Source organism: Dromaius novaehollandiae, chromosome 1, assembly GCF_036370855.1.
Source record: "Dromaius novaehollandiae isolate bDroNov1 chromosome 1, bDroNov1.hap1, whole genome shotgun sequence".
Taxonomy (NCBI): domain Eukaryota; kingdom Metazoa; phylum Chordata; class Aves; order Casuariiformes; family Dromaiidae; genus Dromaius; species Dromaius novaehollandiae.
The window spans coordinates 13,540,684-13,750,892 of record NC_088098.1 but is presented as its reverse complement, the minus strand read 5'-3'; the positions used below and the strand labels follow the sequence as shown (position 1 = coordinate 13,750,892).

Here is a 210,209-nt window from a genome sequence, read left to right as displayed (position 1 = left end):
CCTCCTATGCAGATGTGGGAATGCATTGTTTTTACAAAGTACGTCCATATTTGCCAACATTGTGAAAAAAGTCCAGGCATAACTTTCTAAATAAAGCAAGAAACCCTTCGGATCTCACCTGCCCCATGGTCTAGGACAGGTTCTGGGAATCTCAGCCAGTGTCTGAAGAACAGACAGGAGAGCAATGAGTACTGTCAATATAAGTGCTCAGTCTCCTCTATTCACCTGAGACTGTCTGGAAAGACCAGCAAAAGAAAGGAACATAAGTTCATCATTCAATTTCACTAAAATGAGAGAAATCTGAGGCTTCATTTTTTTAGGCTTTCTGTTTTCTGGAGCCCTGCAGTATTCAAGGGTTCGCAGAAAGCCTGGTCTTATGGAAACAGACTATTGAACTGCTCCACTCAGTAAAGCCTGCCCCTTGCAGAAAGCTTGCTGAGGGTTGTTGTGCCTGGCTCAGTTCTAATGAAGTGGGAAGCCTGCTGCAGCAGGAGCTAATTTAGCGATTCGAGAGGTAGATGGTGCTCCTTTTGTTGAGAGGTTGCTTTGTTGGGATGAACATCTATTCTACAGCTGCTTCCACCTGCATTTCAGGTAATAAAAAGTCACACTGATGTGCTGACTTTGGAATTGCAAAGTCCCCTCACGCCTCTCCCAAACACCCTGCAGTGCCGCAGGCTGCAGTGCCCACTGCTCACGTCCACAGCTGCGTCAGCCTCGACTCACGTTAAGCCCGTGCTGCCCACATACTGACTTGCACTGTGGCCCCAATCCAGAGTGAACCGACTGCATCTTTAGGTAGGAAACTCAGAAGTGGGAGGAAAAAGGAAGAAAATTCAAATCCAGACCCCCCACACCCTTGACAGCTGGCATTATATGTGGAGAGGACACAGACAGCTCACGCCACAGCTGACTGGAGGATAACAAAAGCTGTAGCCCGGGAGGCCATCAGCAGCCCCTGGCCACTTAGCAGGGGAGAGCCAGAGCTGTTTTTTAGCCTGGATGATTCAGCACAAAGAAGCCTTTACAGCTCAGGAGCAGGCATCTCGCCCCTCTTCTCATCACGCCTCTTCTTAAGTTTTAAATATAAGGGACGAAAGTTCTCCCACCCCCCCGATTCTGTCAATACCTCACACATATGTCTATAATGCTGTTTTTGGCATTTAAGAATCTTTAAATGGAAAAGATAGATCTCTTAGGAATCACGGGACACCACATACGCTGTCTGTCTCTGGCTGTAAGAGCCAGCATGTTCCCTCACATTTTGCATTCAAAGTGCAGGATAACAAATAGGATTGAACAGTAGCCGAGATAAGTTCAGTGCAAGCAGCTGTATACCATGAAGACTGAGCACAAGGTCCTCCATGACAGAGGGTATCGCAGCAACCAGGAGCTCAGCAATGTTTTTAAGGGATTAGAAGTGCATAGAGGGCAAGAAGAATTTTAAAAACAAAACAGTAAATACACGTTTGCCAGGAACAGGAGCTTTCCTGCTTTATAGAAAGTTTCACGAGCTGTGAGATAACAGCAGGAAGAAGTACTATCCTACCCTACTAGTCTAGCTGCAGTGAGGCTTGCAGTATCCTCTGAAACAGCCTGTGCCTGCCAGCGCTGACAAGGGTCCTGCCCTAGGAAAAGGCAAAACAGAGTTTGTGCCTTAAATGGACGTGAACAGTAAATTCAGACTGTCCAGAAAATAATTTTCAAATTTTGGAACTTTTTTTTTTTTTGATAATTTACCATTTAGATCACAATTTCATGTTTACTTCAGCATCACAGGACCCAGTCTGCTGTAGGTAACTTTGACAGACTTACGCCCAGCTACACAGCTGCAAAACCCTGTGTGGGCAACATCTCTGGAGTCAACTTGGAAACATGTGAAGTCAACCTAAGTACCTGAAGTTTTTCTTCTGGGCACAAAGATGCCAAAGGATGTGTGTTTGCACAAGACTGAGCAACTTCAACTCTCTAGCAAGCTGTCTTAACAAAAGCGAGAAGGCTGAGTCACTGCTCTCTTACACCTATAGAGAAGACTCTGATTTCTCTCCTTCCTCTGTTTGGGGTACTAGGAAATGGGGACTTGAAACAATACTACCAGCTGTTAGGAAGAGCATGAGAGTTGCTGGTTAGCATCCATTCACAACCTCTAGCTCTGAAATCCTATCAGTTAATCTGGGGCATGCGTTTTTACCCCTCTTGCTACTATTTGGAAAATAAACCAGAGAAAAATAAACAAAGGAAGAGGCAAGCCTTTTGGGAGTAAGGAGTAACAGATGAGTACCTCAAAAACGCTTTTTGTCATCGATTGAGTGCTTAATGAAAAAGAAGTGACTTGGAGCAGGAGTTCATTCCCCAGTGACTGCCTTCACCTCCGGGCTCAGCATCAGGAGCACTTTCACTTCCTCTCTATTTATTTGAACAAGGGGCCATTCCTGGGGGTAAGGGTGAGAAGTCCTTGGAAATTAGGCACAACAGTACTACTTAATCTCCTATGCATCTCTTTAACACTGCTAAGTGCCTCTACACTGGGAGAAATCCAGCCTTCACTTCTCTTTCTAGATTGAAAACAGAAGCCGCCTTCTTAGCTGGATCCAAAGATCCAAACACTGATATTAGCAACATATATGATCACTATTATTATTATTGACCTTTATAAAACACTATTTATTCCTCTGAGATGATCGTTCTCTGAGCTAAGACCTCTGCCTGGCCCTGAAGGCAGCCTGACCGTGAACGCCTTGGGATTATTTTAGCCCTTAGAACAGTCTCCTCTCTATATCTTGGTTACGTAGTATTCCTACACTTGTTGGATGAAGACTGACCCAGAGGAGGTAGCTGGAATATCAGGCAGTATTTTCAGTCCTCTACAGTAAGCCAGGTATAAGGTTTGACAGGGGATTATAAATGATTTATCGGAAGACATGTGGTTGAGCTGACATCTCTGATCACTTGTGGGATTTCTTGTCGCAGCACATGTCAAATCGTGTTTCACTGTGAGGGACTGCTACTCTCCTTTGCTGGTATCTTCCTAGCTTTTTCAGACACTGATGTGGATGTGTATTATCCAAACCATACTATGCTGTGTATCCTATGTGTCTTACAACAGGCCTGGTAGCTGTGTCAGTAAGCTTCAGTATAAAATCTCACTTAGATTCTCAGGTTATATTTGAGTTAGATTTCACTAGTAATTGAACTTAATTTTAGTAAGGTGGAAAAACTCATTTTTCATCTTCTTGGAGCCAGTTCTCTCCTTCAAGTCAATCAGCTAACACACTTCCACATGGATGCTGAGTCACAAAACCTCATTTGGTAGTACTTTGTCCTTAGAGAAACACTTATCATATCATCTCATTTTTGAACCTTGAGCTGAAGACGGTGAACATGCCATACTGACAAGCTGAATCACTAAGGCAGCCACAGGAAAGTCTTTTGTGCCTTGGGCACACCAAGTATACAGTCCAAAGCCCTCACCCTGAAGGACAACACATGCACAGCTACTTCCTGCCCCTCCTATAGGAGCAGACTTAAACCTGCTGCTGACAGTGATTTTCATTCTTGTAGATAATGATAAGCTGTGGATATAGTAGAGCAGTATTCAGTATAAATCAGTTCATTGAAACTCAGCCAATTTGTGTCAGCACTGAAATAAAACTGTAAAGAATAAGTCATCCATCCCAATTATCTTATTTGTATTTCAGCAGTGCTAAAATAATTCAAATGTGAGAAGGTCTCTACAGCACAGAAAACAGTTTCTGTTCCAGAGACCTTGCTCGTACACATATGAAGACAGACTGGCAGAACGGCAAGGACATGGGGAGGAGAAGTACTGAAAGGGACACTCAGACACCAGGAGAGCAGAAGGAGAACTCCTGTCTCAGACTTCACTAATCTGCCTTGCATTTTATGGTCACTTTGCAATCTGCTCAGTGTTCAGCAGGTCCTGACGGTGCCGCATTAGTGCGGGTCAGCCTATGCCTGCACCAGGCTCATAGTGAAATGCTGCTGCAGCATCACCTTGTGCAGACGTTTGTAGGTGAGTTTAGATAGTGAAGATTTATGCCTGAGAACTTGATCTGCTAGACATCAGAAAAATGGCTGTTTTCTAGACAAAACTGAGCCTATCGATTGTTGTCCATGACCTTTGCTTCTATATTTGTTTTTCTATAAAAGCAGCAGACTGTAAGCAGAATGCAGCAGGCAGAGGGTTATGGTTGTTTGAGTTTACCACTAAAGCCAGAGGAAGTGTGGAGCTAACCCAAGTCACATCTGCGTTAGACTTGAGAGATGTTCCTCTGTAATTCAGCACTGTCACTGCCTGCATGTTCAGGAAGTTTTCAAAGAGGATCCCAGTGACTTTTTTGGATCCCAGTGACCCAACTGACCCAAAAGGATTCCAATGACTATTCTGCTTTCTGGAAATTTCCAGTGGTTTCTAGACATGTGCATGGCACCCCTTGTTACAGCCTGCTTGGAAAACATAGAAGCACAGTGCAAATATCTGCTTCCACCCTACCATGTCCCCACTGCTTGCCAGCTCCTCCAGCCAGCTGCTAGCCTTGTCAGGTCTCTCTCAGGCTCAAACTCCTTTCCACGACATTTCCTCAAGTTGCCTCCTCTTTCTGCTCATCACCACGCTTGGCTTCAGTCAGCGCTCCCCTAACAGGCAAGGACAAAGTCTGAGCCTTCACCTTCAGAAGCGCATTTAACTACAAAGAAAAGAGATTTTTCTCTGTCTTAAAGCCCCTAACCACAAAGCATGGGTGAAAAGGCCTCAAAGGGTGACTCATCTTGCCACTGAGATGGAGAAGTCTGAGCGCTTATGGTGCATTTGACAGGGGAATTGCAGTCCACACACACTAGCAGCTACCCAGCACTGATAGATTCATTTCACTTTGCTTTACAAGTGCCTGGGTGACTAGTACAGATGCCAACATCTATAGTTACTAGAGCAAAGAGGGATTTCAAGGGTGTGATCTAGCCGGCCTACGCTAGGATGAAGTGAACTACACCTTGAAAGTGCACTTTTGTCTCATGTTACAATAGAGAGAGTCTAAAAAAATGCCTTGGAGATCAATATCTAAGGTTAAACAAGGGAGCTTCACTCATTTCAGGTCCCTCTGCAGTCTGTTTCACTCTTCCCCAGTACAGGCTTTCCTTTCAGGACTGCTTCAGTATAGGAATTTGGTGTCACAGAGCTGTAATCTGTGCCTATTATCCATTTATTTTCTTGCCCCACTCCCCCTTTTGCTAAACACCATAATATAAGTGCTTTTAAGGGAAGGAAAAAGCAGTTTGCTCCAGCAGTAGCTCAAGCAGAGTCTTGGATCTTTCCTGGGAGCTCTTTGTGCAATAGCCGCTTCCCAGCAAAAGGGGAGGAGGTGGTGGGGGAGAATCACAAACCAACAACTGGCATGAGTGGCAGTGCCAGGCACTTTGCATCCCCCAGGGGTGTCAGGCACCTGACCACTCCACCACCAGTCATCCTTACCATCCTTGCCACAGCAGGCTGCTGTGCTTAGAGACACTGAACCAAACCCAGACTAGATTTGTCTGCTGAAGGCCTGCAGATGACCCTGCTCGCAGCACCAAGTGGCAGGTGTTTGAGTCCTGACTGCTAGAAACAGGGAGTTGGTTTGCCAAGCTCTTCTTCCACTGCAGTAATTCAGTTCCTTGCATGCAATCCCTCTTCCCCACATGCACCTCCGGTGTGAACAGGATCACGCTCGCTCTTTCACACTCAGCTTTGCTGTTCCTATTGTGTTTCCTAGGGAAGGGAAAAGGCAGATCTTTCCAAAGCCCTTGACTAAACCTTTACCTGCCTACTTTATAACAGCCTTGCTGCAGCTTGTGTGATCCCCTCCTTTTGGAAATGTATTTGGGTAGGTGAGGGCTGTGCCCTAAGCTATAGATAGCCAGGACTTTCCAGAGGTACAGCCTAAGCTGAGCAGTCATAACCACAGGACAGCACAAGACTCGTCCTCTCCACAGACCACACACTCAGGAGAGCCTGGGACATACCTCAGCCGAAATTGCTCATTCAATTCTTGTAAGCTTTTGCACTCAAAAAGCTGTATACAATGGTTATGTCAGTGCAATGCCTGGAGTTCCTAACACCTAATAAAGGAATTAGCCCAGGCTGTGTCTATACACACGGACATGGCGGGGAACCAACTTCCAGGCTGTTCTGGAGAGGACCAGCAGCAAGCACTGCCAGAAATGCCCTGAGTGGCCAAGAGGACTACCTTCCTCACGCACACTGCTTTTCCCTTGCCACCAAGACAGCAGGGACCTTGTGGGTATGAGCCTGGCAGAGCCTGAACACAAGCCCCAGCCACTCTGAGTTTCTTCTGCACAATGCCACCGGGTTTAGGCTGCTTACAGTCACCCCATGTACTTCTGATATCAAGAGTATGACATCGGACCTGCACGCACCATAAGGGACAGCCCCAGAAGAGGATAGTGTTTCCGTCTGTGCAGACAGCAACCAGGAATACAGACAGGAGGGGGAAGAGGATTGCAAGGAGTCAAGAAGGGTCTATTTGCCCATAAACCTTGGTCAAAAGCCACTGCAAGGCTACAACCATTCTGTGCTACCCTTTATTGCCATTGCAAGGCCGATTGTTACGTATTTTAAGGCATAAGCTCTGCCTGCATCATCTCTCAGCAGTTGGTTATCTGAAAGCAGCACACCAAGAGATGCAGCCTGTGCCCTCTCAGGTAGTGGCATGCCCCTTGAGAAGATTATGCCATGGTTCTGCTCTTTGTCACCTTCACAACTGCAGAGGCTGCCCTGCCTTCCCTGTGTGAAGCCTTTTCGCTTAAAGGGAAAACACAGCACTTTTATTAAATCCCACAGAGAGCAAGACAAATCTACTTGTGGGGAAAAAATGAAATAAAGTGTGAAAGTTTTCCAGGCAGCTTTCACAGATACCTGACGTCAGTCACATCTCTGCCCTACCAGCAGTCTCAGCCAGAACAGAGGTTTTGTGCTGTTTCCAAGTCCATTCTGGAAGAGGTCATCTCTCGGCTGTTCAGAGATGGTGAGGACAGATGGCAGTCTGAGAGCAGCCTTGGGCTTCAGGAGCATTAGCTTTAGCAGCCTATGGCATTGAGTTGAAACCAAAAGGAAATCCCTCAGCCACCAGGCTGTGCTTCTCTTGCACTGAGCAACGGCAGGAGCGGCACAAAGTCAGGGGGATTCAGCTGAGAGCTGCTCTGGCACCGAGCGCGTTCTCAACATCACTGCTCATGGACACCCTTGCATCTTCTGGTTAGAAATAAAACTGGAAAATCATGCTTTCTGTCACTCTCCTGCCAGTAAGAAAAGGGATAATGAAAGCACAGAGACCTGAAACTCATGGAGAGCAGTTAAAAATTGTCATCTGTTGAGCAATTGTATTCAGACATTCCCACTCTTCCTCCGGTATTTCTTCTACCTAACAACAGTGGTCAAAAACACAATACTAATCATGGTGTAGTTCCATGGGCATATTCTGCAAAATCTGTGCAATTGCAAGGTGGGTGTTAGTTTTACTCATCTTAATTATTTTAAAGGCTGGAGTTCAGATTCTCTCTTTTGCATGTGTCTTGGAAATGCCTTGAGGCAGACAAATCTGTGCACTTGCACAGAGGCAGCTGGAAGAGTAGGGACCATTATTTCAAGTCTGAAGCACTTCTCCTGATGTTACAGGGTTTACTCTCCTTGCACCAGTGTGACAGAGTGCAGAACATGACTCTGGGTTTGACTTCCCTTAGCGTAGGAGAGCATGGCGCTTTCCTCATGTGGCAAGCTGTATTCCTTCTTCTATCTTTCGACCTCTGAGACAGAGGTTTCTTCTTCGATTTTTATTCAAAGTCATATTTCATATTTTGCAACTTATTTCATAATGTACTTGTACAGAATATGACATGCTACAGCTCTCCCTAAACTAACATGATACAAGTATAGTGGAATCTTTAGGGATTAGTAGCCCTTAATTACGTTGTTCTTTGAGTAGTATGAATCTTCTTAGGCAGTTGGGAAGAGTCACAAGCTAATGACAAATATTTGTTCTCTTTAATTATGTGTAGCAAGAGGGACAGCGCAGATTCCTCCAGCTTTCCTCCTCCATCGCTCTGACAGCTCTGACACCACCTGCTCTTGGAACAAATGAAAGTAGGCACACGAATAAAATCCACACTGATTTTTGGACTGGGTATCACAGCCTTGTAATGTGAGAACATGTACTTTATTTATGAGTACCAGTAAGGAACATAGGTACAGCTAAGGCATCACTGACCTTCCTGTTTGCTTGTCTTTAAAGATTCACCCTTAGCTAATGCTCTGTGACTCAGGTGAAGCAGTGAAGCAATGCATTATTTCTGGTCACTGAAACATTTCTAGATGTTTTGGAGCTCAAATGAGTCACTGCTGTTCTTCAGGAGTCAGATAGGAATGAGGGGCTGGAGGCTGCCGTCAGTTCTGAAATACTCTGCTAAGCAAAGGGAAAACCATGCTTGATAGCCCCATCCGTCTATCCAGACTTAGCACAGATCAACACTGGTCGGGTTTGGGCATATGCAAGGTGGGGTTTGATGGAGCTACATGCAACAAAAGGGTGAAGAGCAGTGGGCAGCTGGATGTCAGCCGTGTTTCTGAAGCCATCTGCTATGGATTGACCCATGTGGCTGCTGCCTGGAGAAAGCTCAGCCTGGCAGAAGGGGTCTCTGCAAGGAGATGGCAGTCGTCTCTGGTATTTCTGTGCCGTTCTCCTTTTACAGCCCTTCCCTCAGACCCCCATGCTCAGAAGCCTCATTGCTGAAACTTCTCAGGGGTCCCAGGAGCTCCCCAGCTGGCTCCCACTGCTCACGTTGCTCCTCACCACGTTACACCACAAAGCTCTGGAGCACTCTCCCCACGTCCTGGGCTTCCCCCAAATGATCTCCTGTGCCACAGCAGCCCTTCTCTTCCTCCTCCTCCTCCTCCTCATCATCATATGTTCATCACTCGCCTTCGTCTGGGAAGACAGATTACGCCTCTCTCCACTTTGACTGAACCCTGAAAGTGCTGGATCATCCTGCTGCACAATCGACTTTTCAGACTTGCCAAATTTCAGCTATAAGTGATACATCATGTATCTCATCGCTGCCTATAAGCAAGATGGTCAAATTACTGTCAGGAGATGGAAAAACAGAGCTTTTCTCTCATGTGAGGAGAAGCAAGTGCTGATGGTCACTCTTCCATTTGAAGGAGGAAGGGGGCTCCTTCGAAATGTGATGAAGCTTTTGTTATGGAAATTAGGCTTGTCGGCCACCATAACAGGGCCCGACCCTAGGTTCCCTCAGAAAAGTTCAGAGCCAAATCAAAACAAATTAAATAATTAAATTTTAATGACGCACGTGCAGTAATTACAGCTCAGGCTGGGTGCCTCCGAAGAGGGACCCCAACAAAAAAAAAAATCCTGGGCAATTATAGTTTTTTCAACTTAAGTTTCCCACCCCTCACGCAGTAGTTAGACCAATAGTAATTTTTAGGTCTGGGGTCTCCTGCTCCTCATTGGATCTCATCGTTGTTCCTAGGTAAGCTGTTTTTCTCCTTATCTTTATTTTTTGCGGTCTCTGCTGATGGTTGTACCTTTATTTTTGTTGGGTCTTACTGTTTTCTCTCAAGGTCCTGAGGAGGAGGAGGAGGTGATTCTAAATCATAACAATTAACACTGCCCCAGCAGTGAGCTAAGGCTTTGCCCCTCAAGGTCCTAATGCCCTGCACTGGTCTTATTTCAAAGCCTTCACGTCCTCCCTTTCAGAGTGTGAGAAGCAGGAATGCAGACTGCTTGTAACTTCCTTATGTTCCCAGCTGGAACCAGCTCTGAGGCCCTTTTCTTACTGGACTAAGTAAAAGTTCATTATTTTACCTAAGTGCAGCCTAAGGCTTCAGCAAATTTAGCTCCTCATGCTAAGCAAGTTTTGTAGAAGTTGTGCTAAGCGGCTACCTCTAGACAGTTTCAGTTTGCTATTCCTTAACAGCTTTTATTGATGAAAGCTTATAAACTGATATAATCACATCACTCCAGGAGCTGGGGCCCTAGGTATTGATCTTTAGTACCTAAGTCTTAGTCTGCACCACCGCGTTGTGTCTGAAACAGTATCCTCATTGTGGGGATATTATTAGATGCAGGCTATTATTTTTGTGTAATTAAATATTCAATAAAAGCTAAAACTGAAAAAGCACGTTCTTTGGGTCAAGCCGGAAAGGCCGAGGTGCCGCTGGCCTCCCCTTACGTGCCGGCTGAAACCCAGTCCCCGCGCGCCTCCCGCCGCCTCGTGGCGTTTGCTGACTCACTGCCGTCTCACCGAGGTGTTTTCTGCTTTCTCCCTGTTAAGCGATGGGATGAGAAAGAGGTTCCCTCTCTCCTCGTGTAGCTGTCACGTGATGAAACAATCAGGACAGCATATTAAATTAAATTGGAAAAACGTAACACGAAGATGACTGGAATGGCTGACTTCACAGACGTGTTTCACCCTGAATTGACCTGCAAGATGAAGTCGGGTTTCCGGACGATCACCAGCAAATGGAATAAAATGCAATTAAAGGCCCAGTCATGGGGCTTCAGACCGAACCCCACATACACACTAGATTACAGAGAGGTGACAATACCTCAGTAATACATGTCAGACCCCAGTTAACGTTTCTCTGTCTGTGGCCGAATTGCTGTTGTTTCAGTGACCCCCTGTCTGCTCCGGCGGTGGGAATACTGCAAAAGTAACCTGCTCTTTCTTTACACACTTCCCAGTTTAGTTGGAAGTCAGCAGTGTTTCTATGGTTTTCTTCAGAAAGAAATGGACCTTCAGGTCAGGGGCGCACAGCAGCTGTTCAGCAGAGGCGGTTTGAAGGGATGTGTTACCTCCCCGCTGGAGGCAGCCGCACCTCAGCCGGTGCCGGCGGTGAGGGTCCCCGCTCGTGCTCTCCGAAAGCAGGGCCCTTCCTGGGGGAGGCCAGTGTGGTGACCTCCCTCTCCGCAGAAAAAGCAGAAGGGCAGGAGGTCAGGCTGCGCTGGTGCCTGGCAGAGCTGGCTCAAGGTGTGCCCCGGAGAGGCAGCCCCGTGCCACGTGGCTGCCAACGGGCGAGAGGTTTCCCTGGCCGGCTGCACGAATCGGGCAGCAAATGCCACCTGTTTACAGAGAATTTTCCTGACTGAACATCATTTTATTTTACTGCCTGCGACAAAGGCTCCTCTTTTCCCTCTCTGACAAAAAGGCAGGGAAACAAGTCAAAACAGGTCCATATTGAACCGTGGTGAACCAGAAATAGCGATGGTTGTTTCTGCCTTTTTCCCAGGCTTAGGCAGAGTTTCTCTGGCGGATGTCCATGTGGCTGGAGTGACCCATGCCCATGTCCCTCGCGCTTCCTACAGCACCTCCCAAACATGAGACCAGGCTCAGCATTTACCCAACCTGCTCTGTGGGGTTGCCCCTGCTGCTCAGAATGACATTTTCAGGCAAAAACTTGCCAAATGCCAACTATTCCCTCCGGATTCATCGTGGGAAAGGGAAGAAGTGGTCCAAAGAGCTGCCAGGCTTTGAATGTTGGTTTCCTAGGAGAGGTTTCCTAGCACCTATTGCCCAAACCCATCCTGATTTTGGCTGATGTCGTTTGAGTTTTCACCCTGTGAAACCAGCAAATTCTTCAGGCAGGATGAAATGTCTCTAGCAGAGCCCTGTGTCCTTCAGCCCTTTCACCAGGCAAGTTCTCGGCATGCTTAACTGAACAGCAGGCCACCTCCTTGCTCCCACGGGGGACGAGCAACTCCCCAAGCCTTCGTGGGGGCACCCACATCACAGCCCAGCGTCGTGGGCTCCTCTCCGACCGGTGTGCAGGCTGAAGCAAAAAGCTGCCGGCTGAGAGAAATCCCAAACCTCCCGCATCGTCGGCAACTGGCTGTGCGGTTTCCTCCGCTCCGGAGCCCCAGAGGTGCTGCAAGAGAGATGGGGAAATTCACCTCACCAGTGTCACTGGGCCACCACGTACCAGTGCTTTTCACTGCCCCAACCCCCTGTCCATGGCCATTGAGACTACCCATGATTTGTAATATTATACTGCTAGTTTGTGATAAGATCGTGTTCATTTGTGATCACTTACATTCACATAAAATTCCTGTTGGAGACTTTAGTTTGCATATAGCAAATTCTGCTCCTCCAACAGATTTTAGGAAACCAGCGAGCATAACACTTCACTCTTATTCAAGCAGTACTTTTAAGGTCAAAATCCTATGGTAAATTTAAAAAAAGCCCTTAAAGTGTCCGTCAATTACCCCAATTGAAATATTGATGTACTTTAACTGCAGTTTTAATAGAGACTTTCAAGGCTTTCAAACACTTTTACTCAAATGTACACCCAAAGGTATGTTTCACTGGGGAATGAGCAGTTCTGCATGCTCTAATTGCGGGGGAGAGTTATTAGCTGAACATCTACCACCCTGCTCTTTCCAAGACTGACAGGTAGGTTTGATTCATGTATTATGAGCAGTCTCATTCAAGTTTATGCATGTAGAGTCTGCAGTATAATAGGGTCCTGATCCACATCAAGAGCTCCACAGGTCTACAGCACTGCAAATAATAATAGGTGCAGCTGGTACATAAAATCGAGCATAGGCCTAAGTCTAAAGAATCAGGACTGATGTTGCTACTGTATGGAGAATAAACTATACAAATATATTTTGTTCCCAGTAAAAATGCATTTTTTTTATCTCCTCCGTAAAAGCCCCTGAAAACTCATGAAAAGCCTATGAACAGATTATAAGTACTTTTGCATACTTTTAGTTTTTAATACCTTTGATCTTTAGTGCTAAGATTTGGACATTTTTATGACTCTTTTTTTCATAAAGCCACATTTTGAAAGACTATGATTTAGAAAATTCTTAATAGGCAAATTGTTATGTTTTTCTATTAAAAGGGAAAAATTCCTTCTAAAATGCTGCACTGAGTGCTCTTTGAGATATCTAATACTTACTGCACTGTTTTGATCATTGTCTTAAAAGGTAGAACAGCTCTGCCGTGATTAATCTTTTATGTCTTGGGCAGGAAGAGATAATTAGAGTGTGCTTCGTGCGGATTGTCTGCAACTGCTTTCTAATTAACTAATTGACTACAGAGCTAATGAGATTCAAAATTAATTTTTATATTTGAACTTGGCCAGACCTATTTTAAGAATCATGAAGACAGATTGGCCAGAAACTTTCATTTGATGTCAATTAGATCGGTATTTTTGGAAATACTATTATATTGTCATCTGTGTATTAATTTTGTAATGGCTTTTGCCTCTACCTAGTGGCTGGAAGGTGAACTGCATAGCTGCAAATTTTTTGGGGGGGGAGTAGTCTTTTTAGATAAGAAAATGTACAGAAACTTAGGAACACTCTGAGTTATTAGTGTCTTAGGACTCTGTTTTTTCCCATTGCACATTCTGGCAAAGAAGCTATTGGAAAGAACAGATGTTGTGGATGTGTGAATAAATATGATATATTCATCACAGTTAGAGTCATCCACAGATTCTGTACAAGGCAGTCATGACTCACATATCTATGAGAGCACTTTGAAAGCATCAACAAGCATATGGACAAGAAAAACCCAACTGATACAGTCAACCTGATTTCTAAAGGCTTTGGGTAAGTCCTCCAACAACAACTCGTAAAGAAGCTGCCATGGATTAAGAGGGACTGCCCTGATATGAGCTAGCAACTGGCAAAAAAACAAGAACCAAAAATACAAATACCCAAGTGAAGAGGAGTCGCAGCTGGAGTCCTAAAGCGGTATGTGCTAGAGCCGCACATATCCAACTGAAACAGGTATGGAAAAAACACAACTATTAACCTGGAAAGCAAATTATTGAGGGAGGATATGAGAGATGACTATGAAGTCCTCACTGGCCTGAAGAAAGTGAGCAGAAAGTGTTTTGCCTTCCTGTCTGAAGGAAGAGCTAGTGGCATCGAACCAATGGAGCTGGCGGTGGGCGCTGGCGAGCAAAAGGAGCAGCTTCTTCCCACCCCGAGCTGCTGCTCAGAACCACTTGCAAGACTTGCCAACTTTTACAGGGCTCAGAAAGCAGCCAGACAAATTTGTGGGAGACAAGTCCATTCTACACTACTAAATAGCAAGATGTCATTTCTGGTCACAGACTTTGAACCACACATCTTTGCAGTCTGAGAGCACTTTGAGGAAGCACCACTGCCTATGTGTCCTGTTCTCACACTCTTTCTGCAGGACCTGTCACTGCCCGCTGTCAGAGGCAGGTGGCCCTTTGGTCTGCCCGCTCTCAATTTTTGTGTATTAATCAAATCCAGCACGTTCCACATTTGAGGAAGACCGCAAAGTCTACTAAGCATTTGTGGGAGCACATAACCCACTATATTATATTTATAACCTTGACAGGAGCTGTTAGTCTAAATGGTAGAAATAGGAAAGGAGAAAAGAAAGTCAGAAAAGCCTCAGCTAGATGCGACAGGAAGCTAAAATATTTTCCATTGAGCCACAGTGCACAACGAGTCGCTGACTGACAAATTTCAACATGTTCCCATGCCCTTCAGCAAAAGTGTAATATGGGCAATTGTGTAAGTGAACAACGGGAAGTAGAGAAACGCCAGGATTAAGGTTGCATCTTCATTTTGTTACAGAACATAAGGTTTGAAATAGCCCTTCGTTGTGCTTGTAATCCTTGGTTACGCTGGCTTTTATTTTTTGAACAAATTGCAGTTGCTCTGGGGGTGAAAACTTTTGTATCATAACATCTGTACTTAAGGAGGCCATATAGCATGCACACCTTAATTCTGACATTCCTTAACTCTTGAGTGCATGACTTTGCAATGGCAATAATGTTCATTTAATTTGGTTTGCATGTTTGTTTATATGTGAGTAATTAATAGGAAACATTTCTAAAATCAGCAGCACTTTACATTTGTTCTGAATTTGAGATGACTTTCCTTTAGCAAACCTTGTGTGGTGCAAGTTGCCTGAGCGGGGTCCAGGCTGTATGCTGGAGTTTGGCTCACTCAGCCTGAGGGATGCTGAGCACCTTGGCCCAAAGGCACATGGCCAGATGGGGAGCCCTTGTAGCCCTAATTACATGGCCAACCTCTGATGGCATCAACAGCAAGAAGATAGACTGATGGGTGCCAGATAAACTCTTGCAATGACAGCGATAATAACAGTAATACATTGGATATCCAGCCGAAGCAGGGAAAGTGGGATCAGACTCTCCAGCAGAGAACACATCAGTCATGATTATCGCAGCCCTACATATCTCACTTCACAAAACTGTCAACAGATAATTCAGCAATCTAAATAAGCAGTGCGGTGAGGACTAGGGGAGAGGCCTGCACAGCGCCCGAGCGTGCGTAGATGTGCCAGCTGCTCCAGGTCAGAGCTGCGGTGGTGCGTGGCTGTGAGATCCTGCCCCAAGGCCATGCCAGGCACAGGGATTTGGACTCAATGGAAGTGGAAAAATGACAGAAAAATGCTTCATTAGGAGTCACGTCTCTTGGATCACCATGCCATCCCCTCTGACATCCACAGGAAACCTCTATATTTGTACCCAGGATGGGCAGATCAGTGATGAAGAAAAGCAGGGACAGCAAAGTTACTGGACGGCTTTTTTGCACGTCCAGGTTTCGCTGGATTGGTATCACAGGAGGCAGGACTGGCTTGGCACAGACTGCCCACAAAATGCTGAGCGCCATCCCCAGAAGCTCTGTAGCAGGTAGGAAGCCTGACAAGCCATGAGATTATTACCATTTTCCAGTTTGCCGCCAGTTTGTACTGCAACATTATATCTCAATAAGTCCTAAGAGAGATTTGTTTCAGACAAGGCCAGAGGAGAGGGAATGCTAACCAGTGATTCCTTGTGGTATTCGCTTTCCTTCTCCTCTCCATATCAATAATTCATCTTGCACTATCTTTCTTGTCCTGTTTTTGTCCTGCCCCTTGTCTCTTGTTCACTGTCTTGTCTTTTCTACGTGCTTTGAGTCCTGGCCCTGACCCAGGCCCTGTGCACAATAGGCCAAATTCTGCTTTCAGTTATTTCCGTGATTTAAGAAGATTCGCTGGATCCTGCTGAATTTGGCTGCATTAGCCAGATCAGCGTAACGGGGCGGACAGAGAAGCAGAGATTCTCCTCTGAGCTCCTCACATCAGACAGTCTGTGCTGCGTTTTGAGTGAAAAGATTTGCATAACCTCATCAAAACCACAATGTTCCTCACCAGAAGGAGCAACGAACATGGGGCAAGGAAACACTGCACAAAGTAACAAGCAGAAAATGTGACAAACACCACGTCCCTCTGCAGCACAGCATTAGCAGAAAAATGCTGCAGAGCTCATGTGGGAATGGAGGTTACATTTAAGGTACTCTAATGGCCACCAAGTTCCCACCTAATGTATTAGCAAGGCTGACCCCTCCTGTATTTCAGAAAAAGCTGTCTTGGGGGTGAACCAGTGTTTGCAAAAGTTACAGTATATGAGAAAAGCAGGATCTTTTGAAGAGAGCCGTATGGCAGTACAACAGAGGTGATTGTGGCTTAGTACAGAGAACAATTTTGGTTGTGTTAGGACAGGGCATAGGTATAGTGCAGCACCTGCTACACCATGCCCAAATGCCCTGGCTTCAGCAAGAAACATGCAATGTGCGGTTGGGTGGTAAAGCAAAAGGAGGATAGGAGAATTCCCTCTTCCAAGTAAAGAGATTGGAAACTTCCCATCGTCCCCCCTTTCCCAGGAAGCAACCCAATACTGTCCAACAATTTCCACCCATGAGAGATACAGCATCCCAGCATTCCTCCCCATGAATAACCCAGGACCCTTCTCCTCCCTATATGAAACCCTTGCCTGGGCTGACAGCGCGGTTTGCTTGTTAGAAGTTTCAGAATAAGCTGGTTTTGGCAACCTGCTTCATCAGTGACAGTGGCAGCTGCAGGAATATTTTTAGTTCTGAGTCTCTCAGCCTCTTCATAGTTCAGAAAATATTTCATTTAGTGCACAGTGGGTGGAAATGGAGATCAGTGCTTCCTGATGTTACAGTGATGCTCCCTGGATGAGTAGCAGAGATGATGGTGGGAGTCCTGATACTTCATCCACGGCATGCAAAAGCAAAGGGCGCTTTGCATTTTCCTGAAGTGACAATGACAGAAGGTGCAGATATAATTGTAGAAACAGCAGCTAGCGGTGATGTTGCAGACCTCTGTAGGAATTTTTACAGATTTTTTTGCACCTGAAAATGTATTTTGTGCCCTTGAGGACAAACAAACCATCCAAGCCAAGCATTTATCTTGGTGGGTCAGATCTGGAGTAGCAGGCAGGATGGATATGGTGCTTTTTTGGTTCTGCAGAGCCCTGCTGTGCAGTGCATTAACTGTGTTGTTCATTGGGGAACTGCTGCTCTGACAAGAGTGACGGTGGGACTGGAAAAATAAAACCGCTCTGTGAGAAAATATCTTGTGTGATTCTCTTCTTCTTGAGGCCTGTGGGACCAGACCCTCACCTGTCTGGGTCTGTCAGGGTGTGGAAAAAATAGCTTGTCAGCAGTGACGGGGACGGAGCACAAGCCTGACTGTAATGACCTTCCCACTCCCCAGCCTGCGTAACCTATGGTTATTCTTGTCCTCTTTTCTCACTATAGCTTCCAGGCTAGAAAGTCTAGAAAGTAGATCAAGATCAGGATGTTTCAGGGAATAACAGGGAGTATAAGAAATGACCCATGGCCACACCTGAGCAAGGACTCTTATCGCCTCACTTCCACACTGCACATCCTCCTGCAGTTATTGCAGAGCTGCCAGTGCTGCTTGCAGAGGGGGTCTAGGCTCTGCAAACAGGGCTGACCAATTTTACTTAAAAGAAGAATTTGGAAAGCTTCCCAGATTATAATTACCTATATACAAATATAGTGATAATTATACTACCTAACTGAGACCTCAGAGCACAGAACTGACAAGCGATGACAGCTAAATTCATTAACGGTGCAAAGGTTCTTCCTCCTTTTTATGAAACAATATTGAGTGATCCCTCAAGAAATCCAGCAACGACAGATGGCACTTGCGAATATGTGCTGAGCCTGAGACAGGTGAAGATGACTGAAAAGGAGGACAAGTGACCCTCTGCAGAAAGAGCCTTGGTGATATATACCTAATACAGGAGCAGAAAGTGGACAGTTAAAATGCTGGGCTTTGAAAATGCAATACATTTCATCTATTAAAAGTGAAAAATAACTAACTGCTTCATCTGTACTAGTAAATAAGTCAGGGCAGGGGCTGCTCTTTGGCACGGGAGCCAACTGGCACAGTGTGGTTTGTACCTGGAGAGAAGCTCTTTTACCTTTCCCAACACACACACGTCCAAATGGTTGCCTGGGGCCGGTTCCCAGGAGATGCCGACCCCTCGTGCCTGGTGTCTCTGGCAGAGGCACAGGGCAAAGCTCAGCTTCGGAGCATGCAGTGCTGCTCAAACACCACCACTGTGTCCTGAATCCTGCGCCCGCATGGTGTAAGAGGCAACGGCAGGCGTCCAGTGCACCTGAGTAGCTCCAGCGGGCACCAGGGGCGCCTCCAGCACACGCCGACCACCACCAGGCCACGCAAAGTCCCACCCAGCAGTGATAGCCCTGGGGTGACCACAGCTTGTGCGTACCCATCCCGGAGAGATGTCTGAAGTAAGCACCATCACTGTTTTATCGGTGGTTTTCAAAAGAATTTTGTACACTGGCTTTTCAAGCACATTCTGTTTTTTCACGTTTGGAGGTGGCGAGCCTCAGTGACGATGCTGGATGCTCAGCAATGTGTGACCAAATGCATTTACGAGAAAAAGTGACTCTTTTTAGGTTTCTTGGAAAAGAACAAAAAGTGATCGTGGTGCACAGTGTGCTTCCAGATGCAGACTGGAAACCGAGGCAGAATCTTCCCATAAAACTCTCAGTAGGAAATAACACTAAGAAAGAGGAGGAAATAGCGATAGCTATAATGCATCATGTGCACAAAATACAGTGATTAAGAGAGGTGCTGAACACCTCCGTGTCACACATTCCCAGAGTTTTTGCCGAGATAGTCACGAAGTCTCAAAGAGCGTTGTTATCAACCTGCTATGCTGACGTCATATTCCTGTGCTAAGCATTTCAGTTTATTTTATCATTATTTTTCTAACAGTTTAACGAATCACTGCCTGAAAGTGTTTTATTACTGCCATGTGCTCCCTCCCAGAAGAGACTGAAATATGCATTCAAATCTTTGAATGTAATTGAACTTCTGGGGGGGGGGGGGGAACAGTTCAGACAAATTTAATGGTGTTCTTGCTTTCACTCTGTCTTGCATATCCATGTTATTTTGGTACTCTTTTACACACCATTGTCAGAAACTCCCTAGCTGGTTTTCATTTAAAACGCAGTCCTGCTGAGTGACCACTGAACTGACCAAGAAGTCCAAGAGCAAACTGTTATTCTTTAGATATCACACTGCAACTGCAAAATTGTGATCAAATTTTCGAACAGTACTGCCTTCAGCCCTGCTCCCGTTCACTTCAGACCTTCCTCTTCCTCACCACCATGCGAAGGCTGCTGTGCTGGAGGAGCTCGGCCTGGGCATGGGGAGCTCACGTAGCGGGGGCCCAACGGGCTCAGGTACAAAGCAGCTGCTCCTTGAACAGAAAGGTGACAAAGTGTGCGGATGTTACCAAAATAGTCAGGATAGTCGAATCTGACACTGTTTGGGAGACTCGAAGAAGAATCTTGTGCTGCTGAAGGAGTGGGCAATATAGCGTCAGGTGGTACTCCGGGCTGATGAGCACAGACTAATGTCAAGGGGGAAGTTGGGGGAGAACCCTAGTCCGACCACCATAAACATCTGTTAAATTTGCAGAAAAGATTAGTTTGAAGAGATTTTGGAATCATTATAATCCCTAGAAGACAATATTTCAGTACTAACTAGGTGCCAAAAGGATAAACAGAGCATTAGAAATTATTAGGGGTGAAATGGAGAGTGACAGAAAACAAAATGCATCCTCCCATAGAAGTGCAGAGCGTGCCTACACCTTGATTACAACATGCAGCTCCACTCTCCCCTCTGGCAGACTGCTTCCCAGGCAGGAGCATCTCCATGCCAGTGCTCGGACCCTAACGTTCAGTCTGCGCCTCCCCTCTTACATCTCATCCCGTTGCTGCCAGCGCTTCTGCTCGTACTGCCGTCAGGAACTACTCCTTGGTGCCTACGCCCGCTGATATTTGCAGGGCAGTGTTGGACCCTGCTCCAGTCCAGTCCCTAAACTGCCTCTTAGCCCAGCTACTCTGCCTCTTGCACTCTTTTCTTATTAATTAGCTCCTTAATCCCCTGATTAAATGGCAGAGGCCAGCAAAGCAAGCAAATCTGCTGTGCTACACCTTTATTGTGGTGGGCTGGCAGAAGGGACTGTTATTCTCAGAAAATTCACCTGAATCTCTTGGACAAAGCCAAGAAAGTTGATTTTTTTCTGTTTGTACAACATTTGTCTGTGTAGTGGAGGATTTCATGGTGAGAGACAGAGAGAGACAGAGAACAGGCGAATCCAACAAAGGTTGCTGTTGTTGCTTTGAAACAATGAAGGGTAATTTCCAAGGGATTTTTTTCAGTTATTCTTCAGTTAAATATCTGAGAGAAATCTCACAAGTGTATAGGTCTGGGCTTTCTAAGCTGCTTATTTGAACTGAAATACTAATCTCAGTCTTGATATAATATTTCATTACAAAGTTTTCATAGGACTACATTTCTGATGCAGGAGCATCTGCAGTGTTTCACTTTTCCCCTAAATAAAAGTGGAGCTGAATTCAGATTTTATTTGTTCTTAGCCACTGTGCAATTTCTGTGCACGAAGATTGCTCTTCTATTGGTTTATTTGTCTATTGCATGTTTTAACACGTTGAATTTTTAGCTAATGTAAGTGAGGAGAAAAAAAGCCAACCGTATTTAGGGTGAGGAAATTCACAGGCAGTGTTTGAGAAGGGTGGAGTGGAGCTCCTTAGGGTAAATCGTAAGTGGATGGTATTAAGTCTAAGGAAATAAACAAGTTACAACACCAAGTAGCTCCTATCTCCACAGAGGATTTTAAAAGAAGCAGCAGCGTGACTGGTTAAAACAAACTTACTGTTTAAGAGCTCTAAATTGTTTCTTCTCTTACTACCTATGAGCAGCTACATATAGCCAAGGAGCCTTGAACATGATGCTGGCAAGAAGGATTCCAGCAGTTTGGAATCTGTTCTTGGCTTTACAAATAGTTAATGTTAGCAATAAAAGTACTTTCTAAAACCTTTCCAAACCTGCGTGTTTCCTGTAATAGGTGACGGTCCGGATTGCATCTTATGGAGCTCAAGCTAGTTCTTCCATTCTTAAAATAAATTCCGATGAAACGTGTGAAAAAATACAGCGACTTTGGCTCATTCGAGCTTTCTTGGATTGCAAATGAAACAGATTCACATGTGAATTAGAAGTCCAGGTACCTGCTCACAGAGCAACTTTTTATCATGCTTCTTTCTAGTGATTAGGATGGTTGTCTAAAATATTGTTTTCGTCTGATTCAAACCTGCTAGAGTGATCCTGGATTAGCCGTTTTGCCTGGGAGCCCGCCGAGGCGGCTGGGCGAGCTGGCACGCGACACCATGCCAGGTCCCGTGCCGCGGTGCCTGGGGCAGGGCGAGACATGGGACGCCCGCCGTGGGGCTGGAGTTCGAGGCACAAGGAGCGTCGAAATCACGGAGGCTGGCCAGGCCGCATGGCATGACAGCTTTTCTCCCCCAGGCTGGCACATGCTGCCGTGGGTGGTGGGAGGTGCCGCAGGTCTCACGTCGCACCGCAGCCCATCCCAACGCCTACCCCAGCGTTTTGCTCACTTACCTAGACATGAGCTGTAGAGCATCAGCCGTGCAGCCCATGCCTCATCTAGCACATCCAGCAAACCCTCTTAGTTTGTCTCTCCCTGTTTGTATTGAACTTTGAGAGCACGGGAGACTGATCTCAGCGGGAGATGAGCAGACATGGCCCTGTGGGTTTGAAATGACAAGATCCAGTGCAGGAAGCCTGAAACACTAGCAGGTTATTTGTTACTCAGATTTTCTCAGCTCTAATGTGTTGTTAGTTTATTTGAAATCATGGATAACAAATAATGTTCCCCTCCAAAACCTAGTTTTGTTCAGTTCTAACGTATAGCACAATACTCCTGTTTTCTTTCCAGGTGCTGGAAAAATGGAAGGTTGAGAAATAAAATGTGGTTAAAGGCTGCTTTATTGTTGGCTGCTGTGGTTTCTAAGATTGTTTTCTTAAAGTGTTACTTTAGCAGGAATAGATGACTGGTACATTTGTGAAGTCAATAAATACATTTATGAATACATGACATATATAAATTCATATTTAACACTATATAGACATACATCCTGTACGATATTGCATATATGATGTGTGTGTGTGTCCATGCAACACAAATTTCATGCATATATTTGTATTTTGAAATGTTTTGCACAGTTGTCTAAATTTGAGCATGATTTTTCTTCTCATGTGCATAAAAAACCCCAAACAAGAGTTTAGAAGATAAAGCCACTGTTTTTGTGGAAGGAGGAAAACTTGCTCATCACCTTTTGATGATATAACTGAAAAAGCCCATGACAAAAGGATTTTTGTCACTTTTATTGTGAGAAGAAGTGAAGCATTCGCAATACTGTTTTACCAAAGATCCGCTTTCAAGCTTTGCATTGAAGGGCTGACGGGCTGAGAGGAGAGAAGCCCAGGTTTCTTCCAAACCTTCTTTTGCAAAGATGGACATTACGCTGAATCACTTCATTCCCAGACTGAAAAATACTATCAGATCTAGACACAGGCAAATCTAACTCTGTATTTCTTTTTCCCTGGGCTGGAGATGTTGCAGCAGAATTCAAACTGAGGAAATGAGTTCTGTATGATCCTTTGCGCTGCTCAGAGGGTCTCTCCCTGCCCTCGTAAACGTAGTAATACTATCCTGGGGTTTTTTGTTGTTTTTTTTTTACTTTCTTGCTTTTATTTTAAATACACTTTGGAAAGAAACTTGAAATACTTCACTCCCAGACAAGTTGAAACAGGATTTTCTGAACCGTGAAAGGAATATGTCATTGATTGGTACCAAGAAAACAAAGGATTGGGCAAAACCTCACCCACCTCTGTATTTTTATGGAAATCACCCACCTTCTTGACATCGATGTGATTTCTTGTATAAATAAGGGCAGTATATAGCAGAAAGTCAAAGGGAGTACCTAATTTTCTCTGAAAGATCATCCTTCATTGAAAACTTGCCAGTTAAAACATAAGACAATTGTAATTCTGGCTTTCATCCCCAACTTGAATTTCCTTCACCAACTGTTCAGTTTTGCCAAAATCTTTTTTTTTTTTTTTTTTTGGTCTCTTCCGAAAGACAGACCCACAGGAGCAGCAGCAAAAACTGATCAATCCAGATCCTATTTCTGACCAAGCCAGGACCTCAATTTCTACGGAGAGACCCATTTAATAGAAGCAACACTGAGATAGGTGCAAGATGTTCTACCAGGGGCTGCGTCTGAAAAGTGACGTGAGCACCCAGTGTGTTTTCTAAATAATCCACTCTTTTCACTTGGGCAGCAACTCATCCCTGTATTCGAATACAAGCAAGGTATTTACAATTATGCCTTTAAAACATATTTTTATGGTAAAATAATATGGTAGGCGATGTAACACGTGACAGGACTTGGGAATGACAGAGACTGTGTAATTAATGAGAATACAGTAAAACACGTCCGATAAACAAGACCAAATGAAGGGCTTGGCCAGCGGCTCTGCTAAATCGGCAGCCGAGCCCTGCAGATAGGAGCAGAACGTGGGAGTCTGTGCAACCACGCACGTACCCAGCTTCGCACAAATGCTTTTACAGGATCTTCCCCTTCCTCTTGCGGCAATAAAGTGGAAAGAAAAAAGTTTAAACTGTCTTTTCTTGTGGACCATGTTAATCTTTTTAAAACTTCTGAAACAAGTACTTGGATCTCAGTTTAAAAAACCCATGTAGGAGGATTGTTTTGTAAAAAGCTTCTTTTTAAAAACATGGACATTAAGCATTGTGACCAGAAAATGTAGGGATAAGTGAGAAAAATATGGGCTGAAACTAGGCAGTTTTGTACAGACCCCAAGTTAATATTATTGTGATTTACAGCAATTGCAATGAGGGTAAGTTGCCTGATTTTTGTGAGTGTAAAACAGATCACAACATTCATCCAGACTCGATAATGGGGAGGCTATGTCTAATTTTTTTTTGAATCTATTTCCTTCCTCTTCCTTTTGATGAACTATTCATCAAAGGATCTGAAAATGTAATTAAGCTTCCATATTCCATAAAAAACCACCTAACCAGGTAGGGCTGAGTCAGCTAAACAGCCTCCAAAACCTCAATTTGAAAAGCTTCCTCCCCCCCCCCCCCTCCCCGTCAGACATATTGGCAATAATCCTTTTTTTCCCCTCGGAATAATGCAGTTCGGGGGGTGAGAGGAGTTTTCAGAATGTGCTTTTCCACAGTCTTCTTGCACGTGCTGAAGACACTAAACTGACCGTAACAGCTTGCTCTGAAAGTTGCCTTCCAGCTGATATAAGGCACGGCGTATTACAAAATCCTGGTCTGGAACATTTTGTGGCTTTTGCTCATTACCTGCTGGTCTTCTCAGCATCTGTAGGAAAGGCCGTCACGCACGGGCCGCCGCGCTCTGCAGCGCGACGCACCGCGAGGCCGGGCAGCCCCCGGCTCCCCGCGCGGCGGCCCCGCTGCTCGGCTCCCCCGGCAGAGGCCACTGCAGGCGCACGGATGCACCGCTGCCGCGCACGAGTGAAAAAAGGCAAAATGATATAAAGCGTTCATCAGCTCACGGAGCTGACACCCCTCACCGCCGGCGAAATAGTTAAGTGAGGGGCTTGGCTTTGCTTCGTCCCACAAAACTACCTAAGTTTGCATTTTGTACGTAACTGTTTGCAAGCGCCCCAAAGAAATCGTTTATGCACCTGGTATTGCGCACAGAGCACAGCAGAGCGTGAGCGTGGCAGCAGAGAGTAAACGCTAGGACACAGTGCAAGGCAGAAAACTTGCAGAGCCTAACTGCGATCGGCGGGGGAAACCCGATTCTGGGGGAAAAATTGTAACCACTTTATTCTGAAAAGGAATTGCACGGTTTTTTTTTTTCTTTCTTTCTCGCAGGAAATAATGAAAAAAATTATTTTAGATTCACTTCAGTTTTGTTTTGGACGACAAACCCGAGAAGGCAGCTAAAATCAGGTGTCCGCTGCTCGGGCAAGCGGGTCAAAGCCTCCGCAGGCGCCTTCTGGCCGCGATCCCGCTGCGGAGCCCGCGGTGCCCCTGCGCGGCAAATGTCCCGCGCCCGCCCGCCCGCGCCGAGCCGAGCCGAGCCGAGCCGAGCCGAGCCGGGCCGAGCCGAGCCGGGCCGGGCGGGGCCGGGCCGATCCGCGGCGCCCGGGCGGGGCCGGGCGGGGCCGGCGCAGAGCCCGCCCCGGGCAGCGCCCCCGCGCCGGCACCGCCGAGCGCCGCCGCCGAGCGGGGCCGCAGCGACGGGGCGGCCGCGCTGTGTGGCTGCCGGCCGGGCAGGCGCCGTCGGCGGGGGCGAGCCACGCGGGACCGCGGCGCCGGGTGCCGGCCGCGCCGAGGGGGCGCTGCGCGCCGAGGGGGCCGCGCCGCGGCGGAGGGTGACTTTCCCGTTTCTTTATTTAATTTTCTCTCTTTTTTTTTTTCCTTTGGGAGAAAGAGAGGAGCAGCAGGTTTATGCTAATCACCCTCTCGGGAGCAGCGGTGGGAGGAGGAGGAGGAGGAGGAGGAGGAGGAGGAGGAGAGGAGCCATTTTGAACTCACTTCAAAGTTTAAGGTGGAAAAGTTGGAGCTCTCCAGCGCGGGGCCCGGGGACGGCGCCCGCAGCGGCGCTGCGGGGCGGCGGCGGCGCCCGCGGAGCGAGGCGGCGGCGGGGCGCGGGCAGCGCAGCGCGGCGGGGGCCCGGCGCCGCTGCCCATGGACGAGGGCGGTGAGCGGCGCGGCGGCGTGGATGGATTGTGCGGGAGCCGTCTGCCCGCGATCGCTGCCCCCTGAGCCCCGGAGATGCCGCGGCTGTCGGCGGCCGCCGCCTGCGTGTCCTGGGCCGCGCTGCTGTGCGCGCTGGGGCGGGCGGGCGGCGGGGACCCGCGGCCGCCCCGCGCCGCCCCGCTCCTCCACCTGCCCCCGGGCGCCGCCGGGCGCTGCGGCGCCGCCGCGCCGCCGCCGCTGCCGCCCGCGGGGCGCCTGAGGGTGGCGGCCGCCCCGCTCCGCCCGCCGCGGGGGGACGGCGGGGCGCTGCCGGCGGCGCGGGGCGCCCGGCCCTGTCCGCTGAGCGGCCGGCGGCGGGCGGCGACGGAGCCCCGCGGGCCCGGGCTGGCGGGGGCCGAGGGCGGCGGGCGGCGGGGAGCCCGGCGGCGCCGCAGCCTCAACAGCCCCCCGCAGTTCCAGCTGCCCAGCTACCAGGTCTCCATCCCCGAGAACGAGCCGGCGGGCACGGCGGTGATCGTGCTGCGGGCGCAGGACCCCGACGAGGGGGAGGCCGGCCGGCTGGCGTACTCCATGGAGGCGCTCTTCGACGAGCGCTCCAACGACTACTTCTCCGTTGACCCCCAGACGGGCAGCGTGGTCACCACCCGCAGCCTCGACCGGGAGACGAAGGACACCCACGTGCTCAAAGTGACCGCATCCGACCACGGCTCCCCGCGCCGCCGCTCGGCCACCACCTATCTGACGGTGACTGTGAGCGACACCAATGACCACGAGCCGGTGTTTGAGCAGCCCGAGTACCGGGAGAGTATCCGGGAGAACCTGGAGGTGGGTTATGAGGTGCTGACTATCCGTGCTACCGATGGTGATGCCCCAGCCAACGCCAACATGCTTTACCGCCTGCTGGAGCCAGGAGCTGGCGACGGCGTCTTTGAGATTGACCCGCGCTCTGGGGTCGTGAGGACCCGAGCCCCGGTGGACCGCGAGGAGGTTTCTGAGTACCACCTGGTGGTGGAAGCTAATGACCAGGGCAAGGACCCGGGACCTCGCAGTGCCACAGCTATGGTGCACATCACTGTGGAGGATGAGAATGACAACTACCCTCAGTTCAGCGAGAAGCGCTACCTGATCCAGGTGCCAGAGGATGCCCCAGTGAACAGTCAGATACTGCAGGTGCAGGCTACTGATCGGGACCGGGGCGGCAATGCCCAGGTGCACTACAGCATTGTGAGTGGCAACCTGAAAGGTCAGTTCTACATCCACTCTTTCTCTGGCGCCATCGACCTGATCAACCCTCTGGATTATGAGACTATTCGGGAGTACACGCTGCGGATCAAAGCCCAGGATGGGGGCAGGCCTCCCTTAATCAACTCCAGTGGCATGGTGTCAGTGCAAGTCGTGGATGTGAACGACAATGCCCCCATCTTTGTCAGCACTCCCTTCCAGGCCACGGTGCTGGAGAACGTTCCTTTGGGCTACTCGGTGCTGCATGTCCAGGCTGTGGATGCTGACTCTGGGGAGAACGCACGCTTGGAGTACAAACTTATAGAGATGACACCACCCGCTGGAAGTGCTCCCATAGCGGGCGACTCTGGGTTCCCTTTTCAGATCAACAACAGCACGGGGTGGATCACGGTGTCAGCAGAATTGGACCGAGAGACTGTAGAGAACTACCACTTTGGGGTGGAGGCCAGGGACCATGGTGTGCCGGTCATGACCTCCTCAGCCAGTGTGTCCATCACAGTCCTGGACGTGAACGACAACAATCCTGCGTTCACTGAGAAGGTGTATCACCTCAGACTGAACGAGGACGCGGCTGTGGGCAGCAGTGTCGTGACCCTGACAGCAGTGGACAGGGATGTCAACAGTGTTGTGACCTATCAGATCACCAGTGGCAACACCAGGAACCGTTTTGCTATCACCAGTCAGAGCGGAGGGGGACTGATCACGCTGGCCTTGCCCCTGGATTACAAGCAGGAAAGGCAGTATGTGCTCACAGTCACTGCCTCGGATGGCACTCGCTTTGACACCGTGCAGGTCTTCATCAATGTCACAGATGCCAACACGCACCGCCCAGTCTTCCAGAGCTCCCACTACACCGTGAGCGTCAGTGAGGACAAGCCCATTGGCACCTCTATTGTTACCATCAGTGCCACTGATGAAGACACGGGGGAGAATGCGAGGATCACTTACATTTTGGATGATAACATCCCCCAGTTCCGCATTGACCCTGACACAGGCACCATCACCACCCTGATGGAGCTGGACTATGAGGACCAGGCCTCCTACACGTTGGCCATTACAGCCCATGACAATGGCATTCCCCAGAAGTCCGACACCACCTATGTTGAGATCCTCATCCTGGATGCCAATGACAACGCGCCCCGCTTCCTGCGCGACCGCTACCAGGGCTCGGTTTTTGAGGATGTGCCGCTCTCCACCAGTGTCCTGCAGCTGTCTGCTACAGACCGTGACTCAGGCCTCAATGGCCGTCTCCTCTACACGTTCCAAGGTGGTGATGATGGAGATGGAGACTTCTACATCGAGCCCACTTCTGGGGTGATACGTACACTGCGCAAGCTTGACCGCGAGAACGTGGCCGTCTACAGCCTGCGGGCCTTTGCTGTAGACAGGGGCAGCCCACCCCTGAAAGCCTCTGTGGATATCCAGGTGACTGTGCTGGACATCAATGACAACCCTCCTGTCTTTGAGAAGGATGAATTTGACATCTTTGTGGAGGAGAACAGCCCTGTGGGCTCTATTGTGGCACGGATCAGTGCAGCCGACCCTGATGAGGGAACCAATGCACAGATCATGTACCAGATTGTGGAGGGCAACATCCCTGAGGTCTTCCAGCTAGACTTGCTCAACGGTGACCTCACGGCCCTGATGGACCTGGATTATGAGAGCCGGACGGAGTATGTGATCGTGGTGCAGGCCACTTCCGCCCCTCTTGTCAGCCGAGCAACGGTCCACATCCGCCTCCTGGATCAGAATGATAACCCACCTGTACTGCAAGACTTCCAGATCCTCTTCAACAACTACGTGACCAACAAGTCTAATAGCTTCCCCTCTGGTGTGATTGGCAAGATCCCAGCTCATGACCCCGATGTGTCTGACAGCCTAGCCTACACCTTTGTGCAAGGCAATGAATTAAATTTGCTCCTTTTGGACTCTGCCACTGGGGAACTCAAACTCAGTCGAGATCTGGACAACAACAGACCCCTGGAAGCCCTCATGAAAGTGTCAGTCTCAGGTAAGCAAGCATACAGATAGTAATAAAGTGTGCAAATCTGCTTGTTCGACCAATATGCTGGCATGGGCAGAAAGAGGCTACATGCAGTTTAGTGTGCAACCTTCAGTTTCCTGATGCAGCAAGTTGTGTGTGAAATTCTTGCAGAGGAACCACAAAAATGTGTGAAGCCCATGTGCTGTGGATTGAAGTGGTGGTGTGTTGAAGCTGTTTAGTGATGTAGATCACAAGTGTGTGTCGAAGGGAATGTGTTCCCTCAGTTTAGATGGTACTGAAGCATTTCTCACATGATGAATAAAGCTAATGAGTGGCCTAACTTGCAAAGATGTAGGGAATGCACACCTCTGGTTGACATATCTTTAATGCTTAAAGTTGCTATTGACATCATGGCTTTGGAGAGCTTTCCCCCACTTTTATTTTCTCTTTTGTTAAAAAAAGAAGTTGGTGTTTTGTATTGGTTTGCTTTTAAACAGCCAGATATAGCTCATCTGTTTATTCCATTCTGTGTACCGGGAGGTCTGGCTGATAAATCTTTACACTGCTCCATTGGTCTGGGCTTGGTAAACGCGAAGCTGGTGGAGCTGCACTTGTCTGACAGGCAGAACATTTGGCCTCTGGTTTGCATTGCTGGTGTGTGTTTCTGTGGGAAATGCCTACTCTTAAAGCAGTGAGTTATAGCTGTGTAATAGCTCTGGAACATAGCTAATTGTACTGGGATTGCTTTATTAGAACTAAAGGCAGATACTGGCCAAATGCAGCACCAAAATCAGCACTCAAAAATCTGCCGTTGGGGGTGGGTGAGAGGACTGGTGGGGAGGTAGCATAGGATTAAATTACTTCGAAAAATTGCGTGTGTGTGCAAGGACTATTTCTTCTGTTAAGGAGACTGTTCAATATTGCTCGATATGCACTCTTATATGTGCTCTTAGGAGATTATTCTTTTTCTACTCGGTTGTTTGTTTATCATGGAATTACTTTTTATGTCTCTTACTGTGGCATCAATCATGCAGTTAGTAATTTCCTTTGCAGGTGCCACCCTATAAAGTTTACTGTGGACCTGATCCCATACTTTTGTTGACTTTCAGAGGTTATAACCAGATACATTCCTCTCCCCATCCCCGTGCAAGCTAAAGCTAATATTTGTATTCTTTTTGCATAAAATAGCTGGAAGTACTAGGTATATATAATGACACTTTAGGAGATGCTTCTCTTTGGGTGACTGTATTTAAAAAAATACCTAATTATGGCACAATCCTGGCAGCGCTTGCTACTGTAAGTAGTCTTTCAGAGAGTGGTGGGGCCTCAGGGTAGTGAGCAATCCTCTCTGATGTGTTTGCAGGCTTGAGCTCCTTTTTGCTTCAGGAAAATGAAAGTGATATTGACTGAACTGATTGAAATTATTGTGGTGTATCATCTGAGAAGGGCCTCCAATTTCTTGCAAAATGCTAGGGGGCAGCTGCTGCGGTAAGTTAGCTCATAAATCCTGTTTCCGTGTCCTGTGAGGACTTGCAGAAAAACAGGTAGTTGGCTTGTGACATTAAAAAAAACATTTGGATTAACATACAGGTGACTGCGTGGTCATTGTCTGTCTGAACCAGTAGCGCTTTATCTAGCAGCAAGAGATAAGGACTCGGCATAGCGCAAGCTTGGGAAAGTTGCTTTGTCAGACTACATGAAGAGAGTGCTCAGGACAGAAAAACAGATTGTGTGAAGTATTCCTGTCTCGTAATGGTGTTGAAGCTCTTTGTACAGTTTAAATGGATGAAATCTAAGATAGGAAAATGAAGGAATTAAAACTTAAGTTTTGTTAAGTAATAGGAGCTTGATCATTAAGTGCATCATTTTTGTATTTGGTGAAGATGTGAACTTTGAAAGTCTTCTGTGATTTCGATCCAAACTGGCTGTCTGCTGCCTGCTCCGAGATATTTGAAAGAAGTGAGCTTTTTACTGATAGGATTTTAGAATAATTTTAACAAGCACTGAGCTCCTTTTGATGTTGGTTTTGAAAAGTTTGCTGTGTGGAGATTGGAAGGGCAGAGTTTTGCAGAGTTTGGGATTATGTCCAGGAAGCTCTCACCTGCCTGCTTTCTCCAGTTTATCTGATGTAGGCAGAGAAGTTGTTCAGACTGAAATACTCCATGTGGTTATCTCCAAGTGTTGCAAAACACTTGTAAATCATCTGCTAAAATGACCTGCCAGTTAACTGAAAAACGTGTCTATCGAGTAGCCATTAACCTCTCAACCCAGACAGAAAGTCCTGCCCTGCTCGCAGCTGCTGTTCAGGTCAGCGAAGAATTTGAGCTCTTTATGAACTTGGGGAATTTGATCTATATATGAGTCGGAAGTGACACTGCTGTTAAAAAATGTTATTTTCGCCTGGTGATGTGGTCTGCTCTGAAGGCATATAAGTGCATGTGAGGCTAGTGAGGAGACACACGGTTCAATTAAATTGCTAGGAGGCTTTGATGCTTAGCTAAACCCAGTATTCGTTTATTTGATGTGAAGATGATTTGAATGCATGTGGTGACTTTGGCCTGCTGCGTATGAACAAAATGTTAAGAATCATGAAAAACAAGAAAACTGTAATAATTGATTTAGTGAAACTCAAGAATGATACACTCCATTTTTAAAAAAGAACCTAATAACGTGAATGTCTTCAAAAGCCGCGTGGGTCCATCCAGGGGCGGCGGCGGCAGGGCCGGTCTGCGCGGGCTCTGCCTGGCCTGGCACGGCTGCGCCGGTCTAGCTGTGCCGCCAGCCCCCGCCACAGGCCAGCCGGGCCCAGAAAGAGGGGGAGGCCGGGAGGCAGGAATGCGGATGGTGGTGCTTCTGTGGGTGTGTGGATATTAGCATTTAATTTTGGATTGGGACGGAGCTTTTGAAGTCAGCCTCTTTTGAAGCGAATCTCTCCGTGTCTGCCTCTCGCCTCGCCTGCCGCGGAGCAGCCTGCGTGAACGAACCAGAGGCCGTTGGGGCGAAGCTAAACCACGTGTGCTCTCTTCCATCCGCTGTTTTTTTTTCCTTTGAGCAGAAGTGAACGTGGACAGTAGGTCACAAGCATTCATGAGCAGCCCTGCTCGCTCTGAGAGCTGGTAGTTGAGCACCCGCCTCCCAGGCTCGTAGCGCGGGTTTGGGGTCACCGTGGGGAACGTGTGCCTTTGCCTTCGTACCCTCAAGGCTTTCCTATGAGAAGGCAGAGCTTGGCCTTATATTCCCTTTCCTGCATGTAGCCTCATTAGGTTTGCTTTTTTTTAACAGCAGGGATGAAATCTAGCCCCTGCTGAAATCTTGCTCTTGCTTTGCAGGGGGTAAGGATCTTACTCAGGGCTTCTAAAATGGGCGGCTGATAGTAAATCAGTCTGTGATTTCTTTGTGTTGTTAATAAACATATGACTTAAATAGACAGGATCACTACAAACGATTTTCTTTTTGTCCGCAATGATATTTACAGTACTGAAAGGGAAATTGATTCTGGTTAGTTTGGAATTTATCTAGTCGAAAAATGCTTTAAATATTGCTCAAGTAACATTACACTTGCCTGCGTTAAACTTTATGCCTCCGTCTGCTCCTGTGCTGTGGGGAGAAGCTGGTGCTAGCCTCGACTTTGCGCAACTGTTGCCCAAGTTTGCTCGGGGATCACATTGCAAACTCTGTGTGCACCTGCTTCGCTTTAGTGCCACAAGTAGTCCCACTTATCATGAGTGACAGTTCCCCCGAATACAATAGATCTGTGTGTAAACTCCTCTGGGATTAGAGTTTAATTAGTGAACGTAGATAAAATAGCCAACCTGACTATATGCTGGAGCTTTCAAATGGCCCAAAAACGTATAAATTTCAGACACAGCATTTAAAAGCCACTATCCTTAGTGAGAGCTAGACACCCCAGTATTTTAGAGTGTGTGCAAGTTAAAGTATTTCCTTTTACATTTCTTTGACTTTTAATCTCCAGTGGCATTTAGTGACATTATTGACTATCAACAAATACAAGTCGAGATAGAGCTCATTTGTGCTGCAATACACTTCCGTTATTTTGACTCAAAGATTGTTAAAGCATCTTCATTATTATTGTAATTTCACAGTCATTATGTTAACGATCATGGATCTCCAAGTCAGTTTGTTCTCCGTGTGGATACAACAGAAGATTTATACTTTGTTTTAGCTCTCACAATAAATTTGAGGCCGCAATTGTGCCATAAACACAAGGCTTTTGGGGCTTTCTCTGTGCAAAGAAAATTCGAGATTAAAGGGGAAAAAAGCCTGAGGGCAAAGCAATGTGTGTAGGCCGGAGGACACGTCTGAGGGTGCGTGGCTGGGTGGCGAGGCACCGCGCCGGGCTGCAGGAAGCCTCGTGCCCCTGCGCTCGCGAAGCACCGTGTTAGCTGCATCTGCGTCATGGGCGCTGCTGAGGTCTTGCCTGGTTTGGGGCAGATATGCAGAGCAACCGGTTGGTTTACGACCAACGTCTCTGCTTTTTTGTGAGGTCGGGCTTCCCCTTCCCAGGTACCGGCTGGAGCAACAGGCTGGGTCTTAGGTATCAGCCGGGAAGGATTAAGGCATGAGCTGCTCTCTGCGGCCTCCCCGTAGCCACCAAGGAAATAAATTCCAGGAGTGTTGAACGTGGCTGCGACGCAATCCCTGTGGTTATACGATTACAAGATTATGGAAATGAAAGGATGCTCGCTCCTCGCTCGTTAGGTAGAGGTGTTGTATAAATGCGTATTCCTCAGAGCGCTCCTGGGGCAGCAGCGCCTGTTCTCTCACAGCAGTGGCCTAAAGCTGGAGTTTGGAGCTCTGACGTTGCTGGCGATCTTGTACAGCCCTGTCTGCACTTGCATTTCGCGGGCATCCAGTGCTGAACGGGGGAAAGAGCAGTAACTTGCAAACTACAAAAATGGGGAAGACAGTAATGAGTGACCTGCTTGGAAAACGGTGTGTCGGTGGGACACGGAGAGCTGCAGGACTGCAGCCTGCGGCCGTTGCTTTGCGTATTAAGCAGAGCTGAAGTGAAAGATCACCACCAATTTTCGTGCCCTTCACGCAGTGTTTTTGTTTTCCTAAAAGGGTGACTCAATGGTAGTGATTATCTTTTCCAAGTTAGGATAGCTCCCAGATCTTCTGTGGCTGTCTAAATTCTCTGTTAGGTCTATATAAATTAGATTTTAGGTATTTGCCCCTCCATCCTGGAGTCTACTTTTCATGATAGCCTTTTGCAAAAGGTTATAACTAGCAGGAGAGCTAGTTTCCCTCTTCATATGTATAATCTGCTCCAGCCAATAAAAAGCTTTTGCTAACTCATTGCTTTCATATGTGTTTCCTTCCACTTAATTCCTGGATTTCATAGGGGTGGTGTATTTGTATTTCAAAAGGCAGGAAAACGTCTGTGGCTATGAGAGCAAAATATTTAATGGAAAGCTGACAGACAAAATAACTTTTTAGTGAGATAAAAGATACCTACTGCAAGCAAATAAATAAATCAGTGCGTTATCCGCAGCTCAAGCCCCTGAAAATAAGCAGTTTCTCCACTGAAGTGGTGATCCCCAGTAATAAAAAAAAACATTTACCACAGCAGGCTTTACAAAGCGAATGCCGCGATTTATCCCAGTAAAAAGTTACTTTGTCAGTCTTTGTCTTCTGCAAAATGCTACTATGAAAAGTAGCTATCACTGAAAATGTTTGCTTCTCCCTCTTCGTGTGCAGGGCATGTTGGGCATACTGGTGTTTTTGTGACACACTTTTTAAAAAGGTATTTGTACCCTAGTATACCTCAGTGGCTGAAGTCTATACACATAGTTCTTCTCAGCCTCATCCTACAAACTGAAGCCTGTGAAGCAGGTAGATAAAATATATATTTTCTCTAGGTTGGATCTGAGTAGCTGAGCTGCCAGGGGGCCTGGGCCGTCCAGGCGAGCTGCTGGGGGTGCGCAGGGGGATTGCACCCTAACTGCTCGGTTGTTTGGTAAGATAATGTATATCAAAACCCTAAGTAAACCTGAACTCAGCAATGCTGTGCAAACCCCCAAATTAGGTGCATGTTTATATTTGCAGAGTCAAGTCACAGTCTTCCTGTTAAGATTTCTTTGCAAGTTATTGGGTTGCCACAGGGTTTCAGCTTTTTTATGGCTGGCTTTGTGTACACTTCGCTCAGCACAATGATAGTTTATTTTATTTTTTATTGCCTAGACGTTGATGCTTCTCCAAGTGCTCTGCAGAAAAGAGGGAGACTCTAGGGTAACAATAAGAAGGAATAAGAAAAATGAGACTTTAGATGTTAAAGACAGAAAGATCTACTAGACTTTTTTTGATAAATGTCCCAAGGGATAGAAGTTAGATTTAGAGAAATATGATGAAGGGTTTGCCTGAAGAATGGTTTTTCCCTGTTGCCAAATTATTTGCAAGTGGGGAGATAGTTATAATAATCAATTTTTAATTAGATTTGTAATTGTTTTATATTTCTGGACTCCTTCTTAAGCTTCAGGATATATTCATGTATTGGTTTGCTTAGTGTATTCCCTTTTTGTGATTTGCTTCCCTCTTAGAAGTCACTGAAGTTAAATGTTCTTATTTCTGACTTGCACTTGAAAAGTAGGAATAATCCTCTTTTTCTTTCATTTTGTTATTCTGGTCATGCAATTCTTTGCTATGCAAATTTGTTTTAGGATGAGCCTACTAAAAACTGCCAAATACAGCATAAACATTGAGTTGCTATCAAAGCTAACGACAAAAGACCCTTTTCTTTAGAAAAAATGAACAGCTTTCTAGGTTTGGATGTTAGGATGATAGTAAACCCATCCTAGAAGTAGTCACGTGGGAACTAGATGGTGTGAAGCAGTGGGATTTTATACTTTATTATGTCCAACATCCCAAGCACTACTTGAGGAAGTAACTGGCTATCAATAAAGTGTATAATTTTACATTTGCTCATTGAATGGCCCATTTTTCTTCAGCGCATAGAATCAGTCTCTTAAAACTCCCTTTTGTTGTTGACTCCCATCTTTGAAATAAATGGATTTTCTCAGACACTTCTATTCAAAATTACACATCAAAGTCAAAACTGAGGAATATAATGCTGGGTTTCAGGTATGACGTTGCATGGAGGTGCCACAGTTCAGCAGGGCTTTTCCGGCCCGACGCTTCGCAGACTGTTGCACGGGAGCCTGGGAGCTCTCATGTTTCTCAGAGGCTGGTCCGAGCGCGGCCTGGGTGCCTCCAGGCTTCCCCAGAGAGGGGCTGGCGAGACTCATCCGCGCCCTGCGCCCCTTCCTCGCATGTGCTGCAACTCTGCCAGACGGCCCTGCGGCCGATGGGTGCTCTCCAGCGTTTCGGCTGGGAGGATGCTCTGGGTTCGCGGCGGCAGAGGTGAGTGGTGGCACACAACACCCATGCCTCTGCAGTGCAGCCAGATGGGTAGCCGCTGTGTATGCTGGCATATCCGAGCTAGCTCTAACCTAGTTATTTAGGGCAGAGACAGCGCTGTACCGTAGCGTAGCTTCGGTGCAAGCACAGCGGTTTCCCCAGGACCCTCGGTTGCCACGCGGGTGGCCAGCCTGTGCGGGAGCGCAGGCCCCCTGACTGCCGGCACCTCACCGAGGCCGAGCGAGGCTGCCGTGCGGCCACTGCGGGCTGCAGTCCCGCTGCCAGGAGAGTGGCAGGGTTTCAGGGCGGGCAAGTTGGAGCGTATGCAGAGTCCTGGGTCAGGTGAGACTGGTGCAAAGACTGTGGGAACAGGACCCATCTCAGATTTGGGAGCACAATTATTTTCTGGGCAGAGAAGAAGCAAAAGTGAAGCAGAAACCTCTTCTAAAGCTAACTGCCTACAAATGCCTTTTCAATATTTAGAAGAGTAGGCAACTCTAGCTGTAATGCTCATGCATAGAAGATGAGTAAGGGGAGGATCAAATGGCAGAAGCAGCATGCTACCTCCCGCTCTCTCCATCCCCTCTCCTTCTTTTTTATAAGCCCTCAGGACTTCGAGGGCCAGTTGGTGGTTTCCGACTTCCCACATCTGAGTGCTTGAGATAACAATACAATTTATGTGCTTAACTCAGTATTGCCTAATTTACAGGATTTGGGCAACTCACTCTCCTAGCTTTCTTTGGCGTTCTGACTTGTATTTCCGAAAATTTCTATGGTAACTCACTAGGAAATGTAGTAGGGTTAAAAGGGTTGAAGATATTCAAATAAGATCTAATAAACCTTTTTGGCAGTTTTCCATGTTATAATCATTCTATCCTGGTTTGTGTGGGAATGATGATGTTTTTAGACAAAATAGTACTTAAACTACTCTGACATCTACTTTGACATTTCAGAAACAAATGCCAGTGCTGTCTTTTATGATTAGTTGGCTTTTTTGTTGTCTGTTCCCTTTTTTAGGACTATTTTGCCAAAAGATTGCATAAAGCAGAGTGCAGAACAAGTTGACAAGGGGCTCAGTTCTTAAAAGCCTTGTTCACAGTAGTAGTCCACTTGAAAGAAAGAACTTCTGATTAAATTCATTTTTGCCACTTTATGTTTCTGTGACAAGTGACAGAGTTTTACTGTGTTTTTCTTTTCTCCTCCAGTGCAGCTTTCTTTCCAGTGTTGAAAGCACTGAACTATTTATAGATGTAACAAAAGTTTCCAAAGGAAGCAGGATGGAATCCTCATGGAAAATTTTGCGACCTGTCATTCCGAGATTTCTTGTTTGGTAAAGATTTGTCTAATACATTTATAATAAGGCACAGGTGTGTAAACTGTCTTAGATTTCATATGAACTTGTTGATTTTGTTGGAATAGTGAAACCAAATATACAGTTTGGTTCCTATGGCCAGGTTCGTATCATCAAATAAGTTATCTGTTAAAATTAGTCGCGTAGGTCCCACCCACGATCAGCTGATGGGTGGGAGGGCTGTAGGGTGGAGATGCCCATCTCACTCCACTGATTAAAGAGGGAACAGAGATGACTGACTTGGGCTAATTGCTATGATGTTAGATAGCTAAAGTTCAGTGGGATGAACCTTCCCTAAATATATGCCAGGAAGGAAGGATTAGTTTTCCTATGTAGAGATGATTTTGCTTAGTTCTGTTACAGAAAACTGCATTAACAAGCTTGGCAGACTAGAAAGGGTTGGGGGGAATATAACTTGCAAATGGGAAAATGTTTCGCCATGAATAACGTTGCGGTATACTTTAAATGTTTTCAAGAGTTTGAGTATATGAAGAGGAAAGGTATGCTTTTATGGGAATTTGGCATTCGACAGAGAAATTAAATTCAAAACTACTTCATAAAGGTGATCTTTGCACTTGGGAAAAAAAGCTATTGGACAGAAAAGTAGGATTTGCTAACATTAGAGAAAGGACTATGTTTCAACACGCAGTTACAGCTGCTAATCTGCTTTCATATTTATTCCAGTATTTACACTTGCCAAGCACAAAAAAAGCCAGTAAACGTCACGGTAAAGCTGTAGTAAATCTTATACAGGCCACATAATAAGCACGGACACATTATGCTTATCAAATACAAAGAGAGGCGTACGTGGCCAACCTGTTTTCAACACCATTGCAGAAAGCGTGATAGATGCTGCATTCCACCAGGTCTGTAGCACTTTTGGAAATGACACATCTGGTCAAAATATTTCAACGCTTTCCGAAGAAGGGGGACCAGGGAGAGCCCATTGTTAACAACCATTGTCAACACCGGCTCTCTTTCCTGGTGTGGAGTCTGTAGTTTATAACTAGTTTCAGGGAGAAGCGCAGCTGTCTGGACCCTGCAAAAAGGTGCAGAGTGGGACTGTGTTATCAAATTTGAGTTTCACGGACATGATGGCCAGCATCTAGCAGTCTGTCTTTACAGTTATATCGCAAGGGACCTAATGGGTTTGGAAGTCTTCCTGAGAGTTCATAGCAATAACAAAGCAAACTTAATCAGGATGATTGTCTGTAGCTGCTCTGCCCCTGGAGCAGGTTTCATGAGTCTGAAGAATTGCTGGATCTGTTGGCTTTGCTCTTTCCTTTCATTAGCTCCAGATCAGATTCCTTGACCCTGTTTGAAACTGATGTTAGCAGCTCATATAGTTTATTTGATTGAATTCATGCCATAGCACTTGTGGATTTTCCAGGGAGCCAGTCCAGAGCAGCCCCTACTTTATTCCTGTGCTTTCAACATTCATTGTACTGGGTCTAACTCTGAAGGAGACCCTTTAACATCTTAGCTGTATTTTTTTTCTAGATAGTTATCTGAATGTAGTTTAAATCATGTAGAAGTTGTCACATGCTAGCTAATGCATTGTTTGTTTTAGCAACGTGTGGTTGCCAGCCTCCGGACACTACCGGGCAGAGCTCTTGTTACTTGCGGTTCCTCACGCTTGACATAGCTAGGAAGAGGCGTTTGGCACCTCTCAAGACTTGGATCCAGTAGAGGACTTGCATATCTAACTAAGCATTACAGGCCACAGTGCTTCACTTTTCTGGTGTCTGTTCTCTGGAGTAGTATCCTGATTTAGGCAACTAAGTGTCCCATAAAGTGGGAGCACTTGAAATACCACCTTGCTACTGCTTAGGCACTTCACTCAGCATAGCGATGGGGACACTTATCTTGGGCAGAGATGAGCTGGGCTCCAGTCCTTGATCTCAAAGCTCTGGCTGTGCTACACATTAAAGAGGAGCTGAATATGATACAGAAACAGTTTGAGACTTCTGATTCCCATCTCTTAGGTAAGTGCCATAAGCTCCAGAGTCATGCTCACACTTGCAGTGCGCCAAGCGTCAGCTTTCTGGCTCGCTCTCTTGTATCCAGGCAGCTCCGTTTCACTGGAGCACCCGTTTAGGTAGTCTGGCGCTGACCTGATGTTTCTGGATTTTGTTTAGCCTGTAATAAGAGCTGGATCGCAAACTGTTTACGTCAAGACTAGGTCAATTCTGGCTGTAGCCAGGGACTCAGATCTTCATACCCAGGAACTCAAAGGTAAAATAAACAACAAAGAACCCCAGGGCTTTACAAAGACTGCTTTCCTATTTATTGGATCTGATTTATTTGTCTTCTGGCTTTAACTATTTGTAACTGTATTTTTAAAAAAGCCTCCTCTGACATGCATTCATGTGGAGAAGCCCCCAGATGGACTAAAGGGTCAGTTATGGAAGGATTCATAGAATCAGCCTATTACACCGCTAAATATCTCGAGTTCGACACATCTTCACCTACTGTTTAATCCACTTACTGCAGTTTGTCACGATGATAGACGTGCTAGTAATTATCAACATGTTACTGCTTGTTGCTTGGATCCCGCAGCTTCTCCTGCGATGCGCTCGCTGACGCTGGAGCTGGTCGACACTGTCATGACACACGCAGTAAAGGTCTCTCATCGGTTTACCATTCTCCCACTTCACGTGGCGTGTATTTCTGATGTTGCCCTTTTCTTAGTGACACAGTATGATTTAGCAATGTGTGCTCTACCCCATGGGCTCTCCATCTGCCAGGTAACTGTCTGCTAGTTTAAATCCTCTCTTTACTTCAGTTTCTAGGGTTCACAAAACCTGCTGGTTCCTTCTGGTTGGTTTTGCAGCCTGTTGTTTGGAAAAGGATTCGGCCTAAGGTTCAGATGGATGTTTCAAGTACTTTTTTTTTGGCTTACTATTTAAAGGTGAAATAATTGGTTTAGGAAGAGTTTACTAATAATTCATTTCAGTAGTTTTCCCAGGGTTACAGGGAGGGAGCTAGAGGAACTTTATAAAGGTTTGAGTAACAGTTTCACATAATAATTGAAAAAATTAAGTGTGAAAATTTCAGAAAGTAATAGCTTATGCTGTGTTTGAGTCTTAAGCAAGACTAAGGTAAAAATAGAAATAACTGAACAATAAACAGAGAAGCAGAGAAAACCCCAGATGGGCAATTTGGAGCCACTTAGAACATTCCATACATGTAAAAAATTTAAGACGAGTTAATGTGATGTGAGAAAAAATCTGGGTTTTTCTGAAATGATAGATAAGATAGGTTCTGTTGACTTTTAGCTTTTACTAACTAAGTTAGCTAACATTATTCTACACTGAGTTTGGAAATCTCAATCTTGTATTTGAGGAATTGATGTTTAGACATAGATCCTTTCATCTATAATCTTCTGTCGTAGGGATCGCTATCACTGTTTGTCGGTCGGGCAGCGGCTCCTCTAAGCTGCTGACAGCACGCTTGGAGTTGTTTGCACTGATTATGCAAAGTTTAAACCCAGGATACACTTTAGGACTTGGTGGATGTCTAACTGGGCTGAAAGCTTATTATGCCAAAGCATGCTGGTCTTTGTTTTTCCTTCTTGTTATCCTCTTTTCCCCTGTCCCTTTGTGTTTATTCTGTGCATTCGCTTTGTACTGTGTTTAAGAGAGGCCCCGCGTCGGCAGGGTGCGCGGCTTGCAGGGACCCCGGCCCGCAGGTTGCTGCCAGGCCAGGGTCACCACTCCTGGGTGAGCAGAGTCTGTCTCCTGCAGGCTTGTACAGGGCCTTGCATGGTGGAGACCTCTGGGGGCTCTTTTTGTAATATGTGCAGTAAGTAATTGTAATAACCACCAGATATCTACTGACTGAAAGCCCTCGGAGATAGCTAGATATGATAGCGGTGCTCTGCGCTGCCCCAGGCCTTGCTGACTGTGCTTCTGATACTGGAGCAGACACTTTGGACCAGGCAGCAGTTGCCTGCTAAACGTGGTGCTTGCCAACATTTTGGTAGTCAAGGGCAAACATCCTTCCTCATTCCTCTTTCCTGCTGGGTGGCAAGACAGGTTTCTCTTTTATTCCTTACCTTGTTTTGACCACGATGCTGTTTCCATACTCTCTGTTTCACAGGTGCATTTGCTCCATGGTGACAGGCAGGATCCATTTCTTCTAGGGATGCCCTGAGACAGGGTTCTCATATATGCAGGGCTGTGAGGGGGCTGCTATCATATGCAGGGAGCAAGACTGTGCTGCGCAGGAGGTGGAACCAGGGGCGACCCTTACGCTTCGAGGATTTGTGCCGCTGCAATCCTTTCTCCTCGTTGTTTTCCTGTGGATGTTAAAGTTGGAGGTGTGTGGAAGTAGCTATGCCAGTGCTCGTTGTGGAGTGTCCAGCCTGTCACTGCTGATGTCCATGTGGTTTGGTCTCCATCACTCCTGCTGGGATTGTCTCCTGCATCCTTGACACCGCAGTCCAGGAGTGTGGGGGATCTGGATGCCCAGCTTGGAAGAAACAAGGAGACAGGGGCTGCTCAGGGCAGCACTGGTGGCTCCTGGGACTGGCTGCTTGGCCACCTCAGTGCTGTAGTGTACAAACGTAGATGGCCAGAGTTGCTGGCTGTATTCAAGGATGTGCTTGCTCTCAGGCTCTCCTCCATCCCAAAGACCTGCAAGTCCAGAGCAGGGGACCTCCTGAAGCATGCTGGGGCTTCTCTTTGGACCATGTTTCCCTCACAAGAGCACAGGAATGTGGGAAGGAGGCATGGTACGTACCTAGGCCATGTGAGACCGGGATATGGCCAGCACGTTCCCCTGGGAAATGTGTTTGGGTCCTTCTTGTAAATGCGGAAAGTCATCCCTAACTGTGGGCTCTGCCCAAGACTCCCTGCTCTGCAAAGACCTCGGAGATGCACAGTGTGAATTAGTGCCTCGCGGAGGCTTTGCTGCATGGCATGTACAGCTGAGCGCCCATTGCGGCCGGCCCATGTCCTGGGACATGTCTGCATGCTGGCTGTCGGCGCTCGGCGTCTTTGCAGTCCATGGGAGCAACGCTCGTGCCCATGAGTGGGGAATTTGGCCCGGTTTGCATCTAGATACTCACTCTCGCTCTTCATTATCTTTTGTGACTAACTGCGGCTGTCATTACTGTCTAGCTCAAACACATGTGTTGTTGCTTCTCTGTGCATCTGCTCCCTTACGGTTTAGATAATAGCAGTGTCTGTAACTTTAGTCAGGTTTAAGAGGCTTTAAATAAAAAAATTCCTAGTTACTACTAACAGCATTGATGGATGTGAATGATTAATAGCAATAAACTCAGGTGAGAACTGAGAAGCGAGGACATTTTTTATATGGTATGCAGTGAACCTGTTTGTTTTGTATGAATGAGTTTTATAAACTTTTGTACAATTGCTTTTAAAATATATCCCTTGCCAAATTGTTGGAAATTTCTTAAGCTGAGATGACTAATTCGCTCCTTGGCGCAGCACATGTGTATCAGCTAGGGTGTTCTGAAGCTGAGGTGCTAAGATGATCAGATAAAATTACCCAAATTCCTTAGAAGTTTCCAGAGCAGTTTCACATTGATTCCCTGTTTTCTGCGGGAAGTCCTCCAGGAGAGGTGGCTTCACCTGCTCTGCGGTGGTGTCAGTGACACCCTGGTTTTGCTGTTCGTCTCCTTAATCTGACTTGAACTGTCAAAAGATCCCATTGCGCTTTTCAAGGCCTAAAGGGAAAGTGAAGTGACGACTTCCGTGGCTGAGTTCAAAGCTTTCCATCAGGCCTGATTACTGGGGTCTGCTTCGACTGAATAGTGTCCCGTGGGGTAAACTTTACTTGCTTTACTCATATTCAGTGCATCCCATACAAATCCTATAGGATGACATTTTATTGTGTTAGTGTTGTGTAAAGTTGATATATTGAACATTTTAAGGTACTTAAACTTATATAAATGAATAATGACAAGAAAAGACTAATGAAATTCTATTAGGTTGATGAAACTGAATTTTAGAGAAATGAATCTCTGAGATTTCTGCAGTTGTGAAATTCACGGTTTTTGCTTTTTGGATTCTTTATACTTACTGCTTTAACCATGTTACATAGTATTGCATAATACCCCAAAAGATATATACTTTGCTCAGCCAATAGGTCACTGAATCCCTCCATTTAATCAGCAGAGAGTTCAGCCTGATGATTTTAGTGCCTCATGTCTGTGTTCACATGTACAGTGCATTTTCTGTCTTGCAGTATTTTTGCATTTTACAATATAGTAGTTACTAGAAGCATGGCTCGGACTAGTTCTGTGACAAGTGTGGTCCCTCCCTGCTTTCCACTCCTGGTGGTCAGCAGCTGACTTGCTGGAAGTCCATCCTGCGGCAGGTTTTTGCATCCTCCCAACTCCCGGCTCAGCCGCACCGGCTGGCCAGGGGTGCAGGCACATTGCGTAGAGGCGCTGGTCCTGGGGTGGCAGCGGCCAGGCCACGAGCTAGCCTCTGCGAGCTATTGCTGCGCTAACAAATGAGATGCTGATCCATTCGAGCTTCAGGGTAATTTAATCGCTTTTGGAAAGCACAGTAGTTAATAATCCCACACTAACAAACTGCCACTGCTTCTGTTCCTTATTAGACTTCTAAATTAATTTTTTTTCCATTTTTGTTCGTAGACATTTTGTAGCATTTAATTTTCTCTTTGATAATTTATGAGTCACGAAAATCCTTTGGAACATATTAGCCTACTTGTGATGGCATTTCAGCACATTTCTCACATTTCCTTCTGTTGGGCTGTGTACTGCTACTTGTTTAGAGGCAATGCTGTCCCTTCCCTTACAAAAGTAATATACTGTTAATATATGGTGTCAGGACTATGATGTGATGTGTCAGGACTATGATGTGGCATGTCAGGACTATGCTGTCCTCTCTCTGGAGACTGTCCTACCTCTTAGGTAGTATTTACAAAGTTTCTTCCTTAGGGTTCATCTCCACCAGATGCATAATCCTCCTTGGAAGTCCTACTCCCTTATAATATCGATAGTAATACAGAGACAATGTCCCAAACAGAACTGTGACTCCTTCAGCGAAGGTTCGCACTGTGGACACATTCACTCTTTTGTTTTAAAAGGACAAGGAGAATTTGGAAAAGAATGTTTCTGAGATTTCTGCTGGGCAGAGGTAACTCCCTAAAAATGACCTGTGAAAAGGACTGTTAGTATTCCCTCAGGGTTAGAAATGTATGTGAAATGCCTGTGGTGTGGCAGAAATATGTTGTAAAACTGTGTACCAGGGTAGGGGCTGATGATCTGCAGCATGAGTCTGCTCATCCCAAGAGGAAATGAGAGACCAAGTTTAAAATAAATGATGGACCGATGATCCTCTTAGCTGTGCTTCTGGGCACAGTCAGACATACTGATGGAGCTGATAAAAATACGATCTTTCCTTCCATGGTATGACTGAAAAGGAGGAAAAGGGAAGCAATCAGGGATTATCAAATACTAAGATGGAAAAATTATTCTGTTTTCTGAAATTACAGTAACTTAGTATTTTTGTCCAACCACCATCTATGTGTTTAAATTGGTACAGAAAGAAAGAAGCAATATCATGTCTGAAAAATGCATTGGAATATGGGTCTTCCACTTCAGGGGTGGGTTAAGTGGAATGGCTTTATTAAAGAAAGTGAACTATTATATGTTGTTGTACAAGGCACTGCTAATATCTCTTGTGTGTAGTATTCTGATAGCTCTCATTGGAGAAAAGTTACTTTTTCCTAGAAAAGGTGTTCGGAGGACAAGCTGGGAACAGAGAATTTGCTTCCCTGGAGGTATCATGTATGGTAGAAGATTGCATCTTTAATTGGGCAAAAGCAAGGACTATGAATGTCACTGACCTCCCTGAAGTATTTAAGGAAAACAAAGGTAACCGCAGGTCAGTTAAAAGAAAAGGAAAATGTCTAAATGAACTGACTCTGAATAAACATAGGTGGGATGTTAGAAGGCAGTCTGAAACCATTAGAGAAGCAAAGTTCTGGAAAAGTCTCTCTGTAAAGGCATCAAAAGAAGCACAGCTGGGTTTGAGATGCACCTTGATAAATTAATGAATGCTTGATAGTTTATGAGTAGTGTTATATATATGCAATGTACTTCCTTGAGAAGCTCCCTTGAATAGAAAATCAAACCTGTTGGTGGGAAAATTCTTTCCCCTTCTCTTTTTCCTGCAGGAATTAGATACACACATTAACAAATTGCAAATGCATTAGCTCTTTGACCTGCCTAAGCTTCTGTAAGTTGTTGTATGTTGATAACAGCATTGCTTTGTTCTCTTAAACATGGTGTCAAAAGAAGATAAAGAATCCACATGGCAGATAAATTATTCGGGCTGAAAGATGCACAGAAATGTCTCAGGCTGTGAGTCACTGCAAATATAAGCCAGTCTAGCTTCTGGCTGCTACAGTGCAAGGGAGGATGAAAACTGATTAAAAGCCAAACTACCAGTAAAAAAGACAAACCAACCAAACAAAAAGATTCTGATGGGGCAAAGAAACAGCTCAGTATAGTGTCAGATGAGTACCAGTGCAAAGGAGGAGATGGGACCGTGGCAGCCAGCAGTTAGATTGGCTTAGGTCAGCTGTGCATTCGCAACCCAACTCTGAAGAAAATTATTCATTTTTGTTGTTTTTTTGAGTTGGATTTTTATTACTTTGTGCTGAAACAATTCAGCACGTGGTTGGACAGGTACCAGAAATAGCATAAGGGAGGAGGCAGTAATTAGGTTGGTTTAGGCTCTGCCCTTGCCTTGGTGGATGCCCTTGCCTTGCCTTGCCTCTGCTACTTGATATTAGAGGAGATTATGTGTGTTTGCCCATACTTGTGTTTTGTCCCCTCTGGAAGGCAGAAAGTCTCTAGGAAGTCCTTTCAACATACAAATCTCCAAAGGTTACGCTGTCCCTCCCTTAGACTTGTGCAACCACATTGACTCAAACTCAGGGGAGAATTTGTGCCAGTGCCGTTTGCACAATAGTGAGCACCTAACCCGTGTAAGTAAGTGTGTCAGCGCTCAGGACTCTCTTTTGTGGGTATAAAACTCCTTGCCTGTATACATATGAAATTCAGCCACCCGTACAGCTTGAAACTACCACAAATTCTGTGCTGCCAGATGCATCTGTATTGCCAACAGCAAAACCGTGTAAGATTCTTAAATGGTGAACATGTTTAAAAGCCCGTATCTTGGAAGCACACAGAGTAGAAGGAGATACTGTAATAAATGAATGCAAAAATAAACAACTGAATATTTTTAGTCCTTCATTCCCTGTAGATTGCTGCCTTTCTAGATATCTTTAAAAAAGTTTTAAAAAAAGTTTTAGCAAATCTTGGCTTAAAAATGTAAGAAATTGTATGGTAATAAGGATTCCTGTATGGTAAAAGTATTGAGAAAGAGGATGTGTTTATGTGCTCTGGCGAAGTCCCTTTGAATTATCTAGGCACTACTGTAACTGATAAGCGAATGCTGATAACCCTGTTAATATTTCAAGGACTCTATGCAGCTATTGGGGAGCAGTAGGGAGCTATCACATTCCTTCACACTGCAGGACAGGTTTCTTATTTGCTATCTTACTGGTTTTATATACATACAGTTTTTCAAGCTCTATTCATCTCATCTCACGGCAGCTCCTTGGCAAGCAGCCTCATGAACTCTTTCAGATGCTTCTTACTCACAGTGGCTGGGCTCATTGCCTACCCTGGTGTGGCTGGGATTTGGATTGCAAATTCCTGATCTGAACAAAGAGGGGGAATATAAAAGGCTGGGTTCTGGCCTCTCTCACACTTTAGGAAACCTTTCTGGCTTCAGAGGATTGTACTCATAACTCTGGCTACACTTCAAAAAAAAGTTTCTATCTCTGCAAAGACTGGTGCAGCTCCACCGGTAGGCACGTTGCTAGAAAAAAGAGAGGTGGCTTCAGGGAGGTTACTCGTATTTTAGGCGTCATCTTATCTATGGCTCTCTCGAGCCTTGTCCACGCTTGTTCCCTTTTTCCTCTCCTCCGACCCCTACGTTGTTTCCTCAGAACCCAGGGGCTACAATTTAGCGTTTTCAGAAAAGCGAGAGGGTGGAAAAGCTGAATGTAGGACACATGTAGTATGCAGAATGTGTCCACATGTGTTCCCTCGTTGTGTCTGTAAGCTGCACCCAAATACTGTGTGAGCAGGCAGGCTATCTGAGAACCGACTTGCTATAATTGCTTTCATGAGACAGTATCAACTGGGTAGGATTCGGCCTGTACGAGCTTGCATTTGGTGAGCAGCAGAGGAGATGAAGCAAACTAAGCAGGGTGAGTCATCAGAATCAGGCTCCTACTAATTGGCTTATGTGTGTAAAAACGCTCGGAGTTGGGAAATAGTCTGTCACTGTCATGAAATCAATATCTCCCTTTGGTTTGCTGCTCTCAAAGCTGTGGGAGAAGACTTGTGGAGTCTACTACAGTCAGAGGGAAAAATGTGACTGTCTTAATATCTCATTCCCAAGGGGTTGCAGGCTGGGGAATTCATGTTACTGCGAGGCGACCACTGAAACTAATGTCCTTGCACCTAGAATTAATTCTCATTGTGCTTTATCCATCGTCAGAGATGACAAAAAGGCTTAAACCACTATTTTGTTTTTTAAACTTATACAGAAGACTTTGCACAATGGTAGCACTCAGTTAAGTGGTCCATAATAATTAACCAGTTTTGTTTAGAAAGCGTGGTAATCTTTTACTGTAAGACAGGTTTGTGTAGCACAAAGAAGAAAGCTGCTTTCATGTCTCTTGAATTATGTTTTGATTTTAAATCATCCTCCCTTTTACTCTTCTGTCTGGCATCTGTATATTAAAGATACTCATCGCACACAGAGATCTCCACCTCTCTTGTTGCATAAAGTCACAGGTCTTCATTTTAATGAACTAAGAGGAGCCCGGCGGAAGTAGGGATGGCCAATGGATACTGGCATTATCCTTCCCAAGACCCCGTGGCATTTAGCAGATAAAAGAAATCCAGTCAGAAGTGCTCTTTCTTTTGCATGGGACACCCTCCTTAAGGCATAAACAGGAAGGTAGACCCAGCTGAGAAGCCTTCTTAGGGAAACCTCATTTGATTTTCAGAAAAGCTGTCTTGAGAGCCAGTTGGGAGGCTTCTGTGAGGAAAACCTTGGTCTCGCGTGGCTGCTGGGCTGGGACCCACAGAGCTCCAGGTCTGCACTCGGCGGGGCGCGCACCCCGAGGGCTTCCTCTCACTGGTTACTGCCCAAGGGTTTCTCCTAGGCAGGAATGGTCCGGCCATCCGTATGAATTGATTTCTTGAATATAAGGTACACAGAATCGGCTTGGAAAAGCTGGTTCTCCCCAAAGATGCTTTTGGGTTTATTCTGCTTTGTAAATCTGTGCATTACAACACACCCCTTTTGGATGCATTTGTTAGTCAAAAAATAAACTCCCTTCCTTCACTTTCAGGAGAAATGAGTCTGAAGGAGAGGCAGGTAAACAGTGAAAGAGGATCTCCTGGTACAGCTAATTTTAGGGACACAAGGCAGCCCAGGGACAAGGGTTTAGCTGGGCTGCCTTTCTGAGTCAGCGCCATGCATAGGTAATTAAGGTATACCCTCCAATTAGCGTAAGTGGCCGTTTTACAGATGTGTGAGATCAATGAGCCCAATTGGAATACAGATAGCAGAAAATCGTTTGGATGATTTTAACCACTGTTTTGCATGTTAAAGTGGTTTAAAGTTATAAAGGACCTGCCTTGTTAATGTTTACAGAAGCTCATTAAGGAGGCAGGGGTGGTGGCCTGCCTGGGAGGCTAAGTGGCACTGCCTGGCCAGGCCAGCCCTGCTCCCTCTCCTCTGTCCCTGTCACCATCCCCCATGCGTAGCTCAGCTGTACCATCCCCGTCCCCCACGCATAGCCCAGCCATGCTGTCCCTGTCCCCCACGCGTGGTCCAGCCGCTATCCCTGTCCCAGTGCACATGGTCCAGCTGCGGCACCTCCAAGGACCGTCCCTGGCACAAGAGCCACCTGCAAGGGTGCTGCTGGCCCTGGACAAAACGGCTCCAGGTCCAGTGCTGACGTATAGGCGATCTGGCGCCGTGCCTGAGCCCGTGCGTCTTAAGTACTGCCTGTGAGCCCTGCTGAATTGGAGGGCAAAGGGATGTCTAACGTAATATCCCTACTCTAGTCCTGCCTTTTAGCAAATATTAAGGAAAGAACATGAGAAGCAGGACAAGTATAGACTGGTCCTTCCCGTGTTGCGTCGTCCCAGCTCCTGGCAGTTGGATGTTTAAGGCTTCATGGAGCTACAGGTCTCATCTGGACTGTGGTGTTGAGTAGCTCTCTATGGCCCTATCGTCTCAGAATTTGTTTTATCCTTTTCTGAGACTTGTATGTTCCCCAGGGTCCTGTCACAATGTCCACAGTTCAGATGCATGCGCTTCTAGGAAGTGTCTCCTTTGCCTCTGTTAAAACCTGTCACCTGATAATTTCGCTGGGTGATCCTTAGCTTTGGTATTGTGAGAAACAGGGATTAATTGTTCTCTGTTCCCCTTCTTGTTGCCATGATTTTAAATGTCCTTATCACGCTGTCCGTTTTTCCATTCTGCAATGGGTGCTCTCCGTTTTGTAACATACTGTAAAGACTGGTTCTCTAGATGTGCCTGACTTGCCCAGGAGGGGCAAATGAAATGCATCCTGCTGTGAATTAGTGTATTTAGGCCTAAACCATTTCCAGGAAAGGAGCAAATTACAGAGGTGTTAACTGTTTGCATTGTTCTCAAATGCTTTGAGCTTCATTCTTAATGTAAAATTTTTACAGCGTTTACATCATTCTTTAAAAATCCCTTGCAAACACTGCAAAACTTCCACCAAAGAAGCACCCATCCCTGGAGGTCTGCTGCTGGTGGCTTCTGGCTTCTGTCTCAGAGGTGACAGGTGACATACAAGATATGTTGCTATTCTTTGCTCATCCCTCTTGCTGGGGTGTTTTGGATACAGTTAATACCCATTTCAATACACGAATACTAACTATCCCCTCCCCTCTCATGTTAGAGCAGAGCTTAGTCATGTATCTCAGAGAAGAATAAAGAACCAGGTGAAGTGAATGTATTTTTACATTTTTTGTTTGTATCTGTTGGCAGCCTTTTAGCTCATGGATTGCCAAAACAAACCAGTGCGCAGGAGAACTGTGCCCGGCAGGCTTTACGCTGTGTGGCTGCCGGCTCTTCCTCTTACTGTCGGTGATACAAGGTAGCCAAGACTTCAGTTGGGTTTCTTGTCAAAATAATGGCATTTGCTTCTTCTGCTTTTGTCCCCATGTCCGTTTTGATTCCATTTGGGTCCATCTCCTGGTTATTCTTGGATAAAAATAATTAAAAAAAGAAAAAAAGACCAAGAGAAGGGGAAGGTAGGAAATCCCTTTGACTTTGGGGTCTCTTGTCATCTTATCACGGGGTGCACAGCACACACCTCCTGAGCCGACCCACTGCCCTGGCCGCTGGGCTACACGCAAGGAGGGTCACGCGTTACTTCATCCGTAGGAGAAGAGTTTGACTCAAGCTATACATTTCAGCCGTCTTTGTCAGTTTATTTATTTGTTTGTGTATCTGGAAACTTTTGCTGTTATAACCACATTAATTGTAAGCACATCCAAGCCCAAAACTTTAATTGCTATATGAAGTCATTTTTGAATCACTAAGGAAAATCTCTGTACTTTAAGAATTAATGCTGTTTTTCTGATTGAGATTCTGCTTTTGGGAGTATGACAGGTATAGCTGGCCTATTTCTGAGACTTCTTATTGAACGTTTCATAGCAGAAAGACCAAGGTTAGTCTATCCAGTCCAGATTTTTTACAAAAGTCCTTCGCGCCAAAATCAGAACACGCTGAATTTCTTTACTAAGCCTCGATCAGTTCAGGAAAGAGGATTTCTGCAGACTTAAAAAACCAAAACAAAACAGTAAGAATATTATCTAGAGAGAATAAGGCGTTTGGAGCTCCAGGAGCCTCACTGCACTTGGGAAGAGGCTCTGTGCAGGGGCTGCCACCAGCCCTTCAGAGAACAACAGTCTCACCCAAAGGGGCACCTCAGAGCTTGTCTCAAAGTTAACAACATTGGAGGCACATTATTCTTAGGTGCTGGGTTTGAGTTTATATCCATTTACTGGTTTAAAAAAAAAGACAAAAGCTGAAAACCAAAAAATCCTCAACAACATTGTTCAAAAGACATCAAATATAAAGCATTTGCTTTTTCTGTTGGGTTTATGTTTGTAGAGCATAGCGCCTTGGTCTTGGTCCCATTTTGGGTTATAAATCATTGTAATAACCCCCCCCCCCCCCCAGCAATTCTGCATTGCCTTTTATGGAATTTTGACAGCATTTGTTTTATTTAATTTTTCAAAGTTTTTCTCAGTGTGGTTTTGATTCTACTTCTACTTTTAATGGGTGAGTCTTTGAAAAATCTTACTGGTGGTGTCTCAGTAACATGATTGAGCAGGGAATTATTAACCCAGCATAAAAGTTAACATGAGGATTACTGGAAAGTTCTTGACTGTGGCAGCTTTAAGTGAACTATGTTACTGCAAAAGCTGTGGAAAGTTCAAATTGCTTGAGATCATGCCAAAGGACTGTCAGCAGTCTTTTGTTAGGCATTGCCCACCTCAAACAGGGCTCACAAAGAGAGTCTATTTTATTTAAACTGAGCTATACTAGTTGTGTGCTCCAGAGTTATAGCATAGCTACCTTCCTGTAGATTGGTATCTTGGATAGTAAAACTGATCATCGTTGTCTCTCCAAAAGCATGATCTCCCATGTGCTGCTCTGCCAAAGACGCTATTTCCAAACCAACACTTTTTGTTGAAATTGCAGCTGCTTCTACTGAAAAAAGTGGTGAATCTTCCACTGACTTTGAGACAAAGCTTGCACAGCATGCACACGTTCAGATGATCTGTAGGAATATGTTAGCTGTTAGTATAATTATTTGTGTGACCTAGAAATACTTGTGAGCTCTTTATGGCTTACATGGTCTCCTTGTTATAATAAACTGTTTAGGACACAGGAAGCTCATACATAAGGAAATTTTGAAGAAGTGGAGGGAAGACTCTGTGAAGGAAGGGACACAGGTGAACTCGGGAAGGATATGCTGTGCAGGAGAGGGTGCCGGTGGCATTACAGTCCTTCAAGTGCGCCTTGTGAGGGACTCTGCTTGGCAAGTGCCATGTGCATGGGAGACTGAGCTTTTCTTCAGTCATTTTCCATCAGGGCCACATGTGTGTTTTATTCCTCTCTTTCTTTTGCTGGGTGAGAGACACAGGGCAAAGTTACCACGAAACTCCCTTGATTCCTCTTCCCATTAAGAAGGAACCTGACAGAAGTTTGGTTTCACAAAACTTATCTTTAATCAAATACTGCTAGCTGGCTCCTCCATACAGCTGACTCCTGGATCAGCAGTAGACACTACACACCTCTAATGTTGACTGAGCACTGCCAGGTTGATATATCATTGAAATGGAGCAATATTCTGGACTGTAAAGAGTCCAGATGAAGCTCTGCACCTTTTCTTAAGGGCAAACAATACAAAGCTTTGGTGGAGACATCTACCACACCCCTAGTATGATTGAGGTCTGGAGAAACAGAACAGGACTCTGTGGCCACCAGTTCCCTCCTCACTGCTGCTGAGAAATGTGCTCTCCATTGCATATTCCTCTTCCACTCAGACTGGTGATGGGCACCAAGAGACCTGCCACTGCAGTTAGAAACCTGCCAACAAGATCAGTGCAGAACCAGGCAGCATCCACCTTGGTATGGGTGATCTCATGTGTTGCACTGCCATAGTTCAGGTAGAGCAGGACATCCTGAAATTGCATCCGCTGCACTGAGGAATGAGGTTTTTCTCCCCTGCAGTGGGCGTGGTCAAACTTTTCTTATCAAACTGAAGTGAAGTTGGGGGTCTGGACGACCCTGGTTTCTCCTATTGCCACTTAAAGCATGTTCACCATCATCCACAGTTGAAATGATGTCCTCGATGCCCGTATCTGCGCTGGATTTTAGATAATTTCAGGAGGAATTTGTTGATGTTGCCAAAACCCTGGAGACAGGGGAGGTGGTGATATCAGCAGAACACCAGCAGCTGTTCCTCACTTTGTCAGCTCCTGGAGAGGCCAAGATCACTCTCCAGGAAACCGGGGGATGTTGAAACCTGCCATACTGCACCTGTGCTTGCAATGGGAAATGTGTAAGTGGTGCCTGCAAGAGGCTGGTTGCAGGGTAGAGCAGTGAGAATTGTGGGGTTTTGGGTCCTCTATCCTCAGTTCCCCAAGCTGCTCACATGTACAAAAGCTATAAATTGGCAGTGACTGCCCCACATATCTTCTGCTTTATCTTAGAAAGTATCACCTTCTGGGCTGATTTTTTTCATTGTTGTCAGCAAATCAGTGGGGCTGTGTTGGACTGTCTCTGTGCATGAGCTTCAGTTGACTTTGGTAGAGTCTCAAGTTTGTCACTATTTAGGTACTTCAGGATCCTCCTTTTATCTGCTACTGCTCAGCCTGACCAGCATCCATCCTGGAGGAATGGACAAGGACTAGCTTTTTTCTTAGTTGGCACACAATATCATCTATGTACAGAAGCTATACATAGCCCAGGGATAAATGCATGCTTGCATAGCTCTGCTGGCCCTGCTGCCCTCAGGGCAAGGGGCTGCGTTTTGGGGAAGGAATTCAGTGCTCTGGCAATTCAGCCCAGAGCACCACTGCCACGCCTGCCCACTCTTTGAGATCTTTACTAAAGAGCCTTTTTGCTTGGGCTGGAGGGTTGGGGGCACACAGCCTTAATTGGGTGTCCTGTCTTCAAGTGGGATCTGACTGCCTTTCCATTTATAGATCTGTTTTTTTTTTTTCTGACAAAGCTCATTTTCATTAGCCATATACACAGGCATTCATAAATGATTTGTAGAAAAATTCCTCAGATCCCTTGGCTGAATATTTAGGAACTTAATTTCTTTTTTGGTGCTGATGGCATAATGGAGACAAAACTATTACTAGTTATTTGCTGTGTTATATACTCTGAGAGGTGAATAAATATCCTTATATTAATTACATTGTCCATGCTTACTTGTGTGTAGGTATGTCCCAGTATATCACTGCAGCTACTTTTGAGGTCAAAATACTGAGCGATCCACACTCCTGAAGAGTGGAAGTAACATGAGACAAGATCTCATATTAGTCTGACCCTTTCAATGGCTTTCTGAAGCAACAGATGCTAGTCAGAGCCACAGATACCGTTATTCAGTTTTATGAGAAATCTCCCAGAACCAAAAGCTTTTCTCCAGCCCCTTTTTTGTTCTTTTTATAGTAACACTTCTCTCTGATAACCTATGTGCCACTTCTAGAGGAGAAGACTCAATACAGTATTGTAGTCTTAGAAAGGCAATGGCTATACAGGCTTTTAATGCAGCAGTGTATTCTTCTCAGGCACTTACATAACACTACCCCCTTTTTTATTTTTTAACTACTGTATATTGTATAAAACACCACTGTTATTGTACAGTATTGAAATCCTCTTATTTTATGCATAGCTACACATGTAAAGAACATCACTGCAGTAAAAGCAAACAGTTCCTGGAACACGTTGTTGTTCCCATCGGCCTTGAATTCAAGCAGTTGTTTGAACATGCGTGTAGCCTTTCCCATTCCTCAGATTCGATAGCAACAGCTGCTAGGGCTTTTGTACTGGGTAAGGTTGCAAAAACATTCCCTGCCTGCTTCTTCCAGGACTGATCATCAGTCCCTGCAGCAGCTTTTTGAACTCTGGGTAGCAAGGAGGTTTGTATGGGATGAGATTCAGAAATTCCCATTTTGTACTTCTGAGTCTGCCGCTGATTTACTGCATGCAGTTTTAGGTGTGCCATGTAACCTTCCATGTTACTTGTCTGTGAAAGTAGTAACAGATCAGAAATCAGAGTAGAAAATGAGCATATTTGCTCGTTGGAGCCTGAGTGGGTGCAAATCCTTGCTGAATGGGAAACCTGTGCGGCCACATAGCTACAACCGTCCCATGGGAATGCACATACTGCCCATACTGGGCTGTGCTAACGTGCCTCTAAACTGATGCTGGCTTGGAATTGTGCTGTGAATGTTGAAGAGTCTCTTTTCGCATATTCTCCATGAGGTAGTTCTCATGGAATAGCATAGCATCCCTGAAAGTGGCGAAAAACTTTGTCTGCTTATTCTAGATGGCAATGTAGTACAAGAAATGTTCTCTAAAAATAAGCCACGAGAAAAGTTCTAGCTCTTACTGATTTTGTTTTCTCTGATGGAGACATACATGGTCCCTTAGCAGATAAAGATGCTGGCAAAGAGTAGGTTGTCTTTATTGCAGATTGAAGTAAAGTGCAGATTTGGAGAGGGTGACTGTTGCTCTCCCTATCTGTCCCTATGCAAAGCATCTTCGTAGCATTCCAAACTCCCCAAATGCCAAAACTGTTAGAGCCCAGGATGCCTGTTTTTTAAACAGATGATGCTTATGGCAGATTGTTTTTTTCCTTATTCACTCTATTGTTTTTCTCTTTACAGCAGCAGTCTTTTGGCCAGCTATGATGCAAAATTCCCAGTTCTTTTAGAAAGCTTATGTTTGCCAAAACGGTAACCTCATAGATTATCTTCTTGTCAGTAATGCTTTTAACCACAGTTTTGGCAGAGCCTCGAAACATGCCCTTTCCCAAGAAAGAGTTGTCTGGGCTAGAAAAGCATTGGCATTAAAAAGAGGTTGTCATAGTGATTGAAACCGCCTCATAGACATTCCTCAGGAAAAGTAGGCTGCAAGATGCACCTTTGTAGTCCCTTTTTTAAGTAAGGGACCCTTTAAATTGAAGAGCCTATTTCATTGTCTAAATGCAGATTTCTGTCAGTTGTAAAACAATAGTACTCTGGAGTGCTGTTTGTGTATCAATGCTTATTTTAATTACTTTCAACAAGAAGTGTCTCAATGGGAATTAAGTTCCAATTTTTTGGTATTGCAAGGCTCAGGGGTTTTTTTCGGTCTAAACCAGGATGGCAGCTTGGTTCCCTAGATTAATAGGAAAAGATTCGAGGAAGACACTGAAACTTAGCCCTGAAAGCCTAGCCCTGAGCAGGCTTGAAAAGCACAGCTTGGGAAATTGTTCCTTGTAGGTGTTTGGTCTTTTGAACTGACAAGACCTAATAAAAGTCTGGACTTTGCTGTTATCTCCCAAGCATGCTGATTGACATATATGACTGTTGTATTTGTTTCTGGATAGAGCTGTGTGCAGATAAAAAAGAGGGAGAGCTGAGAATAGGAACAAATCATTTTAATATTAAATATAGAAATATACCTTTTAATCAATGCATTTGCATATAAAGATATAATTATTCATTTAAGTCCCTGTTATTTCCGTGTTATATTTCTTTTTACCAAAATGAGCTTAGGGAACGCATGTTTTCAGGATAGGGTCGAGGATAAAGGGAAGTAAAATATATCCATATGCAGGATAACCTGGGGAAAGATGGGAAGAGTATTAGGCTAGGAGTAAAGCATGAGTAAGGGATGGTATAGAGGTTATAGAAGTCTCCTGGTGAATACAGCCCTCAGTATTTGGACGCCTGTGGATGTGGCTCATTGCATGCACTTACCTTGAATTCTTTCATAACACACGCACACGCAAGGAATACTAATTAGTTCAAAACTAAACTCATGGCTAGCCCAGAGCTATCTGCTAGAAACCTGCTTTTTTAACCTGACTGCCCAAGAAGAAGGGTCTAATCTTGAGACATTTGGAGACGATGGCAGCATGTGAGGTGTTGATGTGAGTTGTACTGGATTTCTGTGCCTACTCCTGCCACAAAATTAACCCCAAATTCCAGTCCTTTGGGGATTAAAGGAAGAGACAAAGAAGTAGGCCTTTGGGGAGATCTTGTTATTCCTGGAAGTACCCAAAGCCCTGCTGGGAAGGGGCCTAATAAGAACCTATTATTGTTCTTATTGTTCTCTCTGAAGTCAAAGGGACTTCGGCAATTGGCTTGAAAGGAGCAGGACCTGTGAGCCATTTATTTTACTTTCATCCCCTACACGAAAGTTCATCAGGCCTAAAATAGTGACTTCAGCTTTTGCGGGCATGGGAAAATCTATCCGAGTGAGCAACAGGGACTGTTTTTTATATTGCATCCGGGTGCTCTGGGAACTGGGCAGAGGCGCAGCATGGGTTAAATCTGCCCCACGGTGGGCGCATCTTCCTCAGTTCTGCTCACAGGTGCGCTTTGGAAGCACATCTCCTGAACATTCCCGCTTGTTGTGCTATCCAGAGGATGCACTCTAACCACTTTTGGGTGTTCAGGCCTCAGGACCGGGGTAAACTGGACTTGCAACCCGCAAAATGCCTGTAATGAGGATGTCAGGCTCTCAGCAGACACCTGGATCTGTCCCTCCTGCTCGGCTGTGTCTCTGTTACATGTCCGTGCTGCCATTAGCGTGGGGAGGAGGATGGACCTGGCGCTGACTGCCCTCGCAAGAAGGACCTTCCCCAGCGCGAGGCGGGTTTGGGCATTTCGGTACACATTGCAGCTCACCCCGTTTCCATTTGCTCTCAGTGTTTGCATATTGCAGCATTCACTGGGTTAGTGTTTTCATAGGAAAGTTCTTCCGAAATTCAGATAAGCAGCTGATTTTAAATGCTTCAGAAATGCTCCTGGGCCCACTTAGATACATGTGGCAATAGCTTTTTAGGCAGCACAGCACTTGGAGAGGCACTTTGCAAAGCAGTTGCTACAGAGTAATTGCAGCTAAAATATAGTATTACAAACAAATTTGTTGTCTACCCTTTCTTCTTGAAACCCCCAAAGCTGGGGGGAAATAAAGTCTGGATCGAATTCAGAATTTTGCAGCTGAAATTCCCTTTCCAGTTTATTACCCACATGAGCAATCGCCACCAACGCTCCCGAGCAAATCCTTTAGAAAGAGCAATAAAAGCGTTCAGAGAAACCTGCTGTAATGTTCTCTGCGTTATCACTCCCAGCAGGTACAGGTGTCTCTGCAGCTGCGGCTCGAAATGGCCACTTTGGACCTGCCTGCGCTGGGTTTTGTTTCGTGCTGCGGCCTCGGCCCCTCCTGTGCCCGGGGGGCGGCGCGGGGGGCGCTGGGCACGGGGCTTTGTCCCCGCGTTGCCGATAAACAGCGGCGCGGCAGCGGGGCCGCGGCTTGGCTTCGCGGGGGCTCCCGCGTTGCTGTGGTTACCGGCAGCGCCGCGCCACCCTCGCAAATGCGATCTTTGACCACGCCAGCCGCTCCGGAGGAATTTTCACAGCTCGTGGAGAAGGCAGAACTCTGGTAGTCGGGGTGTAAAAGGTTATCTGCTACAAGCGGGATGAAACGGGGGCTTGTTCTGCTGGAAAGCTGATCTCTCCGCTTCGCAGCAGCAGAAATCTGGGAAGTTCATTCTTTCCAGTTGCAGGAATACAGATTTTTTTGCTTACATTTCTAGCCTTGTTACATTACTTCCCTTCAGCCCCAACACAAGGTTTGAGAATGCCGGTAGTGGTTTTGTCTCTGGTCGTTTGCATCGGTGTAAGGTCGTGCAAAGTCACCGCTGTGCCCGTGTCTTCTCAACGAGAAAATGTTCATGGCTCTTTCACCAGTAATAGCTAGATGGTACCTGTTCAAGGATATCATTTATCGAGGCCCCAGTGTAATTAACATATTGAATACCCTGAGCTCTGGAGCGAACTTACAAAAAAGGAGTTCAAGTTTGTGCAGTCACAGTAGCAAAACTAAGGAGAAAATACAAGTCTCTTCATGCTTTCACAGCAAAAGTGTTTTAGCCTAAAAGGTTGTGCTTACCTGCTTATGGAAGGATGTTTTCAGTCAGGGTTTATTTAATTGAATTGAATTGAATTTTTATTTTATTCCCTTCCCTTCCCTTCCCAAGATATGCAATTGAATAATTCACAGGAGTTTTCTTGTACGTTGCTTTAAAGCATTAGCCCTTTTCCATGTCACATAGTTATTTCCCTGAGTAACTGAAAACGCCTAGTTCCTGCCTCTGGTTTAAGGAGGTCGGGAGGGGGTGGGTACCACAGTCGGGCCCTGGCGTCCCCCAAGATGAGATCTCTCATTATTTCGCTGCCGCTGGTGTGTGTATTTAATCTGCTGGCATTGCCTGTGATTTAAGAGAAATTCTGCTGTCACCATCCACTAGGTGTTTCCAGAAGTAATTTCTCAGTTGAGAACTTCATCCCACCATTTTTACAATTGTTTTCTGAAGAAACCCTTAATGTGCAAGTTGGCAGCAGGCCGTCATTGTTCATTCTTCCAGAGCATACCCAGAAAACACACAGGCACCTGTGCAGTTAGTGAAAGCACCTGAGAAGTTGTCGCCTGCCCCGTGAGTTTAAAAGCCGTGGGATGTCTGTGAGCAGCTCCTCGGTCCCCAGAGGGGGACAGCGGCTGCCTGCCCACAGCGGGGCTCCTGCCCCCGGGTCGGGGAGCGCCGGGCCGGCTCCTGGCCCCTGGGAAGATGGTAGCAGCAGGTTGATTTTAGATGCCAGGGACTAAATCGAGGGAATGCAATTAAACCTTATCCAGCTTTTTCTCGGTTCCTCTTTGCTTCGGCGGGAAGCTCCCAAACTGGACGTGGGCTTGAGGGGTGATACGGGTGCGGTGACGAACGATGTCCGAGCCAAAGCGTGGGTAGTGGGAGGCGCCCAGCTGGCTGGTGCTGTGCGTGGCCGTGGGATAACCGCCCAGAAGGGGCCAGCAGTCCAGCTGCAGTTTCACTAGGGCCCCTACCTTGGCATGATTCTTCCTGCAGCCAAGGATCCCATTAGCCTTTTCTTTTTCTGAGCAGTCTGTCTCCTATCTGTTGGCCGTACGTCTTGGTTACCCGACATCATATAGTTCGTCTTCTGTATTTTAGCTATAAAATGCGTTGCTTTACATTTGCTCACATTACAGTGAAGTCTGTTGCTTCACTAAGACCAAATCCTACTTGCCTTAGTCACGCAAGCTGTCCTGCCTGAGTCAATGGGTCTATTCACAAAGGAGAGGTGAACAGGATTTGACCGCTAATGTGATCATAGCCTGCTGAACACAATCTATGTTACTCCGGGCATTAAACATATTGAAGAGATTAGAATGGTCTGGGGCATGATACATTAGAGCCTGCGAAATTGCAGCATTCAAAGTGATGAAATTTTTGTTAGGTGTTTGACTTTGCAGGAAATGTTTTGCTCCCTTCCTTTAATTTTTGAATGTTTATGTCAGTTTTAAGACAAAAATCCCCCTCTTTCCTCTTGAATATACTGAAAAAGCAACTCTTTTGTTGTGACATGATCATTATAGCACTGGCTGCATGTATTTCCTAGTTCCCATAACATCACATCAGGCTGCAGTAGCAGTTTGATAAAAGTTTACTTGCAACTGTTAACTACTGTATATAGAATTTTAACTTTTAGTGCAATTATTCACTAGCTTAGTTGAAAGACAACCCAATATATCCAGGTTTTGTATCACAGAAATTAAAATGGTACATATTATACAATATCATTCTTCTGTTAGTAGCTTTGCATTAGAGAGAATCTCGTATTAAAAGTCTTGTATCTATGTAGAAAAATATCTTAAAGCTACGTATAAACTTGCTGAATTCAGTTTGACTGGTCCGGCTACTGTCAGAGGTAAATGCTAGTTTAATTTCACTTTTGGATGGAACTATTTTCGTTCCCATGTCAATGCCAACTGCTTATAACTAGTCCTTCCATTGCACATCATAGCCGAAAGTGGACTCTGTGGTGCTGCTTCTCAGAATAAATTACTTCTGGAAACTGTGTCAGCAAATGGACCCTATTGCAATTAGACTATTTAGAACAGTGCTAATGAGGGTGAATTTGCAGGGATGCTCAGCATGATCCAATGTAGCTGGTGATGATGGCCTCCACTGGTTGAGCCTGAAATACTGGAGCATGCAGAGTTTCATCGCAAGTGTCAATTTGCTGTAGGGTATATAGACAGAGAAGGCTTATTATAATAATTTCCAAATGTAAAAATTCTGACAGTGCCTGGTAGACATGCCTCTGGGAACTGACACTGCTAATTCTTACGTGTGTGAGCCGTCCTCTCTTACGTGAGCAACTGCAGTAATTTCATTGCAGCTCTCATGCAGGAGCAGTTTTGCGAGATCAGATCAGCCGTCTGACTTCCTTTCCCGCAGGGTGCTAAAATTTATTACAGCAAACTGTTTTTGCCATTTTTGATTAATTTTGAAGGGGAAGGGTTATTTTGGTAGGCAGTCCAAGCGGTCTTTGTTGTTTGTCCTCTTTTCATATTGATTTTGCCTGTCTAGGCAATTCGTAATATTTTTCTTTTGTTGTGATCTATAATTATTAGAATTGTTATTGTGACAAAAGTCGTTCGTCACAGTTATTTGTATACCTAAAATGCTAAGCTCGCTTGTGTGCTGATTCCATTAGGTTACCAAGTCTCATTTATTTGTCTCTCTGTAGGATTAACCATAGGCCACCAGGAACATCTGTTAATCTTTTGTACATTGTCTGGCTGCTTTATTAAGGAGCTGAAATGCGTATAAACACCTTGTGGCTGGGGCCGTCTCTAACTTTCACCTTGACCAACACAGCGCATACTTAAATCGCAATCCTTAAAAAGTTACAATTATGGGTAATAATAACACAGAGCTGTTAGGTAGATACTCAGAAAAAGCAGGTAATTCTGTATGCAGTTTTGGAAGGTTTGGGGAACTGGGCTCTTCTGCAAAGGCCACTGGTGTAGGGAGCACGCAGCCTTTTCCATCTCCAGCTTTTAGTCTCCAGTGTGTCCTTTTACTTAAAAAAGGCTGAATTAACTTGCTGGCTGCAGTTACCAGCAGAAGTTTCTAGCTTCTGTTTGGCATTGCAGTTTACTGGTGGAAAGGTATTTGAGGTCCTGGCAATTTTATTTGTTTATTCAGAATTTTTTTGCGATGACTAGAGGGAGTCAATGAGTTCTTGAAAAGAATTTTGGTTTTGCTCTTAATTTAAACCTGTGTCATGGGTTGTTGAGAACATCAGAAGCAGAATTTGCTCTTGGTGCCTGCCTTTCAAATGTCATTTAAAATGACTGCCCTATTGAAAAAGAATATTCAGATATTCTCCCAAAAAATCCTTACTGTGCTTCTGCTGGTATTGTGATAATGAACTAAATGATGACGAACTGACTGAACTACCTATAAACCCTAGTGTGACTTTTCTCTTTCCCAGTGGATGCGGATGTCATCTAAGTAGTCATTCCCTGCCTAAATCTGTGCCTAAATACAGAAGGCAAAGGACTGTAGTTCCGGATCTCTGTAGAGGTTGCTTGTGTGTCTGTTGTTTCCCTGTCGCTTTAGATCATGCTGTTCTTCATGACACAGAGGTAGCCAACCTGCCCAGTTGTAAAGACTACACAGACTTGCATTTCTGTGTATTTTTTGTATAAATCATCTCTCTGTGTCTATATGTAAATGTATCAATATCTAAGTATATTACTACTATAAAAAGTTTAAAGCGCCATAAAGATATCTAAGTAGCTGATATAAACAGTGGTGTTATCCAGAGAACTAGATTGTTCTAGAGTGAAACTAGAACAAACTAGAGTGGACAGAGACTGATTTGGTAGGGTTTTGCGGATATAATGAATGCATTAATACTCTTAAAAAATCGGTTTATGAATCCAATTCCTGACTCATGCACAAGGACTTTCGACTTGCTGAGCTCGCCTGCTGGATTTCACAGATCCAGCAAATTCTTATGATGTACTTGAATTACTGGCCTTTCAGCAACTTTTTTTCTCTTTTTTTAATGTGTCAAATTTGCTAGTAGTTAAAAAGTTTGCTTCATTGTAACTATGGACATGTCATATTAAATCATTCTGATAGCAGTAAACTCATAGTTAACATTTTCCTATTCTTTCTTGGTAAAATTAAAGCTCCGGTGTCTAAAAGATTAGAACTGGGACAAGGAGAGCTAATATTCCTATATTAGCATGGAAGCATCTTAGGCCTTTCTTCTTTCTCCTTCATTGATACCATCAGGAATGTCCTTAGAGTCATGTTCTATATTCATTGAGTCTGGATTTATACTGGTGAGGCATTGCTGGCCCTATACTTAGCCATCACACTACGTTTATATCAGTCCAGCTGACAGCTCTCTTCACTGAAATCAGTAGAATTACTTTTTTAAGTGGGTATAACTGCAAGCACTATTTAACAAGGTCAAGGGACTTTATCAGGTTAGAGCATGACGTGGTGGGTGATAACTAGCAATACATGAGGAGAACAGCAGCAGCGACGCTACGAAGCTTTACAACTTTGTCCGTTTCCCCGACCATCTGCTCCTTCACATCCAATGTTGTGTTGCATCAGTTTGACAGTGACCAGCATAAAAGTTGAACTAACTCTATGAGGACCGATCCCTAGAAGTGCTGGAGTCTCTTGGATGCTTCAGTGTCTCTCAGGACCTTTGCATCTTTGCTTTATGTGCAGTTTTCTTCTGGGGATGGTGCGGCAGGGACTGAGTACTTTCCTTTTGGAGAACGCTTTAGTCATTGCTGGAGCGTTACTGTGCTATGCTGTAGCACATCTTATGTGCATACAGTGACAGTTGAGTTAACCCTGGTCTTAAAGCTCCTCTGACAATTTGAAGTACTGCTGTTACACTTAATGGGGCTTGCACATCTTTTGAGCATCTTAGACTAAATTTAAAACAGAAAAAGAGAGAAAAAACAGTATTAAGCTAATATTAAGGATCTAACTTAAATTCTCAAAACCAAGAGGATTTGGCATCATTATCTCTGCCTGTTGTTCTTGGGTATTACTGCTGTTGTGATCCCTCCTAAGAAAGACTCCCATCCATGTGAGATTGAGAGCCTGGATGAAAAAAATAAATCACTTTAGTGAACAGATGTTTAATAGCTTTAATACAAGACTTCTTAACCTGCTGCAATTTCATATTAAAATCACATGTTATTATGAAAAAGCCATACTCTGTCAGTTGTACCATCTTTTAATAGAGACCTAGGACCTCATTCTGCCATGTTCTCATTGAGCAACATTTTATTCCAGGAGCAGTCATATGGCAATTACCAGGAATATGTTATTGTACACGATGCTTAAATGTGTGATGTAGTTACCTGGTGGAAGATTCTCATTAGTGTAACTGAAATATTGACCTTTCCAAAATCTAATATCTAAAATTAAGCAAAACTTAGTTTAGGCACAAAGCTGTTTTCTGTCAAAAAGCCAAGACTATGCACTGAGCATAGGGAACTACTTGTAGAAGAGCAATGGGATGAGTCAGACGCAACTCTGGAAGACATGCCATATGGGCTAGAACCTGTGCCATTCACAGTGATGGGAATTTTTCCTTTGATTTAGTTGAGAGCAAGATAAAGATTCATTTGCTGAACTCCAGTGGAGCAGTTACCAGCTCCTGTGTTGGCTGCGTTCTCGTGCAAAGCCTGTGGACTTCAGTGGAACTACTTCAACAAATAAATGCCTATGAGTATGAATAAAAGGAGCTAATGCCAACTCTGAACTGATAAATCAATTACTCTAATCCTTTACTGTAAGCAATGTCTGTTATGTGTGCAATGTTTTGGCATGTTGGGATCTGAAGAGGTTTCTAACAGAAGAGCAAAGAGTATGAGGCACACTACTATGAGGGGCAGCAGCTGAGTCTGTAAGCACACCTTATATACATCTTACTTTTAAGGGCATTAATCAGTACATATTTTATTAGCGAAATTCTTTTCTCAGGTCCATTTATATGCAACACAGTAATCACCTTTCATCAGATTTTCCTTCAGAGGGAGTGGCAAGTGTCTCTGAAGACAAAACTTGTCTCAGTGTATCTTGTTTGCAGGTAACTCAGAAGAAGGAATTGCATGCCGTAGAGTTTATTCTCGTCAGTCTGATTTAAAGATTAATCTACTCATTGCCCATGTGGTTTTTCTTAATTTTTCTGAGCGTATGATGAGTGCCTTAGTGTTCTTATTTGCACAATGTTTTGCTGCCCTGCAGATCTCTCTGTCTGTGGTTTATTGCTATAAAGCTGTCAAGCAAAATTCTCTTCTGACTCTGGAGGTGAATTGTCTCAGATGCTGACTTTGAATTTGGAAGCCAGTGGAGTAGAAAGCTGTGATATGTTCACGCAGACCTAGACTGGCTCTTAACAGGGTGGCTGGTGGGTGCGCTGGGTGTAGCCTTGATATGGCAGTTACATTGACCCCAGCTCGAGAGAGCCACAGAAAGCAAAGCTGGGACTGACGAGACAACCATGGGGGTTTTTGCCTGGGAGGGAAGAGTGCTCTCTCCTTAAGGAAGCACATTACATGTAGTTTGCTTCTGTTAATGTAACTCATTTGGAGCACTGGGAAGACTTGATGCAGTAACATTAGCCAACAACATTCAGCAATTTCTTTTTCTAATAGCTAAAGACTTGGTTTCAGGAGGTGCGGGGTCAGGAACTGCCTCCTTTCCCTGCTTCCTTGCTGAATCCTTTCTGGTTTGCGGAGGAGCTGAGTTGCCTATCACGACTGTTTTCTCTTTTCCATGTGACTATACTGCAGCCAGCACTGCACCATGGCCATGAAAGGGTGCCTGGGAATCATATAGAAAGATCTGAGTACATGAAGAAAAGGGATACCCATTAGCTGTCCAGCATTAGCCTCCCCTTTGCTTCCCAGATCACAAATCCCAAGGGTTACACAATGCGTTGTTTTGTTCATTGTCTGAAATTTTTGTGCGACTAGGGAAGTGCATAATCTGGGGTCTGTTTATTTATAGAATACTAGCCTGTTAATTTTGTTTAACTTCCATGACTTTATCTTGGCAAATAGTTATCTGTAATACTGTAGTCCGTAATTACCTATAGAAGCTATGCCATTTTGGATAGGATTTTTATCAGGGTCTTAGCTTGGCCTTCAATGAAATGCAGGGAAAGAAGTACTCACAATTAACCATATAACGTCTATTCAGATGACTTACTGCCTGATTCGCAAATGCAATTGGATTCCTGTGCTGAGTTAGGCAGTGCTTTTAGTTCAGCATTTCCCATATTTTTCCTTTCTCCAGACAAGAATTTCGCATCTAAACTTGGGTGGTGGTTTCAGTTTGGACTGGGGTCTGGGCTGGAACCTGGGTGACACATCATTTGGACTGGCCCGCTACGGTGGTGGGGATGCCAGCTAAAGCACTGGTTATCTTCCAGTATTTTCCAGCATTTTCTCCCCTGTGCTCAGAAGGACACAAGATTTCCTGCAGTTCATTTAACAGTTGAGCTTACCGTCATATGGAGAACTAAGGGATGGAACCCCCCAGGTTTTTAAGATCTGTAAGTGTAAGTACTACCAAATCTATATGTAAGGTTGCTGTAATACAACAGACATAAAATTGGTGTAACTTCTGTGTGGCGTGAGTGTCATGTAGACGATTCATTCCCTGTGCTATAGAAATAACTCGTGATTCTTGTTCCCACGCAAGTGAAATAGATTCCTTATTTTATTACTATTGCATGGTCCAAAGTATTGAATGAGGAATCTATGTCAGGTAGTGTTAAAATGTTGAAAAGCAGAGGATAATAGCAAGAAAAATATGTCCTACTTTATAGCAGGAATCCCTCTGTCTACTAGACAAAGAGAGAGCATTAATCTGTAAATTCCCCTTTAAAGCCTAAGTCTATGAAAATAGAGCGATTTGAGCAACATAATACAGTGGGTTATATAAAGATTTTAATTATGTGTAATGTGCCTCTTTCAATTATTAATAGAGATCTCTTTCATGAATTGTATTTTGCTGTTTTGATGAGTAAGTGTTTTCACCTAAAGATGATGAGTGAAAGCTATGAAAGTTTTGGCTGAGCATGTTGCTCTGGCAGATGGCCCTCAGGCCTACTGCGTGTCTACATGTAAAATAAACACACATTGCCACTGAGATTTCAGTGAGATCTGGTTTGAAGGAAAACAATACTTGACTTCTAATCCGGATGGCAGCCATACTACTTTGATGAATACTTCAATAAAAGAGCTCATTTTATGCCCCTAAGAATATGAGCTTGATCATACAAGCCTTACTTCATCATGTGATTTGTCTTATTAGACCAAGACCAGAGGTCTTTGCTTAGCATTTCTCTGAGAAATAATTCTTACAAAGGCGAACTTCAGTTGACTCCATCTGGAATGAGCCTCGGTGCTTCATAATTTAGGCCATTCACTTCAGTGAGATTCCTCAGATGTGTGAAGATTGCTAGAAAGGAAAGAGTGGATTAACACAAGAGCATTTATTTTATATTTCCTCTGGAGATTTATAAACTTGCTGTATTGTGTGTTGAGGTAGATAGATATTTAAAAAATAAAGTGAGCACAAATGACTTGCGTTATACAGCGTTTGAAAATGAGATCCTGAAAGAACAAACCATCTTGTCCACCCTCAAATTCCTAAAGAAGAGATCCGGCTTTTTAAACCAAGCTTCCCAGTTTAGCCCTAGATCCTCCACTTTCCTGAGCAAAGCTTTGAGGAAGAGAGCTGAATCCTCATCTTCAGTTCTTCCTTCCAGTAAACATCAAATTTCCAACTAGTGGAGGAAGTAGTGATACTTGCTGCAATGTCACATTATCAGTAATATCCTGATGCTTCAGATCAGTGCTGAATGTTGGACATTATAATGGTACCTTTTGGATAAAGGAAGTATGGATAAGTTGAACTTTAAGGGCTATTCTGGGCATTATGTGCAGAAACAGCTGGCGGGCAGCTCCTGGTGACGCAGGCAGTTGCCGGTGACGCGGGCACAGCTTGGAGCGGCTGTGTGGTGCCAGAGCCCTGCAGACGGTGCTTCCTGCCCCTGCTGCTGGGCAACTGCAGACCCTTCCCAAGCAGACAGCGTTCCTCTGCACCGCTCATGGCTTCTGACGTGCGGTCCCTAAAACCAGAGATCGTCCTGATAACGTGGTGTGTCATTCCAGGAAGAGCTGGAGGCCAACGCGGCACAGAAGGTGCTGGAGTCCCCTGTGTCACCTGCTGCTTAGGTGCAGACCAGGTCCAGGCTTCACCTGGGGACCGTGACCCAGAACGGAAAGGGTAAAATCAGCCTTGCCATAATATCAGCATCCTTGTCCCAGGCCGTTAGTGTGGTCTTCTCCTCTAGGTTTAAAATCATCCAGCTCCCTGTCTTTTTGGGAAAGAACAAGCGCATTTTTAGAAACTATAAAAATAACAGTGTTGAAACCACATGTTGTTCTCAGAGCTGTGGCGTGAGGGCGAAGTAACTGTCCCTTTTGGTCACCACTCATTGTCTTTAATTCAAAATGTGAGCTCTCCTTCTTTCTCTTTTGTACTGCTTTTATGAACCTTTAGGCAGGAGCGCATTCTTGGCATTGTTCGGTGTTTGGGGGAAAGCAATTCCACGCATTCTTAGCTTTAGAAAGTGATCGGGCAGAAAGGCGTGATCTAACGTGGAGCGATTTATCATTGTTCTGCCAGAAAAGAAACGCAAGACCTTAAACAGCTACTGTCTGTGTAAGCCCAGAAAGTTATTTTACATAGGGTTGTTTAAGCCCTGAATGAAACAGTGAGAGTGTTGCATATCAGAGGTGCGTTCTTGTTTAAAATCAAAAGCGTTATGTACTTACATGTTAATTCGTACAATGCAGTAATGGAAAAAATGTGTAAAAAAGTGTTGTTTGCATTCAGAAGCCACATTAAGAACTGCGAAGGCTTAATATCTCAAGTTGTTGGCTACTTTGTTCAATCCGGGAGGTCTTTATCTTTGTGTTCATAACAATAGCTTTTCCAACCTATGATTTAAGTTCATTGATGTGCTGTCTGGATGAATGAAAAACTCCCTTTCTGTGATACTGTGAGAAAGAAAACAACTTATTTTACTGAGATTCCCAATTTTTTAGATCGGAAATTAGTTACTGGGCATCTAGTCTTATGTTCCTGAGTTATTCATAGCAGAGACCTCGCATTTTAGGTGCTTTTTTTTTTCTTCCACTGTATCTACTGTGTGGTAGAAATTAGCTAATTTAAATATAATAGTTGTAAACCTAATATGTCAGATGCTTTTTGGACTTCAGACTATTTCAGAAGGCATTAAAAATGAGGTAGGCACCAGATTGTTTTAATTTGCTTATGAATGCAGTAGGAATTATGTATAAAACCATCAAACTTCTAGGTTTTCCTGGGCAAGTCTCTTTTTTCTTCCCAGCAATTTTGCCTAGGCAGAAAAACGGGGCTTTGGCTATACAAAAGCCATGAGCACATATTTTCAGCCTTTAGATATGCACTTTAATTGTGTGAAAAGTTTGCCTAAGGAGATACTTGGTAATTAGACTATTGTAAGGCAAGCACTAAGACACATTCACTAAAAATAGTTATGGAAGTTGTTTCTTTGTATAAACAGAAAGAAAGATGAGTGTGAAAAAATACAGAAATAATTACAAATGGTGAACCTCATTGTTATTTATGATTCTCAGCTTTGTTGTCCCGGGGATGCCGTTACCGGTGCTGAGGGTTTCACTCTTGCTTCTGAGCAGCCAGTGGACATCTACAAACAGCAGGGATTTAAAATTGCACACCTTCCCCTTTTGTTTGACTATCATGTCAGAAGAAGAACTGCTTAAAAGGATGAAAGTTGTATTTTGTGTCCTTCAGGCCTGAACAATAGCAGTAACTAGCACAGCTTCTGCTTGGACTCTAAAGATAACATTACTGTGAAGACTCGTCTGTTTTTACATACGTACTTTCCTGGGCGATAGTCTTTTGAAGTTTGTGGTGGACTGCTTTGTACGAACACAGGCACAAAGTGGTTCCAGCTCTGGGTCATGATAAAGCCTCGGTAAAAGAAATCAAGCCGTGCATTTTGTTCTGGTTCACAAAGGCGGTATTGAATAACGTAGTAAAAACCTTTGTTGCTTGGTGAGTCGGGAGAGAGCCAGCAGTCCGGCTCTGAGGGGACGGAGCTGTCATGTACCGAACCGCAGCTGCCGTGCGCTAGCGAGCGAGCGGCGGGATGGTCCCAGCACTTTCCCGTTTATAGTCCGGAAGCAATAAAGAGAATTTTCCTTTAGAGAAAGGACAGCACCGTTCTGACTTCTCTCGAACCGGTGTCGATCAGGAAGCACAGGAAGAGCCGGGAGCTGGTCATGAAGAAAAGAAGTCCCGCTAAGGTGGAAGGAGGGAAGAGTGAGAATTGAGGGAAGTGGGAGGGAAAGGAAAAGGATATCAGCTGTAGGAAACTGCTCGCGTTGGATATGCTTACTTCATCCGAAAGGCTTTCATTTTCTTACGCCCCAGTTCCCTCCCAGCTCTGCTCTGTGCAAAATACCTTGTACCTCAACCTGGCAAAATGTCCATCTCTGTGAAAGTGCAGAGACTTCTGCTTACAGTGCTAACAGTTTTTAATAAGAGATGTAATACTTGAGGATGGGAAGAAGACATAATGGGTTAGAAGTTCTTACGCATCCTACCATATTAAGCACACGAGAGTTAAACTCACAATTTGGAAAATATAGTTATGAATATCTGTCTGTCTGTCTTGAAAGTGTGTGTGTGTGTGCATGCATATGTGTGTGTGTAATATATAATCAAATATTGGCATATACAGAGATTCGACTTCCAGCTCTATAAGAGGGAGCTTTGAGGGTTTTCTATTTGTGAGAAATTGCCAGATATTGTTGTGTAATTATTTTGTAGCATTTGGACTTGGTGGAAAATGGTGAGCAAAAATACTTCTTTTGTGTTAAAAAAAAAAATTCATTCCTGTAAGTGAAAAATTAGCCAATTCAGCATCTGCAGCTGGAAATTGTGCACCTTCAGACCTGAAAGTGAAAACTCCTTAACATGAAAGAATTGGGGAATAAAGAAAAAAATCATAAACAGAAATGTATGTTATGTTTTAGAACTTTGAGTTTTAATAATCTAAGAAGGGTAAAGTATTTGTCTGTTTGCCATATGGGTATATATGTGTATTTGTTTTCAGTCACAGTAGTATAAGCCCCCTGAAAATCAATGCAATTACTTGATGTTAGGATCTGTGAATGTGGGAACAATATTTGGCTTGCAATCTTGATGTCTTAGCTTCTTACCAGAATTCAAATCCACAATAAAATACTCTGATATTTTCCTTTAAAAGTGTGAATTAAAAGGGAAAGAGTAAGTGTGCAGAATGATATCATTGTTAAAGTTGGACTCTAAAGAAAAGTTCTGTAGAATCCTAAAAATACAGATACTTAGGCTCAGATCTGCTTCCATTATAGCCAGTGCCAAAACTCCCATTGTTTTCATTGGGAGCTGGATTAAAACTTTTACTGGTATCATGCCAGTCTGAATTCCTTCCCTCATTCTGATCTTGATCTTGACAATCACTTTTTCCATTACGGTTCCATTATAGATTTAAAGTACAGTATAATGAAACTTAGTGAAGAAATAACTGAATGCACCTAAGTTATTATGCAGATAGATGCAAATTCAAATCCATTCACGTCATTGCACTTCTCTCCTTATGCCAAATCATAGTATCTAAACTTTATTTTTTTCATTTGGTAACATGTTTTTAGTTCCCTGTCTTTTTTCAGAGGGTTCTGGAGCATCAAAATAACTGAAAATAATTGATCTTTCAGCTATTTTATCGTTTGTACTTGGATAATTAAAAATGAAACAGACTATACAATCTATTTTAATAAAACAATTAATCATTATTCAGTGGCCTCGATGAAGTGTGCTTGGCAGTGTTCATCTCCTTATCAGTGGAGACAAACCCAGATGACAGAAATGGCCTCTGTATTTGGCAGCAGCTGAAATCTCCATTATCAAGTCTCAAAAAGGAAGCAAAAATAAAAAGACAGAACTATCCTTTTTTTCCCCTGGGAGAAGCTCCTGCAGCTGAGATCTGGGGAGCCCCGGCAGTGTAGAGGCTACAGGTGTCAGCGGATGCTGGGTTAGTTAAATCTCTTGTTCATTTGCTTTGGCATTTTTTCCCGAGACTAAAGTAAGTGTGCGTATTTGGGACCATATCTAGGTCTGATTAAATACTCCTTAGACAGTCTACATCAACATATTAAATTCAGTCATGGGTGACCTATATATATAGTTTATCTTCCATATTATGTATTTTTGTAATTCTGAAAAATTATAAACTGGAATTAAATGTTGTGAGGCTGCTGGCTCTGAATTTACTTGTAGAAATAAATGGGTATCAACTGGAGTTAATGTTGGCTTTTAATGTGCAGTTTTGCTCTCATTCAACTGATCATGATTAATTTTTTGTTAACTTTTTTTGTTATGAATGATTCATTTGAAGAAAATTGATATACTGTATCTAAAATGTTTGTGGTGAAGAACCAAAGCATTTTCTCTTATTTTAGATGTGGGCCCACGTGACATCAGTTCACTTGCCTCTAGCTTTACAGAAGATAGTTGTATGAACATTGCTGTACTGTTGCACTGTTTTGCCACTTATTATGGCAAACATTATAGACAATTAAAGACAGTTTGACAGTATTTTTCCGATTTGAAAGAGCTTTTGTAAGTAGACTAGCCTCTTGTCCGCAGTCAATATGGAATACAGCTTTCATGTGGAAAAAGCCTGGCCTGATGCAGACACGAAAAATTCTTAAACTGCAGACCCCTGAAGAAATGTCAGGAGCTAAATCTGTTTTGGGGCACTTCCACGGCTTATGTATATCAGCAGAGTCTTCTGGTAATATATAGAGACACGAAGTACGTAGTATCGATGAAAGAAGCATCACTGCCTCTTCTGTCTTTAGGGCACACAAGCATTAGATACACAATCTTGGGTCAGTCCCGTGAGCCTGTTGCTCAGTGTGATGCTCCGGCCAGTATTGTATGCTGACTAATGAAGCAGACTTTTACGGTCCCAGAAAGTTTCAGTTGTCACTGACTATTTTTTTTTCCAAAAAACAGACCTATAGGAATAACGTGGTGATGAAGAGCATATTGAGCTCAAACTGATGTCCAAGTGCTGGCTCTGTAGCGGTTCTTATGGAGTAGAAGATCTTTCATGCATTTTCCATGTGTGGTTGGACTAGGAACTGTAAAACCAGGAAAAAGACAAGATTAGATAAAACAGGTGATTGAAAATATTAATGACACTTTATATCTAAGTTTTTCCCCTTCTTTTCATGCATGCTATTCTACATATATTTCAATGAGAATGAGAACCGCCAAGAGGAATGAGCTCTGCATAGACAAGATGATCTGAGTTAGAGCAGTCTGTAGTCTGTGAAGGGCTGAGGATCAGAGGTGTGCAGTCTGCCACAAGATGCTGGACCAGGTAGACTAGCAGAAATGCAAATAGCATTTAAAGTGTGGAAAAAAACACTTTTGAGGTGGGTTTTGCAAGGTTTCCAGATCATTCTTATATTCCCAAGGCATATATTTTACTGTTTCAGCATTTGGCTGAAACTCACGGGGCCAAGTTACCTTTACTATTGAAATCAGTGATGCCAAGTTCTGTTTTCAGTAACAGCAGCGTAAACCCCATCCACGGCAGTGGAATTGCTTCATGTTGGCATCTTTGAGTGTGAGGACAATGATGTTTTGGCTTGCCACCAGAATTCCAATGCACAAATAAAAAGGGATTGCTTTCTTTTTTCTTGTCACAAACCATGCAACTTTTCTTCTTCCAGACTCGACCGTCCTTTCCCTGCATATTTAGAAGTCTCTTATGTCCAGATTAAGTAAATTTACAGTCTTTAATGGTGTGTGGTGACAAATCTTACACATTGCACAGTGCTAAATTGACTTTTACACCTGTGCCTGGAGAGGCAATTTCCTGCTGATTTGACTTTAGGGCAGCAAATGGTCCTGCTGCGGGTATTATGTAGAGAGGCCCAAACGATATCACTGAATTCGTCTAACTTTCAATAATATTTTATTGTTATGCGCATACCTACATAAAAATCTGTTCCTGTTAGGACTGGAGAAGGTTTATGGGCTATTTGAATGGATTTCATCAAAGGGGGAGTTTGTGGGGGAAGCTCCGATCCGCCCCGAGGCAGTTGTGCGGACTTGAGGAGGTGCTGCTGGCAGCCATACTCCGAAGCAGCGTCGCTCGCCCCGTGGGGCTCCCGGGGACGAGATGGGGGCACCGTCTGCTAGGAGCTGCCCATGGGGCCTGCCTCCCCTTGGGTCTGCCCAGACCGCTCGTTCGCCAGACGGGATTTTGTACATGTGCGCGGGATGCCGGAGGCCATGGGCGCTCCTCGGCGCTGCTGCCCGGGAGGCAGGGGCCATGCCTGGGCAGGGGTTCTCCAGCGGGTGTCCTGCCATGCGTGTCCCCTGCTGCATCCCCAAAGGGATTTGCAAGAGCTTCTTACCCTGCCCAGAGCTGCTGCTCTTTGCTAGGGACGAGGCTGAAGGAAACTTTGCTCACGCAGATGGGACATGCCATGCGGGAGGCCTTCAAATGCAGCCGTGAAGTTGCCTCCCTTGGTCAGCAAGTAGGTTTCATTCATGCTTTCATTTACTGGCTGTGTTTATTGTTAATCCCTAGGCAGCAGGAGACAAAGTTTATGTTTGTATTGCGCTTTGCTGTGTCCGTTCCAGGTGCCAGCTTAAGCTCGGAGGCCAGCACCAGGTCCTGGCACTGCCCCACCTGGGGAGGCTGCTGCTCGCAGGAGCTGCGGGGCAGATCCTCGCCAGGTCAGATGTTTGCCAAGCATCTGCTTCGGGGACAGTCTGTTTTATGTATTTGATGTAATTCTTCTGTATTTTTATTTAATTGCTGTGATGCAAGCGTTTTGCATCTGACGTAATTTCATGGTTTCAGACCAACCTTCTGAAAAAGAAGTAGCTTTTTCAAAAGGAGGCGTTGCAATAGAAAAGGTTATCTCGCGGAGCTCTCTTCTTTCAAAGGAGAGGCAAATACTCTGTGGCTGTAATGGATATAAAATCACCTGGTCCTTTATGCACTTTTGCTAGGCCTCCGAAATGCATGAGCTCAAACTTACGTTGTACAGTACAGCTCAAATACTAACCAGGTGGTTGTTTGGATAGTAATATTTTTTATCGTTTTCGTCACAATGGGCTTAATCAAGGTGAGTTACTTGTTAACAGCTCAAATTAAGTAGTGATAGGCTAATCTTTTCTCTCTGTTTACACAACACAAAAAGTCTGTGTTTTTGAAACAGGCTTGCTAAGGACTGTACAATCAAATGTCTCCACCCTTCCCAAATAAAGGCTTTACTGGAAAGGCTGTTTGCCCTGTATAGAACACAAAAAAGAGAACAAAAATGGGAAAAAATACCCTATTCCTACTGGAAATGGGGAGATACCCATTCTTGTGTTATTTCATTGCCCGTCTTGTATGTCTTAGCTCCTGCTTCTCAAGCAAGTGGAAATGTACCACAAAACAGGCCTCAATAAGGCTCTTTAAAATAGTGGAAGTTTAGGGATTTTATGAAGGAAATAGGATTTCCATTGCATTAAAAAATCTTGCAAAACTTCCATCCCAGGTTTTTAACGGCCATTTTTAATGGGGAGTATGCTTCTGAAGTAATCTACTTGAGGAAACCTGAAGGTATAAACTCAGCTGCAAATTGAATTGGGAAGGAACGTGAGGTGAGATGAAAATGGTCCTCTCCTGCATTTTTGAAATTATTTAGTAGGACACAAGACACTGTAATTTTTCCGGTTGCTTGCTTTTATTTTTTTAAAATATGGTTAGCTTTCCTGTCTGCATCTTATTTTCAAAAAAGTGAGGGTTTCTATGAAATGGGAGATATTAAGATCTTAGAAAATAGGATATCTGAGCTCTACACCAAGCTCATTTGCAGGTCTTCCCCGACTAAGCAAAAAATCCCAGAAAGAAGCATTTTTCTCTCGCTATTCATGCAGAGCAGATGAACACTTAGTGTTCTTCTCCTTTCTTGCAATGAAAAAGATCTGCAATAGAGGCTTCATTTACAGAAGATAAGGTTGTTTGAAGTCTATGAGGCTAGTATTTCTGAAACAGTGATCTACAAAATAGCACAGAGAGACCCTTCAGGACACTTTGGAAAATTTAAAGTTTGCTGTTGAGGTTGCATATTGATGCTTAAGAAGTCGGGTGGCCCAAAAAGCACGGGCATTGCTTCTGCAAGTCTTATATACGGTGGGATTTAAGAGGTGTTAACAGACCGTGTTCAGCAACCTGCAGCATGCCGAAAGCTGTGTGTGGACAGAGTGTGGGTGACGTGCCGGCGGGGAAGGTGCGGGAGCCCTGCGAGCCCAGCTGCTGCGGGGGGCAGCGGTTCCCAGCTCCCTGCTCCTTCCTCCCGCTGCCTTCTGCGCGGGGGGCCGGGAACGTCCGAAGATGGGACATTTTAAAGCAAGTTGAGTGCTTGAGTGTAAAGGAGCTAAGGAGCGAAAACCTGGAGTGTTAGAGGCAAGGAACGACACGCAGTTTAGGAATGGACTGAGCACCATAGTAGTAATTAACAGCATACTCCAAATTGGACAAAAAGTCTGCAAGCTGTTTCGTTTTCTTTTTTTAATCCTTTATTATGTGCCAGTATAAATGGCAGAATTATGATCATCAGCCAAATAAACTGAGGTGGCAAATGAAATGACAGTTAAACAGGAAAAGAAGATGTTACACTTACTCCTGTCTTCAGTTGAAATATGTTTGGTGTGTTTAAATTGCCTAATTGCTGTATTTTATTAAGGTATTACTTTATTCAATTTATTCTTCTTTAATTTGTAAGCTAAACTTGAATTTAGTGCCAAAAGGTCAACTCATAAAGATTTTTAAAGTTTTAGTTACTTGACTTTGCTTTTAAGAAGTCCTTCAGTGACCAACCTTTGCAGTTTAACTGTGTTAATACTCTGTGTCCTGTAAAATAATAGTTGAAATCCACTAAATAAAATGAGGAAGAATAGATGTAGCAAAATGATCAATAAAATGTAGCAGAAGTGGGGTGCCACTGTCCTGCCCAGACCTAAATACTGGGTCTGTCACATCCTACCTGTTTCAGAAGTATCATCTCCAAGAACTTGCTTATTTTCTCATGGCAAATTTAATCTGTGGGAGAAAAATATCATCTGGCATGCCAGCCTAGAATGGCTGCCGACCCCTGAGCTAATGTGTGTTCATCTAGTGTAGACAGATCAATGTGCTTCTCACAGCATGTTTTAAAAATACAACTAAAACCTTCCAAATGCTAGTCTATACAAGTTAACCGTCTCAATTTTCTCCCTCTGTAGTGCTGTAGAAGGGGCACGTTGTGTGTGCATGAGCTTTACCTGAGCCCGGCTGTTTGCTCTGATTTCAGCCAATATAGGAGTAACAGATTATATACATTTTTTCTCACAAACGTATTATTTTTCCATACTCTTGCTTGGATGAACTTATGCCAAAAGGCACTGAGATGTTAGCAAGGATCAGGAAGCAGGTAATTTGCTCACTTAGAGCTCCACAAAAGATACCAAATTTTTATATGGTTCTTACCCTCTAAAGATGAATATAATTAAGAAATTGAGTCAGTTTACAAATAAGTCACGGATCGTATAATAAACTGTAATTGTTGACATTTATGGAGGCTTTTTCTCACCAACATTGTTTATGAAAGGCATTTGGCAAAGACATTGAGGCAAAAACTGCTGTAGGCTCCTTTTCTGGGCAGTGCGCAATGCCTCCCAAGCTCCTCCTTTCCTCCTGAACGCATCTTTTGAAGCCCTGTTTTCGTGTTTTCATGTATGTACATGTGTTTCATTTCAAGTGGTGCAGCAGTTGATTTTCTTGTACTGAGAGCTGTGGGATGTTAATTGCTGTTTTTTGGTTTTTTTTTTTAAACGGAGCTCAGTTTCATTTGAATGCTCAGTTTTTGCAGAGGCTGCAGTCTCCTTCTCCAGCACCTTCAGCAGTCATACGGGCTCAACCGAGTTGCCCAGCGGTGGGTGTCTCGGGCCAGGCACGGTGCCATAGACTACGCTGCCCTGCTGCCTCCGGAAGGGCTTGGGTGTCCTGTCGTCCCCTGTCACCTTTGCCAGGACAGTGTGGAGGTCTCTGATACTTGTCTCCAGCACCATGGACGTTTATGCCCCTTGGCCCTGAATGAATCTCTCAAACTGCTGTAGGTGCATGTACGGTCTTGCTCTTTACGGGAAAGAAACAGTACGTGAAAGTGATGTAGCTGTTGCAGGCAACAAGTGGTCAGCGTAGCTAGCAGTGTTCTTGAAGTGGCCTGTGAATTAGCGGGAAGGTTTTATTTATTTCAGCCTGCTGTGGTTGTATCCTGTTCTTGTACCAGATGTCATGTACTCTAGTCAGAGGCAGCTGATCTGAACTAAAAAAACTCCTGCCAGAGGCAAAATGCATATTCTCCCTTCATTACCCGCACCAGGCTGGTGAGAAAAACAAAATGGGAGAGGCAGAGAAAACCAGATCAGGAAGGCAGTTGAAAGACCTGGGGCTGAGCTGAAGCCTTGTCTGGATTCAGCTTTTCTCCCATGATCTGGCATGTTCAGATTTATGGTTAGCTGGCTTCACAAGAGCTGAAAAAGAGTTAGCCAAGAAACAGTTTGGATTTACGCATCTCTAAAGATAGAAGTGTTGGGATACAAAGTTCTGGCTTGGATCCTTTGATAAAGAGTCAAGAAAACAGCAAAACAAGATGGAAGCTGCATCCGAAGGAGATCTTCTAGGAACAACAGTATCTTTCATGCTTTACAGCTATAAAATGCATGAATCAGCTCACCTAAGACAGGAGAAGTCAGGGACGGTTGACATCAGCTTCGGGAGCTGAGTCTCATTCTTCTGATGTTAACACATTTCCTGACTGAGTCTGTGCTCCGGAAACGCTCTCCCTTCCTCCCTCCTGTTACGAGATCGGTGGGGCTTTCTCGTCTGCTTTTTTTTAGGTGAAAGGGCCCACTGCTCCCACAGAGCCCAGCGCACCACCACGGTGGGCCCAGGGCTGGCCGTCACCGGGACTGGGGGTCAGCATGGCTGCTTTAGCTTCCCAACACCTGCCACCTTCCTGTGGCCGGGCCAGGTGGACCTTGACACTGACACAGAAACAGTGACGAGATTTGCGGTTTTTGCCTGAGTGAATGTTTCTGTTGCTGAAAATAACACTTAAGTGTCCAAGACGGCCGCCAGACAGACAGTGGTCAAAGTGCTCTGCAGGCCATGGTGGCTGCCCTCTAGCAAGGACTTGGGGTGCCCCAACGGACAGAGATGTGGGGGCTCGGCAGCAAGAAGCATTGCGTCCTGCCCTTGGCATCATCATTATGCTGTGTGTGCCACTAACTTTTTGCCAGCCAGGGTGTCAGAGGGCAGCCCTCTCCCGCATACCCTGGGAGGGCACTTCTGGGGGAAGCCCCCAGCTCCCTGTTCCTCCCCACAGACAGCCAGGAAACAGGGAGAGTTTTGCTTTTGGGATGGTTAATAAGAAGTCCAATGGTCATGTCTGAGAGGCTGCTTTTTTCTTCCAGAACTTCTATAGAGGATTTGTAGTGGAAAAGGGCAACAGAGCCAAGATCAAAACTCTGTCCATCCACGAGAAAAAGGCTCAGTGCAAAATCCCCCCTCTCTGCTTCATGAGCCGATGTTCAGGGCACCGAGAAAAGCTAGACAGAGGTGAAGTTAAACTCATTCAATCTTTGTCTTTTGCCATGGCACTCAGCTTGGTGTTGAAGTTTCATATTAATCGGATTATTCTCTTGTCAGATGGAAGCTGGAGATAGCAGTGCTCGGTGTGCAGGACAGGTTTGAAGGCTCTGATTATCTTGTTAGTGTCAGTTCTTGGCTGCTTATCAAAGGGACTCTCTTTCGCCTTACCTTTCAGCTCTTCTCTGTTAGCTCTTCAAGAAGGATGGGTGCACTTAAATGATGCCTAGCTAGTAGGCCTGCATTTGTCATTTTTTTCTTCAGGGAAGTGTCAAGAAGAAAAGGCTATCGAGCTTGTAAAGCAGGAGCTGGAGTGACAGATTTCTCCTTGTCGAGGCTGCCAGGATGCGTTCAAAGCTGCAACGCCGCAGCGTGAGCGCAGCAGCGAGGTGGCCGCGTGCTTTAAAGCACAGGGTCGCGCCAAGGATTGCCGGTGCCACTCGGGCGCCGATGCCTGTTGAGGAGACAGAGGTTTGCATGCAGATGGCAGATTTCATTAGGTGTGATTTATAGCCTTGTTTTAATGAAACCTAATGGCATTCGCTTGGCTGGTTCGGTTTTGTTTTAAGGTAAATGATCGTGCCTTTGCACTGTCAACTGGACATAATTTAAGAAGACTCTTTCCAGGTAAAATGCAGCTCAGAATTTGAAAGTGGATCAGGAGACTCTAGAAGTGACTTTAAAGAGAGGCATCAGAAACACAGTAAATGTTTGTTGTTCTTTTAAAAAACATCTCTCTATTTTTTCAGTTTTATCAACATACAAGTGGATTAACTAGAAATTTGGGTGTTTCTGGATTCACTCACATGAAGAACTTAGTATCTTTTTGCAATAAAGATGTCAAAAAGTGAGAATAACTATTCCCAGCTTCTAAAATCCCTAAAACATAATTTGGTGCCTGAAATTGGTTTTGCAATGTTGCTAAACATGGGCATGTGTATTTCTGAAAGCAGTCAGAGTAACAGTAAGTAGGAGAACAGAGATCTCCGTTGCTGGTGGGACGGGGAAGCCTGCTGCTTGCACGACGCGCGCTCGGGCCAGGCTGTTTAATTGAGCTGAACAAACCCGTGCTTGGTGGGGGGCCGCGGGCCGCGGCGGCGCTGACGGAGGGAGAGCAGCGCTCGCCTTGTGGGGCGGCTCCATTGGCTGAGGAAGCTGCCCGCGGCGTGTATTCCCGGTTTGAAATTTTGAATGTGCATTCTCCGAATGACTTCATTAAGTGCCTCGAGCCAAGCCCACATGCTGCACTGCGAACCGGCGGCAAGAGAGAGAAATTAAACCAGAGGAGGTGACAGTTGAAAGTTAGTAGGTGTGGTGCTCGCAATTACATTTTCAAATGCAGCACTTGCAAACTCGACATATTGTGGCCATCTCTCAGGTCCGGATGGATGGGAAGTTGCTTCTTTAAGTTCAAATAAAAACACTTTTACAATCTTCAGCTTTTGTAATGTGTCAGTAGTAACCTCAGTAGACAGCCTATATATATAAGAAATGTGCAATCAGTGACGTTTCACTTAGGTTAAATTAGCTTATGCCATATTTGAATCATGCAGATAGTAGTATTGCTAGAAAGAAAGATTTTTCTGTTCTATTTTGCAAGTCATTTTTAAATATGCTGAATGCAGTATTCATTACTAGCTCATTTTTACTAGTACTAACCTAACATGTTGTTACATCATCAGCTAATTCTTTTTTTTTATTTGTAAATGATTCTAAAATTTCTTCTCCTGTCATTTGATTCTACTATTTCTATATCATAAAACTGTTCTGTAACTTTGCTAGAGGAGAATAAAGATATTTTTGTTACCATGTGTTAGCTAGTGTATCAAAATTCCCTGTCTCTGTGCATAGTTTGGAAAGGTAAGCACATTTATGTTGTATTATGATATCTTCCTGATATCCGGTTTAAGTTATCTCTTATAGCTGCTTTGATTTTCATCCCATTTATTCTCTCTCATAACATTCAACTTCCTCACTCTTCTGTGTTATCGTATTCTCTTTGTTAACAGTGTCTATGCTTCTAACATTGCATCACCCCTTCAGCTCTTTTTCTGTTATGTCTTTCCATTGCAGGTCCCAGAATCATTGTTCTCTATTTTGGTGATGTTGCCTAGGTCACAAATTGCATAATTTATTAACGGTTTTGCCATAGCTTGCTTGTTCCCATACCCCCAACATTGTGTGTGCATACATCAACATAGGTGTCACTGAGTGCTCATGTTTTATTGTTTTAATTACTATTTTTAATGTTGAGGGTTTTTTTAAACCATAAGAACTGCCAAAAAGAGTGGATTTGCACAGTCACACATTCAGCCATTTCCCCCAGTTTGTTGAAAAACCAAGTTACATAGATCTGAGAGGTATGTGCAGGGCTGTCAGCAAAAGAGCAAACACCGGCTATCAGCATGCAGCGTGCAACTTAGCTTCTTTTATGTGTATTGGAGCATACAATTGAGAAGTGTGACATATATTTAGGAAATAAGAAAAATAATTAATTTGTCTTTTGTTTTATACTTTATGCTGGGGCCAGTGATGAGACCTCTGAGCCAAGTGAAAGCTGCCTCTCTTGTTTTTTCCACTTATCTAAAAGCTCTTCTGAATTGTCAACTGTGAACACAGGGAGGTTAGCACCCTCTTTGCTTAAGACCATCTAATCTTAGTACTAACCTTTCATCACAGAAAGCACCCGTGAGCCCTGCCGATGCAAGTCCTTTTCTGCACTGCTCCTACTTCGTTTGGCCGTCGTGCCGTGTCTCTGCTGACAAACATTTAGTTGGTAGCAGAGCAATTTCAGAGAGGGCTTCCCCTTTTCATTCATAGTCTTAGATTTCTAACGTGATACTGCATAGTGTTTGTTGACTTCTCCTCTGCTTGTCTCATCAGTTTTCACTTGTGAACAATAACTGAGAAAATTCCTCAGTATTGCTGAGATTATTTTCCTTCCATACATTTATTGTCTTAGACATGTCCAAGCTTGCAGAAGGCAATATAACATCATGTTTTCTTTGTTACAGACCTGGTATCATGGATCTGGTTCCTCACTGTGAAGCTACCATCATGGTCACTTATTTCATCTTTTTATCTACTGGCTTTGTCTTTTGTTTGTTTCTTGATTATAAGTTTGAGGGATTTTCTTATACACGTCCTTTTCCATGCCATAGTTTATGTGGAAGCTACAGCTTAGCCAGTCTGAACAATACTTAAGTCCATGCAATAATTTTTACACAAGCATGCACACTGGGACCATACATCCTCTTCTGCAGCTAATCGTCTGTTACTCGTATGTCACTGTATGACAGCAGCCTGGAGACACCCGAAGCAGGACAGACAAACACAGAATAGAAATTAATCTCTTGGGGCTGAGAAAGAACATGGTAAATGTTTGTCAGACTCACTGAGGGTGAAGAGTGGTGGAAGGGCAAGGCTAACAGTCAGACGTGTACCTTTACTGGAGAGCTGGGACACTTACTTATTTGCATTAGTGTATGAAAAGAACGTCAGTGGAATAGACCTAAAGCCACTTCTGCTTGCTTTCACCTTGCTTTACAGGAAGGCAGCTTCCCATAGGTGTCTCGAAAGAAAGAAGTGTAGAGTGAGATGAGGAAGGAGGACTTCACGGATACTCTGGAGAGGTGGATGAAGGGGCAGATATGTGAGAGAACATGAAACAAAGGGCAATTTTGATATTGGGAGACTGAGCCCAGCATTGTCGTCAGAGCAGGGGGAAAGGGGAAACACACCAAGAGTAAAGGCAGCAGAGTGCAACATGGTGGAGCAGAAATCTTGATGCACCTTGCCCGCAGTGAAACATGAGCTCTCTGACACAGTTCCCTGGCTATGAGGATAGTACAAGCCACTGCACAACTGCTTTGGGGACTAAACTTGCTTCTGTTGGTGTGCCAGTTCTCCTTTCTTTCCCATCTCTTTTGAGCTCTTTTGGGGAGGACTTCCTACAGTCCCTGGTTCAGCCTGCCTTCTTTGCAAGCTGTGCAGGTTTCTTTGCATCTGGTCCAGCAGAAGCATCTGCTCCAGACAAGGGCTGGACAGGACCTAAGCCCTTATCAGTAGTATTGAACGCAAATTATGTGTGGTTACCCTTGAGTGATTAATTTTCACATCTGTATTCATGGTATTTCCCTGCTTGTGCTTCTCTGCCCCACTTCTTTATTGAATGTTGACAATTTGCATTTGAATTAGTTGACTTCACTATTAGTAGATGTTCTGTCACAGTTTGGGATACCAAATAGAGCTCTGATTCATCTTCCCAAACATGCGTCTGTCTCCTTGCCCTGCTTTGAAAATGTAGCAGCTGAGTAGAGAGGGATTAGCAACTAGACAAGGCTTTCAGAAACAGACTTTAATTAAAGGTGCAGGATGGAGCTCGGTGATCACCTCTGATTACTGGTGCAAATGCTTTGGGAAATTAGAGCAATGGCGTATTAAGAGGTGGGTTCTCAGATCTTAATAGCTGAAGCAGTTCAGTCTTTCTAAGGTGATTTGGCCTGCTTCTCACTTCTGTTACATGCGTGTAAATAACTCTAGAATAACTGTAGAATAACTCTAATAAATCAAAGATGTTATAAAACAGATCAATTATTTTATGAGGTGAAGATTCAATAAACCTGTCCCTTCAATACTTCCATCTTTGGATAAAGGTTGTTTTAGGGTGTTGTTCAGTGCATTACTCTGTATTAAGAAAGGAGAGGAAGAAGCAACATGTTTATTTTATAGTGGTAAGTCTTAGCAGTTCTGTGTTTCATGCTTGTGCAACCTCATTGTTGTCACATTATTTCTTATTACCGAGTTTCTGCTGGTAACTTGGGATTACTTTTTTGTATTTTCTAGGATGGTATAATTGTTCAAGTACCATCACTCATAAAGCGATTTCAAATCACTGCAGCTCACACACTAAGATCAGTACTGTTAAATTAATTGTAGAAGCATCACTACTTAATTGGAAAGTTAAAACATTTATGAAACAAGTACAAGATGTGCTCTGAGCCTTGATAAGCCCCAGTATTTCCGCTGTTTCCAAAGTACCCTGCACTTCCCAGACAACTCAGTCAAAAATGCAGCAGATGTTAAATGACATTGTATGCTAACTAATTGCAGTATCCTATCTGTTTGCCTTTGGTAATGTCTGAATATGAATCATGGACTTGTACAAAAAAAAAAATGCTAGTTATGAGTGTGGATGTGAGGCAAAAACAGCTCTGTGTGTTAGAAAGGCAATATTAAAGTGTTTCCTCTTCTTGGTTACTGAATTAACTTTAACCACCTGTCATAGCATTTTCGGAAGCTCAAAGTTATGGTTGCAGAAATAACTGTGCAGGAGATTATTTCAGCCAACTGAGAGACAGAGTTTAGGGAGGTCATTTTACAGAGCTTGAGGTTTTTAAAGAGTGCTTGCCCAGCGTGAGAGCCTGGTGTTACAGCAAAGTTTCCTGTTCATGAGAATCAGTTTCAAAGGCAAATGCAAAAGGATTTGGCCATTAAACACGAAGCAAGCAACAGTCCTGGAGAGAGCACAGGGAGTTTCATTTCCATAGGAGGAAACTGTGAAATGTCTTCTTCCCCAACCATGTCTCTGAAAAAACGGCAAAGACAAATCCATAATTTTTTCTTTTTCTGGACTAGAATATTTTATTTTGAGCTTGGAAATGTTTTGAAGATTTACTGCAATAAAATTAAAGAAATTTAATTATGTAAAGATCAGTCCTTAATTAGAAAGTTTTTTTTTTCTTTAATGAAACTGAAGCAGCAGATGCATTTTGCAGTTGGGGAAGCTCTTTTCCATTTTTTAAGTTTTACTGTAGTGAAATTAAAGTAAGGTAGAGGTTGTCAAAGCTAGCATTTGGCTAAATATGTCTCAAGCCTGCAGGCTTCATTCATGTGAATAATTTTAACACACAAAAATTGCGCTGTGGAAGTTGGCTTCCACTTCACCGCTCAGCTTACCTCACCGGCATGGACTGGCCCTCACTCTGTGTCCTGGTCCTCCTCCTACCTGACTGGAAGTGCAGATGTAGCAGTTTGTTTTGGCTGGGAGGGCAGGGGAAAAAAAAGGGGGGGTGGGGGGAAGTGGGGTAAAAAAAGGAAAGAGAAAAAGCCAGCTTCTCTCAGGTAGGTCCCTACTCTTGTGGGGCCAGAGCAGGAAGCATCTCTTCAGCCCCTCACTAGCAATCACGGGAGCCAGCTGTCGAGGAGGAAGCCCGAGCTGGAGGCCAAGAGAAGAGACTTTAAACATCTTGGACTCTAGGTGATCATCCTTGCCCTTACAGTATTTTGGGGTGTATGTGTGTGTGTGTATATATATATATATACACACACACGTGTGTGTGTGTGTATTTGTATGTATGTGTATGTATCTATGTCAATATATATATGGGGGGAGGTGAATCTGTCTTCCTCTTGCATTGAAAAGAAATTATCTCAGTGAAAGTCTCATCAAATTCGAACATGTTTCTCTTAGTTTATATTGATTCCAATGTCCAGCACTACAACGTGTCCGGGGGCAACGTTTTCCCCGGCATGCAGACACTGCAGCCAGCTGTGTGATAGCATTGCATGTGTCTTGCTCTGGTTTCGTGTGTGACGTGTGGGAGCAGCGCCCGTGTGACGAAGTGCGGCACCAGGTTGGGCGACAGCCCTGCGTCACTGCTGCCCATCTCATCGGCCACCGGGCCGCCAGCCTGTGCCGCCTTGGACCCGGCAGCGTGCCGAAGCCCTCTCCCTTCCCAGCACGTGTTTGTGGGGATTTTGGTGCCCTTCGCACTAACGCTGCCCAGCGGTGCGCTGCTGCTGCCCGCGGTGCCCACGCGCCTCCGCAGCCCCACGAACCTCCTCTGATCCAGGCTGCATCTGCCTGGCCTGGCCTTTCTTTTCACCCCCAGCTGTCACGTCCTCAGGGAAATACTTCCTTTCCCTGCGCAAATAGTGCATCTATTGAATCCCTTTCCCAGGAATTTGCCTGTGAGACGTTCAAGGAAAATAACAGCGTGTTAGATCAGCAAACGTGATGAGGTCCTGCATCTGCAGTCCATCCACCACGGGCAGGATTTACCCCCCTAGGTAGCTCCCTCCTGGGCATTGGTGGGTTTATGGTGGGCTGGGAGGCAGAGGGGGGCTTCTGGCCGGCCCTGCGGGGAGACCGCACAGGTTTCCCCGCCGAAGAGGTGCAGAGTGATGAGAATGAATACGGAGCCAACGTTACAAGGCTCTCTTGGCCCATCGGCACATGCACAGCTCCCCAGGGAGGCCCAATGGCCTGGAGGGGCGGCAGGAGGTTCGTGTTGGGTCTCCCCAGTGCTGCCGCCCGCACACCCACAACGCCTTCTGCATCGCACCCGGCGGTGAGAGCGAGGTGCGCCACGCAGGTGGGGACCCCGGCCGAGGCGGCCCCTGGGCACCCGCGGCTCCGGCCCTGCCCTCTGGTGTGCCGTGAGGCGGTCAGCAGGAGCTTAGGTGGGCTCTTTTCAGAGACAGCCTCCACTTAATATTTCCAGAAGGCCGCTTTTCACATTGTGTACTGCAAAATTTTTTTTAAAAAAGGGTTCCCTTTTTATTAATTTAATTTATATACCCTCTCAAGGGTAATATGTAGCCTGCACAGCATGCATGCAAACAGCCAACACAGAGTTTGGGTGACGCAGAGCTGGCAGGTGTGTCCAGGAAAAGGTGATCGGACCCGCACTAATGCCTGGCTCAGTCATGCTATTCTGCCTCGGTCCTTCCTCGGGAAGCCCTACTCTCTTGGAGTGGTCCCAAAGCACCGACTGAGAGCTCAGTCTGGAGACTTCATATGAAATTGTCCTGTTAATGCTAGGACTCTCTTAATATCGGTGGAACTATATGGGTAGGGACTCCTAAAATGAGAATTTTCATGTTTTCCTGAATGATTTACATTTTAAGGTTCAACGTTAGTGGAGTTTGCATTTTGGTGACTTTTTTTTGGTATTTTGCTCTGAATTTTATATTTTTCCATAAAGTACAACTAAAAGAGTAAAGAAGAATGCCTGAGTAGGTGTTATTGATACCAACTTAGCGCAATTATAACTAAGGAAAGATGTATGAACATTAGATTCTGTAGAAAAGAAGAAAAGCCTTGAGAAAACTCAATGTGCATTACAGCTTTCCTCAGTGATTTATTCCATGGGAAGCAATAAGTGCGTCTTCCATGGCACCATTAAGGCTGCTGTGTGTCTGGATGTGGCCTCTTCTTCCATGCTGAAATTTTTCCTGGATCAAAAAAGAGGGTTGTATTGCTGGATGTCAGGACGTCCAGCAGTCTAGTTTCCATGGGTTGCTTGGAAATGATGAGTAAGTTGTCATCATGCTGGTGCAGCTTTGTGCCATGCACGAGGCAGATAGGATTGGCGTGGGAGGCTCACACCTGCCCTGTGTTTGCACTTGCCCATAGCAAACCCTGCAACCCCATGAGCAACCAGCCTCCTCTCCTGGGTCTCCACTGGATATCCTCATCTCACAGCGTACCAGCTGTCTGCATCAGCTGCAGCCTTGCCAGGGCAGGAAGGAAAGAAACATCGCCTAGAAAGGAAAGACAAAGCCATTCTGCTCTTTAGCCGAAAGACCAAGAACGCCATGCAGCATCTAGCCCAATACGCTCCTAGGGTGCTCTGTTCATGTACTGCTAAGGTCAAGTATCTACTGAGAGCACCAGCATCTTTCTGTGTTATCCAGTGAATTTACTACATGGGATATGTGATCTTAACAATGATCTTTTGCTTTTAGAAATTGTTGGATAGTCTTATATTAATTCTAGAATGCAAAATATTTATTTAACTCCAGATCTGTACCTTATAAAATGTCCGGCAGGAAATTTTATCTAGATTTCAAAAAAATGAATCATGTAGTTTTGAATCCATTTCTAAAACTCAGCTGAATAGAAATAATTAGATAGGCATTTGAGATTACGGTATCATTTCTGAAGATCAGTGTAGTTTCTGCACTGCACCAATGGCTCAGAATTACTGATGTTACACATTTGAATCTGTCATAACTTGGCACCACATTTCTTTGCCTCAGCGCTCCAAAATTGCGCACAGGAATTAGATAAAGCTCTTGCATTCTTCCAACTTTGTCTGTGGGGCTGCTTTTCTCTTCGTGAAAGTTTTGGAGAGCAAGTCGCAGGAGGAAAATACCCATTCTAGGTTCAAGTCTATAGAAACAGGAAACAAGTGCTTTGTCCCTTTTGATTAGTGTTCAGCATACTAGTTTTAGTGGCAAGGGTCCAAGAATAATCTTCTCAGTTGACCAGATAGCCAAAAACATGATGATCTCATTGCCACTGGCTAGTGACACTTAGGTTGTTATCCAGTCAAAGTTTTTCTTTGTTTTTTCTTTTCTTCTGTCATGCTTTTAAAAAAAATGTGTGGGTTGCCTATAAGCAGAGCATCAGGACAAAATGTGTACATTTTTTTTCTATAAATATTGTCTGTGCCTGATGGGTCTTTCCTAAAACTGCAGAAATTTGGTAAAGGTGTTTTTGCCTCTCTGTTTTAACTTTTTGTTCTTTTTTTTGATCACATGATGCAAGCAAATATTTCTTATTGCAGACAAGTTTACAGGCCCCAATTAAGAGAAAGGATCAGCACATTTGGGCAATTGAAAATCTAGTTAGAAGACAGGAAGAAGATGTATTCTCTTTGAAACAAAAAATGAGGATAATGTATTTTTTTGTTAAAGACTGTTTTAATTCCGTGGATTTCTAATGAACTCAAGGTAACTGAAAGTCTGAGTTCTTCAGACTGCAGGAGATGGTTATATTTCTTTCTGAGCCTAGAGGATGAACCTCGAGTGCACTACTCACCCACTCATCTACTAGGTGGAAGGCTCCCCGTCACTCCCCTTCATTTTGATCTACTTATTAAAAACTCTTAAACATTAGTTGGGCTAGGGTGACAGAGTGATGAAGGCTCTTACACCTTTCCCTTAGGGCATGCATGTTGCAGGTAGGACATCTGCATTCCAGCCTTTGCTGCCCTCAGTATTTGGGAACTTGATATGAACTGAAGCAGCATTGGGGAAGGGAGGAGAGGATTACTCTGCTTCTTTGGGGTCCCCCTTTGGGAGAAGTGTGTTCAAATCCAGTGAGGCAAAAGGAGTAACTGAACCCACGTTTCCTATGTCAGATGTATGTGGAAGTTGACACATAACTGATATTGCTGAAAAAAAAAAGTTCTCCGCTTGTCATTCCCTTGATGGCTAGCCCTCTATTCCCCCCCCCCAAAAAAAAACCAGTTTGTAAATGGTCTTATGATGACTGGAATTGCAGAAAACTGAAAAAAAATACACCTACAACTAAGAATACTCTTAATTTCCCAAGCTGCTCTTCAGCAGACTATTAACACAGCGAGCAGCCTGTTCAGCTGTGACAGAAAGCTGATCTTTTTTTCTGTATTTTTCTGTTTCAGGGAGATTTGGCAAGTTTATGTATGGCCCAGTATGTCAATAACTCTTTCAACTGATACAGAAATGTTTTTGAAAGCGGAGTTGTAAACAGAAATGACATCAAAAAGGGACCGTTGTCTTTTTTCATTGTTCCCTCCCTTGTTTTTGAGTCAAGATAGCAAATCCGAACTCAGTCCGGTGAGAAGCGTCCCCGTGATTCCATTGTGAATTGGAACAGAGCCCGTAGGAATACAGACTACGGCGTTTCTCAAGGCAAATGGAACATGGCAGAGACATTTAGAAAAATAAATGTGATGGCCTTTGTTTTGCCAGCGTCGTTTTGAAAGGATCCCTTTGAGGTTACTAATATGCAGTTTGTGTGTAAACACTGTGAGGCAGAGAAGCTATTTACTTATTGCTGCTACTGCTTTTGAAACTCCCTGGCAAAAAAAAAAAAAAAAAAAAAAAAAAAAGCTCTTCCCATGCTTCTTTCCATCCCCAAAATAATTTTAATCCATTCCTGCTTTGAAACTGAAAAGAGAGGGCTTTCAGCTGAGCTCTGGCTTGTCTGGGGAAATTTGTATTTTAATCAGACCATAGGAGTAAAAAGTTTATAGGAGACCTTCAGTTGAGAAGAGAATAAAGTCTTTTGTGGGGACCCCGTCCGATTGCTCCCCAGGCAATGCATCCAGGCACTCTTGAGTGTGAGCTCTCTCTTTTGAAGTGGGGCTAGTGACGTAAAAACATGTCTTGGAGTAAACATGCTCGTGTTATCTTACTCTGTACCAAATACATAATTTACTTGAAGACCATGCCCCGAATGCAGATGAACTGGTGCTTTCTTGGTTCTTTAAGAAACCTGTTTCAAGTCCTCTGAAGGACTGGTTAGAGCAGAGAGGCATAGGGAGCCTAGTGGATGGACAACTTCTGCGTGCCGAACTGCGGACAACAGCTGGACCTTCTCCAGCCCTCCTGCCCTGCATCTCTGCCTCCTCGGGCAGGACCCCGACCCCAAGCTTTTATCTTCCCACCTCTCTTTGCCTCCCTATGCCACTCCTCTTCACTTCCCAAGCCTGTTCTGTTCCTCTTAATGTCCAAGACGTCCTTAACGTCCAATCTCCAGGTCCTGGACCCCCAGCACCCCGGCCAGCCCCCGGCCCTGCCCTGCCACCCGGCGCTCCCTCCAGCCCTGCTCCCAACCGTGGCAGCTCCCTCCCAGGTGCGGAGCGGGACCTGCCATCTCAGCTGCGGATGGAGCTCAGAAACACCTGCAGGATCGTAGCTGACGCACCAGGCGTGCCTGGGCCACAGGCCCACTGGCCAGGGGGCAACCGCTGGCCCTGGTGTGCAACCGCCTGGCCAGGTGCATGTAACACGTGAGCTCTCGGAGCGGGAGCAAGGCTGGGCTGCGAGCAGGACAGAGTGCTTCCAGCGCTTGGATGCCACTAGCACCACTGTCTCCTTTGCCATGACACTACCCAGCGTTTCCCTCTCCCCTTGCAGTGCCCCCAGCTACATGACATGCAGGGGGGGCTAGGAAGCTGGGGCAGGTCCTTGCAGCGGGTGCCAGCCAGCCCGGCCAGCTGTACACTGAGGTATAAAATATGGAAATGCGAGCCTGCTGGGAAACACAACTTTGTCTTTTAGGTATGGACATTTAGCTATACATAAGATTAAAATGAAAATGTAAATGATATTAAAAGCCACTTCCTTTAAAGTTCAGAGAGGCTTAAAAATTATTACAGCCATTAGGCAATAGTTTTGATTATATATGAAACAAGATCAAGCTTTCTGGGAGGTGTCTGAGCCCCCAGCAAGTCGGTCCTTGAGTCTGTCTGGTGTAGTGATCTGAAGTGGGATTTTTAATCTGAACAGGTATAGTTAGTGCCATAATATGTGCAGTCTCCATGGACATTAGCATGAAATGGAAAAGTTTCTTCAGCTGCAGTTGAAAAGCATGGTAGATTGCAGGGCAGTCTCAGAGCAGCGGTAGGGTGGGCCGCTGTGGGGCTAGGGGCTGCGCTTGTCTCCCCGCATCCCCTGGAAGAGCCTGTCCAGCTGCGAAGCAGGCAGAGGGAAAGCTGCCTGGGATAACCTGCAAGAGGCCTGCAGTACGTGTGGAGCTGGAGCTGGCAGGCACAGCCCTTTTGCTAAGCACACCCAGGTGGAGGAGCCTTGCCAGTCCTTGCTGACAAGGAAAACCAGCTTAAGCTCCATGAGATACATGTTCAGAGCCCGTGGAGGTAAATCATTTTGCATTTTGGCTAGCAGGAGAATCTCCTTGTCAGTTAAATTGTCTGGACAGAGCTGGTAATTAGCGTGCTCACACTGTGTTCCTGGCATCTTGTACTTCCCTCTTTAAATATCCCTCATCCTTTCTACTTGTGATGTCTCGCTCTCTCCTCAGTACAGACATTTGCTGCTTTCTTGCTGCCGTATTCTCACTAGCTTCCCCTAAGATCTCTTCCCCGGCAGTACTTTTACTCCATATGTGCCAAGTATCTGAAGAGCAAGCAGGAGAGGTTGCAAGAGTGTTTTTGGGAAGTTAGACGTATTTTCAGCCTTGCTGCAGTCAGAACTCAACAGCGCTGATTCTTGTCAGCAGATCCAGCTTGTCTCACTTCCCACCCTCCGGAAATATCCCCCCAGACCGGTGTTACCAACCCAATTAGCATTTCAAAATTCTCAGCTTGCAGGTGCTGGTTTCATAAAAGCTAATCACAATCTTGTACAGTATCGAGCAATTCAGTTGGCATCAGTTTGTTCTTAATCCCTTATGTGATTGTACTAGCTGCAAATTGAAATGTTTTTCTTCAGTATTGAGTGCAAAGTAAATAATCCTGAACAGCAGAGGCTACATTAAAGATTGGGATACCAAAATTAGTTTGGTTTTTTCTCTCACACACTTCAGGAATTCACAATTGCATTATGCACAGTTTATCCTCCCACAGTTTTCTTTTTTAAGCTTTCTGATTTAGCTCATCCTGCTATTGCTGCTGCCAAGGAGACCTCAAGAGTGAGAAATCCCGTGAGTGCAAGGCCTCAGGTCTCACTGCCCACCTTCCTCCAGGCTTCACAGATACCCATCTCCGTCAGGGCAAAGAGATGACTCATCTGCAAAAAGAAGTGCATGAAAGCTTGACTTTAAATGTTTTTAAGAGTGTCTGCAGCCTGTGCGCATTAGAAGTGGATTAGCCCAGAAGCTCTGCCACAGCTTATGTAAAAGAAGTGAGCTGCTCTGTGTCTCTGGACAGACTCGTCTGGTCCTTTGCTTGTATCTACCCCTGCATCATTTGTAAGTGTGGACCTGGCTAAGGTTGCTGCTGTAGCAGGGCAGTCACAGGCACAAGCTGGAATAAGCACCAATCCAAATAAAACCCCCGGGTCCTGGGTGCGCCTGTACAGACCCCTGGGATGCTCTGAGCTACTTCAGTTGCACCAGGACTGCTGCTGCCAGCAGTCTGGTTAAACCTGGCTTAGGGAAAATTGACTCAGAGTGTAGTCATATATATGCACTAGCTGTCCTGACATGTACCATAGCCTGTCCTCATCAGGCAACCTTCCAGCCTTGGACCAGTTCATCCCAGATATTTTCTCCTCCCCAAAGACACATTTTCTCTCAGACACTCTTCACACTTGTGCCTCAGTCAGCACTGTATAGAAATCCTGGGGTTCAGACCTCTGCACGGGGCATCCTGACTCTGCCCTGCCCAGCACCCCGAGGTGGCCTCCACTGCAACGTGAACATCCCTGGGGACGTGTTTGAGCTGTTGGACTCTGCCCAAAATGTGCATTGTCTGCTGCAGCTTTACCTCTGAGACAAAATTCCTGTCCCTGCCTCGGCATGTAAACAACATTAAGGTTTCTAAAGAGCTGTCATCAGCTTCTGTATGATTGAATCTTTTTCCCCAAGTCAGAACACGCATTTTTAGGACCCTCTCTCTGTGCCACTCCATCCCTTTTACGTGTTTCGAATGGTGGGAATGTCATGCAGTATGTTTAAGAAAACAAAAGAGAAACAAGCAGCAAAAGAACAAAAAAGAACTTTTTTTCTAAAATGATGATGGGCTGTGAAAGGCCTTATGGTAAGATGGCTGCAAGTTTGGTAAACGTCTGGGTTAGTAATGCATTATTGTTACCACAGTCCAGAAAGCTCCCATACAGAGTTTTTTCTCCTTTTTGGAGATATCAGCCTGTCACATCCCATCAGCTCAGATTCCCAGGGGCTCGGGGTCTTCATTAAAACGACAAAACATTGCCTCGGCCTGCTATTCAGACTCCAGGAACGAGTGATTATCCCACTTACCGCAATACTTAACTGCTTCTGTTATGACATGACGGTCAAGTGGCTTTTGTTAGACATCAGTAGACCTGGGATTTTATCCATGTTCTTTTCTTTACAAATTGCTGGAATGTTAAATATATTGGCCCATATTTGAACATATCTACTATAATCATTACTGGTACTGAAAAGCAGCTGTGAATACTGTCCATGGTTGTCTGGGAAAGCTTTTGCTGAATGCGGACTCTCTCATATTTTAATGAAATCTCTGAATGATCCTGGGTTTTCTGGGGAAATCTTGCAGTTTCTTTACATTGATTCACGCGTGAGTTAAAATGCACACAACTTTGTCTGGAAAATACATACAATTGCTGCTTTTGAACTTTCTGTTGTGGCACATCAGAAGGAATAAGCTGCTTTCCTATAGCTTATGCTTCCACTGTTTTGGTGAAACACCAATGTACATTGTAATAGCAGTATATATGAAAAAATGGTGTGGTTTGCTGTGCAGCATAGTAGTCTAGATCCTCTAGTCCTCTTGAACCGGACAAACCCACTTATAGCCTGCATTAAAGGAGCTTGGAGTGGGCTTTACAAACCTGCCCAGGACGGTCATTGCTTACGTGGGGTTGCCAGTCCTTGCTGAAGTCCATGTTGTGGTACCTGTGATAAACTATGTAACGTGTTCCTTGAACATCTGCTGCCTCCTGACTTCGGTTCACGCTTCCTTTCCTGATGGCCTTTCCTGCCACTTAGCGCATTTTTGCCGCGGAGCGTCTGTGGCCAGTGCACTTCCTGAGCAGCTCGGCGCGGCGCGGCGCAGCTCGCCTGCCCGAATGCACCGCTGTTCAGGGTCCCGGCAGTGCCTTGCCTTCTGTTTTATGTTGCTGTGAGCTAATATTCCCCCACGCCGTGTAACACATCTTGCTCTTCCTTTCTTTGTCCATCCTCAGCCCCCTTTTCTGCAAAGGAAGCCAGGCAGGATTGGCCAGTGTTTTCAAAAATGAGCCTTTGCAGGAGAGGGGCTACAGTTGCTCATTCTTCCTGGAAGTTTAGAAATGTCCGAATATGGATTCAGACACTTGATTTTAGCAAACCCCTCGTTTTAGAAAACCGTTACAACTTCAGAGCAGCTTTGGCAAGTAATGCTGTGCAGTGCACGTTGCATCCCAAGCAACTGCAGGCTCAAATTGTCTTCGCATTTGCCCTCCTCCTCTCTCCTCTTTTGCTTTCTGCTCTCATCGCTCTGATCCGAAGCCCTCTGCCTTTCGCCAGATGGGCTGTGGCACTCGCTCGGAGCTGCCGGGGCGGGGGGGAGCGCTGCGTGAGCGCGAGGGTCTGCTGGCAGGGAGTCCCTCGGGGAATTGGGCTGCAGGCCCAGCTCACGCCATGTGCGGAGCCCACTGGAGTTGGTGGGAATCTTGCTGCTGACTTAATGGCCCTTGGAGCAGACCTTGGCTTGTGTGTTCTTCAGAGCAGTGTTTCTAATAGAAACACTTGGCACTGTGTGTGTAATAGATAATTATTATCATATATCCTTTCCAAAGCCCACAGACTGTGTTGGCAGTCACTGCTCCTTCTAAATGTGCAAAGCTGAGCCTGGTAGTTTGAAACAAGAAGGGGACAAAACAACAACATGAGCTTCATGGCTGAAGGGAACCAGTCCCTTGTCATTTCATCCAGCTTTCCATAAAGGCAGAGTTGCCCTTCAGCAGCGTTTTTGATCCCAGCACTGGGAGGCTTTAACAGCATCCATTAGTGCTGCTCTGAGAAATGGTAGGATGTTAAACAAAATACATTTACATTTTTCCAAAAGGAGATGATCAAGTCTATTTCTTAAAGGCGTTGCTTTGTCCCTTTTCTCTTACTGCACCATTCAGTGTCATTTTTCTCTAGCAAAAGAGAAATTTGTACTTTCACCTGTTCCCATCACAAAACAGGGACTCTTTATGGGCAGCAGGGTACCTTTGGGCTGCATGGTGGATGTTGGCAACTGGCCCTTCATTCAGGCCTTTCTGAGAACTAGTGCAAACCTCAGCCCACAGGTGCTCTATGAAGGTACCCCGAAGAAGCGCCCAAACTGAAGTTGCATGCACACTTTCTGTCCTGAAGCACTTCTCCAGTGCGGCTGCTTGCAGATGAGGACGCAGCTCCCCGTTTGCAGGCAGCCTCACGGGACATATGTGTCTAGACCCTGAGGTGGGGTCTCTCTGTAAATTCATTTATGCCTGTTTTCCTTTCTGCTAACATATGTTTTCTGCTATGTTGCTTAGGTTCCCATCCTCCATTTTCTGTGCTGTTTATTTTAGGCTATTTTCTCTGTGCTATAGGCTCTCAAACTTTTCCATAAGGTGGCCAGTATATTAAAGGGTTTGGCTTATGGATGTTCATAGACATCTCATTTCTGATCATAGAACAGCTTTGTAGTGCCTACAGCCGCAGTTTGGAAGGGATGACATTGATATGCTGATATTCTATGCATTTAAAATCTGTTTCAATGGTGGTTGAAACGCACATGCAAGGAAGGGACTGCATTGCAAGATGTTCAGTCGTTGTGAGGCAAACCACAGTTTAGCGCAGGACTACTTACATCACTTCCATGGATGTCTGCCAATTTTTACTGCCTTTATTTTATGTCTGCTCAGCAGGAAGCATGTTTTGGGTTTCAGTTCTGCTGAGCCAGCCAGGTGTTGCCTGTTGTCCTCACTGCAGGAGCTGCTGCTACTTATGTGCTACCGCTTCCTAAGAGGTGGATACTAGAAGTATCCTTCTCATCATCATCATTAAAAATCTCATCAGCATCCTCATCATTAAAAAAGGCGTAGTACCGGACTAGTAGATAGTGCTAAGCAGAGAGTTGAAAAACTTGAGGTCTTTTGCCACTATTTCTTTGCTCTTTGGCAGACACTTCAGCCCATCTGTTTCTTCTCTGGTCCAGGTCTGTAGAGAAGGAGTTGCTGCTCTGCTCAGTGTGGCCTTGTTCTTCACGTATCTTAACTTCCATAGGGGAAGACATGGTTGCATGCAGTGGGGAATGGAGGTTTGATCATCTGAAGGCATGTTACCACATGATGTCTGCTACCCATGGATATGCCTGCTTCTTAGGAGCTAGGAAAACCAGGAGGTTATTTGAACCTGTAGAGTGTCCTTACTTTGTTTAATGCTAGCCAAGGAGTTTGTGCGGCTGTATCGTAAACTCTGACATCTGTTATTTCCAGCTGCATTATAAAGTGCAAATAAAATAAATGTAGGCTAGGGTATTTGTGAAGGAAATTTCTGATGATGAAGCATTTACATGAAATATGTAGCTTTGATAATTAGCTCTAATACCTTTGTACATATTAAGCCAAAAAAGTGTTAATTGTTTTATTTCTGCCAACTTAAAAAACAAACAAAAAGATTCTTTCTGGCCAGGTGCTGCCTTTGCCAAATATACGTTTCAGTTAAACATTGCTGTGTTTACATTTCTAGATAATAAAATTCTTTGGTTTACGGACTGCCAGAAGATAGAAAGCTGAGATTAACGTCTCAGATTTGATTGGATTTGTCATAAAGTAGAAGTAATCGTGAAACAATGACTATTTTAAAAAATTTTCAGCTGTTAGTGTGTTTTAGAGAAGTTTGAGCTTTTGTCAACCTCACTGTCTTCTTTTTCCTTTATAATGCATCAGAGTGTGTGGTTGCTATTAAATCTTTCCATTAGTTTGATGGAGGATTAAGATTAGTCGTTCTGTTTTTAGGGAGCCTGTTCATCAATGACAATGGCACAAAGTACAACCCACTGCTTAGATTTCTACCTTCTGGATATTTATTTTGTAGAAATCATACAAAGAATAATATAGCCAGGATAAAAATTTGGTGGGCATGCATTGCATTTGTAACAAACACCTCTTTTCTTGTATGGTCATCCAGCTGTCCAGAATGCTGTTATTTGTCCATTTACAGAAGTATGAGACACCAGAGATGCTTTTTTTTTCTATCTTTCCACCTTGTTTTGATAAATGTGGCTTCAACATCTTTTGAAACAATATTTTATGAGCTGTTTAGGATATTTACATTGTCTTCATTACGCCAGTATCTCACATTTCAACATGTCTCTACCTCACAGTTTACCTGTGGGTGCCGTTATCCCCACTTTGCAGAAGATCAGCTGTAGGGCAGAGTGATGAAAGCCATTGTCACAAGGATTTCAGGAGTCAACCCCACAAAAAGATGGGTCAAATGCTATTGTACTCCTTGACCCATTCTGCGTTTCCATTTCCTCAGGGCATGAGGATGCCTGTGATTTAGGCTGCTAAGAGCCATGCTGCCCACTCAGGCCATTCTTAATAGGATGCCTACATGTCCCATCTGCCAACGTGGCTTGCATTTTTAGAGCTCTCTCAGGAAGACCCTTGCATCCAGCCTGTTAGTGGAAGCCAACCAGGTGATGGCCCTGGTGACAGCTAGGTCATCTATCCATGCATGCATTTGTGTGTGCATAGGTCTGCTCCAAAGAGTAGAGTGTATCAGAAGTTTCTCCTGCACAATATTATTTGAGGCTTGTTTCACACCCCTGACTGAATCCATCTTGCATCTGCAAAAACATGATATAGATTTTTTTTTGTAGCTGTATCTTAAGACCTTTGAAAAAACAGACTATGTTAGAGTCTTTTTAGCAGAATAACAGATTGGTTGTGCATTTATATTGAATAGCTGCATATGGTAGGCATGTCAGACAGTGAAAGGATGTAAAGTGTTACTGCTCCGTAAAATGCTACTTTCTAATATTATTTTTCTTACATTTCTGGCAGTAAACATTTGGAACTTTCATGGAGCATTTCAGCTGTGAATCTCAAAACACATATATTATTGTGTATTTGGAGCTTAATTCAATTTGCACTAAAGGCAAGGACAAAATTTCCCCATTCTTTATTGTACTTGTTTGAGGTCCTCAAAGCAATTTTTTTCTGCAGAAAGTAGAATTGATACTGATCTTGTCACATAAAACCATAGGGTTTTTTAGCTTTTTGTGGATTTCTGGATTAATAAAATGAACAAACCCAGTGATTCTGCTTTCAGAGTCACTGGTGATATGAAATAGAGAGTTGTATAGCAAACTGGATAGTTGTGCCAATCGCTTGTTGTCTACAGAAGACACACTCAGCTCCTTTTTACTCTCTTTTTATTTTAATGCTTTGCAACAGGGCTGCACCAAGAAAAAGTTGCTCTGAAAACATGACTTAATTTTGGAGAATCCACAGCTATATGCCCGTGCCTGATTTTCTTTTGTGCTGTCTTCAGAACAACAAGTCTATGTGGTATCTGACGCTGGGCTTTTTCCAGTGATTTATTAAGTGTGTCAGAATAGCTGTTGTGAATGCTGGGAAGCTCTTGTATATTGTGACAGTTGATATTGATTATGACAGTTTGTAGACTCTAGTGTGTTGTCAGACAGTGGATAGTATTTTGTCCCCTTACTATACATACCAGGGGCTATAGATCATAGTGTTTTCTTAAGAAAAGGGCCCATTGTCCAGCATTCTCGTTCCTCGCTGGTATGAGGGAAGTTGTGTAGCATATTGTGCAACGAATAGCAGAATAGCTCAGGCTCCCTACGGAACAGCCGAGCAAATGTCGATTGCTTTCTGAAAAAAAAGTGAATAGTTTGCTCTGCTTCTGTTCTTTCAGTGGAATGAGCCACCGCAGTTGACAGAAGTGGGTAAACTAGTCTGAGTCTGTCATTTAAGAAAATAAGATGTATCCTGTATTATCCATTGTCCAGAAATCCAGGCTTATAATGAGGGCTTCACTTCGGACAATTTTTAAAGTTTGTGTTCAGAGTCTTTGTGTCTTCCTGGAGACTGAAACTACATATTTCTAGAATGGGTTTGAGGAAGAGGATTTGCACAAACTTGGGAGAAGGTGAAAGCTGGCGAGTGAGCTGGTCTGATGGATACATCAAAAAGATCACCCCAAACAGTGACTTCTTAGTGCTGTTTGCTTTTAGCAAGGCAGCAGTAAAGCAGCACATAGGAGGAAAGATTTTCCTGTTTGCTGAAAAGCTGCTTCAGTGTGAAAGGAAAACAGTCAGCAGCTGAGCTTTTACAAACACCCTGCTCAGGAGTCAAAAGCCATTTCGTTTATTACGCTGTTCCAAGTTATTCTATTGCTACTGTACTACTGGAAGAAAAATTTTCCAGCAATGCATTTATTTTTAAAATAAATAGCACTTTAGGTACACCAATGATAGTGAATAGAAAAGGAGCCGCTATGGTTTTTCTGTTCTTGAAAGATCTTTCACAACAGCTCAAAAAGGGTCATAAACTTACTCACAACTTAGATGATAGTCCCTAGGAAAATGACCTTTAGAAATCTGTGCTATTAGAATTTTGATCTCACGTTGGTTTTAGATTGATTTAAATGCAGTTACTGCTGTGATTTTATGTTAAGGTGACACAAAATAATTTTCCACACATATCTTAAAATAAATATAATAGCAGGTCACGTGTGAAGTTAGTAAAAATAAATGCAATAGCAAGTCATACGTGAAGTTATATTATTTCAGGGGCCTTTTGGGACAGAAATATGACACTGAGCTGAGACCTGAGAGAACTAGATTCCAACACCTCTGTGGGTCAGATATTCGCCATCTCAGTCAGTTCATTTCTCTGACTGAACCCCCACCTATGGTCATTTGTTTACACCGTCAGGTTTTTGAGAAGGAGCTTTTCCCATTAGCTGTATACTCCCCTATCAGAACACAGTTTTGATCTCCGTTGGGATTTCAAGATGATGCTATAATACTAACCATACTTTGTGTAATATGATCTGTCTGGTTTTTTTTAATGAAATATGGTGGATCAGCAAAAAATGAAGTCCTTAGTGGTAGCAAGGAGACAGAATTGAACTAAGCATTTTGATTCCAGTGATGATGCAATTTCCCACTCCATGCTCACATAGAATTTGTATTAATTACGGCACAACCTGTGTTAAATAATTATGTCTCATAAGGAAAGAACACTCTATAGCTTGTACGTTCACTGTAATCCTAGGAGTGTACCAAGATTTTACAGTCACATTTCTCAGTCCAGTATCAGGTGTTAGTATGGTGTATATATATTTTTATAGATTATATTTATTGCAAAACATCCATGACTCTCAGAAATGTTTTAAAGGAAGGATAATTGGAACTGTTTTTAAATGCCTGTGGACATTACGGGCCTATTTGATTTGGGTCACTTTCTCTAATTCCGTAAAGTCTTTTGAAGAAGTTCAAAGATGAAGACTGAAAAAGTTCAAATGTTCAAATGGGAAGAATTGTTTCCTTAGATGACTTTTATCTAAAGCTCTGGTAACAGTTCTCTGCCTCTGCATGTTTTTGCCTCTTTAAGCCTGAGACCACTCCTGGAGAAGATAATTTTGGTGTTGTGAAAAGTGACAGCTTCCCAGCACCAGTTGTCCACTAGCAGTGACTTGTATTAAGATACATGTAGTTCCTATCAAGAGAGCTCCCTTTCCCGTGAGCCATATCACGGCCGTCAAAGAGTCCCTTTACTTGCTCACCATTTCCAGGTGCTTGCCTGGGATGTTCTCCAGGTGCGCGGGGCTCCCCTGGCTGCCTCTGGTCCTTTGAGTTGCAATCCTTTTCTGTTTTGTTTTCCTCACATGCAAAGTAAGGCATTGATTTACACTGCAGAAGGTAGATACATTTCCTTCTCACATGCCAGAGCAGGTCTGTCTTATTTACAGGAGAGTGCTGAGCCTCCTCGTCCGTGGCTGAAGCCTGTTCTCTCGAGTCACCGTTCTCTCTCTCTGTTCTCTTCAGATGGTGTCCACAGTGTCACGGCAGTCTGCACCCTGCGTGTCACCATCATCACGGACGACATGCTCACCAACAGCATCACGGTGCGTCTGGAAAACATGTCCCAGGAGAAGTTTCTTTCTCCTCTCCTTTCTCTGTTTGTGGAGGGGGTGGCGACAGTGCTGTCCACTGCCAAGGACGGCATTTTTGTTTTCAACATCCAAAATGACACGGACGTCAGCTCCAATATCCTCAACGTGACGTTCTCGGCGTTGCTCCCAGGTGGCATTCAAAACAAGTTCTTCCCCTCCGAGGACCTCCAGGAGCAGATCTACCTCAACAGGACCCTGCTGACCATGATCTCCACGCAGAGGGTGCTGCCCTTCGACGACAACATCTGCTTGCGAGAGCCCTGTGAGAACTACATGAAGTGCGTGTCCGTGCTGAAGTTCGACAGCTCTGCTCCGTTTATCAGTTCGAACACCGTCTTGTTCCGCCCCATCCACCCCATCAACGGGCTGAGGTGCCGGTGTCCCCCGGGGTTCACGGGTGACTACTGCGAGACGGAGATCGACCTCTGCTACTCCAACCCATGTGGTAACAACGGGCTGTGTCGGAGCCGAGAAGGGGGCTACAGTTGCGAATGCTACGAGGACTACACTGGTATGTGTTTATCTTATCTATTACCCGTGATTTATATGTTAGACCATCAACTGAGTCAGCTATGTATCAAGCTGAAATTGCTGACATTCTTAGTCATATGGAGAAAAACTCCTGACACTAACTTCTGGTGGAGAGAAGGCTTTTACGTGTCACACATCACTTAGGATAAGTCCTGTATCTCTTTGCACACACGATTAGAAGAACCATGTGTTGCACCAAGCCTTTACAGGGGGCCCTATAGCTGCTGAAATGGTTCTAGTTGCATGAGTTTTTGCTCAAAACAAATGTTTGTGCAAACATCCCTTGAACCCATGCCTTGATTCATGATTTTACATTTTAGCTGCCCTCTGGCCCCTCAGCCATACCGCAGACAGACAGCAGACCACAAGCAGCGTGCCTGTTGAGGGTGCTGTACTTCAGTTGAGGCAGTTGTTACCAGTTAATGGAGGTGTTGTGTGGCCTCAGGAGCAGCTGACCGGCCCCTCTGTGCAAGCACAGAGCATAAGGATGGTTCATCTTCCCAAGCACTTGCAATAATATGCCTTTATGGGAAATACTTCAGGTCAGCTTCAGCTTGTAGACATCCAGATAAACTCCAGAAAGACACAGTGTCTTGCAGGCCTGGTCTAGACCTGTCTCTCGCAGCCTGGTGATGTGGTTACTTGGCCTCATAGTTTACTTGACAGCTAATAAAGATCAAAGTGCCGCTTCTCCAATACTCTTGAAAAGTTATGGAAGAATATTGACTGAATGTGTTCTGGTACTTCATTGAAGTCAGAGGGGTTGGTTATGTTTGAAATTGTGCACGTCTTTAAGTGTTCTGCACCAAAGTGCTGCCCAGCTGTAATTTATGCTAACATTGCAGGAATGTCTGCTTTAGCCACTGAAGATCTTTAGCCACTGAAGATATAAAAAATTGAGAAGATAAATTATTCAGGTCTTCATTAAAAAAAAAGCTATACAATGTGCAGGCCTACTGGGATGGATCAAGCCCTCTAAGTGGAAGGGTTTTCCTTCACTTTCCATGGCTTTTGGCTCAGGGCTATAGTTAAAAATGCAGTGCTGAGAGGAGACTACTGTCAGTGAGCAGGGACACGGCAGCAGCACGTAAACGAGGGCTTTTTCCCCACGAGAGGAGCAGGAGGAGGGGTTCCCCCAGATCAGAGGGGCCTCAGCACAGCAGGACACTCATAAGGTGTGGGAGAGAAACCCTTTTGCCTCGCCGGTGAAATTCTGAATCTGGTTGTGAGAGGACTGGGATTTTCAGTCTTTGCCTATTCTCCTGCCAGATGTCTCATGAGTGACTTATGCAGTGCAATACGCTGTAAAGTCTGCTTTCCCTTGTGAGCAATTGATGCAAACTGTATGCAGCATTGGGCATCACAAAATAGATTTTATGACCAGTTCATTTCATTTAACATGTTCATGTAATAAATAGTATAAATAAGAATGGTTATGAGTAGCGAGTCTCATTAAATGAAAATGTGCCTATAAATAAACTTAACTTATCCATGACTTAGGTTTTGGAATAATATGCATTCCTATCTATCAGGTATGAGGATCCCATGCTAGAAATCTCTGGGAAAAAGGCTGAGTATGCTGAAAAAAATAAAGAGGGTAATCTTATTCATATAAATAAGTCATGAACATGTTTAATAATTAACACTGTACTCAGGGCAGACATGGTACACATTTCGAGGAGCAGAGCTGACATGGTACACGTTTAGAGGAGATGCACCATGTTATTGCTACACAAAGCAAGATTTGGTCGGTCACTGTGCCCCGCGGCAGTGTGCCGGGGCTCCTTCAGCCGGGCGGCCCCACAGGGCCAGGGCTGGCGTGTTTCTCCCCGCGGCCCCGTGAGTCCGGGCAACCAGGAGAAATTGCACCAGCCCTGTTCAAGAGGGCTCTGAAATCCTTTAACCTGTAAATCGATACGAATATTATCAAATACTTTTGTTTTATTAGTGAGTGCATGCAGTTGAATTTTGGTATCTACCTGGTGGTTAGGTGATGTTACATTAGTGCCTTCAGGCTCAGCATCTCATGACAATGTTTTTTCCATTAAGCCTCACACTTTCCCGCATATGGTGGTCATTAGGTGGCAGTTGCTTTTCATCCCCTTTACCGAACGAGGTGGAAAATTTTCTCAACAAATAATATATTACCAGAAATATTTTACAAAGTACTTGATCCATTACTGAATCTTGTCCCAATCTCCTTTAAGAACTATGTTATTTTACCCATGACTTCTGTCCTTTCTGAGATAATTTCATATCCATGTACAAGTTCAATTTATATCTATCTGTTAATCATAATGTTGTGTTTTCAAGCTATATAAAAATATTTAGTATATACACGATACAGATTTTATATCTATTTAATATTTATATAGTGTAGAGGGGTTTTTTTAATAACAGCAGTGCATATTAAATTATATAATGTAATGATAGTAAATGAGAATGAGCAGAACAGTGTTTGCCTGATGGTATGAACAGAGAATTGCTATGGCTGAAAGTAGCGAGATTCCTGCATTACAGAAATGTTACAGTGGTATTAACACAGTATAGTAACATATCAGTATGAGATACTTAGGAATCTTTGAATTAACTATAAAAGATGAAATATGAATGGTAATAGTCAATGAAATGCAGCCTGAAGCCCTGAAATTCCAGGTTCCCAATTACGAGCATATGTGGAAAAATAATTGTAAGAAAATACTAATAGCTGTCATCTCTTTGGTAAGATATGCTGAAAGTTGATGATAAATCACTGCACAATCATAACCCTGTACCAAATCTATCTGACTGGTCACCTGTTAAAAATATAGCATTTATTTCCTGTAGAAGATAATTATGTCCTATCTTAATCGGATGGAATTTCCCCCCATTTTTCCACCCTGCTTTGAAGCTCTCCATTTGTTTTGATGTAATTGTTAGCCATTTATACACGATGAAAGTTTCTCTTTCTTCAGGAGTCTTCTGTTACTAGCACAAAGGTAAACTGAGCTTTTACAAGATATTTTTGAAATCTGAATACTCACTAGTTCTTGGATACTTGAAATTAGCTTCACTTCCTGTGATGTAAGGAGGTGAGTGAACAAGGACATATATTTTTAATCCCTTTTTTCAGAGTAAGGACCACATTAGATTCTTTTGTTTTATCCAAATTTGTGCACGTAAGTGAAGAACAGTACACAGTAATAGTGCCACTGATTGCAGGGAGCTATGTGCATGACTAGAAAGTTGAAAGATGTAATTTAGTTAAGCAAACAAATACAATGAGCCCTGTGGAAAGCACATTTAATTTTTTCAGCTCTATCTCATATATCTTTGAGTGCAGAAGAAGCAGCTGAAGTAAGCTATAGGTGAAGGGGTGGACAGAGGTAAAAATATCTGTACCCCACAGGGGCAAATCCCTGAAGGGCAAAAGCATAATTAGATCCACGCAGTTTTTGGAGACAGTTGCTGCCACAGTTCCTGAATGAGCTGTGCATCCAACCCCATCTTGGTGCCGCCTCCAGGACATATCACTGAGGCTGTAAGGTGCTACCTTTCTGGTTACAGATCCCCGCGATTCCTGCCTGCCGCCATTCCCAAGGGAGCTGGCATCTGCTGCCACGACTGGGATCCTTGCAGCAGCTCTCATAGCAGTTCAACATTTCCATAAAGTAAAATTTTATTTTAGACAGAGCAAAAGCACTCCAAGGGGGAAAAAACCCTAAAACAATAAAGACATTGAATGTTCCCCCTGTTCTCTTTAGCACAGGGCACTCTCTCTGCCTCCTTTGCTACCTAACCCGTAGCAAGGAGCAATTTTGAGGGAAAAGATTGTCGGAGAAGTTCCCATATCCTCTGCATCTCTCCTTGGATTTCATTTCAGGTGGCGGGAGAAATCTTAAGTGGTTATAAATCTTCTAGTAATCAAATACAGCAATTAGAGATCTTTTACATGTTATACTTTTTTTCTCCTAATTTATTTTTGTGATACCATATTGACATGGGAAATCATGACATCTAACTTTATCGCCATGAATTCCCACTTTGTGCCATGGGAAAGCAATTATAGCTGTTTTTGTAGTACCATGCCAGAAGTTGCTATTCATGTTGTTTAGTAAGTTCTCAGTGTTTGCTTTTTTCCAGCAACATACTAGCAGTAATAGTAAATGTGAAGATTTGGTTCTCTGGTATTTTTACTTACATCCATTCTTTAGACAGTAATTTCACTACTTGGTGCAATACTAGATTCTCATTTTTCAGGCCAGAGAGATTTATTTGGAAGAATTTCAGCTTTCAAGTACAGAAATCTGGCAGCCAGGGTAGCTATAATGAGTATTTTATCTTAGGCTGGAGTGTCTGAAATTCCAGTCTCAGTTACGCTTCTGCAGTTCTGCTAAGCCATTGGGATCACAGGTTTGTAACAGCAAAATCTTGCACACTGTATCTTAATAAGATTTCTTTAGAATTCTTACTGCATCTTTAACTCCTTGTTCAGTTTACAGAAGGCCGTGATTTTACAGTGGCCAGGCTGAGCAAGGTTCACCAGCTCTGGGTTGTGGGGCTTTGTCAACACTTTCAAACAGTTTTGACCAAGTTTGTCTTTGACCCAAACCACCAAATAAGAAATTCTGTTGTTCCGAAACACTCCCATAATTGTAGACAATTGGACGACTGTGGATCATCTCTCTGTGATGCCTCATTCAAATGTTAATGCAATACTTTGTATTGTTGATGCCTTAACAGTGTCTTTTAGTGCCCATCTTCAAAGTTGTGATAGTGGATTCCAGGTGCATATGTATTATAAACATATGAAAACAGTGGCAGGACCTAATGCTGTAAAAAATAGTGTATTCATTTTCAGGAGTTTAAATATAACTACAATAATTAGGGCACTCGGTGATTTGCGACAGGTGATTTGGCCCTTTTCAGAATTTGAAGGCTCTGTCTTTCCCCACTGGTACCAAATCTTAACAGTTTTTTATAAAGTTATTCTGCTGGCTCTGGTTGCAGGAGAAGTTGAGGAAGAGTGCTGACTATTGACTCTTTAATCACTTGCATTGTTTGCGGAAACCTCGGAGGAATACTTGGTTGTCTTTACTTGCCATTTCTGTATGGCAATACCGGAAGAAATCTCATTTTGAATGCCTCTACTCCTATGAAATAGGCAAGTCTGTGCAACATTAGAAATTTTTCTTCTTTTTCAGCAGTGCTATGCTATGCTGCTGCTCTGATGTTTGTGGTTGAAACTAGGTTTTTATAACTGAAACACAATTTTTCCTTTATTTCTGTGGACCTGTCCCTCTCCATAGCTGAAGTAGCTTTTTCACATCTGATGGAGGTATAAATGAATATATCCTTCTAGGGTCCTTCCTTGGGATTAGTACTTCTTATCTTGTTCTCAGTTCTTGTTCTCACAGTTGCCCAAGATAGTCTTTTCCATCACCTCGTCTCACTTTCTTGATGTCATCAGCATGAAATTTTTGTGAAGGAAACCACTCTTCTCCCTTACTGAAATAAACAGACAGCTCAGTTGGTGTAAACATTGCAACGTCTGTCCCTGCTGTTGGCAGCAATGATGTGCAGAGGGAGCTCCAGTGGTCGGTACCTCTCTTCCGCTCCCAACCTGTGGCCCTTCGAAAGCAGATGGACTCACGCGCTCAGTCAGCTGTCGAGGACCCTGCACGCAGTGCGGTGGGCTGGCCAGGAGCAGAGCTTACCTTCTCCAAACATTTTTCAGAGCATGACTGGTACAAAAGCTGGAGAAGCCTCTCTTTTTATGATCTTCATCGCTCAGCTATGTACTTTGAGACACAGCATCTCATAAACCTTCTTCTCAGTGCTTTGAAGTTTCCCCATATGACCAATGACCAGATGTTGTCTTGTGAGCTGACTTAATATCTGAACATGTAAGGAACCCTTACAACCTATTCTTTGTGATTAGCCATGGATAGTAAGTCTTCCATTGGCTCTTATACAGTGCATGCTGCACTTCAAGAACGCAGCAGTCAATTGTGATATTTGAATCACTTTCTCTCCTTCTAGTGTTACATCCATTTTTGTCGTGAAATCGTGAAAAAAAGTATTAGTTTGGATATTCAGAAAAAGGTATCACTAGGCAAAATTCTCCTTTTGGGATATGGGTATTGTCAGAGAATGATGACTGCTGACCATTGCAAGTGGCTCATGTACCAAGCACTTTCCATCTAAGGGTTACTGCGGACTCTGCAAAAGTTGCTGTTAATAAATGAAGCCTCTGAGACACCGCTTTGAGCAAGAGGGGTGCTGCCACCCTCCCCAAAGGGCTGGGGAAGCCGAGGCACAAGGTCCTCAACTCTCCCAGGTCACATAAAAGTGATCGGTGGCAAAGTCAGGAGCAGCTGCAGCTGTTCGGTGCTATTTCTGGGCACAGATGATCGGAAACCTGGAGGATCTCTCTGTGAAAGGTATTTCTTTCCTAACGCAGACTCTCAGCAGACACCTGTGGGCCCACGCACCCACTGTGTTAAACTCGGAGATTTATCGTGCCCTGTATGTTAAAATGGGCCCTTGATGGTGTGTGCGGTAGCGCTGAGTGCTAGCGTGTGCAGGGGGAGGTGAGCACGTGGTGGCCTTGTGCCTGAGCTAGGGCAAAGCGCTTCCCCGTTCCACCTGAGAGCTTGAGCTGGCCCAGGTGTCATGACTCCCTAGCTGCTTGCCCAATAAGGTAACTCGAATAATAGCCCAGTAAAAGCAGGGTGAAGTTACACTTTTAAAAAATACAGACAAAAGCTGAAGTCTGTTCAACTTTCAAATCATGTTGTATTTCTGTTGATTATATTTCTATCAATGTTCCTTAATCACAAGAGATTAACACTGGAAATCTGGAGTGTATATCAGATTCGCAGGCGCTGCTGGAGAGGTGTGCTGCTTCCACAGATGGATTTTTATCTGAAGGATATTTCCTGCAGCTAATCTGCAGCCTAAGCTCACTTGTCAGGATGCGAGAGGTCTCTTCCGACTGGATTACCATGGTGTATTTGTTGACAGTTTCGTTCTCAATATTCGCAGTGTAAATTGCCCGCAGCTTTAACATCAATCTGCTATACCTTTCCTTAAACCCAGGTGAAGAGTTTTATCATATTACCCTCATCCCGATGTATATTAACTAGCTGCTGTTTAAAGTTTGAAAGCGTTCCTGGCCGTGCGCTAAGCCTCCCTTGCCCCCTGCTACGAAACGCTGCTCGTGTGATCATCTTTGATTCAGCCGAACTGCTAAAACGCCTGGGGTTGAGACTCCTCTGCTGGAGCCCCATGGCTTATCCTTCCTGCCTGTGGAAATACTTGCACAGATCAAAGTCCGTGCCTGTCATTTTAAAACCAGGCTACAGACCTAATGTTTTGTTTGTTCTTTTTAATTAGTTTTAGAACGGCTTGGCAAGGCTTCAGCTCTTCCAGGGTATTTCAATAGTGGATGTATTAAGGGTAGTTTGTAAAAGAAAGCAACAGATCAGACACCAATATATAGTCGCTTAACCCTCACTTTGGAAGCTACCTGGGTAGTACAAACACTTCTGAATTCAGCTCTTCCAGGCAGTTCGGTGTCTAGGAAATCCGACCTGCTGCTTAAAGATCATGTTCTGTTTTTTCCATGTGTTGTTTTGCTTTTTCTTCAGACAGCTGTGTAGTTGGCCTGTTCTTTGCTTTATTTACCCTCCTCCACTCTTTGACAGCTACAGAGTTTATCACTGATGATTTTATGCTTTCTTTCCCATTGCTGATAATGTTAAGTAACATAAAGCTGAAAATCAGTGTCCAAAGAACTTGGAAAATAACCTACTTGAGGATGATTCTGTACTTAAAGTTATATTTTTAGACCTATTAGTTTTTAATTCCCTTGATGTATGCCCTGCTTATGTTATAATTTGGGGAGAGGGTAGGTTCTTAACCAAATGCTATACAGTATCAAGTCAAGGTGCTGTATGGAAGCAAAAGGCACGCAGACGCGTTATATTTGATTAATCTGCTCGTCAGGCGTTCTGATAGCCTGCGGTCTGCCGATGACAGTGTGCGGTTGCTCAAGTCCTTCGCTCTTGGAACAACTGGAATAACTCTGGTTTCCTTCCAGTCCTCCAGAACCTCCTTTCTGAGCCCAGGAGAGAGGTTTGGGAACCAGGATTAGTGCAGAGACGCTCTGAGCCGACTCGTCCAGCTTTCCTGCATGGGAACTACTTGGAGCTGCTGATTAACAAGCATCGAGCATTGGTACCTGCTTAGCTGTGGTACCTGACCTCTCCTTCGATGCTGTTGGCAAGAAAATATCTTATGAACATGGCTATATCATTAGTTCTTTTCAGTAGAAGAGGGGTGTATATTGAACACCTCCGGTTTCCTGGAACTCCTGTGGGCATTCCCGTTAATAATGGGGTGATACAAAGTCACAATGCTTTTTGTTTTAGCATACATGAAAAGTCCCTTTTATAGTCCTTAGCTGTTGTACATCTATTTCTTTTTGAATGATTTTGCTTAATCAATTTTCTGCAGTTCTCAGGCTCTTACTTACTCTCAACGTGTTCTTCTGGTTTCATACTGATGGGATTTCTTTTACCACATCTAAAGGGCAGTCTTAACTCTCCCAGGCTTTTTGACATTCTTAGTAATGATGTGTTTGCTTATCTCTGTTGGCATTACTAACCAAAAAAAGTGGAAGATGGAAAGTAATTATACGAAGTGGAGCTATTTGATATTAAAATTTCATAGGTGCACGTAGGATCCCCCCTTACTGAGGCACCTAACTTCTCATACACTATCATAACTGTGAACATATATATGCATTGAAGAACATTCACCTGAGAGAAACTACACACACTAAATGAGGGTTATTTTTATTAAAATATTTTAAATAGCAATTTATTAAACTGCTGCAAACTACCCTGTGACCATAGTTTACAATTGTGCTTTTATTAATTTAGCTATGTTGAGCCTTGTGTAACATATGACTTGGGCTTTTTCTTCATGGTTGTTTTTAATGTTGGAAAGGTTACTTGGTTAAAATTTTAAAATGCATATAAGCCACACAAATGCATTTTAAAACATCAAAACATACGGTTACTAAGTGTCAAAATAACCCATATATTAGACTACCCTTTAAATGTTTCTTTTGCCAGTGGTGAGGTGTCTTGATTAGTTGTTTCTCACTGAAAACAAATCAGATAGGGGAAAAGGAGAAGAGAGAGGAGAAAAACCAAACAACCTGCCTTTAAGTTATTTGTGGGGAAGATAAAATCATGGTGAGGTATTATTTTCTTCAATATACCTGACGTTCTGGAAACTCCCTCACGATTCTCATAGCAGATCATTGGTTATGGCTGAAAAAAGAAGTTCCAAGTAAGCTGGAAATAAATATTTCAGATGTTCCAAAACAAAACGTTTAACTTCCAAAGAACAAGGTACACAGGACTCCTTTTCTCTTATCTCCTAATGCAAAACTGGGAAACCCCTTACAAATGAAAATAGCATGTGAAGGACATATGCTGCTTCTGTGTATAGTTGTGATGACGGAGACAGCAGGATGGCCTGTTGGATTCAGAGATGAGGGTATTAGGGTGATGTCCTGTTAGGGAAGAAAATGTTGAAAGTAGTTTTCTGTGTGTCTCTGCTTTGTGTTGCCATGAATGAAATTTTCGACAGTTGAGTAACAGACTGAGGCGCTTGGCCTTGAACATCAAGATAATGAGAGTTCTGCGGTACAGTTAGGCGGAGCATTGTGGGAACGGCAATTTCATTGTTGTCCCAAATGCTCCTTTGTTTAGAGCATCACGGTTCACTGCCTGCATCCAAATCCCCTGCTACTCATCGGGGCTGGGCTTTGGCCTCCGAGGCTCCTACTGTACTGAGCCGCTGCTCAGCTGGATCAAAACACTGAGACCACTTCTCATCTGGAGTTTTAAAGTTTATTTTTATAATTCAAGTTGAATATATTTTGCTTTGTGCTATCTTTCACGTTCTCTTTAGCTAAGCATAGTAGAGGTAGTTGTATTTTCCAATACAGTAATTAAAAAAACATTGTTTAGGTAGATAGGGCCACCCACACTCAAGAGGTCAGCACACTGATGTGTGCACTGTAAGAAACATTATTATTTTGAGTGCCTTGTATTAATAATTTATCACAATCTAGATGATACAATAAAGTATATTAACTCTAACAAGACTTGGCAATCATGTAAGTTTACTTTAAAATGCAACCATATTTTGCAAAATAACTGAATTTTAATCTAGTTAAAGTGTCTTAACAAGAGTTAATTACTGTGGAACTTGACTACGTTCATTTTTGATCAGTCTGTTTAAATATATATATATATATATATAAAAACTTTTGAATTTCTACCTATTCTGTAGATTAAAAAGTACATTTATTTCAAGGCTTTCTGTGCAAGCTGTGTGACATCACAATATCTTTTCCAAGATTCGTTAAGAAAAAGGTGACTTCCCTGATTTAGCTGTTTTTTGTTCTCAGTTACTTTTTAAAATATTTTATGGCTTCTTTTCTAGTATTCACACTAATTGGCCATTATTCTTCTTTCCAAGAAAGCTTCTGTGACCACCTCGAACATTAAGGGGCATGATTTTGATTGAGGTCTGCCTATTTGCCAGTGTTATCATTTTTACCACTGTATTGGATTACGCAGAAGATGTGAGAGCGAGATTTCCCTGTGAAAACTTCAGATCCTGGAAAACGCAAAATGCAGGCTCTCACCAGTTTTCCTGCAATGTCTGTGTGCAGAGCAAGGCTCATGCAGTTCATCTCAGAGGGCTGGTGGGGATCAGGACAGGCCCTTTCTTCCCTCTTTTGCCTCTTATTCCGAGTCTGAACATCAAGCCTGTAACAGCTACGTGGAGAAAATGAAACAGGAGCTTAGCGGGAAACGGGCTGGACTCTCCTAAAGAAAACAATAATGTTTGCCATTGAAGGGGAGAACCCGATCTGCTTTCTCCTGTATTCCTGAGACCTTTTTTTATCTTCCTCTCCTTCTGCTGCCAGTTAGTTGTCTTATTTGCAAGTAAGTGTCCTTTTCCAACTGCTTGAAGTTAAATTGTTCAAAAGTAAGTGCTAGAACCTTCTCTTTCCCTAAAAATTTGGGAATTGGGAGCTGCAGCCCTTCGGTGTCCTCCTCTATGGAAAGCAGTTTAGGGAAAAAAAAACAGACTAGAAGTGAGCAGGATGTCTGTTTGTGCCTGAAAGCATGTCTGGCTTTTCGACCCCGAGTTCCTGCTGATAAAAGACATGATTGCACCCTCCCTCCCCACATAGCCACCTTGCCTCGCTTGCTCTCTTCCTCTGGATAAATAGTTTAATATCTGGACGGACTGAAATTGCCTGTGAAACCACGTCCGTGTGGAATTACAGTGCCTGGTAGTGTGTGCCCAGTAAAAACTGCAACTTTGCATTAAGAAATAGCTTGGCTTGGGCATCTGAATACAGGCATGCCGTCTTCATGAGTGACCTTTTTCTTTACTGCTGTCCTTGGAAACACGTGAGGGCAAGGTAAGGCAACCGGTTCCCATGCTGAAGTGCATGTAAGTGCATAGGGATGCAAATAAAGACCAGACTGCAAAATCTGTCCCTAAGGGGACATGTCCTGAAAGTTGCTGTGGCTGCTCCAGCCTTCAGTTCCCTCTGCGTAATGACAGTCTGGGGAAAGGATCAAGGGGCATGGAGAACAGAACGAAAAAAATAATGCCAGGCATACATATGGTTAAGGTAGAGGAAGACTCTTCTTCTTAAAAATAAATAGAGTGGGAGATATTCCTATGTAAAGGAATTTAACACATTATGCAGAAGTGTGTTTTGTTCTTACACCTCTAGGTTTCTCATCAGTTTTTAACAGAGAATGGCAAGAAGGTGGTTTTTTTAGAAAGGTCTGTACCAAGAGGTTTATTACAAATAAGACAGAGTGCAAATTGCAGACACAATGTCGTAATCTAATCTGGTTTAATCTTTGCATCTATAGTAATATTTTCTTCCTGCTAAATACATACAGAGATAAAGCTTAAGTTTTTGAAAGGCAGTGCTTTGTGACCATATCTTACCCCAAATCAGTGATAGATTGTCTTACATATGTATATACACAATTTGTGTGTATATATATGTCTTACATATATTACCTATCGCAGAACTCACCAATAACTGGAAATGTCTGTGTGCTTCTTTTCTCTCTTGTGTAGATTTGTGCTTGGCATGGTCCTGTGTGATAGACATACCCTGAGAAGGTCTCTAAAGCTTTACCTTAACAGGTCAGGTGCAGAGGGAGATGACCGCTTATCAGGGTATTGTACACTTGAACCAATGGTTTGGTGACTTGCATAGCTTGGAGATAGTTGTAATATCATCAAAAGAGTAAAATATAAGAAATTAGCCATAGGATCCCATAGAGCAAAAACTGTTGTTAGGTGGCTGTTGCAGGGTAAAAGCATGCATGTTTTCTTTCTTGTTCTGCTCCACTGCATCTAAACCATCCAAAAAGCACTTTTTCTCAGCATTTCCTCAGAAGCCTTTGGGTGAGGTGGTGCCACGTTGGCAGAGCAGCGGCAGTGGGGAGGCCCCTGCCACGGCCCAGTGCATCCCTGCGCAGCGCGCCCGAGCCCCTTTTCCTGACCCCGTGCTGGGGGCTTCACGCAGGCGCCTGCCGAAGGTGGTGTAGCACGTGCTGTCGACAGCGAATTGACGCTAATCCGTGAGCTGCAAAATCCTGAGTTAGCATCTTCTCTTTCCAAAGCCACAAAGTGGACTTCAAAATGGAACGTTTTGTAAATGAAGAATATTTTACTGTGACTTCTGGTTCCTTGCTTATCAATGGTATGCTGGTACGAAAAGAAAAAAAAAAACATTGCCGTAACTTGTGGTAAGTTTTAAAGCATTGATAGTACTTCTGAGGTTTGTGCTGCTCCTGGTCTCGTTGCTGGAACATAAATGGAGAGCTATCTAGTGTAAACAAAATGTAAGCTTTTTGACTGAGAGTTTTTAATCCTCAGCAAATACATGAGGAAGAGAGCACAGACATTAAAGACTTGGTTGTGGCTTCTGTCTATGCACAATTCCTGTGCATAGTCAACACTGGTAGAAGTTGCATGGGAGTGTAAGATCCAGTAACCATTCAGACTGAGTATCTTGAGAACGTGCTCGTAATTTCTAGAATCCACAGACTAATTCATTTCTCCAACAGAGGTGCCCCAAATATCACTAATCCTCCTCCATATTGTTTCTTTTTTCTATTATTCCTTCTCATTTAAATGTGAAAAAGAAAAAACATACCCGAATCCCAAATCATCCATCCCTGCAGGGTGTCCTGTTTTGTTTTGTGAGATCAGGAAGGGCGAGGAACGGACGAAAGCGGCACATCTTTGCTCAGGTTGGCGCTGTGCTTCGGAGCTTGCCTGATTTGGGGCTGGCGAAGGTGCCAGGGGCCGCACGGGCAGTGCAGTGCGTCAGCAGGCATGGCCGAAGCAGCTCAGCAGAGCAGAGATCTCAGCTTTTTCTCATTGTGCTTCTGTGAAATGTGGTGCCATGCTGTTTTAGCTCTGTTGGTAGCGGGGGAAAGATTAACAGGTAGGACTGGGTTCTGCCCAACTCTTGCCTGTTTGGCCAGGAGGTTTCCATCACTGTCCTCTTCCCTGGAGATGCTGATGGTCATGGCCCCAGGGCAGTCAGGGAGCAGATGCCATCACTGAGGACCCCGCTGGGAGGAAGAGCAGGGAAGGAGTCACCAGGATCTTCCCACTGGTGAGGAATTGTGAATGGGATCTCCTTCTGAGCAGCCAGTTTGGGTTGTGCACTTCGGACTGGAATTTGACCATCGAAAACTTTCACATGCTTTGGGGCCAGCAGATGCCACCCACAGCTTGAGAAACTAAGAAAATAAAAAGCTTCCAATGTTCATTATTTTGGAGCATCTCATGATTAAGGATCTCATGATCTTCCTCCAGGCCCATTATTTTTGGAACTCCGATTTGTGAGTTCTCCGGAATTCCCAGAGGGACTTCACAGAAAACGTCACAGAGACGGCAGCAGAGTGATATTAAAGGAGAATGATGATATATAGCTGTAAGAACATTAGCAGTTCTGCACTGTCTCTTCCCACCACCTGAGAGTTTAATGCTTATGCCCACAAGAAAAATTAAATCAAATCTAGAGGTAAAACAGTGATTTCCTGAGTATCTTAGTACAGGATCATTTGCTATCTATCACCTCAAAGAGCTTCTTGACAAGTGAAATATATGTATATATAAAATACATTTGTTTGTATGTATGTATGTATGTATGTGTGTGTGTGTATATATATATATATATCTCCACTCATAGTGTAAGAGGAATTGTTTGGAATTGTTTTTGTTGTTATTTTGCGTAGTGTTTTAAATGGGGTTACTGAATAACAAGATATTTAACAATATCTTGTTAAATCTGGAACAGTTAGCTACTTAAATTACAAAGGACAGCTGTCCTTATGAGTCAGTGCGATTTAGTCCTAAATAGTGGGGGACAGTGGGGTGGGGAGTGTGTGTGGTGTGTGTCTGTGTGTCTGTATGTCTCTGTGTATTATTTTACTTACCCTTTTCTCAAAATCCACCTTTGTAGAGCAGGAAACAGCAAAGAGAGGAGAAATCAAGGGGAAGGAGAGACCCCAAATTGAGCATTAAGCTGAATGTAAGAAGGTTGCAGCTGATTTTAATTTTCGTAGATCCCAGCACTAAAACATAAATTAATAAGTAAAAGGAAAGATCAAAGTATATTTTCTAATTTGAATGTGAGGTATCAGGATAATGGAGATTCAAATCCCTCCCAAAATGAAGAATGTCAATGTCAGTATTAAGTCTAACGACTATATCTGCTGTGGCCTCTCGGAAACGTCAGTAGGAGTTTGGCTATTGATTTCTAAGGGACCAATATTTTACCTCTGTTCTTCAAATAGCACCTTCTAAGTTGTCTGTATAAAATGATATATGAATATACTCTTCCTTAATTTTATGACAGTCACCAGTAGGCTGATGACTACTATATTCTATTTGTTCTAATGTCTTTGTTAAAAATTACTGGTTACTTTTTCTGGGTAGGAGCTCTCCAACGTCTCTCGTAAAATAAAGAGAGGGTTGTTTTTTTTTTTTTATGTTTCATTGGTAAATGGAATATGCTGGGAAATAAGGCTAAATTCTCCCATTTGATTCCAGGCACTCATGTACCACGGAGTCATGAAAGTCACGGATTTCCCCTTACGGGCGAGATCCAATATTTATTTTCATTACGCAGCTTGCACCAGGGCATTTTAGGCGTACGACGAATCCCTTTTCCTTCAGTAAGTTCCTGAGCAGTTGGTGGAGAGAGGCGGGTGTCCGCAGCAGCGGTGATCCCGTTCACGGGAGTCAGGCAGTGCGCTCGCCCGGGAGGCAGCTGAAGCCAGGTCGCAACAGCGTACTTAGAGCTGTGTTTACGTGACAGCTACACCCTCCTAAGACCATTGCTTCACCCTCACCCCTGGGTGCCTGCTGCTGCCTCCCCCGTGCCGGCCGGGCTATTCGGTCGCTCGGGGAAGGACCTCGGCAGAAGAGTGCTAACCCCACGATAAGGAAGCAAATGGCGCACTGCAGTATTAGCTCCACAAATCACTGCCGGCTCCGATAGATGCTGGTTCATGGGAGGGGGAAAAATGTGCAGTGAGCTGGGGAAAGGTGGGACTATGGTAAATCCCACCACCAGCAGCTTAAACTATGGGCACCCCTAAGCTGAGCGCGCTGCATCCCACCCTGGTTATCCCTTGCCCCGAGAGAGATTTCCAGGCTAACTCAGCAACTAGTTTGTACGTGCAACGAGATCGTAAATTAAAGCCCCGTGGAGCGGGACGAAGAGGACAAACTCTTGTTGCCTCTCACGTTCTCCGTTCTTTTTGGGGACGCAGTTTTATGCTTCCCTGCTAACACCCACAGTCAGTGCTGAGCAGGTACGGACAAGGCAAGAGCAGCAAGAGCAGCAGCGCGTGCCGTAGCCGGCGTGGGTAACTGGACACCGGTGCGCTGTTCGCGCGGGCTATCAATGTTTAACTCGGGGGCCTGCAGAGCATTGATGGCATCCGCATCTTTTTTTAGCATGTCGGGCGCAGAAGGCCTCGGCTCTGGCTCGAGCGGTTCTGCTGCGGGGTTATCTCCCCTTCGAGAGTGCCTATCGCTTTGGGTCTCTGCCAGCCGATACAGGCATCGAGGGGTGGGTGGCCTTTACGTTAGTGCAGGAGATTTTAAAACGAGATATTTAGCAGATTTGGGGGGAGGATTTTTTTTTGCTTTTTTCCTTTGATGATTTTAACAACCTTATTACTATTTACTGCATTGATCGCTTCAGCACTGCTCCTCATTGCAGGTTATTAGCATTCTAGTTACCAGAGGAAGAGGAGGATTGATTTTCCCATAATGTGTAACATATCAAACAAATTTTTAATGATAGTTGGTTCTTTATTAGAGCAATGGGGATTCTTCAAGAATTTACTTGCCCTATTTCTTGTTGTATCTGCTTTCCACTTTGAAATACCTCGTTTTAGGCTGGTTGCTTGAATCAGCTTCCCAAAGTTTCCATTCTGATGAAGCAGCTACAGACATGGAAAACAGGATTAATATGTATCTAGAGCAAATGACAGGGGGAAGGAAAGGAGAGAAGAATTGATTCAAATTAAACAATTACAGATACTGAGTGAAAAATTAATATGTGTCCAGGGACAGTGGAAAATAAGAAACAAGAACATCATTGCAGGTCTGCTGCTTCATGTTAATGTATATTTAACGTGGTATTTCAATTGAAAATAATCAGAGAATAGTACAAGTTTTTGAGGACAAATCCTTGAATGGGAATATTATAAAAACATACTACAGTAAACTGAAGTGTAGAGTAATTCTGTATTTATTTCAATGCCTTGTTGTTTTTAGCAAGCTTTCCAATATTATACATTGTCTATCATTGTAAGGTCAAGCAAGGCACCAACAAACCCGTGGCAGTATTTCTGCAGTGTTTGGCTCATTAGTGCAAGCGGGTGTGCTGTTTGATACTCAAATGATGTTCAGCTCACAACGTTTGCAATTAGGGGATTATTCTTTCACTTTTAAAATAACTTCTTTCTTTTTTAATTCTTTTCACTTTTTATCATCATTTATTCTTTGTTTAAACTCTTTCACCACTTCATTTGGAATGCGTTAGAGGAAAACTAAATTAAACGATTTTCTAGCCAATTTTTTCTTTGCCTATTCTTGTAATGTTATGCCTGATATCATGCCTTTCATAAAATTAATATTAGAAATTTTATGAATAACATCTTTCTAAAGTTAATCTTAAAACTGTAGAAGGGTATATTAAATTCAAGTAGGAAGAAGGGTCAAAAGCAAGTATCATCACATTGTGATCTCAAGGGCTTTAAAACCAGGAAACACTACGTAAAGGGCTGTATAAACGCTAGGCTTTCATATCTGTAAGAGTCATCTATATTAATTGTGAGAATATAAGATTAGCTACCGTCCTGTAATAGTAAAGCATTTACTGGCTTGGTCCAGTAGCTTTTCAAAGCCCAAGAATCTGCCCAGCAGATAACAGGCAGACACAGTGCAGTGTTATCTGACAGTGCATGCTTTAGAGTTAGCAGTTGGAGGGACTAAGCTTTATGTTTCCTACTTGGATTTCACAGAATTGTGATATAAAGGAAGTGTTTTAATTGATTCCTAAAATACTGGCCAGTGTGAAAGATGAAATTATGTTAGCAAAGAAAACGCTGCGATGGGCAGAGAGGAGTGTGATGGGTCCCAGAGGGGCCGTGCTGGAGGGGTGAGCTGCAGGCACCGTCCTGGCCGTTTGTTGCAGCTATCTCACGTGGCTCTTATCGTTGAGCCCATTTCAGCTCCAAGTCCAGAGCAGCTTGCCCTCGGGGCTGTACTATTTTTTCCCGCTGGACTGGGGGACGTCCCCTGCACCAGTGCAGATTCCTCTGCCGTCTCAGCCCCCTGACCTTCAGCTGCAAGCAGACACACAATCTCTTCATTTTTCATCCTGACTGCTGGTGTTGTGGCTGTTGGCGATGCCCTTCCTTTCCAGTTCCTAAAGTAGCTGTTCCCTTAGGGGCTTCCGACTTGAGGTTCAGTCTGTCAGCCTGCAACCAGCTCTTCCTTCCAGTGCTAGTACGTGTGGGCTTAAATTCAGCTTTTGATAGTGCTTTTCGGGCTGTGACTCCCAACTCGTGTAGGGCAGTGCTGTGAGACGATGGTGTGTCCAGGATGATGTGGCTGCCCTTGGAAATGACACATTGAAGAGCCACACAAAGGCTTATTGCATTGCCAAGATGGAGGAGGTGCTCCTGACCGGAGCAGTACTTGCAATATTTGCTCAGGTGGCCACTTAAAGCCAACAATGTGGTGTTTCTAAACAATTGCAGGTACAGTTTTTCCTTTTGGAAAAATGGTAAATAAGGATTTATCAAGTTTCTTCATAGACCTTTGTGCCTTGAAACATAATGACAACTTGGAGTTCTTGCAGAGAGTTCAAAAAAGATATTTTAATGTATTTTGGTTAATATACATAAAATATGAAAATTCAACATCAAAGGATGTGCTTCAAATTCAGTTCTCATTTACATGCGTAATGAGAATTCAGAATAATTTCAGTAACTGGGACATCAGTTATGCTACAGTTCAGTGAATATAGGACAAAGGATCATATTTAGGATTGAATTACAGCCTTTTAAAACTACTGCCATAATGAAAAGTGGTAATAAACATAATTCAGTATACTTTCAATATACTTACACTTTCAATAAATTTTCTCTTAAATAGTTTTATGCATGTAAACAAATGGTCTATATCTTCTTGCTGTATCATAGAATTAATACAAAACCATCAATCACTTCAAACTTAGGCTTTTATATTATGCCTCTGTATTGCCATGGCATTTCCACAGCATGTTAGAATGACAAGAATCTCTCCTTTTAGCTTGGGTCTTGTCTTTTTTTCCTTGTGTATTCAGGTCTGTGCTTTATTTGCTTTTGCCAAATATATCATTCAGTTTTCAGAAAGCCTTGAAGATTACATTCCACTCTGAGCTGGAGATGTATTTCACAGAATATTGCACTACTTGTTTAAAAGGGACAAACCTGTGTTTAGTCCTTTGTGTAGGAACTGTGTTTTTTCAATTTTTGGAGAGTTCTGCTGCACAAGATTTGTGCAGTTACTGGGTTGAGGGGGATTGACTCTGGTTATGCAGTGGACCGTTGATTCTCTAATGCATTTGAGGTGCATGTGTGCTTTTCCTTGGCATAGTCAATACATTGAGAAATTTTTGTGTCTTGGTGATTTATAAAATTTCTTGCAGAAGAAACATCATAGAGCATTTTAATCTACCTGAATTCCTCTTCAAAGTATTAAGGATGGTGTATTTACATAATCTTGCCTAACCTGATACTCACAGTCAATGAAGGGAAACAGGAAGGTACTTATCAGGTGGTTTTCACAGCATTTCATCTTAATATGATAAAATGAGAATCTAAGAACATCAGTCCTGAATCAGAAAAGCTCTAAGCTTAAAGTCAGACTTTGAGCTATATGGTTTATTACTGTAGCGTTTTTGGCTTGCCGGCTTGGTCCAGTAGTTTTGCAAAGCCCAAGAGTGAGCAGCTGGCTCCCCGCACCGCTCGGCCATCCCAGCTTTGACGTGGGAACCCGTGGGAGCAGGGCTGCGGGGGCGGCTGGTGGAGCAGAGCTTTCCGTTTTCATTTGCCTTCATTTGTGAGTCACCGCCCATAGTTCCTGCTGCTTTTACTTTCCTTTTGCAATGCATTTGCATGATTTTAGCTGTGTTTGAATTAATGTAATTGTATAATCTTGTAGCAAGTAGTCATGCAAATACTAGATGGTTGGAAATGCGTTCCTTCACCTCGTTGTGTCAAGCAGTTTTGCTCTACGTTTGGTTGTCAGACATTGTTACTGGGTAAAAATCAGCTGTATAAGCCACCTTCAATTTCTTTGAACAGTTTAATATGCAGGAACTGGACACCCAGTAAAGCATCACAATTACAGTTACCTTAGAAAAACACATTCCAAAACGTAAATGTTAACTAGTTAGCTCACATAGAGGGCTAACTTTCTGTATAATGATTAATTCAGCAATTGCTTTTGTCCTGGCCACAGCAGATTTTTTTTAAATTGGGTATCCTCTGCACAAACCACAAGATCACAAATTATTTTTTAAAATAATGATCCACTGTCAAATTCTGGGCAAACACAGGAATTATTACAACAAACGTACCAGGAGAGACCCCTCATTTTTCAGAACCTATATTTATTGCATCTTAATACAGACTTCTGAATAGAATAAAGGTGGAGCACGTGGAGAAAAGCAACTTCAGTGAGCGATACACAAAATCCTTAACTACTGAATGAAGTTACTGTGCACTTCTCTGAAAGATTCGCTAAATGACTGTCACCTGCAGGATGCAGAGGAAAAGATGAAGCAATATATGTGTCATCTGCATTCTGCTCATTCGTTCTTTAAAAGCTTTTGGACTGTTGCATTCGGAGCTCGGCCATGCCCTGCCTGCGTGACATGGGCAATAAAGCCAAATTCCACTGAAGGTGAAGTGCAGACACTTATCTGTTTACCCAATTTCCGACTCACAGTGAAATATTGGAACAATTTACACATATTTGGTTGACAGGGAGTGTACCAGTTTTTAACTGGTGGTGTTACCTCCTCCCCTACAGATCTATCCAGCTTTATATTTATCACCAGTTCTGAGAGCAGCCAAGGAAGCCAAAACCCGGAGCCAACATTGCTAAATATTTGAAAGAGGATCACTCAGCAAATGATATCCTGGGCCACATTCAGAGTTGAGACTTGAAAGGCAGCGCAGCATCCTTATTCCCCTCCAATTACAGATCCGTCCCTTGATTACAGAAGGAGTCGGGGCAGAAGTTTGAAAACAGCTTAACTTTGAGCAGAAACAGTTATCTAGCCCACACCGTCTCTGGCAACCTGCTGCTCAGGCTGAAATATCTCATTCCCTGGTGTTTGCTTCTCCCCCTCCAGGAGAGCACTGCGAAGTGAACGCTCGCTCCGGCCGCTGCGCTCCCGGGGTGTGTAAAAACGGGGGAACCTGCGTTAACCTGCTCATAGGAGGATTCAAATGCGAGTGTCCTCCCGGAGAATACGAAAGACCCTACTGCGAGATGACCACCAGGAGCTTCCCCCCGCAGTCGTTCATCACCTTCAAGGGGCTACGGCAGCGCTTCCACTTCACGGTCTCCCTCATGTAAGTCCCTCCTTTTCCCTGCTTATCCTGGCGCGGAAGGATTCGAGCTTAGGTCTGTGTCTGATCGCTTCTCCATTTGGGTTCGGGGTGTATTTATTAAATATCGTAACCCACTGAATTAACCACATAGACGTAGCTCCTAGGAGATTTCTGCCATGGACTCTGATCATGTTACCTGAAGGCATTTAACTGCCGCCCGGCTGCTGAGGCTGTTGACGTGCTGACTGTGCTTCTTTTCCTAGAAACTTTCGCTAAAACCTTCTTTTACTAAAAAAGTCACTTTTTTAACAAGGAGTTTATTCATCTCCTCTGCTGTGGAGATTAGTATTTTGATACATAGAGTCCTTCCGTGGTGGGGTGTTGTGAAACCCTGTAGGCGGTTGGGAGAGGAGGCTCATTTCGACGGTCGCGGGCTAGGAGGGAGCACGGGCGCCAGCAGCATCTGCACAACGGCCGTGTGTTAGAGGCAGGCGCTCACTGGGGAGGTCACTGGAGCAGCGTGTCCCACCGAGGGTCCCATCCCAGGCCTGCAAGGGAACGCTGCCCGTTTTTGCCACTGCGCTGCCCTTGAGGGAAGGGAGCTGGCAAGGCCGGGCTGCCATGGTCCTTATGACCTGTCTCTGCTCCGGCGTGCCTGTAACTGGGATTGTGTGACACCGGGAAAGGAGTGGAGAGAGGGGGCCATGCGTAAAGTCAGTGGGAGCTGCGTTAGCTTTATGGCCGAGCTTTTTGTGCTGGGCAGTGGTTTCCCATCTGGGCCTTCCCAGGCAGCAGAGTGGTGTCTGGCCACAACTGCTGGGCAAGTCTCAGCAGCAATTGGCTGGACAGGCATGAGGAACGGTTGGATGGGCTTACCCGGACGAGTTTGCCCACCTCTGAAGTAGGTAAGGCTTTTTTGCAGTTGCGTCTGTGGCCTCCTGACTTTCAGAGTAGCTTCAGGCCATTCCGGTTCTTGCTGCTTATTTGAGTACACCCTTCCCTTCTTCTGCGTCCCAGCTTGTGAGAGGATCTGACCGTGTACGGCCTTGACACCCCGTGCTCAGCAGGTGCTCCCGGCTGGGCTCCTGGCCGTGCTTCGCGTCCAGACGTGGGGCTGGATACAGCCCCACTGCCCTGCTCCTCACTGCCACTCCTCCCAGCCTTCCCACCCGGCTCCTGGTCCTGGTCCCATCCTGCTGCCGGCCACGTCCCTGGCCTGCCCCAACAGACCCTCTGCCCCACTTGAGGGCTCTCAGGGAGGTCGGGATGGGCAGTGGTGCTGCAAAGGTGACAGCCATGTTGCATGGGCCCTGCAGTGAAAATCTCTTCTCTGAGAAGACTTAACTTTTGTTGGTCCTGCTGCTTAAGGCAGCACTTGTCTGCAGTAGAACAAGCACTCTAGAAGTACACACAAATTCTCCCTGAAGAGGATGCAGATCAGTAGCTTTCCTTGGTTTATCTGGTCAAGATTGACCTTTGGCTCTCCCTCACAGTTGACTCTGAGTAAACAGCACAAAATGTGTTAGCCCTGACTCCAAAGGGCAAACTTCGGGATTTGTGGACAGGTAAAAGAACAGTAGAGACAATGGACACATCTGTGTGTCCCTCTGGAGAAAGGCAGGACTGACAAAACCAACCACGCTTCCTGCCTAGCTAGCACTCAGCAGTTACTTGGTGCTTTGCATCTCTCTGGGGCCAGGCAGCTTCCTTCCATTTTATTCTTCATCTGCCTTAATCCTGACGTTGAAATTTTATGGCATCTTAAAATTTTGGTTAAATCAGAAAATGTAGATACAGTTTGCAAGTGAGCCGAGGGAGGGAACAGTTGTGCCTGCAAAGACTGTTTTAGAGCATCAGATCTAAATACACGGAAAAGCTGAGAAGCAAAAGGCTCTGTTGGGCTTGTCAGATCTGCATTAAGTGCAAACAAAGGAGTGTTCTAGGCCAGCTGCCAGCATAAATTACCTATACTGCCCTTGGATTGTCCCAGCAGCCACGTGGTATCATTTTTCAGGCTTTCAGGAAGAGATCTTTGATGTGTAGGGTACTTCAAGTTAAAGTGACTCAAATTCTCCTTGTAAGCATTCCTGAGAAATAGCAAAATACCGTACCATGGTGCTTATACCATGATTTCTTCACAATCTTTATAACCTGGATGGCCTATTTCTTGCATTCTTTCGGTGTGATTATAAAAAGTCTAGGTCATCAGGGGACTCATCCCAAAATGTCTGGGATAATGATGTATTTAGCTTTTCACATCTCAAATTTAGTTTTTTATATGTATTATTTCTTTGGCTTTTATTATCCTTCAACACAGGTAGAAAACATTACGTGAGGATGAGCAAGAGCTCACAGTTTGACTGGACAAAGGATTTGCCATTATGTATTTTTGCAAATTGGGAACATCCCTTAAATCCCAGGGTGTCTAGCTCCTGTTAGCCTCAAGCTCCCCTTGCAGGAGAAAGCACAGGATGTTTGTATCGTCCATTCTCATAACTAAAATGGGATTTAAAAAATAGCCCATATATTCATTATGGGTTTTGCAGACTATTGAACATTTCCAGTACCGAAATGGTTTGGGGCATATAGATGTTACATACAATGTATTGCTGCCCAACACTTTTGCTGTATGCTACACCATACTCTTATTATTTAGGATACTGACTTCTGCTCCCAACTTTATACATTTTCCTGGTTTCCTGGCTTCCTCCCAGCAGCTGCTCTTCAATTTTCACTCCAAAAGACACTGTCAGTGGAGATGTTTTCTAATTATTTATTCAAAATTTCCAGCCTCGAGGAAAGCATGCCTTTTATTTTCTATGTCCTGAGTTTAAAAAGGCCCCTTCTACTAAAAAACAGAGCTTTTTTTTCACCCACCAGTGATAATCAGGCAAGTCCAAAAGCAATGGGACTGAACTAACAATATGATACAAAAGATGCATTTGGCTGGTGGCAAAGAATGAAACTGAACACACACAGAGTAAACAGGTATAAAAAATAGAAAAAATACTCTGCCTTCTTTTAATTAAAATCATGGTAGAGGATTGTAACTGAATCAGAAAAATATTTTCAAACAGAACTAATGTTCCTGTTGCTGCTGCTCAAACTAAGTGTTTCTCTCCACTAAAGAAACAGATTATTCATATATATCTCATTTCTTTCTGTCATGTATATTCTGGACAGATTTCACCAAAAAAGTTTTGATGATGTCATTGCCCACAGAAAAATGCAGTTTTCCAAAATGTTTTATAAGAAATTTATTGCTCTAGATGACGTGTAGGACAGTGAAAGTTGGAAAGTAAATTAATATTTTTATCATATTGAAATATTGAAATATGTCAACTGTAGTGTCTTAATTTAATTTGACTTTTACCTCTTTAAATATTATTTTATATTATGTTTAAATATATTTAGTAATAAAGATATGTTTCAAAAACCTAATTTAAAGTAATCAAAATGGTCATATAACATTTTGATTGACTGTACTGGATATCTTTTGGAATTTCTATTTTATGGGAAATTTCAAAATTTTGTTTTTTGAACCAGAACAATTTACTCTCCTCCTTCAAAAATAATAACATTTCTATGGAACAGAAGTTCTCATTTCTGTATAGCTCAGATTCGGGCCCCTGGTTCTGAAGGGTCTCTACTATATGTGATTCACAACATATGTGTGTCTCATAATCAACTTTTGTAAAAAAATGTTCTTTGGCTTTGATTTTTTTTATTTCAAATACCAGACCATGACGTTTTTGTTATACTGCATAGGGTCCTGCTTGTAGATGTGACCTGAGACACACAGGAATCATGTCTTCACTCATGGCAGGGAGTTTTACATTAGCCATGTTCAGCATTTGAGTCATTTGTAGAAGTGGGTTAACTTAAATCAGGCTAGTTCCTGAAGTTCAAGAGACAAAATGAAGCTACACTACCATTTGGAAACATATGAGATTCCCATGGTTTTGCTCTTCTTCTCTCTTTATATAATATTAATATTTGTAAAAATGTTTATGCAAAGCGTATTAAAGTTTTGCATTCCTAAGCAGAGGAGACGTGTATGTGAATCCCAGAAGATTTTAAGATTCAATTAAAAATTCTAAAAGACACAGACCATGCAGAAATTTTCAAAGGAAGTTCTGTGCAGATGAAAAGCAGGCTTTTCTAGAAACGGCGTTGCCTGTTTTTCTGTGGGAAAGGTGTGATGCCTCCCATATTAGAACCGCGAGAAAAATAAAAACAGAAAATACCCACTGGAGCTGATATAGTGGAATCATTAAAGTGTTTATTTTCCTTCCTCCAGCTGCCTTAACTGTTGATTGATGAGCCCTGATTATCTGCACAACATTATTAAAGTAACTCTTATCTTTCTTTTCCCCTTCCCTCCCCAACAGTTCTTTCTAATCTGTTTATGACTCTCTCTGTAGCATAAAGCATTTAGACAGTAAGCGGGCAGCAAGTACTGCCCCTTTGATGTGAAATACTTGCTAGCTTTTGGACTGTTTGCAAAGTGTAGTAGCTGCTACCGTTTGAACGGTCTCAGGTACTCACTCTGAAGCGTGTATGTGTACAGTTTTATCTTTTTTAGGGTCAGTATCCACAGCAGAGCTCTGCAAACAAGCAGAGTAGTTTCTGCAGTTTCTATCTTGCTTGTCTCCATAGATCATGAGATAATGTTTATCCTGCTATTTACTTTATTTTATAATTTTGTGCCTAAAGAAAGATGTAAGGCTTGCATTTCTGGTAATTCTAATGCCAGCTTTCCTCAAGGTGACTCAGCTGTCAATCTGTACTCTGTAAGCCCTTAAACATGAAATGATTCCTCGTCTCCATGCCCTAGGTTTGCAACCCGAGAGAGGAACGCCCTCCTCCTCTACAACGGGCGTTTTAATGAGAAGCATGACTTTATCGCTTTGGAGATCATTGAAGAGCAGATACAGCTAACGTTCTCTGCAGGTGAGGTGATGCCCGAGTCTCACGTTTCTGCTTTCAGTGACAAGATCCGCTCAGTGCATTTGGAAATGTACTTAATGATTTTATATAGCTATTTGCTGCCTTGTTAACTGAGTAACTGATTGACATTGTACAGTTAACAACTGGTGCTGAGAGTTGCAAAATACTCCAGACTGTAGCAGTTTGTAGTGGTAACAGTCACTACTGTAGGTAGGAGCTTGTCAACATACCGTTTATAAAACCTTAAGTTTATGACTACTCTAAAAGATTGGCACTAGTCTGAAAGTTGGCCTCCTAGCCAATGTTTGCTTAAAGGGACTTCCTTTAATCATGCTGTGATTCATTTTGTGTATTTATTCTTTTTTACACTACGCCATCAGGAAAACTAGGTACATAAATGTTATCCAAAAATCATACATGAGCCAAAGGAAAAAGTAGCAAGCAAATGAAAACTGCCTGCCACTCTGTTCATTTCTGATAAATAATACCATCACTGGAGCCTGTGGATGCATATTAAAGCACCTCCCACTGGAAGAAGTGATGGAACACAAAGAACTTAGGAGAACCAAACTGACTGTTTTTTGGGCTTCAGTGCTTGCTTTCGTTCTGTATGAGGACAAAGCCAGCACCTTCTGATATGTACTACTTTCTGCAATAGGAGAGGCACGTAAAGCTGTCAGCACGTAGCTTCACAGCATGCCCGAGACCTTCACCAGCAGGCATCGATGGCTGGGCTTTCGTGTAGGTTAGGAGAGACCTCTCCAATGGGCACATAACTCAGGAAAAGAACATTGTTATTTCTGTCTTCCAAATTCAAGGTGGACCTACGGGCCGTGAGCAATTCCAGATGATTTTTGTTGAAAGTGAGACATTGCAAACCATAAAACAATAGACGTGGAGGCCTAGCCCACGCCGAGGTTGCACACTCACCACCAGCGACGGTCGTGGCCATGAGACCCTGCTGTGAATCCTAAGTGACCCCACGGATTTACCCCACGTGCTGAAGTGCATATCTGTGTCCTTGGAGATACTCCAGTTTCACTTCTTTATTACTTATAAGATGTCCAAATGGGATGTTAAGGCAGGCTCTTGAATGGATCAGTGCAATGAAATAACATGCTACAGCTGGAGAGATTTGCTTTATTCTGTAGCTGTCCTCCGCCTGTCTAAACTTGAATCAAATTGCTAGGAAGGCACCCTGAGGATGAAGGAGAATCAATTCCACTTGCACTTATGTGCATTTAGTTGTGGAGAAACTCCTTTAAAATACATGAAACTAAATTTAGATTTGGACTACTGCACCTGAGAGCAGGTCTGGTCCTGTATGTTACAAACGGTATTTTATTTGGAAGAAGATTGCTTTATGTTTTATGGTTTTAAGTAGCATGTAACGAACAGTACAAGTTTTGGACATTTGATCTGAGTATTTTACCTGTCACAACAGTTTTTTTGCAGCAAGCAAAGCAAAATGATTGGAGACCAGTGATCTTACTTCTGCAGAAGCTTCCTAGCTCAATAAAAAAAATAATTTTTACCACATTTTTTTATCAGCAAATGAGGCCCATTTCAAAGCAAGATGTCGACCATGTGCTAAACTAAAATCTGTATTATTTAAATAACAGAAGTAAATGAGATGGAAGTTAAAGGAGAGTGAAGGACGCAGGGTAAAGTACTGGTTGCAAATAAAGAGGAGAAAGTACATTTTAAGTTCAACAATAATGTGAACTTTATTAGCTTATGGGAGGGAATTATTTTTCCTGTGGTTTATTATGTCGAATTTTCCAACCATTTCTCCTCTTTTTCCTCGGTAACAGGAACTTTTGTCCAGAATTAAAAAAAAAGAAAGGAGAGAGAGAGAAAGGAAAAAAAGAGAAAACCTAGCAATCTGTTCTCTGTGCCTGGCCTTTGTGTGCTGTTGACCAAATATTTATTTTGTTGTTACATCAGAACAGATATGCCTAGCTGCGAAGCTGGTTGTGCTGACTCAGGTTAATTTAAAAGCCTCTGCTTTAAAATTGCAGTATAAAGAACGCTCTTTAAAACTGAAGTACTGAAAGGCTGCCAATAGTTTCATTAATCACAGGTAAAAATTTGCTGAGAAAATTGTTTCCGTCCACATGCTCTATACCTGCGGCTGTCCAGTCAGGAGTACTGTCCCGTTTCAGTTCCTCCCTTCGACTAGAAGCAGCTTCCTCTCCCTAACCAAATATCCCCACATAATGCTCTTCAGAGCAAGAAAACCTCCAAGTGCTGCTTTTGACAGAGAAGCAGCAAAATCCTTGTAGACATTTTCCTCAGCTGGCCACTTCAGCAATAGCCGTACCTACCACCCATGCATCTGCTATTGCTCTCTCCAGAAGCATGACAGAAAATAACATAATTTACTGAAACATGCCAGAAGCTATTTTTATATCTGTGCTCCGAAGCAATTCAGTGAAATTGAGGATACTCTCTGCCTCACGGGACGAAATTCCAAATTCCCCCTGGGGGAAGGGAGAAAGCAGCACCCCGAGGGTCCCTCTGCGTTTCGGTGTTGTGCAAAGCAGAGCACGCTTTGTACTGCTGACTGATTTCTCCCTCCGTGCGCTCTCTGCCCTTCCAGGGGAGACGACCACGACGGTGGCACCATTCGTTCCTGGGGGGGTCAGTGACGGGCAGTGGCACTCCGTCCAGGTGCAGTACTACAATAAGGTAAGGCTGCTTGTGTTGGCAGTGCTTGTATTGTTTGTAAAGTAATAGAGGCGATGAGTCATCTAGCTGTGCCCTGGTGTGTGCAGGTGACCAGAATGTTGTTTATTGAACCAGGCGCACAGCTGCAGGTCTGCACGAATGGTACCCATCCTGCTGAGTCAAAAAATCCTACTGAAGGCTTTTGAGTTTTGTCTCAAGAATGCAAAATCAGACCTAGTATGTCCTTTTCAGAAGCAGCGGTATTCCAGAAAATCCCATCATAGATACTTGAAACGCTTTCAGTTCTTAGTTCCTCGAGCTTTGCTCAAGTGTCAGTGTATCTGAGGCTGCCGTTTTGCTGTTTTGGATCTTTCTGAAGAACTGTGCAATGTGGGAGTTTTCAGTGTAGTAACTACAAACCACTAACAGAGATTTTACTGGAACAAAATTGTTCTGTTTAACTGCCTTTTCTTGTGTAAAACGATCAAACTATAGTTAGTGCAAGCTTCTCTGATTTGGAAAATTAGGTTACAAGATATTTGACACTTCTCAGTCGTCATGGGCTTTCCTATTAATAATCGTCTGCTGTGTAAAAAGATGTAAAAGAGAAGTGCAAAAATCCCTACGCTCAGTTGCCCTCACTGCGGGATCCCCAGTCGCCGGCTGCGCTCCTGGTGGGCCCTCAGGAGTGAGTCCCATTTGACTAGGTGGGGGCTTTGTGCAAAGCAGCCGTTCCTGTGCAGAAATGAAATGTAGGCTTTTAGGGTGTACTGTATCAGTGTACAGTGTCACTGTTTGCAGATAGATTTCAGAGCTCTTCTGTTTACAACAGAAATTAAAGAATTCGCCTGGTTACTGAGAAGCGTTGCTTTTAAGTCTGACATGATAGCATTATGAAGGACTAAATGAGGAAATAGAGGAGTATTGTTGGCTGTAAAAAGGAAAGAGGATACTAATGTAGGAAGCTGAATGGAAGACGAAGGATTAATATGATCAACAAGTTCTTTTTTTCCCAGTGCTGCATCTTTTCATCACAGTTTGTGTGGTGGTTTGAATGAGCGGATTAACAGTTTCATCGGACTCCTAGAAAGGGTCTTCTCACCTAAGGATATTATATTGAGGAAATAAAAAATCTTCCTTGTTTTTATACTTCTACCGAATATACTTTTAGCTCTCTATTGTGTGAAGCACAGAGAAGAATAAAACCTGGTGTATCTCTGCGTGCATCCAAGGACGCAACAAGGGTCTTTCTTACATGCTATAACATGGTATTTTTTCCGTATTCTATGTATTTTTTTAGTGAATTGCTTTATTAGAATAAGTGGCCCTTGCTGAGATGACCGAGAGAGACTCGATGTCGCTCAGGCTGAGCCGTGCTGCTCGGTGGGCGAGGAGGCCCGGGGAGGCGGTGGGACCGGCCTCTGGCGCAGCCCGCTGAAGCGCTGCCAAGCAGATAAGGGCCCGAGGCAGCTCCGGGACACTCTTTAAAAGGCAAAGAGCTCTGACACGCGAGTTAAAAATAAACCTCTGGCTCATTTTCAGGGTTTGCTGCTGTTTAAATAGATTGATAGGTGAATTGTGTTAGTGTGCCGAATGATGTTTTCCTACCATTAAAAGCGTCAGCCCTGCCACCATTTTCTTCTCTGGAGGGGAAGGAGCCAGTCGCCGTGGCAGGAGGAAACTCTCAGAAGGGAGGGAGAGCGGAGAGGCCTCTGCCTCTCGGGCCAGTTTTGTGCCAGCAAACGCCGCTGATATTGAATGCCTTTGCACTTGTGTGGAACAGCAGAGTGATGGGCAATGTGGTCACTCTGTGGAAAGCAGCACTTTTCCCTTTTCCGTCCATGTTGGAGACTGGGGTCATCACGTTTCAGTCTCAGGATTTATTCCAGAAAGGTTGGGTTTGGGCTGGCAGGAGGGAGCTCACACACTGCTCACAAGCTAGAAGCATGTGGAAACATTCGGTAAATAACACAAGTAGCAAGGACTAGTACATCCATATTTAGAAAACTCTCGGGGTTTTCCAGCATGTCTGAGAAGAGCATGTGTTGCAGCAGCTCTCAGGGCAGGGAAAGCTGCAGGTGGTGCTGCTGGGCAGGGGTATCCGAAGCCCAGGGAGCCCTGCCGTGCCTGCCCGCCGGGCACTGCCCTCCACGCCTCGGAGCAGGCTTAGGCCTTCGCTTCTGCTGACATCTGTTTGCAAAGCGGTTCCTTGGCTACTTCGTGTTTCAACAAAGTTGAAAGAAAAATCCCTGTGGAGCGGTTGCAAAGACAGAGATAATTTAGGGATTTGGATTATGCCGAGAGTTCTGCCAAGCTAAATGGGATGTTATGTCTAAACTTGATGTAACTAAGACGTTGGAATAACAGAGTACCCAAAACTCATGATTTTTTGCTTAAATTATACACAGATTGCAGGTTGGCAGGGACAGGACAGGGGTAACACCATGCTGTGCACTCGTATGACTTTGCATGTACTTCATCCTGCTATTGTTTCCAAAATCCTACCACACAACTCCAGATCCCGATCTCAGCACAGCTTCTGCCTCCTCTCTCCACCGCGACACGCGCACAGCCTCCCCGAGCCCTCGGCATCACCGCTGCACGCATGGCTGCCCCGACCCTCCTTCTCAGCATGTCCCCCTCCCGCCACTTCCCATCTCCTTCTTGCTTCCTCAGGCTCACGCATCCAATCCCCAGATTTGACCCCCTTCACAGCGTCCCCCCGCTTCCCCCTCGGCCACCACTTGCTCTCACGTTTTGCCAAAATGTCTCTTTTCTGACTGCTCTGCCACTGTGGCCACCCCTTTGCTTCAGTTCGGGTATTTGCCTGGAGGGCTTCTAGGTTTTGTCCCTTTTCAAACTTCTTTTCTTCCCAGTTTTGCCTATGGGACATGTGTAGCTGATGGAAACATGAAGGTTCTGTTTTATTCATTTATCTATGTCTTGCCATTAAAAAGCCCTTGAAGAGGTGTATGTATCTGCTCTTCCTTATCACTCGTGGAGTTTCATCTCCTTCCATCTGCCTTTTGCTTCATTAGCAGGTCTTCCTTATTTAATAAATATTACCACCTTTGCCAGTCTCTTCATATTTCACTTCCATGCCTTTTTGCATCCAGTAACCATTTTGGACTTTTCTTACTTCCACAAAGCCACATTCCTCATACTCCAACAGCTCACTGCTGCCTGCCTGGGCCTCCTGCTACCTGAGCCCCGTCCTCTTTGCACCCACTGTTCCCGTCCTCACGGGAGGCTGCAGGCTCCTTCGAGCTGGACCCTTTCGTCCCTGGAGAATGTGAGGCATGGTGCAGTGCACTTCCAAATAAATAGCAATTCCCAAATTTCCTGTTGTGCTTTCAGCAAGAGTTAACAGTCGGATACCCTGTTAGCCTCATCCTTCTTTCACAGTTGCTTTTTTGTTAAACATTTTTAAAGTATTGTTTTTAAAACTAAACTGGAAGCTGTTCACGTTATTTCTCTCTTTCTGTATTTGTACAGCATCTAGCAAAAAAAGGGGGTTAGTCCTCTTTGGAGCTTTTGGATACTGCTGTAATTCAAATAAGTAATATTAGATTTCATCACAGTTCAGATCAATTTTTCATCGTTAGTTTTTGAGGATAATGACTGACAGACTTTCATACATAATCAAGATGACTTCAGTCTAAAGTGAATTTTTGTAGATGAGTTTTCACACTTTTGAAAGCTGTGCTTGAAATCAGAGTTGATAATAGTTAGACATGGCAGAGTTTGGGCAGTTTTTGGCATCTGCAGCTCTGTCGATGGCATTTTGCTAAGCATCACTGACATCTGCATTCCAGGAGTGTCCGACGTGGACGTGTGGGGACTCTGCTAGGAAACATCTACAGCAGCTAATTCCATAACACCAGCCTGTTCAGATATGTGCTAGAGATGCTGGCAATCTCAGAGCTTGGCGCCTTGAAGTAAGGTTGCTGCAAAGTCAGTTTGGGAATAATAATAATAATAAATATGAAGTAAGAGTAGAAGTGACTCCTGAGGATTATTTTCTGTATTCAGCTTAGAAGTGATGCACTGGGTGACATTGCAAGTATCTTTAGTTGTTGTCAAAGAATGTTGTTTTATAATTAACTCCTCACCAGATTAGCTGCCCTTAGGAAGAAGCATTTAAAACCATTGGCAGGAGGTCGGTCCCCAGCCAGCTTTCCGTGTCACGCTTGCGTGGGCGCAGCTCTGAATGCCGTACTCGCCTCCATGTGCCGAGCCAGCTCTGTCATCTGCAATGGTTTTACCCAGCCCTATCCAGGCTTCCCCGTGATCCAGCATGTCGGCTTGTGATTTGGGACTGGGTGCCGGTGTCTACCAAGTGCGCTCCCCTCCAGCGGCGGGGGACGCTGCGCTCGGAGTTGGCGTCCCTTCGCTCGACCCTGTGCAGGTACAGGAGATGAGCTGTGCTCAAATATCACCATGATATTTGTTGGCTCCTCTGTTCCCTAAGCCATGCACTCTGCAATTCCTCTTCCAACACCAGCCGCTCACCGTGGTGTTTGCAGAGGAGCAGCAAAGCAGTTCTCTGCTGGATAAAGTACGTGGTGCTTTCTCACAAATGCTATCACATACAGGTGCCGTGAAACGCTGCCATAACGAAGCAGGCCGTATCAGAAGAGGAAAGGAAGCAGTGTTGTTTCGTTGAATCTGTACCGATGAAAATGGATGCTTCCTCCCCTGGTAGCAGTTGACACACTTGGTTTCAGCAGAGGTGCCTAAGGGAAGCAAATAGATGTCTTAGCAAGGCAGCGTTGGCTCTGCATTGAGTTTCTTGAGGGGAGAACACCAAGGGGGAAGAACTAGAAGCTATTAGAGAGCAAAAGTGCACTAGGAATGTTTTATGGCCATTCTCTAGTTTCAGTTATATATTAAAAGTATTGTCAGCTACACAGTAGCAAGGTATCGGTTTACCTGTTAGCAGAGTTTCTTACAGTTACAGATGTTTGCTGACAGCTGGGGGAAGGCAGGGAGGAAAGCTCTTCACTGCTTCTGTTAGCTAAAAAATGTTATCTTCTGGGATCCTGATCCCGCAACCATTAAAATCAATGAGAGGTATTAAATTAAAGGTGACCTACATGACCTGCTCTCTGAAGAGGTATATATATTTATAAGACACATTTTGGGGTGGGTTTTTTTGGAAGGAGGGCTGAGAGAAGGAGGAGAATTTCAGCCTAGCAAATACAACATTGGTGTAGAAGTAGCAGCCTGCTGCTGATTCACGGAGGAGTTGGAGTGAGAGGCAGCAGCGATAGGAGCTGCCCTCTTCGCTCTGCTCCTGTGCTTCCTTTCCCCATGATGGGACCACGGTCGGCCTGTGGCAGGGGTTTGGTCCTCGTTCACTCCTTTGGCTCTGCTGAGCCTGCCAGCCTTGGTGACAGTGAACAGATTTAGTCATGCTGATATTTGTCTGTTTGGAATGAGACCAAAACCACCAGGATGTTTGATGGTCACAGTGCTCAGTACCAATAATATCCCATAAAATATCTGGCATTTGTTGCATGTACAGGATCATACATGTTTGCAGGCAGTGCTTGGTGTGGGACATTCTAGAGACCCTGGTAATGGGTCATGGTTTTTCTTAAGTGAAAACTTTACTCTCCCAAATTTCTGGTAGAGATGCAATTTTGTTCAGAATTTAAGATATATCATCAAGTTTATATTAAAGTTTTACCTGACTCATTACCGCAGGGCAGAATTCGTCATTTGGCACAAGATAAAAGTGTTTTACGTATGGACATGTTCCTTTAATTATAGAGGGTACGTACATGTATATTTATATACTGTGTACCTCATATGTTACTTATACATATATGACATCAAAGTTGCTTGAGGATGTTACTGCTCTACAGACAGAACCTCTTTCTGCATCTGTTTAGGGGAGGGTAATTTTACCTAAAAGGACTGAAAACCTGAAAAGAGCAGTGAGAAACATGATATGAGTGTCTGATGTATATTACAGTAATTCACTGGAGGTTGGGATGAACAAATCTTTAAATGATCCACAGAATGACTCACAAAAGTAATGATTGTAAGATCGAGCATTGTGTGTGCGTGAGATCTTCTTCCACAAGTCAAGAGGTGGAAGAACAACGGGTGCTTCAGAAATCATCTGGGCTGTATTGGTCACTGGAGCCTTGACGCTCCTAACAAGGAGATACGTAACACAAGCATTACACTTTTTCCAGAACTGGGCTAAGGTTTCTTGTCATATTTGACAGTAGATAGTAAGTTGCTATTCTTTTACTCTTTCATGTCATTTCTTTAGGCTGCTAAAAATATATTTTGCTCTTATTTCAGCTGCTTGACTGCCTTGGGGGTAGCCCATGTGAAAGACATTTTCTGTACAGCTCCTGCATCCTTTCACAGCAGTTACAATTAGCAGGGGACCTACTGCTTTCGATCACTGTTGCTATCAGGCAGAGCTCAGATCTGTGTTTAGCTTGAAGACAGAGTCCAAACTAAACAAGCAAATTCTTCAATTAAACTTAAAAGAAACTATTGCTGCTTAGGGCTGATCTTCAGTGCATTGCGAATTCAAAATGCAGTACGTGACTTGCTCTAAATCAGACTCACCTGTGCTTTCAAAAATCTCCTGCCTGTGGTAAGTGATGGTTTCTCTTGAGCTAACTGGCCTTCATCTGGGGCAAGTTGGAGCTTGACTACCACTGAAGTCTGAGCTAGTGCTGTAGAGATTTAACTCTCAGCCCGCTTGAGCGCTAGCATTTGCCAGAGCCTTTCCTTCCTGGAGAGCTTGTGTCTGTCCCTCACCTACAGACTGACAGATGTTTCCATGTGCCAAAATGCCCCCATTTCGGTGCCGAGACCCATGCTATAATTGATTTTCTGTACCTCAAGTACGTGTTGCAGCTCTCCTGTTGTGCTTGATCAGCCAGACTGTGAGTGGGCGGGGGGGGGGGGGGGGGAGCGTTTGCCCTAGCATGCAAGTTCTTCAGCTGAAGCTGATCCCCGATGGTTATTTAACTCTGGTTATACAGCTGTGATGTGGTGATGATTTTGAGTCTGCCTCCGCAAACCATCCGTATTGTTCATAGTGCCCAACTGTGAACTGGCTGGAAGATGGCATACTTCTGGGCAAAGAAACCTAACTCAGTATCTGGCTCAGCGAGCCCCACTTGCTCACAGTTTGACTGACCTGTCTCCAAAGGTGATGTACAGAACTGGTCTGTGCCCCATGGCCTCAAGGCTCCAGAGCAAAACTGGGGGCAATTGAGAGTGAAAGATGTTGAGGATGATGTGGTTTTGGGACTGTTGCCAGCCTCAGTAGTCTTCGGATGAAGTGGCTCAAATCCCTGCTGCAGTTGCATGAGACTCCAGGGATGAAGTGAAAGAAGGGACAGGGTCAGGAAGGAAAAGTCAGGAAGAAAGAAGCATCCCCAAGCTAGCTAAGAGCTTAATTTGCTCAATTCCTCTTGCTAGTCAGGAAATTGCGTGTTGGTCAGGAGAAGCAGTGTTGTAAGGGAGCTCTGTGGGGCTGGGGCTGGCAGCTGCATGTGGGAAAGCCACCATTTTACCTCATCCTCAACAACCAGGAGCAGGTCTGTGCCCTCACTGTTTCCCCCAACACCACCATTCCCTGGTGAAATCCTGCTCTCTCCTTTGTCTGGGCACAGAGAACAGGCTACAGCAACCATGGTGTCTACTGTCTTGGGGAAACTATCTTTTTGCGCTGCTCACCAGCACCCTCTGTTTCTGCATACCATGCCAGCCGTGTCCATCAGCTGTGTCCATCACCACTGTCTTGGTCAGCCTCAGCTTCCATCAGTCCCCAAGGAGAATTCAAAATGAGCTCAGGTATGGTTGAAAAATCAAAGCCTTCAATGGAGATTTGTTGTAAAAGATAGTGCCAAACAGAGCAAACAAACTTGCAGGCGGTTGGGAATTGAGGACCTGACTGGGCACCAACGGTTCTGGTTGCCTACAAAGCAGTCTGCTCTCCCTGCCATTGCCTCTAGCACTTCACTGTTCAAGGAAGCAGTCCAGAATCCTGTAGATAACAGCATCCCAAGAAAAAAAAAAGCAGAGGAGCAACTTATTTTGGTATAGTCTAGACCATATCAGAGGCCATTACTGCTGCAGGAAGAAAAGTACATCTTGAGATGCTCTACAGTTTACCCCAAGTTGTCTATTTTGGCATGCATTTTACTGTGGTCTTGCAGAAGGATTCAAGGAGCTTCTCGTCAGCACAATTCCCTGAAGGCCTTTCATGTTTTCTGGCAGCCCCAGCTTCTTTCCCTGCTTGCTAGAGTTGGCCATTCCACAGCAGTTATTTATTTGCCCATTACTCAGAGATGTCAAAAGAGGCATAAATTAAGGATTTACCTGTTGGGAGATAACATCTTTCAATGTCATTATGGTTAAAGTAAAACTAAAAGCATCTGCAGGTCTGTTGCAGTCTACCTGCCTGCACTCCATGCACACTCTCCATCTCCATGTGCAATTTTTATCGTGTCTATGTAATAAATATGAAGCACTTTACAACGGCCCTGGTGTTTAGCATCTTCAAGGTAAAGACTTGCCATAGTGGACAGGAACAACAGCCTTGAGATAAGATAGGCAACCTTTGCCTGGCGACCCTGGAGATAAAATGGGAGTTTCTTTTCTAAATGGAGCAGAAAAATCAAGCCAGTTGCTTAAAAGGCTCTCCTACACAGATGCATCACAAATGTCCAGTCCTATGGCAGGTTTCTGGTCTAGCAAAAGGAAGAGGATGTATAAATGTATGGACTTGACCAGAAAGTCTGATGAATTCGCAAGGGAGACGTGAGGGGAGAAGCAACAACCTTGGAGTGCAGCTGTGAAGGTGCTGGGAGTGGTGAGGACTGAGTGGCCCGCAAGGCCCAGCAGCAGAGGTGTAGGGGCAGTTGCACACTGCAGCAAAGGGATGGCATGGGTTTACCTTAGTTAGAGATGTGGTGAGTCTTGCTGGGGCATGCCTTGCAGATGTGGAGTGCCTTCGTGTGTTACCTGCGCTGACAGCGTGGCAAGCAGAAGCTCTTGGTTTCTGTCTTGAACAACGCCTGCATTTTCTCATACTGTTACAAATGTTACGACTGCATCTCATTAGCAGGATTATCCTTAGTATTATCTTTATAGCAAATCTCTAATGTTCATCACTGCTTTTGTCTTACTAGAGCCTTTATTTTGGCTCTTGGACCATATGTTGTGCAACTACATAGCAACAGCCAGAGACAGGGTACTGCTGAAGGACTCGAGGAAGCATATGCAAAGGTTCCCCCTTCAAAACTCAGGTCCACCTCTGCTCCCAAATACTAGATTTGGCTAGATCCCAGTTTCATCCAGCCACCAGTCACTGGGGGTGTGTCACAGCTGTGCTCTAAAATTCAAGTACTGCTGGCCTCTGTGCAAGTGCACTCTTGGGCACCTGAAAGCTCAGCGCCACTTGCGTTCCCCAGCACAGGCAGGTAGGATCTTCCCCTTAGTCTGAATGCATTGTAATAGGGCATCGCATGGGCAGTCGCGGACCCTGAGATCCATGCTAATCTGCATCGGAGAGATTAATGTAGCACTTTGTTTTGAATAGGGTGGAATGAAATACAGCAACCCCTGGCAGCCTGCTGCAGAGACCAGTGCAAGCCCTGCTGACTACAGCACACATGCCCCAGTGCTGGGTGCCTGTGGAGTTGGCAGATAGGTTATCTCATTTCCTCCTGAAAACACAGACCCTCTCTGATGATAGCAAATTCACCTGTTATGGAAATATAATTATTCTTTATTTAGGACCGATAATCGGTCTCACCCCTTGCTGTTCCCCTGTTGCCTTTGGAAGAAAAACAAAGGCAGATATCAAATAACATATGAGTGAAACTCAGATTGTGACAACTGCATCAAAAGACATTGATGATGTTGATTACTGCTTGCTCTTCTGTAAAGGGAGATTAATTCTTACTAGTAAGGCTGGGTCTGAAGTGCTCTGTACCCCCAGGACTGACAGGCAAACAGGAGCATTGCACAGAGGCTTGTGGGCTTCCCTGTGCTCCCCAGCACTGCCCTTGTCTTTCGAGCACGAGGTTCCTGTTTCGGTGTGAAAGACTTGTTTGCTCCCTGGATCTGCTCAGCCCCTGATTTCCTTGCTGAGCCTGCCAACAAGGCTGCCGGCAGTGCTGGTGATTTATGATGCAGGCACTTGCCAGCAGCCGAATAGAGATTACCGGCTCCTTGGACAAAAGCCACATAGCTGCCACCAGCTAGGCATAACTTTTAGTCATTGGACCCAAGGTGAAAGATTTTGCCCTCAAAGTATCCTGTATGCCATCCAGGATCACTTACTTCTCAATCTGAACAGTCAGAAAAAGTGTTTGACAATTACAGTTTCAGGTGATAGATAATGCAACCTGTACCTGGGAACGCCTCCTGTACAGGGGAGGGATTTCATTTCTAAGTAACTCTTTCGAATGTTGATTTTTAGAACTCTGTTGGAAAAGACAAAGCCTAATAGAAGTCAAGTCATTGGAAACGTAATAAAGATTTGATGTGACTTTCATAAATGTCATATGTCTATCGTGACATCTGAACAGACATAATTGCGGTCTGAGGGAGAATTCCTGAAATTAATCCTCCTGGTGGCTTCCAAACTAATTTATTAAAGGATTGAGAGGGATTTGCTAAACAAACAATGCAGTTGTTGAAGATTATGATAATGCCACTGTTGACCAGATGCGGGCCCCACTACGGTTGGAATTTTATTGGCGCAAAATGAGATCACATTGAGACTTGCTGTGTTTACAGCATCTGTAATCAACACAGACCTGCTCCAGCATTTCTTGGCATTGCGTGGTGAAGAATTGGTCCCTTAGACATGCAGGACAATAATTGCAATGTTAAATAATGTACTGGGGGGGAAGCAGCACTGTAAATACCTAAACTATCATTCATTTAGGAACAATATACTTCTCTGTGGCATGTTTTTCCAATAAAAAATATAAAAAATTCCCTGCTTTTGTGAATCCACATTTCCAAACTTAAATTAATAATATCTCTTAAGAAGTGCCAATGCAGCTTTTAAAGACTCTCTCAGGTGTGCAAGGCAGAAAGCATATTGAAATGTAGTGCTTCTCTTTAAAGCAAATCAGATATTCTTACTTAAGATTTGGCTGTATTTCTAATTTTATCACTCCCTTATCACTCACACCATTGCAAATATTTATTATTTAATAATTGAAGGGTTGTTTCGGTCAATGGTGACACAGCAAGCGGTCAGGCAGTGGACAATACTAACTTCCTGTGCAGGACCATCAAGTTGTACTACATGCCTTTCCTTCTACAGAATTTTCATGGGATGAAAAATTTTGCCACAGCTTGAACGTGGAAAAATTTACAAAAACCAAAAATGTAGGGTGTGACTGCAGGTAAATTTTTAATTTTAGTTCTGAAAAGAACCCATCTGTGATTACCTGCAGAAATGTGAGGCCTCCTTTTCACAGAGAAAGCTGCGGGGAGCTCTTCAGTAACACAAAGAAGAAAAGCAATTCAAGTGATGCAGTTAAAAAGTCACTTTCTTTGCTAATTGTGACCAAAATATTTACTGCTGTCCTGAAGGTCATGCATATTTAATTTACCCTCTAACTGAAGAGGTCAAGTTTTTACTGGGTTACCAATATTGTAGCCAGATAAATAATAAATAATAAAATAATTTATAATATAATAAATAATAAATAATAAAATAGCCAGATAAGGTTATGACAGTTCTTGATAACTTTCTTAAAAGAACAAAGTTACTGTATCAGTGGACAGACTCATGTACTTACTAAGCGTGATGGTAGCTAATGCTTGAGGCACATCTGAAGTATATGTGTATGACTTTTGAATTAGAGGAAGTTATATCTATGCATTTGGTAGTTTTTATCTGTACTGTGTATTTTGTGGTGGGCATGGCCCTTTTAAAAAATGTAGCAATTAAAATTACAAGCATCTAAAGGACGGGAAAGAAATTAGATTTTCCATTGCTGAATGCATGCCAGGATTTTACATTTAAAGTTCAAAATGTTGTTCTAGTCAAACACATAAAATGTTCCTTGTGTCTGAATGCAAAACATGTCATTTCCTACATGCTCAAAACTAAATTTTTAAATTGCCATCATAAAAGGCAATCTGTGCAAAAATAGTTTGGTTTATGAGTCATTTCCTGGTGTTCCAGCCCAAGATTCAGAGGCTCCAGTCCTTAGTGAGGCCCAGTTCATCCTCTTCCATTCAAATCCTGAGGATCATCCATGAAATTCCTAGTCTAGATAAGATCATGGATTTGATATATGAAAACTGAAGCTCGACAGATTCTCTTTAGAAATAGTATGCAATGTTATTGACAGTGAAGGCATATAATCAGCAGGATAATTTGCCCAAGGTTCTGGTGGTTTCACCATTCTTTGAAGTCTTTAAACCAAGTCTGTATTTCCTTTCCTAAAGGAGAGTTTTGGCTCGGCGGGAAGGCACGTTCTTGAGGCAGGACTCACCCAGGGTCATGTCCTGTGATTGTATAAGGCAAAAGGCTGATTAAGTGATAATATCAGTCAGTCCTTTTCAGCCATAATGGGCAGCAGGAAGGATCTTGTGAAAGCCCATATAGAGCTCCAACCTGCACCACAACAGGAGGGAAGGCTGGGAGTGAGGAGGACAGGAGGTATGCTGCTGTATGTCTGCCTTGTCCTTTTGACTACACTTGCCTCTACTGCTCCCTTGGTGGGCCTTTGGTCTGGCCTGTGACAACCATCCCTACGCTCATAACATCTGAAAATCCTCAAAGAGCAGGCCAGCTAATATTTACTTTTTGGTTTTTTGGTCCTTCTCTGACATGGTTTTAGAGCCCTGCAGGATTTAACGGGTGCAGTGGAGGCAGCTGGTCTCTCCTTGCAGAACAGGCACATACGAACCTGGACTTTAAAACACAGATCCCTGCAATTTTGCCAATATTTATTCATGCAGATTTCAATTAGTAGGTTGGTTGGTTGGTTGGTTTTTTTCTGGTAAGGGGTAAGTGAAAAGTGATTGATATCTGAGAAAGGAAATCAGGATCTGGCTGTAGAGTGACATTCCATTGGCTTGACACAGAATAACAAATAACTCGCCTCTAAATCTGTGTCTCAGGAAATGAAAGTGCAAAGCAGTGAAAGTCATTTAGAGGTCATTGAAATGCAAAGTGTATCCTGCTCCAAAGCCCTGAATTGCTCAGCTATCTTTAACAGCTTCAGGAAATCTGTTACACTGCTAGGAAAGAAGTTGGCCAAGCAAGTGCAGAATGGTTTAATATCTTTCTCTCCTCTGTGTGCTTTTTGCGATATTACTGCTGCAGAATTTGCAAACAACACCTGAAAGTAATTGATGTTATGGTGTTCATTTCATATGCAAATGAGAACAATAACATTTCAGAAGTAATCTCCAGGGTTTTCACTTAGCAAATGATGTTATGGACCATGGTTTGAAGTTGGAACCAAGCCGAGCTCCTGCTCTTCTCCTTGAAGAGTGTGCTTCCAGGTTGTGCCCCGTGTAGGGTGACACGGCAGCCTGCCAAGGCAGCTTTCTTTGGATAGATGGAGGACATGGGGCAATAGGTAACAAGTGACATCTGGTGGCACTGGCAGTTAGTGAGATGCTCAATTCTGGTTTTGCTGAGGCTGTGGCATTGCATTACTTTCTTGCTGTGGTTCTTGACACTGTTCTTTTCCCTACATTAATGGCAGGTGAACATCTGTTCTTAGAAACCCAAGACAGGTCTGAGTAGCTGCAGATTCAGGTCCCTGTTGTTACAGAGCTGTACCTATAATGACAACCGTTTCTCACATCTGCCTATCACTATTTTTTTGTGTTCTTTTGTTTCAGAGCAAGTATGTTCTTTTTCCAAAAAATGCCCTTGTCCTTTTCTTGGTTGCAAAAAGAATATCCCCCCCCCCCCCTTCTATTTTAGACAGGGTGCAACACTGATTGAGTGTGGCACGCTGTTTCTAGCAGAGTCATTGAAATGGCACCTCAGGAATTCGGTGCAAGTACTTTGAAGTGCGCTGTTATCTCAATTTAATCACACAGTAAATCTACAGTAACTCAGTGATTCAGAGGGAGCTTTTCAGGTATTTTGCATCTGCTTGTAGAGTGAGGGGAAGCAGCACTTTGCAGCTACCTCAGCTGCACCTGATCACGCAGGAATATTTGTGTGACGGGGAGACCCGAGCAAAGACTTGGCCACAGCCAGAGGAGCAGCCCACGGAGCAGAGGAAGGGAGGTTTCCCTGGCTTTTTAAGACCCCGTTGTCTCCTCTTCGGTCACACTGGGCAGCAGTTCACTTGCCAAGGTGTCACCAGAGAAGAAAACAGGACTAGTCCAAAGGGAGGGAGCCGCTTGGTGTGAATGAGAGTGTGACATTGCACACATTTCTGGGTATTACTTGGACTCTGACAGCAATAATGTTCAAGTCTTGGATGCAAAATTAAGCTGTAAAATGCTATTTATAGAAGGCTGAAAGTATTTGGGAGTGGTATTTTTGGCAGATACCTAGGGACAAAAGGTGAACAGAGAAAGTACTGCTGAACTATGAGAGGAGAGTGCACGAAGGAGGAGGAGGAGGAGGGAAGGGAGGCAGGACAAGGGCAGAAGAGCAGGGCTGGAGAGCAGGAGGGCCAGCCGCGGAGGCAGTCCAGCGGGAGGGAAGGAGCTGGAGAAGGCGGACAAGGTAATTTGCAGGAGCAAAGCAAGCGTGGTGCTTGGTGTCTCGGACCCAGAAAGCTGGATGTTGCCCGAGAGGAGTGGGCATGGTCTCGCAGCAAAAAACGGTGCTTCTGGCTGTGTTGCTGACTCATCAGCAAAGAGCAGAGAGGCACCTGGTAATACAAATTTGAGAACAAAATTTCCATCGCAGGTTAAGAAAATCCCATTCTTCCCGTCAATGCTGTGGCTGGCTTTGCTGGTATTAGTCAAATCCAAGCATGTGCCCTTTGCAGGAGCTGCCTGGTAGCTGTGAAGATACCTGGCGGGGCAGCGTGGAGGGAAGGTGCGCTTTTGGTGCCATCCGCACGTGCTCGTGGCTTCGCGCAGGCCGGCCACGAGGCATCACAGCTCTCACGACGTCGTGGCCAGGCCTGGCGATGGGCGTGCAGCACCTCCGTCGCCTAACTGCGTCGAAAGCCTCCTGCTTTGAATATCAAAGGTTAGCCTCTGGATGCAGCTGTGACAGAGATGAGAAATCGGTCTAGTAAAACTTGCTCAGCGTCCTGGCCCAGCCTGGTTTGTGACTGAGGAGCCCGAGACTATCTGCGTTTCAAGGGGTTTGTCTAGGGAAAGGAACTGGTCCGATGGCTTCTCTGGATTTGCATTTTTGACGCGGTGATGGGAAGCTTTTTGTTTTCCTTTTCCCTGTCACAGGCTCTCATGTTTCTCTGCAGCTCTAGCCAAGTTTGTATAAAGAGATGTCATTAGCATATCCAGGGAATAAAGAGGGTACCTACATCAAAGGACTGAGGATTTTATGTGAAAAAATTGTCCTGCTTTCCCCTGCTGACTAGTCAGGAGGTGTCCGGGGGGAGCACGTGGAGGATTCTCTGTCCTGCACTCTGCATTATGTTAAAGGTGCTCTGGAAATCTGTAGGGGGAAATTTTACAAAGCAGAGATTAACTGTAATGGTTTGTCTTAATCTGACCCGATTTCCCATTTCCCGATTGATCAAAACAGTCTACAAATTCATATCACGGCAGTAAGCTTCTCCAGCGTTTACTAGTTTCTTCCCCCGTGTTGCGAACGCCGTGCTTTCTCCCGGCCGCCCTTGTTGTTTCCTGCTTATTTATTTATCTCCGTCGCGGGGCTTGGACTCCGGCTGCCGGGTCGGACACGCGGGCAGCCCCGGCTGGGAGTTAATGAGCTTTTTTGACCGCCAAAGCAGTGAAGCATTGCCTGGGAATAGGAGGCTTTCTTCCCTTTCCGTGTGCCAGATAGTTGCGCCGAAGCCAGCAGGTTAACGAAGGAGGCCCGGGAGGCTGGCGGACTGCCTAACGAGCGGAGGGAGCCCGGGCGCCCCGCGGTGCCCCACGGCACCCTGCACCCCGGCAGGACGCGCCAGCCCTCTCTCCATTTTCCCCTCTTCATGCCGGAGCCGCGAGCTGCGTTGGGAAGCAGCGAGGCCAGGAGGATTCGAACCCGCTGCCTTTTGCACCGTCTGCCCCGACTTCGGGGAGCGGGGGCTGAGCCAGCAAATGGAGAAGAATGCTGTTTTGTTTTAAAAATAACTAGGAAACAGATTCTTTTTAACCTTTAACCATGCGAAACAGTCAATAAATCATTAGCTACTGATTAACAAAACAGAAGGGTAACTTATTGTCCGGTAAGCAAACTCTTGGAAATGTTGAAAAAGGCTGGCGCTGGCTTCAGGATGGCTTTTCTTTTTACAGATTTGCACTTATTATGAAGACAAACAAGCCAAGCTGTGCATATTAATCCATGACACACAAAGCGTTTTGATGAAAGAGCAGCTTTCTAAAATAGATTTTTTTAATGTGTGTGGTGAGCTAAGCAGAGACTGTGTTTATAGTATGCAACATTATCTGTTCCCTGAAAAAACAGGTCTCCTCATGCCAAGCATAACTAGATCTGTTGTGTCTCATTTTCAGGGGTTCCCGTTTTATGTTCTCAAACTGTCGGCCATATTTACAGTTTGCTGCTACGTCATCTCCCGTGTTGTCAGCTGCTTCAAAGACACAAAGAGGTGCCTAAACCAGCCTGGAACAGTCGTAGCAGCACTTCTGATTGGAGAGTGGAGCGTGTTTTATATTTTAATATTCATGAAATGAAACACACTCTCTTTTGATCTTTGGTAAAAATCAAATGACCATTTTTATATGAAAATTGAACTTGGAATTTGGAAAAAGGTGTCCCTGGCAGAGGAGATGTCTGTGGGACCCTTGGAAAAGCCACATGAACTTGTGGATTAAGTAAAAAGGGCGACAGACAGAGATCCAGATCTCACCACTGTGGCTGATTGACTAAACAAACATTTGCACTTTGTAATACTGTCCTTAACGTACAGTATCCAGCCTGGTTTAATTCAAAATAAGCCTGCCAAAGATTGGACTATTTGCTTAATGTACTTTACCTGTCCATCAGGTTTGCATTATGACTTTTGAAAACAGCATTTTTTATAAATGTTTTTAAACAGTATTTTTATATTGTTATAAAAATATAACAGTTAAGCATATAAGAGAAAGCTTTCATTATCCTCTGATCTGTATGTCTTTTCCGTTCACGATGCATCATTAGACTATCTGTATCTTTAATAACTAACTGTGTGGGCACCAGCAGTTTAAATGTTTGCTGTAAGAAAACAGGATCCAAATGAAGCTGAGATGCCTCAGACTAGCTGTGTCTGATGTTTTAAGTGGAATGGGAACAGTAGGTCTGCAAACAGCAGATTTTCACGGTAGATTGCAAACTATAAACAGATGTGTTTTGATGACCTTCTCTCCTCTGTCTGGTCTCCATTTATAAAATGCATGTTAACGGATGAACTTCTTAGCATTTTATAGGCACCTGTGAGAATATACGTGTGTTCATTTCTGTTGAAATTGTGGAGAGGAATCAAAACAGTTCTTTACTCCGTACTTGGATTTCACTAGAACCAGATTTGGCATTTGTAGGGAAGCACCTTTGCGGTGCCGTTCTTTCACTCCACCGTCAACTGCAACCAGAGAAAATCATGGTAGGCGGCCTGTGACCATGTCAGCAACCAAAAGAATGTAAATTCACCTTTGCAGTTTGAAAAGGTAGTTCCTCCAGGTCACAACCAAGGACACTAGATGAGTGTGAGACATCTCACTGTTAACTTTGCTCTGGTCTGGAAGAAAGATGCAGTTTTCAAAAGACATCCCGGGAGACTGTCATTCCTGTAATCACCTTTAATCTGCCTGTGCCTCCATCTGTGCAATGGGGAATGCCATGGGTTAGACACAAAATTTGAGATTGTCCACCCATAAAACAAAACCACTAATCTCCTGCACGAAAGCTTGGAGAGACAAAGTCAGGTTTCATGGCATTCTGTACAACTGCATGTACTAATTGCCATTATTTGAGGAGCATAAATATGGTTCATCTCATTTTACAGATGGGGAGAAAGGTAGGCAAAAGGGGAGTGCTATGCCCCATGAAACAGGATGTGTCAATGTGCAAAGGGAACAAGAAACACCGTCACCCTGGCTTCTGCTTTCCCGTACAGTTTCATATACGTTTCACATACAGTTCACAAGTCACATTCTTTTGCTTCTCCAAGAAAATCTGTAGTCAAATATAGCAAGCAAACGTAAACGTCAATGCAACCTACTTGGATATAGGATAAAGAAAATGTTTGAAGAAATCATTATATGATGGTGGCAGTACTCTGCAAGACTTGATTTTTTTTGATCCCAGAATGAATCCATTTTATTCCAGGTTTATTTAAGGGAGACCAAGCTCTCTTTCTTGCACTGTTTGTACCTCTTCTTATTACTCACTTTTACAGCATGTGGTCTTTGAAGTTTGAATGCCAACTTTTTTCTGGACAGGCACTAAGTAAAAAGTCAGTCTTTGGGGGTAGGAAGTGCAAGGTAAATTTTCAGCTCCATGAGCAGGAACTCAGTTACATGACTTGCACTGCCATTAATGGGGGTCATGCTGGTAAATTCCTGTACACCACATTGAACTTTTACTCGTGAATACAGAACTGGCACAGCTAATGAAACTTGGCTTTCAGGTAGCATGGTGTGTCAGATGAGTCTGACAGGCAGAAAGGACTGCTAAGTACCCAGCTGAAAGTCTGGCTCTGACTGCTTGAACATATTTCCAGAAAATGATGGTGTGAATTAATGCTGTTGTGTATTAGCTGTTCCTCCTGTTAGGGATCAGTCTTGCTCCAGTGGTATTCCACAGAAGCCAAGATCATGCCTGAAGTGTAAAGGTTTCTGTTATCATTTAGTGTTGGCAATTTACTTTCATGTTTGTTTTCCAAGTACCACTTACTGTGGTGAAGTGAAATCAGAATTGTCCGCAACACTTCAAATGCCAATATCCTGTTTAAATCATAAAAATTCACTCATACCCATCTTCCCAAAAACCCGCTGTTGTATTGGCTTTCTTACACTTTAGTCACACCATGATTCATAATTTTATTGTAGTCAAGTAATCCAGTTAATTCTTTCTTCATCATTTATAGCTGATGGCCTACAATAGAAGTTTTTGTCATTGGACCCCAAGTTTCATGACATATCATTAATTCTCTTTCTGGGACTCACATATCTAAAGTGATTCTTTTTTTCTTTTTCTTTTTTTTTTTTTTTTTTTTTTTTTTGATGCACGATACTCTAAATACCCTCTGTTTTACTGGCAAATGGTATTTAATATTAATGAAAATATTAAATAAATCAGTTTCATGATTCAGTTCTGAAGGAACTCCTAACCTAAGCTCCCTCCATTCCAGTCTTTTTTTTTTTATTCAATTATAAAATATTCCCTAAGCTAGGTGCTGAGAAGATGAGTGGGGTAGTACTTGCCAAATAAAAGAGGAAAAAAAGGTGCTTGTCACATGAACTCAGAGAATCTTCCTGTCCTTTCCCAGCACCATATCCTTCCATTTTGGGAAAAAGCCTGTTATATAAAATGGATCTGCTGATACTGTCAGAAAGTCACCAATGTTTGTACTGAGCATAGGTATATTTTCATTCGCATGAATATCCCTTTTCTTCTTTATCCGCTTATGATCCTAACTGGTCACCTGAACTGAAGAGGTGCCAGAGGTCTGGGTTGCAATGGCCAGGCAACATCTAGAGAAAAACTTTGCAATTTCTATGTTAAATAGAAGGGGGTGGAGCAGGGGAGAAGCTTTTGCTGCTGCAGTTACTTGACTGTGAAGGAGCAGCTGCAAACTGATGAGTCTCATCAGGTTGCAATCTTGACTAGCACAGGGCAGCTCCCCCCTGCTAAGAGGATAAATACCCTTCCTTTGTCACTGTTCCCATGCAGTAAACAATGGATTATTTCAGTGAAGCAAGAGAACATAAACGTTAATCAAATCAGTCCTCCAAATGAATAGAAGTAGCACCCGGAATATAAACATTTTAATTTTGGAAGGGAAGGTCTGCCTCTTGGCTGGTTAATTTTCTATGGACTTTGAAAAGCCGCTCACTGACATTTTCAGCATTGCATACAGCACTATTTTCAGCATTGCAATTATGTATGTTTCCTGCCTTTTCCACGCTAGGCAGTTCTAGAGTCAAGGGAGTATAGGAAAAATAAAATCTTCATTAATATCGCTTAGCAGAGGTCAAAACCTTATACTGCATAACTGCCAAAGTATGTGATCACATTAGTTTTTGGTAGAGGAAATGGAAAGTACTTTCCAATTGGAACTGACACCAGGAAACATCTTTTAAAATTGTTTTTTTACATTGGGATAATTACCTATGTAAATAAATCTGTATCTCTGTACAGATGATGCAACTGGCTTTAAGCATTTTTGCCTATTTCTGGGTGTACAATTGGAGCGGAGAGAATAGGCCATTACCCCATACTGCTTCCTTGTTTGCTGTACAAATACGAGTGTCACCTTGCAGTTGAGCAATACGCGTTTCGAAGTGAGAGTGCAGCAGACTTCGGTGTAACGCCCAGTCTTCTTCCATCTTCATATGGCCACAGCTATTGTTGATCAATGGATCATTAAAGCCTCTCTTGGCTTTCAAATTGTGCTGTACGGCTGGGTCAGAGCCCAGGCCCCTCGCTCCTGTGAGGCATCCCCATCCCCATGCCCGCAGGGGAACGGCAGCAAAGCGACAGGGGTTTAGCTCATCGCTTCTGCTTTACAGATAAAATTCATGGAGGTCCCATGTGGGTAGTGGGTTAGGACTCTAGCTGTCTATGAACACTAAGCATGAAAAATGTTCTGTTACAATTTGCTGTTTTGGTCCAGCAGATGTGGTCTGCGGCCAGTCACACGGGGGTAAATTGCATGTACCTCTCTTAGGAGAGTTAATGGAGCCACACAGTGATGTAGGATGTGTTTGGGGTGAAGGCACTGTTGGAATCACTTAATTTTCCCAGGTTTCTTTAGTTGTTGAAAGTTGGAGATATGATGCCTCACAGCAGAGCGATTAGGAGAATTTCAGTAAGGGCAGAAGTATGGAGCTTAGTGTGATAATTCCAGTTTTGTGGCCCGCATTCACCAGGGCGGTTTGTGGGTCAGTGGGGAGAAGTTTCCTACCACCTGGGTGAATCGGAGGTGAGGCTCAGCCTGAGCATTTCTTGCTGGCTCTACAGACGCCTGCCTCCATACACCACCCACCATCTTGGTCCGCAGCGCTGGATCGTGGCTGCCGAGCGAGTGAGCTCGGCTCCATCCCTTATTCCTGATTGCCGGCTCCCCAGGCCGTTGATCTGTCTTACCCCGTGACTAGAAATGATGGGGTCTCAGCTGGCTGAGCCATGGGCAGTGCGTTTCCATGCTCCCATCCCATACCTAGGAGGCACTCGCGGCGGGCGCACACAGGCTTGGCCTCAGCTCCCCACGTTGTGTTAGAGCCTTTTCCGGAGCCTGCAGTCCTCACTGGGGGCTTGCACAGAGTACCCTGTTCAGGCAAAACTTGGTTTTAAGCCTTTAGCCTCGGTTGTGATATTACATCGTTTTACATTTTCCTGTGTTTGGACAAAAACTATGTTGAAATTCAGGTAAGTTCACTCACTTGAGATGAAGAGTCTCAAGATGACCAAAATTCATTAGAGTTCGCTATGCAGAAGTAGGAAAATATGTGTTTGAAGTGATTTGGGCCAAAGCAGTTCAGCAGTGGTTCAGCAGTGGAAATGAACCATCAGTCACTTCTGGCTGTGCTGTGTATCTCACTGGGTGTGAGCACCCTTGGTTTCTTCTTGCCAACCTGTCTTAGGTCAACTTAACTTAATGCTTTCATGTTTGCACTTCCTACTTTAGTCCCTTTCCAGAGGTAAGAACAACTGTGTTGTTGAGCTGGCTGTAGCAGCATTCAAATAGTGTGTGTATATATCATTATATGATTTGTCATGTATTTCTTGAAGCCCAACATTGGGCGATTAGGAATTCCCCACGGACCTTCAGGGGAGAAGGTGGCCGTTGTAACCGTGGATGACTGTGACACGGCGGTGGCTGTGCGCTTTGGGAGTCTTATTGGCAACTACACATGTGCTGCGCAAGGGACTCAGACTGGCTCAAAAAAGTAAGGATTTCCTATATGTGTTTTCCACGCATTCTCTTATTTCAGAGGAGAATCAACAATATGTGATTAACCACTAGGCACATTAGGTTAGAAAAAGAGATATAATTTACCAAGAAAAAGTGACAAGTTTTAATTTAGTAGATGAAATTTGGTGGAGGCAACTGCAAGAGTTAGCACAATGGGAGGAATGCATTGATCTTCTCCTATAAAGACATGTGCCTAAATTACTTGTAAAAGGCAAGAAAAAGACCTGAAGGTCAGTGTAGTTGGCTCCAAAAAAGTATCTACTTAGTATGAAAATGTACAGAGAAGGGCAAATAGAATGTTAGACTTTATTGAGGGGATGGCTGAACAGCTTGTTACTGCTGTCATTTGAGTTAATACTCCTGTCTTAAAAGGACATAGAAATAAAGGAGGTACATAAAAGGTCAGCAAAAATCATTACCTAGGGAAAAAGAGTGAACTGTGAGGAAAGGCTGAAAGTTTAGTACTACTTAGTTTAAAGAGGAGATGGATTGCAAGCAATATAGTAAAGATAGAAAATAATGACTGATGACAGAAAGGCCATTGAGATGCACATACTGCTGTAAAATCGCAAGGGGGACATTGTAAAAATTAGGGCTAATTCAAACGGACCAAATGTTGTTAAGACTAAGATCTTCAGAGGATTAAAAAAAGGTTGGACATTTTATAATAACGAGGTCGTTATATCAAAATCAAAATCTCTGGCATCTCAACCCTTCTGGTGCAGAATATGAACTAACCCCTGGGAACCAGAATCAGAAGTGTCCCATAGCTGCACATTGTCTCATAATTTTCGTTTTCTTCCTCTGATATTGAGCACTGTCAGAGACAGAACATTGGATTCCCATATGTGTATGACAACTCCTAAGTTACGGGTTATGATCTTTTTGTAATGTCACTGAGATTGGTTGTTTTACTGGAAAGTCTTTGGATTACAAGCCCTGAAAAAGCAAATCTAGTAGTAAGGAGGTGTGTGGCAACATCAGGAAATTAAACATCTCAAACGTACTTCTGGGAAACAGGAAGGTAAAAAAACCAAAACAAACTATACCCCCAAAATTGTGACTGTTTCTTTGTTTCTTTAGATCTTTGGACCTGACTGGCCCTCTTCTCCTTGGCGGTGTCCCAAACTTGCCTGAAGATTTCCCTGTGCACAACAGACAGTTTATAGGCTGTATGAGGAACCTCTCCATTGACAGCAAGCCGATTGACATGGCCAGTTTCATAGCCAACAACGGCACTCTGCCAGGTAGGAGCTGCCATGTCTTCAGAAGTCAAGAGAAAGCACTCTGCTATGTATTAGTGTGTGTAGCAGGGTTTAGGGTTTCAAAGGGGGATGCACGGTGAGAAACCCCAGGGGACCAAGGGATCTGCAAGGGCCCTGGCATTTCCTGTTGGTCCCCTTTGTGCCACATGCTGCCTCCAGGCCACGGGCAGGGGAGCAGGGTGCCGCCGGGCACCACACTCCCGCCCCGTCACGGTGCGGCTGCACCCGAGCTGGCTGCCCACGCCTCGCTTATTTGAGCAAGGTGTAATCAGCGCCTGTGCCAAGGACGCACACAACGGCCCGCGGCACAGTACACCACTTACAGCGTAAAGTGGCACTTCAGGGCTTGTTTAGACCTTCTGCATTCCTGCGAATTTCACCCAGGAATTTGCACAGAGAATTTACCCCTAAATGAGCCTTTCCTGTTTTTTAAAAAAATTACCTGTTAAATGTCACTTTGCTCTGAGAACCGATGGGATTAGTTCATGAAAAAGGAAGTAATTTTAATGACTTTTCATCAGTTATGTTTGTTCTTTAAATCAAATTCTGCAGTCTTTTGAATCTGAAACTTGCCTCATGAAGCAGCCTGTAGGAGTTTCTGGTCTGGTTTGCAGTGCCTGGATCCCTGACCATGATTAGCTCTGATATACAAAATGCTGCCATCATGATAAAACTGGCACTTAATGGAGGAATGGCAAGTCCCTTCCTTGTGTAATACCTAAATTGCAGCTCTTTTAGGTATGTTCCATTGATCATGGATTAAGAAGGGAGTTGCAACACTAACTTCAAATTACTCTTTTGTCTTGAGGCTTTTTTATTAACAGTTATGTCTCTAATATTAGTTAAACACAGGGTTTTACTTTATGAAAACAGATAGCAGGAAAAGCATGACAAAAGAAGCATTTTCTTCAGGATGGATTTTTTTCCCTCATTTGGAAGAGTGTTCTATATGTTTTAACACCCCAGCTTATAGTAGTGTTACCCTAGTTTGTGACACTGCATATTGGCTTTCCCTGGGTGGTGTTTTGGTTATGTGACATTAACTCAAGAACAGTGGTCCTGAGTCACAGCACTGATCCATATGGCTGTCTCCCGCCGTGGCCAGCTGTGGATGCCAAGGGAAGAGTATGAAAACAAGACAAGCATGCAATGGTATTTCCCCAAAATTTTCTCATAGTCCCCAAAGATTTACAGCCTAGTGACTGTGTTCAGTAGCCTTTGTTAGATTTTTCTTTATGAATTTGACATTTGTTGAGCTCATGGAAACTTACCATCCACTTTTTGCTTGACTGACTTCAAGGGTATTAAAAAAAACAAAAGCTATCATGATTAAGTGTCTCGTCTTTGACAGAAACTCAGAATGAGTCATTCAGAGCCTTTTCTTTCGTTAAAGCCGTGCAATAGTCTAGGATGCCATGGTGCGTTGCAGCTGCTGTGCCCACCTACACAAGTATCGAGTGGTTTCAAGTAACTATTTTCCTGACTTCCAGGCTGTGCAGCGCAGAGGAACTACTGTGAAACTAACTGGTGCCAGAATGGAGGCACGTGTGTGAATAAGTGGAATACTTATATCTGTGAGTGTCCCATACGGTACGGAGGAAAAAACTGTGAGCAAGGTAGGATGCACAAACCTCTTCATGCATAGTCACGTGTGCACGTTTCATTAGTACCCATTAACATATATGCCAAACTCTGATGCTTAGAGGATAGATAATGGAAAACTGCAACTAAGACTAAATGTCACCCATATATATTTGAAATAATTGTGAGATCACCTATATAGTAAGTATGATATCTGACTTACTGTGATTAATAGTAACAGCTTTTACTGATTTACTTGCGTTAGCAAAGTAGTTTCACAGAGCTCAGCAGTATTTAGTAATTTGTTTATAGTAAAAATGCCTGGTCCTAAGCCCCTTTAAAACAGTGGAAAGAATCCCGCTGACTTTATTGGGTTTTGACTCAAACCGGGGATGAATGTGCATTTTTAATCACCCCTTTCTTGGCAAGAAGGCAGTCTCTGCTGAGTAAGAGCACTTTCAATTTTATTGGGTTTTTCTTTGATTGGATACAATGTGCATATATGTGTAAAACCTCATTAATGAAGGATGAGGAAGGGGCAGCAGGTGTGTTTTATAGGGAATGAAAGACTTGTAGTTAGTTCCTTTCCAAGGAAGCGAGGAAGAATCTTCGTTGGGGGATCCATGGGTTCAGTGCTGCTGCAGCTCCCAGTGCCCACTGTAAGGTGGCTTCTCCACATCTGATTGTGGGTTGCTCATTTGTAGTCACGTTGTGCTGGAAGCTTCCCAGATGGACATCCAGAAGGACAGCCCAGAATAGTTTGCAGTATGAGCAAGGATTTTGTTCTTTTGATATTTCTACCCCAAATCAGACATTCTTGATTAGCCTCAGCAGGATGTGGACCCTGGAAAGGCAGTCCTAATCTTGAGGTTTCCAGACCATGGTGCACACATACCACAGCTGGTATGCAAACCACTTCAGTATGGTATGCCTCTGCCCGGGCAAGATGTAGGTGGCAGCAGTTGCTCCCACCTTGCCTTTGTAGAAACAGCCTCAGAAGAGAGAGATACAGGCAGAGCACTCAGTTAGCTTGCTGGTTTAGGAAATAAGGGTCTTCAGTAGGAGGCTGAAGGAGAAAGGATGGTGGCAGCCTCCTCCTGTGTCCCACCTCTCATAAAGCCCAGAGCTGCTATTACTGCCACTGGCGAAGTAACTGCTTTCTGTGGCAGTTCCTCAAATATTTTGAGTTCTCCAGGTTTGTATGAAAATCTTATTTTTCCATGTGCCTTGTGTCAAATATCTTTGTCAGTGAAGTTCTTGTGTTTTCTTCATGGGTTGTGTAGCACCTCTCTGTTGGCCTCACTGGTGCAAAGCCCATGCTGATGTCTTCTGAGAAGATGCTAGGGCCTGACTCTGATATGAACTGTACTGGGGTAAATGGGGAGTAGTGTTGTCACATACAAAGAATATTATTTCCTATGTCCTATGACTGAATTTCAAAATTCAGTCAGATGTCTTTTCTATTCATCTTTTTCTTATCCCAAACTAAATGCCAAAGCATCAATTTTGGGATTTAAAAAATCACTTCAGGAGTGTCTTTTAGGCACCATTTGATATTCAGTTTTGGTTACAGCAATGCAGTTCACAACAATCACAGCATTACTGTCCCCCAGCTTCAGAGTTCTCCCATACCCTAAGTGCAGTGAGACCTGAGCATTTTTTTTGTTATTATGGAAATATTTATTCTTGCTAAAGTCTCAAGTTGGGTTTTTTTTTTTTTTTAGGATTTGTGGCCAGCAGTCCACTTGTTTCTTTGATTATATTTGTGGGGCAAAACATCCCCAAGAAAAAATCATAAGCCCCCTCCCAAAATAAGGAATTTTTCTGAAATGTGACCAAAGCTTTCAAGAGCGTGAAGTTCAAGTCGGGAGGGGTCACCGACACATAGTGCTCCTGACATTCAGATTGCTTATTTGAGTGCTGAGATATGTCCAGTGATCCTATTAGTATTAGCTATCATTAGGCAGCTATTTTTAAAAATGTTGTAGCTAAAATATTTGCATTCTTGTGTAGAAGTGATTGGCCAATGCATTTCTTAGACCGCTTTAGCAGCGCTGGACCTACTTCAGTCTCTCAGAGCTCAATGGCTTTGGCGGGTTAAGAAGCCGACTTTTTTTGCTTGCCAGCTCTTCAGAAACTGTGCTTATTTTACGCTGTGCATTTAAAGAGTACCTTCTGCAAGAATAGTTCCCATCTTTGGGGCGGGGGACAGGGGGGTCTGGGCATTGCTGCGCAGCCAGTGATAACCAAATGCTCTGAGCAGGCAACACCCCCGTCCCAGGCATGGGGAAGGGCGGGCAGAGGGCAGAGAGGGCTGGGGGGGTGATTTTGGCCTCCCCAGCAGCGTAAGGCCCACCCTGGCCCCTGGGGAGGGAGGCAGCCGGGGCAGGGGGTGCAAAGGGAGTGTTACTGATGAGCCCGGGGAGGAAGGGGTCCGCAGAAGGGGGGTGGCCGAGTGCCGTGCTCACCAGGCCTCCCAGAGCCGGGCTGACATCCCTGCACCCCGCGTTCCCGGCCCCGGCAGCCGGGGGGGCTTCTCGCAAATAGGGAGGTAAAGGGCTTGTGGACAACGCCGTCCTCCTGCCCTCTGTTCTCCTTCACACACCCCCTTTTCCCTTTCAGAGGCCAGCAAAGCAGACATAACACAGTTCTGATTTCTTTTTTTCTCCAAAAAATGCCATTTCACATCAACCTGCCTTCATGTTCTGCAATAATGTCGTCACTCTACTTTTTTCTAAGGGCTTGTCATTTTAAAATAATGCACTTACATTTGCACGATCTCTTCTGCAAAACATCCAGAAGAGCTACCAGATACATTGCTGTGGGGTGGAAGGGGAAGGAGGCTGTCAAGCCCATCACCGTCCAGGGGGCTTAGTGCACCACAAGGTGCATCGCTGGGTGCAGATCTGTGGTGGTTATTCCCAGGACGGGGAATACACCCAGGATGGGATGGAGGCACGCGAGCCAGCCGGGTGCTGGGAGCAGCACAGAGCTCCCAAGGTCTGATTTATGCTTCCTCTCAGTGGGATGAACTAATCTATGGTGCCGTAGCCCGTCTGCCTGTGTTACCTGGGATAGCTGCTTTAACAGCCTGCAGGGTGGATGCATCCATGCTTTCCATCAGTAAAGTGCTTTTCATTGAAGGCTGTCCTCAGCATCTCCCTCTAGGAGCTGTATTCGGGCAAGATGAGAGATAAGGACACCACTGCAGCACTCAGCTCTAGAGGTTCCTCTCTAAGGGAGAGGATTTGGGTAATTCCACGAGAGCTTTCTCCCTATGAAAAGACTGTGCAGCTCACATAGTCGAACAACCTGGCCCTGGAGTATTTGAAGTTAATTAATATTTCCTGTAGACTCAGATCCATTTCCTCTGTTTAATCTGTTAATTAGAACCAGGTAATCAGGGATATATTGAACATGTCTGTTATAAGTATTACCCTCATGCTTTCTGCTTTGTCCAACCACTCATCATCAAAATTATATGAGTAGAGATACTGAATTTAGCTTTCTAGGAACATCTCTTATTTGGGTAATGCAGTAGCACTGTGGAAGTGTTGCCTTAGCGTGCAGGTGGGCACAGAGACAAGCTACCACAAACCAAGGTAGGTTGTGAATTTATAGCATTTTCAGCTGCTTCCCAGTAACTCCCCTGGGCCAGGTCTTACCTGTAGTAAATGAAAAACAGCTCAGTGGAAGAGGGAGTAGTTACCTTGCGTCATGCCTCCAGTGCAGTATTGTGCCCCCCTCTTAACCTTTGCCTCAAAGGATATAAAGTGTTTCTCTCTTGTCTTTTGATTTACAGTAATGCCTTCTCCTCAGCGGTTCAGTGGGGAAAGCATTGTTATTTGGAGTGACCTCGATATAACCATCTCTGTGCCATGGTACATTGGGCTTATGTTTAGGACCCGAAAAGTCAATGGCATGTTAATGCAAGCTAATGCTGGAACTGCATCCAAGATCAACATTCAGGTAAAAAATGTGACCTTCTTTGCTTAGAAAAGAAATTCTCTGCCCCCCACCCCATACCAGTGTGATCCATGTAGCAGTGGATATGGACACACAAACTACGTATCTGATTAGTCCACCCAGCAAAACATGCATCAATACATACAAATGATTTCTTCAGAATTTGTCTTTTGATCATTCTAAAATTCAGATGTTTTGGTGCGAGGTGATTTTTTTTAAACAAAGACAGAGGTGTGTATTATTATAAATGAGAAAAATGTGTCTTTTTATTGTCTTTTTTTTTTTTTTTGCTCAGTGGGGTAAGCTAGAAACAATGTCTAAAGTTATAGAAGTTATTGCAATTGTTTCTTTTTTTTTTTCCTTTGGGATTTGTTTAGGAAGCACTGTTATCTTGCCCCCTAAACAAATATGCAGCAAAAAATAGACATGATATTTTTTTCAACAGATACTCAATAACTATGTGCAGTTTGAAGTGTACAGTGGCCTGAACCAGGTTGCTAGTTTGAAGATGACCCAATTGCGAGTCAGTGACGGGGAATGGCATCATTTATTAATAGAGCTAAAGAGTGCTAAAGATGGCAAAGACATCAAGTACCTAGCTGTCATGTCCTTGGACTACGGGATGTACCAGGTGAGGCAGCGTCATAGTTTTGCCATTAAGGCCTACATAAATATTTTCTGGAGAAAGTAGATTAAAGAACTGTGGAAAAATACTTTGAGCCATGTTCTGTCGTGACTTGTGCCTAATGAAGCCCCGTTATTTTATTAAGCCTAATGAAAAAATATCTTCTGAACAAGTCTGTAAAGGTGTAAAAGGTGACATTCAGATGTCTAGCTCCTGACTGCTTTGATCATTTTTCTTTAGTCTGCTGTCAGCTCCTTGCTTGACTATATCGCTGCAGAAAGTTGCTGCCTGTGTTGCAGAGGATGATCATGCCCCTTACCTACTATCCTTTTCTTCAACAGAGCACTGTGCAGATTGGAAATCAACTGCCTGGACTAAAAATGAAAAACATCATTGTGGGAGGTGTCTCTGGAGACCAAGTCTCAGTTCAGCAGGGATTTTATGGCTGTATGCAGGTATGAAGTGAGAACTGTAGTAGCTAACTTTGAGCTTATAAGAAAATACCCATATGAAGGCATGTGGGTTTTTTTCCCTTTTCATCCCGCACCAAACATTTTGGTTTCCTCCATCAAAATTTCTAAGAATCAAAATAGTAAAGTCTGTGTACTTTTGCAAGTACAAATCTAATCCTGTAGAGGAACAACCTTCTTCTTCTGTTTCTCTCGATGATCAAAGACCAGCATTTGAAAAAAATCTGGTTTTGGCTCATATCTTTAAGTGTGACCTCACAGATTAACGGAGTTAGTGAGATATATAATACTGTATCCTAAAAGATACAGCAATACTCTAAATTAAAAATAAAAATTGTCTTTTGTGACCAGGGTGTAAGAATGGGAGAGACATCTACAAATGTAGCTACACTCAACATGAAACAGGCTATCAAGATCAATGTAAAGGAGGGCTGTGAAGTGGATAACCCATGTGACTCCAACCCGTGTCCTCAGCACAGCTACTGCAGTGACGACTGGGACAGCTACTCCTGTGTCTGCGACCCAGGTAATGCAGTGACTGCCACATGCATTAATCCAGGAGCTGCAATCGCATCTCTTTGGCATTACCATGAAGAGCTTGTGGCTGCTGCTCTTCTAATCCTTCTTCTTTCTCTTCCAGTTGGTGTTTTCTTTCTCAGTCTTACTGTAGCACCCTAGAAGCTGCAGTTGTAGACTAAACATCAGTTGTTCTAGGCAACTTCACATTCAAACAGAAAACCAGTCTCTGTTCCAAAGGACTTTTTTTATACACACACACCCCTTTTTTCCTTTTCTCCTTTTTCTTTCTTTCCTAGTCTTTCCTGCTGTTCAATTTCTGCCTCACACCCTGCATCCTAATAGAGATGCTTTGAATGTTTTCTCTGTTTCGGTGCATGTACCCAGCACATGCTGTCAGCACCCAGCATAGTCACCTCCCATACACGCAGCGAGAGAATACAAAACTCTCTGTAACACATGCCCTGAATATAAAACTGGGAACCGACGACCCAAGGGTGCCCCAAGCATGTTAACAGACTGTCAAAAAGAACAGCTCACTATCTTTTTTGCTGAGAGGAAAAAGAGTACCTTCTTCTTGACAGTATCTCAGGGGGAATCTGCTGATTACTGAAGGTGTGTTACTAGTGCATAAGCTTAAAATAGATGGTCTTTTGGAGAAGTGCAAATCATAAATTACAGTGATTTCTGTAATTTTATGACCTTGTCTCCCCAGGGTACTTTGGGAGAGACTGTGTTGATGTGTGTAACCTGAACCCATGTGAGCATGTCTCCACGTGCGTGCACAAACCTAGCTCATCCCACGGGTACACATGTGAGTGTGGACAAAGCTATTACGGACAGTACTGCGAGAACAAGTAAGGGAATGGTTTTTATTCTTTCGTTTCTTGATCCTTCCAGGTACCTCTTCTCTGAAGGCAGCAGTCCCTCCTCTTTCTTCTCCTGCTTTAGTTACCTTCCCTGGCATTATTTGAGTGTTCATAGTAGTTGATACATGCAGGCTCCCTGCCCTTGGGCACTCCTGAGCTCTCTTCCCATAGACCAGGACTGGTGAATTTCCATATACTCATGGGCCACTTCCCTTCATCAGCAGTTCAGGGACTAAGGCAATAAGGCTCTGTTTACAGAGCATTGCATCTGACCTGTGCATTTTGGCAGACCTGGCCTGAGCTTGCTCTGCCCCTCTCTTTCAGTTCCCCAGCAGGTTGGGTCCTCTTACTGGGCTGGCAAAAAATATGTCTCTTCTGGGCAGCCTAGGAGGTCTAAGTCCTGTTGTGTGGTGGAAGCCTGCCAGTTCCCTCATCACAAGCTTCCTAGTCTCAGCATTCAGAAACCAGCCTCTCATTATTCTTGAGACAGCATTTCGATTTACTGTAATATGGGCCATTCACAGTGTGCAAATGAAGTGCATTTGTCTGTCCATTTAGGAATGGTTCATGTGATGTTTCCTTCCCTTTGAAAACTGCAAGTCCCTTTCTCTGCCTTTTGTTATATTGGCCTGCAAATACTGACTGTGATGATACCAGATTCATCTTTCATTCCTCTGGATTAGCAATGCGGAGAGGTTGTCCCTGGTCCTTATCTGCTGACATCATGTCAAGTGCAGCGTTGTCTTTTCCGTATTATAAAGGATGGAAATGCAAACCATGCAATTACCATAAGCAGAATTCATCATGGCTTTTGAGACAGAGAGCACGCAGCTTTGCTTTCCACAAGCAGGGAGAGGATTCCTTTGTGCATTATTGCTAATCACGGCCTTGGGAGTGCCGTCCTTCAGGCTATTGCTTGGTGAACACTTCCAGCTAGAGAGGCCCGTGCGGCCTGACCTCTCCCCAGAGCTGTCGTTGCCAGCACAAGGGCTGGGGCAGCTGTGAGCTGAAACAGCTCAGAAACTCACCCAGAAGAGAAAGAACCCAGCAAAAACAAGGGTTGTCTTCCAGCAAGGTCGGCTTTTGGGTTGGTGCACAGCCTATGAATAGTTGTGCTGCTGCTCCGTGGGGCAGGAACAACGGCCGAGGGTACAAGACTGCTGCTTTCAGCGGCAGTACCAGCTTGTGCCCCATTGGAGTACTTTATGCAGCCTGTAGAGGTGTGTGACATTTTCAACTAATTTGGATCAAAGCTGCCACAGTTTTCTCCTCTGTGTCCCCAGCCACACATTTCTTCCCCCTCCCTTGTGACAAGGCTTTTCTGACTCTGTGATGAGCTGGTTGGGAAAGCCAGATTGGCTAAAAATAGTGACTTTTCTTCGTTGTTTCAGCTTGCAGGCAGTTTCGCAACCTAAGCTAGTGTGCCCTGAGGCTGGACTAGCACCAATGCCAGCGGCAGGGGTAGGACAGGTCCGTGTGGACCCGCAGGGAGGGGGGTGGCAGCACTGCAGCAGCTGTCTTTTAGGTATAAAGTGTTGTGGAGCTGTACCCCTCAGTTACGTCTGTGACAGGAGGTAAGCACGTCCAAGGCAGGCTCAACGCCTTCCTGCAGTTGTCCATACTGTTTAACTGCTGGTACGTTCCCACACGAGCCCTGCAGCCTGCCCTGGCAGTGCCCAGGCGTCGGTCTGGGACTCAGATTTGGCCCTAAGCCCTTTTTCCCCACCTTTTAAGGGTAAGCTTAAAATGTGATTTCAATGTGATTTTCTTTTATAGGATTGACTTGCCTTGTCCCAGAGGCTGGTGGGGAAATCCCATTTGTGGTCCCTGTAATTGTGAGACTAGTAAGGGGTTTGATCCTGATTGCAATAAGACTAATGGAGATTGCCATTGCAAGGTAAGCAAAAGAAACCTGTCAAGTCAAAATTTCTTTAGGTTAAAAAATAACTATATCACTAATAACTACAACTGAATATCTGAAACAAAGTACACACAGTTGTGCTTTGCATCATGTATGTTCATGATATTGTTAATCTTTACCTAAAACATTTTGCTGGCACTACTCTTCAAAAAATCATACTGTGCAGCTCTAGTCTTATTTGCATTTGGAAAGTGAAACTGAGAAACTGAGAAAGCCTGCATTCTGATCTCTCTGAAGTACAGCCCGGTTTATAGGGGGAGATCAGCCCTGCGAGCAGAGGAATGCTGATTATTTTTTTATACCACAAGTGAGTAATAGCCATGAAATGGCTCAGTCCCACTGGGTGAAACTCTCTTCTGTGCAGTGGACAAGCAAAAGGCCTTGCTGTTTAGGAGACTGAGCTAAATTGGATAGGTAAAATGCTGTCCTCAGAGACAGCTCTGTCAAGTTTAAGAGGAGTTTGCGGCAGACACGTAGGGACAGAAGGTAGACCCAGGATGGGAGATGGCTTCCTCTGCTAGGCTTTACAATGGCATTTTTACAATGGGTTTTGCAATAGATTTGAATGATAGAGCAATTGTGCCTGTTTGAACTGGTGGCAGTGAATCTGGCCCAGTATTTCTTTCCTAAATGGCAGGAGGACACACAGCAACAGCTACATTACGTTGAGTCAATGGAGTGCCAACACCATTGTCTTGTGTAATCACATTAGGCCTCAGATCAAAAGCATTTAAAGATGTGATTTCAATACGTGATTACTGTTTTCTCTCCACCCCGTACATAAAGCATAAATGGACAGAGCAGGAAGTTTTCTTATTAGTTTGTTCATGCCCTAGAAGAGTAGAATTGCAAGGCAGAGAAGACCATAAATCCTCCAAGAATACATTTGCTGGGCAGCGGCAGTGAGCACAGGATGAATAATGCAGGCCAGGCTCTCGGCCAACCTGCAAATGGCGGTCTGAATCCCGGGCGCCCACAGCACACAGCGGCAGTGCGATCCCTGCTCTGCACTGCCTGGTCGCCTGGGCTGTTGCAAGTCACAGTAGCAGAATACACTTCTCATAACTATTATTTTTCTTAATAGTAATAATAGTTTTCTTAATAGTAGTGTAATTATTATCCTGTGCTCTGCTGAAGTAGCCGGCAGCATACTGTCTGGGTAACTGGAAAGTCTGTTCTGATGCAGATGCTGCTGAAGTCCTACTTCAGAAACACAGGAAACCGGGAATAAAAGCAAAATACCTTGTGCCTATCCATTCTGTTTTTCTAGGCAAATTACTACAAGCCCCAGAGCAGTGACACCTGCTACCCGTGTGACTGCTTCCCCTCCGGCTCTCACACACGCACCTGCGACATGGAGACAGGACAGTGTCCTTGCAAACCTGGAGTGATAGGGCGGCAGTGCAACCGCTGTGACAACCCTTTTGCTGAGGTTACCACCAAGGGCTGTGAAGGTACCTCCCGTGCGGCACTGCTGCTGATCAGTCGGGGTGTAGTTATGAGACCGGAGTCATGGCCAGTGCAGAGACAGGGGAGCACGAGGCGATGGGTTTGCAAATGCATCATGGGATACACGTGAGCCAGGCAGAGTGGCTCTAACAGGGGTAATGGGAGCTGCAGTAGCCTTAACCCGCCCCCCTCCTCCTAAATCTGTGCCAATATGACTCACAGGGATTGAGAAAAATAATAATACTTCATGTGATTTCCATCAAATGGAAAGACAGTTAGGTAAGGAGCTGGGGAGGAGCAAAAGCTGCTAATCCTCATTTTGCTAGAAACAAGGGTTCATCTGCCAGTGCAGTATTACATTACTGTGCCACAACCGAAGGGATCAGTAACAGCCCTTACACCTTCTGCCCGTGGAGGCTGTGCCACATGCCAAGGGCCCTCTGCCGGTCCCACCGCCAGTCACCACAAACCTGTTCTGCCTCCTCCCACCGCCCATCTGCGATCAGCGCAAAGCTTCGGTAGCAGTCATCTTGCAGCTGCGTGTGGGTGCCATGAAGGAGCAACCCTTTCCCACAATAAAGGAGCAGACAGAGATAAGCAGATATAAAATCCAGAATCCCCTGATCATCCTGAGCTCTCCTTTGCCTGTACCTGTCTGATGGTGCGGTTGAAAAGGAGCAGCTAATGGGCTGCAGCTTGGAAGTCACTGCGGGGAGCAAATGTCCTGACTCAGCTTGGGAACTACTGGAAGGTCCTTTTGGCAGGTGTTACTATCTCCTCGTTGTTGCTCTGTGATTTTATCTTGCCAAAAAATTGCATCATTTCTTTTTCTGCTTTCAGTAATTTATAATGGGTGTCCCAAAGCTTTCGAGGCTGGTATTTGGTGGCCCCAGACCAAGTTTGGCCAGCCAGCTGCCGTGCCATGTCCTAAGGGATCAGTAGGTAAGTTCCCTGGGTAAAACATTAACAATTCTATCTACATGCCTGTGAGGAGAAAAAAAAAAGAGAAAAAAAAGTGTGTACATAGGGTAAGGCGTTAATTCATTAAGTCTAGAGATTACAGCATAGTTCATGCGAGTCACAGGATGAAAAGCTTACCTAGTGAAACTCAAGAACTGTTAAAACACATTTGGAATAGTAGCAAAAAGTAAATACAAAAGTGCAGCACATACATAAACACATATAAAGAACAGAAAGTCTGAATCTGTATTTTCACAGTCAAGTTTTCTGTTTTCTATTTATCAAGCAATTCTTATACATGTAACTTTTCGTTTCTAATAGCTTATGCATGATCTTTGGCACTCTAACTCCTCTGGGAAAAGATAAAATGAAGAAAACCATTTATGTGATGATTGCTTTACTAGCATTACTGGCTGATAAAGCTAAGAGTTACAACAGAATTCAGATTTTTCCACCAAACCTTTTTTCTCTACACCATCATTCAGATTGCTGAAAAACATATTTTACCAAGCATGTGAGTCATTTTGTACTGCAAGCAAATGCCAGTCTAGTTTTTTATGCGTGTCTGATAATGTTTATCTCGCAGAATACCAAAGCAGATTTGCAAACAGTGTTTACAATCTTTTGTGAAGACTGTGCTGTGGGAAATGAAACCTCTGTCTCAGTTCTAGGCCTGGTAACTTTTATCTGCTGTTAGCACTGTTCAGGTTCAATGAATTTTAACTGATTATGTAACTTTTGCAAATATTACCAGGGGGTACGTCACTGACTGTAGGTGTGCAGAAGGTTCATAGTCAAATAAGCTCCAGTTCTAAAGATTTTAGGGGATTGAATTGATTTCTTTTTTTTAATAAATGAGCATTTGCCTTGTTAAACAGTATGAAGTTGAATTAATATAATTTTTCTCACTAAATTTGCACTGTTTTTGTGATTGACCCTGGTGTGTTTTCTAGCAAATAGCCTAGCAGGCACAGATACTTATAGAAATTGCACACTTTAAGTGAATTTTACACAACGTTCAAAGTAAGCTTTATAATAAAGAATATTCAAGCTAGGAACCTGAGGCTTAATTGTATTCACCTGTCAGGGAAGAGAAACAATATAACTAGATATTATCCTATTAATTATAAATCTATTATTTAGACATTAATAATTAAATTACTTAGACACATGCAATGTATCCAAGCAAAGTTAAACTTTGTGCAAAGGTAGAATTTGTTATTTATAATTCGCCATGAAGGTTCCACAGTCAAGAATCATTTATAAAAATGATTTGACAAATAGTACAAAGTAATAGATTCAATTAAATAATAAGCTGCTTACAACCTAGTCACCTAATTAGCAAAAGGAAATTCTATGTGTTGGGTGCAGTGTTCACCATGTGCTGTGTGCTAAGATGTGCTTACAGTGCTTAAAGGTTTTGACATGAAGATAGTGTGTATCCTGAAGGTTTTCCTATATAAACTTCCTATATTACACCCAAATCTGAGCAGGGTATGTTTTCATAAATATTTAGGAAGAGCACAATCTTTCTCATATTTGGTACAAATCAATTGACAAATTCATTAGAGGATGTGAGGGCAGCAAGGCTAAAAGTGGTCAGGCAGGTCTGAAGCTTGCCTCCCTTTCTCTAGAGCTTGGAGAAAATGACTCAGGAATATCAGTAAACTCTAGGTTTCCTCAGACAGGAATACCAGTTTGGAAAGTGAGATATGTGCAGTTCTCTAAAGAGTTTGAAAGCAGAGTTCTTTGAAAATTTATTCAGAAGAATTGAGAAGATGATTGTTTTTTGTTAATGCTTTGTTTCCTCCAGGGAATGCAGTTCGCCACTGTAACAATGAGAAGGGCTGGCTGCCTCCTGAGCTTTTTAACTGTACCACCACCACTTTTGTGGATCTAAAAGTCATGGTAGGCTCTATTTTCTTGTATTTTGTACCCCAGAGTCTGATTAACCTGTTAGGACCCACTAGTATTTTCATATAATGGGCACATTTGAAACAAAGCAACATCTACAGACACACAATTTCTCAGATCTAATGAAGTCTGGTAAAGATATATTTATAGCTGCTTATCCAGTGTTTCTTCCAATTTTGAAGTATGCACTGTAGCATCCAGTGACTATTGACACTTTACTCCAAATCTGCATTTGGTATGATTTGTCATGTTTTCGTTGACTTCATATAGGCAGTGTTGATTTATATAGATGATAATCTAGCCCAGTGCTCTTTCCTGGTGATTGGCTGTAATTTTCCCTTGGATTTAAGAAAGAATGTATTGGTTTTCTATGTTACCCTGTTGCTAATTGTTCATCTATTGCTTAATTTGTTTCAACACTGCAAAAGTGCATAATGTTAATATTTACCTGCATAATATCTCATACAGCTTTCCACTGCAATTTATAAATGATCATGAGTTCATTCTGCAGTTGGATGTCCCCAGACTCCATCCCTTGACCTTGAATGTAGGAGTCTTTGAATCCTACATTCCCCATTGCAACCCCGTGCTTTTCTGGCTCTCAGTAATGTTTTGCACTGCATTGTCCTATCCACCCTTTCTCAAGACAAACTACATTTGTATCAAATGAATCCTTTGTGCCAAAATTCCCTAGATGATGAAGAGTGCCTTTGTAACTACAATGAAAAAAATTACATTATTTTTGTGTTTAAGATCCCTGGGTTTTTATTTCGTTCTTGTCTCCACTTCAGAATGAAAAGCTATACCGCAATGAGACCAAACTGGACGGAGACAAAACTATATGGATTGTGAAAGTGCTGCAGAATGCCACCAAGTACACAAGCACCTTGTACGGGAATGACGTGAGGACGGCTTACCAGATGATGATCAGGGTCCTGCAGTATGAGAGCCGGCAGCAAGGATTTGACCTGGCTGCCACCAGGGATGTGGAATTCAATGAAGTAAGAGAGAAACTGTGTACTGTCTTGGGCTTGTGTGGAGCTGTGCAGTACTGCTTAGATGCTTATATGGGAATTGATAATTGAATTTGTCTTCAAACAGGATGGAGTAAATTTGACATGATTGCTTGATGTTTTTCACAAATGAGTCAGTCTTCTCAATTTAGAATGGGAAGTTGGTTATGTTTGTGTGTGTGGGTCCACGTGCACGTGTGTATGCGCACGTGTGTGTTGAATACATATATCATGGCAAGCATGATTATAATAAACATCATCATACTAACATCCAAAAGTAAAATTTCCCAAATTAAAAAATAAAATTGATGTGCTATTCCTGGATGAAATAGCTTTATCTACTATATTCCATTTTTGTTGGAAAACCTGCCTAATTTGATCACTTTCATTTAAATGTATAGTGAACTAACTCCGAGAATGGTTTATTCTGTTTGATTTCACATTGGATTTCCTGCAGTCTCTTTCCAAATCTTTTGTAGGAAATGTGAAAAATTAGTAAGTCCTTGTATCTGTATCATATCTGGCCTATAATTTCCAGCTTAAGTGTTTCCTTACAGAAAACGAGCATGAAATCAGAAACCCTATCTACCTTAGGTTTTAAAACAAACAAAATTGTATTTAGCCAGTTACTGGCTCAGAGGTATTTTACAATCCCACTTTGAAACATTTGAATCACATCTATTAGAGAACTGGTGCACCAAAAGCAATTCCACACCGTATTGATACTCTAAGTGATTCAGGCACATACAAATACATGGAAATGTAGGCCAGAGGGTTTCTGCTAGTCCGAGCATTCATGAAAGGCCCCGTTGCTATCAAAGACCTACCATAATTTTTTCAGATATGACCTCAGTTAGGAATTTAATTTTGGCATAAAAATATAGTGCATGTGTACACCAAGATTAAAAACTTCTCAGCATCTTCATCCTTCTCATTTAAGCCATTTACTGCTCTTATTCAGGGTCTTGTTTTTCCATTCTGGCAAAGGGTTCCTTTGGGTGCCCTGTTCAGTCTTGTAGGAAAGAGCAGAAGGGGCTTAGCTCCTCGTCTAGATCCTCTTAACAGCATTTGTGAGCAACATAAAAATGGGGGAAGAACAGCTTAATTTCTTCTGAGTCTCCAAGTTTGTATATGCAAGTTAATATTTGCTCTTTTCCTTCTTCAGCATGTAAGTTTCCAGAATTAGGCAAGAATCAACAAAATAAAACAAAAATCAAAATAGGACAGAAAGTAATATTTCTATTGATGGATTTCTTTTGGTTTTAACATGTCATATTGTTTCCATTTACCTGGGTGTGTTCTTTAGTGTACATAGGAAGCACTCTGCTTTTTCTGTCTCTCATCTCTCTGAGACAAAGAAAATACGGTTAGGTTTTCCTTCTGCGTTTTCATGATAGGTTTCCTGTCTTAAGAGAACTGTCTACTTTTTTCCTTTATAGCCTCCGATTTTGGCTTACTTTGCTTATAAAAGGTTTGTAGGGATTTCCTTAATGTAAAACAACCTCAGGGTGAGTAACTGGTGTGCATATTTTCATAAGGCTGCAGTAGAACATGCCTAGATTAAAATATTTCATTATATGCTCACCTGAGGCAGTAATGCCAATCATTTGCAATGTTCCTCACCTGAAATCCAATGCTTCGCTTGATTGCCTAGGCTTTGTTTGCCTCATAATTTAGGCCTGTATTTTTTTCTCAGAACATTATCAAAGTGGGTAGTGCTCTGCTGGATCCCAGCAACAAGGAGCACTGGGAGCAAATTCAGCGAACGGAGGGTGGCACAGCTCACCTGCTAAGGCATTACGAGGGATATTTCAACAATGTGGCCCAGAACATGAAGAAAACCTACATGAGACCTTTTGTCATCGTTGCCACTAACATGAGTGAGTATCTCTGTTTAAAACCGCCATTTTGTATTAGAAGAGCTTTAAAAATGTGCTAGATAGGTGCTAGCTATTGTTTTTAATAATATCCACTGAGAAACAAAATATTTGCATTTTTCAGTCTAATCAACACATTTATTTCAAGTCAGTTGAGCATTGATCTGTATCTCTCAGTGGCCATGGAGCTGCAGTGTCTCATTTGCTTTCCCTGTGGGCCGAGCTCCAGCGACAGCTTGGGTTGTTGTCCCTAACAGGGAACGGGCACACTGCTCCATGTGGCATTTTGTTAGCCACAGTGGTCTACAGACAATAGTGAGAACAACATTTGTAAGTAACGGTGATGCCTTTTGAGACCACCTAATATACTTGGAAATAATAGATCACTTTTTTGAAAGAACCGCCCCTCCACCACCTGAAGATTTGCTGCAGTACAAAAATAAAACCACTGTTGATAATATACCTCTGATTTTCACATGCTGTCCTACTCTGGAACCTGTCCAGAAAGTCAGCTCCTGTAGAAGTTCCTGTTCTGAGAAGTTTCTATTCTGAGAGGTATTTGCACAGAATCATCCATCCTACCCTTCAGTCACCCTCTCCACCTTGCAGAACTCATCATTGGAAGCAATATCCTTGGGGTCCAAAATATCCTGAATGGATCTGAACAGAAAAGGAAATGTCAGGCCTGCCAACATGCTTTCTCTGCTTATCACAGCAAATGTCTCCTGTGACAAGCAGGTCGCAGTTCTGTGCTGGCAGGAGTGCCATGCGCTTTTTCAGATGTCCCCGTGGTGCACATGGAAATGAAGCGCAGCACCCAGGGCCTGCTGGTGTGGAGCCATGATGGCTGTGAACCTACAAAATGCTTTCCAGAAGATAAACCCAGTGTCTAAAATTATTAATTCTACTGGAGACCCAAACCTACCCATTCAGTTCAGTCTTATGGAACATTATAATTTTCTTCTCTCTGACAGCTAGCCACTAACCTCTCCAGATTCAGCAGGCTGTAAATGCCTGGTCTGCCTCTTTCCACTTTTTTTCCCACTCCCTATTCCCACTCCCTAGCTACCAATTATTTGACCTGATCCAAAGTTAGTGATCATCCTGCTTCAAGTGGGAGGTGGGACTGGGTGACCTGCAGAGGTCTCTCCCAATTACCATTTCTGTGATTCTCAAATTCTGTTTTTCACTTTCAAAGGTATCTAAATAGTGTTCCCAGCTACACTAGTTGGTATAATACGTGAAATTACCTTTACCTACAAACCTTATCCTGAGAGTGCTTCATGTCCACAGTCACGTGGACAAAGTTTAGCTTGGGAAATTAGTATATCCAAGCTTCTAGATAAGAGCAAACACATGAGACACTCAAACTACAAAGTTTATAAAGTCCTGCATCAACTCCAGAGGGGAATTATTATTGTTGAAATGAGCCAAACTGAAATACTTCAATTCTGTTTAGTAAACCAAAACAAAATGTTTCCTTTTGATTTAGGGCTATCAGAATCAAAATGTTTTCATCTTCACATTGAGAAAAATCTAACTGAACTGAACTAAGATGAAAACGAAACCCTGTATTTCTTGCAGGTTGTAAATCCTGATTTTTCAGCCAGCTTTTCCTGGTTAAAAAGGAACTAGCTTGGGAGAGACGAGGCAATTCTGCACTGAATGGGTTCTGTTTGCTTTTGAACAGTTTTTCCAGGTGAACATGGTGTTAATGGAGTTTCCCAATGGCTCATCTGGGAGTTATTTAGAGACTAGGGAAGGAATGGGAATTTGCAGATCTTAACTTGGATATTTCTTCATATAGAAACTTGCTGTGGATCATAGCTTTCAGTGTAGGGTTACCCTCAGGACTTCCAACTTCTCACTTTTATTATAGCATACAAATTGGCACTCAGTGACTTTTCTTAAATGGCAACATTAAGGCCAACTCAGCTGCTTTTAAATATTTTGGCAGATACACAACGAGCAGAGCTGATGAGGTGAGCCAGAAAGTAACTGTTAGTGTAGTGGAAGGAGAACTGGAGTAGGACTAAGAAGTATTCCCAGGTAAAATCCAGGTTGTTTTCTTTGCTTAGGTGATTTTGCAATTTAACAGTTGGAGAAAAAGTGTATTTCTGAAACAGCAGATCTCACCTTCCATAGAAGAGGCAAGCCTGGAACTGGAACATACCATCTTTAAATTTCTGGTGTTTGCAGTACTGTTTTCCTAGAAGGAAATAACTGTTTTCACTGTTGTGAATTCCTTTCTATTGCCTATGCAATCTACATATTTTTGTAATTTTATAGTTGTAACATAATGTTGAAACATAAGCTTTTACTTGTCATCTAAGATATTGAGAGAAATTGGATTAAACTTCGTATTTTTGGTTCACATTGCTTCTCTGTATTGTGCAGATATTTTAACCTTTCAGTCATGTTTCATTTTGCTATCATAACGTATTTGAAGGAACTGAAGTTAATTTTATGGGGAACTTTTTTTTTTCTAGTTATTGCTGTTGACATCTTTGACAAATCTAATTTTACGGGAGCTAAAATACCAAGATTTCATGAGATTAAAGAAGATTATCCAAAAGATCTGGAATCATCTGTTATCTTCCCTGATACCTTGTTCAGACCTTCAGACAGGAAAGGTAAAACCCTTCCACTGATGTGAGGGAGACAGTTTTGACTAGCTCCTAAGAGTCATGATTGATCCTTTTGAAGCGGAGTGGTACGATGGTATACACAAGTGAACATTATGTAGGGATGGAGCAGCTGTGCATACTTCTAAGGCATTTTGCCTGCCGGGCACTGACGGGAGCGCGAGGTGCTGTGTAACTTGCTGTACCTGTCTATCAGGTCTCGCTCACAGCCCCCTAAACTGCCATGCCAATGCGAGAGAAATGCTCTGCCTCGGTTCCCACTGAGGAAGGCCTCGGCCATTCCCACCTCCCAAAGTCCTCATGTGCTTTAAATGGATTCCCAATTCTTCCTGGCCTCACTGCTAGTAATGCTGGCATTGAGTTACATACTATTTGTCATAGTTTTTTATCCACCCCAGAAGATACTGGGAATATATGCCTTTGGCCTTTTAGGAAATCAATGCAGTATGTAGAAAACAGAAGGAATCAGGTGCAGCAAGGCTCCTGTCTGAAGGCACAGCAGGAATGTGAGCAGGCGTGAAGTTTTGAGTTTGTAAGGCAAGCAATGAGAAGGTGATGTGGGAGGTGGAGAATTCAAATTTGGGAACTGAGCCACGTTATCAGAGAGAAAAAGCAAATAAAAAGTCTGAATCACACTGGGAGATAGGTGACATGTTTGAGAATACATAGAAAATTATGTACTTTGCAGTGTCTCTGAAGTATCCAGAGGTGGTTGAGATGAAACCACAAGCCACATTGGGCAAAGAGAGAGAGTAACCAAAATGGAATAATCATACAAATGTCATGGATGAATATCCTCCACATAGGGAAACAGTAACACTTGTGGAAATAACACACAATAATAAATAAGCTAATACGTCTTTATGACCTTTTCCTCAGAAATAGTATATCTGTTTATATGACCTATATCGTTTCTGTAAGGACAAAGGGAATGTGAATTTTAAGAGACACCGCCAAAATTGAAAGCTCATTATATGACAGAATTGGCATAGAGAAATCCCATGTTACCAAGTGCCATGTTTATAATTCTTACTAGCTTTGCCATATATGAAGGTACATGCAAAGTAATAATATGCATATTGTTTTAATATCCCCCTTAAAACCTGCACAGATTATTTATATATTTTTGGATCTTCTAGCTTAGAAGTGGCTTGTTTTCTAGCTAGACTAAAAATGTTTCAATGGTTATTAGATTATCAGTTGTGTAACTGTAGAATGTGTTAAAATTTTACTAAGAGTATAAAATATTACATGAAGAGTGTGTCCAGTCCTGCAAACCTAGAGTTATAACAACAGAAACATTTCTATATCTCTGCTAAGCAAAAATGCCAGGTTAAATGGTAGCTCTGAAGCCATCTGGAAATAATTTAGTATTTCTGTTAATTTCATAGCAGTACCTACAATGAAGCCTTCAAACCAGAGATTATCCTCTAAGGTGAATGGTGATGGGCTAAGCCCTGAGAGTGCATTTACAAAGAGAAGGAAGCGACACCCAGATGACTCAACCCAATATACTGTTGCCATGATCATTATATACCGATCGCTAGGACATCTTTTACCTGAAAACTATGATCCTGACCGAAGGAGTTTGAGGTAAGCTTTAGACCTGTTTGTAAATCATGCAGACGCCCTTCTACTTGCTCTGCGTGCATGGCAGAGGCAGAGCTGCATTCATGTTGATCAAATGTCATGTGTGATGCACTCGTCACTGCAGTACTATCTCTCGTCCTCCTCCAGCACATTGTGGGAGAACAACCGCTTCAGTAGCGCCAGTTGCTTTTAGAAATCTAGCTGTGTGGAAGTCTGACAGTGCATCTACTTCACTTTATCAATGGAAGCGACTGGAAATCTTTTATTTGCAGCCCTTACCAAATCAGTGTTTTGCATTTTAATGTTTAGATCATTTTGCAATTTTTCTCCTTCCGCAGATTGCCAAATCGCCCGATTATTAACACACCTGTAGTGAGCACAGCTGTTCACAGTGATGGGGAGCTTCCACCCAAACTGGTGGAAAAGCCCATCATCGTGGAGTACACCCTGCTGGAAACAGAGGAGCGAACAAAGCCCGTCTGCGTGTTCTGGAATCACTCCATCGCGTATGTCTCCTGGTTTCTTTAGGGCTGTGTGTGGGATCTGTCTCTAACAGAGAAGTCTAGGCGAGGAAGATAATTCAGGAGAAGAATATGATCTCTTCTCCTTTAGTTCATTCAGTGGGCAAAGAATTCCTGGTGGAATGGAGCCATGTAATCACTTCCCATCAGCAAGGGAAATAAAATCATCATAACTCCTCAAACGAGGGAGTAGCCGTGTGCTTTCTGGCAAATTCATGCAGTCTATCTTGTCTTCTCACATGGTTTATTTTCACCCAGTAATAATAAATCTCACATTCTCCTTGTTTTTGCTCGCACTCTTTGTCCACAGCATATACAGGCACAGTCCAGCTCAAATGCCTGGGTTTATCACTCACCTGAGGTCCCTAAGTCAGGAATCTCATTGCCCTTTGCCCTCTTTTTAGGAGGGCATCTCCAAAGGATAGTTCAATCTTATATGGGCTTCATCTTCTCCTGTCACACTCCAGTGACTATAGACAGAGTATAAGGCAGGCAGGCAGCTAACCTAGATGCCTCAGCCAGGGCCAGTGCAAAAAATTGCAAAAACTAGTCTTCATGTTAGTAAAAAGGAGGATTGAGATTTTGCAGATAAAATGGTAAGACTGGAGATTTTATATCTCAAAAGATCATTTTGGAATCAAAAGTCAACCCAAGGACATTTGTGCTTCTAAGAAGCAACTAATCTTCCTTACGTCAGCTGCTGTGTATTTGTTTTCCTCTGTTTTAGTGAAAAACTGGAGGGGAGGAAAACACCCTTTTTGGGACCTTTGGCATCTCCCTGTTGCCACACTGTTATTAGGAAGCAGTCCCAATACAGGACAGCAAACATAAGCAGAGAGTGCTTGACTCTCAAGAAGGGAGGTGTGAGGGAGTTGGCGAAATATTCTGAAAATAGTTCATTTTGTATTTGGAAAAGTTAAATAACTGTAAAAGAGCTTTTAAAAACTGTATATCCTCATAAGTGTTTTGTTGGGTTTATGGCATTGTGAAAACACAACAATCCTATTGCATATATTTCAAGAGTGCGGATAAAACAAAAGAAAATTTATTGAGAGGTAACTACATGCTCAGCAAGTTACGATTCCATAACATTGTAACTATTACATATGCAAATTTCAACCATAAAACCAGATGTATACTGAAAGGATGATATTGTCAGCCCAGGGTAAAAGAGGGTTAGCTATTACTGCTTTACCTAATGATCCAAAGCCGCTAGTAAACCTATGGAAAAATCCATTAAAAGGGAATATCCTGTGCTAGAAATAGAAAAGCAAATGTTTGCCTCCTGGTCAAAAAGGCTTACTGAGTTTATATCATTGAAAGTACCAACGAGGCAACAAAAATCTATCAGCACTCTATTAGCAATAATAAACTACTCCATTTGCCTGCTTGTAAAGTAGTCAGAGATGATAACAGCACAAAGGTTAGATAAGCAATTTCTTAACATCCTATTTGCTTCTGTGTACGGATGACACTACCAAATATGCAGGAATGGCAGGTGCTTTTATCATAAATTTTTAAACATAGTGTGGGCTTGAATAACTCATTAGCTCTAAAGTGATTCATCAGTGTTTGCTAGCAACTGCGTTGACATTGCTGTCTGTTTTCCTATAACTGCAGTTAAAAAGCATGTAACAAAAGAGTTTTTAAAAAGTGAGAATGTTACAAGCAAAAGTGATATTAAAGCAGTTTAACAAATTTTTTGTTGCTGAATGAAAAAGATCACCTGTAATGTCTAATTAAAATCTCTCTCAGTAACTGCAAGAGGATTTTTACTACTCATTCACTTCAGAATAGAATAATTACTGTTGATACAGAATCATTTCTAAAGTTGATGGAGTTAAACCAGGTTGAACCGGGAAGAATTTTTAAGGGAGCAGTTCCTCTACAATGTTAATGGAGGAGATTTCCTGATATAAAATACTGCTTTCTATTTTTAACATTTTCTTGTCTACTTTTTAATGGAACTCTATGACAGAGATCGTATTTCTGCTGAAATATATTTCACCTAAGAGTGTTAAAAGCAGTGTCTAAATCGAGGGAAATAGGGATGACTGAAAAATATTTATCTGTCTGTGTTTCTGGTGTTTTTACCCCACATAGCTGACAGCACTTTGCTGTGACCAGTTCCACAGTCTGCACTGTGTAATTGCTTTGCCTTCTCTCAAAAACGCAAGATTTCTTTTTTTAAATCAAAGCAGGTTTCTATAAAACCACAAAATTTGGCAGTCAAAGTCAGGTGTCATATCAGACACTACTTCTAACTCAAGACTTTTCAAGTTGATATTCTTTAAGGCAGGTGACAGCTGTAAATATTTCTCTCTGTCTCGGTACTAAGTGACCTTTCTGGTTTCAGAGTCAGAGCTGCCTCAGAGAGTTATAGCAGTGGGAGGCAAGGGAGCAATCACAGAACAGCACTCAGAAATGATCTTTTTTCCCACAGGATTGGTGGAACAGGTGCCTGGTCCTCTAAAGGGTGTGAGCTGTTTTCCAGAAACCAGAGCCATATCGCTTGCCAGTGCAACCATCTGACCAGCTTTGCCGTCCTAATGGACATTTCGAAACGAGAGGTGGGTGATCCCCAGCTAGTGCATCAGTGTGATTTTCGAGGGGGCTGAACGTGATTCAGAGCATCTTCGGTGGATCATTCTCTTCTTGCAGTGTGTCAGGAGCACATTGCCCCGTACCTGGAGATGCCTGCTGTTGCGTGTGCCTTCTCTATCTGAAAGGAGTCTTTTATCTGGTCAATGAATGGTGTAGCCAGCAACACATAACCTCCCAGGCTACACCGCACAGGGCCATGCAGAGAAGGGATTGAGACAAGGATTACAGTTATCATGATGCCATTGACACCTGATAAAAATGGCATCACTTGATATTATGATATTAAGAATCACAATAGGCAGGAGCAAACACACAAACGCCAGAGGTCTTTCAGCCTTTCAGGATAGCATCAATGGGGCAGACTGGCCTCCAGTTATTTGGGATTCTTGCTTAACTGTCTGTCCCTTTGGGTATTCCTCTACATGCTCAAAAGGTTGAGTGACTTAGGAGATGGCATTCCCGTTGTCCCCACTCCCATTGGTCCTACAGAGAGTCCGTATGTTGGCTCAGCAGTAATGAAAACACTGACTTTGCAAGTAGTAGCTTTGATTGGAGGGAAAGGAAGGAAAAACTCAGAAACCCTGTCAATCTGTTGTTCTGCAGAACGGGGAGGTGCTTCCCCTGAAGATTGTCACTTACACAACTGTATCCATTTCACTGGTGGCCTTGCTGATCACCTTCATATTGCTGGTTCTCATCCGTACGCTGCGTTCCAACTTGCACAGTATCCACAAAAACCTGGTGGCTGCCCTTTTCTTCTCTGAGCTTGTCTTTCTTATTGGAATCAACCAGACTGAAAACCCGGTAAGACTTGATGCTTGTGGTATACCACTTTCTGTGTGATTGTTAAAGTTGTTGCCAAGCTTTAAAGTGGGTTCATACTGCAATTTTTACTTGCATCCATCTGTTTCACTTTCTCTCCTTTTCACTTTTTCTCCTTTTTACCTCTATTTGGCCTAAGCAGTCATCTGAAAAGCATCAAACTTTTATTGTTCTTTTGTGTTTTATATGATGAACAGCAATGCCAGAAGAGAGGACTATCCAACTGTATGTTGTTTTCAGAAACCAAATCACAGCAGCCATGTTGAGGGCTTCTCTCAGGAATTGAACCCTGAATATTGATTTCTTCCTTTCTTTCCATCAGTATGCTTTCTGTCTTACTTTGTCTGTTCAGTAGAGGCTCTCCAGTTTCTCCTGCAGCAGGTGCCTTACAAGCCCAAATGGCTCCTGGAGTTGACAGGTAGGTTGTCAGCTGTGTTGTTGTGCAGATGCTAATATGCATGTGGCACACATACCAAGGCCATTCTGGAGAAACCACTTGCCAGACACAGGGTAGCTTGCTACATGCAAGAATCAGGAGGAAATCTATTGCTTTGCTTTGTGCTTTCCAACTGCAGTGATTTTTGGCTTCAGCCCATCATATCTCTTGCCAAAGCTTCATGCAGGCACCTTCAGGATTGTGCATGTCAAGAAACACAAGCTATGAATGAAACTGCACATGAAATACACAGCACACATGATGTGTCTATGTTCTGTGTCCAGGACATCGTTGTAATCTTAACTGTGTAGCATTATACATAATATTGCTGTTAATTCTTACTAGCACCCATCTCAAAAAACCTGGTTGCCATGAAGACAGGTAGAAGAAAAACAGGCAAACCCTTGTTCCATCACCGCAAAGCTCCAGAGTCTCCTTTGCCAGTCAGCAGATAGATGGGGAATGACATACAATAAAAAGTATGTAATATCATACAAATATGTCCTTACGGGAATTAAGAACATTCAATGTTAGTGTAAGTGTCTGAAAACTCTAAAGAAAATATATCTTTTAAAAATCCTGTATTGTACATGTTTCAATTTAAATCTTGTGAGAGAAGCACAGTCTTGAGAGGAAAACACCAAAGAATGAACCACATGGATTCAGCACTGTCCAAGGGACAGAAATGGGAGAAAATGCCTGCATTTAGTGGATAAAGACACCATTACTGTAATGACACCATTATGCCTAACCATCTATAACACAAGCCTAGAAGTTTCACCCTGGATTCTAATACCTGTCTGAGCTATAACATACTTTTTAGAAAGTATCTGACCTTGACTTAGAGATTGGATATGATGGCAGATCCCTTAGCTCTATTAATAAGATGTCACAATGTCTCATCCCAGGTAAACCTGCTGTGTTTCCAGTCAGATTTTGTCTAACTTCAATTTCCAATTGCTAGATCCTGTTAAGACCTTTTCCTAATAAATTTGAGAGACGTCTATTATCTGATCTGTCTTCCTAAGAAGCCTCTATTCAATAGTATTTCTTTTGGAAAACAAAAAAAAGTCGAGCTTCTTAATATTTCCACTCTCTAAGATTCAAATCACTCTATTGACTTTTTTCTTTTTCCTGGGCTTTTTCCCCCCACCTTTTGGAAATTTTTAAATGCTAAACTGGATAAAGCATTCCAGCAGGCAGTACTACTTCCTATCCCATATTCAGATATTCCCCTGCACCAGGACCTCCTGTCTCTTATCTGCTGTTGCTGTCTTTTGCAGTGACCTGCTCTATGGGGTATGGTCTGGCACCCTGTGTGACCTATGGTCTTTGTTTCATAACATATGAGTTTGTGTATTAAAATAACTGTTGCTCAAATGAACTCACCTTACCAATTGATCCCCAGCACTCTGTGTAACTTGACCTTTCCCACGCCTTCTTGAGCACACCACTCATTTTTCACTGCATTTCACTAGCAGGGAATTCATACTTTTTCAGATCTCTGACATGAAAACTGAGGGGCCAAGCACAGATCCCGGCGTGATATTGCTAAAAACTCCACAGTAAATGAAGATTTTTTATTTCCAAATTCCTTTTATAATATCATGAAATATCAAGCAAATGGATATAAAGCTAGTAAAACAGTTCACTTCAGCAGTACTACAAACTCCAGTACTTCATGAGATTGTTCTGTTTTGCTCCTTCCCATTTTCACACTACTGGGTTCATGGTGTGGTGATGTCCTATACAGTTCAGTTACTCGGACTCCACAAAACATCCCAAACTTTTAGCTCACTTACGAAACCCTTTAAGTTGCAGAATACATTTCATACAACAGAAGGCTGCTCCTTACAGCCCAACCAGTCAGTCTGAGAAATTAGGAGGGCTGTAAGCTATGTCTACTTGAGACAATTATTCATCTGTCTGTGTGGAATGAGAGTTGTCTAACGAGTCATGCACTGATGAACATAAAGAGGAAAAGAATGTTGGAGCACAAATAATGTTGCGCTGCTTGGCACTGAGCCTGGCTTTTATGGGTTTCTGTAAATTAACAGTCACATTTCTGGGCGAGGTTTTAATCTTTCCACATACTATTGATAGAAAGTGATTTATTTTCTTTTTTTTTTTCCTTACCTGAAAAAGGTAATATTCAGGGCAGCAATCTACACATATACATGTGCTGGTAGGAACAAAAAGAGCCCGCATACATAGAGAAAGGAAAGGTCTTTTATTTGGTGAGCTACATTTTCAATAATGTTTGGTGCTGTAATAAAGCTGATGCAGTAAGTGAATCCAGAAAGCTGGTGGTCTTTATATGATTCTTCCACTGTGTAAAGTTAAACGAGGAAATATGGCTTATGGCTCTGAGCATTATAGCATGGAAAAACACTAAAAAGTCATGCCAAAATCTGAAAGTTTGGACAGTGCTACACAGGGACAAAGGATCAAAAACACAATGTAAAACATTTTGAAACAAAAACTGAATGCTTACGCAAAGTGATCTTAATTCAAACTTATCAGCAGACTCTGGGCAGAATCCTTTGCTTTGCTTCTGAGTGGAGAAGGTTAATTTTTAGGTCTTAAGGGAGCTGTTGGATGCTGGTGGTCATTCCTATTTTCACCCATCAGACAGTTAAGTTGGGAGCAAAAGTTGGTTAGCAAATATTACAGCAGTGCAGGTCTGTGAAGACCACAGGGTTCAAGATACCCATTTGGTCACAGGAATGCCTTGAGCTACCACTTTTTACTCCCTGTAGGTGTTTCTCTGAGTCACACTAACGACACAGTCTCTTTGGTTTTAGCGGGTCTTCCGTTTTCACTGGTCTCAGGTTGGCAGAGCTGATGGTACACCTATTCTCATGCTGCTGCTATTGGATAAAAAACAAAACCAGGCCTGGGACTTGAAGGTTCAGCTCTTCTTGTTCCTAGCTGAAGGCGTGAACTACCAGGCCAGTGTCAGGCCAGCCATGCCTGCTTTCCTTGTCTCCTCATGCCTTGTCTGTGCCTGACTGCAAAGTAGCTCAGCCTCAAGAGGAAGGTCAAATATTTCTGGACCCAGCATATCCTACAGCCTGGCAGTTGGGGCATTTTTCTGCACTGGGAGAGAAGGGAAGTTAATCCTACCCGCGCAGGCTGGATAGGGGGGCCTAGAACCCACTCTCCCACTCCCTAGTCAAATATTCTGATTTTGACATCAGGGAAAATGTTGGTTCCACTTTTTAGATTTGTCTGACGCATGGGCAGCGATTCACTTCAGGCTGTATCATTTTAGTCTAGTGATAAAGGCCAGGTGTCCTCAGTAACTTGTTGAGATACAGCTGTCCAAGGGTCTACAGGGTTAATAAGTGAAGAGCAGAGACACAAGGACAAAGGAGACACTCACCACCTTTTCCTGTGGAAGCATTCCTGCTTTTGCTCTGCAAATCTTCTTAAAGAATCCCAGAAAAGCAGCTGCAGATGGAAAGGACCAATCCCTCATTATCACTTTCTAAATAAAGAAAACCTTTCTTGTTATTTTTTTCCCGTTTTTGTACAAAATTGTAGCATGGCCAAACAGTCTTATCCACAGCCTGTTTCTATTCCTCTTAATGCAGCTTCACTGTCTCCTTTTCATACCATTTCGGTCAACTCTCACTCATGAGTTACTGTCTTGTTGTGTAAACCTTACCTGCTCTCCAGGAGCTGAACTCTCAGCTGCTTCGCCCCAGATTGTTACTGCACCTGATTTCTAGCCTGAACATCAAAGATCTTTATGGCACAGTCACATAGGCACAAAACGGTTCACTGGTCTTACGCTAGATCATAATTTCACATGAAATTTTCCCTGTTTGTGAAACATATCTTTCATTTAACTGACAAGATAATACCTCAGGGGAAGGTTGGATTTCTTTGAGTCTTCAGATCATCTTTTGCTCATGTGCAGCAAGTTCACTCTTCCTGGACTGAAGCTGCACAGATTTCTGTCCCCAAAGTGAAGTTCGTCAAGGCGGGAAGGAGGACTTTTTCAGGGTCTGGTCCTAAACTGAAGGCCAAAGATCCGTCTCACGCCTCACCTGCCCCTTTGCCAAACATAAGGGGAGTTTCTTTGTACTTTCTATTTATTAATATTGAGCACTAAACAGCGTCTGCATAAAATAAAACAGAACTGTACCAAAATGGGGCCTTCCTTGAGCAGACAGCTCTCTCGGTGGAGGGAGTGAAATAGCAGAAAACCCCACGGGACAACCCTTACTTTGGTGATGGGACACACTGAGTCAGTGCAGGGATGAAGGTTGCAATCTCAGGAGCGGTCTGTTGGCTACATGGTGAGATTGGTTTGCCTCAGGCTGTCCTCACAGGGCAGTTAAATTCGCAATTGCTGAGTTCACAGGTTTGCCAGTGAGGTGAGGCCCATGCATGAGACAGAGTAGAGGGTCTGCAGCCTCCACAGGAGCATCGCAGCTTTCTGCTCCGCTTCTCCACACCAGGAAAAACAGCCAGAGCTCCGAGCTCTGCCCTACGGGAACACCAGTTCCCGCCAGGCCTACGTGCAGGAGGAGGAGGCGGGAGTCAGAATAACTGAATTCATCACCTCTCCAGCAAACATGCTCAGAGGAAATAACCACAGAACTTGCAGGGCACTGACTAAAACCACGTTGGACTGATAGTGTACAACCCAACTGGGCTCGGCACAGGCCAAATGATAATAAACTTAGTTTTCACTACGTGAACAGCCTTTCTGAAACTCTGAAAGCTGTCAGAAATGTAAATTAATGGCAATGTATTCTTTCTTCCAAACCTTTCTATTATAACTTTCCTTCAGTTGCGCTGGGGAGCCAGTGACTCACCAAGTTGAGTGATTCAGCACAGCAACTCTAATTTCAGTGCCCTTTCCCTTCCGCAGTTCGTATGTACGGTGATTGCCATCCTCCTGCACTATTTCTACATGAGCACCTTTGCGTGGATGTTTGTGGAGCAGCTCCACATCTACCGGATGCTGACTGAAGTGAGGAACATCAACTTTGGGCACATGCGGTTCTACTATGTCGTTGGCTGGGGCATTCCCGCCATTATAACAGGTACCAAAAGTCAATGGAGACCCTTCACCAACCCCAAAACAGCTTTGTTTGCTTTCCCTACCATATTCACTGGCCAGATTCAGGAAAGTTACTCCGTCCAAGACAGCTGTGCCTGTGCTCAAGTGCTGCTGGCACTGAAATGCTTTCCTGAATGAGGGCAACACCAAATAATGAATACCAGAAGTCAGCCTGAATTTGGCAGATCTGTGTTCCAAATATCCATTGTCCCAGTTAAAGTGATACTGAGGGTTTTACAATAACATAAACATAATTGAATGCAGATTAAAACAGGACTTGTTAACAGTGCTTGGGAATAACATTTTTATGGTAATGACTTTGCTTTCAACCTTCAGAAATTTTCCTCTCTTGTGCTGGTAGCTGCAGGGCATAGACGTGCCGTCTCATGGGGAGCTGGGTGCAGCAGCTTCAGAAGCGATGTTACCCACTGGGCATTCCTGCCCTTCGCTGGACATCCCCACTGCTCACCCTCTACCAGCAGGAACTGGTCCCTGAAAGGGATTTCAGCAGTTGTGCTTTTCTTGGCATGAAAGCAAACTGGGAATACTCGAGCAGCCTTTTACTTCATTAGAGATACAAAGGCAATAACTTTTTCTTGGCATGAAAGCAAACTGGGAATACTTGAGCAGCCTTTTACTTCATTAGAGATACAAAGGCAATAACTTCCAGTCTAGGAAAAATAATGCAAAGCTGGAGGGAGGCAGTAATCTTTTAAACTCTTCCAATGTGATCCACAGGAGCACACCTGTCTCCACCCTCACTGTGCCTATTTTTGCAGCCAGACATTTCAAGTGCTACCTTAAGCACATGGTGCTGCGTTAATTCAGGCAGACAGCTCCTTGGGAAGTGCACTTCACAGAACAGTTGGAGCGGGGTTTTTCAGTTCAACTATTTCAGGATATATCTTGCCATATGGGAAATCAAATCGTAGTCAGACAGTTAACATAAACAATTACTTTTATTTTTGCAGATAACAAAACACTGTCAGTAATGACAGAACTTTAGCTGTCTCTCAGATCAAATAGCTGTCATTCATGTACACTTGGAAAAATATTACAGAACAAGTTAGACTTTTACAAATACAGTTGGGTTTTTTTCCATGTGACTTAAAAAGTATAATGCACAAATGCAGCATAAGAATAGTACAGGTATCCTTTCTGGAGAACTGGTAACTTTTTCCATTTCACCTTGTGCATAAATAATTTCTGCTTTTATCCATTTATAGAGGATACAGGGGCAGGTACAGCCTAGAAAGCGCTACCGCTCTGGACATATTCCTGATATTTTAAATAGAAATTGTGTTTGAACTTCTAGAATATTTCAAACCTGTGTAGCTTTTATCAGTAAACACAAGACTACTGCAATACAGTCAAGAACATTTAAATAACATCAAAGAATTGATATCATAATTTCTATTAGAAATGAAGAATAATTGTTAAATAGCAGTAAACAACAAACAGTTTTTATTTTAGAACACATAACTCTTCAGAAGAACTTTGTCAGAAAGATACTCTGTTTCATGTTTAAAGTGTTTCTCTCCTGAACTTTAAATGAATTGAGACTTTCTCAAGAGCAGTGGTATGCGATCTAAATGTTACAAGCTACCCCATTTTTCCATTTTTCTACATAGATATTGTTCTCTGTAGTATGGAACTATTTTACACTATTACAACTATGCATATATGATGAATTATGGTTCTGGGTTGTCTGCTGTCATTTAAGCTATGAATCTACTGAATTTACAGTTCACTTAAATAAAAAAATCAGGTCCCTGCTATTGAGGAAGTCAGAGGATTTTGCTGAATGAAGGATGAAGTGAAATAAACCATTAGTTTGCCCTTCCAATTTTAGGAATCATCTAAAGAGAAAATTATTTCATCATAAGTAAAATAGCAGAGTAAAGGATTTCTTGCCTCTTGATCACTTTGTTACCATATGTATTTTAAGTAAGCTTCTTTTATAAATTTTAAACTTTAATATCAAAAGCATAAGAAGGTTCCAACTTCATAATATACATCTTAAATACAGCTTCTTTTAAACTTCTTTATGACAGATGCATTGTGTTTATTTCCGAATAGTAGCAAAGTCTAGGTATGGGAAAGGGTTTTAGTCTTGGATATCCAAAGGACATTTTTCTAATTTAAAGGATAAATATCCAGCCCAATTCATCTCTGTTAAAGCTATCCTGAAGAAATGAAGCTACAGCAGCAGTGGATTTACCCAACTGTATTTCTTTTTTTGTTATTTTTCCATGCTCAAAACCACATTCATTTCAACCTGGGACATAGTGATCCTAAGGGGGATGGGACCAGACTGCTAGCTAAATGAAACCTTGAGTTTTAGGGAGGAAAAAAGTCTTAACAAAATGTTTACGTAGGGAACACTCCAACAGGGAAGAAGCACATTTAATCACAGAATACAAAAGCAAGTTGCCGTGATGAAATGTAGGCTGGAAGTTGGAAGAAGGCTTATACCCATCCAAAGAGTGAGGGTCTGGGATATTCCCCATGGGGAGCAGTAGTGTAAAATTTTAAATTTGCTTTAAGCTGGCTCGTTTTAAGATGGAGTCTGATCCATCTAGGAAGGGGATTTTATGATTTCCTTGCCTCAGGAGCAACAGGCTGGATTTGGCACCCAGCAGGACCCCTCCTGTTCAGAGTGTCTTTGTGAAAACATGCTACCCGGTTGCTATCTGTACGCAGGGTTTGCTTTGCCATGGAGACAGCAGTGCTCCTGTTAAAACAGGTTCTTACTTAGCCCACTCTTTCTTCTAAAATCAATAGCCCCCAGACAACAGCGTTTTCAGAATCTGCAGATTTGCTGCAAACAATAAGCAAGGTGATGAGTCAAAGGAGCGGCGAGGCTGGGAGCAGCCCCGAGTCCCACACGGCTTCAGAGCCTGCGGGAGCTCAGAGGGGTGAAACGTCCTTGGCACGCTCCTCGGGTGGGTGCTGGTCCCTGCAGGCTGCTCGGCTCGGCCGTCAAATCAACCCATTCCTGGAAACATCAGTGAGCTGAGCTTGTGTTGCATGGCAGCACTCAGCTCGCGCCACCCGGGGTGACAAGGGTGCAGCAGTTAACTGATGTGCCAAACATTTCCTTATATTAAATTGCACTGGCTCAATTCTGGCTTTGGGTAAAGTGTCATTTCACATATTGTTGTCTGCAGTAAAATTTGAGCCACATACCTGAAGACTGCAATTTGCTCCATTTGTTTAATGGAGAATTTAAGGGTAGGATTTTGAGAGTGAAAAAATGTTGCTGTCTGCCAATTAATCTTAGAGCCAGATGTTTGGTGGAATTGTAGTTTAAGTCCCACTAATAGGGAAATCAAGTCCTGGGAAACAGACTGTGTCTATAGAATTACATCTGTATAAAATACTTTATGGTCCCTTAATCATTTATGGCTAATTCTTTCTGGATGGTAACCGCTAAAGGCAGTGATGAAAAGGCCAATAGGAGTACAGAGAGAGAGAGCAATCCTATCTCATTCCACACTTCGGAGAAAACAGATCCAATATCCACTGCTTTGCCAAAGAGCCAGTTTAATTTTCATAGAGTGTAGGCCTGTACCAGATGTGAATATTGGCTGTGGGCCAGACTTTATACAGATGGAGTGAAGTGTAGCTACCTCTCCTTTTTTCAGTCTTTTCATCAAACCATGCAGGCTTCAATTCAAAAAGGTGTTTACTGATACACATGAATTCCCATGGAGGAGAATGGCACTGCCATGAACCTTGGATGCCTGCTTGAATCAGGACATGTGCTCGCTGCCATAGGTGCCTCCTGACACCTAAACAAAGTGCTGCAGCCATTTATCATATGTCATTGGCCATAGGCCTCATAGGACTACATTCTGCGTCTTCAAGGAGGAAGAACTCTGCAGTATTTTGCAGATCCAAGGCAGCAACCCCAGTCCATTTCCATATGGATATGGTTTAGGTCACAAAATCAACATTCCAGGTAGAGGTTCAAAGACTCCCATGGAAATGTCCAAGCTTCAGAAACTAAAGCAATAAAAGGTATGTTCTTTACTCTGTTGCCTTGGGGACATTAGCGCACTTCATTTTAAATGGTAGTAAAAACAAGGCGAGGTAGGCACTTCCTGGGTTAGCAACTTGAACTGAATCTCAGGCTTTCAGCTGTACTTGAACTCAAGCAGTTAACTTACGTTAGTTCGCAGGTTCCTTTGTCTCTGTTGTTATTTTAATGACAGTAAGCTCACAGCAGTTAAGAATGCACCTTTTTTGTAGTGTAGACATCTCTTCAGCTATGATTCATGTCATTCTGCTGCATGAGCTTATTGAAATTCCTCAGCATGTCACTCACCCTAAAGGCTTCATCACTCTCTGTGAATCTGACTATAAAATTGTGTTGAACAACAATTAACTTGGGACATGGATTTATTATAGTTTTTTGTAGCCAGATGTTGTAGGCAAAATTCGGTGGCATTTAATATGGAATGACTAAAGTAAAGGTTTTGATTTACCAAAATTTTATTTCAATATTTGCTTTAATTTTTATTTTCTGGACTGTTCTACTGATGACATTTTACCATTATCATTTTTGTTTGTCAAACAGTGATTTCAAAATATTATTATTGTGCCTGATTATATAGAAGGCCTTGCAAGCACCTTTCTGATGTCCTTTTTCTCCATTTTGTGATTCAGGACTTGCTGTTGGCCTGGACCCACAAGGCTATGGGAACCCTGATTTCTGCTGGTTATCTGTTCATGACACTCTTATTTGGAGTTTCGCTGGACCCATTGTAATTGTTGTAGTTGTGAGTATGGTGGAGTGGGCATCTTGGTCCACCTCTGCCTTACTACTACCTTTCTTTCTGTTTTGTTGATCAGCAGGCACAATCTGAAGTAACTGTATTCTTTACATCAACAAAATGAGCCATAACAAGTCACTAGGGCCAGACTTTATTCATCCAGAAGTTCTGAAGGAATATTAAATAATTCTAATTTCAGGAATTCTAGAGAATTGACTGCTGTTTAACTTCTCACTTAAAACTTCCCTCAGTAACAGACGACCGGAAAATGTATACCCTGGAGTGACCACATCTTGACTGTTAAGTGCAGTTTTGGTCCCCTCATCTCAAAAAGCATGAAGTGGACCTGGAGAAGGTGCAGAGAGGTGTCACAAGAGTTACCAGAGACACAGGACAGCCCCCGTTGATGACCTAGCTGTTCAGTGTCTTTTCCAGTGCAAGTAGTGGAAGGAGATGGCAGGTTCAAAACAAACAGGAACTACCTCATCATTAAGCGTGGAGTTCAGTTCTAGAATTCCCTGAAGTGGGACATTGGCGGTGGTGAAACTCTACATGGTTTCAAAAAGTGGCCGGACCAGCTCACAGCATAAGTATTCACCATAGATGACTAAGTACAAACACACCCAGTATATCCCAGCTCTGTAAATCACTGGAGGCTGGAGGAGCATCCTGAGCAATTATTGCTATATGCTTCCTCTGTTTTTATATTACACTCCTCTTTGGCCCAAGCCGAAACTAGATGCTGGGCTAAGTGGAATCTGCTCTGGTCGAGGACAGCCATTCTTGAGTTCTTATGTTTCACTCAAGTCTCTTGTTGTAGGGCAGTATTACTGGGTTTCACCAGGATAGAGTCCCCGGACGTTTTTGACTAATGTTGGCTTGAAACAAGGTGAATTTTAGAACTTGAAGAGACATGTAAATTGAAGGAAAAATATTTTTGGCACTACAACCCTTTTTAGGATAAAAATTCCATTGTCAATGAAAGCTGAGCTCTAACAAATTTGCAGGAAAAAATCCATGCTGTTATTTCAATTTCTCTTTCAGATAAACACTGTCATCTTCATACTAGCAGTGAAAGCATCATGTAGACAAAGGCAACGTTCATTTGAGAAAAACGGAGTCATGTAAGTTTGGAGCCAGGATTCAAAAACCCGTAGAAGAAGTTCTGTCCAGGAATAATAAAGAGACAGGTTGCCTTAAGGGAACCGTTAGGTTGGGGAACAAATAAGGTATTTGGAGAAGGAGCCAGTCCACATTGGTAGAGGAAATGGGAGGCATTTTACCATCATCTATTCCTGGGGCCCTCTTGGAGGCTCTGATAAATGTTCAGCATGGTGCTTGGTACTGCGGATGAGACAGGAGAAGAGAAGAAAGAGTTAAAGGACTGGTCATTCTGTATAGAATCACTGTAGTCCTTCCAGATCTTTTAACGTATTCCCTACTACAAAATAGGTTCACCTCGGCCCCATGGCAATTTCAAGGTAGATGTAATTTTGGGAGAGGCTCTCCTTGTGTTAGCTCTTGGCTCAGAAAGGTGTCCCCTCAGGAATGCAGGCATTAAGGGATTTGTTTTGGCAATGACTTTCTGTGCTTGCCGTTCTGAAGCCCAGCCTGCATCCCCCGTTCTACTACACATGGGATGAGCAGAAAGCCCCACCAGCTGCAACTTGCCACATTTCCTAGCTATTATGGCAGCCTGTTCCCATTAGCTTATAATTTACCTGTGGACTAAAATGTGATTAGCTAGTGGCAAGACAGCCCTTTTTTTAAATAGGTAGCTATATGAGATTTCAAAAGATTTCCTCTAGCTATTTATTCAACACTGGCTGTCAGGTTATGCTTTTAAGTTTCTTTTTTAAACCTCCCTAAACAAACGGAGTATAATTGCTACTTAATGGCAGTGATTTTACTCATAATCTACATTTTGTAGAAATAACCTTTTGCCAGTAGAACTGTTTCTGTGACCATCTTTTTAAAGTGTCTGTGGAAATAACCTTTTTAAGCAAACAGGCATTCCCCCGAGTGCTCTCCATCCGAGACCCTGGACTGCAATGCCCAGAAAGAATGTGAAAGTGAACTTGACAAACAGCAGCGAGACAGACTTGACCGTTTACTCCCCACGTCTCTTCCGCAGAGTCAACAAGGCTGAACAGTAGAGCTCGGCTACCAGGCTCATTTGTTTGAAAAAAACTTAGAAACAGACTTGAAAAGATATCACCTTTTTTTTAACTTCAATGTTCTAAGGCATTGAGTAGTGTAATCAGAGAGATGGGAACTGGGGGCCAGTGAACACCGTATTAATTTTCCTGAAGAGCCTTGCCAAGTGTCTAGGCATTAGGCGCTCTCCCCACCAAACACTGCCTTTGTTTTCCGTAAGGGCCTTTGCAGTTGCCTAATTGCTAGTCACTCTCCAGCCAGGTCTGTGTGCTGTGCAGTTCATGTACGCTCGAAGAGGAAAGGGACCTGGAAACATTACTTGGCATGGCCAGCGTTGGGAAGCCATGCTATTTTATTTATTCTTCTGTCATGATGCAAATGACTGCGTGTATTTGCTTTACAGGTCTGTGCTGCGAACGGCCTTCGTCCTGTTGCTGCTCATCAGCGCCACGTGGCTGCTGGGGCTGATGGCGGTGAATAGTGATGTCATGACGTTTCACTATCTCTTTGCCATTTTCAGCTGCCTGCAGGTAAGTTAGACAGCATTTCCCTGCTGCTGCTGCAGATCTGCAGCACGCAGAGCCGAGCTGCCTGCTCCTTGTCAAAGGCCGCCCTTGGCAAATGCAGTGCTGAGCCCAAACCTCCTACCTGCCAGAACAGGTCTAACTTAAGAAGAGCAGAGATGTTAAGTGCAATTTTCACTCACTTTTCTGAAAGAGAGGGTTCTTTTCACCAAAACAAAAGAGTTTTCATCATAACCTTGAGTAAATGGATCTCTCTGTTTTAGTCATTCTAAGATAGATGCTTGAACACTGTGACCTGTGACAGCTAAGTAAGAGTACGCAATTATACCCCTACTAGGTATACTCACAGTCTTTGTTGCTGTCTTCTGCATGCTCAGTGTTAACGGTTTTTCTGTTGCTACCACAAAATAAGAGACTGCATTTCATTTCACCCAGAGTGGAGAGTTCAAGGCTTTCACAAATTCATTTACTGTTTAAGGAAATGAGTCAAACGTTTTTCAAATAGATTTGTTTGCTCTAAGGAGTCTTACTGGATTGACTGTCCTAGTGTGCATGCTTGCTAATTAATGATGCAGAATATAGTTACTTGTGGGAGACGTGGCAAGGAAGTCATGAAGCTTGATGTTAGTCACTACTTAAATGTGACCAAGTATGGCAGTAACCATCATGGCAGGTGCCTGTAATATTAAAACAACAGCTCCAGCAGGACAGTCCTGTCAGTCACAGGAGAACAACCACAAACTGCAGCAAAAGAGAAAAAGAAGTCTACTTGCTCTCCTCCAGAGATGTTTCTCCAGCATGCCTTGAAAGCACATCAAATAGGCCAAATCAAATCAGGTTATTTTAATCAAATAGGTTATTTTGCCATTGCAACTGATCTGCTGTGAAATAAATGCATCTACTCTGACTATAAATCCAGGCTTCCACAAGCCTAGAATAAAGTTAAATTAAACATAAATGTGATGAGAGGGAGGAAAGTCAGCAGCTGGAATTTTCCAAACTTACCCAGAGAGGCATGGTGGTATGCGGTGTTTCATGTCATTGCCTTCTTCGAACTTGTATTTTTAAGGAGACATTTATGTGAATTTTATTAATGAATAATCCTAGAGAGCTAATGCCAGCTAAAATTGCATTTGATTGAATGTTTAGAAAGTGAGCTTGAAGTTTAAAGTTACTCTAACTCAATTGCTTTGGCTGAAATCAGGAAATGCAGGCATCGTGTGATGTTGGTACAGCTGCAACTTCATGAGTGACTAGTTTCTATATGCTGTATCTGCAACCAAAACTGGTAACAGTTTGGCAGCTGCATGAATTCCCTCAGAGCAAATACACATGCATCCCACCCATACACACAGCCCCAAGAAAGCTATGAATGTTTGTTCCTGGCAGGCCAGTAACTGCCCAGGTGGATGGATTTCAGTGTTCCCGCCAGGAGATACTGCTGGATGAAGGAATGTATGGGGCAAAAGCTGGGATATCTCTGCCCTTTGCACCAGTACAGGGTGGGGGCTGATCTGTTGGAGTCCGGGTGGACAACAAATTGACCATGAGCCAGCAATGTGCCCTTGTGACCAAGAAGGCCAATGGTACCCTGGACTGCATTAGGCAGAGCATTGCCAGCAGGTCAAGGGAGGTGATCCTCCCCCTCTGCTCAGCCCTGGTGAGGCCACATCTGGAGTACTGTGTCCAGTGCTGGGCTCCCCAATACAAGAGAGGCATGGAGCTACTGGAGCAAGTCCAGCAAAGGGCTACTAAGATGATTAAGGACTGGAGCATCTCTCCTATGAGGAAAGGCTGAGAGAGCTGGAACTCTTCAGCCTGGAGAAGAGAAGACTGAGGCGGGGGGGATCTTATCAACACGTATAAGTATCTGAAGGGAGAGTGTAAAGACGATGGGGGCAGACTTTTCTCAGTGGTGCCCAGCAATGGGACGAGAGGCAATGGGCACAAACTGAAACACAGGCAGTTCCATCTGAACATGAGGGAAAAACGTCTTTGCTGTGAGGGTGACTGAGCACTGGAACAGGTTGCCCAGAGAAGTTGTGGAGTCTCCTTCCTTGGAGATAGTCAAAAGCCGTCTGGACACAATCCTGGGTGGGTAACGTGCTCTAGGTGACCCTGCTTGAGCAGGAGGGTTGGACTAGGTGATCTGCAGAGGTCCCTTCCAACCTCAGCCATTTTGTGATTCTGTGATAGTCTCCCCACTGATGATGTCTCACAAGGCTTTCCAAACTTCATTCAGCAATAGTATTAAGGATACCTACCACAGAAGTTCCCCATTTTAAGAGGTTTTCACTAACGGCTATGATATTTTTGATGTGCTCCTCATGATTTTGTTTAATCATCAGTGTGTAAACTCTAAAATCTTAATACAGTTACAAACCTGAAACTCCCTGAAATATCTTCCAGTGGGGCATTAAAGGCCCCTTTTGCATATTTTGAGAAGAATGCTCCTTCCCCAGCTACTAGGGAGGCCAACATCTACTCTGAGCTTTGCTATCTAAATAGAAGAAAACAGCATTTTATATGTTTTCCAAGGCCCTTTATGTGCATTTAAAACTTGGAAATAAATTACAAAGAAGCCCTGGGAGATGAATCGATGCCAATTCGGTCAAAGACAGAAAATAGTTATTGTTATTGTGGTCACAGTTGCTGTTGAAATCACAGACTGTGGACTGGAATTCAGAGGTTGCTTCAGAAAGGCTGTTTGCTAAGATCTGTTTGTATTTCCAGTTTGGTAGAAGTGAATCATTCTGATTTATTCTTCCTCTCTCTAAAATGATCCAGGGGCTGTTCATTTTCTTCTTCCACTGTGTATTTAACAAAGAAGTCAGGAAGCACTTGAAGAATACTTTAACTGGAAAGAAACCTCTTCCAGACGATTCTACTGCAACAAGAGCCACATTATTAACGGTAAGAAAAAAAATGAAAAAAACATTTCTTGCATTAGAAGAAAAGTTATCTAAAATACACTTATAGGTGGCTTGTCTGTAATTAAATGAATTTTCTGATGGATTACAGTGTCTTGTACAAAGATTACTGATGGTGTCTCTCAGAAGTTTTGATTACAGTTTTAATTAAAACTTTTGAGAAGAAGAAATCATTTTTCCCTCAGCATCAAAAACCACTTGGTTCATTCAAGACTTTTAAGACCTTTGTGAGTAATGTGGACTTTTAGTAGGAGCTCATTATTTTCTATTCTTGAAAATTTCAAAGAAAGCTACACAAGAGTGTATGTGTGGTGTTCTAAACTACTTAATTACTTGCAATTTTCTGATTAGTTTATAGTCATGTTTACTTATATAATGGACAATTTGAAACTTGTAAATAGAAATAGCTGGTTACCCCTCCAGATATATTGCAATCTATGTGACTATATTTACACTAGTAAACTAAAGAGGACCAAATCATACACTTGAGTCCTGGCCCGCAGTCATGCATAGTATTTAACTGTTAGTGTACTCCCTGACATGGTTTTAGCTATGATGAACCTAGCAGTTTCCCAGTCCGTGTGTAGGCATGGCTAGGGGAAGGGGAGGAATGACAAGGGCCAAGGACTGTTCACAAACAGGGAATATGGATAAAACCACCCTGTTTTGGGAAGAGAGAGAGTTCAGACGTATGGACTTGAGCTTTGCCATCCATTGCCTTTTATTCTTAGAGCAGAGACTAGGCCCTTGCCCATTACCAAAACAGACATGGTCTAAATCTACTTTTTAGTAGAGAAAAGTATGTGTGTATGTGTGTTTATATTATATATAAACATATATATATAATATTGTGTGTGTATGTATATATATAATCACTCAAATACATAAGCTCACAGACAAAAACATCCCTAAATATCATTCTTATAAATACAAGGTCTCCGACATCCCCCATCTAGGGCTGATGTAAAAGTTCGTTTTAGGTTATTATGTAGCAAGTTTCCTATTCTAAAAACTACCAAAGATGATTGTTCATCACACTTTTCCCTGCAGTCCTGGGAGGTAGGTTTTATCCGATGGGATATCTGCCCTCTGTCCAAATCAAACTACTCTGCTGAAGGGAGAGGGCTTTGTCTGGGCAGATCAGAAATCCAACTGCGTGTCAAGTTGTGAAAACAGTGCCTCTTATCATTCACTATTGCTCTTTTTCTCCTTCAGCGATCTCTGAACTGTAACAACACATATATAGAGGAGCCAAATATGTATCGCACAACTATTGGGGAATCCACTGTCTCCCTAGAAAGCACCGTCAGGTCAGCCAAGAGCCACAATAGCTACCTTGCTTATATTCTCAGGTAATCAGGTGGCAGGTGCATGGCTTTCAGGTGCTTGCCTTTCCCTTTTCATTCCGCTTGTGAAAAGAAAAATCAAAACGAATGTTTTGGTTCAAATGCTACATGTTTTATGTCTTAACAGTTCTGTTTCATGTGACTTTCCTTTTCTATGGTGCATTTTCTTTTGCATGCATCTTTGGTGCATGCAACTACAACAGCTTTGCATCCCTGCATCACTGCACTGACCAAACAGTGCAGAGGTTGAGGTAACTATCATGTTAACTATTTGGGCCATGCTGCTTGGCTGTTAAAATGTTACATTCAGCTGTGTCTCCAGGGGTGGAATTTAGCTCACTAACTTTAGGCTGTTTCGGAGTGTGATTCATGTGATCAAAGGTAGACAGCTACATGAGGATAAGCTATGTCTTGCTGTAAAAGTGACTACACTGACGATAAAGGAAGCACCAGTTGGCTAGCTCACGCTGTAGCTGTATGCATTTGACCAGATGAATCCCATCTGTATGTCTGCCTTGTTAAGAACAGTACATTGACCAGAGAAGTCCTTGCTTTTATTCCCTAAGGGATGAGGCTGCTCATAAGCTCAGTGGATCCTCAAGTCAAGCAAGGGCTGGTCAGACTGAAGCAGATTCCTCCATTTTTCATAGGAATCCATCAAAATCCAATGGTAAGACTTTTTTTTAAGAAATGCTTTGATGGTCTTGTGCACCTTTTCCTTCTTGGCACTTTTTTTCAAAGGCTTCTGTAATAGTAGGAATAGCTAGTGTCTTGCTGTGCCTCATTCTCAAATAATGCTTTTGGCATAACAACACACAGTGGTTGCCTTACTAGGGAATTCTGGAGTGAAAATATAATGTATCTGCATCTTGTGATGGTTCAGTTTTAATTTGACAGGTGTCACAGCTGTTGACAGTTTCTGGCGTCCATGTTCTTTCTCACAAGTTATGCTATTTCTCTTGATTTTTAATTGGAGATCTTTTAACGTTTGAGACCTTGAGGCAATATCTTCTTTTACTGCTATGCATTTTGTACAAGAAAATAAGAAGTGCTTCTTGGCTGATTTCCTTTCATTTGGGGTCTTGATGTTAAATTTTGTTGCCTTGTAGGAGTTTTTAAGAGTGCGTTTACAGATTTTTGTTATCTCTAGGTAACTTGGTTTGCCTGTGTGTAGTGTTGATTGAGATCCTGTGGAGGTACTGTTCTGCATATTGAGTAGTGAAAAAAAAAGTTCCTATTCCTTTCTGGACCCCCAGGTAGATTAAAGGTCCTGTCTATTAGCTAAGCAGAGCAGCTGCCCTTCCCAGAATCACTTAGTCCTTGTTGTTTAGTCTTATGTACACTTATGGGTGTAAGTGCTCGCACCTAGCACGTCCTGAACCAGGGGCCTTCCTTTTCCTTTTCCGTGTGCACTCACCCAGATAGATTTGTCTGACTGACTTCTACACTCTCATCTCAGTATTTCCCCTTCCCACATTTGTAGAGCATGATTCAGACTCCGACAGCGAACTGTCACTCGATGAACACAGCAGCTCTTACGCCTCCTCCCATTCTTCGGACAGCGAGGAAGACGGGATCGAGACAGAAAAAAAGTGGAACACAGCTACTTCCAAGAATAATGAACGCGGCCCGCTCCACAGCACTCCCAAAGGTACTCCTAGTGCAAGGGGAGAGCACTGGATTTATTCCCTTCTATAAAATGACTTTAGAGGTGATGGAACAAATTTACCAGACTAGCATACAATGATGACAGCTTTGCATGCCTACTGCTGTACCTAGCTACTGCGAAGAGATCCTTGTTCTGTCCACCTTAGAGGGTCTTTCTTCCTCCCAAAGGTTTTTTCTCAGGGTGAATGACTGCAACAACGAAGGATGCATAAGCAAATCTGCAACAGGGACTTACCATGCTGAGGCAGGCAGCAGTCAGTGGGCTTTGTTGGGGGGTTCCTGCAGCACTCGGAAATGGCACTGCTCAGCCAGCACAGTAGCACAAGAAGGAAGAGGAAAAGGAAGAAAGAGCAGGATATTTGAGGGCAGGAGGAAGAAACACCTGCCTCTCCTCATATGCAATACAGGCATAGAGGTTTAGTGGGGTCAGGGGAGGTCATGGACCTATAGGGTTTGAGATCATGGGCAACCAATATCGGCACTGTGCAGCGGGGTACAGGCTCTTCTAGGCACAGTTCATCTTACCTGAAGGTAGGTCAGCTTAGCAAGATACACATCTAAAGACTGGAGACATGAATCTACCCTCCCACCCTGAGAGACTAATCCAGTCAGTGTGTTTGGCTCTTCAGGGCTCCTGGTGGCCACCTCCTCTTTCACATTCTGTAATTTCGGTGTAAGAGGCAGTTCCAGCTTCAGCCAACGTAGTATTATTCTCACCCCAGTTTCCACTGACTTGTGTGCAATCAGCCTGAGATTTAAATGGTTTCGATAGGTCCATTCTTTAGTGCAACTGCTGGGGGGCGCTGGGCAAATGAAAAGTGATAGTTCTGCCAGCAAGCCTTCAAACCCCAACTTCAACCCCAGATCACTGTTTCAGTATTTCTGCCACCTTGTCACCCTTTGGTTCAGGTCAGTACATCTGACACAGGACCACCGTTCCTGGCCTCAGTGGTTTCTGGTAGTCTTGTGCCGGCACAGCAGCCTCCAGACTGCGTGCTGGTGCTCTGCACAAACACAGCACGAGGTGCCTCCCTTCCCTCGGGCGCCGTCACCCCTCAGAAGCACTGTCCCCAGGGAGCCTGTGGGATCACCAGGCCTGGACACCTGTGAGAGCAGTTTCGACCCACACTGCTTGGTAATGTTACCAGCAAACCTGCTTCGAGCAGGGGCCATTCACCCTGCCACCCTGCCAACCGTATTTTGTGGCCGTCTTCGCAGCCCTAGAGCATTGCAGCCCATTTGCAGTCCCTGCGCTCACGCTCAGTTTCACCCACTCAAATTCCTACAGCAAGAATCGTCTGAAGCGTTGCTCCGGTTTGACACGCACCTCTTCCCCAGCTGCAGAGGATCAAACTAGCTGAGGTGGCTGAGAAAGCCTGTCAAACAGTAGTTTTCGAGCTAGTGTTTTTTTGCATTGCAGTTGATACCCTTCCCAATCATGTGAAACCCTATTGGCCCACAGAGTGCATAACGGCCAGCGATGGGGAGGACCCTGGCGGGAAACCGAAACTCAAAGTCGAGACCAAGGTCAACGTAGAGCTTCACAGGGAAAACCAAGTGAACCACAGCAATGAAGTGCCTCAGGACAAAGAGAACGAAGGGCAGCAGAAGGAGAACAGGCCTCTGTCCCACCAGAATAACCAGCAGCCAGAGCAGAGGAAAGGTAACACAACCAGCTCGTCACATTTGGGAGAAATACGTGAATTGAGGACAGAGGAGACCAGCTGCAAGTTGCACAGTTGCTCTGGGAGTCTTTCTGTACAGCCACAGCCTGTACATGTACAGGGGTGCTTCAGTTCTCAGGCCCCACTGGAGATGGATTATATAGCACATTTGAGATCCAGCTCTGCACTGGGCTCCCCTGGTGGAGTGGGCATCATCTCAGTGAGTCCAGCTAAGGGATGTGTGGCCAGAAGCAGAATAGGCGGAATTTGCTGTGTTCCCCTGAGCCTAATTGATTCTCAGCTAACTCACTGCCAAACTGGGAGAGTGAGGGTTTTAAATGAGCGTATAGTAGCTCTGTCAGGGAAGAGCACTCTCCAAATGGACTCCAGCCTATATAACCATGTAAGCCCATGGGAAGCTAGTGGGTACTGGGGCTGGCAAGTTATAATCCATTTATTTTGAATTAAGGTGACTAACTAAAAGTCTGATGAAGAAACAAAATATATCACTTTTTGGCTGTGTTCAGTCTGATAAATGGAATTACTGGTATATTTCAAAATTCTCATTATTCCTCCCTTTTCTGTAACAGGCATCTTAAAAAATAGAGTCACATACCCTCCCCCACTGATGGATAAGAACATGAAGAATCGACTGCGGGAAAAGCTATCGGATTACAATCAGACGACAATATCCTCCAGGACTACTTCCCTGGGGACAAATGATGGGGTCCGCTCTCCCTCAGACTCAGGGGTGACAGTAAAAAATCCTCGGAGGGAGCAGTCTCGAGATCAGCTCAATGGCATGGCCATGAATGTCCACGTGGGAACAGGACACGCTGAGACCTCAGACTCGGAGTAAGTGCCACATAGGGATACCCTGACAGACCTCCTGTAGTTCTGGCTTCTCCCTCTGCTTTGCATCCCCAGACTCCCACATGTGCAAGGATTTCAGCTGGTGACTGGATTAGAGCCCTTCACCAGTGACTGTGTTGATTTGCTTTTCCGTACAGTGTCCCCAGCCACAGTATTGCACAGACTAGAAGGCCAAAATCAAGTATCACAGGCAAGGTGCCTTAATACACACCCATCACTGGTCAGCCTGGCATGCTCTGAATTGGTAAACTGAGTGTTATTGGCATGCCATGGACAAGAACAACATGTGCTCTTTTGTGTTTGGCACAAATCCCCAGCATCACCGTCCACGTGTATGACCAAGAGCCCCCATCAGCGATGATGCAGCTGGGGCTCTGCCCTGTCCCCTTTGCATGGTACCTGCAGCGCTTGGCCTGGTGACACTGATAACGGCAACCTGGGCTCGAGCTGAGGTGTGGAGACTGAGGGGTGGCTCCCATAGCGATGCCGATCACCCTTTCCAGCCCTCCCTGCTGAGGTCCTGGCTGCATTTCTCCCCTCTCATTTACACCCATGCCCTCCTTACCCAAGGCCCCACCAAGTCAAGGACTTCACCATCACCTTCCCCAGCTTCCTTAGCAACACACATCGAGCTTTTTCTGCCCCCTCCTACTGCTGAGGACCCAGGACGTTGTGGTAGTGCCCACCAGCGCTCAGGGACCATGTGTGCCCTCAGGGAGCCCTGCTCTGGGTCCCCTCTGGTCCCTGCTCTTAGCTCCCAACCCGCTGACCTTCCCCCCTTTGGACCTTGGAAACATTTGTTTTTCCCTCGGTCTCTTTCTCACCTTTTGCAGCAGGGAGAGTGTTCAGGGCTGTTAGGGACCCGCCGCTAACAGGGTACAAATAGTTATAGCATGGCTGATGGTGGTCACCCAAGAAGGAGGATAAGAACAGGGCAAACGCATAGCAGTACATCTTGATACTCATCCAGTCTCTGATTTCCTTAGTCAGAAGAACATACAATCTCCTCCGAGCAGCCCAGGTACTGTGGGGCAAAGGAGCTGGCCAGGGGAGCGTGGGGAGGGCGTCCCGCCGGGCAGAGGAAGAGCATTGCTGGGGCAGGAGATGCAAAAGCCATGGAGAAAAGTGTCATGTCAAGCTCCTGACTCTAAAATTACCAGGTGTACGATTCCCACCCGCTGCATGGTGATCAGTGTGCAAATTTACCATTATAAACTAAACTAAACATTATCAAAAAGCTGAGCAAGCTTTCAGGCAAAGGATATTGTCAGAAACCTCATTACTCTTCATGATTCTCACATTCAAAATGAGGACAACAGCCTCAAAAGTCTTTATGTAAAATCTGCCTAAATATTTTATGTACATAGCCTTCCTTTTATTAACACAAATAATTCTTTCTCCAACCCGATAGAAAATTTCTCACCTGACTCTTAACTCTGACGTTGTCCCACTATATTTTAGGCACCCCTTTTGTCCATGAGTGCACAGGCCATTCCCAGCTCCCTATAAAATTTATCTTCAGATTGCTGGAAATTGGCTGTTGAAATATTTCCTGGTTAGCAAGAAAACATAGATGTCTTTAACAAGCAAGAACTGCTTGCTGCTACCAAGTAATATATTCATTACTAGCGAAGAACTAGCACCTTGCTGTACTAAACAACTGCTTTATTCTCTGCATCTTTCATGTATAGCAAAACTTTGCTGTTCAACAGCAGAATGCATGAATCTGTCTGAAATACCAGGTTTCTAACAGCTTGTACAACTTGTGTGTGAACTTCACGTCTTCACCTAAGTGCTAGCCAGCTACAAGCACACCGTAGACTTTCAAGTAGTGCATTGCTTTGGTGCTACCTGTAAGCACTTCTCCCAGCTGATCTTGCCCACAAGGGCAGCATCTCCCTTGCAAGCATTTGATTAGCAAGGCATGCTAACTTCACGGAGCATGAGCCCTTACTAAAAAGTATTAGGTAGTTTTGGGTGGAGTTGTTTGCCTGTGTCTGTTTAACCCAAAGCCTGCATGATTACTTCTTCTCATGAACAGAGGCAGTAATGAAACTTCAATTTGAACCATCAGGAAACTGTGATCACTATTGCGTTCTGGACTACTTGCCGTGGTGTCACTTGCCGGTACCTCGGATTTCGTAGGAGTTGCTGCATAGTGAGGAGGACGAGGGTGGGACTGATTCCTGTGTGGTTTCATGTTATGGCAGACTCCTGCCTGCTCACAACGGAGACATCGTGCCCGGCTGCGCGTGCGATAAGGCTACTCCATGATGCACTCAGTGGGATGCAAACCTGTGCCAAAACACGTGGAAATGGTAGCAGGGCTGCACTGTGAGGGACAAACAGCTGTTTGCGGTGCGGACAAGAGCAATGCTGCAGGAGTTGCTTATCTGCTAGGGAGAAACGTGGAAAAACACATTATCGCAGTGGACCTATGTTAAATCAATTCATCAGCCTTAAGACAAGCACCAGGAGATGTCTCTTGTGAAGTCTTGTCCTGCTATAGTGTGAACCATTCAGCTTGCTGGACTCCAGGGAGAAATATCCCAACAAGTGTCCTTTAGTTTCTATGCCAGCATCGCTATCCACCCCTTTATGGACACGTCGTCTTAAAAAAAAAAGTCCTTTATATATATATATAAAAAGTGTAGATACTTTTATATATTTTGTATGGTGATGCTAAAGAAAAAGTTCCTTTGTATATTTTACATTTATACTGATCTTCTTAATTTGATAATAGGAAAATGATTAAAAGAGCTTTCAATATTTTTTATATGAACATTGCACAATTTTACTTGAATTTGGCATTTGATAAAGTAACTGAAGTTTGCATGGAAGCCACCTTAAGATGCAATGCAGTTTTCAAAGTAATACAGTAAAGATTACATCTAAATCCATGAATATAATTTTAAAGTTTTGTTGCCAGATTTTGAAACACTTTAAGGACACAGTATGTTTTTCATAACCTCTTCTAAAACCAACAAAAAATGTTTTGTTTCTTCATTTCATGGTGTTTTGGCCTTTTCTCTCAAGTGCAGTGAAATGTTCAGAAACAGAACTTCAGAACTAAAAATGTCATATCTTAGTCTAAGATTTCAACACAATCCTTGTACAGAAGAAGCCAAATCAATATTTCCCATACCAAAAACAACAAAACAAGTGATGTAATTGTACAGTAGGTTTCTCTGACTTTGTTGGTCGGCCAAGCAGCAAACCAGCCCATGGTGTGTCCCAAGAAGAGGTCCTCCTCCCCCATCGGACAAGCTCTGTGTGAGGCTCAGTTTTACTTTCTCACTGCTTTATTTTTAATTTCTTTCCTACTGGAGTCAGCATATCACTAATCAAAGCAGAAATGTGTGTCTTTGAGATGCTGGGGTTTCATTTCCCTCCTCTTTGGCAAAGCCCTGCCCCGTCCTGGTGTTTCAGACGCACACAGAAGGGCTTCAATGTCGTGGTTCCCACCAAATACTCTGGCTGCACAAGCATAGGAAAATTAAACCTGTCGTTTCCACCAACTTCACCCTTCTGCAGCTTTTACCAGAACAGGAAAAACAGAGGTGAAGAACGTTTGCCTCCGCGGTAAACGTGTGGGGCAGAGCGTCTGCTAGCGGTTCCCTTCGGAGTGAATATACGGCTCAAAGTGAGTCCTCAGGGCACTGTTGGTGCCCGTGTTGGTGCCACTAAGGGTTTTCCGGGCTACGCATTCCTCATAGCAGCTGTTTTGGAAAAATATTACCTTTTCTTTGTATGAATGTGTATGTGAAAGGGAACAAACAGAAAATCAGGCTAACTAAAATGCAGGAATTTAGCAAAAAATGAAATAAAGTGTACAGTAACCTTGACTTTGTTATATTCCTATGCATTTTTAAATGTACTTAGGAGGCCTTTGGAAGGGGAGGGAGGAAGAAGGATAGTGGTCCTTTAAAAATTTTGCAACATAGTGTGTGAAATTTTCTGATTGAAAAAAGTTTTGAATGTTTAAGTGTCTGACACTTGGCTGTGTGCTCAGGCATTGTGTATAACCCATGGTAGCTGTTTTTACATCTGTGTATGTATATTTTGTCCCAGTGAGATGTAGGTAGTTTTTATTTTGATCAGAATTGTCACAGTAAATGAGGGTCAGTTGTATTAATGACAAAAAAAATTAAAACCTATTTTTATGACTTTTTAAAAGCTTTATGGCAGATTAGACACTGGAGGGTTTTTTTTTAACAAATGTATATTTATTAATGTGCAGAACACTGGAATTGCAGCACAGATGAAAGGAGAATTTACAATAAATTAAGATTTTTGAATTTGTATCCCTGCTCTGGCAGTTTATTTCCAGCGGAGGGCTGGCGCTGAGGTTGCAGAGGCCCAAAGCGCCTTTCCCAGGGTTCAGGATGCTGCCGGCAGGAGCGATGTGCCAGATCATGGAAAAAGGAGGTGGATAAGACACTCACGTGCACACACACGCACACACACGGACACGGACACGGTCACGGACACAGACACCTGCACACTTACCTCCAACCACCCTCTTGTTGCTCACACAGTGCGTGACCGCTGGCTGGGAGCTGCTGAGCTCTTAGGAAATCGCGGAGGGCGTTTTGCTGGCGCGGGTAAGCCCAGCACATGTGCCGCCCTGGGAGCTCGCCGGCCCTGCCAGCTCCTTTGGCTCAGTGGTGGTGAAACCGCTCTGGCTCGTCACCCTGCAGCCAGGCTGGCCACCACGATGGAGCCGGCGAGAGTTTGGGTGATGCCCTTTGGCCAACTACCGCAACGTGGATGAAGACAGCCTGGTTGCTGATCTTTGTGAAAACTCTGCGTTGTGTTTTGGTCCAAATCCACAGCATTTCTCACCCACGGGAAATGTCTGTGCAATGCGCTCCTCCACCTTCATGAAGCTGGACTGAACCAGAGTGCTAGAAAAAGCCCTGGGTTTTGAAAATGAGTTTGGAAAGGAGCCGAAGCTGGTGAGGCCACAAGCCCAGCTCACGCACCTGAGACCAGCCAGCCTGTGTCTACCCAGCTCCCCTCAGGCCGGGAGGAGCAGGGCCTGTGGCCGTGCTTCGTGCAGCACTGAAAAATGCTCTAGTTCAGACAGTAGCCAGATACCCTCAATTCTGGGAAAGTCCTCATATTCCTGTTTTGCAGATGCTTTAATTTTACCAATGAGACCAAGTCAGTTGGGAAGGGGGGGGGGGGGCGGGTTTGGGGCTTGTTTTCCTTTGGTTTTGGGGTTTGGGGTTTTTTTAACCAATACTAATATGAAGTAGGAGAAACCTGGGCAGGGAGAGGGAAGAAAGGGGGATTTTAGCTTCATTAAAATCTTTCAAAGCAAAAAAACCTTGGAAATTTGATATTTAATAGCAGTGATCTCAGCTATTTTGAAAAGTGTGCCATTTGTGGTATCTTAGACAGTAATTCAAGCTGATGCTCCATAAACCATGCAGAAAGAGAGGGTATAGGAAGGCATATGCCTGCCCATGGGCAGGATGCCAGAGGCAGGACTGTCAGCAGCAGCACTAGCTTTTTCCCACCATCCGTGCTTCTACCATGCTGCAGACTGGTGGCAGAGGAACATGTGACTTAATAGCCATGAAGAGCCCAACTCCTTAACTCATGGCAGTATGGGGAATAAATAATGGGGCAGGGGCAGGAAGGGCTAGGGCACCTTAGCGCCAAGAGCGCATTTCTGGGACCTCCAAGACACTTAAGTCTCTTCCAGTGTTGGACAACCCACCAGACCCTGCATTGTATGGCATCCAGATATGGTTAAAAAACTCTGGCTCTTCCTGTCCTTGCTTGGCTGATCACTGGGGCCATTGGTTCCAGGAGCACTTTGACCCAAGTGGCCATGTAAGGCTAGAGAAAAGGCATGAGGGTTTGCTAACCAAAGAATGATTTTTAGCCACAATATGAAGAAACCACCTCACTTGACTGAAAAAGCACATTCCTTGTTAATGGAGGATTTGCCCTGAAGAAACACTTTGGAGCTGACATCCATTCAAGCCAAACTTTGCAGCCACTTTCCGTGGAGGACAGCATCTACTTTCAAATATACCACAGTATGGCTGACTCTGAGCATAGCCAGTGCAAGGGAGCAAATGACCATGGAGGCTTGCAATGAGAAGGGACTTTTCTGACCCTTAAGGCAACTAAACGCTAAGCCATGGTCTTGCTCATTCTGTGTTTATTAGGATGTTGTGCAAGTCTTTCTCCTCCATGTGCCTTACAAGGCACAGCGATGACCTGCAAGTGTCTGCCAACATTGTGGAATTAAAGTGTTTCTCAATATCTGGCCAGCTCTTCCATAAATTCTTCTAAATATCATGAAATAATGGCAGGGTGGGAGGTCAGGGGGAGAGAGAGCCTGGTTATTAAAATGATTTAGGCGAAAAATCAAAGAAGGTGATCTTCAATTTGCAATAATACTCTGCCAAAACTCACCACTAAACAAACCCAAACATTTAGCCCAAAGGGAAATGTTCTTCTCAGTTTATTGTACAAGTTCAGTACTTGAGTCTTGTTCTCATTTATACAAAGTCCACTTTACTGTGGAAAAGCGTAAATAAGACACAGGTTCCCACATAGGCAGGGTTGTTGTGGGAGGCACCAGCCCATGAGCCTGTCTCCAATAATGGCCAACAGCAGATGTTTAGGAAAAGAGGATTAGCACAGACACATTATACCGTGAGCCCGTCCCAGCGCACCCCCAGCCTCCAGTGAGCCACAGCTCAGGACCTCCCTAGCAGGACATGTTGTGTTTATCTCTAATTGGAGATGGATTTTTTTCATCCATTAATTTGTCCTCTTGCTTTTTGAACCCATGCAGACTTCTGGTATGCAGTGAGTTGCCTGATTTGGTTACAAACAGCAAGAAAAGCTTCTTATCTTAGTTCGGTTTCTTAGCTGACACATGCCACGGCCATTGGCTGGGACCCTTGCTGGCTGCATTGCGGGACACAGTGAACCATCATTTCACAGTCACTTTTCCCAGGCTGTTTAGGCCAAAGGGGAAGACAGGCCTCACCCTTGACCTCTGCAGTTTTCTTTTTCCACCTACAAAGTTCAAATCTCTGTGACTGGTCCTTGCGCAAAAACATTTTTGTACTTCTAATATTCCTTCCTGCCCTTCTCCAACCCCATGTCTAACGCATCTGTTTTTTGGAGACAGTGAGAGGTCAAAGAGAGATCAGAGCTTCCTGCAAAATGCAAAATATGTGCCCACCAGCAGAGAAGAGAAGAGGAGGAGAAG

General features: G+C 43.8%; 1 protein-coding gene across 7 annotated transcripts; it reads left to right on the top strand.

Annotated features, from left to right (window-relative positions):
• Nucleotides 1-25,834: 25,834 nt before the first annotated feature.
• CELSR1 (cadherin EGF LAG seven-pass G-type receptor 1) lies at nucleotides 25,835-207,270 on the top strand. Of its 7 annotated transcripts, none has more exons than XM_064506072.1 (35): nucleotides 25,835-29,294; nucleotides 103,108-103,746; nucleotides 124,819-125,041; nucleotides 129,858-129,973; nucleotides 132,573-132,661; nucleotides 154,722-154,879; nucleotides 155,989-156,152; nucleotides 157,661-157,786; nucleotides 161,554-161,720; nucleotides 162,163-162,348; nucleotides 162,684-162,797; nucleotides 163,164-163,338; nucleotides 164,044-164,185; nucleotides 165,974-166,094; nucleotides 167,389-167,572; nucleotides 168,408-168,509; nucleotides 170,341-170,435; nucleotides 171,233-171,442; nucleotides 173,151-173,334; nucleotides 175,821-175,964; nucleotides 177,371-177,569; nucleotides 177,905-178,072; nucleotides 180,531-180,657; nucleotides 181,295-181,495; nucleotides 186,835-187,009; nucleotides 191,698-191,810; nucleotides 192,849-192,928; nucleotides 194,365-194,491; nucleotides 197,273-197,398; nucleotides 198,631-198,767; nucleotides 199,328-199,431; nucleotides 200,245-200,412; nucleotides 201,850-202,092; nucleotides 202,684-202,948; nucleotides 205,177-207,270. In XM_064506072.1, the coding sequence occupies exons 1-35, from the start codon at nucleotides 26,117-26,119 to the stop codon at nucleotides 205,238-205,240; spliced, it is 8,814 nt and encodes a 2,937-aa protein (XP_064362142.1). In that variant the 5' UTR covers nucleotides 25,835-26,116; the 3' UTR covers nucleotides 205,241-207,270. The 7 variants fall into 7 exon arrangements, with proteins under 7 accessions (XP_064362142.1, XP_064362138.1, XP_064362162.1 ...); XM_064506068.1 differs by having other exon boundaries at nucleotides 177,368-177,569; XM_064506092.1 differs by having other exon boundaries at nucleotides 25,836-29,294; nucleotides 177,368-177,569; nucleotides 201,892-202,092.
• The last annotated feature ends 2,939 nt before the right edge of the window (nucleotides 207,271-210,209 follow it).

Excerpts from the sequence above, each read along its gene's own strand:
- CELSR1 (XM_064506068.1), top strand. The coding sequence starts at position 26,117 with ATGCCGCGGCTGTCGGCGGCCGCCGCCTGCGTGTCCTGGGCCGCGCTG. Across the intron at positions 156,153-157,660 it reads CAACAACGGCACTCTGCCAG|GCTGTGCAGCGCAGAGGAAC; the intron begins GTAGGAGCTGCC and ends CCTGACTTCCAG. Across the intron at positions 173,335-175,820 it reads CATCGTTGCCACTAACATGA|TTATTGCTGTTGACATCTTT; the intron begins GTGAGTATCTCT and ends TTTTTTTTCTAG.